Source organism: Vidua macroura, chromosome 16 (genome assembly GCF_024509145.1).
Source record: "Vidua macroura isolate BioBank_ID:100142 chromosome 16, ASM2450914v1, whole genome shotgun sequence".
Classification (NCBI taxonomy): Eukaryota; Metazoa; Chordata; class Aves; order Passeriformes; family Viduidae; genus Vidua; species Vidua macroura.
In genome coordinates this window covers 8,804,888-9,038,421 of record NC_071586.1, presented here as the reverse complement: position 1 = coordinate 9,038,421, position 233,534 = coordinate 8,804,888, and the positions used below count along the sequence as shown (strand labels likewise).

At 41.5% G+C, this 233,534-nt stretch overlaps 10 protein-coding genes and 2 long non-coding RNA genes across 29 annotated transcripts; 7 read left to right on the top strand and 5 right to left on the bottom strand.

The window, feature by feature from the left end:
- Nucleotides 1-30,061: 30,061 nt before the first annotated feature.
- Nucleotides 30,062-43,978, top strand: GPRC5B (G protein-coupled receptor class C group 5 member B). The gene is made up of 4 exons (XM_053992353.1): nucleotides 30,062-30,189; nucleotides 36,168-37,181; nucleotides 41,706-41,818; nucleotides 43,161-43,978. Exons 2-4 carry the CDS (start codon nucleotides 36,176-36,178, stop codon nucleotides 43,203-43,205), a joined length of 1,164 nt encoding a protein of 387 aa, XP_053848328.1. The 5' UTR covers nucleotides 30,062-30,189; nucleotides 36,168-36,175; the 3' UTR covers nucleotides 43,206-43,978.
- A 2,588-nt stretch (nucleotides 43,979-46,566) lies between these two features.
- IQCK (IQ motif containing K) lies at nucleotides 46,567-85,228 on the bottom strand. Of its 4 annotated transcripts, none has more exons than XM_053992355.1 (9): nucleotides 85,173-85,228; nucleotides 83,740-83,813; nucleotides 82,977-83,091; nucleotides 81,540-81,637; nucleotides 76,050-76,102; nucleotides 75,859-75,936; nucleotides 66,193-66,277; nucleotides 60,294-60,405; nucleotides 46,567-48,004 (listed from the first exon to the last, which is right to left on the bottom strand). In XM_053992355.1, the coding sequence occupies exons 1-9, from the start codon at nucleotides 85,195-85,197 to the stop codon at nucleotides 47,976-47,978; spliced, it is 669 nt and encodes a 222-aa protein (XP_053848330.1). In that variant the 5' UTR covers nucleotides 85,198-85,228; the 3' UTR covers nucleotides 46,567-47,975. The 4 variants fall into 4 exon arrangements, with proteins under 4 accessions (XP_053848330.1, XP_053848329.1, XP_053848334.1 ...); XM_053992354.1 differs by lacking the exon at nucleotides 85,173-85,228 and adding an exon at nucleotides 84,738-85,007; XM_053992359.1 differs by lacking the exon at nucleotides 85,173-85,228 and adding an exon at nucleotides 84,531-84,663 and having other exon boundaries at nucleotides 83,736-83,813.
- Nucleotides 85,229-85,274: 46 nt separating this feature from the next.
- Nucleotides 85,275-94,460, top strand: KNOP1 (lysine rich nucleolar protein 1). Of its 2 annotated transcripts, none has more exons than XM_053991627.1 (5): nucleotides 85,275-85,311; nucleotides 86,409-87,765; nucleotides 91,151-91,222; nucleotides 91,689-91,766; nucleotides 94,143-94,460. In XM_053991627.1, the coding sequence occupies exons 2-5, from the start codon at nucleotides 86,410-86,412 to the stop codon at nucleotides 94,452-94,454; spliced, it is 1,818 nt and encodes a 605-aa protein (XP_053847602.1). In that variant the 5' UTR covers nucleotides 85,275-85,311; nucleotide 86,409; the 3' UTR covers nucleotides 94,455-94,460. The 2 variants fall into 2 exon arrangements, with proteins under 2 accessions (XP_053847602.1, XP_053847601.1); XM_053991626.1 differs by lacking the exon at nucleotides 85,275-85,311 and adding an exon at nucleotides 85,764-85,956.
- A 1,189-nt stretch (nucleotides 94,461-95,649) lies between these two features.
- On the bottom strand, nucleotides 95,650-142,204 carry VPS35L (VPS35 endosomal protein sorting factor like). Of its 3 annotated transcripts, none has more exons than XM_053991625.1 (31): nucleotides 142,133-142,204; nucleotides 139,243-139,342; nucleotides 138,236-138,403; nucleotides 137,802-137,924; nucleotides 137,421-137,445; nucleotides 136,341-136,417; nucleotides 135,623-135,751; nucleotides 132,383-132,467; nucleotides 131,354-131,413; nucleotides 129,435-129,531; nucleotides 128,983-129,030; nucleotides 128,012-128,105; nucleotides 127,436-127,513; nucleotides 126,941-127,063; nucleotides 126,213-126,259; nucleotides 124,029-124,140; nucleotides 123,704-123,820; nucleotides 123,306-123,359; nucleotides 122,830-122,910; nucleotides 121,915-121,977; nucleotides 120,766-120,851; nucleotides 119,661-119,741; nucleotides 117,291-117,354; nucleotides 115,139-115,237; nucleotides 114,272-114,349; nucleotides 113,034-113,148; nucleotides 103,099-103,238; nucleotides 101,296-101,461; nucleotides 99,412-99,530; nucleotides 96,912-97,058; nucleotides 95,650-96,408 (listed from the first exon to the last, which is right to left on the bottom strand). In XM_053991625.1, the coding sequence occupies exons 1-31, from the start codon at nucleotides 142,147-142,149 to the stop codon at nucleotides 96,310-96,312; spliced, it is 2,892 nt and encodes a 963-aa protein (XP_053847600.1). In that variant the 5' UTR covers nucleotides 142,150-142,204; the 3' UTR covers nucleotides 95,650-96,309. The 3 variants fall into 3 exon arrangements, with proteins under 3 accessions (XP_053847600.1, XP_053847599.1, XP_053847598.1); XM_053991624.1 differs by lacking the exon at nucleotides 142,133-142,204 and adding an exon at nucleotides 141,384-141,453; XM_053991623.1 differs by lacking the exon at nucleotides 119,661-119,741 and having other exon boundaries at nucleotides 142,133-142,176.
- An 11-nt stretch (nucleotides 142,205-142,215) lies between these two features.
- Nucleotides 142,216-147,627, top strand: LOC128815170 (uncharacterized). 2 transcript variants are annotated; one of them, XR_008439565.1, is made up of 3 exons: nucleotides 142,216-142,304; nucleotides 146,806-147,065; nucleotides 147,486-147,627. It is a non-coding gene; the product is annotated as an uncharacterized LOC128815170 (long non-coding RNA). The 2 variants fall into 2 exon arrangements; XR_008439566.1 differs by having other exon boundaries at nucleotides 146,806-147,086.
- Nucleotides 144,492-160,428, bottom strand: CCP110 (centriolar coiled-coil protein 110). 5 transcript variants are annotated; one of them, XM_053991617.1, is made up of 15 exons: nucleotides 160,025-160,367; nucleotides 157,896-158,052; nucleotides 156,801-156,929; nucleotides 154,180-155,824; nucleotides 153,386-153,507; nucleotides 153,063-153,246; nucleotides 152,257-152,393; nucleotides 151,816-151,932; nucleotides 151,445-151,546; nucleotides 151,053-151,169; nucleotides 150,817-150,896; nucleotides 150,171-150,233; nucleotides 149,355-149,414; nucleotides 148,698-148,780; nucleotides 144,492-144,586 (listed from the first exon to the last, which is right to left on the bottom strand). In XM_053991617.1, exons 2-15 carry the CDS (start codon nucleotides 158,040-158,042, stop codon nucleotides 144,534-144,536), a joined length of 3,039 nt encoding a protein of 1,012 aa, XP_053847592.1. In that variant the 5' UTR covers nucleotides 158,043-158,052; nucleotides 160,025-160,367; the 3' UTR covers nucleotides 144,492-144,533. The 5 variants fall into 5 exon arrangements, with proteins under 5 accessions (XP_053847592.1, XP_053847595.1, XP_053847594.1 ...); XM_053991620.1 differs by having other exon boundaries at nucleotides 153,386-153,504; XM_053991619.1 differs by lacking the exon at nucleotides 160,025-160,367 and adding an exon at nucleotides 158,612-158,640.
- A 648-nt stretch (nucleotides 160,429-161,076) lies between these two features.
- On the top strand, nucleotides 161,077-167,236 carry GDE1 (glycerophosphodiester phosphodiesterase 1). 2 transcript variants are annotated; one of them, XM_053991988.1, is made up of 6 exons: nucleotides 161,077-161,401; nucleotides 162,669-162,844; nucleotides 164,115-164,220; nucleotides 164,915-165,007; nucleotides 165,634-165,845; nucleotides 166,251-167,236. In XM_053991988.1, the coding sequence occupies exons 1-6, from the start codon at nucleotides 161,153-161,155 to the stop codon at nucleotides 166,396-166,398; spliced, it is 984 nt and encodes a 327-aa protein (XP_053847963.1). In that variant the 5' UTR covers nucleotides 161,077-161,152; the 3' UTR covers nucleotides 166,399-167,236. The 2 variants fall into 2 exon arrangements, with proteins under 2 accessions (XP_053847963.1, XP_053847964.1); XM_053991989.1 differs by lacking the exon at nucleotides 161,077-161,401 and adding an exon at nucleotides 161,689-161,709.
- Nucleotides 167,237-168,337: 1,101 nt separating this feature from the next.
- On the bottom strand, nucleotides 168,338-191,662 carry TMC5 (transmembrane channel like 5). 5 transcript variants are annotated; one of them, XM_053991985.1, is made up of 23 exons: nucleotides 191,642-191,662; nucleotides 183,791-183,952; nucleotides 183,063-183,247; nucleotides 182,580-182,684; nucleotides 181,783-181,875; nucleotides 180,961-181,060; nucleotides 180,310-180,391; nucleotides 179,747-179,995; nucleotides 179,451-179,602; nucleotides 178,776-178,917; nucleotides 178,076-178,231; nucleotides 177,356-177,522; nucleotides 176,647-176,725; nucleotides 176,240-176,337; nucleotides 174,483-174,578; nucleotides 173,818-173,893; nucleotides 173,090-173,223; nucleotides 171,750-171,923; nucleotides 171,277-171,355; nucleotides 170,867-170,959; nucleotides 169,696-169,788; nucleotides 169,357-169,402; nucleotides 168,338-168,797 (listed from the first exon to the last, which is right to left on the bottom strand). In XM_053991985.1, the coding sequence occupies exons 2-23, from the start codon at nucleotides 183,862-183,864 to the stop codon at nucleotides 168,676-168,678; spliced, it is 2,595 nt and encodes an 864-aa protein (XP_053847960.1). In that variant the 5' UTR covers nucleotides 183,865-183,952; nucleotides 191,642-191,662; the 3' UTR covers nucleotides 168,338-168,675. The 5 variants fall into 5 exon arrangements, with proteins under 5 accessions (XP_053847960.1, XP_053847958.1, XP_053847957.1 ...); XM_053991983.1 differs by lacking the exon at nucleotides 191,642-191,662 and adding an exon at nucleotides 191,300-191,331; XM_053991982.1 differs by lacking the exon at nucleotides 191,642-191,662 and adding an exon at nucleotides 190,891-191,082.
- Nucleotides 191,663-194,751: 3,089 nt separating this feature from the next.
- Nucleotides 194,752-210,208, top strand: TMC7 (transmembrane channel like 7). Of its 2 annotated transcripts, XM_053991968.1 has the most exons (16): nucleotides 194,752-195,447; nucleotides 195,645-195,876; nucleotides 197,990-198,138; nucleotides 198,476-198,643; nucleotides 198,821-198,906; nucleotides 199,419-199,564; nucleotides 200,099-200,246; nucleotides 201,700-201,870; nucleotides 203,387-203,544; nucleotides 204,400-204,517; nucleotides 205,148-205,245; nucleotides 205,555-205,738; nucleotides 206,562-206,692; nucleotides 206,962-207,117; nucleotides 207,882-207,960; nucleotides 209,101-210,208. In XM_053991968.1, exons 1-16 carry the CDS (start codon nucleotides 195,228-195,230, stop codon nucleotides 209,158-209,160), a joined length of 2,304 nt encoding a protein of 767 aa, XP_053847943.1. In that variant the 5' UTR covers nucleotides 194,752-195,227; the 3' UTR covers nucleotides 209,161-210,208. The 2 variants fall into 2 exon arrangements, with proteins under 2 accessions (XP_053847943.1, XP_053847944.1); XM_053991969.1 differs by lacking the exon at nucleotides 201,700-201,870.
- On the bottom strand, nucleotides 196,976-206,634 carry LOC128815319 (uncharacterized). The gene is made up of 3 exons (XR_008439614.1): nucleotides 206,549-206,634; nucleotides 198,102-198,191; nucleotides 196,976-198,021 (listed from the first exon to the last, which is right to left on the bottom strand). It is a non-coding gene; the product is annotated as an uncharacterized LOC128815319 (long non-coding RNA).
- A 180-nt stretch (nucleotides 210,209-210,388) lies between the features above and the next one.
- On the top strand, nucleotides 210,389-214,576 carry COQ7 (coenzyme Q7, hydroxylase). The gene is made up of 6 exons (XM_053991970.1): nucleotides 210,389-210,493; nucleotides 210,658-210,848; nucleotides 211,263-211,377; nucleotides 211,490-211,629; nucleotides 213,162-213,230; nucleotides 214,004-214,576. The coding sequence occupies exons 1-6, from the start codon at nucleotides 210,424-210,426 to the stop codon at nucleotides 214,079-214,081; spliced, it is 663 nt and encodes a 220-aa protein (XP_053847945.1). The 5' UTR covers nucleotides 210,389-210,423; the 3' UTR covers nucleotides 214,082-214,576.
- Nucleotides 214,577-222,349: 7,773 nt separating this feature from the next.
- On the top strand, nucleotides 222,350-233,312 carry ITPRIPL2 (ITPRIP like 2). Its single transcript, XM_053992365.1, has 4 exons — nucleotides 222,350-222,420; nucleotides 229,264-229,735; nucleotides 229,997-230,137; nucleotides 230,222-233,312. The coding sequence occupies exons 1-4, from the start codon at nucleotides 222,350-222,352 to the stop codon at nucleotides 231,413-231,415; spliced, it is 1,878 nt and encodes a 625-aa protein (XP_053848340.1). The 3' UTR covers nucleotides 231,416-233,312.
- The last annotated feature ends 222 nt before the right edge of the window (nucleotides 233,313-233,534 follow it).

Genomic DNA, 233,534 nt, shown 5'->3' with positions numbered 1-233,534 from the left:
TATTTTAACTTGTATTAATCTGTTGCCAAAGACATTCCCTTTTGACAGACAGCTCAGTGAAAACAACAGGTACTGAAAAAGTTTTAGGAGCAGATGAGGGTTGTGGCTTTCAAAATTCAGTTTCAGAGATAAGGGAATTTCCCACAAACCCCTCCACCCTTTCTGAGAAAGAAGTACTGTTAATTTACTTCTCCCTGATTTCCTGCCTCCAGCCACTCTGTCTCACTCAAGTTTAGTTTTAACACATCCACTCATCCTTCTACTAGGAGCTGCAACATTTCTTGCATCAAAACCTCTGGAAATAGAATCATTAGCTGGGTTAAACAAACCCACAGCACCTCAGTTCAGCCTGATGGAGGTATTTTCCCCCTGCCCACTAACAGGGGCTGTGAGCAGGCATTTGCTCACCCAGCTCAGTACCAGACATCTCTCCCTCCTCTGCCTCACAGCATCTGTCCCAGGGAGGCAGCTTCCTGCCTCCCTTGCATCCCCAGGGGACACTCACCACGGGTTATTTCGCTTTGTTCTTGTTCTGTCCAGCAACGAGTTATTCACCAGAGACTTGGATTCCTGAGAACAAACTTCACTGAGTTCATTTGGAAAAGAGCACACGGTCATTGCTTGCTCTCTTTTCTAGGAGCTCAGGGCAGCAGGGTAACTCTCTACAAACACACATCTCAGCCCTGGGGCCTCCTCTACATGTCAACACCAAATAGTGACCAACTGTGCTCACCTGGAAACCCACACTGAAAAGCATCTCACCTCATGAGTGGTAAATAGCTATCACACAAGCAGCTGCAATCAGACACTTCTCTTGGAATATGATGGATCTGGAGCTGTTTCTTCCTATTGGATATAGGAATATAGGCAGTTACCCTAAACTTGGCGGATGTCTACACCTAGGATGACAGAAAACCCAGTGTTTTCAGCTAGAAGAGGGGCTAAAATTCTGCACTTTGAGGCTGCAGTTGTGAAAAACAGCTCTGCTGATGTATGCAAGCAAGATTATTGTCTTACACAGGGGAAAGAAGAAAATACTTGGAGATTTCCTAGAAATCTATGCCAGGTCAAAAGATTTAGGCAGCTTGAAAGGATGTTTGATGGAACTGAAGGCTCCTTGAAAGCAGAATTGTATTAGCAAAAGCTACAGACATGTAAATGAGAACTCTGTAACCCAGCCAGCACAATTAGTGAGTAAACATTACAGCTCTAAGTGAGGGCTGGGACCATCTGAGGAAGTTGCTGCTGCATCCAGTTCAATATTGTGCTACCCAACAACCCTTCATGGGAAAACAGCCATTTAAGTGTGCTTTGAACCAAGGCTGACAGTGCTTGCTATCACAGGTCAGCCCAATTTCTCCATTATAAGTGTTTTGAGGGTCAGGACTCAAAGTCTGGCTAAGTTACATGTCAGCATCTGCACCAAGAATAAAAAAACTGTGTATGCAAGTACACAGTGAGATGGCTTTTTAACTCATATCTGTGATGGTGCTCTTGTGCAATACTGAGCTAAAAAAGAAATCCAGCAATAAAGCTGGAATAATCCCAACATCTAATAATCTTCCTTAGCAATTTAGATTTTTTTTTTAACAATAATGAGCTTTGAATTATATCATTAGCTAAAATGCAAATTCTGATCCAGGAAGTTGTATTTTATCTTGATTCCATTTTCAAAACCATCTGGACGTAAACCACACAGATGAAGTAGCATCAAAAATACACGGCTATTACTAATTATGGTATGCTGTGCCATTTCTCCCACCACCTGCTAGCAATGACACAACATTACTCAAGAATCAAGCTTGATAAGCTTGATGAATAATTTTAATATTATTTTATTCAGCTTGCAAATTATCTCTGAGCAGATTTTTTTTCTCCCCCCACCCCTCCCCATATCTATCTTGTTATTTAAAGTTAGTCACAATGGTTTCGGTGACTAATTTCTGATCTGTAACTTGTTTATGAGAACTGTGTTGCAAGCGTTTGAGATTTGAAATTCAGAATTTGGTGTAGTTTAGATTTGAGATGTATTTCAATAGTGGTTTACTCCCTGACTAGATAACAACCCAGTCATCCTCCCAGAGTGGATATTTGCATTTGAGGACTCAAAGCTCACTTTTTACCAATGTGTAGTGGTTCCTTACAGTTTGCTGCACCTTCATAGACCATTCTAAGAATGCAGCAACAATGAAAATATTAAGGAAGCTTGAGGGTTGGAGAAAAGGAAGATGTAAGGAATTGCCTGGTTTTACAGGATTAGCTTCAAAAATAGCACTAGAGTCAGCTGTTCCAAACAATACTTCCAAACATGTTCACCACTGGATCAATTAACAGGAGGCTTCAGGAGCACCTGCAGGCAAAGGCAATGACCTTGTGAAAACAGCTGTCCCTGTCCCAGCCATCCTCCTGCACAGCTAAGAGTGGCCTCCTTAAGGCAGAGCTCTAATCCTGTCAGAAGTCACACACTGCTCGCTGAATGAAGGCTTCTGCTTCCTCACATTTCCCATCTTTTAACCTCCAGGACGTGCACCAGTTTCATTTTGAAGCTGGACATATTTGAAAGCACAACATAACTGAGCAAGGCATGTCTCACATGGGAGAGGGGTAAAGCAGGAGTATTCCTACAATTCCCCCTTATTCTCCCCAGCTGCTCAGATCCCAGCCCACATTTTGGGAGGGGTGTTGTCACTCTGTGGGTCAAAGGAGACAACACATCCCCCTCCTCTGTAAGCCAGAGCAGCTCAGGAAGCCTCCCAGTTTCCATTCAGCCCTGTGCAATTCTGAAGGAAGCTTTAAGACAAGGCAGGCAGCCCCAGGAGAAGCATTTTCAACCTGCCCACGTGGAGCAGAATGCTGGGAGAAATAAGTGCCTGGGACTGGGGAGCTGAGCACTGAGAAAGAGCAGAGCCACTGCAGACCACAGGGTCAGACCTGCTGCCACCCAGCCTCCACAGACACTGACACTATTCCTGCAGTCAAATATTTCTGGAAATATCCTGCAGCACATGCTGGATTAAAATAATAATAATAATAATAATAATAATAATAATAATAATAATAATAATAATAATACAGAGACCATTCCCTGGCTGATATTTTGCAGGGGTCTGAAGTACTCTAAAAGGATGATACATTCAACTTCTGAGAAAAACTTGCACTTTCAGTACAAAACAGACTGACCACAGAGTAGAAAGGGCTTATGAGGCAGCTGTAGCATCTGCCCTATCAGACAGGCAGCCCCTCATGTAACAACACCCCGGGCCCAAATGCTCTCCCAGATGATCTTATCACACTGGTTATTTACTTAGGGTAGCACAAGCAAATCACAAAGGTCCCTCCAGCCTAATGTTTATGAATGTGTCGTACAGAAGCTTCTAGAACTGCAATGCTCTCCCAACTGCCTTGTCACAGGCATTTAAGAGCATGCAAAGATGTGTCATAAACAACCTTAAACTTAATTATTAATTAAAACACCTGAGAAGAGTTGAAGTTCAGTATTAATTTTATTCTATTAATTATGATTAAAGTACTTTTCACAACTTGCTAGTAGCATTTTCTTCATTAAGGCAGTAATTTCACTCATTAGTTTTCATCTGCAAGTCAGTTTCACACTAGCACTTGGGTTTGCTTTGTGAAAATAAAATAATCAAAAAGAGGAACCAAAGCCACACTTTCCAATGAAAAGTTCTTCTATGCTTCAGCTCAGGAAGTTAATTCAGCTATATGCTCCTAATTTACAGCTCTGCCCCAGGGAGATGAAATGCACAGTCAAGTTCCTTACAGGTTTAATTGAGTAAGACAGGACCACTTTGACAGAAGATTTAACTGAGAAAGAGGGGGAAACCTCCTCAAAGCTAGATTAACACTCCAGTGGTTGCTTCAGATTAACTCACATGTTCTGCCTGCTTCTCAGCTCTGCAGAACAGTCACATGTTTGCAGTTTCCTGGAAAAAAAAAAATCCTGAAAGTTTTTTGTCCTGGTGTTCCTGAGGTGAAATGCTCAGGTTCCCCCCTCCACAGTGATGTTTCCCAGCAGTGCACAAGATCTTTGGCTATCTGTCAGGGTGACTCACACATTCAGACTGGCTCCTGTTTGATGTTACTCACCAGGAAAACAAAGCTTTTGCCTTCCTTCATATGACTTCTTTATCCCCAGATCATAATTTTTTGTGTCCTCCTTACCAAGGAAAATTTTATTTAATGGAGAAGAAACCAAACGAGGTTTTAGAATAATTTTGCTGAAAATAAAATGCTTTGTCTGGCACAGTTGGGCATGGACAGCACACTTTACTGGCAGCAGTAAGTGGCTAAAGCAGGGATAACAAACATGAAAGGATAAAATCCAACAAGTGGGGAAAGGACCTTGGCACTAGGACTGCAGACTGCAAATCTGTTTCCTGTTGCTGTGTTTAACCCCAGGGGAAAGGGGAAGAACTGGGGTTTGGGTGGTTCTGTGGGACCAGGAATAGGACACCAGGAGCCTCCTCTGGACAAGGCCCCGCTACACCAGGGCAGCAGGCACAGCCTTGTCACCACACAGTGCTGGGGCAGCAGACACCACCAGGCACGAGGTGAACGGCTCTGGGCTTTACCAAAAATTGCAAACTACTGTAAAAGGGCCTGTAGGGGGAAGGAAAGAGATGGAGAGACTCATCTAATTTTTTAGACCTTCACCACAGCTGCCTAACTGCAACTGGCTTGGGAAATGACTGTCAAGGAGCTCAGCTCTCCACCTGTCAGTGACCTTTCTCCTATTCAGTGCCTCCCAGAGAGCTCAGGAAAATGCCAGTGGTCTCAGACCCCTAAGCCACACACCACTGTGATCTCTTGGATGTCAAGACTATAAAAACACAGTCATTTTCTCAAAAGCACCTGCTCAGAAACAACCTGAAGTGTCTCATTTTGAAACTACATGAGTACCCACACACATCTTTAAATATGAACCTGGACTTCACACCCAACAGGCTTCTGAAGAGCCTGAAAGTCACCCACAGGATTTGTTCTTGGGGAGTCCAGCCCTGACACCATAGGAGCATCCAGGTTTCATTAGCACAGCTCCTGCACATTTAAGAGCACCACGGACCACCAATCTATAAACCACACAGCCATGCTCTAAAGACAGTAACAAAGCTTGTAGTGCTTGCAAGCCACAAACATTAAATTGTGTGTATTGTTTATTTAAAAGCATCACAAGGTTCTCGTCTGTGTGATTAACAACCTGCTCAGTGCTATAATCAAATGAAAATCCCGGATCTTTGCTGACCCCAAAACACTTAAAACAATCAGGAACAGCTATATAAGAACTGTCCTCCATTTTACTTTCCTATTTTACCTTTCCATAGAGCTTTCTCCTCTACAGCAAGCTTTTCTCCTCCCCAGCAAGATGACATAAGTCCTTCCAGGTCCTTAAAAGCATTCCCACAGACCTATTTTTAAGCCTGCTAAAGTCACCTTGTTAATTGTGTCTTCTCAACTTCCTCAGCTGACCACTGCCAAGGGTGACTTCATTTTAGGGAGGAATTTGACTGTTTTTGTGGATATTTGCACAGCACAAACCTTAGCAGAACAAACATCTGAGCTGGGTCCTGGCATTCTGTCACACAAGTGTTAACACCAGCAAGGCTGTATTTTGGGGTTGAGGATTTGCTCAGCACCTGTGTTGGTGAGGAATGTTAAACAGCTCATGCTCAAGGGGATGCTGCAAACATGGTGTCTTAACCCCCTCACCTTCCCAGCAGCCAGGGAAATGCTGTGCATGGCTCAGGTGTAGGAGACAGGCAAAGTACCTGAGCTGATTTTAAACAACCCCAAGCTGGAATTAATAGAAACACAGGAGAGAGCCTGGCTGGTCCAGTCCAGCCAGGGAGCAGAGCCTGGACCTCGTGGTGGTGGAGTGGCTGCAGCCACGCTGCTGACAGTAAATCAGCTGGCTCCAGCAGAGCCCACTCAGGGGGGCAGCACAAACCACATTCACACTTTGTTTTTTCTTTGCCCTCAGACCCACCGTGCCACCTCTGCAGTCACCAAGGCAGCAACAGGAGGCTGTATTAACTCTGCTTGCTGTCATCTTACCTCCTCCTCTGGGAACGTTTTGAGCCTCCTAACTCTTGCTATCTAACCAGCTGTCAAGATAATTAGAGTTATTGTTTATCACAGCTTTGATTGACATCCCTGTGAGAGGGCAGAGCTACAGTCCTGTGGCAGAACTGGAGATAAGCACAGAGTGACATTAGTTTTGAGGCAGGTAGAGAAGAGCAGAGATGTTACTCCTCCTTTGGCTTCCCCTTTATAGCTCTTATTTAAGAGATGACAATGATTTTTCTTGAGTTTAGCTTTACCTTAAGTGGGTCAGACAGTCCTGGCTGCTGTTTCTTAATGCAATGCTACATCCGGAGAGGGAAGAACAAAGCCCAGCAAATCTTGGGAGGAAGATGCATTTTCACACTTTTATAAAGGGCCCCAGCATCAGTTTAGAAGTGCCAATGAAACTTCTCTAACTCTAGCCTCAGGAGCTTCGTTAAGTCCTTGCTTCTCAGTCATACACATTACAAAACAAGAACAGACATAAATGGCTTAAAAATACCTTTACACAGGTCAGCGTTGGTCCTTCCCTGGGTTACATCTAGGAACTTTCCTGGGTTTTATCTCTATGAATCTACTCCTCAAATGATGTTTTGCTATGGCACAAAACCCCCAAGAATAAAATAAGAACAAGTCTGCAGTAATGAGGGCAGACCTGGCTACAGGAGAAAATGCAAGAAAACAAAAGTTGACATTTTGGCTAAAAAATAACCTGCTGAAAGATTGTGTTAGGAATTGAGGTTTAGAGTCTGTTATAGTTTATAGTTTGTTTAAATACCCATTGGACTTTAATGCTTAAGATACCATCAGCTGGTTGGGTTCACCCAGGACAAGCACAGCTTTACTTTCATCTCAGGTCTTTCTCCTCCATGCAGAAAAGTAATACATTTCCCAAAATGCAAAGGTGACATAGAAAATTCCATCAGAAATTACTCTGCTTTTATAAAACTGCAATAAAGCAAAACCTGGCTCAATAAATCAGCAAGTAATTGGTGCCCTCATTGAATTCTGTTTTTCAGTAGATGTTGTGGCATGCAATGTCTGACCCCTGAGCCCAGGATCAGGCTCTGGCAAACAGCCATCCTAAAAAGTCACAACTCTGCTCTCTATTTCCAGTATGCATTAACAGGAAACAATGCTCAGCATCTGACCTTTCCAGATACATTATTCTCATGTGAATGTACTATAAACCTCCTACATGGCTGCATTCACCCTAAACTGTCTAAACCAGCTGCTATTCCACCACTTTTACTCCCACTCAGTACCAGGCTGATGAAAGAGCATCTCTTAAGCATTCCTGACTCTAAGTAAGATATGTAGGGAAAAAGAGATCTCATTTTATGAGGTATCCTCATCACCATCAAGATCTATGTTCAATGGATATTTAATGTTTTAAAATAGTAAAAAAAATTGGCTGAGAAGATTAAAGGTTTTTCAAAGGTTTAAAATTGAAGTTGGCACAAGCTCAAAGATGCTGTAGTTTGTTAAAAGGGAAGAAGTGGGAAGAATTTTAATAACAGAGGTTCACTAGTCCATTCCTGATTAACAACATGAAGGAGTTTACACTACAGCAGGGTGATTTTGGGTACAGAAAACACAGTATTAGTAGTAAATAGATATTTATATTGTATCTGTATTTACACTTGGGCTCAGCATTGCAACACACACCCAGAAAATATAAAGGAAACCCCAGAGCTCATCCATTCTCCAGCAGTTTCTGCACTCCCTATTTTCTCCCTTTTCCCCATAATGTGGCCCAGAGCTCTCTGAAGTAGCACCACAACCCATGTGCTCACACCTCCCTGGGGCTCCAGCTGGACCACCAGGACATTCTGCCTGGGGATCTGTGTGTCCCACTTCCCTGTGCTAGCACCAGGCATCCAAGCCCTCTCTGCACTCACACTGAACTCCTCCTAGAATAAAAATGAAGCCAGGCACACTAACTAGCAACAGCCAAAGTCCTCCCAGCACTTTTTGCCAGGCAAGAATAGGGAGGCAGAAACCTGCTGCTTAACTACATCTCCATGCTGTAATGACCTGCCATGCCCTGCCCTTATTGAAGGCAGTGGGGTGGCCTTGATCCCTTAGAAGATATTGGCTCTCAGTGCACAATGAGCATCTGCAATTAGCAGCACAGACTGGTTTCATCCCTCTCCAGTGCCCGGGGGAGCCAGCTCTCAGAATAGCTCCAGCTGTTTAATAAAGCTCAGACCTGCTCTCTAAAGGTTAGACCCTTTCTAAACCACAGTAAACACTTCAGGTGGCCTGGCTTTGTGGGCCACTTGCACAAAGGACTCTGCATCCCTTGTCCTTCTGTGATTCAATGGCATAAAGTGAATAGAGCAAGAGGCAGAGCTGATGGGGGTGTCCCACCACCCACAGAGGGGAGGGCAGAGAGCGCCACTGCCAAAGCCTGGGGCACACAAAAGACTGACAACACACTAAAGGGCAGCTCACGGGCTGCAGAGGGAGGTGGAGCCCAAGAGATAAACTGCACACAGTAACAAGAGATGCTGAGCACCTCCAGGCACCTCTGCAGAGGGGAGAGGACAGTGCTGCAGTTCATCCTACTCTGATGATGGACTGTACCACACAAAAACATGCAGCAAGCTGCTGTGCAGTGCAACAATGAAAAACCAAACCATGTCACATTAGAAAGGGATGGGGGTGATGCCAATTATGAGAGCAGAATTGTGTGCAGCCTCTCAGGGAGGTACCACCCTCCCAAAGCAGTCATGCCAGGCATGGAGCATTCATCCTCCTTCAGATCAGGCCCTTGGTGCAGGCATTCACACTTGTCAAGGTCTTCTCACCCATTTCCCATCTTCCTGGTGTGAAAACAGATATTATTCAAAAGGAAAGAGGTAAAAATCCAGAGAATGGGGAACATTTGCATAAAATGAGATTGGAGAAGTTTTCAGCATCAGTTTTTGGGCAGTTCAGGGTGGCTGCTGAACTATCAATTTTAGTACCTCAGAATCTAAGTGGAGCAACACCATATTTTTGAGACAGTGGCCTTGACACAACTGTTATTTCTTTTTCCTTTACTCTGAAGTTTCATACCTGCTGTGCAACATCCTGCTGAGGCCAATGCAGCTGCCAGACACCAGCACTCTGTGGGGCAGCTGAGCCATTTGTGCTGTCCTTGGAGCCTCCATGGCCTCATTTGGACAAGCAGCTTGTGCTCTACATGGTTTTGGCAAAGTTCCACCTACTGTCAAACCTGCCACCCTCAAGCAAGTCCCCAGGGACCTCAGGACCAGCTCATTTAACTCAAGCCTCTTTTGCTCAGACCATTGCAGGGCACCTTTGCAGCAACACAAACCAGTGTCCCCACTGCACCCTGGCTTTCAAAGAGTGATGTTCAAACACAGTACCCTTCTCTGTGCCTCACCAAGCTACAAAAAAAAAAAAAAAAAAATCTTTTTCCACTGCTTGACGAAGGCTGAGATGGGGAGATAAGTTTCCTTGGCCAACAGAATTGGGAGAAAGCTTTTCTTTCAAAGAGTCCAGGCTTTCCTGGACTCTGTCTCTGCTAATGAAAGATTATACATTAAGAACCAATTGCAACTTAACATCACAAAACATTTACTGTCCATGCTTCTCCTGATAAGCAGATGAAAAGAAACTGGTCTATGTGTGGAAGGCTGAGAAATCAAAGATATACAGCCCATAGCACTGTACCTGCACACAGGCAGACAAGCTGTGCTATCAGCCTCTGGTAGGCTCACCCTGCTTCTCAGAAAACAGAAACAAGGAAATCGTCCCAGCATTTTCCCCTTGGGTCTCATTTGAAGACTCTTTTTCCTAAAGCTAAGGTTCCAACCCAGCAATGAATTTGTAAAGAGAGGAACTGGACAGCAGACAGCAGAGCTCAGGACAGCTGGAACAAGGAGGCAACACCCAGCAGGCTGAAATTCCCTTGGAAAGTAGCAGCTCCAGCCTGGCCAGGCAGTGTCACTGACACCAGGCAGTGCTAAACACTGCCAGCAGCATGTGCAAACAGTGATTCAGTGTCTCTTCTGCACTTCTAAAGGAAATAACCTCTTGGTATAAGGATGGGTCAGTCTGTCTAATCAACCAGAGGTTAGGAAAGAGCAAAATGGGAAGAAAGGATGAACACATACAGTGCCAATTATTTCTTTATCCTCATCTTGGAGTCTCTCCACCCCTACCTGAGTCTCTATCCCTTACAGCCTCTAGCTTTTTCCCCTCCAACATCATGCATCACTTTTATCACTCCTGCCATTTGGTTTCTTAAGTCTGGCTCATCTAATCAGTGAAAACTTTATCTGTCTCTCCCCAAAACAAAGTCTCAGGGAACTATTTTGGAAGAGATGCCAAGAGCATATCTTTGTGCTGACAGGCAAAGTCTGAGAAACTGCCTAATCACGGTCCTGATACCCTGTGTGACAGTCAATTCAATGCATTAACTGATACTTCATGGCATTAAAGAGATAACATAAGTTTTTTAAAAAGCTCCTGATGCCTAATCTCCGGTGACATCTTTAACTCCAACTGCCAAAACTTGTGCTTACTCATCCATTGTTATTCCCTGTCCCATGTTTTCTGAATGGGAAGTCAAAAAGCTGGACACAGTTGAACCTAAATAAGCATTCACTGATATCAACAGCAGCAACGGCTATACATCACTGACATGGTTTATATTTTAAGGGGAAATGAGTTTCTTGCACTGCATTTCAGCTGTTGCCCTTCCCAGGGAGAAGAAGCAGGATAGGAGTCAATGGGGTCAATGCTGGGCAGGAGCAGACACAGCAGGCAGATTGTGAAGAAAGAGCTCAAAGTGATTTTCCATAGAGAGACAAGCTTGAACCAAAGGTAGAAAAACTTACCTAAGCATATGACATATTATTACTGTATAGTTATAGTATTATAGTGGGTAATAGGATAATGTATTTATAGAATAAATATAATAACCACCTGAGCTTTAAGTAATACATTAGTAGTAACTACAGGAATTTCACACTGTGTCCTCTGAGTCCTCCTTGGGCAGCTCTGGGCTGGTCCTGCTCCAAAATAAGGATGTCCATGGAATGGACAGAGCTCCAATTGCCCCACAGGCTGCTGCTGCCCATCCCAGGACCCACTGCAGGCTGTGTGCCATTCCCAAAGGAGCTACAACCAATCCCACCCCCTGCACCAGCACAAGGAACACAATGCCAGTAGCAGGCCAGCACAGGTCCACTCCAGTTTGCTCCTGATCATCATGGAGTGGAGATGGGAACAACTGGGCAACAGTCATTTTTCCTGCAACAAAAGGATATTTTACATATGTTTCTCATAACATCATAGCAAATTTTAATCGGTCATTGTACAGTTATAGCAACTTATTTTAATTAGTTATGATAATTAGTCTCAATTTTTCTGCATGTAGTCTATTATCCCTTCCTATCCCAGCACTATTTTTCCTTTACTTTACACTTGGGTTGTATTGCAGAAGTGGGACATGAAATATTTACAACCATAATACCCCCAGAAAGTATTGCTTTCCAAATTCAAAAACTAGATCCAGTAGTTCCACTGAAGGCTTTGATTAATATTATATGCTAGTAAAAATTTTGTAGGAAAAAAACCCTTTTTGAGTAGCTCTTGCTGCAGTTCTTACTCATGCCCCTGTCGGCAGTGCCCACAGCAGGTTCTGCCGGCACAGGCTGGCTCTGAGCAAAGCACGAGCTTGTGGCAAACGCCTTGTAATGAGGGACGAGAGGCCAGAAATGGAAAGATGACAAAGCGAAAGATGGAAAAGGAAAACCCTCTCCTTCCCACCGCCAGGAGTTGCTGCCAGGAGGGCTGAGTACCCAGGCAGGCTGCAGAGTGCCGGGAGCGATCCGAGAGCTGCAGCGGCGCTCGGCTCCGCCAGCCCTGCCCGGAGCTGTCCCCGCGGCGCTGGCCGGGACGCACGTACCCTCAGCACCGGGAGAAGGCTAAAGCTGGGGCAGCGGGCACCGGGAGCAGCTGTCCCCGGGCCCCTGGGGAGACAGCAGCTGGTTCCCGAGTCCTGCACGTCCCATCCGCGCTCCTGATTCAACGGTGCCACCTAGTGCCACCAGCCCGGCACGGGACAGCCCGGCTGGTGCCACCCAGTGCCACCAGCCCGGCACGGGACAGCCCGGCTGGTGCCACCCAGTGCCTCCAGCCCGGCACGGCACAGCCCGGCTCCCCCCGCACCGGGATGCTTCACTCGCGTCCCTCCCCTGGGGCAAACTGCCCAGCGCGGGCCCGCGGTACCCGGATCTCGGTGGGGTTGGGGCATCACCCACCATCACATTGGTAAAGGGAAGAAGGGCAAGGGAAGGAGCCATGGGGAGCAAAACTCCTGAGCTTTGGGAGCCAGGATCCTGGGGACACGCTCTGGACAGGGCAGCTGTGGTGGTGCTCCTGCTCCCTGCAGCAGCTGACCCTAACCTGACCTTCCGTGGCCTGCCTTCACCGGGCTTCTTCCAGGGCAGAGAGACACCCTGTCTGGTCACTACACTGTCACGTGTCACCACCACAGCCAGCCTTCCTCCTCACAGACCCCCTCCACATCCCCAGCAGGGCTGCCCACTGTTCAGGTCTCCAGGGGCATTGCAAACTGGGAGTAGCCAGAAATTAAATTGCACACAAGCTGAAGGTTAAAATCTCACTTTATGGGCCCAGAAAAGCTGCAGCCAGTCAGAGGGTAATTGAACTGTCAGACCTCCCTGAACTGGAGATCATCATCTCTAAGTGGGGCTGCCTGGCTGGAATGCCAGGGCCAGTGCAGATGTGCTGGGCCAAAAGGAGAGGAGCTTGTGGTGACACCAGTAGAGATGAGCATCTCCAGGGGGCCCATCCGGGGAAGTTCCCATGTGACAAACAGTCGCTGGCTCAGATGACTGCAGCAGCAGACACATGAACAGTGATGCAGCTGCTCTGGGATTGCACCAGCACCAATCCTGGATGCATTAGCCAAGATCCCAACAAAGCCTGCACAGAGCAGCAGGCAGGCAAGCAAGTCCCAAAAGCTTGGGTGCTTTGCAGAAGCAAGACCCTGTGCAGAGACCCACCCGGTTCCTGGGTTTCACTGTGCAGGCAGAGGCCAAATCCCCAAAAGCAGGAGGCAGAATGAAACTTCAGCCCCACCAAGACCAGAGCCATGGCCCCTGCGCTGCTGTAAGGGCAGGATGGAAGAAGCACGTTCACCCTGCTTCTCCTCAAAACAGAGGTATGTGACAGAGGCTGGCTTGGACACAAGACTGCTCAATACCCCACTCAGGAAGTATCTTCCTGGCATCTCTTTGTGCTGTAAGCTGGAGCTCACAGGCTGAAGGCAGAAGAAAAAAGGAGATTGGCTGCCTTGCTGAGTTTCTCACCTGCCACACATGAGTACAATAAACCTATCAACACCACCCTCCAGGACAGTACCACAGCCCAAGAAATTAAGATTTACAGAAGTTTGTTTAAAGGGATACAGTACTGAATTTTTTTTTCTGAAATCAATAAGACTGCATCCACTGGAAAAATATTCATGTGAGAATAAAGCCAAAATTTCGTTACTATTCCAAAGCACAGCCATGCATAAACCAAAGATAATTTCAACTGAATTAGGGTGAATTGATATCAGCATCATTTCCTCTACACGGAGGTGGGGATCAAATTTTACTGTCAGCATTAATTAGGGGAACTAGTCACTTGATTGTGCATTTATTCAAGGGCTCCTCTGGGTTTCTGGAGAATCAGCGTGGTCTGTGCTTTTCAGGGGTGCACATGACCTGAAAAGGAATCACTTAATTTCATGGACTCGAGATACAAAAGGGCAATTTTAGTTTTTGGCAAGAAAATGAAGTTGGGTCTGAAAGATGGGGTACTCATTTAAATCAAAGTCCTGGCCAGCCAGCACAGTGCTGCCAGCTCACAGATCAATGCCCAAGCTGCTTTTTGAGTCTCTTAATAATTAGACTTGATTGATGCCTTGAGAGGCTGTTCATGGCTCACCCCATCTCAGCCATGCTTCCTGGTGATGGGAGCCATGCAGGCTCTGCAAGGCTGGGTAGCAACATAATGAACTCCTGTAAAGTGAGTTTGTTCAGTTCTTTGACTGTATTTTCCCATTTTCCCTATTGTCTTCTCTAAGCACTATTATTGTTCAACAGCAGTAAATCCATCACCAAGTGCAGGCAGACTGCAAGGACACAGGGCCAAGAGAAGCTGGCACGCAGGGAGCACGAGGAAGGTGTGTGAGCAGGTTGGAGTGTTTGTGCAGGTCCGCACAAACATCAGCCAGAGCAAGGCAGAAAACATCCCTGTGCTGACTGCTGCTCCCAGCACCACCCCCTCAACACCCTGCCACAGCTGCTGCCTCTGCCTTGCACCTCTCCAGTGTTAATGCCAGCAGAACTCACAACCACAGCAGCCACCAGGATCCTCCCAACACCTCTTCGGGGATAGAGAGAAAGGAACAGACCTGTCAATTCCACCTGTGAAAGGACCGAGAGCTCTTCTAGAGATGAGCAGATGTAAGGGCCCAGATCGCCCCAGCTCCTCATGGCCATCAGCTCCTAACCCTGCTAGGCACAGGCTTCACGCAAATCACACACAGCACATCTAGAGTCCTCCCCAGGCAGACACTGTCCTCTCCACCTTCCTGAGGGATCCTCTGGCTTTGGATACTCCCAAGAGAGGTTGTACCAAAAGCAGCATGACTTCAGTGTGCAGGGAAAAAGAAGTCTCCCTCTCTCCAAGCCAGGGTAAGGGAGCTCCTCGCTGCAGGGGAGGCTGAAGGGGGCAGGGACAGGAATGTCCATGCAGCTTTCCTCACCCAGAGCCAGCCTGACTGGCTGCAGGCAGAGCCAAGCTGTGTTAAACACAACGTCGTGTGTATTCCCCAGGATGCAGCAGTTTAATTACACTCTTGAAGAGACATTTTGCCCTGTGCCACTGAGACCAGGTGACACAGGTGGCACCCACTGTCCTCCCTGCTGGGATTCAGTGGCTGTGCAGGCAGAGGCCAAATTCCCCAAAACCAGAGGCAGAGGGGAACTGCAGCTCACCAAGGCCAGAGCCGTGGCCCACTGACAGTGCTGTAAGGGCAGGACGGGTCCTGCCAGCCAGATGCTCCTGGGCTGGTAGGGATAATCACTGAAGCCAGGTGAAGCCTGTGCAGGTTGTTGTGGGGAAAGCAAAACCCGCTCCAATTCAACGGGAACACCATGGGGGAAAGGGCAGGGAGCAGGGGATCTCCCTGAAACCTCTGTTCCACGCATGCCTTGAGCTTTCGGTGGCACCGCAGCACCATCTGTTGGGAACGCGCGGAAGGCGGCCGGGCTGCTCCGCAGCTCCCGGGGCTGCTGGGACAGGCTCCGTGCCCTGCTCACACGGGCAGCTGTGCCCAGAGAAGCCCCAGTGCCCTGCTTCACCCCTGTGGTTATCAACCAGAAGCTGGTAAACGTGTGCGTCCCCCTCAGAACAAAACCTGTTAAAACCCTATCAGATCTGACATCCACTCCACACCAGCGTGCTCCTTCCTGCTGCTGGAGCTGGTGACTGCATCAACAGGAGGACGCAGACGTGGCCCTCGGCAGTGCCATGTGAAATGCAGGAGCCTCATGAAGAAGAGATGTCGGAGAGGGGTCACCACATCCTGAGCCCGTGCCACAAGCTGCACAGACAGCATGGCTCATGGGAAATTGCTTAGCAAGGGATGATAAATTTGCTGTAGGAACAAAATTGAGCCCTTTGTGACCTTTTTGGACACAGTGCTGATCTTTAAACTTGGAAAGGTTGACACAGGTTGAAACAAAGAATTACAAATGCATTATGGCTTTCTCATGGGAGATCTCTGATTTCTTGTCTGAAATTCAGTGGGGCAGGCCAAGTGGCACAAACCTCCATTCTCTATCCCTTCCCACTGGCAGACACAGTGCCCTTGCACCAGGGAAGCAGCCGTGATGCCAGAGCAAGAGTGTTACCTGTGGAAAAGGTGAGCACACTGTAGCGGTCCTTGTATGCTGAGCAGAGTCCATGCTTGGATTTGAGCTGATCACCTACTACCTGCCCAAACAATTCTAAACTTCATTTTCACTGAGAAAAGCCCTTCTCAATGCCCCGTGCCAGCTTCAGGGATCTCAGAGCAGTGAATCCTGCTCTGGGAGCTGAGCTGAAGCATTTGCTCCACTGGGCATTCCTGCCGTGGCCTCTCTGGGCTGTGCCCACACACATTAAACCAGCACTAGCACTGCCCCCTCCTACTGCTGCCATGGCAGAACTGCCCCTGCCCTCTGTCCTGCAGCTCACTGAACACATTTCAGTTTGAAACGTAGCAAACAGAAGCAGATTTCCAAAGGCCGTGTCTGCTGACCTGTGCTGCTGCGTGGCCTCGCTGTGCAGGGGCGTTGCCATCTGCCTGCCATCCAGCACCGGGGCTGCAGCAGGAGGATTCCTGCTTCACTTGCTGCAAGGCAGCAGCACCTGGTGATTCCTGGGCAGCCTTAAATGTACCAACCTGGGGACCCTCCTTCTGCTTCATTCCCAGCACCTGCAGTGGCACAAGCTCCACTGCTACAGCCAGATTCCTTCTCTGCATCCATGCACTGCCTTCCTCCCCTGCATTTCCATTTTATGTAATTGGCCATGTCAAAAGAGCCCTTACATAACCACAGCCACCCCAGGCACATGTCTCGAAACACATGCATGCCTCCCCTCTCTGTCAGTTGGGATCTTTTGCACATGGATAGATTCAGCCCTTATCCAGGAACTACTAAAAATAAAGAAACCACACTGGCAAACATCAGGGACTCACAGAGCTTGGCATAACAGTTTTTCATGTCTCTCACAGACAGTGTCTGTACACTGGAACATAAAGACCTGGGCACAACACATGCCAGTGGGAAAAGAATGACTTGCTTTACTGAGTTGCCTTCTCTGCATTCAAGCAGAGAAAGTTTTCTTAATGAAAATGTTCTTTTTTAATCTTTGCGAATGTGCAAGCCATCCATACAGATCAAGGACCTGTACAGAGGCTAAAAACACTTTGGACAAAGTTATTTTAATCATCTAAGTGATTCCATTGATTTTCCAGGGCTACTTGCATATCTAGATTAATCTGAACATTTGCATAACTTCTGCCCAAACGTTTACTGTCTAAAAGCATTGGCACAACTCCCCATGAGATCAGCTTTATCACTGGCACAGGGAATCACACTGACTGCTCACACAGATCATTTGCAGGGGCAGAGTATCACTTACAGATGAAACAAGCTGGAGCCTGTTGGGCAGTGCTGAACCAAGGGGCACTTTGGCACCCACTTCAGGGAAAGCCAGGTCAGGGTCTAGATAACCATGGCATGATTTGTTTGCAAAGCCAAGAGACGCTCACTCCACCTGACCAGGAACTACAGCCTTGCTTCTCTCTGACAGCAAGACTTAGTAGTTTCTTTTTCTGTTCATCTCCCTACTCTGCTACCACGTCCCTTGTGTCCTAGCAAGTGGCACTTCTCACCCCTGCCATCAGTAACTGCAAAGCTGTTAACTCCATGCTAAAAGGAGATGGCATCTGATCGCATCTGTTAAAATTATTTTGGCCACATACAACTTCCAGAATGCTGAAGGCAAACAGTTTGTTCCTTTTTGTATGCAGCATTTCATTTTACAAGGCTCATTGCAGCAGCCCTTCAATTCCCACACAGACTACTAAAGTGTTTTCTGGCCTGAAAATCTTCCTAATTTATGAGATGATATCAAAGCCTTGGACTTGGGAGGCTGTGCTGACATCAGTCCACCTAATGATGGTCTTTTTGGAAGGATCACAGATTGTGTTAAGGTTATTGATGGTGATGGAGTTACCACATAGAGGCCAATCAGTAATCATTTACTTACATGAATGACTTTTCCAGCCCAGCAATTCAGCTGGCACAGAAATGACTGACAGTGGCTTTCTCCTGCTTGGATTTGGGTCGAGCTGGACTTTGTCCAGACCTGGACATCAGCTCCCTGTCAGCCCCTGGGCAGGACTCCCTCTCTGAGATTCCCAGCAGCGAGGCTGCAGTGCCCAGCAGGTCACACTGCATTTAGGTACTCAGCATTTAGAGAAGGGCAGGAGAGCAGGGAATCTGGGGACAGGAGATGCACTCTTTTGCACTGAGATTCTTCATTTTGCTTTTTTTTTTTTTTTTTTTTAGTGAAATGGATGCAAGATGAGTATGACTTAAGTTACAATGTTGAATTTAGATTGTCCACACTAGAAAAGCCACCACATTAAGGCAAAACTGTTGTGTTCCTGATGGAAATATTCAGGCAGCCATGTGCTCAACAGCCCTTCCTCAGACACAGGTGTTGGGTTGGTACCTGTGGCTGATCTCTGCCTCCTGACTGTGCAGACTTGGCAATAATCCACATATTCGAGGTGGCTATGGGAAGGAACTACTAATCCAGCTGTCAGAGAACCCCACCGCTCAGTATTTCGACAGAAAGTTTTCAGGCAGCTCTAATGAAAAATCAGAAATCCCCACGAGCCTCCTTTGGCCGCCACCTCCCCACCCCCGCCCGGCTGCTTTCCTCGGGAGAGCTCTCCCTCTTACGAGCATTAATTAATTAACTCCTCGCACGCTCGAGCTGCTCGCTGTGAGGTGAGGCAAGGATTTCTGGATGGTTTTCCTCCTGCCTGAGCGCAGCCATCCGTGCGCTGCGGGAGCACAGCCCGGGCGCGGCCGCTGCCGCAGAACGGCAGAGCACGGCCCAGCCAAGGCAGCAGTGATGGGGAAATGTGGGTATGTGCTCGGGAACCCGGAGACAGGCGAGGCACCCACTGCAGTTTGCTTAAGCTCAGTGCCTTCCTCCTGTTAGAATGGTGGATGGGCTTTTTCTAAACTGGCTGAGATTCCCAGCAAAGCTATTTTACTTTAAAAGTTAAGCTCTCTGTAATAGCAGAACTGCATTCCGAAGGATCAGCAGCCTAAGCGCTCATCAAAGCATTTTATTGTACTGTTAGCACTGAGAGAAAACACCCAATATGGTTTTTGTTTGAATTTTCCCAAAGATATAATTCAATCATGCTCAGTCACAGTTAAAGCAAAGCAAATGTTGAGCAGGGATAGGGAAGCACAACGCAGTGCACACAAGCACTACACAAACTAAAGCCTGTTTTCCTCCTCCTGGCTTCCCACAGATCCTCCACATCTCTGCTCCCAAATGCACAGGACTGTCACAGGAATAAATGCACGAAGGCTGCATGTCCTGAGCGGCAGTGGTACGTAGGACCATAATACAGAGCAAATGCCTTGCCAGAATTACAGAAAAAAAATTGCATAGAATTGTTCATATGAGAGAAGCTCGGCTCATTTAGCTGCAAACAACATCTAAGTGAGTTGTTCACCCATTTCCTCTGAGGCACAAGGACCTTGCTGACCAAACACAAGTTCACCTCTGAGCCAGCCACCCACATTCCCAGGTGCCAAAGTCAGGAACTGGGATCTGGCAGTTGTGGTCCAATACAGAGTTCATCATGCTCTGCACAAACACACAGCAAGGACATGAGCATTGACATAAATATGCTCCTATCTTTGCTGGGGTGACCCCAGGCTGCCAGTGACAGCTGCCAGGGGTAACCCTGCAGACCCAGGGACCCAGGGACCAGCAGGAGGATGCTCTAGGTGGGAGGCAGCCTGACGGTTTCAGTGCTGTGCTTAGCAGCAGTTTGGGTAAAAATGTTAAATTCACCCCAATTTTTTTTAAGTCTGGTTCAGTATTGAAAAGTTTCTTCAGATTGAACAACAAATAATGTTTTAATAACCAATTAATCTTTTGTGGTCAGTCACCAGCCTCCCTATTTACCCCATACATTCCCCCTGTCTACTCAACCCTGCTCTTAACTTTTCCTATGGGGTTTTAAATATGCACTTGGAAATTTCATTTTACCATCTTTATTTCCCACCTTCCTTTCCTTTCCCCTGTAATCGATGCCATAGAGCAAAACACTGGGATGCTTCATGGAACTGTTGTGAAACCAAAAGCCCTCTGGCTTAGGAGTCTTCCTCAGCAAGCTTTGTCAGCTCCCCCAGTTCCAGGAAAGTAAAGCTGGGTTGAGTCAACAGCACAGCTCGTGACAGCACAAAGCATCCATCTCTGGGGATAAACAAGTTATTTGCATGCTTTTTTCACTCTTCACCATCATAGCAAAACAAAGCCACGCTTCATCCTGCTGGCCAGAGGCCTCCATCTTCTGAGGGTGCAATGGCAAACAACAGGCAAGTGAATTCTCTTCCAAATACGAACAAAACAATGATTCAACCCAGTTGTTGTTCTTTTTTTCCACATGGGTGTACAAATTAAGCTGCCAGATTAGGGAAGTATAAATATTATGTGGGTGCATCTCTGTGTGCAGCACCTGGAGCTGTGTTTGCAGGGAGCTGGAGCTCTCACACCCCCAGGAGTGGGACCTCTCCACTGGCCAGGTCAGAGCTGGAAAATACTCTCAGTGCCATGACACCTGAGGGACCTGCTAACAAACACAGTGCTGCTTGCATCCATGTTTGCAAAATCAAACACCTTAAATGCACTTTCAGGCTTCAATCTCTGGCTGTGGCAGCCCAGCTCCTGCCCCAGGGCACGGTCCCTGGTCCTGCCTGCCAGCTGGGAGCACTCCAGGCCTGGGGGGCACAGCCAGCAAATGCTGCCCTTCCAGGGATGCTGCAGAGACAGTCTGTGTGCACACATCCCATTCAAACACAGACTTTCTGCCTGGGCAGCACCTGTTTGGATATCCTTCCTTAAGGCCAAGAGTTCATTCAATTTAACTATTAATATTTCTAAAATGAAGTTTGTAATTTTCTGTCTCTTCAGTTCCTTCATTTTAGATCCTGAAGATAGAAAGGGTCTTTTATTCTTCCCTACTGCAATATCAACCCAAAAAAAGAGCAGAAACCAGAAGGAGTCTAGAAGAACGTGACCCTCGATGGCCTCAGGAACATCAAATGTCCTCCAAAGTCCCTTCCAGTATCAGCCAGAATTGCAGCCTGAACCTGAATAAAATAAAATCCTTCTGTATCATGTAGGAGGAACATCAGCTGGCCAAAGGGAGGGGGAGGAAAAGGGCCACATTTCTGCAGCTGTGTTTGCTAGGTAGCTTTGCTAATGAGAGTTTAATCCATAGCCCCACTGGTCTGGCTGTGTCTGGTGGCACTGAGTGCCCCTTCAAAAGCTGCTGTCTCATTGCAGGCCTCAGACTCTCCAGTTTTCCAGCTGGCTGCAGTGAGGACAACCTGCCCTTCCATAGCTCCAGGGAGGCAGAGGAAGGGCCCAAAGTCCTGCCCAAGAGGCAGGAGGGAGCACACCTGGGCTGCCTCTTGTCAGCAGGGCAGTGGCTCCTACAAAAGCATCCTGACCAGTGAGTGTCTCAGGCCTTTCATTGCCTCTCAAAGTGTGACAGCAGTGGCATCCTGCACCAAGGAGAGGGGGTGAAAGGTGCAGATCTTTGAATTTGGTACACCTAAACGTCTCCCTCATGGTGAGCTCCATGAAGAAGATCAAAAGGCTTCTGACCTCAAAGCCAGGCATCACCTGAAAGAGAGAGAAAAAAAAAAAAAAAAGACAGTTAACTTTCTAAACAAATTCAAAGTCAAACTACTGGTGGCAGAACATGCTGCTCTCTGCCTACCCTATTTCAAGGCTTGGCTGTGAGTCAGTGGCGTTTGAGCTGCAGCCAGCTGTGCCTGTCCAAGTGGATCCCTGGGGAGCCCCAAGCCTGGCTGTCTCTGCCCACGCCTCTGCAGTGTCCTGATCTCTGTGAGACAGCCTGGATGCTGTGCTGCACACTGCAAGTCATGGCTGAGGCTCCCCAAGAAACAGCACCTTCTCCAAGCTGCCCAGCCCAGCTGGTGTGGCTCCCCCTCTCCTCCCCAGGAAAAGGAGCATTCCTAAGGGCAGCTGCCAAGGAAACCTCCTGCATCCACAACACAAGAGCTTCACTCTCCTTCCTCAACAACCTCGGTCAAAAATGCTGTGCCTTGACCAAGCCCCAGCAACAGCAACTGTGTCAGCCCCAAGCCTTGGGCAGATGTTCATCATCCTAACACGGAAATACAAGACCAGAAACAGTCCCTGTTAACTCTGGGGCTGTTTCTGAGGGAAGGCACATGAGCAGGATCTGCTCATCTCACTGTGATGGCCCTGTCACCAGAAACATCACCGAGTCCAGACAGGCTTCAGCTGATGAAAACTGTAATGCAGCACAAGGACTTTTGACCTTCAATTCTCCTTTGCTGAGATACATCATTGTTCTCACAGCTTGAGCAGTGCCTTTGCTGGATCCATTTGTGACGTGTCATGTTCTTGCCCAAACTCCATTTCCTTCCTTCCAAAGCACTAAGATTTGCTTATGACTTAGCCTCAATAAAACACACAGCAAAGACCATCAAAATGTATGTGCAATGCAGGGATAAAATTCACAGGCTACATTCTTGGCTAGAATCTCCACTGCCCTTTATCTCCCCTCAAAAAGAACATTAACTCACACTTAGGTCTTGGTGCAAAGTAAATTTACCAATAAAAGAGAAGTTTTAAAGGGAATCTATCTCCATGTGATAAATAAAGTGATCGATGGGGCTGCAGAGGCTGTGATAGCCCTGGAGAGCCCACGCAGAGCTCCCCAGCCATCCTCTGCCTGAGCAGAGATCCCACCAGCTCCGAGGAAATCACTTGCTGAGGAGTGTGGGCGGGAAGCAGAGAAGGAAGGCACAGGGATTTTTTCTAGTTTAGCATTCACAAATTTGAAAAGAACATTTCAGGCAAAGCCTCGTTTATTCTCAATGAAGATGGAGAGGCTGTGGGCTCTCCCTGTTGGTGTTTGAGAACTGGCCCCAGAGTCTATCTGGTTGTGAGCCAGAGCTCTTCAAGTTCTCTTGACACAGAATGGCCTTGAAGAGCTTTGCTCTTTACAGCAGTGCACGAGAAGGGAGCAGGGAGGCAACTCTGGGGCAGGTAAATGGCATTATCTGTCCTGTACAGGGGTGGAGACTGAGACTCAGCACCCTGTATTAATCCACCAGTTTCAAAAGTCTCTCATGATAAGCATTTGAAATCTGATCCTAAATTCTTTGAAGTTATGCTTTTCACTGAATTTAGTGGAATTTTACAGTCTCTAATCTCTCTGGTTTTCTTCTTAAGCAGCCACTTGCTTTCATAAGACAGACATCCAGGCACCCCGTGTTCTCTAGCAACAATAAAGCTTGTAAGTGTCCAAGCACAAGAACAGAGTGAAGGGAAATAAAGGGAAATTATAAACCAAAAAAAAAAAAAAACAGCCAAAAAAACCCCCACCAAACAAATAATTTTAATTTCTTATAAGAAATAAAAATATGGCCACTTTGCATAAATTCTCTTCTAGGGATTGACTCCAGAGTCAAAAAGTATCTTTCAAGTGCATGAAATCTATTTTTTACAGATGTGAACTAAGAGGCTTATGGAAAAACATCCATAAAAAAAATCTCTTCTTAAAGTTTCAGTACGACATGCAGCACTGAACTTGAGGGTTACTTTAGACATGCTTTCAGGCAGCAATACCCTTGTGTAACACCAAGTGAGCTGAGGATAATTGTAATGAAACAGCCTCTATGGCACCAGCTTTCCTTTCCAATCAGCAATCCTGCAGGATGCTGGTAACACAGCTCAATTACATAAGAAAAAAACCCAGATTTTTGGGAAGAACTCTAGAGAGTGGAGCTCCACTGGAATAAGAGGTGCAGTTCAGTACCTGTTGTACAGCTCAGAACTCATTTCTGTGTCTGGAGCAGAAAAATCACAACTGAACAACGCATTCCAGGCACTGCAGTAACCTGCTCTCAGGTCTGGGGGGAACAGGGGAGCACTTCTCAAAACGAGGAGAATAAACCAGCCTGCAAACCCTCATTCCAGCTGTGAATTCAGGCTTGCTCAGATTTACACCAGCTGAGATTCTGCCCAAAGACTGGCAGAAAATGAGCTATCAGTGACAACAGATGGAAGGGCAGGACAAGGGCAGGGCTGAAAGAGCTTTTCAGAGCAATTCTTTTCCTTTCCTGCAAAAGCTCTAGTGTAGGTCTTCAGTAAAGGTCCTTGGATTCCTGTTGAGCTCTGCTGGTCAGTACAAAGATGTGACCCTTTCCTAAGGTCATCTTGTATCCATGGTTTAATGTGACACAAATCTGCCAGAGGCAGGATAACCAGTCTTTTGTTTCTTTTTTTTTTCCCTTTCCCCTGCTTATTGGTTATGGTTTAGTTTGCCATAGTTAAGCTTAGTAAAATTTACTGGAACCAGCATTTTACCCCACATGTACACTGTGATGAGAACTTGGTTTCCTTTGCATTAAAACTCCATGAAATTTAAAAGTTTTATAAATGAGGAAATTTTCCTGGTCTACCTCCATTTATAGAATTACCATCCTGTTTAGAGTTAGATAAACCAGGAACATCTCAATGTGTAATTTCTAAAGGCAAACCCGAGTATTTAATCCATCAGCTTCTGACGTTTTTCCCAAGATCCTGGCGAGTTTCTCCGTGGCCAGCAGGTGACAGTCTCAGCAACAGAAACCCTGAGCACATCACGAAGAGGGGATTGTTCAGTCATCTGCGGGGATACAAACTTTTTGTTTTTGTTTTTGTTTTGTTTTAGATACACAGACAGTCCACAACAGGGGCCAATATTTTTCACCAAACATGCCACTAAAGAGAAAGGCCAGAAAAAATTCTGGGTGTGATTTCCCACTTCCCTGAGGAGATATTACAGTAAGGGCATTAATGACACTGCATTCAAGAGGTGCCAGCACCATTCTTAGCAGCATTCAGAAAAAACCCTTTACACCTCAGCGTAGGTGTGAAACCAGCAGATGTAAATAAAAACACTTATAAATCAAGCCCATTTGAAGCATAAGTGCATTCAAGGGTGGCACAGTTACACTGGCTGATATCTTTAATGTGTTGAGGAGTGAGCAGGATGTAGGGGATCTCTATGTGCATTGTAGGTAACCATTCCCTGCAGCAGTCACCCTAAGAAACCTCGCTGCACCCAGCACCATCCACAGATACACACCAGAAGGAAGCTCAAGGTTCTCCAGCAGAAGTTGCTGTTCTTGGCCAGGGTCACTATCTCCCCAACACAAGGAAGTTTTCTCATGCTCAGAAAGCCACAAATCATTTGCTTGATCAAATTTATTTTAATACAACTGGGACTTTGTCTGTGCAAAGGTCAAGTATAAACTTTTCAAATCCAAATGGTTTGGCCAGCTTGAGATTTATCTAGGCAGAACCTCAGAGAGGCTATTGCAATAACTCAATATACCAGAGATATGCTGATTTAAACACCTGTCTATGGTGGTTTTCCTTGTGAAATGAAGATTTGAAGGTGTGCAAATTCCCAGTCACAAGGACTTTAATCCCATGCCTGGTGTCACAGACCATCGGGATTCAAATTGTGTTTTAACTGAACTCTTACCAGCTGCATTCAGTCATAAAACTTTTCCATGTTTCTCTACAGTTTAAAGAAAGCACTTATGCATTACTAGTGTGATAAAGGAATGTGTTGAGAAAACAAAAAAATATCATATAGACTGCACTGTAAATCTCACCTGCATCGCTGCTCCCTTGTCCTGGTGTTCAAGCTGTGACTGTTAAGTGGAGGAGACTCACTGCCTTCCCTGTGTGGCCAAACAAGTGATGGGGTGAACCACAGGACAGGTTGTATTTATTACCAAACAGAAAAGGGATTATCAGTAGGTGTGCTGTTATAAAAGTGTGTCTTTACCTTGGTTTGTTTAACCCAAGCTGAAAAAACAGGTATAATTTGAATGTGGATGTGACATCCAACACTATGGCCATTTACCCACACTTTCCCTCCTGAGAGCACCTTTCTTTTGTGCCATGGATAGTTTTCCCAGATTATGTTTCTCCATAATGTTTCAATAATTCTTTCTCTGTCCTCCATGCATTCATCTCCTTCCTGACACCCATCCTTTCTCCATAGTGATTTCAAGATTCTCCTTCTTTCATTTCCCCTTCACTAACTCCACTTGGTGACTCAGACCCATTTCACAGAACACTGTGGAGAGCAGACTCTGCCCTGGGCAGTGCCAGGAGTGAGGTGTGAAACCCTCTGCAGCAACAGAGAAACCATCTCACGGTGGTCACACAAATCTCACTGCCTCCTTGATGCTGCCAACCAATGGGAGCACCAGGATTTGTATCCTGCCCTGAGAAAAAGCAGGGCATGTATTAGGCAAACTAATCACGCTGCAGGGGATTTGTGTAATGAAAAGCACCTCTGCTCGAGGCTCAGAAACGGCGTGAATCAACCACACACCATTGCCAGGGGCAAATTCACCTGGTACCTCCTTATTCTCGTCTGTCATATTCATTATTGCAGCATCTCAACCTCTAGGAGCAGATAGCAGAGCCTGGCCACCCCATGATTAAGGCACTCAGCCTGTCTCAGGGCAATCTGCAGTGATTTACAGCGGGCTGGCTTCCCCTGTGCCTGCAGCCCTGTCTGTGCCTGGGGCCTCCGCACGCTCCCTAATGCAAACAAAGTAATGCAGACTTAATGATCGCTGTCATTTCCATGTGCCTGCTGCTGATCTCTTAATGAAATATCCCACTTCAATTGCACTGGCACAAGCACAGTTCCCTGCTGCCAGGAGCTGCAAAACCGGAGTAGCCAGTGAAAAGGTTCTGCAGTACAAAGGAAAGCTGGTCGTGAAACACTGCTCGACTGTTTTTGTGCCTGCTCCTGCAATAAACACAACACCTGCCAAGTTTTCTGAAGGGTTAGAAGAGAACCGAGGATGGAAATTGCCTTTATCTCAGGTTGGGACACGGGAAAACCAGCTGAAATGAGGATGGCAGTCTGTGGGGATCTGGATTTGGCATTCATGGGTGGGTGAGTGGTGCCCGCTCAGCGCTGCTGTAACAGCCTTGCTCCCTCCTGTCAAATCCTGCTGGGAGCACTGCTGCAGAAGAGAAACACTGGGAACATGCAGCACCACACAGACTCTTTGTTTACCTATTGTCACAAGCAGTAAACCAAATATTGGTGGGGGGAAAGACAAAAATTAGATGCTAAATTGGTTCGATGACCAAATGTGTGTTGTATAGGAAATAGGAGGAGTAAAATTACTGAAAGCAGTGGGGTTTTCAAAAGTTGACTATATTGTACACTCTGTCTAAAATAAAGACAAATAGATTCTGTACATGCTCTTCATTATTCCAGAGATGAACAAAAGCATTGAGCTCACCTTATTTTAAGGCTACAGCTCTGGCAGAATTGCATGGTATAAGTGGAGATCTCTAAATTTTGCCTCTGCTTTGGCCTTGCACACCTCACCCCTTCCCCAGCCTCCTCTAAGCACTGATCACATGCAAGCAGTCACTGGCTACAGGCACTGCAGGGTCCCAGGAACTGATGTAGGAGTAGAGAGCACCATCTGAAATCAGGGAATTCACAGTCTGCCTGGGTCACAGCACCCACTCCACCCTTCTACCTGCTCTCTCACGCTGAGGAAATGCTGAAAGTGCTGATGAGTTTGTGGTTGACTGATGGAAATAGTTTTCCCCTAAATAAAAGCCTATTTTAAGAGCATATTTTTCAAAGCTAACTAGGTGGAATGTAATGCAACAGGAGCTTGATTTAGTCCAGCTACTCTATGAAGCCCTTCTATAATTTCCTGGATGATTTGGTGTCCTGTCCTATGCTTTTTCATGGTAGCTAACACTAAAAACTGCTTCAGCAGGTGAGAAATCAGCCCTATTCAGTACTGACCCACTAGTATTGGTTGAGAGAGGCATTATCTTCCCTGTTCTATCAGTAGAAGGCAAATGAGGAAGGCAGTTTCCTTCAGGGAACCAGGGCTGTGTTAGAGACACAGGAAGAAGGGAACAATGCCCAAGATTTGCATTTGCTGAAGGGCTCAGCACATTGCTCCCTTGTGAGCCGGCCAAGACCGACAGCACATGAATCCTTGTGATTCATCCTTCCCCCTGGTCCACCTCTCTCTATCCAGCACGGCACAGAGAACTCTGTGTGTTTATTTATACACAAAAAGGTCTTTACTTGGTACTGTAGTATTTGGGTGCTTGGCTCAGGCTCCCAAGATGGAGCAGGGTTACAGACTGATCTGTTGAACCAGTATTTTCCACTTTTCTGCCAGACTGCTGGGTGACCTTGGGCAGTTTACAGCAACTTCACCTCTCACCACCTCAGTTTCTGTAAAATTATCGTGCTTAACTTTGAATGGAGTGTAGCTGTCAACTGATGCAAGGGCAGGGTATGTTGTTTAAATGTGACTTAAAAAACCCCAGTGCCTAAAACCTGAAAGCAGCAAGATAGAGAAATTGAGAAAGAACAGAGCAGAAATGTGAAATTATCCCTCTGCCTCAGCTTTTCTTCACCTGCTGCCCTTCCTAAACACAGGTAATTACAGTCCAACCCCACCATCCAATTTACTCCCTGTCAGCCACACTGAGAAGTTCAGGTTACCCCCCAAGGCTCATAAATGACAGGTAAAATAAGCCCACGCATGTTAGGAAGAGTCTCTTTAAAGGTTACAGTTCTGCTGTGCTGAAGAACGCACGTTTCAGGCAGATATTTCCCTTTGGAAGGCTCTGGGTACGGAAACCTGGCAAGAAGGGCAGGTGTTCAGGAAGGACACATTCCTGGCACTCCCTGCTGCTGATGCCATGTCAGCTGTGCCTGCCCAGACTGTTGTTAGTGGTTTTAGGGGAAGCATAACCCAGGGATGCAGGGGTGCATGACCCAGGGATGCACAACACGGTGAGGCTGTCGGTCATGGACGTGTCAGGCAGATGGACTCTAAGCTGTTGAAAAGGCTCATGAGTTTCTGCTGCTCATGAACATCATATACAGAAACTGTCTTTTCCTCCTACAAATAACTTCTCCTGGAGTTATTTGGAATCCCTGTCTAAGTGTTCTGTCTCAGGGTTGAAGTGTGGAGAAGCTGAAAAGCAGCACACCAGCTGCCCGTTGGGGGTAGGAGGCAGACACGGAGCAGAGCCCAGCACCGCCTTTGCAGGACCTCCCGCGCTCGCAGGGGCTGACCCTGCGTGTGAAGCGTCACTTGCACCGCACACGGGCTCCCAACGTTTTCTCTTCCGAGTGTTTGTTTAGCTGCTGTCTCTGGCTGTGGCAGGTCGGAAGCTGCATCTGCAGAAGGTTTGAACGTATCCAGCCCTTTCAAAATCCCCCGTTGTCAGAGGGCTGAAAAGCCCCTCACCTCTGCAGTCCCACACCTGGCCGGTGTGCATGCCCAGCCAGCCTGCCCGGGAGGGGCTCCCCAACCCTTGTTCTCGCCCTCCTTTGCGGAGACAGGAGCAGGCAGGAATGCCCGTCCGTGTGCTGCCCCCGTGTCACCCGAGCACGTCGGGCTGCGGCCATGCCTCTGTCCCCCTGTGCAAGCCCGCGCTTCCAGCGCCGATACGTGCCCGGCTGCACACGCAGCGCGGGTGGGAGAGTGGGAGTGTGAGGATGTGGTAGCGTGTTTGAGTGTGTGTGTGTGTGAGCAGTGAGTGTGTGTGTGTGAGCAGTGAGTGTGTGTGTGAGTAAGCAGGGTGAGTGTGTGTGTGAGCAGAGTCTGTGTGTGTGAGTGACCAGGGTGTTCCTGTGTGAGCAGTGTGTGTGAGCAGTGTGTGTGTGTGTGAGCAGGGTGTGTGTGTGAGCAGGTAGTGTGTGTTTTTGTGTGTAAGGGTGCGCCCGCGCCCTCACCGTGCCCCCTTCCCTGGGAGCCGGGCAGCTCCGCGCAGCCAGGGCGCCCCGGCGCTGTGGGACGCCCCGTCCCTGTCCCGGGGTGCCCCAGCCCCGCCGAGCCGACTCGGGCCGGGCCGGGCCGGGCCGTGCCCGAGCGGGGCGGGGCGGTGGGAGGGGGCTGGCCGCGGGGCCGTAGCGCGGCGGAGCGGCGGGCGCAGAGCGCGGCGGACACCGCTCCGCTCCGCAGGGCGCGCACCGGGCCGAGCGCTCCATGAGCCGCCGCGGGGGCCGTGGGCGCTGCGATCGCTCCCCGCCGCGGAGCCGCCGCGCCGCCGGAGCCGGGATGTGACTTGCGGAGGGCTGGCGGACAGAGCTGCCCCGCCGCCCTCGGCCGCAGCAGACAGCGGGTGAGCCGGCGGCGGGCGGGGGGACAGCGGCCCCGGACCGGCTCCGGGGTTCGCCCGGGGTAGGGCTGCGGGCCGGGGGACGCAGCGGAGCCGCTCACCCGGCTCTGCGCCCTGCGCTGCCCGCAGAATTAGCTCGGTGGCCGGCAGCAGACAACAGGCTGGATATAGGAATCCTGGGGGGGATTAGACGGGATATAGGGCAGGACGGGGGGAGGCTCGGAGCAGGGGGCTGCGCTGCGGGGAGCGGGGCGGAAGGCTGGCGAGGAGGGCAGTGGAGTTCGGAGAGGATGGGGAAGAAGAGCGGGGACAGGCGGGGGAGGAAGAGACGGGAAAAAGAAATCGAAGAGAGAAATGAGCGAAATGAGCGAAGGGACAAAAGAGCGGAGGCTGAAGTGAGATAGGTATCGTCCAGGAGGAGGAGGCTGCAGGCGGATTAAGGCGAGCCCGGAGCGGAGGCAGCCGCGCACCGGCCGCACGGAGGGGCCGCTTGGCCTCGCACCGCGGTCGTACGCGGGGTCGTTGCAGCCAAGCCCGGCACCTCATCGCGTTCCCCAGCGGGAGCTCAAGGGCAGTGGCAGGGAAGAGGCCGAGCGGGAAGAGCCTTTTGTTGGCCCCTGGCCGCCGCGGTCCGGTCCCGGGGCTGGCGGGAGCTCGGGCTGGGTGCGGGTGCGCAGCAGTTTTCTCTCTAGTTAATAAAAGCTCTGTCTCTGCGTTACCTCTCCGCAAAGCCACGGAGAGAGAGGATTTAGCACTTACGTGAACCCTTTGTTTACACCTGCCCTTAATGTTTATCCCAAGGCTAACAGGATTTCCTGCGTGCTGAACCCAAACACCCAGCTTGGTGATCAGTGCTAGTAACGAGTAGCTGTTTAACGGGGATCCCCTTGCTGCTTACCAGCAGGGAATAGCAGGGTTGAGGTGTTGTCTCGCTACATCAGGAGAAATCAGGTGACAGATATAGCCATCTGCTAGAAGGCTATGACATGAATAGAAACATTCTGAGAATTAGCAAAGAAACTAAAAACCTAGATTACTTAATTGCTATCGCTTGTGAATTCAACCCCAGGCACTGTGGTCAGAAGTACCTAGGCACACGTGATACACAGATTCTGACCAAAGGGAATTCAGCTCCTAGAAAATTAGAGAGATAATTTCATAGGGTATTCAGCATCACAAAGTATTTCTAAATGAAAGCAATACTTTTTCTGCATGTCCTTTTTGGAGTAGGGTCTTGTGTTCTGTAACCATGAGGCTGTAACAGAGCATGATGTGTATCCGATGCAGGGGCTGTCAAAATCACTGCTGTATTTTTGCCTGCAAAGCACAATTGCACTATTAATTATTATTCTGGAAATACACACGTCTCTTGAGTAGTCTGATCTCAGCTTGGCTGTTGCTGCTCTGTTATCAGTCCTGGAGCTCATTCTTCAGTTCTGATCAAAAGCAGCTGGCAGAGATCCTGTGTTGTGATTAATTCTTCACTCACTCGCATCTCTCCACAACACTTTGTGGCGGGGGTGGTTTTCTTTTGGAAATTGCACAGTGAACCAGTTTTCTGCCTGTGTGGCAGAGTAGGTTACTATTTGTGCTACTATTGCTTATATTTACTAGATTATTTTTCTTCTCTGCCATTGAATGCATCTCCCTGTGTCAGTTGACTAACATTTGAACTCCAGGTACAGGAGCAGATAATGCATCTCACCATGAATAGCCTAACCTTCACTCTTTGCACAATTACACATTTATTCTGTATACATATTCTGTATCATACATATTCTGTAGCAGCATACAGCCGTGTCTTTTTGATCCCTTTTGGTCAGAAGCTTTGGTCAGAAGACTTTAGCTACAGAAAGCCTCATTGATTTTTAACCGTGACAACTTTTCGATGACAACTATGAGATTTTCTGTTTCTGCTTAGTTGCTTGTAATTGTAGTTTGTACCCGCTGGGGCAGCTTTGTGTCTGCAATTTCTGTAGTGCCTCTATGCCAGATAATGTCATGTAATGAAGGGGACCTCGCTCTGTAGAAAACAGTGGAGCTATTACAGCTGTCATTGAGAGCAGATTTTGAGCCAAAAATTGAGTACTGGATTTGAAGCTGTCCTGCTAATTGTTCGCTGCTTTTGCCTAAAATGTGTAAGGCTTATTGATTAGAATATTGATTGTAAGTGTTCTTGATTGATCTGGTTTCAGGTATGTTGCCTTAATGGCTTTACCAAAATAAAATTTTGGAGAGGAATCTGGGGTGGGGGGGGGTGGAAATCTCAAGTTGCTTTTGTTCCCTGTGCACAGTTCATTCGAGTATGCAGGGGATGTATCACTGCCACTGGCTGTATCTGTGCTGGAATGTTTCTGTGGCGCTCCTGTGTAACTGTAGTTCTCTGGCAGCAGGAGTGAAGTGCCAGCCGAATAGAGCGCTATTGTTGCTACTGTGAGGTTGCATAACTTTTGTAAGAGCTAATCTAGACATAAAGAGGTAAAAATACTCTTCCTCTACAGTTACTGATTTAAGTAACAACCAGAAAGAATGTGCAGTAAAATTTTACCATAAAATCTCAAGAGGCACAGAATTCTGCCATCCTACCCACTGCACAGGCTTGAGGAAGATGCTATTTTAATAAAATCCTCATAATGATGTATTTCTGTTTTTTTGCAAAAACAACTCTTCTGAAAAATAAGCTTCACAGTTTTCCATTAAAATGATAGAATGTCTGATAAAATGATAGTTTTAGATGAAGTTGTACTATTCACCGCCAAACTTGTGTGTTGCAATGCAGTGTTTTCCCTTGTTTTTATAACTGTCTGTGTTCAGTACTGAGTATCAGCACTAGAAAGAGGATTTTTTTTTGGCTGGTAATGTCTCAGGGGTTAGGTTATTAATATTGCCTGGTTTTACCCCGTTGGGCAGAAATTGATAGTAAACAGGTTAGAAACAAACTGCTTTATTGATAGCAGCTAGGAGGAAAAGATTCCTCCTTTGGAGACTTCAGGCTCTTCTTGCCAGCTTTGCTCTGGGCAGGATCTAGAGTTTACTGAGACTCACTGACATTGGGTTGGAAATTATTTCACCAGCAATAACTGTCAGCAGCCCTAGAGATTTTCTGGGACCTTTCTAAGAGGACCACTGATTATGTCCCATCAGCTTTCCCAAAAGTAGAAAGTAACTTGGGAAATCTCGAGTTGAACACCTCTATATTTCAGAGTACGTATTTTGAATTCTGAATATATTTTGTCACAGCTTAATTCCCCCTTTCCAAAACTAACCACTTCTTCATGGAGGGGGAAATACTCAAATTCATTAACCCTCCCTTCCCCCTCCCAAACACTTCCAAATAGGAAGAGGAAACAAATGATGGCCTGACAATATGACTGCTTACCCATGCAGCACAATCTCCATGGAAACAGACTGTCCTAGAATAGCTCGATCACATGAGGGTTACATGACATGAATAAAGTAACCAGAAAACTGGAAAATATCTTAGAACTGGGGATACTTGCACTTAATTAATTACCCCCCAGGTCTTTGGAGAGTAGCTAATAAACAAAGCTAGTATTGAAAGCAATTTAGTCCATGCTTACTGTAACTTGTAAGTGATGGGATAGTGGAAAATTAACATGACCCTCACTTTAGGGCTGTTCATTGTTTCTAGTTTGGGTGACATTTAGAATGAATTTGGAATAATTTTCCACATGACCTCCTACTTCTTAAAATGATACCCCTGGTTTGGGGCATTGTCTTAGTGATCCCACTGGATTTCCCCCTTTTGTGTCAGCAGGCACTGATCATTTCACACTTTTTAGGACATTTCAAACACTCTAAAGAGGAAATTCACTAGCTGCAGTAGGAATTGACTGTGCATAAAAGGAATTGGAGAACTATCTTTGGAATGTTTTCTTCTAGTTAATTATGTACTCAGAGGGCAAGGAGATTTATTGAGCGTATATTCAATACAAAAATGAATATATTTCACTGATGATTAGTTTTCTGTCTGTAAAGTCAGTGTTTTTAATGTGGGTGTTGCAACAGAGTCATTGAAGAACCTGTTACACAAATCAGATATAAACAAGTGTATATTCTACCAATCCACCACAAAGTAACTTACAGATAGGTAGAAAAAACAAATAATTTGTCCTTCTATTGTCCTTCTAATGCATCATTAGAACATTGCAGCCCTTCCAATAGTGCAGATTAATTTCTGTGAGCTGGCAGAGATTGTCCATTACCCATTTCCTGTTTGTCCAAGCCCACATCACATTATTTGTCACAGCTTCACTTCTGAGATGAAGGTTTATAATAGGATGTTTTGTACCCTGTGTAGTGAAGGCCATAGAGTCATTACAGGTTTATATTGGCATGTTTGCTGTCTTGGTGCTCCTGATAGGAAACATCCTAAGCTTCATCATCTGTCTCCTGATAGAGGCTGAAAATGGCCATTGGTCACGACACAGGGAAACACTGGTTTGAAGATTCAGATCCTCAGGATTTAACTTTGGTCATTACAGGATTGTAAAGCACGAGAAAATCCATAGTTCTCATCTCTAAGAGACACAGTACAGTTTCAGACAGTCTACGAAAATAGTTTTTGTGTTGGTTATGACTGATAGTGCTCAATGCAACATTGCACCACTACTTTAAATCACCTCTCATTAAAGGTTTCATTAAAAGCAGTTCTAATCTGTGAAATCTCTTTGGACAGGTAACCATTTAGGGCTGTTGTATGGCTTACAAAAGAGCTCCTGATAGTTTGTCTGCTTTTCACTTTGCATCCTGAATATGTCCCATGAGCTGTGTGACTCACATTGACTAACATTACTGCTTTTCTTCCTCATGGTCATACAGTACCAGTGGAGTCTGAAACGTCCCTCACATCAATGAGGAAAATCCTGCTGGAACCTGCAGCACTAACTGCTGGTGAAGGTTAACAGAGTCAGGTTTCATATCTGCTCCTCAGTGTTTACTCCAGACTGCCCTTACATGGCTGTGGCTGAGGCAGACTGGGAGTTAAAGGTTACATTTTTTAACAATCTCCTTTGCCCTGTTTTGCTTAATGAAAGCAAATGCCATAATGTGTATTTTTAAAGGACCTTACCCGTGTTCTTCCTAAAACTAAGTTGGGATTTGTCTAGGCTTTTGGTCCTAGTGGTCAGGTGGGATGTATTGGGTTCCTGGAGAGTTTACCACTTCCACACTCTGGATCCAAGAAAGAGATGCTCTGGTTTTTGTTATTTGTTTCCTTTGAATGGCTTTGGACTGGCTAAGAAGCACAATGAGGCATTTATTTTTGATTAGTTAATTGATGACACTGCATGTGTGCACCATTGTCACAGAATATGGGATTTTTCTAGACTACCATTCCCATTTCCAAATGCAATCTAATATCTGGGCTTTGGAAGAGGATGAAAGAAGTGAATATGATAACTGCTTATTGACTGAGCATGAAAACAAGGTTTTTCTTTTTTTAAGAATGTACAATGTTTATTTTCCTTGGATTGCTTTATCCTTTAAAAAGTGGTTTTGACTCTGTCTTTGTTCCAGTAAAAGGAGCAAGGCTGTGGGACAGTCTCATTGTGATATTGCTCACACCTGCATCAGGCCCAGTGCCACTTAAACACGCTTGAAGAACCTTGATTTGAATGGGGTATTACATTTAAACAAGTAGTAATTGTCCAAGTGTTGCAGATAATGTAATATTTGCAACAGGATAATTTTTTCCGGCTGTGTTGTAGGCCATTTGCAGGGTCAGAGTTTGGAAATGTTGTTTTCAATCTGTGCAAACAGAGCAATGAGTCACTTTTCATTCTGAGTACAACAGGCAAAAGCAGCTTTTGGGAGGGCAGTGGAGGGGGCTGGGGGAGGCTGTGCCAGCTGCAAATCCAGTGCAAAAACTGTAAACATGGGCTACTGAAACAAGTTGGGCTTCAGTGGCTGTGAAATCCTCCAAACTCAGCTCTAGCTAAACAAATATTTTGTTGTCTCAGACAGAAAAATGAAAACCTACCCAGCCATTGGTTTCCTCCTCCTCTTGGTGATCAGCTATGGCTCTTCAGAGAACTCCAGTACTCCTCGAGGGTGCGGGCTGGATCTCCTCCCTCAGTACGTGTACCTGTGTGACCTGGATGCCGTCTGGGGGATCGTTCTGGAGGCGGTCGCGGGGGCAGGTGTGCTGACCACGTTACTGCTGATGCTGATTTTGCTGGTGAGGCTGCCCTTCATCAAGGACAAAGAGAAGAAGAGCCCCCTGGGAATGCACTTCCTCTTTCTCTTTGGGACTCTGGGACTCTTCGGGCTGACGTTTGCTTTCATCATCCAGGAAGATGAAATGGTGTGCTCTACCCGAAGGTTTCTGTGGGGAGTTATCTTTGCTTTGTGCTTCTCCTGCTTGCTAGCCCAAGCCTGGAGACTTCGCAGGCTCGTTCGCCATGGGAAGAGCCCATCTGGCTGGCACCTGGCCGGGGTGGCCACCTGCCTGATGCTGGTGCAGGTCATCATCGCAACCGAGTGGCTGATCCTGACCATTGTCAGAGATAACAAGCTGGCCTGCAGCTACGAGCCCATGGATTTTGTGATGGCTTCCATTTACGTTATGTTCCTGATGGTATTTACCATGGGATTTTCGTTTTTCACTCTCTGTGGGAAGTTTAAGAAATGGAAGAAGAACGGAGTATGCCTCATTATAACCCTTTTCTTTTCCATTCTGATCTGGGTAGCCTGGATGACTATGTACCTCTTCGGTAATGCTGAGCTCCAGAGAAGAGACAAATGGAGTGATCCCACTCTGGCTATTGCACTGGTGTCCAGTGGCTGGGTGTTTGTAATTTTTCATGCCATCCCAGAGGTCCACTGTACCATCCTTCCATCACAGCAGGAAAACACACCCAATTATTTTGATACTTCACAGCCAAGGATGCGTGAAACCGCTTTTGAGGAAGATATACAGCTTCCTCGGAGCTACATGGAAAATAAAGCCTTTTCAATGGATGAACATAATGCAGGTAAAAATTGGCTATAAAGGACTATATTTTTTTGTAGTGTCAAGAAGACTCTCTGTATGAGACATTTTTCAGGTGTTTAAAACAAAGGTCATGATAAAAACAATAATTTTCACACTACACCATGTTCCCTTTTACAATTTTCACTAGGATATCATCTAGTTAGAGAGAAAAATAAAAAAAAAATGCAGACAATACATAGGTTAAAATTATCTTCTGCATGTTGGTTTTTCTTTGAAAAACTGAACAATTTAAAATGCAAAGGCAACACCAAAATAATAAAAAAATCATTGTGGAAAAAAATAACCTTTAAATAATCTAAATGACGTTTTTGTAATTAGGAGTTTTCAACATTTGATACAAAATATTTTCCCAAAACTTCAGAAAAAAATGAAGTGGTCTGTGTTACAAATTGCTCACCCACTCGAGAAACACAATAATTATTATTAATTATCTTTCCATTTAAATGGATTCAGTGCCACTTTGTGTCCCTGTGGGGAAAAAATGCCAAGTGCCTTACAGACAGTTCAAAGACAGCCTTTGTTCTGAAGGCTTCAACATCTGAGGTTTCACAGAGGTTTTGAGGTAATTTGCCTTCCTTGTTGTAGAATGATGTGTGATCACACATCATTAAAATTTGCAGTGGAAATGTTTTTGATTGATTGCTGAAAGGACCAGCAACAACTGGGTGCTTCAGAGATCCAAACCCTTGCTGAAGGTTTAACCCGTGCCAGAAATGGCAGCGTTGCCTCTGCGACCAGCAATGGGAAGCAGGAGCCCCGTGGTGCTCCTGGGGCAGTTGTGCTCTGGTGCTGCCCCACACCTGGATAAAGGATTTTGTTACAAGTCACACTGGGTTTTTTTCACTCTAATTGAGAAGAATACTGGCCTGGTAGCCCAGGCAGTAGTTGGCACATTGCTCTGGCAGCCCCTGAAAGAAGGCATAGGGCACGTGGTCCAGGCACTTCACCTTCCTATTCACCTTTATGTGTCTTTGATTTCCTCCGGGTTTGATGTTTCCCTGGCTACTGACACGGAGGAAAACAGCACTTCTGTTTGGCACAGTGTCGGGTCAGGAAGGCATTTTTTCCTCTTTAGTTTTTTAGCAGGAACTTTAAAGGTCTCATTCTAGTAGGGAAGTTTGTTCTGTGAGTGGATACCATAAGGGCAGTGGTAAAACAAAAAAAAAAAAATCAAATGAATAAAAGAATGGTTGTTATTACTAATGTTCCAAAGCAAGAGGCAGTTGCACTAGGGACTGTTAAAACCACTCTTTTTTTTTTTTTTTTTTTTTTTTTTTTAATTTTTTTTTTTTTTTTTTACTGTCCTCCATCCCCCATTAAATTAATTTCATAGTAAAGCAACTGCAGTGGCTTCAGTGAAGCTATTTCTGGCTAAGGCAGATCTAAGAACAAAATTGGATCTTTCACTCTGTATCATTCCCATTCATGGATGCATTTAAAAAAAAAAACTGGAAGCTCCTTTTTGATCTAATCATTCAGTAATTAAGTTTCTTTTTGTGAAATGGATAGATGTATGATAGCTACAAAATCATTATACTGTCTATTATAGTGCAATTTATGTTCTCTTTTAATCTATCTGAATTATAGTACAATACAAAATAGATTGCCTTATCTGATGCCCTTGTTAATGTATACCATAATAAATGCCTATCATTCTTATTCCCATGGCATATAGGAATTTTTAATACATCAAAACAGATCAAATACTCCTTTGGAGCAGTTCTGTAGGGAATGGCTTAGGACAGCAGGTTTTGGAGACAAAACTTAGTAGCATGGTAGAGACTTAAAATAAACACTTTAATAATAACCAAATTACTAAGTCAGATCCCCGTGCTGATGGTTGTCAGTGGCAAAGCACCTGGAGTCTGTGAGCAATTGGCTCTGCAGGTATGAAGAGAATGTTCTCTTCTTTCATCCATTTAATCAGACTCAGTTTGAGAATTCATCATCAAGAGTTTAGAAATTATTGGAAGGGTACTTTCTTCAACTACTTAATACTTAAGAATGATGTTTAAGAATGGAAGATCTACTAGTTGTAATGTTTGGAAGACATGATAAGCAGAAAACTGTAATACTTGTTTCAGTAAATAAGTAGAAAACATGCCTGGACAAACATATTTTCCATTAATTCTTTTTTTTTTCCACTAATACTTGTATAAAACAATTTAATAACTTTGCTCTTTTTAAAGATTTTAAGCATCGTTTCAAGAATTTGAACAGCGTTCAGGTTCAAACAAGCATTTGTTTGATTCCTATGTCCTTGATTCCTTCTTTCTTAGCAAAAATGGACCTTCAAGTTATGCATTGCAACAAGAGCTGCTCTATTCCAAGAACAACATTAAGCACTGATAAAGCAAACCTATTTTAAAGTCACTAACTTAAACATCATTTAAAGAGCATACTAATCTGGGATTTTAATATTGATATGATAGGTTGAAATATCTCTTTAGAAGAGTTATTTTCATAGGTGTGCCTTCTAAACTTATTATTAAAGTATTTAGAAGGCCTGGACAAAGAGCAGTTGAGCGAGTTCTCAGTGCTCTCTGGAAGTGCAGTGCACACTACTAGGGCAGCCTCTGTAGGCAGAGAGAATTTGCCTTAAACAAGAGAAATCTGGATGTGAAATGTAGACTGCTACAGCTGTCAGGAAACCCAAGCCCAAGCAGCTCTGGTATCATTAAATTTCATTTAATAACTTCTAGTACTACCAGTCACCGTCACAGCCAATGCCGAAAAGCAAACTGAACAAAATTTCAAATGTGTTAAAAAGAGGCTTTGACAAATATCAAATATCCTCAGTACTGCTTGTTTTTTACCTATACATACGCTATGCAAGTGGCTTTATTAATTAGTAATGTAAAAAGTACAAGGAAAAATAGTAAAACTGGTGTGAGAAGAAAAATCCAAAAGGAGTAGTTAGTCTACAAGCTTTGTCACAGATTCTTACGTCAAAAAAGTGTAGCTGTGTGCAGTAATGGGGAAAGAAAATTTAGCAGTATGAAATTTAATTTACTGGCTCTTTAAGATAGCTTTGAAATGATCACATATATTTTGTATAAATATCCTGTATAAATATTTTAATGATGGTGTGCATGATACGGGTTTTTTTTGTGTCTGTGTGTACTAGCAAATACCAGTGCAATCATGTGTGTTTATCACAAAAGAAGTAGTCAAATAGCAAAAAAAGAGTTACTGACCTTGAGATGGTTAAACACCTAATAAAAAATACTTAGTTCCAGTTTAGGCATTTTCATAATTTTTTCTCTCAGTGTTCTGCAAAAATATGTAATTTCCAAATAGAGAGCAAGTGAGGGTCTATACATATCTGAAGTCAACAGCTGAGCATTTGCAGGGTGGAATTTCTAAATTTCCATGCTAAATCAGTACTGTTCTTCATCTTGGTGCACAACTCCCAAAGAGAGAAATAGCAGTGGATAGAGGACAGCATATGGCAGTAGGATCCATTTAAATCTTCTTCTACACAGAGCAACTACATTAGAGATAAATCCTGGCTTCATTCAAGTCTCTGCTGAAATTCTCATAAACTTCAGCTCATTCATGATTTCAGCCAGAGACTGTAGAATTGTAATTTGAATTAAATCTAAGAGAAGTTCTTGCCCCAGGTGCCTGAACTGGGCATGTTTCTGTTTAGAGCTGACAGATGAGTTTTGCCCGTTGTGACCACGCACGTTGTGTGGATAAATGAGCTCTGTTCCCTGGCCACGTCCGAGTTCGCTGAAGTCATTATTTACCCTCAAAATTAAAGAGGGAGTTTGTATGTGCCAATCCCCAGACTGCTTTAGACAAAGCAACATGCCCCTCATTATGCATATCTCATTCAGAATTTACATCTTGAACCCAAACTTGTACTAAAATTAATGGGGAGACTGTTTTATTCCTGGTATAAACATCCAGAAGGACACTCAGTATCTTCTCTTTGGCTTCGGTGATTTGCCATGTTTAAGCTATTTGAAAGCAATATTTACTCCACTTTCTAGTTTCTCAGAGTAAATATAATCTGAAACATCTGGAAAATCCTTATATGCTAGTCATGCTGAAGTAATGCTCAGGGGGTTGTGAGCGTTGCTTACTGGCTTGAGCAAGGCTTTGGATCTCTGTCCACCGAATTTGATAGAAAGCAAAGTGTAACACATTTTACTTAACCCCACAGTATCCAGACCAAATCAGGGAGCACTTTGCAAAATGAATTGTGCAAGATACATCACAGGTTTGGTGACTAAAGACACTGAGCTCCCACTGAAATGAGATTAAGCAAGCTTCAAAAATTTGGTTCCTTTTTCCCCCTCCCTAGAAACAATTCATTTAATGTAAATCTGATTCTTCTGAGATCCGTTCCCAACGTGTAAGGGAAACAGCTGTTCAAAAGCAACCTGGAAGTTAAAATCAGTGGCAAAGTTCCCAATAACTAAACTGGAAGGAAGAGACTGTGTGATTGCACAGCTTTAATTGTGTTCTAAGAGTGATCTCTCTTTTCCAAACACAGCGCTAAGAACGGCAGGATTTCGGAACGGCAGTTTGGGAAGTCGGCCTAGTGCTCCTTTTAGAAGCAACGTTTATCAGCCAACTGAGATGGCAGTTGTGCTAAATGGTGGGACTGTAAGTATCAAAATGCGATGATTTAAGAAATCTTTGAAATGCACTGATATCTACAACCATTACTAATTGAAAAACCTGCTTTAGCTTATTCACAGCAGGGGGAAAGCTATAAATGAAAATTTAAGGCAGCAAGTATGCATGTAATGCTTCCCTTCCCTCTAGAAAATATGTAGTTAACAAGTATTTTGCATTTGTTTACTTGGCTATTCACATTTTGCAGTGCAGCTTCAGTGAACCAAGTTTTTTTGTAAGTCAACATATTCAATGGCCCTTTCAAATTAAATTTGTGTTAAGGTATTTAACATAACTATTAAGTGACACCATTTCTAACCTGATTTTTTTCAAGATGGTGTGAGTCACACAGATGTTTTCAGGCAGCACATGACTTAAATAATTGTTGTAGTTACTGGTTGTCTCTTACATATATTCCATTTTCTTGTAAAATACATGTAACTCTTTGTAACTTACAGATTTGTACATATTTTGAAAAGGGATTCATAAAAGAGGAATATAGAATATTTTCATGTTAATAGCATCAATTTTTCTTCATTGGACAATGGTTTGGCATATCTTTGATAGACCTATATTTTTGCAGCCTGGTTGTTGTAAGATTGGTTTAGTGATGCCAAACGGACTTTACAAATGTTTTTCACATTATGTCTAATTTTCACCTAAGACATTTCATATGGAGGCATACTGTTGAAAAAGAAAAATTTTCATCCCCACATTTTTCATGCATATTTACATGCTTCTTAAAATTATCTACTCATGAGCAAGTTTGTACTCATGTGAGTTGGGTTTTCTTTCTTTTGAATCATGAGCTGATTCCATAACTCAACCTCTACATTTAAAACCAGTTTAAAATGAACTGATTGCAGGTCTGGTTTTGTTTTTAAGTAAAGTTTTGGCTGATTTTAGTGGACAAGAGGGACTAGATACAAGAATTCTCCTCCGTGGGTGAGACTGTGTGAAACGTGTCAACTTGAGTAAAATGAAAAGGCTTGGCTTTGCTGTCAGTAATGGATTGCATCCTTCTGATGTTTTAATTCATCTCTGCCAGAATGTGCAGCTAAGGGAGAAGGCAGTTAAAGGATGACAGGCTTGAGAATTTGGGGTTTTTTTGTTTGTACTGCTTTATTCTGAGCTGGATACAAAGCTCCTGTATATATAGTCATGGTTTTACATAGAGGAAAATGCACTGCATGGGTGGAAGATGAGTTTCTTTGTATCACTTTACTCTAGAACTACCATCTGGAAAGCTGTCGTGTATGTGTAGTGTGATAACACTGATTTTTGACCAGTCTAGATCTCTCAGTTATGGGTTTATTATCCTTATTTCCAGATACCAACTGCTCCGCCAAGTTACACTGGACGACACCTCTGGTGAAAGGCTGTAGGCTGTAGAGAGTAAGAATCCTTGTTGCAGATGTTGTTCCCTGGCAGTGTGTCTTTGAGGGAAGGAATCCATAACAGTACCAGAACAAAGCAACAAAACATCCAGGATCTTTCTAAATCCTACAGAGGATTTTGCCTAAATGTGAACATCATTGAATGGAGAATTGCAAAAGCAAAATTGTAAACCTGAAGCTGAATCTAATTTAAAACACAAGTAGGCACACCTTAAATCGGCAGAGGGGATATTGTATTCTGAAGTGTAAGATATTCTCTTGTCTGTAACTTGTGTGCCAGGCAAGCCTGGTTTTGGTGGTTGCCAGTTGCTTGCAAAATACCTTACTCTCACCTAAACTTAATTCATGTTGCCACTAGAGATTGCCACTACAGTGTGAAAACACGTGGGATTTCTTTCCATTTTTCTCCTTTTCCTGTCGTTTCCAACGTCATGAGAAGTCCCCTGTTTGCTCCCTGCCGAGCTGTACTGTACAGTCACAGCATCGTGTGTAGGCAGACACGGTCCCTCTGTGGCAGCCCTGTCCCCGTGGCTGTGCAGGCTGATGCTCTGCTCTTCGGAAGCTGGCCTGGGAGCTGCCGTTCTGGAGCTCTGTGCTCTTACGGAGCTTCTCGGGGCAGAGGGGAGGGAGAAGCGTGGCTCCGGCACAGGCAGCTCTCCTCGGCCCCGAGGGATGGATTCCCTGACGCGCAGCCCCGGGCCGGGTGTGAGCAGAGCTCCCGCAGGCGAAGCCATTCCTCGGAGGGATGTTTTGGCAAGGGCCGGGCTGGGAGCAGCCGAGGAGGGGAGGAAGGCGCTCCGGAGCCGCTGGGCTGGGCTGGGCTGGGGTCAGGCAGGGGCTGCGGAGCGTTGGGCAGCGGAGAGGGGAGAGCGCCGAGCCCCTGTTCGTACGAGTAGTCCGCTCCCCTCGACTGCAGTTGTTCGTGCATTTAAATGTGGTTGTGCATTTTAGTGCCTAGAGAGTAGAATCTCTGTGCTGGAGGTGGTTTGTTGTTGTTTTTGTTTATTTAAGGTGGTTTCTTCCCAAGTCCTCCCCTCCCCATGCATTTTCTTGAGTTGATATAAGGCAGACTTTTCAAAGCTTTTCATCTTTGTTTTCTCCAGGTTATTTAAACGGTTCCCATTGCCCATTTGTTGTGCCATGGTTTTTCATTATGTTCAAGCAATCATTCCTTTCTTTAACATTTAATACATATCGGACATTGAAAACATCACTGTATCCTCACTGTTTGGCCAATGCTAATCTTAGCTTTCCTCAATACTAAAAGCTAATTGTTTTTACTTGAAGGCATAGGAAACGTGTAACAATTAAACTTTGCATATGCTGTAATAAAAATATATATTTTCAGACTAAAAAAAAAAAGTACAAATAACTGAATAGCTTAGTAACTTCAGAGAGAGAAGTTACTTGCTGTATACTGCAGAAGAAAGACAAGCTTTTTATTTTTCAAGAGTCTTTGTGATCCCTCATGTACCTCCGTTTCTACTGAATTAGGAGCTTAGTCCTGCAGACTTGTACTCCCACGAGTAGTCCCATCGACACCAGGAGGTCTACGTAAGGTACAGAGGCTGCAAGACCAGTCCCTAAGTGTTGCACACAGATATATGTATATATATATGGGAAAATATCTATTGCCATTCTTGCCATGATCATCTTATGGGGTTTTATTTCAAAGCCCTTCTCCTCCAGAAGCAATGTTTTTCTGTCATGCATGAGTGAAGGAGTATGTCAGCTCCCCCCTGCCCTCCCCTCCTCGAGGCAAAGGAAGCATGTGCTTGTTTTAGGGATCCTTTATTTCATTTTGTATGTAACTAGATGGCCTTAGTAACCAAGTAGGGTAGGGGTGGATATTGCATGCTATCCAGTGACTTAGAAATACATTTTGCTTGTTATGAGCAGAGCTTTGATCAAATAAGATAACATTTAAGATAATGATAGCCACCCAGAAGACATCTAATTTGGAACAATAAAAAAACTATTAGCATCACTTGCTTGCAGAATTTTGCTTTTAAAAATCAGTTAGAAAAAATCCCTCATAAAACTCTTATCATAAAAACATATAAGATGACCATGGCATAAATGGTAGGACAAGTTTCTTTTAAAAAGTTTATCATGCTACAACCAAGATTCATGAATTATAATACACATTTTACAGACCTTTGACAAAATCTATACAGGGCAGAGTTATCTTAAGGCACTTTCTTTTTCTTTTTCTAGATGTGACTGAATTGATAAATAGAGTTCCCAATCCTGCTTCTGATGAAGTTGGTTGGAATTTCAGAGCTTATGCAAAGATATGGCCAGATCTTACAAACTGCAATTCACATGACTAGTCTCACTGGGTTAGTCATGTGGACTATTCACCGAATTAAAAATTAGCAGGATTGGGTTTAATGTGTGGTGGTGAAAGTGTGGCAATAGATTTAGGAGGGTCTTTATTTTCCAACTTTATGCAATTAGTAATGAGCAACTTTTTTTTTGTAAGTCACTAGTCTGTGATGTAAAATGCCCCAAAATGAAACTGTAATTGAAGAAAGGCACCTTTATGTTAACTTATATTTTTGTTACAGTATTTACTTTTGCCTTTTTTGAAAGTTTTCTAGAATGTAGAGCATCTGTGAACAACATGAATAAGTAACTAAGCACAAGCCTTTCGCAGTTCTCCTGATTATAATTAGCTTTTATACTATAAAAGCTACTATGTAGTCCCTTGATGGTTATGTGCTCATGGTGTTTCCATGCAGAAAAAGGAAATCAAAAAGCAACTGACAAAAGCATCTATTAGCAAAACAAGATTTAAAATGACCAGCTTTTGATCAATGGCAGGAAAAGAGTTCAAAGTCCTGCAGAGCCTGTCCTGCTTTCAGATGGGTTGAGGGTGTTTGACACTTGCCAGAAAATATGTAGCATCTTCAGAAGAGCACGCTCAACACATCCAGCTGTTTCTATAAACAAGGTACATGAAATACTATAGAGTTAGCTGTTTCTGCTTTTAGTCTAAACACAGGCATCTTGGTTGGCTTTGTTTGAGCTCGATGCCTTGGGTCTAACCAAAGGCCATACAAAAGGGAGCATTGTAGCTTTTATAATAAAACAATTGGATTATTCTACCAACTTACAGGATTACAAAGCAGGTGCTTTTTATTAATTGATGAGAGCTAAAGCTCATTTTTGATAGATAATATATATTTATTAAATGTATTAACGTGTGTTTTATAACGTACCCTTTTTTCCGCTGATTGTTGCATACTGGTATCTTATTAAGGACATCTTAAAGGATTTTCAAGACAATCAATGTGTACCATGATGACTGTACATAAGTATACAAAACTACAAAGGTTGTAAAGCATGGGCAAATGTTTTATTTTCAAAATGCTGTTCTTAACGAGAATAAAGGCTTTACTATTTACTTACAATGTTTGTGTCCACTTGGTTTTAAAATCCACACAGATTTTTTCCATTGCAGTGAGCACTGCTACAGACAGAATTGCCCCTTGGTGCAGTTCCTCAATGTAAGCAAAGTTAAACTGAAGGAAAGGGCTCCTAAAGCACATTCCTCCACCTTTGGCCACATTCCCACACTTACCCTTAGCTCTGGCACCTATCAAACCCATGGTGAGCCACTCAAGGAGCTCAGCAGCCAAACTCTTAACACAAAAGGGATATTTTTTTCCCCCTGTTGGCTCAGCAGTTTCCTGTTCTGGTTCAATTGCTTGTGCTTGTCAAAAGAAGGGGACAGAAGAATTCAGCTGGGCTTGAAGAGTGCAGAATGAGAGTTTTTTCTTCAAATCTGGTTTGATTTTCCAGATGTGGTGCAAGAACCATCATCACCAACCAGGAGAAAACCCAGGGGGTGGGTACTGGTGTAACAGTGAACACAGTCTGTGCAAGTGAAGGAAGAAATCCATGTGGAACCACAGCAAGTGGTAGAGACCACCGGTGTTTTATTAGGTGCTCAGTCAAAACAACTACACCTTTGACTTACATGGAATTATTTGTAGTTCTGCTACTATCTTCTCTAATTGTGAAATTATAAAGGCATAAATAGGACTGTGCTTGACAGGGCTAAGTTAAAAAAATAATGAGTTCCTTAGCAAGGGGCCCAATCTGATTTTTACTGTGCTTGGACCTGATATAAGTAAGTAGCCTGCATAAGATTGCTGAAAATGCTGACACTGGGATCTTAATTCTACACTTTCTCAGCACATGTGCTAAGTGGTAACAAAAGGGCCTTTGACTTTTCTCCCCTGCAGAAATGCAGAGCAACCCCAGCTCTCTTTGCCTTCCATTGGAATTGCAGGGGCACAGTGTTTCTGCAAATGAGACCATTCTGAACAGAGCCTGGATTTGTGTAAATTGTCGTAGCTCTGCAGGAGTCAGAGAGGTCCAGTTTATGATGAATGAAGATTTAACACTTGCCTACATGTGGGTAGAACCCCATTTAATTTCATACAGAGTTTTGTTCCTGTCAGAAAAGGTTTTAAGTGAGCATTCAGGAACACAAGATAAACAAAGATTCAACATTTTTTGCTAGATGTGCACCATTCCATCTGTTTTAACAGAATTGTGCTCACCTAGATTAAGACTGAATTTTGTCTTGGCATGCTGGGTCCTTACATGACCTACCTTTGATTACAATACCTCACATGTAAAACTTTAATGCTAAAAGCGTTTCTAAATCAGTATCGCAAAGTCCATGAGCTCTGTGCTTTGCAATTTTAGTGAGATGTTGAAGGATTTTGTGTACGTTAGTCCAGTTCTTCTGATTTGCTTCCCACTGCAACCATACAAAAAAAAAAATTAACAGGCACAGAAACAAACAAGAAAACATCCATACTTCCACAGCAAATACTCTGTTGTTCAATAAATAAATAAAAATCCCCTGCCCAACCCAAAACGTGTATTTCTTCTTTGCATGGCATTTTTTTTTTCATGTTTTGACACAGCTTCAGCACTCAGATACTTGCACACAGATCTTTGTGCCAGCTGTGGGAGTTGTGCATGTGTAGCTGAGGGCAGAGCTGTTTGCTAGTAAGAAGTCACTGGATTGTTAAAAAGAAAAATTGAAAGCAGCTCTTTGAGGTTTTTGCTTTGAAGAATTTTCAATTAAAAGTCAGTGATGAAGTCATTCAGTTCACCTAGCATATAAATATATTTTTGTCACTTAGGACAACAAGCAAGGTCAATAAAGAATAGTTTCTCTATGTCTCAGTGGAAAGAAGAATGTTATCCATGTGACTGCAAAGGGTCTGCCAAATGGGAAAAATCAGTCAAACAAAGAGCACAGGGTTGCTTGCTGGAGTAAACAATTCTAAATGAACAAAAGCTCTACAAGTAAAATGTCCCACCCCCTAGTGAAAGCTGTTTTCAAAGCTCTGTATTCTTTCAGAATGTTGTAATACAGATTAACCTAATGTTTTTCTTCTGCTGATACAACAGTCTGGTTCCTCATTCTACTTGTGTGATTTCAGCTATCTTATTCTTGTTTTGATGTTTTAAAATTTTACAAACTGCCTTACAACTTAAAAAAATCCGCTTTTCTATTTCCTACACTTCAGAAGATGCATCTGTTCTATACACCTTTTATATCAAGCAAGTTTATTGGGAGATTTAAATATAAAAGCTATGCTAGAGGCAAAGAAAGCCAAATAAGCCCAAAAAAATATCCCCCTTTGAACATACAGTTTCAGGAGAGCTTAGTTACCCTTCCAAGGCATGCAACTGAAAACCAGCAAACAAAATCCTCTTGGTACATAGTGGGAATACTGGGCTGCAACAGGCCCATGTGCTCATTTAAGGTGCTCTGTGTGCTCCCAGCCTGGAGAATGTCAGCTTGTAGAAAGCATACAGGAAAAGTGCTGTATGAGGAGGGACACAGCAACCCCTTAGAAACCCAAAATGACACTGCAGCAGCAGGAGAAACCCTGTTTTACTGTGGTCAAGGCAATACATGCCCAGTGCCTTGATGGCACAAGACCTTTCTGGATTTTAGAGCTTCTGTTTGTACAGTTAAGGAGAAAAATCAAGAGTGGATTTAATATCCCATATAACTATGTATGTCCTGTATACAAAATAATTTCTGTTGCATTGAATTTTAGCTAATATCCCTTGATGTCATGAGGCTGACATTTGCAAATATTTAATAAAAATTGCAACATTCAGAAACCTCAGGGCTCACACACTTTCACATTAAAACGAGCAGGTGTTTTAGGTATCTGCTAGCAGTACTTTTAGTCAGTAGTGTCCTTGTCTTATCATAACCTGTGTTACTTAAGCATAACAATTTCCAATCACATCACACCAAGCAGGAAGCACAGGCTGTCAGCATAAATCTGGATTTCAGGCAGTTATTTAAATAGTTTTTGACATATACTTGCTTCCTATGCAGATAGAAAAGTAAGATGTCCTCAGGATTCAGATAAGCTGGAAAGAGAAAGAAGCTGCCTGGTTACGTTTTTTTTTTTTTTGCTAGAAGTTTCCATTGGAGAAATGTATTTTTCAGGCTGTGACACCTCAAACTGAACTAGCTCGCTTCAAATATTTTGAAATGCCTAAGGAAGATGTTTAGAACAACTTACACCACCTGATAATCCAGCCAGTTTCTTTCAGACAACACAGATCTGAAGCAATGAACATTGTAAATGTCAACATCAACAACCTGGCTTACAACTGTGCCATTCCTTATGCTGAATTTTAGCCATTTCAGTCCTAGAAGTCCTATCATTCTTTCAACAGAGCGAGAAACCCATTTCAGTTTTCAGTGCACTTCAAAAATTATTAAAATCTGAACTTGAGCAGCGCGGTTCCCATTCCATCTCTGCCTGCCCGCGGTCACCGTGTGCAGTCACGCAGGGCCAGCTCCCACCACTGTGGGAATCACAGCTGTGAATCTGCTGCAATGGAAACCATTCCCTCTGCTCTGCTGAGACTTCCTGCACGCTGGGGAAAGGTGTAGGGACATAAGTGGGCAGAACAAACTGCCCCAGGATGCCATTTACACAGCGGGGGTTGCAACTGTGCGCTGCTGCCAGTCTCGGGGCAATGCCAAGAAAACTGTTCTCACAGAAAGCTGGATTCAGGAAAATCACAAGCACTTCAAATCCCAAGATGTTTGTGTGACTGAATGTATGAAAATTATCTACAGAGAATGCCTAATTTAAGGGGGTACAATATTAGAATTAAATAACAAAATCATGCTCATGGCAGCATGATCAGTATTTCGAATACTTTTAAAACATCAGCTCCTGTTTGAAGTCCTGAGACACAGAGGAACTGAGGCCCTTAAGTGCTGTAACAGTGTAAGTTAAGACAAAAATAAAATCTCACATCTCACTTATTTCTTCTAGTGCTGGTATTTCTACCTGAATAGGTCATATGGTTTCTCCTATCAGAACAGTTTAATTTTGTAGCACTATGTTTCAGTCTCTTTACTGTATTGTTCAGACTTTTTACTCCTTACTCTTATTTTTTTCATAGTCAGAAAACCTGATTACACTATGCTTTAGTCACGTGCATGTTCTAAATCACAGGACACTTACAGCCACCACTGCAGTAATAAGCACCAGCGAGGGTAAGTGATTAATTTCTGTGGAGGTGAGCTGGGGGTGTTCTTGAGGAGCACAACTGTTATCTGCTATTTTTGACCTGCTACTCCTACTACAATAAAGTCACCTACTACTTGGTCTGCCATGTTCCTTGGGAATGCAGCTCAATTGATGTAGTTTATCATGCCTGTGCTGCAATGCTGAGGCACAGATGATGGCTAAAGGAAGCACTGGAATATATCTGGGAAGGGAAAATTCAAAAATCTGCAAAACTTGGAGTGGAATTTTGTCCTATTTATTTAAGCAATAAGTTCAAACATCCTTATCATACAGTTTGGATGGCAGACATCATTTTCCTTCATCTTAATGTACAGGAGTGATGTTTTGGTTTGACACTTGGTTGTTTCAGCATAACAGTGAATAAACAATGGCCTACTTTGGGCACTACTGTATAACACAACTGGCTTGTGACAGTGGCTTAGGAAAGGTTTATGCTCCCACACTCTATAAAGAGTGCCTTCCTTCTCCATAGAATTCTAAGAACTACATTCAGTAATTGAAACAGTTGAAAACAGTAATGAAAAATACTATAGACTCAGACTATAAGAAATTGAAAATCCATTAAAGAAAATCTATTGGAATAACTTATTAGCAGGGGCTTAGAGAAAAATATATATATAGAAAGGAGTTTCAACCTAGCCTCCAATGAAATGCCAAAGAAGCCTGAACATGAAATTGGAGCCACCAGCAATCTTGCTGAAATAAGACCTGACTTTTAAAGAGACAGTTTTTTTATAAAGTGTTTATAATTTTAGCTTCTTACTATTGGAAGTCTGCCTGTATACAATTATTAGTGAAACCTTTCACTACAGGAAATATTCAGTCACTAGTGATAGGGAAATGATCTATTTAATACAGATATATTAATCAAACAAATGATAAAATGGAAATTATACCTACCCATAGACACTCCTGTAAGTCATAAATCTGAAATTGAACTGTTAGAGGATCACTCAGCAGAAGAGGCTTCTGCAAAATGGATTTTTAAAAGTGACAGGACAAACCTAATTCTCCAAATCAGGAGCAGAGTTTGTCAAATGCTTAGTCTTGCTTTCATGACTGTAGAGCACAAAAAGTTTCAGGGCATTTTTTAATTCACTTAGGATCAGATTAGAAAGCAAGAGCTGACATACAGGAGACTTCCAAACACCAACATTCAGTGATGCACATGGGAAATATGGACTGAAAGATCTCTAGCAGAATTTGTTTGTGCAATGCAGCATTGCTTTCTTCATATTTTGACAGGAAGACTCAGAATTCATTAGAATATATCTGAATGGCATTTTACCAATTCAAGGTGTACAAAAAGAAAAGAAATATGGGAAGAACAAGTATTGGAGTAGATGAACAACAGCCATGAACACCTGAGTTAGGAGAGAAAAAACTACAGAAAATTAGATGTACTGGAGACTATTATTTAAAAGTACCCAAGTGTCCTCCAAATCATTCAATGACCTGAGATTTATGAAGAGACAGCCACAGGAGCACAACAATTTATGGAACACAACCCTGGACTGAGAAGAAAATCCAGAATTAAGGCAACCAGCACATTTCCAGAGCATCTGATTAATGCAGTATTTTTCAATGTAAATACTCAAGATAGAAAAAGAGAATGATGAAAACAGAAAGAACTGACCAGAAATAGAAATCATCCCAGCGTGGCAGGTCCTCAGCTAAAAGCATTTGGGGATTTACAGGCAGAAACCAACATGGGCAGAAACCCAGAACTGCAGTTTTGCTGGGCAGCTTCATGAAAACTGCATTTATACCCATTAGCCCCTCTTATTTTTGACATGATTCCAACTTGCAAAATGTGACAGGTTCTGTGAGGTTACCCAATTGAAACTCTTGTGCAGACTAAACCAAAGCATCAGGTAAGAAAGCAGACTGTTACATCAGAAAAGACATCCTGGTGCCTGATGCCACAGGGAGGGCTCCAAGGGAGCCAGGGCAAGCAGCCCCTGGGTTCTGCAATGTGTCAGACACTGCTTTGTATTCCCCGAGTCCTGTTTCAGCTCTCCACTAACAGCTCGTGGTCGTTCTTTCCCTGCCCCACTTCCCCCCTTCTTTCTTTTTAACCAAGAGTTTCAAATCTTGTTTTGCTATAGGACTATTTGGAGGCTTTATTTTTCAGCTGGTGACAGCCTTTTCTCCAGGCTTCTAACACATCTCATAAATAGAAATTTGGGGTTTGCTTATCTAAATGGCTTATAAAAACCACCAGCAGCATTTTCAATATAAATGCTCCAGTTTTTCACTTTTAAGGTTAAAAGTAGAAAAAAACCTAAGAAGATTGCAAAACCCATGAAGAATTTATCCTCTCATTAAAAAAAAAAAAAAAAGAAAAAAACAAACAAAAAATGTTTATATAATCACAGAAAAATCACCAAATTGCAATTTTCCTTTTTTTTTCCCACTACAGATGATTATTAACAACTGCAGAGTGATGAGTGAAAATACAGCTTTGGTGCTGGAGGATTAGTTCAGACTTGTGCTCACAGGCCCACTGCTGTGCCTGTGCAAGCACAGTTCAGAAGATCACGTGCTGTAGTTTATCTAAATGATCATCTTTCCTTTTTATTTTTTCAAACATTCCCAACGTAGTTTCAGAAATTAAATGTTACTGTAATCTTTATAAATTTTCAAAGATGTCTGAGTCCAGGGTGTGGACCAATAAATTGGATTCTGTATCATGAGTCTTATGACTTTTATCACAACATTCTCAGCTGTTAGTGCCAAGATTAAACTTTCAGAAACATCTCAAGCATTTTGAATTAAGCTTGATGAAAACCACCAGCACATACTCAGCCTTCAGTACTGCTTTGTTCTTTGATTTTCTTTTTTTTTCTTGGAAAAAAAAAGAAATTTTAAGATCTTTTTCTATGTAAGTCGAATTTTATACATGTGCTTTTAAATCAAAAGCAATCATATATATGCCCATATTTAAAACCATTTTGACTGCAGCACTTTTGCTTTCAGAAAGAAAAAAACAAGTACCTGTAAATACAGTCATGTTTTAAAAAAAAAGGACCGTGAAATTATTTTAAGTGCAGTGTCCTAGTGACAGCAAGCAGCCTTCCACTTTAAACCTGTTTGTAAAGCTTAGTTTGAAACCAAATTATTAGAAAAAATACAGTCAACATACAAGATCTTAATATATATATGTGTGTATATAAATCTGTTATATAACAGATTAAAAATATAAAACCATAGAGTATGAGGAGGTCATCACAAGAATTGCATTATGAGATTAATTAAAGAATTAAACCTGCAATAAAATGAAGGCAGATGAAATTAGAAACAAATTATTTTGTTTAAAATCTTCCTCAATTATTTCAACCACCCTTGGTGAAAGTGGCAGGGGAAAAAAAGAAACTCTCACATAAAATGGATTAATTCCTTACATTTTACAGGGCTGAATTTTCCTAAATAAACCACAGAGATGCAGTCTTTAAGAAATCCGTTAGCTATTCAGAGTATGCCTTTTCCTAATCCAACATTATTACCTGCAGTAATTTTAAATATTATCTTAAGCCTAGTGTAAGATTTCCCATTTATAAATATATCCTCTTTTCAATATTTTCTTTGGGAAATGACTCGGTCCTACAAACATGCATGTGGTTGTAACTTCATTTATGGACCCAATAATACGGATGTTTATGGAATGAATTTAAAGAAATTCCACAGTGTAGCCATTTTTTTCTGGGTTCTGAATTTAACATTTTTCTCTTCTCCAATTAATTCTGCTTTGATGTGATATGATTGCATACAGGCATCCTTCAAAGGTATGCAGACCTGACTTCTCCTGTTCAGTTTAACTTGATATTAAGCTTTTGAATCCTTCCTCATGGTTCAGGTGGAGACATCACAGCTGTAGAAGGAGTGAGTGACTGCATTTCTTTGCTGCTTGACACTATGCATCTGTTCCTGCTCTAGCACCATAAACATGCAGCCTGTTCTCCCTTGCATCTCATTCATATTTGCAAGGATTTTCCAGAACACCTCCATTTTGAGTTCTTCAGACTATTGCTGCATGCATCTTCCCAAGGGAAAAGATTATTGCCATGAAAGAAGTATTTTCAAAATCTCTCCAGATAAGTAAGTAATAACTTCTACTGCCAAAGGAAAAATACAGCTTGAAAATTGAATAGAATATAAAAGAATATTCCCTCCTGTATCTGGAAATCACCCCCCTCACCTGCTGTGAAGATTACTTTCTATCTTATTTTGATTTAAGTACATTTTCCACACACTCTGCCCTCTCTGTTACACAAGTGCCTTGCAAAGCCCAGGCTATGGTTGATTTATAAGACCTGCCAGCTAACAGGTATTGGTATTGCCATAAACCCAGGAATATTTTTTTCTTTTACTATTTTCCCTGAGAATACTGATTTTAAAAACTAAAATTTTACAAATTTAATAAAGATAAGAACAAGAAAAAAATTCCCTTAGGACATTACATAGGTGAAAGTACTGTTTGTGTAACAGCAGCAATGGTCTTTCCAAGAGCAGAGAAGTAACCACTGCAACAGTGTCAGCAGAGCATTTGGTCACGTAAGTGATGAATGAAGATTTTGGTATTTTCATTAAAAAGTTTAAATATTTTTCAAATTCCTTTCATTGTAAGACAGACACTTTTTCAGTTCCAGTGCTTTCCCATCAGTACTAAATCTGCACAAAACAGTGCTCAGAACCAAAATCTGCTATTTACTCACATTCTCTGGAGGTTGAGTTTTAATTAACTGTATTTTCTGAAAAAGCAAACTATTTTTTAATTCTGAAAAAAAATTGTGGAACAAATTTATCCCATCAGATGTGCTATATGAGAGAAAATTCCTTTTCCCTTCAAGTCTAAAGCTGTGAGCCACTAAACTGAGTCTTAAGTGTTATGCTTATCTCTATATTTTCAGTCTGAAATTGTTCAGAGTAAGGACTGTCATACCTTAAATATAGATCATTTTGTGGAATGTAATTTTACACAGCAGTGAAGCAGCATAGCAAATAAAATGCCAGCCAAGAATGCTATAGCTTTATTATCCTGGATACATGCTGAAGGAAACTCACTTTTTTCTTTGCACTCAAGAAGAAATTTTGCCAGCATATGCATTAAGAGGTCAATGGTCCTGCAAGGTGCTATTAATGCATAAAGTAATCCTCATGCAGTTTTCACACTTTCTATCCTAGAGCGCTTTGCAAAACTAATAATAAAGAGTATAAAAGACGGACTGAGAGAAGACTAAAGAACTTCACAGGAACAAATAGGAAAGTTTCTCATGCTGTGAAGCAGGGGTTTGCATGAGGCACCATCACAGCCCTGCCTAAAACCACGCAGAGATTTTAGGGAGTGGGCCATGTGCCAGGCACAGCAGCTCCTCTGACACTGAGTGGCCATCGCAGAGGGGCACTTCTCCTCCCCTGCATCTCTGTTGCACCGTGTCCCTCCTTCTGGACGTAGGGGCTGTGTCATTGCTGTCGGTGCGTTGGGCAGGCTGAGCCAGCAGAAAAGCCTCCCAGGGGTGGCAGAGCAGAGCAGAGCAGAGGAGCCTCCGTGAAGCCACCAGTGCCCCTGCCAAGGGAGGGGAGCATGGCAGCAGCCTTGGCCAAGGCAGCACAGGGCTGCCTTTTTAATGGGGAAGTGGCTGGATCACTCCATAAAAATTAGACTTTTGGTCTCAGCTGGAAAAAGAAAAGACCCTCCAGAAGTATTTCATTCTGGTGTTCTAATGAGTTCTAATGAAAACTCAGCTGTTTGTTTCAAAATTAATAGACATGTTTTAACACACTTTCTGAAACCCAAAAAATAAGTGAATAATTACTTTGGATTTGTTAATTACAATCCGTTTACATTTCTAATGTCTTCTTACTATCTTTTTTTAAAGTATCATATACAAATATATTTTCATAAAATTGTTTTTACCTAGAACATACCCTTGCAATAAGGTTTCATTGTGCTGAAAATTCCAACAAAGCAGACTCTGCCTGTTAGCTCACATTAACTGAGTCTTTGGCTGATATTTCCATGGAAGGTATGCTGATCTTTCTAGTAGTGTCAATAGAATCACATTACTGCTCGAGTCATCATTTTCTAAAAGCTATTTGGCAGCTCACCATTCATCCCCTACAGTTAGATTCAACACTGTTTACAGCATCTAATAAACAGAACTAGTTATATACAAATTAAAGAGATGCTTCATTATTTTTCCTAATGTGGTTAATTTCATAATAAAATGTTGTATCTACTTAAAAAATGCTACTTTTTTTTTTTTTGGACCATGAATCTTAATGCTTTATTTGTGCTTTATTTGTGAGGTTTTAGTAACAATAAATATTTTTTCTGCTTGATACAAAGAGTCTAGTGGTTTAATTGAAGGGGATTAATTGAATTAACTGAATTAATGAATTCAGTTAAACCAAATGCTTAGAAAGACCAGGTTAAAAAGTAGTTGTGTTATGCTATTCATTGTTGTGTGAGTGTTCACAATCCACTTCAGCACAAAGTCAGCTGGGTTGGATGGAATCACTGGTAAAAGCAATTAAACTAACCTTGCTGGCTTTACAATGACATAGGGTTTAATGACACTAATAAACAGCAGGATAATAAGAGCAGAAAAAAGAACAGCTGGAGCACTAACAAAATGAATTATGGCATCACAGCTGAGATTGATAATGAAAACCCCTGGACAGTAACTTCTCCAACTAGTACAGCTGTTTCCAAATAGCCATCTGTCTGGGCCCCAAGGCTATTTGATGTGTGGATACTCTTAAATTAACTTAGCAGAGCTCAGTTAAGAAATTACAGAAACAGTGTGATAATATTAAAAGCTGATGTGATATTAGCAATATAAACTTATACTGGTTTAAGAAAAAAAAATTGAAAAGGGGTAATTTTGCATCTTTCTTTGATGTGCTGAAACAGCTGTGTGTCTGAGAGTCCTAAAATAAATGATTTGATGACAGGAAAGCTCTGTGAGAGTGATTAAAAGGAAATTTGTTTTTCCTTTAGAAACAATTGGCAAAGGAAGTCTTATCACTACATAAGTCTCCAAAACAACTTAAGCATAGTTTATAGGAAGATTAAATTTCCTCAGACGCAGGAGTTTTTTAATCAATTGAACTGTCAAATGACACAGTCCACTCTTAGCCCCTATTTTTCTTCGTTGCAGCATTCTGAGAATGGGTTCACCTAGTCCTCTGAAAATGAACTTGTAATTTTCCCTTTTAAGATTTTAGATGCATGAAGACTGCAAACTATGACTGTGTAATTATCTAATATCATATTCATCCTTTTTCACATTGGTGTGTTGTAATATATAGGTTCGTTTCTTAGAAGTGGGAAACACGCATCTCTAACTTTTACTGGTATCATGGACAATGGAATGTGTGAAAAAACATGCCTTGATGAGATGATAAAAATATTAACAAATTGAAAACAGAGTCCAAGCCACAAACATTAAATTGCAATCACTTAAAAGGCATTAGCAAGCCTGCGAGCTCAACCTCTATCATTATCTCCAGAAATGCAATTTTCCAACAATTAACACTGACAGAATTAACTATGTATTATAAAGAGAAAAATTTATTACTTTTTCTTTTATGTTTTAGATTTATAATGAGAATAATTTTATGATAGGAAATTTGAATTCACTGTTTTAAGATACTTAAAGCCAGATATATCTGTGTTTTCTTTTAAAAAGAAAAGATGCCTACCATTTTTTACCAACTCAAAATAAACTGTAGTAGAGAGGCTATGAAATCCCACTTGAAGAAAACCGGTTGCTCTGCCAAAATTTTCTTTCTATGTCAGTCAAGTCTGCTGGAAGACAATGTCTCACTGATTTTATCTTTTCATCATTTTTTGTGCACTCTTACTACATTATTTAATCTTCCAGGTCTAAGCTACTAAAACCAAGAATTCAACTTCCCTTATAGCATATGAACACCCCATATTTACAAACACATATAAACACAGTTTTTCCCTGTTGTGATGTATGATTTTGTTCCTCAGAATTAATTATTTTCAGCTATAAAATATCCCTTAGGCAATTTCAAGGATCGGTAAATAAAACCTGATATTTCATAGATTAAAACTGCAACATAAGTATAAATAAATGTTTAAAGAATCTACAGAGCCTCCTATCACCAACACTTATCACTGTCCTGTAGTGTAGATTGGCCATGTGAGAGTACAGTAAAATGCAGCAAACCCTGGCACAGGGAAGAAATGATGATGTCTGGCTCCAGATCAGAAGGCTGAAGGATAGCTTTATTAAAACTATACTATATAACATTAATATACTATTTAAAGAGATACTATCCTATCCTACATACTTACTTCCTACTTACCTATCTAACTAACTTAACCAACTCAAACCACAGCTGGATCCCATTGGTCACTGAACCCAAACAACCTCCACCAGAATCCGACCCAGCAATCACTGCAGGTGAACAATCTCCACACCACATTCCACATGGGGAAAACAAAGGAGCAGAGATAAAGATTGCTTTCTCTTCTTCTCTCTGTGCTTCTCCAAGAAATCCTGAGAGACAGAATGATGTGTCCAGAGAATGTGAATGTCACATGAGAGCACAGCTGTGACAGTGCCATCAGACTGGAGGGCACACAGTGCTGACTGCTACCGCATCCTTTCCCTCTCTTCTACACCCGGACACCACAGCTGAACAACCTCACACCTCCTCAGCTCCTGCCATGGGTGTGGAGGTCACTTCCTGCACGGATCGGGGCTCAGTCAGCCATAGAGGTGGGAAAATGCAGACTGGCTGAGCAGCCAGTGAATTCTGCATTAGCAGACAAAGAGGCTGGGCAAATAATCATAATTTGATGATCATTATTTTTTGTGTGCTTAAGTGAATGGTAACTTGGCCTGTCAGTAAAGCCTTGTCCACAAACAGGACAAAAATTAACACATTACAATGCCAGTTCTTGAAGCGATCTGGCCTTATTTCCCTTGGCAATTTTTTAGGTTGTTTGGATTTGTTTTCTTTTTTTTTTTTTTAATACTGTACAGACCAAATTCTGGTGTAAATAACAACAGGAAAATGCCAATAGAATATTTACCAGACAGAAATCCCACAGTTCAGAAAAATTGTACTACAACCCATCTGGTAAAAATCAGCTTTACATTATGAGTAGCTGGTAGGTGTCTAATCATGCCCTAGAAAATACTGTGCCAGCAAATTGTCATAGTTTTCCAAAAATATTGAATTTAGGCCCTATATTGTATTTTCCATTGCCACTTTCAGCTGCACAGGCAACTCAAGTAGAATAAGTATTGATTGTAAAGAAACAGCCAAGCATTTCCACCAGACATTACCTTCTCTCTCAGGATTAGTGTCCAACTGTGTGACCTATTTTTTAATACAACTCAAAGTATAAAAATTCAACACAATGTAAAAAACAAACCAACCAACCAACCAAAAAAACCCACAAGTTAATTCACTTACCTTTGGCTTCCTGTTTAGCCCAGAATTTTTTCACTATCTCCTTAATGTGCCTCTCCTCTCTCAACTTCTTTTGCCACTGACGTAGCTCTTGTATTTCACTATCACAACGAACCTGTGAAAGGGGAATCAGAAAAGTAAACAAAAATGATAAACCTTTGTGTTATCCAGGATGAGGATACGATTTTTTTCACAAGGCTGTGGCTGGGCAAATATGTGACAGCCATCCTCTTTGCTGGGCCTGAGGCAAAAGCAAAATCCCAGGGGTTTTCAGTTTTTAGCTTACACAGAAATAAAATCCACATAATTGACAAATCCAATTGAAAACATAAATATGTCTATTAGGGGATCACTTTGATTACCAAGGACTCCTGAGAATAAGATTGCAGAGAGATGCTAATTCTTTGAGTTAATTAAAATTTAAAGCCTTATGCTGAAGGGTATTAGTGCCTTTAGAAAAGCACAACACTATAAAACCAACCCACTGACCAAAATAATAGAGTAGAAGAGGAGCATGAAGGGTCATGCAGAAGAAAATTTATTCCATCAACCTGATTCACACCTGCCATCATCTGCAAATAGGCTGACTGGCAATACCACCCACACAATTTTCACGAACAGGAGAGCCATTAATCTGTTATTTAAAGTAATTGGACTGCATTACATGGTATCTATTCTTTGTCAGTCAATCACCCCATGAAAGGCATAATTCTGCTTCCACAAAAAAAATTACAACAGTCAAAGGCCTTGATTTCATTTAGATGTAAGCTGAATTTTTCTAGTATTGTTTTTGTACTGGTGTAGTTCCTACTAACATAGAAGTGAAGTAGCTCTGCATCAACAGCTTTTACCACTCTTACATTTGTAAGCAGGATTTGATTAATTAGCAGTGTGTTGCCCATGGTTGGCATTCACACAATTACTGCCTCCAGTGCATGAGATCCTGTCCTCAACAGCAGTGGAAAGGGACATGCCAGCATTACCTTAGACACTGAGAATTATTATCTTCGAGTTATACTCAAATTGTAGTAGAATTATTTTTAAAATGCAGTTTCTGGGGTTTGGGGTTTTTCCTTTAATGTTTCATATAAAAATGTCATTATGTTTCAGGATTACATTTACAGAAGCTGTGGCTGCCCCGTCCCTGCAGTGTCCAAGACCAGGTTGAATGGGGCTCTGAGCAACCTGCTCTGGTGGAAGGTGTCCCTGCCCATGGCAGCAGGGTTGGAAATGGATGGTCCTTAAGGCTCCTTCCAACCCAAACCATTCCATGATTCTAAGGTTCAATGTCCTAGTAATTCAGTCTGAAGTGGAACAACATGGTAGAAACAAGCAGCAATAAGTTCAGTTTCTCCTGGAGACATTTTTGCTTGCAGGAAGATAACGACTTAGTTCCCTAGAACATTTCCAAATAAAAGTATATATCTTGAATTCTTACAGGATATGGTGAAGAGTTTGCTCTGTGACTTGAACTCTATTATATGCTCTTCTCCATTACACTCTGATTTTCTCCCACTTTAGTAAGACACATACAGAGCAAAAGAGCACAACTTAGTTTTCCACTAGTTATAAAAAACCCCAAACCTTAAAGAAAACAGTTTAAATTATTTATCAAAAGTATTCTTTCCTCCCAGGATTCCTCCTCTGTGGTGCATCTAAGAATGCAGTAAACAGTAGCTGAACTCCCATAGCACTTTTCAATCCACTTAGGAGAAGATAACTTGCTATGTTTCAGACAGTGCACTGGCAGAGCAGAAATACAATACAAGGTTACTCGATCAATAAAAACAGACAAGACTTTTGCTCAGTGACTTGAGATCAGATACATTATAGACCTCCAATAATATTCCATTATACTGATATCGTTTTGTTGTATCTTCTATAAAAGTTACAAGGACTTCTTACAAGGTTTCTATGAAATTTTAAAAATTAAAGAAGTTAGAGCTACTAGTGACATCTTCAGCTATACAAAAAAAGAGATAATTTTCTATTACACTCATCAAATAGTATTTGGAAAAATATAATCTAAACACAAGATAATTTCTTTAGGCTTGCAAGAGACATTTTTTCTTTTATGATGCCATGTATGGTTTTATAAGCCAAATAATTCCTTATTATATGGAGTCAGTTTGTCTGCACAGGAAAGGGTTAAGGAAATGCTTATGGGACACAATTATATAAACGACAGAAGTGCAAGAGGCAGGGAGATAAAGAAATTACTAGCTCTATATGGAAATACAAAATTTCTGAAAACATGTGTCCATTTACAACTTCAGCTGTGGCAGACCTGTATTTTGGCCTATGACAGGGCCACAGCTGTCTCTGTATATTGAAAATAAAGACAATAATTTCTAACAGTTAAAAGATAAAAGGCAAGAATAGTAGCTTCTGTATACTCTCCCTAAGCAAATAAAACAGTGGCAGTGCAGTGAAATACCCAGTGTAATAGAGTTCTGAGATAAAGCAGAGGCAGATACTCAAATACTCCAAAGTCAGCATTAAATCCAAGCAGTAAAATGAGCTCCCAGAACAAAGTGTCTTTTTAGAAAAGTGACCAAAAAAAAAGGAAAAAAGAACACAGATATGCCACCTGCAGTAAAACAGGTGACAGGAATGTAACAAAATACATTAAAAAGTTCCAAATATGCTTAATAGATTAGAGTTCAGCATAGTTATAATGTAGTTTAGCCTACTGATAATGCCTTAGAAAGTTATTCTGCTTTGAAACCAGACTGCAATGCTAGCATGATGAAAAAGCCATGACTTAGCAGCAAAATCTCCAGGCAAATACAGAGAGAGTCCAGAATCTTGTCTAAAGAACTGACATGTCTCTCCTGCAGACCAGCACTGCCTGAAGCCCTGGAGGGGTCTTAGCCTTGAAGGGAGAGTTCACTCCTACACTTGCTGTGAATAACAGGGAATATTTGTGTGACCTTCTGGGTTAAAGCCTTTGCTGGTAGCCACAGCTTGCTGGAAAGCAATATAAACTGTGATAGCAAAAGCACAACTACACCTTGCAAGATACAAAGCAAAACTGGAGCATTTTGATCTTCAGCTTTTGCTCAGAGTATGTGTAGTATAAAATAACACTGAATATTTACATAATGCTGTCCAATTTCAACTCTAAGATATTACAAGATTTAGTCCAAACCCCATGCTTTCAGTGCTAGGTGAGAACATGTAGCACAACAGATAAGGACAACACTAAAGGTTCACCCCCAGACATCAGAGGAAATTCTATAAATGAAAAATTTCTGTTAGTCTGGAATAGTTATGCAAATTTTAAAGATTAAAAAGATCCCATTAAAAAATGGCACTAAGCAAAGATTCTGCAGTAGAGGGATGAAGGAATATATCATATTTTGCTGGAAAAGTGCCTGGAAAATTGACACCTAGCTGAATACTGCCTTGGCCTGTGACAGATGAATGGAACCTCAATAAAAAAGGATGGTGGAAAGTGAAAATGAACAATTCTGATGACAAAGCTGTCTCAAGTCTTACTTGAGTGCTCCTCCTGGCCCTCAAAGAGCCCTCTCAAGATGATGTCCTCCTTTCTGTGATTGCCTCAGAGAACTCAGCAGCTCCATTTTCCACTGCTATTTGTTGTGGAATTCAGTTCTTGATTAAACTTGAAATAATTGTCAGAGTGCCCATCAATGTCTTTGTATGAAAGATTGTAGCAAGGACTTAGTTGATGGCAGCCATTAATTACTACAACAATTAAATAAGTGTTTTTCTGAATGTGCTGCAGATAAGGATGAATTCACTGTTTTGACCATGCTTTATTATCAGAGTTCTCAAGATTCTGTATCTATAGCTTTTTTCCCCCCATTACATAGAAAAACCTTTACTGCCTGACCCATTTTTGCATTTTTTGCCATGTGTTTTTGATACTGGCATGCTCAGACAGCTGGAGATAGCAGAAACAAGTGAAGTATCAAGAGAAGACTGATGCTCAGTCAGTTATATAACTGCCTAAATCAATATGGGCAAGAAAGAACCTCAAAAAATAGCCTGAGTCCATAGAAAATGTGTCTTAGAAGACCAAGGATGAGGTACTCTGTCTCTCCATCAGTGTCACATATCTGTGTGCTCATGTTTAATTATCCAGTATTATCACACTGTGTAAATTTTTATTTCAAAAGCAGAATTTCAAAGTTCTAAATCCTCTGAATTAAAAAACAAGTTTTAATGAAAAACTTCAGAAAATCATTTAAAACTTTGACACAAAAATATCTTTAGAATGCAAAAAGGCATTATTTGTAAGTATTCAGTTATTATCAGCTATTAACATTAAATCAGTGTTAGCTGACTGAGCTATTTATTTTAAAAGCAAATAATCTGAATTCTTTCGTAATTTTTCACAACATACTTATCATTAATGTTATGAAATCCCATTTAAGCTTAGTGTTCTATTAATCTGCAAGCCCAAGGATAACACATTGCCCTATGTAGCAATTTGTTACTAATGGTTTTTATTTTATATTCTGATCGCAATTTTTAATTTTTAAAACCCCATGTTCTTTCACCTCGAATAAGGTAAAACATTAATAGCTAATTTTATAGCCTGAATTATTTTTTATGTCTCCTACCTTTTATAGCTAGAGTTTCTCTCTCATTTCTGGGAATTGGTTTAGAATGATAAATACCAGTGTGAAAATCCTGAAGTTCATCTATGCAAGGAAGGATTGTGCCCTTCACAAGCCTTCAGAGAAGCAGAAGACATCTGAGCAACCTTGCAGTGTTCAGCAAACATAACTGTTATTGGATAATGGTTGCCCCCACTGTAAGGATGCCTGCAGGGATACTGTCAGTGCTAATTAATGTTAGTGTCAATGCTGTCTCTGCTCAAAAAAAGAAGAATAATGCAAAACAAACAAGCAGAAAGAGTCACAAAAATCCATCAGTCAAGAAGAACATTTCAATGTCTTTGGCTGCACAGTACATTATAGGAGCCACTTGTATATTCATGCTTATTAAAAATAGTAGAGAACTTAACAGAGAGTGTTTTAAACTATTGTTATTTAAAGAACACCTGACATCCAGAGATGTCTCGCTGTCCACCACAACAAAATTGCTGCTATATCTGGAGTCTACTTAGAAGCTTAAGTTTTGATAAAGAGTCAAAGACATTTCTTCATCACCAGAGTCACCTGAATTTCAAGTCCATTTCTTCCTGAAATGTGAAGGTATTCGAGTTTTTTTAAAAAATATATTTGACAGAACTTGTTGAGGACTTTCAGAATAATTTATTTAGTATCCTAGGCTTAGCATGGCTGTTAATCTCCAAAATAATAGCATTGGACAATTTTCTTTGTATTTATCTTATGCACCTTGCTCTTCCCCCTTAAACTGGGAATGGCACTAGAGCTGTGTTACTAGTGAGCCTTACAACATGTGCTTGTCATTTTGTTTCCCTTTTCCTTGAACAACAGCCTTCATGCCTCTCATAAATCTCCTGTCTCATTCTTGGTCACAGTTCCTTGTCCTTTCTGTATGCTTTTATTTCTCAACAGACCTCACCAAACCTGCCCATGCCTCTCCACACTCATTCACATATCCCTGCATGAAGCAAAATAACACTCCATCCTTGAGAACTACCCAAAGTAGCTTTCAATTAAAGAAAGAAAATTGTTCAGTGTTAACTGTACTTTGGAAAATCGAATTTCTGGGGATTTTCTGTTGTTGAGGAAAACAGTGAAATTACATCAGCATAAATGCCTATGAAAAAATTGTAGTCACTAGGCATAAGGCAGAACAACATCCAAAGCCAATGAACCATAGGGGTCTCAGCAGCTATTTATAGTATCCCCTTCTTAAAATTTATGTAAGGATTTTCCCCGAGGCCTTCACAGTCCTGCAGTTTTCAACATCAAGCAAAATAATTATAGATTGCTCTTACCCGATAACCTCTCCAGAAGGACTGAATTAGTATGCTTGCTTCTTCTTCTGATAGAAGCAGGGATAGAGGAACTGGTGGTCTAGGACTTAAAAAAAAAAAAAATTAACAGATAGCCTACAATTGTAAAACACTTTCTTCCCTAACACTATATTTTATCAAAAAGAGAAATGTTTTTCAGGAGCCTGAAAGACACAGCTTCTTATTGCTCTGAAAACAAAATGCACAAAGAATGTCTCCTTTACAAAGATATTATTATATACACTACAATAATTCCTTCTTAAAACAATAATTTACAAATGGCACATCAAGCACAGTCATCTTTCTTATTCTTCTACATGTATTTCAAACTCCCCCTATTATGGTAAGGTTTGGGGTGGCAGTGGGAGGTGGGCAAGGGAAGCAGTCTGTCATTTGTAAAACAGGGAAGGTTTTAGTGTGTGTGCAACAATGAACAGACATGATGTAAATGTTTATTACATGAAATACACAGAATATAAACACATCTTGGTACATTCATTTACATTATGGTGCCACTTTAAATTAAAATGTGCTGAAAAATAATGATTATCATATCTGCATAGCATGAATCCATGTTTAGAAATGTTTAAACAAGTTCTTAAAATGCTGAAATTTTACTTTTAATACCATATACACTTTCTTTTAGTGATAAAAGAATGTAATACACTTGTGAACTCAACCATTTTCAGCCAAAACATATGGTAGCTTGAAAGCACATTTGGTGATTCTGTTGCTACCAATTTTAATGGGAACAAGCTAGTAATTAAATTCAGCCATCACTAGCAAAACCTCAAATTACTATAGCAAACCTTGCTTCCCAAAAGCCATTTTCTAAGGGTGTTGATTTATTTCTCAGACACAATGATAAAAAAAGAAATCATCCATTGGAAAGGACAAAACAAAATTTGTTTCTCTACTAACTTTTGTAAGACATGTAATTTGCAGCCAAAGAACTACAGCATAATAACACTGCAACTCATGAAAACACCAGTTCTAAAGAGAAGACTTGGCACAGCACTGGAATGGCTGCCAAGAGCCACTCTCCCTGCATGGGGAACAGACTGAACACAGCCTTGACTTGGAAGAACACAACATGATGAATTTGGATGCAGCACCCACCTACAGACACACACAGCCCATGCAGGAACATGATCTATAGTATTTCTATTATAAATACACTGCAAAGCCCATCAATAACAAGCTATTTGTTTTTGCAGTCTTACATTTTCTGGCTAAAATGCTGCAATACCTTTTGGAAATTTATTTATGGCATATTACAGCCCAAGCTAGAAGGCTTGACAGCTTACATTTTCATTTCACTTAATTTCATTCATATTAGTCTCTGCCCTAGTAAGCTGCCTATGCTCTCTGACGTCTTTCTCTTAGGGCTTGTCTTCACTGCAGGAGCATTTCAACTTGGAGCACAGCCTTAGCTCTTATCTAATGCTACACTGACTCCACTGGTTCACTCTGTGTACTCAGCTAAATGGGTCTCATCATCATGTCAGCTGGGTTTTGGCCTACATTTATTTTAATGTGAAGTAAAACCTTGGTCTGTTTGGAAAAGTTGAAATAAGGCAAAAATAAAAAGCAGTCTCTCCATTCAGCTAAACTGTCTTAGCTCTGTGAACATTAATTAGCATTTCTCCTGCTCAGGGGAAATCATAAGTGCTGGACAAGCAAGGCTTCCTGAGATAACAGCTTCTTATAATCAGACTTAAAAATCTGAAGTTGGACTGTGCTGGTTTCCCTGATAGAATTTCATCCTCTGTTCTATTTTAGATCTTTTTGAAAACCAAAACTTAGGGAAAATCACGGGAAGACCTACGTAGTTTACAGCAGTTATATCAAAGACACTGAATTTTCTCTATGAATAAGTACATCTCCAAAGAACAACTTGAGATTTCTCCTAGCCTGCAAGGTCAAGTCTAGATTTCTTTGCTTTCATTTTCAAATTATAAAAATGTCTAGCTTATAATCCAACACTTAAACTGAGAAAGCAATATAAAAAATCAAGCAAGAACAGGAATTAATTTTTAGCATGACAGTCACTGGCAGATATCAATCCTTTCAATGGCACAGCTTTAAAGACCAGAAATCATGCCAGGTCCAGTTTGGTCTAAGAGAATAAATGGAGAATACACAACTGTCTGCAGGTCAAATAAAAATAGAATCTGAGCAGAGGCAATCACCCCTCAGCAGCCAATGAGGGAAAGAGAAGTCTGGCATTTGTGGCAGAAGACAGCTGGATGCCTGCAAGATGCAAACTGACAGTACAATGTACACTGACTACATGCTGCTTATTTAGTCCTTGATTATGCACAATCTTAAAAGCCCACATATGAAACAGTGCTATTTGAATATATATGTGTTGTTTAACACAAGTTACACCTGTAAAAGAGCATCAGAAAAAAGATTTTTCTGAAGTATTTTATTTTACCAAATCTGCACAAAACAGACACTGACCAAAGTTAAATTTCAGAAATATGTTTCTTGCTTTCCGCGCAAACTTGTACAGATCTTGATTCTGTGAGATATTCACTACTCATATGACATTATGAAAGTGGATTTTCACACCCAGAAGAAACAAAACAGACTTGCATTAAATAAATGTAGGAGACATTGAAAAAGGTTCTTAATAAAGACTTGTATCTGATTTCCTCATGGACAGAAGATGGGGTTCTCAAAGAATTCTGAAAATGGAGGAAAAGCGTCCCTCCATTTTCTTGTCTCCAAAACAGACAAAAGAATCTCTGGGGGTTCATAGTCACAGTGAAGGGCACTGAATTCAGGCAGTATTTCCACACACTAATGCCCAGAAACTGATTGTGTTCACATTCTGTCTTACAAATAGGCCTGATTCCTCTACATGTTCAGTGTATATAATTCAGGGTTTTGCAATGGCTCCTCCTGTTCCACTCTGTCCCCTAACAGCAGCAGACAAGGCTCACATCTAAGCAGCAGCCTCAGAGCCGGGTGCCTGCAGAGAGCAGCAGTCCTGGGGCTCCTGGTACAGGTGAGGGTGGAACCTCCAGGTGCAGCCATGGAATGGCCTGGGCTCCTCTCTGCTTTTAGAAAGCTCTTCTCTAGAAATACTGAAGCGACCCTAATGCAAAGGATGAGGCCTCCTAAGTTTCAATACAGTGGCCACAGCCACATTCACTTCACCTTTGCTTGATTGTGATGGTAATTATTGTTGAATATTTAGATCATGTACAAACACAGGCAAATGACAGGGTTACTGAAAAATTCATAATCTAAAGGAACAGACCACAGAACAGGGGTAAATATAATACACACAAGTAAATGACCACGGTGATCTGCATAACTCTTCATAAAAGGATTCTGAGAAAGGCTTTGTTTCAGGAAATACACAAAAAAAATCACGTGCTGGTCTGAATAACCAAAAAAACTCTGATGGAAATTTCTCAAAGTACTTATCTTTCATATTTGCAGTATTTCTTATTCCTAATCATAGAATCTAGAAACACGACAGTAACAACTGCCTTCTTTAGGTCTTTCATCTTACATGCCTATCCAGATCCCCGAAAGTGTGCAATAATGAAAAAGTATTGTTTTGATACAAAATAAATGTCTCAAAAATCTCTGCTTACAAATACTACTAAGGTCATTTACCCAAAAAGCAGGAAAATGGTGGTTCATGAGCAATCAAGACACTGAAATACTGATTAGTCTGACCTGGTATTTAAAATCAATTACATATATTGATCAAATATTACACAGGCAGTGTATGAGCCTCTCAGAGTTCCAGGGAAATATTCCCACAGACACTTGACAAAAGTATCCTGGAACATTTTCACAGGTCAAACAGAGTGTGAACTGACACCTTTCTTTGTGACATTTTCAGTATTACTACAACTATTCCATAGTCAGAAATAAATTCCTAATCACTAGTTTTCTTTTGCAACAATCTAAATGCACAAGAATAAGATTATTAGTATTTGAGAAAAAAAAATTCCTTACAATATACAAGAAAACACTTCAGTGCACTATATGGAGAGTACATTTTTAAAGGATTGTAAATATGAGAATAACCAAATTTAAACTTCTTAAAAGAGGAACTGCAACCAAGTAGACATCTTAAAGTGTGACTCCTGCTAGTTAGCAGGAGTCTCAACTCTTCTTCTCTATCATCTTGTCCAAATAAAAGGTCCTTTATACTGTCAATAGTGAATTGAATTTAAAAATGTTATAAATACATTTGGCAGTGTTATCAAAGTGACCATAGTGATAATATGCATTAACTGCTAGACACATACCAACTATTTATATACTTGCTTATCTATTTATAATGAAGAAAAGAGAGTGTGGAACTAACATGAGAAAGTTGTTATGTGGGGAGGCAGAGTCATGTAACCAACAGGAGACTAAGGCAGAACAGGTGATTTGTAACCAGAATGTCAGAGGAATTAGAGGAAACACAGCAAGAAGTCTTTGCAATGAGAACATGCCAAAAAATAGCAGAGCAAGAATTTTTTGTCTTCAGTTCTGTCTGAAAATTACAGTGGATTTCTTGTCTCCATAGGCTCTCCTTGGGAGGACGTGCCCACTTTAATGCTCCAGCACAGCCCTCCTGTGCTTGCATACTTGCCACATATTTTGGAAGTCACAAAGCATTGCCTCAGCTTTCTCTCTCGTAGGACCAATATTTATGTAGTCTGTGAGAGTGTCTGTGGGCCTGGACTGAAGGAAACCAAACATGGACCTGTTCCAAAGGCCACTCATGTCAACGGGAAAATTCCCATCGATGTTTGTGTACTTTGGGTCAGACTTTGTAAGCTGAAAACATGAAAAACTCCCCTTAGTGCTCCAACAGCAACATTAGGAAGATGTCACAAAGCACTAATAAGTTTTCAGTTTTCTCATTGCCATTTTGACAACCTTTACATAAATTAAAGCATTTTTAATGCATCAGATATTACAGCCATAACGCCTTCAACCCCATAAAGCACCACTACAAAATATAACTATTTTACACAGAAAATTTCTGCAGTCTTTCAAAATTTCTCCTTTGTTAACCTGAATTCTGCCATATTACTTGAACGGCAGTTTTTACTTGGAAACACACAGAATAACATCCACAGAGATGTATTTGTTGGACTTCCTATTATTACAAGAAAATGTTATTTACAGCTCAAATTATTAAAGAAAATGAAAGAAGAAAATATAAGGTAAATCAAGCGTACTCCAAACATGGCTGGATTAGACACAAACCAATGAAATATAGCAGTGTGCAGAAAGCACAGCCTGTAGAAACTGGGCATATTATGGAAAGAAAAAAAATCAGTCACCCGTGCCAAATTACCCCTATTGGCCATCTGAGAGCTGACAATGAAGTCAACTGTAAAGGCAGCTGAGACCAGCAGACTTCACCCAATTAAAATATCTGGGGGAGGGAGAAAAAGAATAAGCAATGTATATATATGTGTATACAGATATTTGGCAAAAAGCCACTACTCCAAATTTAGTAATCGTTTATATCTTAGCTGCCCACTTCAGTAAAGCCATGATAAAGTTATTTTCTCTGTGTCTGTACACTTGTTTTGGTACACACAGATAGATTAAACCAGGAAATGTGTCCTTCAGAACTGGGTAGCAAGTAAATATCTCTAATAAAAAATAAGAAAATGCAGATTAAAAAAAATCTTGTGAATTACTTTTTTTCTGAACTTCAAAAGCCAGGAAATACTTATGCTTGTTCTAACATAGGTGCATATACCATATACCACTCTCTCTTGTTGCATGTAAGGTCGAGGGTTATGTTGAACAATACTATCATATTATTAAATTTACATGAGAGGCTTTTATGATATCACAGTTTCTTAGAGCAGAGGAACAATGTCTTATTGGTTTCTTCCTATTTTTTTCATTAATATGCTAAAGAAGGTTGGGAAATGATGCTGCCATGTTACTCAGACTATCTATGCCAGAAAAGTAAAATTTCAGAGGGATCAGAGCATAATCAGAGCTCACTGGCTTTCCCTGGCCCCGACTCAGTACACAGAGCTTGGTTATTTGCAACTGAGCTTCCGTGCTGTTCAACCAGAAACACCACTGGAAAATGCTGACAAAAGGCAACTGTGATGCTCATTAGCATATTTATTGGATTACAAAACATCCCCAGCTCTAACTCTATTTCTTCACTTGGTTCTTTCAGCAGCCTCGAATGGAGGAACAGGTACATCAGTTTCTAACCCAGCAAGTGCCCAACAAACGTGTGCTGGTTTTGTGTTCACACTCCACTTTCCTGCCCTCTGAAAGGTGCAGCTGTCCTTTAAGGCAACAGAAATGTCTGGCATGTGACATGGGGATTACCAGTCAGCACTGAAGCTGCTCCTTCTATTGCTTTTGAAATCTGCTTGGGGAATTGAAGATTCCCAAGGGATGGAATATTTTGTCAGCACTACTGGTAACATGCGGAACTCAGTGGAAGACAAGGTACCTATACTAAGATGTCACAGCTATTATTACACTAAAGCTGGAAACAAATTCAAATTTTACAAGCTCTTTCACCTACAAAAACTATTTTGAAGGTACAAGGTTTGCAGCTAAAATTCTGAAAACCAGTGCAGCATTTAGGTCTCCATATTAGGGAAAAGTAGGCTGCAAGATCTCATTTAGAAATGGATTGCGCAGAAAGTGAAGCTCATAAGACTGTGGCTTTGACTATTCTTTAAAAAAAAAAAAAAATTTGAACTTCAAAGAAGAAACTGGAGGCACTGGAGGAGAGCCAAAAAAGTCATTCTCAAGTATGGAATATATTAAAAAAAAACCTGCATCCCGGATAGAACAAAAACAATAGTCCTCTGGGGGTTTTTTGTTTTGGTGGTTTTTTTAAGCATTAAGACTGCTTGGCACTGATAAATCCATCTAAACAGTTGGGATAAGGATGCTTGCCATCAAAATTTGACTAGCACTTTTTAGAACATTGTCTCTTATATATTCTTAATCCTGTTAAAAAGAAATTAAAACTCCTTTAAAAATAGAAATGGAAATTACAAAAAAACCCATAGAATCAATTACATTTTAAGTGTGATAGCTGGAAGGATATAACAATAAACTATTTATGACATATCCAGGACATAATAATAAATTCTCTTTTTTTTATTCTTATTTAATATTGCAGCCTTTCACTTTGCTCCAATAATATTCACTTCAGAAGCAGCATTTTTTAAATCTGTAATTTTAGGATAAGATCACTAAAAGTAGTTATTTAATAATAATTTTAATAATTATTATTTTAAGGGCCTACTTGTTTAGAGGATTTAAGATGAATGGTATCAACTTAAGTAGGACTCTGACACTCCAGTGTCCTTGTGGAGCTGTCACTACGTTATTTAGGAGCACCACCACTAACAGAAGCTATGAGTCATCCAGGCTGTGATTCCACAGTGTATTTCTCTTGTTGGCAAAGCTGACTTAAGCAGTTCCTGCCACCACCTTCTCTATCTTAGCAGCTCATTTGTTCTATTCACCTTGCCCTGAGCCTTTCATTTTAATCCTTTGTTTGTGCCAATACACAGGTTTGCCACTCTCCAAGGTGAAGCAGACTGGAGAAATGATCTGTTTTCAATAGCTGTACAAACCCTCCTCACACATTTTGGCAGAGAGACTCCTAACTCAGAGTAGGGCCCTGATCAGAATAATCAAGCACCCTACCAAGCACACAAGGTGGTATTAGGGTGCCTACATGCAGGTTGGGGTGAAGAACAGGAGATAGCAGGGAACGTTTTGTTCAACTCCAAGAGAAATGTTTGAAAAACTGTGACCTTAAAGATTTTATCTTTGGTACAAACATCCATCCTCACAAACCCACGGTATCAAAACTGCCGTACTGGCCAAGGGCTCTTCTGTGTGCTTAAGAAATGGGTACAACAGCCAGGCTGCAGTTCATGCTCACTTGACAAAGCACTAAACCACAGCCTTAAATGGGAGTCTTGTTGGCAAGAACTGTGTTTGACAGAATGAAACAGATGTGTCCCACCAGAGGCAGGTTTGAACAGCAGCGCCAGGACAGCACGATGGCTGAAAGTACCAGAGTTGAGGTGAAATGGATCATTCTCCAAAGGGGTCTTGCACTGCAGAAATGTCCTACACAGCTCTGACCACATGACCACCTCTCAGGGAACCAAAGTTAGCCCTTTGGACACAATTGCCAGCTTATCCACAAAGACCTGTGATAAGGAGCTTTCCTCTTGCTCCATTACGGTCTCAAGGTTCCAAGTGAAACAGAGATTTTTGGAGTTAAGTTAACAAAATGAATTAAGCATTTATAATTTAGCTTGTAGAGTTATGTATTGAATTTTAACTTTTTACTTAAGAAACCTCTGCCTGGTACAAAGGGCATAGGAAAATGCAAATTTCTAAAGCTTCTTGCATAAAGAACAATACCAGAAGAGGCAAAGAACCCAGGTAAAGAAGCTCCTCTGTCTCTAAGATTATCAAGACTGACAGACGTACTCAGATAAGCACCAAAGGACCAAAAGCACACGTGCAGTGAGGAAAAGTTCAAAAGTTCAATCATGAGGAAGACCACAATCTTCAGCCTCAGGACCACCAAGAGACCCCCGTGCGACCACCACAGCAAACCACGCATGCCCAGAAGGGCGTGCACTTATTTAGCGTGAGAGGTGAAGACAGGCGGGGCAAGGGGTTGAATATACATGAAAAAGTTGTGCAATGTATTGCATATGGAACATCTTTGGGAATAAAAGTGTGGGTCAGACTGAAGCTCAGGGCACAAGTTCTGGAGAGCTATCTCACTTGTGACATACATACCCACTTCATAACTACTCCAGGTTATGGAGTCTATTTATTTATTCTGCGTATCACTTCACAAGTGTCGGACATGAAGAATTGAAATAAGTTCAATTATTTCCACTTACATCATGTAACAAAGTAAATGTATCTACAAAGATATTAATCTCTATGTTTTCGCCAATTATCAATCCAGATTCCAGTTAAGTTTTCAAATTGAAATTTTTCTTTAAAATCTGACCTCTCTTAGTTTCTTATTCCCTCACTGTGGGCCAATCCTTTGCTTTTCTCACACAGCAGCCGTATTTTAAAGTAAATGCAGTCTCAAGGACAGTAGCATTTCTTTCAAAACTATTGTGCTGTTTGGTTTGAAGAAAATAACAAGGAATATATGATTGGGGTTGCCAAAAACAAGTGCTCATTTCTCAAAGTCATAAATATCTGCAGAAATGCATCCTGATGCCAAGGATTGTTACAGGTATTTCAAAAGCAGCTGCTTACAGTTAGAAAAGAATTTCTTGCCTATACTCTCTAAGATTTCCATAGGAGAAAGCAGCACTGAAAACATTGCTTTACTCCTTAATACAAAGATGTTCATAATACTACCAGACTATTAAAATGTCCTGCATTCTACAATTAAAATGTTTAGGAATCCAAAATTAATTTATCTGTGAACAATTCTGGTACAAAATACCTTGTAAGTAATACACTGGCCAGTTAGAAACGATCACATAGTTCTTTGTTGCACACAGTAAAGGGCATTTTTGAGGTCACAGCTGCAACATATTGAGGCTCTATTACTTTTTTGGGATAGCAGAGGCAAAAGAATAAAAGGAGAAAAAAATTATTCTGAGTACTGCAATAACTTACTGGTCCTTTAGCCAGTCCTTAACAAAAGGAATGGAAAACAATTCTGTGAATGACTCATCTTTCCTCTTTGGATTCTTGCTAAAGAAAAGGGAAAACAACACATATTAATTTAAATTTCAGCTATTCAATTTGCAAATTAGTGCCTTGGAATCACTGAACATACTTAGTAGCAAAAAACATGATTAACTTACTTGTATAACCACTCAGTTAGGAAATCAGAGGGAATAAATGTGGTTCTTTTTCCCTAAAGACAGAAGAAAGTTTCAAATTATTTATTATCTTTGGATTGGTCATATGCTTAAGATAAATTGGCTGCTTTTATTAAATAAAATATACAGTACATTACTCTGTCTATGCTTTACTGCTACTGCCAACAGTCAGTGGTTCAGCCAAAACTTTAGGAATTTTGTGGAATGATTTCAAGACAAACCATGAGTGATAAAATTCTACATATATTATCTTGATATTTGCTGCAGTATATCTAGAACAAAGATCTCTGAATGGTGCTCTAAGGGGCAATGTCATTGTGAAGAAATTAACAGAACTCATTCATACATGAAAATATGTTGTAAATTCCTTGCCATTTTGTTTAGAGTTCTATTATCATACTCAAAATACTTCATTTCTTCCAAAAGACAGAGGGAACATTGATTGGATATTGTTTCCTCCTGCATGGAACCAGCTTGAAGATGTTGTGAATACCCACAGGCAGAGTATTGTATGGCTGCTCTGACCAAATCATCTGCTGGGTGGTCCGAAAGGAAGGCAAAACCAAAGGAAGGCTTTTGTCTGTCCACAGCCACAGAAACCATGGACATCACAGAGAACCAGATAAAAAGTTCAAAACCTGGAGCTTCACAGCAAAACATTTGTGCCCTTTGCTCCCAGTTCAAAATCTTAAGCAACAAAGAGGATTTTTCAAAATGTTTTGCAGCAGGTTGTCCTTAGGGACTCGAGCAGCCAGTACCACAGCCAGCCATTCAGAGCCTGAATTTTGATAAAGCCAGAATGGATTAGGAAATAATTTTTTTAAAAGCATTTCCTCTGGCATTCCATCTTGACAGAATGTATAAATGATACAGGTGCTAATTCTGCTTATCACAAACCACAGTAACCATAATGTGGAGAACAGAACATGGAGTTCTGGTTGGAATAACAGAAGAGCTTGATCAGCAGCTTCAGAACCCCTCTGACATGAGATGTGCCCTGGATGCACGCAGTCACAGTGAACCCTAAAAGACATCGAGCCCCTGCAGCCCCGCGGCACCAAGTGCTTCATCACAATAGCAGCCATTGAGCTAAAAAAGCAAGCTGAGCTCCCATCCCAACACTTGCCCTGTCAAACAGGAGATTCAGCTGTAATAATTGCATCTTAGGAGAACAATTCACACTGGTCAAAAGCTTTTGTGAAACTGCTTAATGTCACAAAAGAGGCTGAAGTATTGATTAAAATGTAAGAAGTTCAGATACTACTACCACTTGCTAAGGAAAATACAATAAACATGTAATTGAAAATCTAATGCATGAAAAATTACTTTATTCCATGCATTATCCTCAGATGTGAACAGAGAGGCAGGAAAAAATGTTCTACATAGTATAATTCTTTCAGTTCATGGTATATGTCATCATTTGGGGGTCAGCCACAGGTGAAGTGGAAGAGGAACATCGTGTGAGGTGCTGACTGCTCAGGGAAGAACACAGGGCAGTCTCATAGCTGGGGGATGACAAGTGTGAAGTTTAGTGCTGGACTGCAGGGCAGTCCTACAGGATACCCAGGAAAGCTTTTAATTTTCTAGGAGAATCTTACCCTTGGTAGAAACACAGTCTGACTCCAACAGAAAAAAAAAAAGAAAAAAAAGAAAAAAAAAAGAAAAAAAAAAAGAAAAAAAAAAAAAAAGAGAGAGAGCTTTTAAAAAAAGAAAGCAGAAGAACAGCAGAATATGAGATCATCATAAAACAATTATTAATCTTGAGCCATATGTGCCTTTATGATCTGTTTTGTGACAACTAAAGCTTTGGGGTCCATTAAGTGCTTGGCTGAGAAAAAACACAGATCCTCATGCAATTTTCACACTTATGCTAATACCAAATGCTGTTCCAAGAAGCCCAACACCTAAACTTTAAGAGACCAATACCTTCACTGCAGAGCTTTCTATGAGTCACTTCAAATGTTAAATGGACAAATCTTGACTTGCACAGAATCTGTAAGCAAGCAGCAGTGTGTGATCGTCACTGTACAGTTATTTTCAATCACAGGATGAAAATGGGTCCCATTACTTAGGGAATTGTTTCAGAGAATAAATTCTACACTTTGACAACAAAATTTGATTTAATCTAGCAGTTGTAATTTAATCTGTTTTAAATAAATTGCTTTTCCTTTGCAATGGGAAAAAATTATCAGAACAGGGCTCTCAAAACAGCCATCACCAAAGTGATCAAATTTATCTTGTTTTATCCTTGTTAGAGGCAGTGAACTTAGCAGAGAGGAATTCAATCAAGCTGAATGTTTTTTATTTTATTTTCTTTGCCAGGAAACAGTTTATTTTGCTACTGAATTAAATCATTAGTTGCACAGCAGTCAATATTTATAAAGGGAAAAAATTACATAAATTGACCTGCCTTTGACACATTCCTCCTATGCTGCATGAATCCGGATAGAAAACAGGAAATATCTGTACAATGTGCATTGTTAACCTGCAGATGTGTTTATAAATTGTTGATATTCAGAATTCATTTTCCATTTTTCAGTTTAAATATGATGTGCTTGGTAAAAATCATGAAAATATACTGGTGATCAGAAGATGGCAAAGTCATTAGGAAACCTTTTTCCATTCCCTTTCCCTGATCTATCATAATTTTAAATATATTCCATTACAGAGCCTGATACAACTTCCTCCTTCTGTGATAGCTAACTAGAAAGAAAAGTCAGAGTTATTCTAATAAAAACATTTATACATTGTTCAGTTTAATGCTGAAAAATGAATGCATTAGTTGGTTCTCATGAAAGAAAAGATTTAAGAAAATAGTCTTTCCCCTGTAGGCATTTGACAGCAGATGGGATAAAACACAGGAGAACTTATGGTAGGAAAAAAAAATCAGTGAGGGAATACATTGGGCAACCTAATAGGTTTCTTTCATCTCTAATTTAAAAATGAAGCTTCTGCAGACTGTTCTCATATTTATGTCAGTTTGAAGTCTGCACATATATCTAGCAGCTGGTGGTTTTTCTAGGCTTTAGCTTTTCAGATTGTTTGTATGCATCACATAATGCAAGAGAGCCTATTTTAAATTAGATGTATAAATTGTTATGTTTCTTTATCACCTTTCAAAAAAGATCTTTCCTACACAAATCCCTGCTTCCAGCATAACCATTTCCCTTTCCTGACTTTCCCAAGTGACTGTACAATTCTTCCTCTCCAGACATGGATGCACCTTCTCTGATCTCTCCCTTGAATTCCCCTGTTGGCCCCAGGATCTGATTTCCTTAACACAATATCAATTGCTCAAAAGCTCTCCTATTTAACTTTTCCTTCTCTTCTCATTCATCCTAATTTCCTTTCAAAACATGAAAACCTCTAGTCCCTCTCATCAAAATCCCACTCTTCATTCTCTCTCACCATTCCCTCTCTCTTCTCCCGGGCTCATTCAGCATTGATTGCAGTCAGTCTGAGTATTCCTCCCTTCCTTCCAGTGCTTCTTCCATTTATCTTCCACTGGTTTATTCTGTACAGGTGCCCTTTACAGCCTTTAGTGACTCATGTCTAGCCAGAATTCAAACCCAGTATTCTCATCCTTCATGATTTCTGTTAGCTTCATCACAATTAATCTTCTTCATGTCCTGTTGTCTCATGAACTCCATGAATCTTTTGAATCTTTGTTGTCCTCTTGTTTTTGGAAGCTGTACTCTAATGTGTTTATCACAAGATCCTTTCTCCTTGTTCCCTTTGGGTTTGTAAGGATTCTGCTTTTGATCCTAACACTCAGTTCAAGTTATTTCATTAGCCATTTTAACAGAAATTATAGCAATTGGGGTTTTTTCCCTCCAAATCCATACATAACAACATATTTCTTACCAACTAAAGAATAACTAAAAATCACATATTTATGCCAGATAAGGAAACAGAATGTACAAGTTTAAGCACCTGGACAACAATGGAAAAGAACATAAATATTCAGTTATATGGCAAGCATCAAGAGCTATTGTTTTCCTAGTTATTGTTCAAAAGGAGGAAGAAATGAGGTCACAGTGGAAAACTATCCCCTGACCTCAGCTTGCTTTCCTGAGCTTGGCTCCCCAGTAGCAGGCCATCTCTTCATATAAGTGTGTTTTCTATAAGCTGAACTCATTTTTATCAAGTTTCTATACATTAGAAAATAATTGCTTTTAGTAGTTTTCTACAAAGCAGCATAGAGACCCATACAAAATCCATTTTCAGCATATAAACTTTCTCATATACCACTGAAGATCTGCAAAATTTCTCAGATTAAAAATAGACAAAGTAACCTTAGCTTTATTCTGAGTTTTAAACAGAACTATTTCTAAGAATTTCAATATTTTTAAAATATCTTTGTATTTAAGTTTTATTGCCTTCAGAAATAGTTAACATCTATCAAAGCCTGTATTTTAAACCATTTGTAGGACATGCCTTTCTCCTAAAGGTTACATGCTTCCAAAAAAAGCCAAAAAGAATCAAAATAGATTTTATTAAAAATGTGATGAATAATATATATGTTCAATCTGTTCTTGGCTAGGTAATGTAAATGTGATGGCAGGAATGACAGACAGATGTCATATCAATGAACCATTTTCCTATTTCACCTGTATTCATTACAGCTTATAGATACATAGACACACATGTAAATCCATCAGGTTATAGACACACAGAAATTTTGTGAAGACTGAGAAAAAATTGAAATAACTGGTATTAAATGTACAGGTTTGGATCTGAAATTCAAATTGCCATGGTTTGAGAAAACAGCAGAAATGATGGGAATCCTCCCAGCTCCCAATACCTAAGCTATTGCTGGGGCTCTGCTAGGCTGCAGTGATACAATGAGGAATGTATTTATGCTTTATTTTGCACCAGTCCTGGTGGGTTTTTAAGCATTCCCTATAGACAGTGAGGAATGTCTCTCTAGACATACACTGAAAACAAATTTATAAAAACACATGTAGCAAACAATTATTTTTAAATCTGCATTTTTATAAGCTCAATAATGCCGGATACCCTGTCTTCCAGTTAAATGGAATTTACAGAGAAAAACAAGCTAAAATAGAAAATTTTTCTCTATTACAATGCCAGACCAGCAAAAATAATTGAGTCACAGAGTAAAATTCAAGTCCTGTACATCACCCTCAAATGAGTGAAATGTATTAATGTGAAAGATAGCCTGTTCCTCTAAAACACAACACTATTTAGGTTAGATACAATCAGATATTTAAGGAGGATTTGTAGAGAGCTAGAGATTGTCATAATGATCAAGTTCATGTAGAATGTAATCTGTTCTGAATTACTGGAGAAAATAACAATTAAAGCCAGACCCAAAAAAACCCATGATATGTTATATCATATTATTGTGGATGGTTTTCTTGCAAAAGACCAAATTTTAAAAATACTGCCTGTGAAACAAAAAGGCTGTAACTTCCTGCCAGTGATTTGAAATGAAAACTACAAACTAACCTCAAAACACTTCTCCTTCTCTGCCTCATGCAGAAGTGCAGCCAGTCCTGGTAAGAGCACTGGGAAGATGTAAAACTCCAAATATTCTCGAGGAGAGCCTGAGCAAAACAGGACAGCCTTCACTTACAGCTAAGCACTTGGATTTCACAAAAACACCACCATAAGATATCATAAAGTCAGTACCAGTCATTTTGTCAATACCATCACGGCTTGGACAAAGCAGATTCATTCCCTTCACATACAGCCACGGCTCTGTCTTCACTTCTCAACAAACACAACACAAACTTGGGTAAATTTCAAACTAAATGTGCGCCAATACTGCAAACTCAGTGTGCCTCAGAGATGTCAGATTTAGTTTTAAGTGAATAAACTCAGATACCAGAAGCAGTTTAGTCATAGAAGTGAAAAGCTCTGTGAATTAATTTACCCTGACAGGAAGAAATTAGCCTGTGCTGAACTCAGTGCAGCTGCAGTTAGACCACTTTGGTATCTCATGCCCTTTACAATCTGCATTATCAGAGTTAGTAATAAAACTGAATTTCTAGACAGAGGAAAAACCAAAGGTTATATTTTAGTGCTGTGATTTCTTTGTCATAAATTGCTTCACACTTGCCAGATCCTTCAGAGATTTTAACATGACTCCATGTATCCAACCTTTCCCCTCTCAGGGGGCTGTCTGGGTTGGCACCTCTCCCCATTCAGGCAGTATTCAGGTTTTGGTGTGATCAGCAAAGATTAAGTTATAGGACTGTTCTCTTCTGGCAACACAGCTGAAACACTGAATTTATTCTCAGCTTTATACCTTTAATTGGTTCATATACTGCCAGAAAATGCTCATAATTGGGAGGACACTATTTATGTAAAAGCCAAGGGTAACACTGCTTCTGACTTGCACCAGGAATTCCTAATGAGAAAGATGGAATGGAAGAGAAGACAAAATGAACGGCTAAAATGCAAAATAAAAACACACTGCTGCTTGGTAAATTTATTATAAAGTATAGGAACTGATAAAAGTGGAAGAACAAAACTTCAGAGCTGCTTCCATTCTCGTCTGTAATCAGATGGGTAAAGACAGTATTTTGACAGCAGTTTTCAAATTCAATTGTCTACTTAGTCTATTGATCTTAGTTTTGCATTATTAAATCAGAGGAAGAAATGCCTGCCATTTCTGATTTGAGTGCCTAAATAAAAAGTCACTTATTCAGAAAAGCACAGAACTACCTTAGCTAGTCAATGCTATGCAGAATTAGATATTTCTACCATTGACCAAGTGGCCAAGCTGGTTCCCTGTTTTCAGACCAGAGGCCTAACCATGCAAATGTCACACAAGCAAAGCTGTTGTTGCTGTTAACACTCTAAATTAAATCAATTACAAATCCTTGCCATATGCAAGACAAATAATCACAGCAGGGTTCAAGATAATATACTCCTACTCACATTTTTTTGGATCAGGGGGTTCTCCAGGGGGAGCTTCCCCCAGTACGGGAGGCAGATATTGGGCTGCAGGGGCAGAAAAAAGTTGTTCCATAGGAATAGCTGCTTCCAAAGGCACCTGCTCAAAATAAATGTATCCTGGCTAAATACCCCAACAGACTAGACAAAAACATACAAACCAATTAAACAGAAAAAAAATATAAGGTCAGTTAAAAATTATGGAATTATAATTTCTAATTCAAATATTGCATTCTTTATGTATTTTCTGAATCCTTGAAAATATATAATTACACTTTAAAAACTTCTGTGGTTTCCAACACAGTAAAATCATCCAAAGCTAACAGAAGGTATATGACTCCTTTTAATAGAATATTGTGAGATATCAGAATTTTTAAAACATTTTATCCATTGAATAGTAATAGTAATTGAAATAGTAATTATTTGGAAATTAATTCTGGTAGCATTTTCTGAATAAGTATTTTCCACTCAGAAGTTTAAATATCTCTTTCACATTGTTCAGAAGTCCTGACATTCACCTTTTAAAGAAAATAAACTTTTCTTTTCAGCATTAACCAAGTTGTTTTAAATACAAACAATTATTTCGAATATTACATTCGTTGGTTCAAAGAAGTTGTTTGAAAAATAATAATTTTGTTTTCATTTTATGAATGAGTCTACCCTGTGGGTACCTAATTTTCACATTTAGTTGTTTAAAATATTTTAAATCCATCTCTATGCAGATTTTTTTACTTGAACTCTTACTCACTGATCCTTGTTTTGATTCAGGATCTTGTTTTGATTGAGGAACATCTGAAACTTGAGGCTGTTCTGCTTCATGCTCTAAACGTAAAAAAAAAGGTACAACATTTACGAGGAGACTCTAAAAAAATATTTATTCTCCTCCTAAACCAACATTTTTAAAAGGTATTTATTTAGGTTTGAAAGAACAAAGGTTAGTATGCAATAAATATTTGTTTAACATGAAATCTAACGTTTTGAAACAAGCAAGAACTTAAGAGACTCTTGTCATGTCTTCTCTTGAGCTTTAAGTCAAGTGCAAGGTTCTCACTGACAAAAGAACTCTTTTTTTTGGGAAAAAGGTTTTTAATCAAAATAACAATTCAAAGTATTTCAACATAGGTAGAATGTACATGCTTGCACTGAATTACCCACTGTTTTTACTAGTAGACAAGACTACTTTTCATAGTGGATTCCTCTATAAGCAGTTAAGTCCCACGGACATTGCTAAGTATTACTGTCTCCACTTTGAAAACAAAACAAAACAAAACAAACAAAACAAACAAAACCCAAATAAACCTACACAAACAAATAAAAAAATCGACGAACTAAAAGCTGTACATGACCCTCAAGGATACTGAGACACTCAGGCTAAGAAGAATAAAGGACCAAGGCAAAGAACTTGATATGAGAAAACGTACAGCTTCCCCAGTGCAGACCCCGAGAGCCCGACCCAGCAGGCTCAGCTCCACCTCTGCACTGAGGCTGAAGGCACCACCAAATCCCCGGGTGCTGCAGGCTTGGCTTGGAACAACCAACCTCACTCCAGCGCTGAAAATGGCCATTCAGTGCAAAACGCCTGCTCTGGGCGTTAACAAGTACTGAATGAAGATAACCCCCTCGGAGAACTGGGGACGTGCAGTGCTGGTCTCCCAGCTTTGCAATCTCAGCGTTCTCAGACCTCGGGCTTTGCTATCAGAATGGTGCTCTGAGAACAGATGTTTTGTATTCATTTAACGTTTGTACCAGCAATGACACAGCCGCCTCTCTGCTTTCCCGAGGTAATACCCATCTCCGTTCCAGGGTAACCCAGAGAGCACAAGGGGCAGGTCACAGCCGGGCAAACCAGAGGCCCTGACACCCTCGAGCAGGCTGGCTGCAGCAGAAGCACACACAAAGGGCGCCTGTCGGGAAGTTATGGCAATAAAAACAACGTAAGGCCCACGAGCAGAACCGCTCGTGGCCCCGGTGCCGGTGGGGATCAGGGCGGCTTCGGGCACTCTGTGGGGCGGGCACAGCCCCGCGCCCGGCCCGCAGCGGCGCTGAGAGGAGCGGGCGGCCCCAGGCCGAGGCTGGCCGGGCGGCCGGGAGGGGCGGCCTGAAGGGCCCCGAGGGCCGGCGGGGGCAGCGCGGGACCCCTGCCCGGGGGGCTCGGAGCGGAGCCGGGGCCGGGGCTCCCACCTGCGCCGTGCCCGTCCGCCGCCATGGCCGCGTCCCGCGCGTTGCCGCGGCAACGGCTCCGGCAGCGCCCGCGCGGGGCGGGGCGGGCACGGCGCGATCGCTTCCGGGGCGGCGGCGGCGCTGCACGTGGCCGCGGGAGGTGAGCGCCGCACGGCACGGGGCACGGACCGGCACTGGGCACGGACCGGCACAGGGACCGGACCGGCACTGCACTGCACTGCCCGGCACAGGGCACGGACCGGCCCGGCACGGCACTGCCCGGCACAGGGCACGGCCCGGCACAGGGCACTGCACGGCCCGGCACAGGGACCGGCACAAGGCACGGCCCGGCACGGCACGGCCGCTACAGGGACCGGCTCGGCCCCTCCGCCACCGCATCCCATGCGGGCCAGGCCGTGCCGGTCCCTGTGCCGCCGGGCCGTGCCGTGCCGGGCCGGGCCGGGGTCCGGGGCGGGGCTCGGGCTGGCACCCCCCGCCCGGGGTGCAGCCCGTGGGTGGGCGCGGTGAGCCCGGGGCTCACGGGGCTCACGGGGCTCACGGGCTGAGCGGGCGGCCCGCACAGACGGCGAGAGCCCGCGGTGCCTCGCTGTGCTCGGCTTGGGGCTCTTTCCGGGGTTGGACGGGGCGCCCCAATGACGCTGTTGTAAGCCAGGTGGGAATCGCTGAGTTTCTCAGTGAGCGGGTGCTAAAGGCTTCGGTGTTGTAACCAATTCATTGGCGTAAGTGTACTGAGAAAAGAAACGGAGAGCAAGGATAAGAAATCAGCGATAAAAGCAAATTTAAGGTAATAATTCAGGTGCCTTGGAAGGGTCTTGTAATGCTGAGTGAGCAGTAAAGCGGTGTGAAGTTAAGTGAAAAGTCACAGGTATCTGGAAAACTACTCTAATTGTATTTCTGTATACACACGGATATGTTTTGAGGTATTTAGAGGGTAGGTATTTCTGTGAAAACGTTATGCTCTGCTGCCGTGAAACAGACAAATAGAACCTTGCAAACTGAGACAAGGTACACTAAACAACATGATAAAAATAATCACCCCAGTAAACACTATTTTCTGCGTGTGTCTGTCTGTCAGTATGTTCTGGTTCCCTATCATGGAAAGCAGACTGAAATTAGAAAGAGTGTCAGGGACAATGGGAGATCAGGAATGGGTTCAGAATAAAGGAAGACCAAGTAGATTAGGACTTGCATCATCTCTTTGAAGCAGTTTGCTAACATCCTAACTTCCTTTTTCAGAATGATAATAAAGAAAAAGAGAAAAGAAATTCATGAGGAGCCTGTACAGAAAAAGAAAAAGGTGAAGACTATCATTGAAATTGAGGAAGATGATCAAACTGTCATTAAAACTGAGGACAATGGCCATCTCAAGAAAAAAACGAAGACAAGGAAAAAGGAAAATTTAAAAGATGAATGCTTACACAAATTGCAACCAAAGAATAATAAGAAAAAGAAGAAGAAAATCGGCTCTGAATTACTCAGAGAAGATAATTTAAAAAGCTTTGTGAATATAAAAGGTCATTTGGATTTACAACTTCAAGAAGAATCAGAGGAACAAATTAAAATAATCAAAAAGAAGAAAAATAAAGTCCCGTGTCATTTCTCCTTGGAGAATAATGAGAGTAGTGATGTGGAGCTTTCAAATCATTGCACAGATGGTATTAAAAAAAATGAATTCTCTTTTAAAAAGAAGAGAAAGAATACTGCTTTGGATTTGGAATTGGATGGTGAAGTAACAAAGAAAAAAAAGAAGAAATGCAGTTTTTTGTTAGAGGCCATCCAGGACAGTGAACAAAGGCAATCCGCAAAAGGCTGTAAAAACACCCACAAATGCACTTCAAAAGAAGCAGTTTCTACAGGTGAAGACTATGACACAGGTAATGCCCAGAATGGTGGGGAGAGTTGTGTGAGAAGAAGGAAGAAAAAGAAAGATAAATCTGACTGCTTTTTACCACTGGCAGATAATGAGGAGGACATGCATCACGTTCCTGGTCACCCCACTGCAAGTGACTTCAGAAAAAGGAAGAAACATAATTCCTGGGAATTTACATTGAGAAGCGGAGAGGAAGAGGACAAAATTAAGAACTTTGGGTGTATCAAAGAGAGGAAGAAGAAGAAGAAGAAGAAGAAAAAAAAAGCTGTTTCTTCCCCAACCTATGAAGATAAGCAAGACTGCAGTCACAGCATTCCTGATAAGCATCTCCCAGCACAGCAAGAAGTTGAGCTTGAGGAAGAGCTGTTTGGAAAGAAACACAGGAAGAATTTCAAGGATAATAATGAAGTCAGTAAGAAGAAAAAGAAGAAGATTAAGAAAAAGGAGAGGGAAACAACATACTCAGAAGTTTCTTTAAATAATGACAGTGCTTCTAAAAGCCAAAAAATAGTACTAGAAAGCAATAAGAAGAACAAAGAGAGTGAAATGGAGCAAGCTCAGTGTGTTACAGGGGACACTGTGGATGGGGAATTACGCAATAGTAATCCTGTACTGTGTGACAAAAAGAGTAAAAAAGTACCACCACAGGACTTAGCTGGAGAACCAGGTTCAAAAGCAGATGGAAAAAAGATCAAGACAGAATCACCATGGAATGGGTCAGTGGTAAGTTGTAGAGAGGAGGGCAGCTTTGCTCTCTCGTGCTGAGGAATTGAAAGCCTTTGGGGCAGTTTCTGCTTTGCAGGCTGCTCAGTGTTGGTAACATTGAGGCCACTGAGGGTCCCCACTGGGTGTGGGGAAGCAGGATCAGCTGATCTGTCTCAGCATGTTGTAGTCCACAGGACATTCTGGGCTGGAAGGGACCCACAGGGATCATCACATCCAGCTCTTAAATGGGGGGCCATGCAGGGATCAAACCCCAGCTGGGCTGATCCTGTGGGGAAGCACTGATGCCTGCTGCTGTCATCATGCAGTGTTTCAGTTGTGAAAATGTAAATATTACCAATAGCAGTAAGTATTGGCCCCAAAATAAAGTGGGTTTGTACAGTCATAAATGTTCAGTTGCTCTAAGCAAAGTGGCAACGGTCTTCATACAACAGGAGTTGAATTCCATGTCATTTAACCCTGAGCAGGTGGTAACCCTGGCAGCATCCTAAGTGTAGACTGGGCCAAGAGCATTGAAATACCAATTCTGATAGAAAAATACTACAGACCTAAAAACACAGTTTTAATTAAAACAGTAAATCTATGCAAGAAAATTAATAGATGTAAGAACTGCGAGAATTGTAACTGAGGGTAACTGGGATTGTATCCTGAGTGACTGGTAAAGGAAATCCCATCCCAGAGTCTTGCAGTATGTGCCATTTCTGAGGTAAAATTATCGTGGGGATGAACTGATGAAATATTTGAAATACAGACGTTTTTTCTTTATCTGATTAATGTATTTTAAAGCTAAGGGTGCCAAAAGTTAGTACTTACATGCCCAGCTTCTGTTATCATTGGAAATTAAGCTGTGAGATGCTCAGAAAATCAGTAGGTATCTATTGCATTTTTAGCTGCTTAAACTTAATTTTGAAAACGGCACATTGCAAGTTACTAGGAGGTTGTTTTTATTCCTGTAGGTAATAGGAAGCTGCACTCCAGTTGCTTTCCATCAAGAATTTTGAATGCTTGGCTTATTTAAATGTCAAGCACTAGTTAAGGAGGTATCACTGAAGATTTTTGCAAGTTAAGGGCAGAGCAGACCATAATGTGAGCTGCTTTTCAAGCTCACTTCATGGTGTGCTTTGCTTTGTCATGCACTCAGATGCAGTTTCCTCAAATTCTATTGAAACCTGGCAGCTGCCTGATGTCTAGTGCTAATAATTAAATATAGATTCATGTGGAGACCCAGATACAGGCTTTTTTTCACAGGGGTTTGTGAGGGGAGTGTGTATGCTTATCAGTCATGAGGTGAGCAGATGTTTGGGGCTTTTGAGTTGGATTTCTCCTTTTGACCTTTCAAAAGGACAAGGTGGTTTTATTGCTGGATATATTTTCTAATTAAATTGGCATTGCCTTTTTGAGATTGTTGGACATTATATGGATTTTGCAGCTGCTTACATTGTGTAAAGGCAAGATAAGCCCTACAATGACATGTAAACTTTCATGACCAGTTAATATGGAAACCACAGCAAATACCTTGCAAACTGTTGAGAAGAAGGGAGTAGGGTGATGCATGTTTTGTTCCTCTTTCCCATAGGCAGCTCCTTTAATAATAAAAAACTACTCAAAAGAAAATCTGAAGATTGAGAGGTCTGAGTTAATCAGTTCCAGTGAGTTCTAGTTCCTGCCAGGCCAAAAGACACAACACAAAAGCTGATAAGGTGCTCTTGCATTTGACTGTGCCACAGTCTTGAAATGTTTTCATCTACAGCATGTCACACGCTCTGCATGCCTTGAAAACCCCTCTGTTGGGCTTGCCCTGCAAGTAATAGAGCAGAGTTTAAAGATGTGGAGTGATACCCACTTAATGTCAGTGATTGGTGTTTTTCTCCTTGGATGCCACTGCAGTCAGCTCGGGCAGTGAGGAGGAGTGAGGACTCAGTTTCTGCTTTGATGCTGTTTGCCAGCACACAGCATAACCCTACCACATGTGAATGTGCTCCTTTTCCAAACTGAAGTTGGAGGAAGCTTGGCACACCTCCATGGGGTAGTTTTTTCACTCAGTAGCCTTCAGCATGTCAGCACTGTGCTGGGAATGAGCAGGGATGGGGGTGCTCCCTCCTTCCAGCTAAAAAAGAAAAAATATGCTGCAGTTGTTTGCAGAGTCCTGTCAGGACAGTTTACCTGCTTGTTTTAATAGATCTGAAAAGACAGTACCAGGCCATCTAGAAGTAAATTGGGGGCTGTTTTTGGTTTCTTCTTTCTTCCAAGAGCATGAGCTGTCCTTCCTGCAGACAGTGTTCTCTCATTTTTAATAGTGCATGTACTTGTGTGTGTGTGTTAAAGCAGTGTATAAAAGGTAGCTTTGGAAAATGAGGTAAATCACTGATAGCTTTTAATATAACCAAAGCCTCAAAAAAGTAACAGCAGGTTCTGCTGACAGAAGTATGTTACAAATCTTTTCCTTGTCGTTTCCCTGGCTGTTCCATGCTTGGTTTATGATGTTAGCTGTATCAATAGATCTTCCCTTTGGCCACTTTTTCTAGGCTGGTCTAAAGCTTATGGCTCTCATTTACCACTGTCCTGGACTTACCACTTACCCTATTGTGCTGGATGCCCAAAAAGCTTCTCCTAATTACAAATTTGGAAGAGAAGGGCTGGGGACAGTGGTTTAGGCATGGCAGTTACTGGGAGCTAAAGCTGCAGAAGAGCTGCACTTTGTGGAGGTGTGATCAGGGTCTGGTTGTGTGTGGACTCTCAGATTTACCTCCTGCCATCCAGCCCATCCATTCCTACAGGAGCTGCTCTGGCTCTTCCATCAGCTGCCTGTTCCTTGCTCTCAAAGGTGGAATAATGTGCTGTTGGCTGCCACTGTAGGGGACAGTTCATGTACGAGTCCTGCCTCTCCCTGTGCTCCTTCCACTCTGGGAGCTCCCTGGGGACCATCATCCACACGGGAGCACAGTGCAGCTGCCTCTTGATTGGCTTTTGTTTCTTTGTTTCAGAGAGCTTTATTTATTTTACCCCCAACTTCTATTTTTTTTTAACTTTCACTGTCTCTGTGCCTTTCTTCAAGTATAAATTTAAGCTTTTATAAAATGGTTTAATTTGAAATTACTCTGCCTGCAAACATTACTGTGTGTGCCAGTGTTGTTGGCAGGTCCCTATTAATGTGTAAATCTAAAAATCATTTATCTTGATTAAAAGAAGAAAATCTCTGTGAGGTTTTTCCATAGGAATACACAGATTTAATTGGCATTTTCATCTTAGAGCTGACTATTTCTTCTTGCCCCTGAATCGTACTACTGATTGCTTACTGTAACTACTTTTGTGGTAAGAGCTGTGTAAATTCTAATTAACCAGAATGGATAAAAATAATCATACAAGCTTTTTTCCTGTTTTACAGGAACATCTAGATGATGGTGTAATTGTTGTGCAGGAAAAGAAAGGAAACTGTGATGAAATTAACATAGACAAGGTATGCTTTGTCCTAACTGGGTAAGATCTAAAGCAAGTCAGCATTTAACATATGCATAGGAATTGATACTAAAAACTGCTTTGTTGCTTACCTATGCCTAGATTTCCCTAATTAAAGCTCTGCTTAAAATGTGCTTTATGCGTGGGTTAGGTCCAGAATGTACAGTCAATGTCAGAACTAACTAACTTACTAAGTTAAAGACTCATTTCTTTGTGCCTCTCTCAATGCTGGCAGTTAGAAAATTAGACTTACCTGATACAGAAACCACTTTTAACATACACTAAAAAATTACAGTTCTCATGTTGAGTTTGTGAAAGGATCCCGTGCAACTTTTAATTATCCTTGTGAAATTCTGAAGATAACTAATTCTTTTGTTTTCCTCTTACTATTTCATTGTGAATTAATTGCCATTTAACACATGGGACACAGACTCTTATGCTGCATGTGGAATTTTTCTGCACACTAGGTGAGGCGGCAGGCCCTGCAAGAAGAAATTGACAGAGAATCTGGCAAAACCAAGGCTCTCAGTTCCAAAGTGGGACAGGTAATGTATGAGTTTGGACCTCAACCTGATGGAAATACTGTCTCCCAGGGCAAGTTCCTGTAAAAAACACTGTGCTCTTTTTTGTACGTGGCTCATGTACAACAGTGTTCCTTCTGACTGCAGATTTCAGGTCATGCTATAGAACAAGTTGTTCCAATGCCAAGAGACTGAGAGCTGAGCAGTGAACTCCTTGCCATTGCACAGTGCTCTAATTCCCATCATCAGTCCTCAAAAGCAACATTTTCTCTGGTTCCTCTGGAGAATGAGCCATCAAAAATTGCTACAGAAGCATTTTCTGCTTACTGTGAAATGCAAGTAATTTTTGGGCTATGGATGCAGCAGTCACTGAAGTGTATCTGATTTCTTACCTGCAAGAATTTGCACACATTCAGCAACAGGGACACACCTGGAAAGGTAAAGGGGGTGGCAACTGTTGACACACATGTGTGATATTTAGAGCCAGTCCTCTCATGGCTTCTGCATCTTCCCTCCACCTCTTTGGAAGATGATTCCTGATTCTTTGCTTTTGCATCCTACTCAGCCTGGCTCCTGACAGATTCACAGTAAGGTAGTGGAAACTTCCTGCAGTGTTTAGCCAGGGGTAAGAAGATTGAGGTGGAGAGAAAGCTTTGCTAGTAATTCAGGCCTCTGTTGTTTTGCAGGACTGCCAGAATGCCTAGAAAGCTGGAATATGCCTCAAACAAATGCCAAAAACAACTTCTGTAGATCTAACATAGTGGGAGGGAGTCTGCATAGCTCTGGAACTACAACTGTCTAATAGTGTCTGAAGCCATTGAGAAAAATGACATCCTTGGCAGGAGATCTCAGTTCTTTGGCACTGATCTGTCTCTGTTTAGTACTATGCAGAAGAATAGAAGCTGTGAAAACTAATTCATCAGCTCCACAAAGTGAGCTGGAAATGCTTCAGCAAAAGCTGGGTGTACTGCCTGCCAGCAGCTCACTTAAAAACAGAGTTTTGACAAGGCATAATTATATTTGTATCTGTGCATTTGTCTCCCATTGCAAAGGGAGGAGTTATATTTATTCATCTGTGTCTTGTGTGTATCTGGATGTGTGCATGTATCTGTGTCACAGACTGGGCTTGTGCAGCAACTTGCAAGGCAAAAGGCTGAAGTATTATGGGTAGCTTTCTTTCAATACCAGGCATTCTGGCCTATGATAGTGAATGATACTCCAGCCTTGCATTTTTTTACCTTAAGAACCCCTGCTGTAGCTTGCCTGCTGTTGTGTAGCATGCTGTGTGCTGTCTACTGGAGAATGACTGTTTCATGCAAGCTGCAACTGTTCTGTTGGAAGGATTTCAGGCTGACATAAACATACCACTGAATTCACTTTTTTTTTCCTTTGATGTAGCCAGCTTAGTCTGTTTAATTAATAATCTGCCATTTAGTATCATGCCCAATTTTGAAGAAAAAATTCTGAGTAAATCCTGAGTAAAAAATCCTGAGAAAAAAAATTCTGAGTAAATCTGCCAAAAACATTTATAAGTGACTGCAAAGCTATAGCTCAGGAGTCAAATACACCCTTGAATAATGAAGCCTGTTCTTAGGTAAACCAAAAGTTCATGAATTCTGTAAATCCTACGGTGTATCTGGGGTTTTCCACAAACAGCTGAAATCTCATTTTAGCTGGATATTGCCTCCTCAGAAAGGGGCCAAAATCTGCAGACAAAAGAAAAATCCTGAAGGGGTGAAGTAGTTCAGAGAGTACAGTTAAATGCAAGTACAGTAAATACAAAGAACACAGCAAACTGCAAGGGAGGGGAGGCTTTAAGAGAACTAGAATTAGTCCTGTTGGATAGGGGAGGCCCTCTGGGTTTGCACCCTTGCAATATTAGTTGTAATTAGTAGGATGAGAATGCTTAAATTTAAAAGTGGGATGAAAATTACTTAAAGCTTATAAGCCAGATTGAACAGTGTCCACAACTAACAAAACACTGTTGAAAACAGCAGCTCCCTAACTAGGCAGAGGGAGAATGAAAAAATAACCCTGCAAAGTGACAGAGAAAGAGGATTAAGTGTGACAGTTTTCTTAGAATAAGAGATGCTCTCTGGCTCTTGGAGGAGAGAGGGAGCAGAAAGCCAAGACTGCTAAGGACAGAGGGGAAGGAGATTCTCAAAGCTCATTCAGCTGGCTCCAGGTGAAATGGCTGAAATGCTGATGAAGGTGCACTCAGGCAGAGTTAGGTCAGTCTTTTACCACACCCCTGGAGAGGTACTGCCCATGGAATAACAGCTTCCCAGCTCTGTCCCCCATCAGGCTTTTGTGTTCTGTTCTTATGCTGCACAGCCAGAAATTGTCTTCCTTGGTCTTGGTATTTTTAAATTTTAGTGTTAACTTTGTTTTGCCTCACAGGATACGAAGCTTGGACAGTGGAGTACAGCTACTTTTAAAAGTTCTGAGGAACAAAGGAAGTTTTTTAGACTGATGGGTGGCTTTAAAAAAGGTTCTGTGCCTATCCAAAGTCCCTCAGCAACTACAAACAAACCAAACATGGCTCTGAACCAGGAAGGGGAGGAGAAGTTACAGCAGGCTCTGAAGATGGAGTTTGATAAAGCAATGGACTTGAAGCAACACAGAAGAATTGGTCTTGGATTTCAGCCTAATGCAAACAAAAAAGTATACATAGACAAGTACTCATCTAGATCTATAAAATTTGAAGATTAAAACTCAGACGTAATAAAGAGAGTGAAATTTTTTTTGCCTTCTACATCTGTTTACTTGAAATAAAATAACAAACTGCTGAAGAAATTTTGTTTACAAAGTACTTGAAGTACAAGTTTTCAACTGCATATACCAGCGGAGCTGGGTCCTCACTTCATCCAAACAGTAAGTTTTTCAAACCTTTATCATGTTCTGCAAGGCAAGAGACAGCCTCCTTCAAAGACTGAAGATGTGTGCCATGCCTGCAATTAGTTGAAATTCAGTTATTTTTTTAAATGCTGATTTAATAAACTTACTTTTATCTATATCATAAGTGATTCAAAAAGATTTTATTGTTCTGTTAAATCTTCACATTTTTTACACTCAGTGGTATAAAATGATGGTGCTTTACTTTGAAGACACACTGGTGGTGTGCCCTCAAATTTGATGAGGGCAGACTTTTAACTCAGAAAGTAATTGTTAAAAATCCAACATCTTCCTTACAATAACAGATAGCATTGAAGATCCTCTATATTTGAACTACGTTCTGGCAGTTGGATTTTCAATCAGCAGCTGTTATCTAAAAATGAAAGTATAAGCATTTTGGAGAGTAGCACCAACAGAACTACTGCTTTTCTATCTTTTTCTGCCTCCAGCAGAAAACACACTTAACAAAATAGCACTTGGTTCTGATGCATTTTGGGCAACTCTGGAGAGGAAGTGAAAATTCTGCTGAGACTCCATCTTAAGGGGTTGCCATGAATCGATTCCCATATCTGGGAAGACGAAGATGCTCTTCCTGCAGGGTCTAAACTTCTTGGAGAAAACCTTCTCCTTTAAAGTGTCATTTAAGCCACCACTATCTCAACATGATGCTGATTTGCATCAGTGCTCTCAGTGTTCAGCACCAGCCTCCACCAGCCCTTCTAGGTTTTGGCTCTTGTTTCACTGAAATTCAGGTAGTTAATGTTCTGTTTTCTGGTTTGAAACAAATGCTGAATTCAAGCCCTCAGCTACTTGCCTGGCAAGGAAGGAAAAAAAAAACCAAGCCACTAAGCAAAAGTAGCAATAGATATAAGGTCTTAACATGGTTCCTTACCATGGGGCAGAAAGGGTGAGAGAGATTTTATTAGAAATAATAACAGTACATGTAACTAAATTCCAGAAGGGTAAGGTGATAGATTTGTATACACAAAGAAACTCCCCCAGAATACATAGATGAACTGCAAATTGTTTTATTTAGTGATAGTGTACTTTGCAAATATAGAGGACTTTGCATAATTTCCATTTTCCTTTGCAACGCTTAAAGATTCCTTTTATTTTACAAAACATCACTGGACTAAAATGAAAACATAAACATGTCTGTGTAAATGTATTGTAGAAACTGAACAGTAACACTTCAGCCATTTTTCTCTGCTACTGGAACCAGCCAGGCAAATGCTGGCAGCATCCCAAAGCAGAGGCACAACTCAGTCTGACTGTTCTATGGAAATGCTGCTTTCTGCACAGGAGAATGACCATTCTGCAAGAGGGATGAAGTTTTGAGGCTGTGAAATCACTTGTACAGATTATCTTCCTTTTTTGTTAAAATTACAACAGATTAGATCTCAGAAGGCTTTTGCAACCCTAGAGGTTCAAGATACTGTTTACTGAATGTAAATCAGCATTTAAAATAACAATACTACGGTAAAACTGGATACAGAAACTCAGGTTAAATTATTGCACTCAGAACAGTTTTACCTTTGCTGTGCCCATGTAAATTTGTCTCAGTAAGGAAAATAAAAATACACTGAACTCCTGCAGTGAGAATGTAGATCAGTGATTTTTGGCCTTGGTTCCATGCTCCCTTGTGTAGGTGACTCCTTGGAAGAGGCACTCATCAGGTCCTGGACTGCAGAGGAAGCCGGAGGGCCAAGTCTGTGAAATGACTCATTTCAGGTTGTTTGCTCCTCCTCTTGATGTATTCTAGGGTTTTCACCTAGATTTGAAAAGAAAGGTATTTGGAGAATTTCAGTGTCTTGTTTCATAGCCATCAGGTCATCTTTGTGAAGGTGTTTTCTCATGCTCATTATCATGTGTATGTTTCTTACAGGCACTCAAATGCCACTTTACAAGCTTTCACCAGGCAGTTCCTCCACAAAATAAAAATGCAGTATTTCTCTTAAAGCTAGTTTTCTTACTGAACAAAAAGTTAAGAACAACCAACATTTCCAGATTTCTTAATGTTTGTCATACTATTAAAATTCTAGAAAGATACAGACCACTTGAAATAAGAGAAGCTGCTTGTTCATTAAGAAGCATTTAGAAGAATAACTTGTTGGGGTTTCAAGATAACTTGATTTTTTTTTTTTTTTTAAGATAGTAGCTTGTAAAGAGATGAGGTTTATTCAGATCAAGAAAATGTTGCCTTTTCCCAAATAAAGAGTGGAAAAAGATATTAAGAACTAAAACCTCTCTGCATTATCTATCTCCCTCCCTTACCATAGTCTTGGTGTCAGCAAAGCCATGCTTCTGAGCAAGGTTCCAGAGATTGACTGAAAGCTGGTTCAGTCTGTTGTTTCGTAGGTCCCCATGAGCCAGAATGGTGTTAAAGAAAAAGAGTGCCAGCTGGCTCTGCCGCTTCAGGGTCTGGGATGGAAACAAAAATATTCCCATGTTACTGTACACTCACCCCAGAATACCCAGCTTAACCTCACCAGCTTCTCTGAGCCCTCAGAGGTTCAAAGGGCACTCCTTTTGTAACACACAGCAATAGTCACAGACATAAGAATACACTCAGAGTTTTCATATTCCATTCAAAATGCAGCAAGCAGCACTAGCTGCAAATCAACAGAAGCTGCTGTAAATAAAATAATTACTCAAGACTCCTACGTCTCATACCACTTTGGCACAGCACAGTATGCAGGTCTGACACATTTACAACTCCAGACTCCCTACAACTGCATAGAAATCACCCTCCCACCAACCAACCTTGCACTTAGAGCACCCTAGCTGTAAATTTGTAGAGATCACTGTCATCAATCTAAATTAATGCAACTTCAGGCATTTTTCCCCCCCAGTCTATTCTACTTTTATTTATTTATTTCACCAAAGATGTTTTTTCCCTGCTATTCTCTCACTGAAACTCTGGTGATACAAACATATTTGCACCATATTTGTAGCTACTTCCCCTAAAATTGCTGAGGAGGGAACTTAAGGAGCATAAGAGCAGCTTTCCCCCCACACAAAGCAGAGAGGATTCACTGCTACATGTTCTCTTGACCAGAAACAGCTTGAACTTTACAGAACTGTCCAGAACTAAAAATTTCCATTCCAGCACTGTCACATAAATGAAGCATTCTCTAATACTGTGAAAAGACCACACTGTGTTAACAATAAGATGCATTGTTCTCTTCCAAGTTGCCATTTTGGTGAAAGGATTTTATTGTGAGAAAATAATTTATTTTCCTTCATAGCTTTTAAAGGAAATGAACCAATAAAAACACAAAATCATTAGAGCCTTGTTCATTTAAATGAACAGCCAAGAAGATGAATAATAAAAGGTCACCAACACTGAAGCAATCCAAATACCAGTGATTTTATGACCAGCTTTACTTTAGCACAATTAGAGATCTCTGACAATATTCTCATCACTTCTATTTCCTCAGCAACAACAGCTTCCTCAAACAACTATTCATTCTTACAAAGCAATTTTCATCTAAATCTCTCAATGACTTTCACTCAACAAAACAAAACAAATGGTCCCTCTTTGCAAATAAGGATGGCCAGAGGAGCAAATCCAAGGCTGCAGAGGCAAAGGCAGGCCAAGCACCTGTATCTGTGCTGCTCAGCCTTAAATCCAGTTTTCTATGCAACAACAGCCTCAGTGAACTAACACAGGATCTCCCCACTCAAAGTGTGCTTGAAAGGAGAAAACAAACAAAAAAAGGCCTTTCAGAAACCATAGATTTCAAGCCCTACAAACATTCCTACCCACAAATTCCATACAGGAGTCAGATGCAAAAAAATCCCTAATATACAACCCACAGTCCTGAAAATTTTAAATTTTCTTCCAAGACCTGGAACACTGGACATTCTTAGCTGTGCTAGAATGGTTGTTTCTGCTGCTACTGTTCTGAAAAAGAACTACTGTTCCCTGAGGTGACGTGTACAATGATGTACAGGATTTGAGCAAAGGGTATTTTAATCTTCTATCTCTGCCGTTGCTCAAGGAAGGACAAACAGGATAGCAAAAGCAGAGAAAAGGCTAAACTTAGCCCAGTGTCCTCCCAATATGTATCACGTAACACATTCTGTATTGGCAAACACTCTGGGCTACTGTGCAAAGAGCCCATCTAAAAAATTCCATCCCATCAATCACACCCTGCCCTCCCATTCCAGGCCACGAGCCACAAGATTTCTATCAATAGAAGCCATCCAGTAAGGGCTGATTGGGAAGCTGTCCATTCTCAGAAACAGGTACATTAACAGAACAGTGAGTTCTCATTATTTCAGCAAACATCAGTCACCTGCCTTTCACATACAATCCATTAAGCTAGATTTGATCTCTCAGAGCCTCTGAATTCCAATCAAGAAATCCAATAAGCTGCCTAGAGTTTATTTTATATTGAACAAATATACTAAAGTCAGAGTAAAGACAAAACAACTATTTCCTCCCTCTGTACCTCTCTCCTGACATCATCTCAGTGCCTGGGATCTGAAACTTTTAAAATTATAGATGGCTTTCATTGTGTTTTCCCCAGTAATAAACTAACTGTGAATTCTCACTTTGCTCATTACAGAATTGGACATCATTAGGTGTCCACCACAAGCCTGCCTATGTGATGGTCTCACTTTCTAAACAAGTTAAAATACCCAATTTCCTTTTGTTATGAGGTTCCTGAAGCTTTTGAAAAGACCAAGTCCTGGTCAAAGGTGATCTGTTTCTTCAACTCCAAATTACTTTTGGTTTTGTATTGAATCAAGCTGAGTAAGAACATACCTCCTCCTTTCCCAGGGTTTTCAGGTGATCCAGGATCTGTGACACCACTGTTTCACTCAGTTTATTAATTTCAGCCAGGAACTTGGAGTCTCCACCATACAGAGTATCATTGGAATCAACTGCAGAGATGAATTCAAGCTCAGGCCTGGCTAAAGAGCTATACATTTATTTGCTATTGGAAACATCATATATTGATAGAAGACCACATTTGGAAGTCATAAAATGCCCCTCCTCCACGAAACACAAACAGAACTATGTTTTTTTGAGTGCCTACCACTTGGTTGCCTACTATGTCCTTTTGATTTTAAGAGCAAAACACTGAGAAGAATCTTTTAGCTTAAAGCCAGTCCTGTATTCCTGGATGCAGCCAGGCTCACAAATATAAGCAACATATCATGCCAATTTTCAGGTTTTCCACAGAGACAGACTCCCTGCTTCCATCACTTCAGAGGAGTGTGAACATCATCTACAATGACAGCAGCCATTGTAAAACACAATTTGTGTTTTATTTAGTGAAAATAACCAGATTTTCAAAAGAAACTGCATTTTTTTCCTTAAAAGAAACCCATGATTACCTCAAAGTGATGGATAGAAATTCAAAAAGTGCATTTTCAGTTTCAAAGACCTTAAAGGGTTCTTAGGAGGGAGAGAGCTCTTCAGGTTTTTACAGCTTATATAATTGTGATTTTAAACATGCCTTTTGCCCTAATTCATTTATGTTCTATTAAGAAGTAGGGTAAAGAAATGTTTAGGTTTAAATATATTCTAGGTAAATCAGAAAGCACAAAAGATGAAAGATAATCCCCTGTTTCCAAGTAAACTTCATTTTAAGAAGCTAAGGTACAAGGTCCACCTAGAAAAAAACCCATTGCTCTACTACAGGGGGAAAATTACTACTTTATATTTCCATGCTTCTCTCTATTAAAATCTAATTAATTTAGATTTCTCATCTTGGGATTATGCAGCTATTTTGGTCATATAGAAAATGGAGTGAAAGAAAAAGCTAAAGCACACTTTCTTACAGAATTTGAACAGCAGATTTACTACAGAGTAGCACTTCCACTGACAGCTATTTTCTGTGCTGCTAGCTGCAATTGGTATTTTGTCATGGGTGGTAAATCTGACAGACTGTTCACCAGAACTGCAGAACACATTCCAGCCTTCCCCTCTGTGAAAATCTGTGCAACTGAAAGAAAAAGTCAAACCATCTTGGCCTCTCTGACTCATTAATCTTCAGGGTGCTTGAAAGGATTTTTATTTATTACTCTGCCTTAATTTAGTAATCTATAATCAGAAGGCAAATATTCAAATTTTAGAGCATATATCAAAATATTCCAAAAATTATTACCGAAAAGGTGACAGCTATTTATCAACATGTAAAATCTTTAGAATTTTCTAGCTATTCTGAATATTTTTATAAGTTACTGCAATTTCCAGAACTCAAAGCCTGCCTTCAAAGCAGCAAATACATCATTTAAATAATGAAGACTAGGCTTTACATTCTGAAAACTGGAGTTGTTAATAAATGTGGATGAAACACCAACAATAAGTATAAATCAAGTTGGTGCTTTTAGACTTAAATAAAACCCTTCATATGCATAATCTTTACTTGAAAAGTTCACATTTATAAGCATTTGCACCAACACCACCAGAAGCAAACTAAATAACCCACTCTGCACAGATTCACTTTAAAGAACAGACTGCAGCTGTTCAGAAGCCAGCTCCTGGGATTATTCTAAGTTACAATACCTGGAACTGGATAGAAAAAGAATCCATTCTGTCAGACTCATTACCACTGGTCTTCATTAACTGGCTATGGTGATAAGACAACACTACAAATGTCCTGGTGGAACGCAAGGAGACAGAGCCCCCCTTAGGTATTACCTTTATCTACATGGTAGATAAATGCTTCTTGAGTCATTGCAGACAGCAGATGCAAAACATTAGTATAAATCCTGACTTTGTCATCGCTGTTATCCTCCCAGGTGTAATCCTGGATCACATTCAGTAATCCTCTCACAAGAAACAACACTCCTTGTTCTGGATGGTCCTACAGAGAAAACAAAAAGATAGGTCAAAACCAACACCACAACCCCAGAACAAAAACAGGATTATTTGCAATCATTCAGTGGTGTAGAGTCACAGTTTGAGCTCTATAAAAGCAGAATTACAATATAATTAAATCTGACAGCTACTTTTCTTAAGTGTGCTTCCTGCAAATCCGTTAACTTTTTTTTCCAGTTTCCATCTAAAATGCCCATTTGACCCATAATTAGAACCTGATCCAGGCAGACTCCACAGACAGACTTTGAAATGCTTTGTTTTGTAGTCATGGGGGAGCAGTACAAAATTAATTGTCAGCTTCTTAACAGCTAAGCCTCTAAAATTAAACACTGGGTAGATTTCGTTATTGAAATCATATCCGTAAGCTGTAGTGTATTACTCATATAATTATGAGTTTCAGAAGAACTCCTACACTGGGAAGTCAGTTACAGACAATAAACAATCTTTTCACATGAAATGAAAAGAAGGACTCTGCTTTACGTAAGCTGGGAGTTTTTACAAGCAGCTTTATACTGCACCGGGCTAATTCCAGCTGGCAGTTGGAGCAGTGGCACCAAGACACACAGGACAAATCACAGTCCACTGGGGACACTGCCTTTTGATCTTCTGTAAATAGGGAACAAAGTTAGGGAAGCTAATTTCTGAATGCTGGCATCTCATCTAGCTATTTTTCCTTACTGAATCTGAGAGGTTGTATCACTCCCTTCTTCCATCACCTGCTAATGATCCCAGTCACTCCACAGCCTTCCCTCACAGCCTGACTCCTGCACTCAGTGGAAGCAAGGACAGCCCAGGGGCAGCTTCCCCTTCCCTTCTAACAGCGCAGCACAGCCCCTCCACCTTTCTGGACAGGGGAGACCCCTGCCACTGCAGCAGGGGGAAGGCACAGCTCTGACAGCAAGGATTTGAACAGCACCACACTGTGCGCTGCTTCACCAAACAGGCGAAGGAAAAAGGAAGGAGAAAACCATAAGGGAGGTTTCAGTGAGGAGGAAAAACCCACTCTCTACAAGAACAAATGAATATACAGGTAATTTACAATTCCCCCTCATCTTTTAGATATAACTGAAAATACTGGAGAGAAAATTACATCTCTCTCTAAATTTGACAGTTAGTTAAAAACTGGGAAGGATGTAGAATGGTAGTTACTTTGTGAAATATTCATCAGAAGAGGAAGTTTATGCCAAAACACATCTTCTAATTATTGTTTTCACTCCAGTGATTAGGCAACCTGTACCAAAGTAACTGAAACTAATAGGAACTAGAGCTCTGTATTTTTTTCCCTCCTCATGTATTAGAGATTTTTGAATACTTAGCTAATAAACCAGTAAATGTTTACACAATTAAACAATGGTGAGATTTCACTCTACCCCAAATGCACTTCTTGTGAGCTGTTGCTGAGAGTGGCAATGCTGTATCTCCACCTCCACACAGTTCTTCTGCCTCCCCATCTTGCATTGGGGTGAGTGATTTTGCAGTCAGTGAGCAGAACAGTTCATCTTTTCACAGAAAACAAACCCCTGCATTTCCCATTCCAGAAGCCCAGTCTACTCTAAATTTTAAAACAGGAAAGTCAAAATAGTCTATACTAACCTGTGTGCTATTCATACACACTCAACTTACCGGAACAACTAATAATGTGGAAAAGAAATTACACAGGAATTCCAGGAGGAAGGCATCAGAAGGTCGCATCTTTCCATCTACACTGATCATTTTTGGCACTTCAGGAACAAGGCTCACTGCAGCTTTGAAAAAAGCATCAGCTACAAAATAAAAATAGAGTTGCTGTTATATCACTCCAGCTGTGATGGCAGCCATGCCTGTAACCCAATGGTTGCTTTGAATTTGTTTCAAACTTCAAAGAAATTACAGAAAATGAATGTGCTGAACTGCAAAGAAACCCAAGACTCAGCACTGGTCTGATTCTTGAGAAAACTGTTTATTTGAATGATGCTGTTTCTCCAAAAGAAATTCCCACACCACTCCAAACTTCTGAAAGTCTAATTCTTCTCCTTTGCATAACATGGAGACACCATCATTTCATATGTATTGCATATATAATAAGAAATTAGCACAGGATTCAAAATTGACTTATCAAAAAAATGCTTATGCCAGGAGAATGGGGAATCCAAAGTGTGGGGGAAAAGGTTCATGCTATCTTGTTCACCAATTCATTCACAAAAGGCTGTTAAGTCCCACAGAAGTACAAACAACTTCATATTTCTAATTATTCATAATCCCTAAAAGTAAAATATTAATATAGTACCAGAACCTGGGGTATTGCTGGTTACCTAGATAAAAGAATATTTTCCAAGAATCACAATACAGGAATTAGAGAAACCATCCACCATTACAGCCTTGGCAAAATAGCTATTAAGACGTTTTTCATAACTCTTTATTATGTCTCTAATCTTACAAAAACATAAATTCCAAACACTAGAACATCTATTCCTAAATTTAATATTCAGAAATTAAAAGCAACAGTATTTTCCCTCTTACACTAGAAGCCTGCCTATATATGCTGAGTTCACAAAAAAATTTCTGACAGCAACACTGTTTTGCACTTTCTTGGCAACATTTTTCAGAATACCCAAGTAGCCACATCCCACTCAAGTTGTTGAGCCATATACTTCAAAGCATCCTTCAGCATTAATACTGTATCTTTATTTTACAGGAACAGAGACCCAGGCCATGTAATCAGCTTTTATCAAAAGCAAAAGGAGAATTCTTGGTGAAAGCCAAGAGGTGTTACGTGGCTGGGATGGAGATACCACTGACAGGCAGGCATGGGCATTTCCAGGAGCACAGCTTGCTCTGGAAAAATTCATTTGAGACTCCAAGCAAATTTGCTAAATATAGTATCAACTGATATCTAATTTAAGCTTATGAGGAATACCAGAGAAACATGTGCTTTGGAAAAACTGTAGTTCTTCTCACTCTTGTTTTTTCAGCACAAGTGCTCAAGGACTTTTTAGTGCTTAGAACGCAGACCCCTTCCATCAAACACTGTCCTTCCTTTTATTCTGCACATTTGTTTTGGGGTGAAAGCATGTTTATTTCAAACTACTTATAAGTTTAGACAGCCAACCCAAAGGAAGGTAAGTAATCTTTCTCTGCTTTATTTGAGGAAGGAAGGCAGCAGCAGATGTTCATTCTAGCACAAGTAAATGAATCGCTGTCACCTCCACAGTTGTCTCAGCAGAAAAAAAAATAAAAGTGCATGTCTCACATCACCATACAATAAAAACATGTGACCAGACAAATGAAAAAATGTGCCTTAGAGAATAGTCTGCATACCGAAGTAGCCATGTCTGTGCAGGGAATGCTTCTGCCTTCTGAAGTTATTTCATAACAGGACGAGAATGACCTGTGCAGCAATCAGCATCCACAGTGAAAAAGAGCTGCAAAATACCTCACCCTAATTTACTGCCTGCTCTCACAATCCTTCACATTCTCCTCTAAACTTCTGCCACAGTGCAAACCCAAAATCTCTTCTCTTCAATTTGAAAACCTGAAATTTGATTCAATTTACTCTTCTTGCCTCCCGCCGTGCCTGTGAATGAGAGCTGCCTCCTGCTCTGGCTGAGCAGCTCCAGAGGCAGGAGCTCCCTGGATCCTCGGGCTGTGAGAGCAGTGCCCAGCTCCCTGCAGGTGCTGCCACCAACTCCCTGGGCTTCCATCTGTGTCCTCCCTGTCCCTGGCACTCACAGCTGCTGCTCCCGGGCTGTCTCCCCGTGGCTGCTGCCCCAAGGCCACAGGGCAAACCCCACACGCTGTCCCTGCCCCAGCACAATGGGGACACTGAGGCTCCTGCCCCACACTTCTAATCCTTGTTCCTTGCCATTTCCCCCTCTGCTTCCCCCACTCAATGCAGCGAGGCAAGCCAAAAAAGCAATACAGCACAAAACAGTTGTATTTCACTTTGGTACATCCAGAACTGGCAAAGACTGTTCATTTTGCAGTAAGTCCTGCCAATCTGTGCTAACCATGGAATGGTTTTATGCTGGAATACTAAAAGCACATTTATCCAAGATATATGTGCTTCATAGGAAGCAAAAAAAAAAAAAAAAAAAAAGGCATATCAATGCAAAGGTTTTTATTGCAGACTGCAGAAAATGACCTGTCCTCTAAACATTACCATCCTGGCAGAGAGGTGTCAGAGTATGCATTACATGCTCTGAGTTTGAAGAAAAGCCTCACTAAAAAGGTTGTCACAGACATGCTGCCTTTTCAAGTATGAAATGAGCATCAGTGTTTAATTCTGAATTACATTAATTATGAGGTCATGCAATGATGGTTTCTCTGTATGTTTAAAAGTCAATTTTTAAAACTATTTCTGTAGAGATGTTTTAAAACAAAACCATACATCACTTTTCCTGGCTACCAAAAGATATAAGGAACTACTTAAAAAGCACTAAAAACCACAACAATCTTATGTTCTTGATTAAAAAACCAAAAAGAAGATAAAAAAGGCTTCTTCTGATAAAGGATGCTGTTTTCTTATCTGCTTAAAGTACAACACTGCTTCTGAAGTGAACCACTGTTAAACTGGATAAGGGCAGAGCAGCCTGTGCATTACAGCAAATCACCATGATGGAGCCTTCCCCAACTGCTGTTAATATCTTGTGCAGTGCTCTGAACGTAACATACTTCATGCTTCACTACATTCATCCTTTCACAGCAGCTCCTTCATTCTGGTTGACCATAATCCTATAAATCTTTCCCCCAAGCACACATGCTGACCTTCAGGCTACAAAAACTAACAGTCTTGGATATCAAAGTCAGCACTTCCAGAATTAGCCTCCAACAGAATAAAAAACAAGTGAAATTGGTGTTGAATGTTCTGCTATTGACAATATTCACTATGACACATGTACACGTTTAATTATACCTACATACAACTATATGTACCTCCATATATTTCTATATATCAATCTCTCTAGATATAAAAATTCAGCTTGCATTGTATTTTCTGTATCTCTGATAGCTAATTAAACTGTACAAATTCAAGACTTCAGGCAGGCAAAAATAAGGAGGAACAAAGTGACATGGGAAAACAATTAAACTCCTTAAGGCCACCTTCAAAGAGCAAAAGGGAGCGAGTTTAACATACTTACCCAAAGTATTTTTAGTCACAGCTACAATTACACCAGGCTAAGTCCACCCAAAGGACAAAACCAAGGACCATGCACATCTTCTGCATTCCACACCACTTCCCTGTCTTACAACACTGTCAAACCTAATTTATTACTCTGAAGATTTTGCTTCCACATCCAACAGATGCTGGAAATTTAATGAAGCTTGTACTCCAGTGCAAAAAATTATTGGGAAGCAAGCGTGGGGGTTTGTTACTCTATTTTTTCTGTCAAATAAATTAATCCATTACTGTTTTGACAACCAAGCACTGTAAACATTTGAATCTTCTTCTCACATTGGTGAGGTCACTGTGAGAGTTTTGCCACATTGTTAAAATGTGGTTTTCCCTTGAACTACTGTTAATTGTTCTCAATCTTAAAGATCTCTACACATCACTTCCAATCCAGAAACAACCAAGAATTCTTTGAAGGAAAAAACATGAAATTTTTTTCACTGCTGCTTGGTGAGCTGGAATGTACTGTGTTAATTCATACTATGAATTAGCTGCAGATAAAAAGGTAATTACGTGGATGAAGCTTGGCAGAGCCAGTTTTAGGCGTAGCTTAATTAAAGATTGTTACAAGGCATTAGTACTTGGAGACAAGGGCCTACAGAGGCCTAAGTGGAAGATTCATACAGGGCCATCAGACAGTATCAGCAAGGACACTGGACACAAGAAATTTTATTCTTAAGGTGTAATCAGTAAATGCAATACACACCCCACCCCACTGCCTCCCCTCCCACCCAGAAAAAAAACAACCACAAATTACAGCCTGCCTCTAAATTCTACATAATCCCTAAAGACTTTGATGTACCCCATCAGCAGCAGTCTCTAAAGAAAGCTCCACCAGTAATGAAAATTTTGAAATAATAGATGGTGCAGTTAAATACTATTGTTCCTACTGTTATTATGAGGCAAAAAAAAAAAAAAAAAAAAAATCAAGTGAGCAGACATACAAAAAACATGATGTAAGTCTGGAAAATCTGTATGTTTTTTGCAGAGAGACATCATCCCTCAGATGTCTTCCAAATCATTCCTCTCTCAAGTCTTCCAAAGAATCAGTGAGATTGTGTTTAAAAGTAATTCCATTTATAAATACTTAAGATTAAAAAAAAAACCCTTTTAATATTTATCCTTATAGAAATGGCTCTTCAAACAACTAAGCTGAAAGAAGACAAGGAAAAAGGTTCCTCATGAGGGCACACAACTTAATAAAGGATGGGGTGGATGGGGGAAGGAGAGCGAAGAAAAAGTTTTCACAGTGGAGCAAAATAACTACTGCATTCCTTCAGGTTTTGCAGAGACATGTCCTGAGGATGAGCTGGGAGGTGACAACATTTGCAGACTGGTCTGGAACGTGACTGCAAAGCATCACAGATGGATCTCATGATTCTGAGCAATAAAGCAGCAGATGAACTCTAATATTAGTATGGCATGTGGGGAAAGAAACAGCCCTTGCTATAAGTATAGAAAGAGAAGCTCTAAATAGGCTATTTAGACTCATGGAAGATTTTGGAGTCATTAGAGATGGTTTCCTGAAAACTACATCCTAAACAGCTGTTAAAAGGCAAGGCAATTATAAGAATATCTAGGAGAGTAAAGGAAAACTGAGGTGTCATTGTATCATTCAGATTGCTGTTGGGCATTTATACCTGGAATAATTGGATCTAGTCCCAATCTTCCCATTTCCAAAAGCACAAAAAGATAAGAAAGGTGCTAGGGCATGGAACTGTTTCATTATTAGAAAAAGGAATACCGACAACAACTTCTTCAGGAACTTACAGACTGCATTATCTCATAGATAGCAAGAAGAAAATGAACCAGGAATGACTGAATTCTGCTCCAGCAGATCAGCTGCATGCTCTGAGCCACTCACCTAACATTTAACAAAAATGAATCCCTAAACATTCTACTTCCAAGCAGCAAGTCACTGTGGAACTCACTATGACATGAAATTACAAAGACCAAAAGTAAAAATTGATTAAAAATATTAAATTCCCAAGGACTGGTCCATCTATTTTATTAAATACCACTGTCTGGTCCATATACAAGCTTTGTTGAAGGATGTATTAAAGCACCTGCACCTGAAAGCCAAGAAGCATCATTCTACATTATTGTTTCCCTAGTAGATGCTACAAGACACTTTCAAAAACAGGTCATGGGCTAGACAGACTTGAAGAACTGACAAACTGCTATAAAGTACTAGTCTGAAAAGCTTACAGAGATGTCACCTCTCTCACATCATACAGAAAAGTGATTGGCTGGGATAAAGAGAGGAACAAGAAAAAGCTCATGGAATGGGAGAAGTCTCCAGCTGTGGAAGTCCCAGGTAACAGAAGAGGTCACAGTTCTGTCCAAATGAAGCAACACTTAGCATTGCTAGTAAGGAAAACAGTATGACATCATGCTTTTCCCAAAGCTCTTTTACTGCCTTCAAGGAAAGCAGTATTTAAAAAGATAACAGAGTCAGCATTCTCACCAGAGAAACATGAGCCAAGAAGTCCTAGTATCTGAAATGAGGAAAATACCTTCATGTTCCTATTTCTCTGTATTCATCATCTCAAATTCTCTCTATTTATATTCTTCAGATCTATAAAGATTTCAGGAGATTAAACAGAAATACTAAAAAGTGTTATCTAATGGTACTTAGAAAATACTCTAAACCATGATTAGACTATGATTTAAAATTACTTATTAAATATTCCATACCATAATTTCTCCAGAATGTGACTGAAGCATTTAGAGAATACTCATGGAAAAGTAACATTTTCTGCAGTAGAAATGAAATTATTTTCCAATCTACTAGGTGTAACTGTGTTTTAGCCACATCTGGAAAACAAAACAAATACCTAGAAGGGCATTAAGCACTGTATGCTTCAGAATTAAAATCTGCATTTTCTAAGAAAAAGGTCTGCAGCAGTTGATCTGAGGGAGAGGCTCTCCATTTTTATGAAGTTTAATGTTTGACAATATCCCAGTGAAATCAGTCAGACAGAATCAGATGAATTACCTTATTCACTCAGCATGTTATTTCTCAAGTGAGGCAAAGATTTCACAGCCTTTAAAACAAAAATGCTGCTTAACACACATTACCAGAAAGTTATGTCATCTCTACCACCTGCTGAATGCTGTGACCAAACGTTAAAAACTCATGCTGTCTCTTTTTTTTTGACAGACAAAAGTAGCATTTCCACAGGGAGGAAAAGTATGCAATGAAAATCATACCTATATCTCAGAAGTCCAAAGGAGTGACACAATGGAGCATGCATTTAATCTCAATTTAGTCCAAGCACCCCCATGACAGAAAGCATGACCAATGAGAATTTATTATTCTCTGTTGGCAGCATGCAGTGCTCAGTGGCTCAGTTAAGAAAAATGAAAAGCTCATCTCTGTAAAATCTAGCATCCTCCTTTCAAAGGTGGGCTCTTAATAGGCTCTCCAGAGGTACAAACTATGCATCCAGGGCAAATTCACCTAAAACACTTTAAACATAATTACAGATTCATTTCATTTAAAGCACGTCTTGGGATCTGGAGATGAAAGAGACAACAGTCATTTTTAATATATTCTGAACATTCCCAGACATCCATCCATCAGTGTATTAATGCTGGAGTTTCATGAGCCTATAAATTCACAGTTCTGACCAACTTCATTGTCTTAAAGAAAATCTATTCCATGAAAAATTACAATTTTCTAATATTGAAGTATTTGGATGAGTTCAAACACTTGATTTGATTTAACAGTGTGGGGAATCCAAGTAAGCAAGGCTGGGACAGAGGAAATGGGAGCAGCGAGACACAAGGACTGATGGTTACTACTGCTGCCCCTTGAAACTGGGAATGAGGCAAAACCCAAACTTTTCCAGCTATAAGCAGACTAGCTGTGGCTCTCCAATTGCTGGTAGTTTAGAATGCAATCCTCAGATTCATAAATCCATTTATTGTTATGACCTGCACATCCTTCTTGTTCAAGATAGATACATTGGCAATTTTTAGAAATCTTCCTATTGCCAACAGAAGTTGTGGAACTCAAATCTGTTATGTGTTTAAGTGAAAAGTCAACTCACTGAAACAGCTGGACTTCCCACAGAAACTTAAGACTGAGAAAAATCCAAGACTTTACCTTGCTACAAACACCAGCTGGAATCTTCCAGGAGGAAGTGCATGCACGAAACTCATGCATGCACCACTGCTGACTGAGCTATCGGATCAGGTACATTACCTTTCAGCTTTATTTCTCTTCACAATTTTAAACCAATTAAGTAATTCAAATCAGCATGAAATAAAGGTTACAGACAAGGCACAGTTTCCCTTCCTGGCCTAATGCTGTCATTAATGGCACACTTAAATCTTCACTTCATGCTGCATTGGTTTTAGCAGATCAGTGTCTAATTGGCACCAGTTAACTGACTGGAATGAAATTTGCTGTTATGAATTAATCAGTACTTCTTACTTCTTACTCATTCAGTTGAGATACAGATTAAACTGTGGGAAAAGTAACTTTCAAGGACACATTATGTGACTTCAGTGCACCAACATATGGAAAGACAGTTCACAAAAAATGTCCCAAGACAGTGCCTGTTTAACACATGCTGAATTACTCATGCAAGTGACATGTCTCTGAGTACAACTTATACCCAAAATACTTTTGCTAGGGGAGCAAAAAAGTGAATAACTATAAAACCTTGGCAAATGAAGCAAGTTACTGAACATCAGTTTTGCTCTTGCTTCATTTTAACAAAAACAGAGATGGATCAAATGCTCCTGTCTCTAGCTTGAGGGTCCAAAATTCAGGAGAGTGTGGTTAATCAACATGCATTTTAGAGACTGACTTCATAATACTTTGTATATATCTGCTACCTTGAAAGATTTCAGGGTGGGGATCCTGTAAATTGTTTTGTGAGTACACAGTATTCATGTGTCAAACAGCTGTGCACATTTGTAAACCCTCACACCGAAAAATCTGGACAATTTTTGGGGCCCAGGAGTCTCACCCAGAGAAGAACTGGATCACAAAAATAGTTGAAGAGCGGTTTATAAGTTAAAAGATATTAAATCACAGAGTGGGTCCCAACATGGCCAGGGAATAATTCTCGAAGACCAAATATTACAGAAAAACTGCTTTGGATTTGCTTCCAGTAAGAGAAACTCTGCAACACAGCAATAATAACAAAAATTGACATACAGGGGAAGGTAAGCTGGTCAATTAAATAAAACACCATAGAGAGAAAAGGTGAACCCATTTTAGGTAAACTCTGAAAGAAACTGCACAATGCTATTTCCACAACAACAGACTTTGCAGATCTTTTATTTGCACAACAAACTTGGACACAACAGTCAGCTTTACTCTAAATCCCTCTGCTTTGCTGTATGGGCAACATCAGATTCAAAACAAAGAAATGCAATAGTCACCATGCAATAAAAAGTCTTAATCAGCATCCTAAGTCAGCTTGTTTGTGCAGCTGGAACTTGCTGGTAAATGCAGAGCTTGGAAAACAAACTCTTGTGAAGAAGCACAGAGCTAACACAAAGAATTAACAGTCACAACAAAAGATGTTGCGAAGTAATCCAGTTTACTACTCTCACAGCTCCACTGGAAACATGTAAAGGAAAAGCATTTACTATTGGAGAGCAGACCTTTAAAGTCAGGATTAAAATTGCAAAACAAAGTAGAATGACATCACTTCAAAAAGGAAAAGAAAAATATTGCAAGTAGTTAAAAGTATATGAAGACTTGGAATAGATAACTGACTTCCATTTGTATCATGAACGAGATCATATTAAATGGTGATACAGACCTAATGCTCATTCTGATGCCAGAATAGCTCCCATTCTTCTCCCCAAATCACTTTTTGTCAGAATCTACTATCAATAATTCAGATCCAAAAAAAGAAAAAATATTTTTCAGTCTTCATATGATCTGATGTCACTCTGATATAGTGACACATTTTCCTGGCTAAGCATTTATCATGCAGGTGCTTTGAGAGCAAGTTTCTGCTGTCACTGACCTAACCTGGAATTCTTTTCCAGCTCATTGGTGAATTTTGTCAGGCTGTGAACTACTACACAGATGGTTTATTTCTTTTTTCAGTTATAATAAAGCACATTATTTGTGATTAGAGTGCTTGCATAATTATGCAGGAGAAAAGCTTTCCATGCTTTCCATAATTCCTAAGTAATTTAGGACAACCTACCTCATGGCCAGGACTATGTCAACTACAGTCAGCTCTCCTGGCTGTTGAGATCACATTGAGGAGCTGCTTTAACATGACAAGATTTTGCTGTAACACTGTTTGAAACAGAGCTGTATTTTAATTGCATCATAAATATACATATGACTTACCATATCAACCAAGTTATTATTCAGTTAGAAGTATTTCTGAAATAAGAGAACCTTTAAGTAGACAAATTCATGCCTTACCTTGTGAAAGGCACTGATTTGCCAGGGCAACCTGTCCAGAGTGTAGATACAGATTAAGACGTGTGAAGACACTGCTCAGAGATGGAATTGTAATGAAGCAGAAGGCAACACAAGCCTAAAGTAAATTTTAAAAAATTGAATAAAATTCCCATCTCAGAGTTATAACAATCTTTACTGATTTAATACACAATTAGGAATCAAAATCTGTAAAACAGTTTTGGAAAGGATTTTCAATACAAAGCAAATATTAAGTGAAGTCCAAAATCAGCAATTTAAAATTTTTAATGAGTATTTCAATAATTATAATTTTTTAAAATTGTTACTATTCCTAGATAAGCTCAAAACTGACTCTCTATTACTGTAGCTCAAAGAGTTCCTCTCTCCTCAGGTAACCAGCTTGCAGCTCAAGACCAAAAGCTAACTAGAAAAGGAGATTAGTGTCCCCAGGGGGAAGCCATCTGCCAAAGTGGTCAGAGGAGGTGCCCTGGGTTACAGGGAGGAAGCAGATGCAGCCCAGGTGCACAGCCCAAAGCCCTGGCCAGAGCAAGGAGGCCCCAGGCAGGGAGAAGCTGCCCAGTGCCAGCCCAGCCCAGGACAGCACACAGGTGCCAGGAACTGGAGTGCCCTGCACACACAAACAGCTTCCCACATGCAGATGGACACACCTTGGTTGCCACATTTCAGGTTAGAAGGGAACACAAGCACCCTGGATATCCTGTGATGGCATGTGCACAGTTAAAGCACATTTGACCATCTCTGTACAGACTCAGAGGCACTAAAGCTGAAAGGAGCGCCTTATTTGAAATTCAAATCCTGATTTCAGCATATCAGCACTGATATTATGAGACAGAAGTTTGAATATATTTTATACCCCATCTCCCATTCTCTCTGTGACCGAGTTACATAAAAATTTGGTATTTTATTTCAAATATAATTTGAAAAGCTGAGCTTTCCAGAATTCATCCAAACACCTCTCTGGTGAACTTTCCTTTGGAGAGGGAGTCAATCTTGCTGCTCTTTTTCAACACAAAGCTGCTATTAGATAGTTTGGGTCTTTTTTCCTTAAACAGCAACATTTGGCTTTAGAGAGGAAAGAATGCTCTTAACAAGAGAAAATGGGACTACAAACAGTGTTAAAAATACTAACATACTGGTTTTGCAAAAATTATAAACTTAGGTGGCAGCAGGCAGTACTATCTGCAAAGAAAGCAGGCTCAGAGTTTATTAGCCAGACCTACCCTGACAAATGCAGCAGTCTTTCTGGAATGATTTCCTTTCATCACCCTTCTGGTTTCCATTGCTAGTTGGTTCACAGACTACACACACAAAACAAAATCAAACCATTAAGAAAAATGCACAGCCTCAGTGGCAAATAACAACCTGCATGGTTTACTGCATGCATTTAGAGAATAGCCAGTGTCCAAGGAGCCCTGATACAATGTGTCCCCACTGTACTATTTACTTTTTACTGGGAGAATTTTTGTGACTGTTCCTTAAAGCAAATATGACTCAATTTGTGAAAGTAGACTTGTTTTATTCAAGCCTTTAGCTTATCATTTCCTTCCCAGCTATAGTGCTGTCGCCTCCTTGCTAGCAGAACAACCATGATTTCTAGCTAACACAGATTAAAAAACCATAAACCAAAATAACAGAAGGATTTAAGGGAAGATACAATGTTGCAAAGGAATCAGATGCAGCCAAAGCACACCTGTGACTCAATACAGAGAAGAGATTAACCTTCCCAAGCACAGCAGGACTGCCTGGATCTGCAGCCAGACACAGTCTAATCTTTCCTAGATGGAGGATTACAGAAGAGGCAACCCAAATTCTGAATGCACAAAAGTGCCATTTATTTTATTATACATGAAATCTCTTGCAAGACAGCCCGTTTTCTTCGCTGCAATGATACCATGCATGCCTGTCAAGCAAGAACTTCAGAGTGTTTCAGGGGATAAAACCAGAGATGAGATCAAAGTTCACTTTATAAACACCTGATTAAAATACTTCAGACTTATTTTGCAATAGACCAATAATCTGAGCAGGGAATGGGAGAAATGCAAATATATCCCCATTTACTAAGGAAATGTAGACAAATTGTGGCTTACATGAATCAGCTGGACTAGAACAGGCTCCAGATTGCAGAACATTGACCTGGCTTCGACATAGAAACTCAGCTGTTGTTCAAAGTCACGGCCAAATGAAACCTGTAAGAGAAGAAAGGCCCCTAGACTTTACCACTGTAGGCCTTAAATATCTGTAAAACTGCATGCAGATAAACCACAGATATTCAAAAGTCAAAATCCCCATATATTGCTAAGGAGAAAACCCAGCAGTAGCAACAAATAGCAGTCAAAGAATGTCTGCTCTTTTAACTGTCTGCAATACTTGAGCTTCAGGGAAACATGAAAGTTTTACTGTTTTGGTTTTTTGGGGTGTTTTTTTGTTTGTTTGTTTGTTTTTTTGTTTTTTTTTTGTCTATACTCCACCTGATGGTCTACTTTACAGATCAAGTATTTTTCAAGAAAATAAAATTTAAATCCTGTTTGTGAAGTGTTTTCAAAACTAGCACAACTCTTGATTCTTTATGGGAGAGACAAAGGCTTGGTTTTGATCATACTTAGAAAGCAAGACAAAAAAACCCAGAATAATAGAAATAGATCTGTGAATCTGTATTCAGATTCCTCTAATTTCTAGTTGATAAAGGGCCTGCAACAGAAAACAGCATTTTTCCTAATTAGATAAACCAGTATAAAAAGCTGGTTTTCCTCAAGTTCAGTTAATTAATACCTGCTTATATAGCATGGCAAAAGCCTGTAACCTTGCATTCTGGCAGAAAAGAAGTCAAAAAACAACCTTTGTGTGAGAACCCTCTTTCAACCCTGTAGATTTAAAAAAACCCCAGTGCTGTCAGCTGGAGTGTCTCAGCTGTCAATTAAAAGCAGAGCATGAGGAACAGTCTCCAGGCAGTTTATGTATTCTATTGCAATTTTTTTCCTAATAGAAGTAAAGGTTGCATTATTTATCATTTCTCGAGTCACATGCAAAAGAATTTTTTACAAAATTAGAATAAAATTTACATTTAATCCATACAGTGAAAGATCAAAGAAATTGCACCAGAAAACAAAGGACTGCTTCTCACATTACAGACAACTGTCTTTGCTTTTCCTCTATTTGTACAACTGCTGATTCTTGAGTCCCAGTCTCAAGAAAACATACCCAAAAATATAAATTTTTCCACAAAAAAGACTGACTGTAAGGATGACTGTAACAATTGCTTTTCCCTCCACATCTTAATGTGTGCTGTGCTGGTTTAAATGCATAAATAGTCATTCTGCTGCTATGGGATTTTTTTCCCCCAAACCAGGACTATCAAGACACATCAAATTTTGTTCAGTGCAAGAAATCCTGCTAAAGGAAATTATACTATATTATACTGCATGTAAAGCTTAATAAAGCAAGACTATATTAAAACATTAATTAGCAAATTATTATAGTTGAAGAAAAAGCAACCATCTAGAGTAAATCCATAGAACTGCAACAAAGAACAAAAAGGACAAGTAGACACAGAGCCTGTCAGCTCTGTGTGAAAGAAAAAACAGGCATTGAGAGTACGTGGTTAGAGAATACAAAAAGCTTGAGAAAGTCTCCCTGAAACACCCTAACATCTCAAAACCAACAGAGACCAACAAAGGATTTATTGGAATAAGAGTGAGGGATGGGTTAAAGACTAATTTCAAGACAAAACACCTGGGGTTCTCCTGGGACTACTAATTTAATGATACAAATTATCTTATTTATAAATTGAGATAAACAGAGATAGAATAATAAAAAGCTACACTTATTTTGTATTTTTGAAAGCTGATATTGGTTCCATTTAGAGCTAAGTAGTGGAACTTCCTCCACATAAACAAATGACCTCTCTGATGCTTCAGTTGCTGTTTAACTTTTAAATACGTGCTCTGTTTTACAGGAGATTTACAAAACTAGCAGAAAATATGATTAAATAAACAACATGTGTACTTAAAACTTACATCTTGCACCGAATCAGCTTCAGCACTGTGTGACATTTCTTTGAACACAGGCACACTTATTTCACTGAAATGCACTGCCTGTGGTTTTCAGTGGTTTTTAAGTCTCTGACTTAAGCAAGTCACAGACTGGGCTCTGATTCAGCCACAGGCACCTGTTCCTCAAGGGCATCTCACAAAAATCTGAGCTCTAAAGTGCACCCAACACTTGCACACGATTGTCACTCACCATTTTTATGAATCCATTTATCAGAGCTGCTAACATTCTTTTCTCATCCTCAAGTGTTAGTGCACTAGAAAAAAAATTATTTGGTAAATTTTAGAATATTTTTTATCAGACTTATCTATACAGGCTCAAATCACACATAATATTTTATATTTTTTTCTGTATAAAACAAATTTTTATATGAATATCACCAAGTCAGCCATGAACCAAACTATATTACAGATTTTTAAAAAAATAAAAAAAAAAAGTAAAAATTGCTGGGTGCCTTTAGATTCTCTAAAAAACTCAGACATTGGCACGAGGAGAAGGAAGCTACAGTAAAGTTTTTTATTGTAGCAAACAAATGGCTTCAGTTGTGTGCTGCAACATGAGAACTTGAGTAAGAATTATGTCTAAAAACCTAAAGAAATTAGTAAGTCTATTCTTAGAAGAAAGTTATCCTATTTAAGGAATAAAGCTTTTGAAATACCCTTTAAATACTATGCACTGTATAACATTAGTTTATTGTTTAGTTCAGGGTTTGTTTTGTTTAAGGTTTTTTGGTTTTTGTTTCAGGTTTTTTGTTTTAACTTTTTGCCTCAGAATTTAAGAAATCATTAACTTCAGCTTGCTACAGTGCTGGTTTTCTTTATGTTTTAGTAAGAACTAAACTAAACTGCTATGTAAAAAAGGAGTTTCTTTTCAAAACTATCACAGATACCTATTCTACATCAACAGACCAAAATCTGATTTGAAACAAATTTACATCACACAAAAATCCAGTCAGTCAAATCTGATTCACTGAAAATGGATGAACAAAAAGTTAAATTACAATTAACTAATACAATTTAATCCCTTTAGTATTATATGCTTGGCTCCAGCTTTGACCTTTAGTGTATCAGTTACCAATTTCCAACTCAGACACCAGATGGGAAGAGAACAATAGTTTTACTATACAAATTCAGTAAGGGAGGAAAGAAAACCTCAGCATGATTAGCTCATTAGTGCATTGCCAATCAAAAGAGTCAAGTGATGGGCTCTGAAAGGCTCAGAAGGCTTGAAATGAGATCTCCAGGTCAGTAATAGGTTTCCAGTTCAATTGTGAATCAGACCCCCAGCAGTCTGAAGGCTGTTATCCTCCAACAGCTGTTACAGGGGTCAGCGAGCCCCACACTATGGGCTGGGAGTTTCCTGGACCAAATGGATGCAAAAACAGTTACTTAAACATATCTGGAATTTAGGATGATTTACCAAGAGATGTACAACCATCTTAGCTCAAGGAACTGCTGGTTTAAGGGATTTTAAATGTCCCAGTAAATGATCAAATTGTTTTGGCAAAGTGTCAGAGGAAGCACAATATGGATTGCTATAAACTTTATTTTTTTTAATAAGCTGGTTTAGGTACAATATATTGTTCTATTTAAAGGCTGAAGTGGCTTTTAGTGCAATATACAGCCAAATAAGGTACTCTAACCCAAAATAAAGCACTCTAGCTGGTATAAATTTGAATTACATGCTAAATCTGACCTCTTTATTGACAATAAATCTTGCATTCATGGTCTATCAAGGATGAGAGAGTTTTAAGTTCCTTTGCAGCATCTGCCATACTAAGAGGCTCTGGGCTCAGAGTGGCAAAAGAGACTGTGTCTTTACAATCAACCCAAACCAGAAGGAAAAAAGGGTTTATCCTCTTGAGAGCTAGAATTTGCAGCATTGTGATGCTGGCTCTGTTTTCAATCAGACACAGATTTTGGTGTGATTTTTGCAAATTACCTATAAACCACACTGCTTTCCACACTGCACAACAGTGAGGGTGCAACAGGGCACAGGGGATCCCAAACAACTCCAGCTCTCAAAGTCAAGGGCAAAATAGAAGAGGAGGAATTAGGGGAAAGATATAGATGACTCAACAGCTTCTCAGTTCTAGCTTCTCCTATTGAAGTTCCTAGAGATCTTCCAGGTATCTTTTTTAAGATTTCACACCCTTTGTAATGGCTGAAAACACTGATCCACAAAAAGGTATAATTGAATAAGGCAATCTGTGCTGTAGTAGCTACACATTCACTTAAATCTCAGAAATAGCTTATTATTCACTGTAACTCAAAGATTATATTGGTTTCACTCTCAAAGTGTTTTGAAGATTGGATTGTAAAGTGTCTCTGCTTCTGGAAAACTACAAAACCACTGCCACTTCCTTTTTAAAATTCTGCTTCAGTATTCAGAATACAGCAGTAATTAAAGAGCAAATGGTACGTGCTGCCACTTCAGTGCACAGCTCTTCCCTCAGCACTAATTGGATTCATGTCTTAATCCACCTTGAAACAAACAGCCTCAGAAACACGAAAGCAGCCCAACTCTGCATAAATGAGAGCTCTCAGTAGAAGTTCATCTTACTTCACAGAATCGTGCATCGTCTTACAGATATGCAGGAGAGCATTGAGGATAACAGGATCCTTCGTCGACTCCTGCTGATGCCTATAAAGTGTTTCAGAAAAAGTGATCAAAAATCTTGCTCTGTCAAAATGGAAAACAATGACTAGAATAACACCCATTTAATGCATCATTTCAGTCACCAGCACCGTATGGCACTGCACAAGTTTTAAATCCATTTGTGACCCAATGAACACATGGTTAATATGGTAGAATTCCAATAAATGGTAGCCAAGAAATATTCTCTTAATATACACATTTGCATTGCCAAGCCACAGACTCTTGACTCCTTAAGGGACCCAGTAAGGTGGATATGTGATACACTGAGGCAATCTAAGAACATCAAAATAAAACAATCCTGCATTTACCAAGATATATTTTAATTTCTCAGCTACTCGGGGACAGGCAGGAAGGCTCAGTGTCAGGTTTAGGTACAGAGGCACATGTGCAGTGCAGCTCCACTAAGATGATTAAGGGGCCACAGCATCTCTCGTATCTTGGCAGTAAAGCCAAGAGAACTGGCCCCGTGTGCCCTAGGGGAAAGAAGGTTTGGGGGGGCTCAGCAGTGAATATAAATACCTGAAGGGAAGGTGGAAATGAGAAAAATGTTTCAAGAAACTTGTTAATTATTTGAAAAGGACTGCTTGATTTTCAGAACAGTTGAATGTATTTTCATTTTCTAAGTTAATTTTCAGCTGTAGCAATACTCTATTCTGTGCTGTCACAGCAACTGGAATGTGAAATAAATTTCATAAACCAACTAAGGCAACACAAAAAAACCAAAAAAAAAAACAAAAAAAAAAAAAAAAAACAACCAAGCTCAGAGAACAACTATTCTGTTAACTCACAGCAAGTCAGCATCAATACAATTACTTCAACTTTCTTTGTGAACAGTCAAACAGTCCATCAATAGATTAACAAAACTGACACATTTTCTTTTTTCTTTCCCATAGCCTGGAAGACCTTCTTAAATTAAATATCCAGTATACTGACTCCTCTTCCCTAGACATGTTTCAGTAAGTTTCTCAGAGCCTCCAGAGTTCATTTCACTTCAACAGTCTCCACTTACTTAATAAAAGATTCCATAATGCACTTGCAAACCTCCACTCTCACACTTTCCTTCTGGAACATATCCAGAAATGGCAGGAATTTCTCCTGAAAGTACAAATACATAAATAAGTAAAATTAGATATGTTACAAGCAACACACTTATTTTGGGTAAGTTTCATAAGCACATGTATTAGGTAAAACTATTTTCATCTGTTTTGAAAACAGTAATTCATCTCAAAGGATGAGAAAGTGAAACTAATGGAAAGGACTGATGGCTGAAAGATGTATCCATTTATTGATCACAGAGATCCAGAAGGGAACACAAAATACAGAACTGTTGGAATCAAATGTTGCACTTTATTTTTAAAAGCAATCATATGCTTCAAACAGCTTAGGGTCATCACAAATTCAGACATCTATGGGAAAAAAAGGTAAGACATAAACAATTAAAATAGTCTACACATCATCAACAATTTCACATCTATCCAGAGCAAGTTAAGAAGGTCTAAGACGTACAAATTTCCTTCAAAAAACAAGGGTCTAGGTTGTTTAACATACTAAAAGACTTCATTTCCGTATCATCTCAAGAATATAGTGAGGGTAAGTTTTTCAGAATTATCCAAGCAATTTGTGAACAAGACTTGATCCCAAATCCACAGCATCAGTCTTGAGTTTCACTCTTCAAATGGTTTCTGTACTGTGACACACACTTGTTGTCTTTGTTTCTATTTTTCTACCTCATATACAGTCTCTGACCTCCCAGAGTTCCACTTTGTTCAATGCCAAGTCTAAGTGCTATGAGAAGGTATGATAAGAATGTATCACAACACAGAAACAGTGTTAATTACATTAACACACACACACACACAAATAAATGGTATTTCATCTTCCATTCATTGTCACTTATGCCATAGTAACAAACAAACTTAAAGAATTTAACAGCCTAATGAAAAAAAAATAAAAAGCTGGAATTGGAATAATATGTACTTAAGTGGTAAGCAGCAGAAAGAATGCTCACAAAATATTTCTGCACTTAGCTACTTGACAGAAAGTCCTTGCATTCTGTGAACTTGTAAACAATCTAAATATACCAGTCAAGGTAAATTCTCTTACAGAAAAACTGCCAAATAGCTCTTCTTAAAAATTTATTAAAGAGAGTATCACTTACCACTGAAAAAAGCAGAGCAAAGTCATAGATATAGGTGATAACTTTCTGAATAATTGACTGCAGCTAAAGGGGAGAAAAATGAAAGGTTTAAAAAAGGGGAAAATTACAGTAATATGAGTTAAATTAAGACTATCCACACCAGAGATTATTCTTACTTAGTTATTCATAGAAGACTCTTTTGAAAGATGCTTCAAGCATTAATCAACATGATTTCCTTCCCCAAAGTGGGACGAACTATAGCTATGCTGTTCCTACCCCCTTTTCCTACATACCCTTCAGAACCCATATTGAACAGAGGCTGACCAGCCTGCCCAGGCATTATTGGCCCTTCACTTCCATAGTTAAGCACATTTTTTTAGAGTCTCCATGTCCTCCAGCTCTCTGCACTAAAAATCTCAGCCAAATAAACAAAAAAAAAAACCACCCCAAACCAGTTTGTTAAATCTCCTGTTGTAGGCACTTTTTCTACCCACAAAATAACCACATAAACCTTCTCAACTAATCTATATTTCATTTGGCATTCAGTCTCAAGAACTGGACACAATAATTCACTGAAGCCTTAACAATGCCTAGTAAAGACAGACTATTTTATGGTTTGCTTCTGTTTAAACAGCCTGTCATGATTGCTAATTTCATTCAGCAAACACCACTGCTGATGTAGGAGTTAACTATTGCTACTTCTAGATACATAAATCATTCAAGTTTAGCATTTCTCAGAATTAAAAGATTGATGTGCACAGAAAAAAAGGAGGAATAAATTACAGCATTACAGTGTTCCAAGAGGATTCCCAATTTGTAGTTAGTGTTTAAAAATAATTATTTTGTTATAAAAGTTATCAGTAATGTTTAAGGATTGATTCCATCTAAGAAAATACACACGAGATTTTTACAGATTTGGCAAAATAAACTCTTTACCTGTGGGTAAGCATCTTCAAATGCTCGATCAGGAGTCATGTGTTTGATAACATCAGCCAGAACTGTATTGACCTCTCGCTTCTGTGAAGCAAAAAACAAGGTTACAAAATGAAATTGGCACATAAATCAAGTCACTAAACACCAGCTGAGTAGGATAATTTACTTCCATTTGCCAAAGCATCAGCTTTTTACAGAGCTCTAGTTAAGCCAGGAACTTTAACCATAACGCCTTACTTAAACTGATCCATCTGCCATTAAAACAAAAGGATAAGAAATGTTCAGTGCCGTGGGGTAGTAAAGTTTCAAACCTGCATCTTTTGTCCCCATTTATCTTTCATGAAAGGAAACATATTTTTTCATTCCTACACATTTATACTGAATAGTCAAAGCCTTTCCATCTTTAATACCAGACTGCTAACACAGCCACTTAGTCTGAATCAGAAAAATTCAAAGGAAACAAAGTAATTTTCACCTACCGTAAAATGTCTGCAGGTATACTCCACCCACACTTCAGCACAGTTGATGTAATCCTAGAAATACATGTGTCTTATGACTACCAATATTTGCAGGAGACTGTGAGAAGTACATTTGAAAAAATTACACTTAAAATAATTAACTTTTGAGGTATGATTCATGCAGACCTACAGACCTAGAACCCAAAAGTTGCATTTGTGTAATAATTTTATGTAAAATTAAGTTATGCTTCAGCAGAGCTAAGAAAAGCAGGGATGATCCAAAGACATCACAGCCATCACTAATTTTTTTGCAACTGTGTGTATTTAGAAAAGGTAAACAATGTCATGCTGGCTACAACTGGCTACAACTTTGCTCTAAAGACAGAATCAGTAGTGAAACAGAATGGACAGTAACTCACCTGTGGATTCTTCAGCTTTGTTATAACCTTCCAGGCTTCATTTAATATTTGAAGGCGATCATTTTCAGGAGGATCAGCCAATGCCAAGTTTAATCCCAGGGAGCGAAAGAGGAGATGCTGAAAGTTAATTAGAAATTTTTAATTAAGAGCAGACAATCCATGTCCATCCAAGACTGGTCTGGCAGGTGCAGTGTGGAGAAAGATTCTCAGATCAAAGCACTTGAATAATTTTATTCAAGTGACACACAAGTTATGTAGGCAACTAAGAGCATAAAGACCTCTGTCAAAGGAAAGGAATTGGTACAAATGAGATAGAAAATGTTACCTTTGGGAATCCAGACTCATCACACTCTTTAATCATGCCAATGAAGTCCATTGATCTGGCAGCGATAAACTCTGCTCTGAACGCCGACATTACTGAATTCAACAGCAAAGCACTGCAATGAACAACACAGATCAATACATCTCAACAGCAAGTCAAATTCAGTAGCACCTGCATTTACATTAATCTGAACTTCCTAGACTAACAACTGTCCAGCATCTATCATAAATTTAAAAAAAGAAAGATAATTAGGAAAAAAAGAACCTCACACAAACTGAGCTTGCTTTGATGAGGACTAATAATGCATAAGCAAAACAAGAAAACATTAAGCCACCAGATAAGAAAGGTAACCCAGCCTGTAAAACACTTCTTCCACACAGGTGTTTTTGAAGCCATCATTTTAGTAGGAAATTACTGGAAATATCAAGGAAACCAGGAGTAGCTGACATTTAGAAACTTACTCTCTGTTTAACTGCAGTTCAGAAGAATACTTAGGGAGGGCAAATCCCTATTGACATTTTTCTTAATTAATTATATTATATACGCATTATAAAAATCACATTTCTAGTAGCTGCATTGTTAGGATTAAAATAAATCCAAAGTCATGGTCATGGGATAACTGGCAATGACATATTTAGACATTTCTGATTAACCATTCAGACAGGTATTTGTGTTAATATCAAGCCAAAGCCACAATGGAAGAGTGAGCTCACTGCATCACTGTAACATCCAGTTTACTCAGCCATGAGTTAGCTCAAGAAGCTGCCTCATAAAACACTGTGCCCTTCACTAGTCTGAAACAGACAGTTTGAATACAGGGCTGTTGACCTTGAGGGAAATTCCCTGGAGTGTTTAAAGTAACCCAGCAGCTTCTGTGATTCTGCCTGAGCCTTAATGGTCCCATCACAATTTGACTGGAATTTGCATTTTATCATTAGACAAGCATTTCTAGGTCATTAGGTCTGTGCTCTGCAGTACAGAGAGAAGGCTGTCACTTTTCACTTAGGTGGCTGCAAAGTACCTCATGGAACATATTGAGATTATTTCAAGATTTATATACTGATGCCTCTTGCTTTGTAGTACCTTGACAGTCATGGGAAGACACAAATACACAGAACTCCACTTTGAAAGAAGACTACAGTTTTAAACTGGATTACTCAACTTCCCAATAAAAAAGCTATGTCCCAAAAACATTTCTTTCAAAAAAAACCTCATTATACTCAACATTTTATTCTTCCTTCAGAGAGAAAACAGGAACAAAGAGGAGGAGCTCATCTTTACAGTGAAAAATGCTGGAAGTTGATTTGAAAATAAGTTCCAAATCAATACCTATCCAAAACAATTTGTACATCAGAGAATGTGAATTATTTTTGTCTGTTCTATACCCCCTGACACAATACCACTTTCACAGCCCATTTTTTAAATCATGCTTTCCCCACACACCTCAGCTCAGTCACAGAATGCTGGCATTCCTCAGCTAAGAGATTAACATATTTTAGTTCCTCAGCTGCTGCAGAACTGGACTGTGCAAAGCACATAAGAAAAAAAATAGCTGAAAACTTCCACAGAACTCAGCCAAGCTACCCAATAAAATGCAGAGAGGAGCCCATCAGCAGGGCTCCAATCAGACTGCAATCACAAAACCCAGTAAGTACATCCAACTTTCAGACCAGATCATCTTCCTGAACACGACTACCCTGCCCAAAGACTTCTAGGAGATATTTAAGATAGTAATTTTAATGTTGAAAAAAGCAAATCCCTAAGTATTACCACCTTCCAAAGGCTGCCAGCAGCTTTACAACTTCCCTTGCTGAATGCATGTATGGCCTGACTGTAGCCAGTGGAAGACAGGGAAAGAAGGGGAGGAAAACCCAGAAAAGTGAAGCAAAATCAGGCACCAGAGACATGGCTAAGGGAGAACACATTAGATGTCCTAGACTTTGGCTGAGGAGCCAGAATGCATCAACCAAGTTAAACTAATTAACTTGAGCCTGACAAGTAATCTACAATATTTTAGAATTCATCTCTGGAAAACAGATGTTCATAATCATGATTTAGTAAGCTACTGGGAGAATGAAAGCTGCACTATGCATCCAAACCATTTCCAAAAGAGGAAGAGAGAACATTATCCAGAGACTTGGGGGTACTCATTACAGAGTCCTGTCTTCTACACTCTGCAACACTTACTTGTTCCCCAACTTTTTGCATCTCTCCATCATCTCAGTAAGCAGAACCTGGAACAATTATTTATTAAAATTAGTGAATAGAGACTTTGCAAAATACTCAGCTTTATTTACTGTACTGAAATCTGCTAAAAGCTGTTTTAATTACCTTTCCAATACATTCCAATAGTCCTGTTTTACCCTGTATTTACAGCACTGGAAAACAATGGTGTAGCTAAACATAAAGCACATCTTCTGGAACAGGTATAGTGGCATTTCAATCAAAACCACCATTTTATGGAAGTCAAATCTGCAATCCTTCATCCATGCCATTACTCCAGGTAATCACTATCTGCCAGTCAGGTCAGTTATCTCTGGCAGGAGGGGTGAAAACTCTGCCAGACTGACAGAAAATAAAACAGCTTGCTCACTATGTTAAGTTACAGTTTAAGTCAAATCATTTGTATATCTGTGGGACAAAAGAAATGGATGAACTCAGGAAATAAAGATTAACCTAGCTAAAGGACAGCAAGAAACAAACAGGAATACTGCCTCTGAACTTGAAGTGGTCACACTTGAGCTTTGTGGAAGCAAACATTCTTCCTGTACAGAAGGGAGCATCAGACAGTCCTACACAGGCTCTTTTTACTTGCCTTCACACTCATGTAAAAACCAGCTGAGGGGTTGTTTTTGAGCAGGCAAAATTAACTCTTCACCACAACTTTAGTATTGAGCATTGCCACGTTCACTTACATCTGGAGCATGGTATGCAATACACTGTAAAATCCAGTCTATAGCAGGAGAATATAGGGTCAAATACAAAGGGATCTCCACACATTGCACCACCAGCTGGTTCTGAACTGTATCCCCATGTATCTGTTGAAATAAGAGACAAAAATATGTTGCTGTGAAAAGGTATTTAATGGGAGCTATGATAAACTGGTTAAAGTTTGCATATGAATGGAAATGAAACAGATGATAGCACAAAGGTACAGATATTCTGAAGTATTCCTTGCAAGCTGGGGGAAAAATATCAAGCTCCTAACATCTATTATTCAAGTCTGGAAACATGCTGAATAGAGCAGTTTCCACTTACCAGAATGTATGTAAAATTTCCCATACTATATCTGGATACAGTAACACCCCTAAATCTAGTTTGAGAACTTCTAAGATTTTTTTGAAGGATGTGGCAGTTTGATTAAGGAGTGTATTTATCTGATTTTGCAAACAAACCACTTATTTGCTTACCTGTTTAAATGTTAGGAGAAAGTCAAAAAAGTTTTTATTCAGGCTTTCTTTGAGTTGTGGTGCCACTTCCATCCCAACCTGTATTAAAAGAAAAAGACTTTATCAGCATCTATCAATTCTCCTTCAGAGTGAGATAAAGATGCCTTTGCTGAAGAAATACACCCAAGTCACACACATCAAATCAACAAACAGCATTGAATCTCATGCTTTTGACTGATTATGTCCTTGCTTGCTATTATAGTCATGTCCACTAACAACTACCCTGAGGCAGTCACAGCTGTTCTTAAACATGATCCTAACATCAGCTCCAAGTATCTGTAAGCACTGAGGAAATCAGCAGCTACTCCAGTGCACTGCAACAGCCTACAGCAGCACAGAAAATGATTCTTACTTACTACAAACACTTAAAGAGAGATTCCCCATCCATAAAACAGAAGAGAAATAATTTTTTGTTTGTTGAAAGGAAGAGACAGGCTGCTGACTACTTGAGATAAAAGCAGTAGTTCCTTGAAGCAGTGGCAGCACAGGCTGCAGTAAATCTTTGGTACAGATCAGAGGAGGTAAATGACAGCCTACCCTGCAAAGGTATGCTCTGGCATAGACTGCAACCAGTGGATCTCCAATTCCTCTAATCATAGACGTTAACCGTGGGAGACATTCCGAAATGCCCCTGTTTTTATCAGAAATGAAAATGAGCTTCAACAGTCAATAACAAAATTATATCACCTACAGATGACTTCAGTAGCTGCCTTGTACACTAACAATTGAGCATGAGTTATAGAATTATCTACCAAAGAAGAAGGATACTAGCACAAAAACTTATGAAATAAATAAAATTTTCTGTGTACAGTAATGCATATCCTATATTCAATGGCAGTATTTGCTTAAATAGCAAAGGAGATGCTTAAAGCAGAACTAGAACAGGCAGAGCTGTACTAGTGCCTGGATATGAGGCCCACTAACTCCAGTAAAAGAACTGCTTTTCAGGGATAATAAAATTGTCACTACAGTAGCAATTTGGCTCCCAACACTCATTTCAAAATATAACTGAAGAGGGACAATTAAAGGGAAGGAACATTTTCTGCTCAGCAGCTGGCACTGTTTGGCAACACATTAAACTTATACCAAAGTTTTCAACAGATAGTGGTTCATTGCCCCTAAATTATTTCTCCTACTCTGTATCTCCCAGTATGATATCAGTATTTTCCTTTCAGTTTTCTATTCTGTCTTTTTCATACACTCCTCATGTAAACAACCTTCCTTCCCCTCCACCCCCAGAAGCCACTGGTTTTCAATTTGCACTGGGATTTGTGACACCTGGTGTCACATTTGTACATACGTTTGAAAACTGAGAGCACTGTTGTATTTCAAACTATGTCACAGTTCACCTTTAATTTTTTCATTAAAAATTCCAAAACCTCTCCGTAGTGCTTCATCTCAGTTCTACTAAGACCCTACCCACCATTAATCACAGACCTCTCGTACTTAATTAATTTAATTAGTTCCTAAGTCTGCCCATTCCTCCCCATACTTAACATTATTCTTACGTTTTGGATAGGAATTTATTGCACTTCAGTATTGCTGCTTCCACGTAACTAAATTGAAGCCAAGTTAAGGAACAAAACTAAGATTCACACCACTGAAAAACCATAAGCAAACATACACCAAATGGATATTGACCGAACTATTTTAAGGCCTTCTGTATTTCATGTCACTACACTTTGCTGATTTTTACAATTTATCTACAAGATTCTGTTTCAAAATTTTTCATACATCATCTCTGTCACTTCCAAACTGCTCAGAGCCAATAATTAAGCATTCAGTTTACTATGAAACACGACTCAAAAGTACATTCAAAACATACAGCCTGAAACAAACAAAATAAAACCAGTACAAACATTAGGTCCTGTGGGTTTTATTGAAACAAACATGTTCACTTCTGGAAAAATCTACAAAAAACCTGCAGACACACTGTGAGGGTCTCATTTGACAAGGATACAATCTGGGAATAAGTTCTCTGATTGAAGCAATCTTGAAAAACCAGTTTAAGCAAGTTTCTTTAGCTGTATCGTTAACACTCTCTGGAGAAAAGTTATCTGGGAAAAAAAACAATCCAGAAATAGTTACATTCTTTCTGGAAACAAGTTACTTTTCATGTTAGGTTTAAAACTGTATTTTCTTCCCATTTGTCAAGAAATTAAGTGCACAATAATAAAATAGGCAATACATTTGCTTCTCAGCTCTCTTGAGCAGCAGTCAGAGCTGAGTACATAACAAAAACAGGTACAATCTTGTAGTAAATAACATTTCAGAATCTGAATTCAAGCACTTGGAGCTCATCTCAGAGCTGCTACTGAGAAATCCAACCTCTGCCTCTGCTCTTCCAAGATCAGAAATTGTAAGAAAAAGAAAATACAGAGGATCTGTAACAAACACATCTATACAAATCTACAATGACTAGAGAACACACAAAAGAGAGTTAAGCACTCAAATTGTTTATTTTAAAATGCTAATATAAATTTTAAATAATACTATTGCAAGAAGTAGGAAATACTGAATATGGACAGAAACCTTGTTTCTGTACCCTGAACACATCCTCTTACAAACTCCTTCTGAAACCATTTAAAACAGCACTCCAGCCTCCAGAAGTTGAGAAGCTCCACAAAAAAGCTTCCAATTTCCAACAAGAGAGAAGCCACATGTCAGAACTCCCTGCACTCAGTATCTTTCTCATCTGGGATCTCAGTTCTCACTGAACTTGGTTTCACTTGGTTCCCAAGGGACAAGCTCAGAGGCTGGGCCTGAAATCCCCAAAGGTTCACATGCACAATCAGCACAGCACAGATTTTCCTTGTCCCTCCCACTTTTAGAGCTGCTTGGGAAGTTCCCACCAGCAATGCCTCTGGCAGCTGTACAGCTGCAGCAGGAGCTCAGCTCTCCAGAACAGAGGTAACTGTGCCCAGAAATCCTGACGTGCTATGGGAACTGCCTGCCTTCATTAATGTTTGTAAGAGCAGTTTGTCAGATCTGCAACAACCACATTTATCTTCACTATTTTCTCTAGGTTCACTTCAAATTTCAGTATTTGCTGGTTTCAAGTTTACAGCTCCCATCCTATGGATTTAACTGCAAATTAATGGCACTGTTCCACTGCCAACTACAGAATGTTTCATCTTGCAAGCATGTGCACTTAGTGCACTTCAAACTGCAAGGAAATGCCTTTCCAAAGAATCTTTCCATGTCTTGCTAAAGAGGTTCTTTCACCTGAAATGTCAAACTAGATCTTTATGTTGTGTTGGAACTTCAACTGAAAAAAGAAAAAGGGCCCAAGTTAAAAAGATTATGCTAGAAGCAGCCTGCTGTTACTTCCAAAATTCTTCTTTTATTACAGCAAAACTATCAAGCTTCCAGTGTAGCAGTAAAAAAACCCTATTTACTAAGAACTGAGATTCTCAGCTTTGTTACATTTCTACCATTAATTTTAAGCTACTAAAACTGTAGTACTTTCAGAAGAGAGCATATAAGACAAAAAAGGAAAAAAAAGTCTTCCTTAATCTAATTAGGCCATTCCTGTTTAATTCTCCCTCCCCCTAATAAACTCTGTATTAGAGAACTTACATAATTCCTTGTGATTTCAAGTCTCAGGAAGACTCAGTTTACATTTAGGAACATCAGAACCACAAGCATACTTTACTATATCTTAGGTATATCCTCCACAATTAAAATGTAATTTTGCATGAACACTGTGAACAGTGGAAGCTGCAAGCCATGGATTTTACTCTGTTAAAAACTAAAAGCTGCTAGATTCAAATCAGAACTTTTTCTATAGGAGATAGAGTAGCAATGGTCCTCTATTTAACCTCCCTCAAGGTAGGACATGATTTTTTTCTGGAGCACAGCGGAAACAAACACAGTTACCTGGCAGAGAGACTCGGTTATCCACACACATTGACAGAATTCTTTCATACACCAGTTTCCCTGGTTTAAAAAGAAAAAAAAATAATTTAAAAAATCAAAACAAATTAACAAACTGTAAAACACAAAATGCTGGCACAAAGGTTCCCTTTCCACCATACAATGAAATTAGAGGGAAAAAACTTCCTAGAACACTGACATTTTGCTGCCCTCTAGTGAAGCTGAAATGTTCAGTGTAATTTAGCACTTCTCACACTAAAAAAACATTCTCTGGCTCCCTTAAGTGCAGAGGTAACACACAGGTCAGATTTCTCCCAGGCCAGGAAAGGACAGCTGCTGTCCTGACTTTGCTGAGTTTGGATATTGTGTTATCTCTAGCAGCCTTCAGCAAGCAGGAAGGAGCACAAAGAGGAAGCAGGAAGAAAGAACAATTGGATCTCTGTTGTAGCATATCCTGCTGGCACCAAAATGCTCTTCAACTTTCAATACCATTGTAAATATTTTCCATAACATGGCAGAAAAATAAGAGAGTCACATGAAGTTGATGACAATTTCACTTACAAGTTTAAAAACATATTAAAAAAAATATCAATAACTACATTCTGATCATTTCATAGTCCCTATTCAGCCAAAGAAAACTTTGACTTCTATTCTTCAAAATACAAAACTAATGAAATATTGAGTCAAAAGACTGCTAAAATCCAAAATATTTTTATAATGACCGCGTGTTTTTAATTTCAAAATGCAGAGATCATGATTTTTCCTAACATTTTTTTTAAATATTCACTAATATATAAAGCATAGAATCACAAAGTGAAATGTTTTCATCTTAAGAACTTTTGACTCTTAGGAGATATTTTACAATTATATACCATGTTTACCACTGGTGTCCAAATGTTTATGTTGGAAATATTCCATGTTGAAACTAAAAGTCATTTCAGCCCTTTTTGGAAAACTTTGATGCTTTCTAACATCACAAAAAAATAATCTTATTAACAATTGTGTAGTAAGACTGGCACAGTAGATACTTACCAAAAGTATCAAGGATATCTGTAATTAAAACAAATTTACTTGGATAAAACTGGATTACTGTTGTGTCTGAAAGAAGCTTAGAACACTAGAAGGAAAAAAAAAAAAAAAAAAAAAACATTTTTAGAGGCAAACATAAGTTTGTGGTTTTACTCCAGAAAAGCTGGAATGGATGATTATCCACAGGTGGAAAGGGCCCATATGAACTATGAAGCCAAAGGCACAAGGACATCTAACACAACAGACCATGGTGCTTGTTGTAATTTCCAGAGCTACACACACCTGGTCTTCCTTTATACAGGGTAATCTACAATGCAGAGTGCCAGCTGACCATGAAGATCTGTGCATCTGTTCAGACAAGACAAATTCTCTCCCAGACAAAGCACTGAAAGGCACTTCTTCTCTAAATAAGGACACTGTTCAGTTTTTCACCATTTCTCCAAGCATCCATATCAAACACAAAATGTAATATAGATTACATTAAGAAACAATTTTAGAAGTGTAGCTAATGAGCTTTCCAATGCGTTTTTGCAGCTCACATAACTAGTTCAAACATTCTGGAAAGAGACTGAGCCACAGTCAGCTCCAGGAGGACTCTGTAATCAATCACCACCCACTGGGACACAACCTGATCATGGCATTTGGACTGCAATGATGGCTGGAACAAAGTCACATTTGAAAATGTATTATCCATTACTTAGTTCTACTCTCATTGGGTGTTCAGGCCAGGAAGGAACATGTCCATTGATTGTATGAATTCAAAATAAACACTGAGCAAAGAGGATATTTCTATGATATTAATTAAGCTATACTTTGTTTTCCAAGATTAAACTGGAGTCAAAAATTTTGGCAGAAGGTTACTCACAAAAAAAGACCAGCTTCTACCAAAAGAAAATAGGTGAATGACTGACTGGGGAGAGAAATCCACCTCTTCCTTGCTTAAGCCAAATGTGGCCTCTGGCCCTGAGTCCTCTCTGGTCTCTAAGACTGACAGTATTTTCTATGAGCTCCATCCTTTCTCCTTCCTTCACCAGGAGACAGTTCTTCAATCTCAGTGGAATAAATAAAGTTTAAACTTTTGTTACATTTCAGAAATCCAGGAAGCAATCCAATACCTCACAAGACTGCTCTGTTTAAAGAAGGAAATCACATCATTTGAACATGCTTAAACAAGGGGCACACTACGTTTTTTTGCTTTATTCATCACGGTAACTTGAAGAGTGCACCAGAAAGACAGGTGAGAGCATTCACATCCTACAACCAAAGCAGAATCTTCCCTGCTGTGTGGTAAGCCAGTCACCTTCAAAGAAAGATAACTCAGTAGCTGTTTGGGACCTACACATAGCACAAACACTGAATTACCACTTTTCTTAGAGATCACACACATAATCAACTTAGTTCAGCTTACTCTAAGTAGCTTAGCATACTCCATCTTGACAAGTAAAGTATCTTGCAAAAAGGCACTTGAGGAATTTCTTAGATTGGAAAATTCTTAGATTGGAATTTCTTAGATTAGAAAAGACCTTCAAGACTGTTGAGTCCAACCTTTAAACCATCACTGCCAAGATCACCAATACAAAAAATATCCCCAAGTGCCATATCTAGACATCCTTTAAATACCTCCAAGGATGGTGATGCCCTGGGCAGACTGGTCCAGTGATTGAGAGCCCTTTTGGTGAAGGAATTTTCCTAACCAGAAGCCAAACTCTCTCCTCCTACTACATACTAACCAGTCTGTAACAATAATGGCAGACTACGTATAGAACTACAGCCTGATGCCAAGAGAACTGCTCAGCTCTTTCAGAGGATACAGCACTCTGCAGGAAGAAGCACAAGTAAAGTTCAGTGAGGATTCTACCCTATCCTGCTTTATAACTACAGAATTATTATCCTTCCTGAAAATTTTAAATTCATTAATTACACAAGTACCTATTTCATTCTTAGGCAGTCTTTCAATTAGTGATGAGCATCTGCAGTATTAAGTGCTAAGTTGTGGCAAGCACATTTCTCTCTCTCTCAGGATTTTTTATTGAGGTGCACAGAGAGAAATGTGCTTGCCACACTAAGTGAACAACACTTCAGCAGAGATTCAGCTTTGGTACCACTTTCCTAACTGGATCCCATGTTAGAAACTATTATTTCAAAATTGTTTATGAACCAGTTGCAAAAGAACATATGAAAGTATCAATGCATAGATTATCACTGCATTATCACACACATATATGTATATATTTCACACAAAGCAGTACATCCCTGCTGCTCTTCTTCTCATCCAAAGACCATATTCACACTTCACAATCCTATATATGGATTTTTTTAAACTAACAAAAATAGTGCTGATTTCATAGTATTACAATAGTACATTAGTCACCCTAGGTCACATATCATTGTTTGATATCACTTCATTAATGTTTCATTTCCTTTTTTGTCTTTACCGCAATTTAAGATGAAATTACTTCAAGCAGTTTTCACAAGAGTATCCAGAATGACAAAAAAAAAAAAATCCTGACTTTATATAACCCCACTGGATGACCATGAGCATTACATCAGTTTTACAGCTTTTAAGGATGTCATTATCTCATCTGTCCTCTGCTGCACTCTCCCTCTGGCCTTTTTTAAAGGCCAAGCCAAACAAAAGAGCATTTAACTGTCCTATTTCCCCATGCCCTCCTCAAAGCACATCACCCCAAATGACCCAAAGGAAGTCCGTGGACAAGTTCTCAAACAAACAAACAAAAACAAACCCCATACACACAGTTTTAAAAATCTGGAGCTATTTTTGGTAGCTTGCCTAGGTCCTATATCCCTTTATTTAATTGCCCTACTAAGTTTGGATGGGTAAAATGCTGATGTTCAAAAAGCTATTCTGGTATTATTTGTAGGGAGCAAGGGGCTGAAGGGGAAGAGGACAGGAAAGGAGATTACACATCCTACAAAGAGCTGATTATCACTACATGTTATTGGTTCTAACTACCCTTAAGCAGGTGAAATTTCATATCTGTCATTTGGTGACTCATTGAGAATTCCATCCTACATAACCTAGTCAAAACCAATATGTACCAACAAAGCTGAAAATCCAACTACTGTCAGAAGTCATAAAACTCTGGAAGAAATGTGTTTCAGAGGAGAAATAAAGAAAGTAATAGAAAAACAGTAGAAAGTCTTCCTTTCCCAAGAAGGAAACTGGACAAGTTATATCACCAAACTCACTGGTTCTGCATAGAACAAAAGCATAAAACTGACCTGGATGACTATTTTCAGAGCTTTTACTTTCTGATCAGAGGACCATGCATCCTTTAAAGACTGGTTCAGTTCTTCAATTCGGTTCATGTAATCCTGCTGAGTCAAATTCAACAGCTCTTTCTGTGATCCCTGGCAAGAAAACACAAACCCTCTTAATAAGAGCAGGAGGGAAGGAAGGAGAGTGCTGTTATTATAGACTCAAATCACCATGCTGTTGAGGACAATCCTACAAAATTTATTACAACTTCCCTTCAGGTCTTAGGAAAGTAGATTATGAAACATCTCACCCTTGCACAGTAAAATACTGCAGCTTGAGAAATAACTTCAGTACTCAGTATTTCTATCAAGCTCATAATTGTAACTTAAATTAAACTCAGGTAGACATATGCAGCTTCTGCAACAGGGGCAACCAGAATTATCAGATGTTAAGACTACGGGGCTCCACAAAGTTTTACAGCCATAAGAAGGTAAATCAACAGCAACAGATCAGGTAAGTTTTCAAATCACAATTTCTAGTGATACAAAAATATGATTTTTCCCAAATCCTGTAACAATAAGGATTAAAATCACTAGAGAATTCCTACAGAAAGTACATCTTTATCTAAATACTGCACTTGCAGAATCAGGACCTTTTTAAAAGGTTTCACAAAGATTTTTATTTCACAAATTCCTTTCACTATTATAATGATGCTGTAATTTCATCAGAAAGCTTTCTCACCTCTTCCAGATCATCCAGTTCTTCTAACCTTGTCCTCACTTTTTCAGAAACTGCTGAACCAACAGTGGTGGCTTTTCCTGTAAAAAAATTACAGATTAAATTTCTTTAAAATTTAAACACTGGGACTTCAGAAGAGAAACAAACCTGAAGGAGCCTGAGAGGGACCAGTCAGCTTCTGTGACAGAAGACAGGTGGTTTGGTTCCTTTAGTGACTATTCCTGAAGACACACATCTAAACATTCATTTTGAACAGGGGCAATGACAAGTAAGCAGAATTGAATATGAGTGGATTTTTCTGCAAGTTTTACTGGTAAGAAAAGAATAATCAGATAGAACCATAGGATAATTAAGGATAGAAAAGCTTTATGGAGGTCTGTGTCCAACTCTCCTCCTCAAAGCAGGTCCAAATCTGAAGTTACAACAGTTGCACAGGGTTATATCCAGTTAATTTAACAATCTCTAAGGATATAGATCTTACACTCTGCCTGAACATCCAGTTCCAGTATTTGACCATTCTCATTGCAAAAAAGTGTTTTCTATTTTTGCAGATGTTGAAATGCTGCATGTTTATTCATATAGAAAAATCCTGATTTACTATGCTATGATTACCTAGCCCAGATTCCCTTTGCTAGAAAACACAATAAAATATTTAACATTTGGTTCTTTTTTAAACACCCAGCATACAGTTGAAATCACTTCACTTTCATGTAAAGAATAGCTGAACAATTTCCCAAAGGACTTGTTTGCTTTCCTTCCAGCTAGCAGAAGAGTTGATAAACATGATCCTTCAAACATCACTGCTCATTTAAATGGAAAAAAGTTTTAAGCTACAGTGGAAGGCAGTGCAGTGAAATAATCACAAATTCATCAGCCCATAGGAATAAAAGACAAGGTGGTCAGGTGGCTTATTTTCAATAACTATTTTAAACAAACATCCAGACATCTTATCCACAAAAAAAGCAAGGACCATGGTGTCAGAATGGGGGAGGCAGGAAAACACATTTCAGCTATTCTTGACCACAAACTTGACAGTGCACCCTGCCTCAAGCAACCTCTGTTACTGGTAAAGAAAGTGCTCACCTTTCTCAGATCCCATGTACAGATTCTGCAAGGAAATAGAAAAAGCAGACTGTTAGAAAACATGTACTCACTAGCATTCCAAGACTGCACAGGGTAATTACACTGCTAATCAACCCTCTAATCATTTAGAAGTAGATGCAAGACTAGAAGTTATTTGCATTGTTACAAAAAGACAAAGTGATGGCTTCTAAATATCAAAATACTTGGATTCAGTTCTAAAACAATCTTTACAAGTGAGAGCTTGTGATTCAGTTTTCTACTATATTAAAACTGAAATTTAGAGAACCACTATTTACCCACAAAAGAATTATAAAATAGCAATATCCAAAATCCATTAAAGGTCTAGTACAAATAAAAACAACTGTGGCAGCCACCACTTACAATAGAAAGCTTCTCTGTTGTTGTGTATCTAGCAAGGATTTCACCACGTTTGCTTGACCATGGTTCAAAGTCACTTCCTACTGCTGAGCTCTCATCTTTATCCCGTTTCCTTCGTGCACCATCCTGTTACAGGAGTACAAGTGCAAAAGTTAAACACAGATCTAGAAAAAGAAGAGAAGGCTGATAAAGGTCAACTTAATGTTTCAAGTGTTACGTGATCCTTTCAAAAGTTACAATATTTTTAAAAATCCATATTTAAATAAATATGTTACCATAAATCAGATAAAAGTAGGACAATAAAAAAGACTATTATATTAATATGGTATATTTCCTATATTAACCTCTTCACTGGTGAGACAATACATTTTATCCAGGGTTGGCTTTATGGTTTTGGTTTCCTTTTACTTAGTTGAGATAAGAGCCCTCAGAGTTACCATGGGAGGAGCAGTAGTCACAGGATCTGCAGCTGCTGCAAACAATGACAAGGGATCAGTGCCATCCAACACACTGCTCAGAGGGTCCATCATTGAACTAGAGGAAGAGGAGGAAGTAGAAGAAGTACTTCCCTTCCTGTTCATCTTCTTCGTCTTGGATTCAGTAACCTAAAGAAAAATTCAGAACTGTTAAATGAAAAGGTTTTCTTCACTTTTCTTTAATTCTTTTTCTTCCCCCCCGCTTCCCTGAATGTGGAGGCACTCACTCTTCAGTAGCATTTCCACTGCTTTTTTTTTTTTTTCCTTCCTATTTTAGGTCTACAAAATTGTAAGAACCACCACTCTGAGTATCTTTCTAGTATCCCTTCTCTTAGGTTTGTCCCTGTCCTCCAAACTCTTTTTTGCTATTTCATTTCCTCTGCCAATTTCATCTTTACTTTTCCTGTACAACACTCAAGCCTGGAACATAAAATCCATACCTCAGGCCAACATCTTCTCTCCCTGCTGACCTTCCTGAGCAGAAGCTGCCGCCCATTTATCATTCATTGGTGGATAACTCACCTCTTTGAAGCTGGATTTTTTTCTGTACATCTTTAAAAGCCTCTTACACATCAAAGAAATGATAAATGTTTTAAAGTACACAGCTGACTGGAAGCTAAACCAAAACCAAACCTTACATCATGCAATTATGCAGGTCATTTGTAATGCAACAATTTGATTTTAAATTTATCGATTATTCAGCATTTAATGCAACCAAGAAAACCTACAAGCTGGAGGTGCTGTATTTGTCAGGAGAGTGTTTCTGACACATAACAGCACCAGCAAACTTCTGTGAAGGGCAAACAGAATAGACCTTGATGCCTCTGAAACAGGCCACTAACACTGAAAGCAACTTCACAAGTACCACCACCATCCTCAAAGCCTTTTCGTGTTAAAGGAACAGATGTAAAAAGAGGAACACACAGTCTGAATTGAGATTCCTTTTCCAAAAGCACAAACAAACTCACTGTAATGGGTTTCAGTGGATGGTAATCACCAAAATCCAAGGGTACAGATTCCAGCTTGCACACTTCAGATTCTGACACATAGTTCCTTGATCTTGCATGCCTTAAAAAGCAAGAGTGAAGGGAAAGTATATATGCATATAAATGACCACATACTAAGAGAGAAGCATTCCTACATCTATACAGATGCTTATTTACAAAAAAAAGCATATTCAAAAATAAGCAAACATAAAGACCCAAATTTCTCTCTACTGAGATAACATAAAACTAAAACTGGAGAAATTTTACTTTCAGCCATTTAGTTGTACTCTTTTTTAGTCTTTGAAACATGCAGAGCTGCTAATTGCTCTTTTCTGTTTCATGCAAGACACTGAGAATGTTTATACTACATCCTCAGATGAATAAGGAAAATCAGGGGATACACAAAAAAATCTTTAAATCAGACTACTAACAAAAGCAAACAGCACTTCCCCCACATAACACACATAGCTTTCCCACAAGAATTAATCCAAACTTTTAAATAATTCCATTCCTACTGAAAGGCATTAACTCATTTGGAAGATTTTCAGCAGCATTAAGCAGCCAGCTCTTCTACAGATACCATGTCAAAGTTTCCTTAATAATTAATTACAGATTAGACAATTTATGGTTGTGCCACTCCAAGGAGAAACTTCTGGCATCTAATGACATAAAGCAGAACAAGAGAAAGAGACCAGTGAAATCCACATGCTAATTTGTTTTCTTGTTTTGTTTTCTTGATCATCAGTTCCTTTTCTTTTTGCTATTGTCTCACTGTTCTATGACTCTTCTTGCTCATTTGCATCATGGGTTAATCAGCACCTGGGTGGAAAATCTTTCAAACTCTTTCTGGCTACACAATTGTAACATTTCTTTAACTGCTGACAGCCCTGTCAGCATCCCCAGGCCAAAATCAACTGCACTCCAATTAGTGTAAGCACACTAAGCAAGTGCACATGGTAATAATACACACGTGGCAATGAACAAGAGCTGCAAACCCTGCAAATAAGTCTTCCAAAAGTATATTTTTTACAATGTGGCTATTCAAGTGATAAGACAGCTTGTAACAGAGCTAATACAGAAGACAAGATCAAGTTTGCTCTGGCATTATGTTCTGCTTACTCCCCAGGGAAAGGAGATTAAGCATTCCTTTCTTGGCCACAGCAGTGCAGCCAACTTTTGAGAGGTAATAAAAATAAGACTCTGGTCAAGCTGGGGTTTCATCCTCTGTATGATTTACATCCCTGCTTCAGCTGCTCTTTTAACAGTGGATTTCAACCTTTCCCACACATGACCACCACGGCAATTGCCACCACTCCTTTTTCTCTCCTCCTGGTAAAATATCCTTTTCCCTGGGACAGCTTTCAGGCACACAGCACCCTCCCAGAGCCAGTGCTTATCCTAAAGCAAGTGCTTCAAAAAGCTCACAGGGAGCACAAAGGAGCCAGGCATATAAAATGGAAGAGAGTTCCTTTACAATATTAGACATGTATTGGTAGTAATACAATGAAGCACATCCCATACTGACTGTACCTATCCTTATCTGAGTATCTGACATAAAAACAATTTCTCTAGATATTTATGCATAGCTATTATAAAACTGCATTGTAGCCCTGCACTTTAAATTATTTTATATACTTTTTACTTCATTAACAAATTTGTTGAAATTTATAAAAATTGCTTAAAGAATATTATGTTAATACAACTATTCAACACCAACAGGTGCTATTTTTTCCTCATATGCAGACTGATGACTATGCAGACAATAAATCTGCAAAACAGCTTTTTACCATTAACACTGCTTAAAAATAGCTAGGGTTCTGCTAAGCCCCATAGCATGAAAATATCTTCTGTATTAGGTAACAGCATGATGGAAACATCTTACTCTGGTAAAGGTCTGGTTATTTCCCCATGGCCACTTCTACATCAGTGTTATCAGATGTTACCTATTTATTAGGCTGTTGTTACCTCATTGCTGTACTATGTAAAAACCAAGTTTTCAGCATCTCTGCTGCTCTGCTCTGTTTTGCTCTATTTTGCTACTGCTTTTGTCTGTAACAGAAAAAGTGCCTCTTTTATCCTTCCTTTACTAACCAAATTCCAGACTAAGTAATTCCACGTCCTACACAGTGCAGCTTCCTCAGATGTACACATCCTCCTGTAAATGCGCATTGCTGGAAGCTGACTCTGTCTCTGTCTGCAGCCCCTGTCTAGTCCTAAAGAGCCTGTGGAAGGTAACTTCACAATGTTCTATCGGTGAACACCCAGCACAAGCCGTTCAGCCCCACCGGCGAGCGCAGGGCGGGCGGGGCAGCGGGCCCGCAGAGACCCCGCCCGGCGGCGGCGGGCGGAGCGCCCCGGCCCCGCTCCGGCCCTCGGCTCCGAGCAGGACACGCTCCGTGACAACACCCCGCGAAAGCCAGCGGCGCTCGGGGAACTCCTGCTTATTTTAGCGGGAATAACGGGAGGCCAGCGGCCGTGGCGCCCCAGCCGGCTCACAGCTGCGGCTCCGTCCCGCAGCAGAGCTGCGCCGCCGGCCCGGCACCCGCGTAGCTCAGCGTAACGCCAGGGTCCCGTGAATGTGATATGTACATTCAGATCGCATTCTGAGGTGGGCAGCGCCGGGCTGAGGTCCCACGGCAGCGGAGCCGCGGCACCCAGCGCCCCGGCACCCAGCGCCCCGGCTGCCCCCGCCGCTGTTCCCCAGGCCGAACTGCCCCGAGCCCCGCGGGCGGAGAGGCCCCGCACTTTCCCCTCCGGCACATCCGCGGCCGCCCCCGCCTTGGCCCCCCGGCCGCCAGGGTGGCCGAGCCCGCAGCCCCCCGAGCCCGCCGCCGGCCGCTCCGCGGGGAACAGGCGGCTCCCGCTGCCTCACCAGGGGAACGCGGCCATCTTGCGCCCGCTCACATGACAGCGCGCGGCCGCACCTTCCGCCCGCAGCTCCGCCCCGCCCGGAGCGCGGGAAACGCCTGAGGGCGGGCGGAGCTCGCAGAGAGCACAGGAACGCGCTTCTCGTTCGAGAGTCAGAGTTTATTGTGCAGAATGCAGTAAGTAAAAAGCGAGACCCGTGAAAGTGAAACAAAGTACAAAAATAAATAGACTTCTGTAATGGTATCACAATTCCACACAAAATAAAAAGATAAATATGTATAAATACAAAACAGCAAGTACAAAACCAAATTCTGGCACTTGCCAAGAGAAAGGCCTCATGACAGGAAAAAAAAAAAAGCAAAAAAGACCCTTGTGCTATAATGCTTTATTACACACTGGAAACTTGCTTGAAGAACAAGAGGTTTAGATGTGAAACCCTAAAAGAAGGGATACATTCATTTCTACTAACACACTAAACCTATCTGTGCATCAACATATTGCCTATGCTAATAATAAATACAGCACATAAAACATCCATTAAAAGCATCAATCTTTAGTGCTGCTATATCAACAGCACCTTCTGTCATCTGTGACATAGGTTACTCTTGTCACTGTAAATTCTTCCCCTCTTGAGCTGTTTTCCACTCCTGAGGAAAGCTGGGAACTAAAACACAGCTTTGTTGCCCACCAGGTGAGCAGGAAACTTGCCTGGGGCATTTTCTGTACTACAGCTCCGATTTTAAAGCACCACAGCATTTGTATGAAGGAGGCAGGTCTTCCACTGGTGTAAACTCTTCTATTTACACCATCAGGGGAGCCCCTGGCCCCAGGCTTTCAAACAAACCCAGCAGTGTCATTCCTCGAGGTGCTGGGGCAGTGCTTTTGCCATTTTGCAAGCATGCAGTTTGGGTAACTTAGTGCCTGGCATAACACACCTGTTCTGAACAGCATCACGAGCTGCAGAGGACAGACCTGGTGGCAGACAAAAGCCACAGGCTGGTGCCACAGCCAAGCCAATCCACTCACCACTGCCCATGAAATAACTGCCCTCATCCCGTTATTAATGTTCCTCTTTCATGCTATTTACCACAATTAAATTTTCAGTTCGTCTTTCTTCTCTTATGTTCATGTCAACACATTACAAAGCCTCCAAAGTTTAGTGTGTTGTATTACATTGACACTGGGAAAGTAACAAAATATAACCTAATTTACATTCTGGCAGTCAGTTCTCTACTGCAAAGATTACACAGCCGAGCTTTTCTCTCTAGAACTTTGTTAATATCATGTCTCAAGTTCATTAAAAGAAAGTGGAGAATGATGCTCTCCTCAAGTTGATGGATAATATCCATCAGTTGGAAGACTAAGGTAGAATATGACCATGATCTTTTAATGTTAGATATTCAGAAATATGAAAGTGTTGGGATTTGGTAAGGATTCCCCACCTGCAGAAATCATGACTTCAATACAAGGGCCTGTTAGATCACACAGCAGAAGATAAACTGCTCAGTAAAACTGCCACTGTCACCAATTAAATGTAACATATTTGAATTACTATTACAGACTGAAATAACTATTTAAGTCTGAAATGGTAAAACAGTTTTTAAAACCTTAGCTTCTGAAGTTTTTGTAGAACATACACATGTCCATGTTGGACAGATGTTGTTTCCATAAGAAAATGGAGTAGACAGCAGGGCAATAAAAACCCAGGGCTCTTTCAGTAGAGTGGTTTGATCTGCCACACACATAAATGCACATTTTTGCTTTGATCAGTGTAAGTATGTCCATCAGCCCAGCAGTGAATTTGGACCACATCTGTCCAGCTCAGCAGAAATGCAAAACATTTGGTTCCAGGCCTTTAGTACTGCAATTGAACTAATCTCATTCCTACAGAAAAGTACATTCAGAACAGCTTCTGACAAATTCACTGACTTGAAAGCTCACTTTTGTGTAAATTAAGTTTGGGGTTCTTTTTTCACATTTAGCTGCCTTAACTTTATGGTATGAAACTAAATATATACCCATGTCTTACTTATGGTGGCACTCACACACAAAAATTGCAATTTAAGTAATGCAAAAAGCATATGTCAGACACTAGAATTAGGAAGTGTGGAAAAGTCACAAATTACCTTCATGTTGCCCCGTGCTGGTCTTTAAATAAACAAGATTATGAATCTTTTCTATATTAATACTATTCTGTACACAAGTTCTAACATGCAATTTTCCCACAAGCATTACAGCTTCAAAGCAGCTTCAATATGATTGTGTTAATGTGTCATCTGAAAATGACAAAGTAGGTTTGTGATGTCTAAATATACATCTGTGTAAAGAAGATGCAATATTAAAAATCAGTGCTGACAAAGCCATCATTAAAACATAGCCATTTTATCCCAGTGAATGTTGTCTTCTTAAATTATCACAACATTTGGCTTCTTTCTTTGGGTTCTTCCTGCATATGCTCCTAAAAGTAAGTAGAAACATTACCATATTACAATTAATAGTAATGGTTTTTGAAAAAAGATTATCCAACAAAAATAGCTGAAAAAAATCAGGACACTTTTTTTTAAAGCAGTAATACGCATTCAGTGACTACTTTTAAAATGACAGTTTTCATAATGGTACACCACAAAAGCCTTATGAAAACTACCTATAGGTTTAAAAGTAATGACATTTTATAGTATTGCCTTACTTGATAACTATTCTATCTTCTTTTCTGCTATTCTAAAACAACTACAACCACAACTTACAAAATTTTAAAAGAACTATTGCATAACCAAGATAGATTAAATGGCTGATTAAGTTTAACTATGCCATGTATTACTTTTAAACAAATTATCAATTAAAATATTATACAAGTTGGATACTTAACATAACTCCTTCCTTTTGTCAGATTAATTAAAACAAGAGACAGCTGTAGGCTCCCATAAGTCAATAAGACAACCAGAATTAGTGGTGCAGTATGAAAATCATCAGGCAAAGCCCTTATAAAAGGAAGGACACTTAAGTAAAAAAAAAAGTAATAAATAAACAAACAAGTCATTCCAGAGGGAACAAGTATATACAAACATATATTAAAAAATCCATATTATACTATGCATAGCACAAGAATCTTCCAGTAATGAGGGTTCAGCACTGCAGGCTGCTAAGAAGTAGCACAACTCAGCATTCTTTAGGTTCAAGCAGTTATCAAGAAAGTGCAGCAGTGTGAGCAAACATTTACACAAGCAGTGAAAACCATATCACAGGGTGCAGAGCAGTGGGAATGGAAGACAGCCACGGAAGAGAAATGACTACCAGGCAGTAAATGAAGGTGACAAAGGAAGTGCCAGTCCTTTTTGGGCTCTTTGGTTACTCTTGGTCAGGGCTGCAGTGGTTACTTACAGGTGTCCCAGGACTGCGATCAGCAGAGGCCAAAGCAGCTTTGGGAATGCCCAGAGCCCTCACATCTCAGCAGGCTCCCACCACACAAAAGGCCCTGCCCTCCCCAGTGCTGTGCTCTTCAGATCACCTGGGATCTCGTAGGACAGACAAGCAGGCTGACAGACACAGCCCTTTTTTAGTGATTAACACTACCCCTTGACTCACTCAAGTGTCCTCCAAGTTATATAAAAATGTCACACAACTAACAGGACATTGCAGTAATAGCATATGAGTGTGCAAAAATCCCACAGCAATCTAGACTAAGGAGTTGCAGAAGGCCAATTTGAATAAAAACAGTGACAGTTCTGAAAACAATTATCACCCATCCTTTTCCAGTGGCAAGGGGCAATCACATGAGGCCTCTCTCCTGGGACAAAGGACAGACCTGCTACTCACACACAGCAGGTCTGAGGCTTCCTGAAGTGCTGGCCTGAAAGCCACCACACTTCACAGCCCCCTCTACCTCAGATGGGCAACCTGTGCCCTTGGCTTGGCCAAGAGCTGCCACCACCCAGATATTCTGTGTGCCTCCTGCCCTCTATATCCTTTCCACAGGAAAGGAAACTGGGCAGAGGAGATGAATAGGTCTTGTTGTAGGAGTAACCTGATCTCAACCACCTTCTGTCTAACACAATCGGAGCTCATTAAATTCCCTGGCTGGCCCCACTTGCAAGCTATTGATGGAATATCTTGGCCTGAATTAAACTAATTGAATTTAAAAAAATACTGATTATGAGTCTGTACTTTTCTCTTAAGCACAGAACTTTGGATTCAAGGAGTAAAACCAATGAAATCTTAGTTTAGGATTGCTGCTTGATTCCTAAACAAAATGTCTTCTTGCAAGAAAAAGAACAATCACTCTGAGCAGTATTAAAGCTGCAAAGCACTTTGCATATAAAATTTAAAACAACAATCAGGAGAACAAAAGAAAAAATGTTGGACAAGTATGTTATTTTCTTCTGAGGGTTTGTCTCATATTGAAGTTGAATGTATTTATAATAACTGTATCTTACTAGCCCTCTTTCCCTTTTTGCCCCTTTAATAAGCACAATTTAATTGGTAGTCAGGAAAGAACGAAGAAAAGAGATTAAATCAACACCCTATTTAACATACTGCCAGACTTCACTATTCACATTTCATGCATATATAAAGGAAGCCATATTCTATTTAAATATATTTAAATTCTTTCATTGCAAAATTATGCAGATTGCTTCTTTCATGTCTATGTAATAACTTCAGAATGCATTTCTATTCATTTAGTACAAGAAGTCTAACCTATTTCTGAAGGAGCACACAGAGGTGTTGGTATTGCACCACAGGAACGTGTGATGTCCAAGCTCTACATGAGGTTACACTGAGCAACCAGAACTAACCAGCATAAAACTGGTTAGCCACATCTGCCTGAAGTTCCAAGAAGGCCACTGCAGAAAGCATTCAGTGACTTTCCAGATACGTGACAAAGAGCAACAAGGCAAAGAGAAATTTGGAGATATATCCCAAAGGATTTTTTTCATTGCCAAGTATGACCTGTCACAACTTTGGTAATTATGACTAAGATGAACCCGGGGACTTCCTCAGCAGAGCAGCACACGCTGCCAACACAGAAGAGTGCTGAATGCTTAACTGCATGTCTGCTTCCAGACACAATGTCAACACCACTGTGTTCATTATGAGCTCTGTGTGAACTACATGAGTTTGGGAATGGGACCCAAACCTCGAATCAGTGCCAGACCTGACCCTGACACCACCCTAACACTACAACTCTTTTACAACCTCTGTAATACTGTAACTGGTAGAGGTTTTGATTGTTTTGTTGTCCCTGTTCTTCAGCATGCTCCTTTACTAGTCAGTAGCAAACTTGCAGATGAACACTTGCCTTAATGGCTACCTCTGGTTGCTAAAATTATATTTTTTACTTTATTTTCTGCTTTATATTTCAGGAAGATTATCTATTATCTTTGTTAATTTTTCTGCAGAGTCACTGAATCCAACCAAACAACTGCCTGGTTCTACTTTGGTGATGACAGCACTGCCAAGAGAACTAAGTACAGAAAAATAAATGAACACACTGTTGTGATCTCATCACCTGCCTTTTATCTCATCCTCTGATACTGCAGTGTTATCTGTGTTTATGCATACTGCCTCACTATACATCCTTCTGTGGCCACTTCTTTTGACTTCACAATGTAGCATCTGGGGAAAACATCCCATTTAAACAGTGTAAAACACACTCAGATACTCTCTGCCAGCATTGCTCTCGGGCAGCAATAAATAAGCATTTCTCTTAAAGGAAAGGTTTGATCCTTAACACATACAGATTATTTAAAGCATTGTGGAAAACAGTTTAAATCCTACTACATTACACATTTCCCTTATTAAGCCCCAAAATTCCAAATTTTATACTTGACTTGTGGAACTCTCCTTTAAGAACGAAGTGTAATTCCGATCTTAAATAGTTTTAAAGCCTATCAACCACTTTACCTTTTGATAAATCTAGGTTTATCACTTAAGAAATTTAAAATGTAATTAAAAAATAGAAATTGTGTAAGACCATTCATAGTGATTTATTAGAGTTTCAGCACTATTATCAAAGCTTTTATATAAAATGTAACCAATCAGTAATCTCTGTATGGTAGCACAGAAATACTCCACTCTTAAACTTGGGTCATTAAGACTTAAACATGCTGTAAGATGCTACAGGAATATATATATATATAATGTTAGGACTGTATGATGAGTGAACACCCTCTGAGGAATCTGAAATTGTCCTTGCTGTCCTTTCAATACACTCCATGCTCAAGATGTGTGCACAGAACTAAGAATCAAATGACATGAAGGTTCCAATCCAAGTCTATTTTGACTGCTAGCAATTTCTCAAGAGTTCCAGTGAATGTGTCTGACAACCTTGTTTATAACTGGGCATCTGGTGAGTGAAAGCAATGAGCTGTGCAGCACATTCTATATACTATGTTTATAGAATCTGAAAGTGGATGATTCAGTTACCAGCGCAGGTTTGTTTGAAGAGATAGGTTAGACTTAAGGCATAGCAAAGCAGGTGCACAAGGAAAAGAAAACAATATATTGCCAATTTACTTTTTCTAGATAGTAGTAACTTATTTACTATAAGATCCAAGCACCAATTTTCTACACACCTGAAACAGCCTTGTTAAGCACTCTGCTCCCTGAGGCCTTCCTTCTATTTTGCTCAACCCCATTCAATGAGGTCTTAGGGGTACTAATTAAATATAAAACAGTTAATAAGTCATTTGCAACAAACTTGAAAGGCTATATACAAAAATATAGACACTATCAAAATGTGTTTGGCATGAAAACATTTTTACAATGTCCCACAGAGCCTCTTCCTGAGCACCAGTACAGTTCCTATTGATATTATTATGGCTTACATAGATACATTCAGTAGGAGAACATCTCCCCATGAACAGATTGAAAAACTCTATTCAAGAAACTGATTTAGTTTAGATACCATGGCATTACAGTCTACAATATTTCATTAAGTGGAAGCAACACTTCATGGAATGAATGTTACGAATAGAAATGTTGGAACAGTGTAAATGAAGACAATACACAAGAGGATGACAACAATAAATATTTTCCTGTAGTATAAAGTAAAACAAAGCTTCATCACTCTCTCAAAATACTGAGAAGTAATTATTTTTACTCTGAATAACAGCTGTACAGTTATGTGTACACATTATGTGTATGTTATGTGTAAACATTATTCATCAATCACTGTTCTTGCACTTTGCATTTAGTTTCATCTTTAGGCTAGAAACATGCTGTGCTCTTACCCTTGTCTGCAAAGCAGTCTATGAACTGGAGCATTCTGTCCTTGGTTTGGTTGAAGTATGCTGTTAAAACACAAACTTTTATTAGTGCTTTTTCCCTTTAAAAAAGTCTCTCAAGAAATACCAAATTATGCATCATCTTTCACATAACAAACTTCAGAAAGTCTAACATGTTTTGTAATGCAAATGACATATAGGCAAACTGGCTGGAATTAAAATTCCACAACAGGATTACCACTTCCACTATTTAAAATAAAGCATACAGATAGATGTCCCTCAACAGTGCCTTGGCTTCCCAGTCATTGATGAGAACACACAGGAAAAAGGGCTGAATTGCTTACAGTAGTCCTTAAAGGCTGAACTGTATGAGTAGACAGCATGTCTTCAAAGCTTTTGGGTAAACCTGGGATAAAAACTGTTTTTAAGGGATGCCAGGTATCTGACTTTTAATAGGAGATAAATGTGCAGACAGGCCTCATAAGAGAGCAGCTGTTATCTGCCTGAACAACATGTACTGAACACTGTAACTTCTGTGATCTGAGCAATCATACATTCAAGGAACAAAATTTTCCTCACACTAGAAAGCCACTACTTTTCTGACAGCTTTTCTAAAGATAAGCATTATCTATAATTCCACTGCAAAGTAAAGGGTATTAGGAAAAGTAGTAGTGCCAAACTGAAGTTTAATAGTGCAGCTCAGAGAAAAACCTTAAACCTGAGCACCAAGATTTAAAGCCATAAATAAATAACTTGTTGTTAACTTGTTAAATTGTAAGACAGTTTCTTAAATGCATTTTAATACAAGTAACCATCACCTACCGATTTTGAGGAGTTTTTTGTTTCATTATTATTTTTTTACTTGGTATTCCCATTTCTGAAGCCCTGGAGAAACAAAAGTATGAAACATATTTCAATTAGCAAATCATCATCTGGGTCTTGAACAGAAACACCCAGAGAAAGCCTACAAGAAGAACTACACCAACCTGTAATACTGCAAGAGCAGTCCTACAGATTACCACTTCTTTACTCAGGAGCAAGAGTCACAAGTGTCCACCATGTTGCAAGATAAAGCCTGCTACCATTCCCCAGAAAAACTTTGCCAGACAAACTCTGTTAAGTGTCTCTATTGCTAGGCACTTTAGATAGATAAAATCACTTGGGGCACTTTTTACGGTTTGCAAAATCAACCATAAACTAAGTATCCACCACTGCATTATAGTGTAAATGCATAACTTAGAACAAACATTCTGCTCCTTACAAACAAGGAGACTCTTGTTAAGAGCAAAATACAATTAACAAGACATCATAAACCTGGACAGGTTTTTATTCGTTCTTCCTAGCAGATATGTCAGTTTGCAAAGAAACTGTTATTCCACAAAGTTCTTCTCACTATTTCCTATGCCTCCTACTCCTCCTCTTGTACCCCTTCCCTTCCACCAACTCTCCCAGGGAGAGCTGCACATACTTCATGTACTTTTTCCTGTCCAGAGATTTCTGTGTAGCTGTTGAAAGTGTCACTCGCTCTCTTGGGCTCTTTACTTTATCCTAAAAAAAAAAACAGGATACAGAAGAAAGTTACCTACAAAAGCATAATTCAAAATTTAGATTTAAGAAGCATTGTACATGGTGAGGAAAAATCTCTTAAAAGCAAAATGACTCAGTACTTAAAGTCCTGAATTACATTCCCTGAAGATAACACACCATTTGCCTGAGCATCTTCTCTTTACGAACTTCACGATCGTGACGCAGAATATTCATTCTCTCCGACGCGTCCATTGTGAAAAAGATGTCATGGATGTCATACAGAGCAGCTCGCAGCTGGAAAGAATAATTAAAATGTTCATTAAATAATCAAGTTTACATGCCCATGGGTTTTGAACATCAAGCTCTTTTTGCTTTTAATCTAAACAAAACACTTCATAATTTTGAAAACCTTTTTTTGAAATCAATTAATTTTGTATCAAGCAAAAAAATGAAATCTTCTCTTCTTTAAACATTTTACTCTAAACAAAGCCACTCTCAAGGTCTCATGTATTTATGTTACAAAAGCAGAATAGCTAGGAAAGACAAAAATAAGGTTTAAATTGTGTCACCTGAGCCATTACTCTTTCATGAAGGGATGCATCTTGTGCTGACACATTTCCTCTTTTCAATGGAGCTTCAGACTGAAAATTTTTTATGAACTCCAGAGTATCCTGGGAAAGATGGGAAAATAAGAGTAAGCACCAGGCATAACCATTCATAACAAAACAATCATTACAAACAGTACACACAGCAAACAGATTCTTTGTTTGACTTGGACCTTGTGACTCTAAGCAATGCAACACTCAAACATGTTCATGTGCAGCCCCAAAATCTTCCGAGAACAGAAAATGCAGGATTTCATCTGTCAATGGAAGGCAGAAACAAAAACAAACAGGAGAAGAAGCTGCCTATTACAAAAAAAAAAAAAAGCTGATCTTACTTTTACAGTTTGCTTAAGATGTTTCAGTTTTTCTGTCTGCAGGAGTCTACGAGTGAGAAATCCCTTTGCCACTGCTGTGATCTTGTCGAACTTCATTTGTATCTCTGGACTGAAAACCTTAAAAAAGTTAAAAACTTTCTATTAAAAAGCAAGAATTATTAATTATTTCTCAAATAACATCCATGAAGTGACCTAAGTTTCCAAGTAAGAAAAAAGCTGTTGATAAAGCTTTGACTGGGCTCAAAGTACCCACTATAATTTAGCAGAAGCAATATATTGCTATGTGATTATTTTGCATATATGAATAAGAAAAATAACCTACACAGCTCTCTTATGCAAGCAAAGTTGACACAGGAACAGATACTAAAATTTTCTGTTACCAGTGCCTTACAAAAACATGAGGGCCTTTTAAGATAAAAATAAATCTGTCTTTTCCCTTACCTGAATCCACCTAGTTTTGATCCTATTACTTGGCCTGCATACTGAGGTCTTTATAACTCCACTACCTGATGGTCCCCAGAGATAGAACGAAGTTTCACTTGTTGAAGAAAAGGTGTTGGGTGTTGTATGAGCAAAACCTGCACAGAAAGCAGAACACACAGTTCAACACACACTTCTGCCCATGACGTAATGCCTGTGTCTGTGGATACACTCAGCTCGAGGGTCACAGCTTTGTCTACAAGGTCAATTATAGGCAAGGAGCAAGCTGAATATTTCTGATTGATTTCCATGCAAAATTTGCTAAACAAAAGACAGAACAGGACACCTCTCATAATGTTCTGGAACAGGTGAGAGGTGTTTCATCAGCTTGCAGTTAGGAACCCCTGGCAGAGCCCCTCAAAACCTTCTACACAAATGTGACCACCTGGCCCACTGCTGTGCAGCTACATGGCACAGGATAATCCTTCTGGGACATAATGCAAATCCACATCCTCATCCTTGATCAAAGGAGGCTATTCTTAGCTTGTTTTCCTTGGATGTGCCCTAAAACAGTTACATAACAAATGCAGTACATGGAACTGTTCAAGGATGGCTGAACCTCTGCTAAATGCCAGTGACACAAAGGTGCAGCAGACTTTGTTTCACAAATGCTGCCCCCAGCTGAGGCAGCAACCCTCTGTGTACCCTGAGCAGCCCTAGGGCAGAACTGCGCACTTATCCACACAGTGGGACACCTGGTACAGTCAAGCACTGTAGAACAAATTACACCACAACACTTGATCTATATTCTTCTCTCCCGGTTTTACCAATGCTAGTGGAGTTTGTGTTATGGACTGTCTCCAACTGAGACTGCACACTTTCCAGCAAGCCACTTTCACTTTTTTTCCTCCACTCCAACTCCATCCTGCTGTTAATATTCACTTTGGAAATTTCTATTTCCGTTGTAGTAACCTTCTCTCCTTTTGAATTTCTCTTCTGCTCTTCCAGTTCCTACGAAAGGAAGATTCAATCATGAGACTATTTTTCTAACTCTGCAAAGCAACAGAATATACACTCAAACCAAATTGCTTCCTGACAAACTTTCATACAACACAAAACCTTTGCTTAGAATTTTTCCTGTTGACCTTACCTTCAATTCCTCCTGTTCTCTCTCTCGTTCAGCTATCAGAATCGACAGTTGTTGTGCATGCTGTTTTTCAAGTCTCTTTTTCACTTCTTCAAAGGTCAGCACATTAGTTTTTAAAATATCTTCTGAGAAAATAAATAACAAAGAATCAAATATTAAATACCCTCTATATGGTCTTTGCCAGAGACATCCATCCTTTATCAGAGGTAATTTGCATCATCAGTAAAAAGTAAAAAAGATGCCTTTGATATCAGTTTTCCTTGATATCAAGTTCCCATTATGTATTGCACAGAACCCCATCATTTACTAGTCTGTCAAAATATCTGCACATGCATATTTGTGAACTAAACTTGTGGATGGAACAGCAGTAACACCAAAAGCCTATATTAAAATAGGGACATGGAAAATACAGCTCTAAGAATTGTTACACTTGCTGGAGTGAATTAACATTATTTATGCCACTTCAGCATCATTTAGTAGAGACACATGTAGACATAACATAGTCTTGAATTTGAAGAAAATATCTATATGGTTTTCCTTTAATTTGGGCTATCTTTAATGGGCTATCTTTTCTTTTAGCAGTCTTATTTAGACCTTGTGGCATAAAACAATTGTCTTAGTAAAACTAAATTCCAGTTTCTAGATTGAAATGGGAAATCAGTATTTGTGGAGTCAAATTAAATTAGAGAAATGAGGATTCTGAAAAGAAACACCAATAACTAATGACCACTGGGGATTTTCTAAAAGATTTATAAACTGAAAAGTAACCCTCAAGGGTTTTTTTGGAAATCTTTTACCTTTTGCCGTATTTTCAAGGACTGCATTCTTCGTAATGTAAACTGATCCCACAGGATATTTCTGTTCTTGCAACCACTGCTTCTCTTGTTCTTCCACTCCACCTCTGAGACCACAGGAACTGTTTTCTTTTTGGCAGTAGTCAGTGTCCAAATCAAGTCTACGTTTTACCTTTGCAAAATTTTCTGGGAACTGCTCATTTGCTGAGGAAACATTTGGAGTATTATCCGGCTGCTGTTGCACATTCTTGCTCTGCATTAGTAGTGGAGATGGATTTTCCACGTCATAAGATTTATTGAGTTCCATTGGAGAATTACATTTAGTGTTTTCTGCCAAAGTAGCTGGTTTCATTTCACTCACAGCCAGGATCCTCTGTGTCACTGCAGACTGACTGATGGCAAAGGGCTCACTCCCTTTTGGAGGTGCCATACTAGTAGTGCTCTCTGCTTTATATGGCCCTCTGCTGTCCATCACCAGCGGTCCTTCCACCACAGCCGACACTGTTCCTCTGCTCTCAAAGAGCCCGAAGGAATGGCGCTTTGGTTTGCCAACCCCCAACCCATCACAAGGGCCTGAAGAATTCCTGCTGACACCAGGAACTCTGCCAGGGCAGACCGTAGTCAAGTCCACCATGAACTTTGGCACCGATTCAGACACATTGTTTTTATCAGCAATATCTTGCATGATTAAATCCATTGTTCTACCCTTGCCTTTAGGACTTAACTCGTAAGCATTCACAGGGTTGTTTATAATGATGTGTCCCATGGATAAAGGTCTTGGGCGCCGTCGGTGCATTTTAGGGCTCATGCTTGGCTCTGGGCTTGGCAATTTGGCATAAGAGCCTGTGAGGCTCCTGACAATGCTACTGTCATGCTCAAACATAGAATTCTTTTTCAATTCCTCATCTGAATCAGAATCCACCAAAGGGGGTGTTCCAACTCTCATAGGTATGTCTACTTTAGAAAAACTGGATAAAGTGGACATACTTGTGTTATTTGTATGAGTGGAGGCACTGTGGAGAAGGGTATTTGATTTATTAAGACTGGGTTTATCAAGCGTCTGAGCAGTGCAACTCCTGCCTGTAAGCTTTGCCCTCTCTTTCCCAGAGTCAGTTGTTTTAACACCGTCATTTTCCTTATCCGAATTACTTTCACTCGTACTCCTCTTTGAATTGCTTTTTGAGGGACGCTTGCTCTGCTCTTTCTCTATGTACTCCCTAGACTTCTTTATCAGGTTCTGAAGACTCATTACACATGGATCTTGGACATCCTCATCTGATGGTGACCCCACTCGTCCCTCCTGCTTCTGCAGAGCATGAGATGGGAGCTTGGTACACACCTTGTCAGGAGATGCAGCCCTCGGACACGGCACATCTTCCAAGAAGCGACTCTCACTTGGCTTTGAAGAAACATTTTCTTCTGCTGCTTTAACTACTTCTGTCACATTTGATGTCACTTGCCCAGCAGTACCTGATGGTCTAAGTTGCGATGTCTTTTCCAGGTCCATGGAACTCTGCCTTTCAGGAGTACATGCTGAACTGATATCTGATAGAGCTGTGAAGTAAGTCAAAGCCTTTGAATCCAAATCAGGGCAAGAACTCTCAGCCTTTGATGTGTCCACATCACTCATACTAGATCCTTTCTTCATCTGCAAATTAAAATTAAAAAAAATGACAGATTTTCAATGAAATCTCAGAATCTCAGATTCCTGCAAACTTCACTTGAACTTAAAAAAAAAATTTAAAAACCAACTTTATTTAAGTGAGAATTACAGGTTACTTCCAGCCAGCATTTGTTTAAAAGGATTTTCACACTACAATTATCCTATGAGCTGTGTCTCAGTTATCAAAAGGACACATTAAAAAAAAAAAAAAAGAAAAAAAAAAAAAATTTACATTATTTTTGTATTGAACATACTTTCCTGGTCTGCTGGTCAAACCCCAAGCCAGCTGACTGTTGCCACACACACTCAGTAAACAATGAAAACTACAAAGTGTTGTTTGCCACCTTGGTAACTCAACAAGCTCAGTATTAACTATTTAAGCAACAGTTTAATCTAAAAGCTGTATTACAGCTGTTCCAAAGACACACAATAACTCCTTGATTAGATGTACATAGTAGTCTTTTACATTAAAACCTCTACTAAATTAATCATTGAAGCAGCAAAGGAAAAAAATAGTTGCAGTAAAATTTTAAAGCACACAACAGAATTTCAAATTGTTGTGAAAGTAATTTTAATTCTGTAATCATGAAGTTGAATATAGATTATTTTATGCTTAAGCTATAAGCTTGCAAGTAAAGCAGATCTAACACAGAGGAGTTGTTCAGCTGTTTTAACAATCTAGTTGTTTCCAACACTCTTACAAAAGAGGCAGTGAGCTCTGTCTTTTGCATACAGCAAAACAAGCAGTGAAAAGCAAGTCCCATGCACTACAATGAGTATCAGCAAATGATCAATTATCAGGACACACAGCATGAAATACTAGCAAATGCTGGTTCTGGACAGTTAGCTGCTATTCATTCCATGTTTATCTTGGGGAACACTTAAACCCCAACACTTTCTCAAAATGTCTATAAGCAGTGATTTTCTTTAAATCTATGAGGCAGCTTTGGACTAACACTACCTGGACATTTTTGACAATCTCCTGAACACGAGTCAATAAAGCTTTTTTCCGGGACTCCTGTTTCCTGCTCTCCAGCTCCAGGGCTTTCTCCTTATACTGCTGTATTTCCTTTTTCTTTTCAAGGCTAAGCTGCAAAACAGAGTGTAAGAAATATGGTTTATATCACTAAATGCAAATTTCAATGCAGAATTGCAGAAATAAATTCAGGAAAAAAAAAAAAAACAGAACAAAACAATTAGAAGAACAGAAAACGCCTGAAATTTTGTGCACATGTTAAATACCAGCTTCTTCTCAACCAATTTTTTCAGGGAAGGTGTACAAAATGCCTTCTTGGCACACATGCAAATGAACATGAATTTAAAACACCATTTATAAAATTTTCCATGAACATTACATGCTACAGTATCAATCTGACACAGGATTCAGAGATTTTTTCTAAAACCCCTTACAACATCCATGCATTTGTAAATGACGAATGTGACAATATAGCCACAATTTATATCTGTATCATGACTTTTGGACATTGCTGTAAGAGACTCTCCCAATTCTTCCCATCACTGAAACAAGGAAGTCAGCTGAAGTATTGCAGGAACTACCAACAATCTTCAGCTTAGCTCTGTTTGCATTAGCACAGAATGACTTAACATAATTGATGAGCCTGTTGAATACATTAGAGGAAGATTCAAATACATGCAAAAAGAATTTCCTTAAAGCTTTTTAACTATCTTTGTATTTCTTATTCACATTTTTTACACCATTAAAATAACTCACATGTTCAATATTTGAAATGTTAATATGATTTTACATGAAGCCCAGCAGTAACATTATTGAAAACAATCAACATTTGTGCTCCCCTTAAGAAGATAACTTCTAAAAAAATTAAAGGGAATGTAGTCAGTGTGAAGGGGGTGAAAAAGTATATTTAACCCCTTATTTTGTAAAATTAAGGCTAGGAATGTTCAGAATACACTGCAGCAGGTCAGATGACAGCTCTCACAGACATCTTCACTAGAATCATTACATGTGCACATCAAAGCCAGTGCCAATAGCACAGTTAGCACACCAGGGAGGAAAAGGAATAAAAAAAGGCCTTACCAGAGGGGAAAGCACAGGAACTCCATAGAATTGAATGAGGGAGATATTTTTGTTCTGAACAGTCAAAGAGGTTTTTCCTTTTATTGCCTCTTCTTGGATTCTGGAAAGATGCTTCCTACAGAATATTTCATAGTCCTCCATCTTCATGTTATCTAAGCTGCAAAGAATAATAACATTACTCTTCCATGTACTTCCAAGACATTGAAGGGAAAAACAACGTCACCACTAATTCTGTGTCTCTATGTTTTGGGAAGCAAATTCTACATTAGAAAACTGAATTAAGTGTCTCTTCTTCCTATCGATAACAAAGCCTGCAAAATTCTTCTTTATTTTCCCCTATGAAAGGAGAATCTGCATATATGATCAGAAATGATGATCACAAGCACACAGAGAAGAAAGGAAGCATTGAGAAAATCAGGATTTACAAAACTGTACCTGCTATAGATCATTTCTATCAAAGACTAAACCTTTGAGATCTTCCACAACAAGACAGATCCTATCAACTGTTACAAAAACCCCAAAACCCAGCCCAAATAAAAGTGCAGCCCAATTTGATTAAAAAAAAAAAAAAAAAAAAAAAAAAAAGCCTTTACATGTTCAGGGAGCTGAGAGGAATTCGTGTCTCACTCCCGTGAGCCTCTGTCTCTATACATCCCTGTACGAACAGACGCCAATACATACACCACAGAAAAAAAATCCAAATTGCAGCCTTGTACCCTTAAAAGAGGCCAAATATCTGAAACATGTGTCACTGCCCGTCCCCACCGGAGCGAGCCCGCAGCGCCGGGCAGGGCCTGACAACGCTTTGTTCCCTGGCACGCCGCTTCGGCCGATTCCTGCCCGCCCGCTCCGGGGCACCGAGCCCGCCCCGGGCTGGGGCCGACACCTCCCCTCCCCTGGGCCCCGGCGCTCCCCCCACGGGCCCCGGCACGGCCCCGGGCCCGTCCAACGGCTCGGTACCTGCGCGGGGCGCGGAGCGGCTCCCGGCAACCGCCGCCACAACGGCCGGGCCGCCGCACTACGGGCCCCAGCGCGCCCCGCGCCGCCCCGCCCCGCCCCGCGCCGCCGCCTCCCGCGCTGCCCAGAGCGACGGACGCGCCCCTGGGGCGGCTGTCTGCGGCTCCGCACGCAGCGGGGGACAGCTCTGCCGCGGCTAGGCGAGCGCCCAGCAAAGGCAGCCCCAGCTCAGCGAGCTGAGAGGCGCTGGAGCGCCATCCCGGTGCTCCGATTTCCAGCCATTTCCACCCACAGCTCTCCCAGACGAGTTCCCCTATTAGCACGCGTGTAATCTGTTCTGCTTCATCCCATTACATATCACACGGCTGTGCAGTCCTTGTGTAGTCAGGACCACGAATGTGCCGCCGCGGGTATCAGTTTCAGCGAGCACGCTGTGATTCTTATCACATAAGAGATAAACATGCGCACCTGTTCCCGTGCTCTGTGAGGACAGCATCCACCAGGACAGAATCCATGAGGACATCACCAGACATCCTATCCCTCCCGCCCAGCCACCAGCCAGCTGCTGGTCTAGCCAGTCCAGCAGCAGGTAACACTCACCTGTCAGGCAGGTCAGGTGGAAGGAAAATCCACGCTTGTTTGCCAGGCATAATTAATTTAAATATATGGAAGCATCTAATTCCCAGCATTTAGAGCTGTTAAAGCTGTCATTCTTGTTTCAAAAAACAAGTTCGTCATCTGTTACTTCTTCAGTGATCATTGAGGGGATTTATTTTTTTTAAATTTCATCCTTAATCTTAACAAATGCTGTTGTTTATCAAAAGGTTTTCTAAATACATTAGACATCTAATTAGACAGTCCATTATTTCTTGTGCATCTGCATACATATCTCTGATTTTTCTTCAGCTACACCTGGCAGAAACACAAAACCACTGACAGAGTATCTGAGACGCTCAGAAGCAACTAGGACACTATGTGACAAATCTTCATCTCAGCAATTAAAAAAAAAAAAACAAAAAACAAAAAACTAAACTGAACAAAAAAAAACCCCACAGCCGTTCAGAACATGGTATCGTGCCTGTTCTACCTCTAGCTGGTCACTGGAAAGTTAGTTGCTTCCAGTCCTTCCCACAGATACAGACACCGAAAAGAGGGTCAAACCCCGCACTTACGTTAACACAAACTGCTAGTTCCTCCTTCTAGACTAAACATGCCCAGGTTCCCCAGCCTTCACTTCGCCGGTTGTTGTCGCGCCTTGTTGCCCATCTCTCCGGGTTCTTGGCGGATGTTCACAGCGCTGTCAGGGGGCCGGAGCCGCGCTCCCTGTCCCGCAGCAGCCGCCTCTGGCCGGGCAGGAGGCGCCGCCTGCTCCTCCCACGGCTCCTGGGCCTGGCCTGTGGGCAGGCACGACTGCACAGGCAGCTACATAAAACACACTATATATAACGCTGTGTAAAACAAACCCAGCAATCAGTTGGAAAATAATCACTATGGATGTTATGTTTCTAATTAGCTAGCTGGCATAGCTGCAGAAAGCCTTCAACACTCCATACACCCGGGTGTTCTGCGACTCCCCGGACAGTGCTACCTTTCCTTCCATTAGCGCCCTTTACTTTCATCCGCACCATGTTCCATCAGGAACAGCCCCCATTTCCCTCAGTGTTCCATCAGGAACAGCCCCTGTTTCCCTCAGTGCCCCGTGTTCCCCCAGACAGCCCCATTTCCCTCAGTGTTCCATCAGGAACAGCCCCTGTTTCCCTCAGTGTTCCATCAGGAACAGCCCCTGTTTCCCTCAGCGCCCCGTGTTCCCCCAGGCAGCCCCATTTCCCGCAGTGTTCCATCAGGAACAGCCCGTTTCCCTCAGTGCCCCGTGTTCCCCCAGGCAGCCCCATTTCCCGCAGTGTTCCATCAGGAACAGCCCCTGTTTCCCTCAGCGCCCCGTGTTCCCCCAGACAGCCCCATTTCCCGCAGTGTTCCATCAGGAACAGCCCCTGTTTCCCTCAGTGCCCCGTGTTCCCCCAGGCAGCCCCATTTCCCGCAGTGTTCCATCAGGCACACGCCGCCTCCCGCCTGCCCCTCCCGGCGTTACCTGAGGAGGAGCCTGTGGCCCGAGCCCGCCCTCCACGCGGCCGGCGGGCGCCGGGCGGACACTGCGGGCGCTGATTGGCTGCTGCGGCACACAGCCGAGCGCTGATTGGCTGGTGGCGCCGCCGTCGCCGTTGGCGTTAGGAGAGGCGGCGGCCGCGGTTCCGGCAGACACCGACCGTGACCGTGACCGTGACCCCGGCCCCGGCCCCGCCATGCTGTGCCACGGGGAGGGCCTGCTGAGCTCCCTGACGGCTCTGATGGCGCTGGCGCTGAGCCGCAGCCCGGCGCTGGCCTGCCTGCTGCCGGCCGGGCTCTACCTGGCGCTGCACCTCTTGGCCCTGGAGCCCGCGGCGCCCCAGAGCGCGCAGCGCGTCCTGCGGCCCCGCGGCGCCGCCGCCCGCATCGCGCACCGCGGCGGCGCGCACGACGCGCCCGAGAACACGCTGGGGGCCATCCGACAGGTCAGCACGGGCCCCGGGCTGGCGGGGCACGGGATCCGCCGGGGGACCTGCTGGGTTGTGTCTGATAGTCCGCCCTTCCTGCAGCAAGCCGTCCTGGCCGTGAGGAACTCGGGCCGTTCTTCCCGTAGCTGCTGGAAGCTGTGTGGGCGGTTGATCCTTCATCCCAAAGGGAACTTCAGATCTGAATCTTGTGGGAGCTGTTATAGCCTTGGTGCTGATGGACATATTAACAGTGCAGCGATAATGAAATACTGTATTTTGTTGATGTAGCAACAGCACACAGAGAACGGACAGCAAGTCAGGAACAGGTTGTTTGTTTTTTTAAACCTTGAAGATCTGTGATGAAAACCCACATTTAAGGGAAAATCTGGTACCAGAAGTTCACTGTGGGCAGCACTGCCATGCCTTACTGCTGCCTCATCTGCAAGGCACCAAGGCACAGCCAGGGTCCACAGTCTCTTTCTGATCATTTGAAATAGTGATTATCAGTCTCTGGAATTCAGTGTTCCTGTGAGGTAGAGACGTTGCTGCTCTGAGGATCTCTTACCTTTGTGTGAGACAGGATTCTTAGTCCTATATACACGTATGTATAGTTAATTCTGAAATTCTGAAGCTGCAGTCCTTAGGTAGCAGACACCTGGAAGTAACCTCTGTACCCGGTGTTTGTCCCTTTTCCCAGGAGGGCATTTGTCCTTCAGAGCAGTTAGTGTTGTTAGCACTTCACTCAGGTGTTTTTCTGAAGAGTTCTTGAGAAAGATCCAGGGCAGGAACAGGGTGTATGAAATGTTCTAAGGTAGCCTGGCTACTTCTTGCTCTGTTTTAAGGCCATTCCTCAGAGAGGAGCAGGGATTTGCCATCCATCTACTGCTTGGAATACACGTGGTGAACAGCATGGACTGAGTGTTAAAGTGTAGATGTTTTCTTCTCTTGTCTTTTAGAAAATAACATAAGGACTCCAGGGTTATTAGATCAGAAGGAGAGAGCAGGATTCTTTTCTGCATTTTTATCCTGAAAGTTCCAATCCCAAGACTGAGGCAGAATCATTATGGTTTCAGCTGTAAAATAGATCAGATGGTTCCATTGATTTTTGAATGCTCAACAGTGACTTGGATAAAACCTGCTTTTTTCTGCAGATGAAGACTACTGAAAAGTACATTAATGTTTTATTATTTTTTACCAAAATACAAGCTAATTATAGCTGTACCTGTGTCAGATCTATAAAGCTGTCTCTTCTGTTGTGTATGTGATTTTTTAAATTCTTTTTAAGGCAGCTGAGAATGGAGCAACAGGTGTAGAGCTGGATCTTGAATTTAGTGCAGATGGTGTCCCCATTCTCATGCACGATGACACAGTCGAAAGGACAACTGATGGGGCTGGGAGACTGCGGGACCTGACTTTTGAGGAAATCAGGAAGCTTAATCCATCTGCAAAACACAGGCTACGGTAAATGAACTGCTCTGAAATTATGCTTTCGACAGTGGGAAAATGATTCTAGATGAACAAAATTATTGATTTGATCCATCACTGTTTGCCGCACATCACTGATGACATTTTTTAATTTAAAACTTAGTCCTATATTTTACTTCTAATTTGATTTTAGAGGCATATGAGACTATATCTCCTTACTCATCAGTAGATTAGGAACAGTGAACACAGTCAAAATAAACAGGCTTTCAAGGACAAAATCCACAGGCGTCTAATGTGAAACAGGTCAATATCTACATAAGCTTGTCCTAAATACACTGCAGGACACTGAAGGTGCTGGGATCTTCATGATATGTCAGAACTGGCTAGAGGAATTACTCTTCTAAGATTAATTTTCTAAGATTAATTTTATTCACATGTATTTCTTGACTGATTGTGTTTTGGGGATTCTATACATCAAGTTTATACTGTTAAAGAGGAGCTAGACAGATTTTGGATGGCCTCACTGTGACCCAGGCTGATTAGGTCCTTCCTAGGGGTATGCAGGGGAAAATATTTTTATACATTACTAAGAATTTGATAACAATGTTATATACATGTAATATATGTATATAATGTAATAATACATATAATATAATAATATTATACATATACGTATATAATATATAATGTAATATACATTACTAAGAATTTGATAACAATGCAACTTCTGCAGTATCATAAGTGAGTCCATTTCAGAGGAAGAACTCGTAGTCCTGAGACACTGCATTAGGGAATTCCAGAGCTGCAGAGGTGCCTCCTGTGAGTGTGTGGCACAAGGAGTATCTTCCCTGTCTCACTGGAAAGGTGATCACCTGGGCCACGCAGGGGGAATTTCCACAGGCAGTGACTGCTGAGCAGCTGCTGTTCACTGTCAGGAATGGATGAACTGCCACCCCATCAGGAATGATTTACTGCTGCGTGAAGCTGCTTCTGCTGAATCCTCAGCTTGTCTTGCCTGTTCTGCCAGGATCTGCATTTCTAGCTCATGGCTGGGAAGTGCAGTAGGAGCAGGAGGAAGGCAGCACTTGGGACTGAAAGCTTATTTGTGGGAGTTGGGGAAGGAGGTGAAGAACTGGGGTTGGTGTTTTGGGGTGGGACACGGGGCCAGTGAGCGCTGGATCCCCCCTCCAGTTCCAGTGCAGCAGCAAACTGTGTTGGAATCAGCCCTGTGTGGTTGGCAATATGCAGGCCCATGTATGTGCACATGTGTGTTAACTGCATTCCAAGGAGTTCTCTGTTTCTACAGGAGCCAGTTCCAAGATGAAAAGGTGCCAACTCTGAGAGAAGCTGTTGTGGAGTCTATGCATCACAATCTTACAATCTACTTCGATGTCAAAGGCCATGCAAATCAGGTACTGCTCACTGCATGACACCTCCCCTCACCCCTTCTTTGGGTTTCTGACCTGCTGTTGTGTTGGTCTCAGACTGGTCCCTGTGGTACAGTCCCTTCTTCAACATGAGCAAGCCCAGGTCTGCTGCTTGTGTCACCCAGAGTTGTCCTGGGAAGCTGCAGCTTAAAACTGGCACAAGGCTTGTGCAAGTGTTGCACTCAGCTCCCAGCACTGCTGTGAACCAGAGCAAAGGGAATTCCCTGCTGTGCTGAGGGGAGTCAGAACCTCATCTTCAGCCTCCAACAAGGGATCTATAATTTGCATTACTGAAGCAGATGCAAATGATCCATCATTAACATTTTATATAATTTTTTTCTTTAGCCTAGCAAAATATAAGAATAAATAATTTTCCTCTTCAACTTAAGCTTCGGTAGTACTAAAAAATTACATCCACAAAATATTTACGGGTATTTCAAACACTGAGAATCCTACTCATTGTTGTAAATAGAGTAATGAACAGAAATTCTTTTGCTAAAAACCAAAATATCATTTCTGTGTTAATGCTATAAACAAGATGCTGTTTTTCTTCTTCTCCTTTTCTATTTCAATCTGGCAACACAGCAGGGAAGTGTTTTTAAGATTGTTGTAAAATGACTTTGCAGTGTAAATTAAATATGAGTGTGTGTATAACATCTCTGTGTGTCTCTAACTGCAGGCAGTTGATGCCCTGAAACAACTCTACCAGGAATTTCCACAGCTGTATAACAGCAGCATTGTCTGTTCTTTCATGCCAGATGTCGTTTATAAGGTGATGTTTCCTAAAAGTTTGTTGGTTTGTTTTTTTTTTTTTTAGTCCTGTCTGGTAATTTCAGTATGGTATTAACCTCCCAGTTCCAGGTTATTTTTTGGCTGTTCAAATGCCTAAGGCTTTTATAAACAAATGAAGCTTAATGCATAATCTTAATAGATCACTTTACTCATTAGATGCAAATAGGAATCTACAGCAATTGCCTCCCTTTTGAAAGCAGTGCAGAAAAATGTGCTTTGCTCTTCTAGCTGGTGTCTGGCCAGGTATCTGTGTGCAAAGTTCCTGCTAAATAAACCTTTTATATTCTAGATTACTCCTAAAACTCTATCCTCATTCTTGTTGCCAACTCTATTTACTTTTTTTTGCCATTATATACATTGCATGACTGCTATGTAATTTCTTTAACATAAGTGCAGGTGCTTATTCAGTATGATTTGGAGAAAAAGACCCTATAAAATATAAACATCTTTCTAAAATAGTTACAAAAGGATCTGGAGGGGAAGGGCAGAAGGATTCTGGTAGAGTTGTAAATGCAAGCTAGGACTTTGTATCTAATCCCTCAAAAATTGTATTTAATGCTGCTGGGCTTTTGGATGAATTACAGTCTTTTCTCCTTGGTCCTCCAGATGAGACAAGCTGACAGAAATGTTGTGACAGCACTGACACACAGGCCCTGGCAGCTGAGTCACCTGGGAGATGGGACACCCCGATTCAGTGCCTTCTGGAAGCATTTCTTGTACATGGTGATGGATGTCATTCTGGACTGGAGCCTACACAGTTTCTTGTGGCGATTGTGTGGGGTTTCAGCTTTCCTCATACAGAAAAATTTTGTTTCTCAGTAAGTGTTGAAGCTTGCTCATATATCAGGAGATACTCTCTTCTGTTAGTATATAGTGTGGAATTAACACAGTATGTGCTTATCAAAATGTTACATTTAGTGTTGATGAGGTGTCTTGATAATTTCTTTACTCCGTGCTGTTTTATGATTTTAAGCCTCTATCTTTTTTATCTGAATTTTTACCTTCAGTTAGAACCTACATTTAATCTCAAAGAGAAAAAGTATTTGTTGCTTTTGCCTGTTTACAATAAGAAAACACAAAAAGATGATGTTGCAGAACGTGACACACTGTTGTTCCTTGATGCGATGCTGATGAAAGACCAAAACTCAGCTGTAGCCTCAGCACTGTCTGCCTTAACTCTGTGCAGTGTCAGGCTCCTCTCAGGGTGTCTCTGTTCCTTGCAGGGACTATGTGAGGCACTGGTCTTCCAGAGGAATTCGAGTGGTTGCCTGGACAGTGAACACGTTTGCAGAGAAAAGCTACTACGAAAGTGTCCTTGACTGCAGCTACATCACCGACAGCCTGGTGGAGGACTGTGAGCCCCACTACTGACCCAGCCCGAGCACACTGCCCTCCTGGCATCCACCAGTGCTGATGGACTGCTGAGGAGAGCTCTGGGAAAGGCAGAGCAGCACTTGGCTTCTGCCTGTGGTCACATCTCAAATGCAGGAACCTTCTGGTGCAGCCACAGAGTCTGAGGAAATCACTGTAATGTGAAAGAATCAGATTTGCCAACCACCTTGTCTGTGCAGGTGGCTTTGTAATTCTCTGGCTATTCCTTAGCTTTGTTTAAATTTTGGTTCTAAATTTTGGTGTCATCAATTTTGGTGTCAAAATTTCAAATTGTAATAACTTGATGCTAGTAATTTTAACAGCATGTTCTACAAGTGTTTATTAATTTGAGGTTGATTTATAGCACCTTAAAATAATTTACATTACTGTTCTTAAAACAGAAACTGGAAATAACAGTACAATGGTGCCAAAATAGAAGATGAGTATATTTCCCTGCCCTGTGTTGAAAGATGGCTGTGCTGAATCCTGTTGAGGAAGAAAAAGCCAACTTTCCATATGTGATGTGAAGGTTATGAGAATTAACAAATAAAACTTGAGTAGCTTCTTATCTTTCAGACCTTGTAAGAGAACCAAGGGAGGATAGGAAATTGTTTCTTCTAATGAAGAAAAAACACAGCACATGAATGTATTTATTTTTAAGATAAAGCTATATATTGAGTGCTGGTAAGCAGTAGAACAAATGGAACTGAAATGTCTTTTTAGTTTGCCTTTGGTTGCATGATTGAAGGGCACTCAGAGGGATATGGAAACTGTAATCCAGATTTAACTTGAACTCCAAAGAGTCTGCAGTTACAATAAACAAGTCTTTGACAATTCATCAGAAAGTGTTCTTTATCAGCTGTGCAGGGCATTTGTATAAAATGTCGAAATTAGTGCAGATTGTCCCAGTTAGGGTAAATCCAAACTTCTGGAATACCACAGATTCATGCTATCACCTGCTGGGGTGGGATGGATTTTTTGTTTGTATCCTGAGCTCTGTCCAGGCACAAAGCAGCACAGAGGAGCCTCTGCCATTTGTTCATTCACCCCCCTGCACTGCAGAAGCAGCAATCTCAGCCTCCTGGTGCACATCTATAGAATGTGTGGGTTTGTCTCCAGATCCTGTCCTGCCCCTTCCTGGGTACTGTGGCCTCTGCTGTGACTGCTGAGCCCCACAAGGGCTCCCCACGTGGCCACTGAAGGGCAAATGACTTCACGGCAAATGGCCCTCGCTCCAAGGGTCAGCTGTTGTTGCTGCTTGAGTTTCTGGCACTGCTGAGTCACCATCCTCAGTGCAAACACCAGGTCCAGGTCCAGTGCCCGCAGCCAGGCTCCACAGCTGTATTCCAGGGGAATATTGAATCTCTGCTCTTGCAGAGTGTGTAAAGCCTGTCCTTTTCTCTGTGCCTGTGGTGGCTGGGCTTGGGTTGTCTTTAGCCTAAATTATGAGCCAGATGAAAAGATGTGTCTCTTCCCAGAGCAACAAGGGAGGAAAAAAGCAGGCACAAGTAGAAAATGAGCTAAACAAAAAAAAAATTATCACTGTGGTGGCAAAGTTGTAGCCTTGAATAAAAAGAAGCTGCAGCAAATCTCACAGTCATGTATGATAAAAATTAAGTCTTAGTTGTGTTACTTCCAATCAATCCTTTAGAGGAAAAGGCATGTAAACTTTCAGTTTACAAGCAATAGTTGTACACAAATGAGAATTTGATAAGTAGTCACTCTTAGTTCTGATGGCTTTATCAAAGCTGCTTTTCAGTGACTGTAATAAACTAAAAATGGCTCAGAAAAATGAACCCAGTTCACACAAGTTAATTCACAGCCATTGCATTTTCTCAGTCATTAAAAACAACTGCATTTTAATATACTTCTGTTTATTTGACCAGTACATCAGATAAAAGCTGATAAAACAGATAAAACAATATAACTGTTAGAAAAATATTTTTAAAACACAACTTTTATTTACAGTTAGGCACAAGTTTCCTTATATTTAGTCAACAACACGTGGTCAGCTGTGGAGGGAGCCTTACTGCATCGAGGTGATGCCAGTCCTGGGGGAAGGCTGTCACCAAATACCACTGCTGTAAAACAACCCCAGCAGGTGGATATTGCCCATCACAGTAAAAAACCGAAGTCCCGACACATTTTGCAACCTGTTCTTCTATTTTTTCTTCCCTTTAGACGTAAACAAGATGTTTGAGAGATTCTTTTAGTCATTAGTGCGAGAGAGGATTGCTTCCTGCAGGCAGTGCCTTCGCTGGCGCTGTCCGTGCGCGCTCAGGGCTGAACTCCCCCGCTGCCGTCGCCGTCCTGCCGCAGCGCCGCTTCCCGAGCGCGCAGGGCGAGCGCCAGGGCCCGGGACGCGCCGGGGCTGCGGCGGGGCGGGCTGGGCTCCCGGCCTGCTCGGCACAAGGCAAACGGCGTCAACTGCGCTGCTGGGCAGCCGCCCCCGCCACAGCGCCCCGTGCTCTCTAGGGATCTCTTCTGTCCAGTTTTTGCCATGAAGTTACACGGAAGCTCAGACTACCACGCAAGATCCCATAGCCTTATTTTACTCTAAGCGTGATGATGTTCTAGGGACACTACAGCATTAGTAACCTTTTCTGAGACTCACTCCAAGATGTGAAGTCTGTTTCTAAAGGATTTAAAGTTCTTGCCTATCGGTTGGGTGCTCCCATAAGACAAAAGGGCTCATTTACCCAGGAATTTCACTCTAGTACACACAGAAGCTGGTAGTCAGTCTTTAGAAGTCACCACCAACACCAGAACAAGTTACCAAAAAGCACAACCTGTAGAAAAAATTTACCCTACAAGCCCAGTCGTTTTGTTTTCTCTTTACACAAGATGCTAAAATGCTGTGTCCCTGACATTCAGCTGTCACACACTATGTCTGTACATCAAACATTTTTACTGAGCTGAATTTTTAAGAGCTTTCTGTGTTTCATCTTAGTTGCTTACCTGGTGGAGAGTCACTGCTGCTTGAGATCTCAACAGAAAAGGGATGCTGAAAACAAAATTTACAAGCAGATTTAGGTCATGATTTCCCTCCCATGTGTGTTATCTTGTATTTGAAAAGATATCAGTTATCTGTAGCAAAACTACACTCTCCAAGTCTTGAGCAGGTTTGTGATTACGAGTGTTCAATAGCTATTCTGATCACATTTTTATATCTGTTCAAGTTAATCTTTAAAGTTATTTCCATGCATACAGGACTTTGCTACACATACACCTATCACCTATGCCACACCCCAGATTCTATGTAGGGGAATCTACATTTCCCTCTTTTGGCCATCTCACCTCATTGTAGGATGTGTTTTGGTTTCTGTCAAATGCTCTTTCTGGGTAGCCTGGCACCTCCTGGGCAGGTTGCCTGGATGAAGAGGCATTTCTCTGAAAAACAGTATTTAGCATCAGCAGTCTGTGATCTATCTTCCAGCTGTGAGTGTGTGCACGGATCATCCTCCTTGTCTCAGGGAGATGGCCTTTCTACTAAATCCACAATGAGATCATTCTGGCATCTCCTTCTGAAATCTGACCTTAAAAACTACAAGAATGTCCACACTTGGTAGGTGACCAAATCTCCCTCTCAGGAGTCCCACTCGTGACACTCAACACGGGCACATGTTGTTTGAAAATCCCCAGCACATAGAAAATGTCCCTTCATATTCAGTTTACCTCTTTACAGTCAATATTTATTTGTATTACCACACACGTATGTATAGTCAACAACAGTTCAATATCAAATATTGTCCATATTTGGGTTTTTATTTCTGTAATCATTTTAATGATAGCCAGTCATACAGGGGGATTTGTTTTTTTTGGAGGAAGGAGAGGAACCTACCAAACACTTTTTCTCTATCAGTATTTAGGTCAAGGAGATTTTACACCTTTAGTTACTACTCAAGGTGTTTTTACCCAAATAAAAACACCAGGCAGCACCTATATGTCCACATTTTAACACTAGATTGATGTCTCAGCACACAGGACTGCCTTGAAAAATAAATTCAAGTTTAGTTATCAGTGTTGTATGGGATTTTAAATGGGGTTAGGTCAAAGCACTCAGTTTTACCTCAGCTGAAAATGACCACAAATCACAACCCCCTAAGGAAATCCATTGCTGGGCAGAAGTCAGCCTCCTCCTTAGCCTAGGCAAGGTTCAAGTGTGACCAAACCCTTTGGTGACCATCACTGCACATGAACATTAGGAATGTTTTCTTGAAGTTTCATAACCATAAATTATATCTGATGAGGGTGAGGACTTTTCTATATCCAGATTGAATTCCAGCCTGGAACAAATAGGAACTTTTAGGGAACTTTGACAGCATCCTTTTGGAGTTAAGTAGGAAACATTCAGATGAAGCTTCAAGTACAACCTTTTCCCAAACCAGCAGCCTGTTTGCACAGCTGGAGGAGCCCCATGGACCTGTACCAAGTCATTAAACAGCAGAAGCTGAGCAGTCAGACTGACCTGCTGGCCTCTTCCTCCCAGTGCAGACAAGCTTCGCTTTGCTCTTTGCAGTGCTCGTAGCTTTTTGAGCAGAAATATCTTATCTTTTCCTGCCTGTAGTCAAGACATATTTGATCATTAGCTGGAATGCATTCACTATCCTTGAGAGTCTCAAGGCCTGTAAGTAACCAGTGACCAAAATAATTCCTTCTATTCTAAAATAGTCTGTCTACAGAGGGAGCTGCAGCAGCACATATTTAAGATAAAATTCTTTTGCTACAACTCTATTTGTTAGTTACATTTCCCTGCAACTCCCATGGGGAACTCCCTTCTACTACACAGAGTTATAGGAAAAACAGGTCACAGCCCCACAAAGCTGGATGAGACAATCAACATAGAAGCCAAATTATACAAATGAAAGCCAAACTTACATTATTAATTTGCTTACGTAAGAGTTCGGTCATGGTCTTTCTTCCTTGTATTATTTGCCAGTAAAGATAAGTAATAATTCTAAACAAAACAAAACAAAAGGTCCATCATATGAGCACTTTGTTCTAGTCAGTGTCTAGATAGAAATGTATCTTGTTCATTTTAACCCATTAAAAGACATATATACACACATCTCTGTACACACACACAGAGAAAATAGATGTGTACAATTACACAAAGAATGGCAAACACATGGATTTTCCTAAAACATGGCAAATGCATGAAATTGCTTAAAACATTCTTTTGGAAAAGACCCAAAAATTTATGGACTTGTATTCAAGATGAGAGGTATATTTAATTGAGTCAACAATACAAGTTGCATTTCAGATAACAAAATAACACAGAATGACTCTGTTGTTGCCAGTTTTTTCCACTTAAGGCCTTTTTCTGGTTCTTTTCATTAGCAGATACTTACAGTAAAATACTAGACAGGATGAAGAAGAAAAGTTCACTTGAAATTAAATTATGGTAGATCCACACTACCCATTTCGAGGCAGTGTAACTTTCCAGTATTTGTATCCACTCATCAACTGCAGCATACATAGAAGACAAACCTCTGAAAGGACCACATTCTTCTGAAGGTTTTAACCTGAGAGTGTGAAAAAACAGCTTCTTACTTCATATGTTAACCAGTGAATTAGTTAATACTGTGATTTTGTACATCAAGATGCTCCTCAGTTTTCTATAGCCCTCTACTGTCTTTGGATTCCCAGGGTACTTCCACGATCTGTATTTAATTTTTAACTTGTGTCCCTCTCCAGCCATGAAATGCCCACCCCAGACTACGCAGTGAGACATGATCCTTGCTGCTATGGATCAGCACCAAGCCCTGTAAGCACAATCTTGACATAAATACAACATGTCAATCACTGCAGCAAATGCTACAGGAAATTGAAAAACTGGATTTTTTTAACACTTCACCACAAGGTGAAATCATTTCACCTTGCCTTCAGGGACATGAGTCACTGCAGATCTTCAGTAACAACAGAAGGTGGTAAAATAAGAGAGCCCATTATAAGAAATAACATTTTCGGGTAGACTGAAATAGGAAAGTGTTTGCTTTGAAACTGAACCACTCCAGACAGTCTGAAATTCCCACTTGCCATCTGGAAATGATAGCTCTGATAGCTTTCATCCCATCTGGTTTAATGTGTAGTCACCTGTCTCCCTAAATACCAAAATCATGCTGCTGACTATTGTCAAGAGAAAAGTGTATCCATGCTGCCCTCCTTCCTGTGACCAGAGTAACACACACAAACCAAAGCAGCTTTAAAATACAACAAGTATCCAGGTAACAACCTGGATGCATTACTACAGGGTCAGCACTGCCTGCACAAAGAGCCTGTGAAGTTCAGGAATAATCCAGAAGCTGACCTCAACTGAGCTTTCCCAGGTGTTTCTCTACGTCAGACCCCGAATCACCTATTCTATAAGTAAGCTAGGAACTAGGACTTGGTCACAAAAACTTTTTTAAGAGGAGGAACAGTAAAATTTGATGCATTTAAATAGCATTTAATAATAATAATAGCATTGTTTCTCCTCCCACTTTCTCATGGGACAAGTTACTCAGTGAGCCACATTCTCGCAAGCTCACAGAGCAAGTCTTGTTTTCAGAATACAGAACATCTCATGAACACCTGAAACCTCCACAAGCAGTTAATAGAAACTTCTTTTATAGAGAAATGCAGACTCTCTGCCTGGTGTCAGGTCACACAGCATAACTGAGTAGGCCTGAATGCCAGTGATCTTCCATACCTCCAGACAGTGACTCCAATGACAGACAGGACTCCAAGGAAGGAAGGACAAAACAGCAGGAAAATGAAGGATGTCATCATTTGAGCAGTTCTCCAGACTTTGCGAGGGGGCTGGCAGTTCCTTATCAGACTGACCTTTAAAGAGATGAAGGTATTTGCAATGCTGTTACCTGCCACTTCAACTCGGTTTAAGTCAATCCCACTGAAATTGCTGAAATAGCATCTATCGAAAGTTTCCAAGAACAACTTTTATGTGAATTTGATATAGTGTAGTTTTAGAAAACTTCAAGAATATAGTCTTAAATTAGTAAGAGGCAAAATGAGGTTCTGATGGGCTCTTCAGAAGTCTGCTGGGTAGAGTTTGCTTCTGTAGTATATGCAAACTCATGGTTCAGGGAAATTTGAATCCATCTTTCTACCTACAGCTTTGTTCTTCTACATTTAACACTACAAACTGCTTAATTACTTAACAAACAACTTACCATCTGGCCATACGACTGAGACAAAGAATTCTGAAAAGAAGACATTTCCACCATGCTCTTTAGCTGAATCACCCTGCCTACACCTAGATGACTTCACTGGGAGGAGTTGCTGGGGAGTAACTGAGAGGCCAAAGTCACAGCCACAGGCTGAATGTCTATATTGACATATGCACTTGTCCACTGGTAGTTCTCCAGCCTTTCATTTTACTACTTTATTATTTATATGAATACATATAAAGTTTGTTACCTTCTTCACAAAAAATACTATAAAAAATGCTATCATCTGGATACCAGGCAACAGAGGTGAGAACAGGATACCAATCCTGCAAGGAAGGATTTATAGGAGAAAAAAGTTACATCTTCACTATTCACCATTCAGTTCTCAGTGCATTGAAAGCAGAAAAATACCACAATAACTTCATATACAGACAGTGTGGGATTAGTTGGAAATGTGATTTTGTTACCCTTGATCCTCTAGCAGTAAGTCCACCTTGGAAATGATGCAATTTCAAACACACATATCTATGTACTGATCTGCAGAACCCTCTTATAACTGGAGTAACATCCTCATTCTTGGAAATAAGGCATCTTTTCCAGCTTTTAATACTGAGACTATTTCAACAAGAACATCATCCCATTGAGGAAGTAAACAAAACTCCAGGATATTCCTGCAGGAACCTCTCAGGTTTCTCCCAGACCAGGTGGCCACCAGGTAAACTACTGACTGAAGTTATTGTTACTGCCCACATAATTACCTTGGCCAGTCACAATCCTTACCAAAGGCACTGAACAGCTCATCTCCCAGTTATTTATCCTGTTCTTACTGGGAAACACCCACAAACATCAGAATAAGAATTTTTCCATGATAGTTCTACATGCAAATGAAGTTTTGGCTGTAAATTTAACACTTACCAGGTCAAAGTCTGTGCATAGATCAAATCTAAAACATTTCGTCCAATATCAAATTCTGGCAGCCCTAGGTTCATGCAGACTGTAGTTCCAATAATTCTGGGGGAGGAAACAAAAAACTACAGCACAACAGCATTTGCTAAATGACAAAGTCCTCTGTAGAAATCCCTGTAAATGACCTTCTGAAAACAAGCATCAGTGACAAATTATTTAGAGGCTGAATTAGCATCATGGAAAGCAGCCACAGCTTGTTCATTAGACAGCACAGCAAAAAATGAATCAATTTGGCAAAAAAAAAAATTCCTGTAAAACAAAGCAGGGTTGAAGTAAGACCTAGTATATATTTCACACAACTGAAACAGAAAACCAACAAGGATTCCTTACTGTATCAGTACATATCTGTACTACAGTAACTACTTGTTACTTTAAGCACAAGTATCCTTGTGCTTAAGCAGCTGAAATGTCAAGGGACCTCAGAACAAAACTGTAACAGCTTTTCAGGTCCTGAGAATTTTCAGTGTCAATAAAAAAAGAATGAAATTTGTACACTGATAATGTACCCTCAAATACATCCTACTTCAAACTAACTGAGCTTGCAAGGAGCTGAAACAGAGAGGTAAGCAAGTACTGAGAGGACTCCTACTGAGGACCAACGATCCCTTTTAGTCACCTCATTTTTCCTGAGCTGGGGAGACTCAGTTTTTTGCTTGCCGTGGCAAGAGCAATAAAGATTTTGGTAACTATCACATCTTGATACCACCTTATCAACTGCATCATCAATAGAGCTGGGCTTTCAGGAGGCTACTCTGAGCACAAAATATTAAATACAAGCAATTGTACTTTGAACCTTTCACATGCCTACATCAGGTGCTTTTGCCCAGCTTACGGGAGGCCTAACATTCATCACAGCTGACAGTGCAGTTTTAGTTCTGTGACTTTTTGCTGGGGGGTGTTTTCCTACTGAACACAAAAAGAACAGGAGGATTAAAGCACACTGGCAAGAGCAGTGGAGGAAAAGTCTTCAAGAGCTTCTCAACATTGTCTTGTATAAATTTAAGAAAAATTTAACAAAGCCCTACCTTGTAAACCAGTCTTGTTCAAATCATGAGCAGAGAGCAAACAATGGATCTCTTACACAAAAGTATGGCCAGGGATCTAAATGCTCTGTAGAGCTGGCAAGCACTTAATACTGCCTAAGCCATAGGCAATGTTTGGCACTAAGAAGGTTCACACAACAGATGTCAGAAGTAAATTACTTTTTCCTTACATCCAGTCCACAATACTTTCTCATTTATCATGCTGGAGACCTCTACCTTTGAGGTCATTATATGCTTAATAAGACTGATAAAATCAGATTTTAAACTTGTGAACATTATAGTGGCATAACTAAGAGGGAAAAAAAATCACAATGGGTACAGCAAGGAAAGGCAACAGTGTGCCAGTGCTTATGCAGAGAAGATGGATTTGTGCTTGAGACAGCTGGTTGTCACCTCAGTCTCAGGAAACCTGTGAGAGTAGAATGTGGCTTCCTCCCTGCATGTGTTTCCATCTCCAAAGGGAAAAAGGACACATTGACCTCCTTCTAAGGAGGAACAGCAATATACACAGAGACTCTGCCTGGTAGGGAAAATTAAGGAAACTTCAGTGGTCCCACAGCCATACTTCTGCTGGAAAAGTGCTGCTTTCCTTTTCTCACGTGGAGAAAACACATCATATCTTTGGTTAATGAATGAAAAGAAGATTAGAAAAGTAGTACTCACCTTCGTAAGAACTCCCCAAAGAAAGAGCCAAGCAAACAAAATATGAAGTCAACTAGAACAAGACGATAAATATCTTGGCCAACCAAAGTTTCCCAGCACTTTAAGAAACAGAAGGAAAAAAAAAACCACAATCATACTAGAAGTTAAAAACTATGCTATTTAAACATTGTTCCCAAATGCTTGGGCATCTGAAACTTGATCAAAGATCTGAAATCTTGATCCAATATATTCTAGCAGCCTGGCAAATCATAGTTGAATTCTCAGTGAACAATGCTGCCATCCAGCTGAGACTTGAGCTGGGCCATTCATTTTTTTCTACAGTTGATTTCCCTCAAGTTGCTAATAAAAACTGTTAGGGTTCCTAACCTGGCACTGCAAGTCAGAGATTTGTGGTTTTGAAACTTTACCTGTGACTCTGAGGTAGCCACGATGTTAAGCCAGTAGTAGCACAGTATTCCAACAATTGACATTTTTAGGATGGTATTTCTAAAAAGAAGAAGTAATAGTAACTGCACCAACAGCTGGTCCATACCTGGAGGGAGTGATGACCACTGGTTACACTTTTTTACCTCCTCTTGGCACTGCAGAGTGCCAGGACTAACAGGAGCTCTCCTGGGAGCTCAGGTGTGCCATTGTTCTATTGTCCTGGCAGAAGGGGAGCTGGGCATGACAACCTTGGCACGACATCTGCTTAACAGCCTGCTGGCTGGGTGTGGGGGCTCCTCAGGGGAGGGAGGGCTGAGGGACACCAGGGCTTAGGCAGGGTAAATTCCAGGCATCTGTTTTTAAGTGAGATGACCTCAGTCCTCTCTCTACTTCCTTTCCTTTCCTGGGGAGGGGCCAACAGCCCAGGGGTCATCAAGGAATGCTAAAAACCCAGTGTCTTAGTGTACCCAGCTGGGAGGGAAACCATTCCTCATCCTCATGCTGAGATATAACACCCCAGAAGCTCAGGAAAGACAAAAGGTCATGATGTCAAGAGTAAACAGAAGCTTTTGGAGAAGATTAATTCTCCTCCATAGCTCCCTATTGCCCCCACACCACCCAGACACAGCTTTGTACTGAAAAGAACTCAGCTTCAGGCCAAAAGCACCAAGAGGTGGCAGCAAAAAATACCTGGTAATAGTGACATATATGTGCTGTCCAGGAGTCTGAAACTTCTCTAGGTGCCCAAGCCAGGAGAAGAAGAATGGGATCAATGTGTTGAGGAGAGATACAATCACAGGTAGCACCAACATGGCAGTTTGGCTCTCTAGATCATTTCTATACCCTTTCATAAACAGCTAAGAGAGGAAAAAACATAATGAAACTACCCAAACTTAGAGCCTTAACCAAAATGCTGCCTCAAGGTGTGTCCACAGGGAAGCCCCCAGGCTCACCTCTCTGTATGTTCTCAGGTTAGAGACTGTCATGTTTTAGGGGCCCATGAGCAGCAGCACAGTGACCCTCTCCCCTTCCCCTAAATTATATGTGTACCAAGGATGGGAGCCCCAGCTCAAATGCAGCTCCTGGGGCAGAAGGGGCACATCTTGCTGGGGCTGCTTCTTGTTGTTTCTCCCCAGATCACCAGATGCACTGTCCCCAAGCTGACCATGGGCCCAGGCAAGCAGCTGCTGGAGAGAGGAGGGAGATTTGCTCACACCCCTCAGGTCCCTCACTCTTGCCATAGTGCCCAGTGGGGCATGCCTTGCAAAGCAGCTCTTCAGGCCCAGCAGAATTTGTGTGTGCTCTGGCAGCAACAACAGCTCTGCTTCCCTGTGCTCCTCGTAGTGAACAGACCAGTGCACACACTCAGTGTGAAATGTCTATGTAGAAAAATGCAAATTCTGGCCTTACCTCGAGGTTATTAATGGAGAGGAAGTAAACACCAGCACAAGCAGCTACTGCTGTTCCCAGGGAAGCAAGCCAAGCAAGAAGATGAGTAGCAATACGAACAACTCTCTCCATCGCAGAAAAATTTTGAACTTCTTTGTTGACTTCAGTGAGCCCTTCCTGCAAAGAAACAATTCCTAATGAAGAAGTTCTTAGTCAACAACATAAGGCAAAACTTGTTTCAAGGCACTACCAGAGAACCTGAATGAAAGATTATTGTTCTAGAAGATGAGCAAAGTAATATCCTAGGAACATTTATGGGGCAACTTTGTGTTCCTATTCTAGAAGTGAAATTTCACAGACAATATTTCCAGCCTGCCTTTTGTTTAAAATATTTAAATAGCAGGAAGGAGAAAAACCTGAACAAATACTCCATATGGTAAATATTTAATAGTCACAGAGACTTGTTCAATAGAACAGAAGCATACAAATATTTATATGTAGCTTCATGAGAAAAGGAAAACAAGCAGTTAAGCCAATGCCAGGAGCTCAGAACAAATGAAACTCAGGAAGTCAGGAAGATTTAAATCTCTCAGGCACAGGACTAGCACACTTGTATCACTCTGCCAGAGACTTGTATGTGCACACACAAACTTGTATGCACAACTAAGTCTCTAACAGAATGAGTCATGCACATTAGTTTTGTACCTCTTGTGGTTTGTACCTTTATTTGTGTGTGGAGATTCTTTTGTTGCAGTTTCACAGCTTTTTCATTAGTTATATTGAAGTCCCAAGTGCAGAGCAGCTTGCTGGCATTCACAGAGAATGTCTGAGGGTTAATGTTCCTGGAGAAGAATTTTGCCATGCTGCAATGAAAATTAAATTGGTCAGATGTGTAACATGCAAATTCATCAAGACTGTACAGCAGGGCAAGGAGGGAGATTTGTCAGCTTTTCCATGCCATCCTAAGTTTATTGGACCTATGTCAGAGCGTGTCACATACAACAGTGTAGAAAATAAACTTTAATGTAAGAAACTCTAGCATTTCCATCTCAAGATTGTTGCTGACAATCTTTACCTCTGGAAGGCCACATCAATAAGAAACAATGTTAGGAGCAACAGCTTACAAAAGAGAATCACAATATTCCCAGTTTTAAGTGGGATTCTCTGTATGTCCTTCACTATTTTGCAGTTATTTTTATTTCTGTAATAAAGGTTTGATTCCTGAAGACTGTCTTTTGAGCAGAAATTTCTACTTAAACTCTGCACCTGTAAATAAGGACTTATGGAAACATACTCAAGTAATTACTACTTCTAACTGTTGACAGGATGGGGTTTTTTAATTGTGTGGCTATTTTCCACTTAATACAAGAGAAATAGGAATTCACAGTCAGTTTACCTGAACAACAAGATAAGAAAACAGATGACAAAATATATTCCAACAGTGAAAATATAGGCCAGCTGCATGTTGTAAGATGGACCATTCTCCACTTTACTGATTGTAGCATTGGTGTAAAAGCCATAGTAGAGCACTGTTTGTTGAAAATAACCCTGAAAAGACAAGGACATAATTCAGATTATTTGCTGTCACCTCCATGGTGGAGAGCATCATCATCTGAAGGCAAATTACTGGAGGTGGAAGCTGTCCTATTCCTTATCATGAAATCACAGGTGTGATTAAATTTAAATACTTACAGCTCCAGTGAACAGCTCCAGGCCCGTGAATGAAAGGTTATTTGGTTCTGCTGCAAGAAACTGAGGAATTGTGATGAAACCAAAGTTTATGAGGAATGAGAAGATGTTCAAATTTAGCAGCCACTTCAAGAAAACAAAGTAAGAAAGCACACTTGTTCCAAACTCAGCACCAATGATCTTCAGAGTCTTGTGCCACAGCCGCAGTTGGTGAAAATATTCTGAAAGTGTATTTCCAAATCGCCGAAATGACTGAAGGGAAAAAGAGGACAGAGATGAATCTCAGCAAGCAAACAGGACTCAATTTCACATAATAGAGCTTCACATTTTAATGTTACTGTTTCATTTCAATGTTAAGAATGGATTTGCCCCACTCCATGCACCAAAAGATGGTGCACTGGTGTTCCTAAGTGCTCCTGCAGACAAGTCATTGCTAATGAACACTGCAGCAATTAACTGGATCTTTGATAACATGAGGCAAGACACCAGATTGCTCTGGAGACAGTGTACCACTGCAGCTAGAGTGGTTTGCTCTGTTGTGACTGACAGAAGTCTCTGGCACTTACCACTGCTGCTCCCTGCAGACACTGTGTACACTGAGCACCACGATGCCTTGATTTTTTTGTTATTTCTTTAAGAACTTTGTTTCTGTGGAAGAGCAGGGCAGGGGTGACAAGCATTATAGTATGAGTTGTAATTGAATCAAGAAGCCAAAGAAGATGCTGCAAATACAGTTTCAACCCTATGCACATGAACAGAATTATTACAACATGGAGATGCTCTTACTGGTTCATTTTATATTAGCTGATACTTTGGCTCCTGTCCCTGCTGTGACAACATGTTCTAACCCCTCCACTAACTCACACTGGCAGCAGAATTTAAATATATTTTGTGAGGAGACAAAAGGATGGTTGAGATCATGTGGTCTGTTCTCACAACATCCAAGTTTCCTTTGAAAATAAATCTCAAGTCATCATTTATAAATAAATCTCAGGACCTTGATATTCTGTTTTATATTACCATGACAGATTCTTCTTATCTCTATTGTTAAATTATTTTCTCTTGCAAGACATTAACTTTTTAGAAGTGCATTAAAAAGTACTTTGTCATAAAGTAGCAAACCAAAGTGCAGCAAATAGCAAACCCCCATAATTGATAGCTACATGTTGCCAGAAGTAAATGTTTTTTAAACCAAACAGATAAACTTTTATTTTTACCTGATCTCTCTCTTTTTTCTCATGGTCTCTGGCATCTTCTGGATTGCTTTAATCCTTTCTTTGGTGGACATACTTGCAAGACTTCCAACTAAATCTTCCTCTGCATCAAACCCATGCAAAAAACAAAATTTGGGAATAAGAATACAGTATTTTTTATACACAACCAGAAATGGATATAACAACATCCCCCATTTACACTGCTACAAGGTGTGCAGGCTGAGACTTAATAATATTGCCCAGAATACCTTCAGCTCTCACAAAACTCTAAATGAGGTGCAAGTTGTCCAATAATGTTCATAGAAAGAGCTGCAATAAAAAGGAAAATAAAATACTCACACAACTCCAAGATTCTGGTCCATTGCTTGATCACTGTTTGATAGTAACACTTCTGTGATGCTATATATTGACTTGAAAGCTAAACTGTGGCTTTATTTCTTCTGTAATTTTAGTTGATGTTAGTGCCACAGACACACCTCTCTGACCTGACAATCAGGCTGCTTCTGCATAGTTGGAATTTGATGCTAATTCCAGACACAGTGGCTGAAAGCAACCTATTAGCTGGTCAAACAAATTCTAATAAAGAGCTTAGCATTTCTTTCTACAATTTAACACCTTCATACTGCACTGCATTTCATTTATCATGGGATTTGAGTGTGTTAGGAGAGCATAGAAGATTAATCACTACCATAACACAAACCTAAGCTGTCCCCATAATCACAGAACGGCTGCACATGCAGTTCTGGTGAGAAACAGAGCAGCATCCACCACTCCATCCTTGTACAAGACACTGTCAAATACTGAACCCCTTATCTAAACCCCTACCTTCACTGCACACTGGATCTGTTTCAAACGTGCTGGAAGAAGTCATGAAGATCTCATCAGGTGGTCTTCGGTTGCGTCTCCGAATGAAGCTGTCTGAATAACATACATGTCCTGACAATTTGACTTCAGAAATTCAAATTTCACTTTCACAAGAACAAGTTAAAAGTCTGCACTTCAATCTCACCAACTTCATGCAAACACACTTCCCCACTCACTTCTTTCCTGGTTGTCTTTGACAAGCACTTTTTCAGATAAATGCTGGGAAAGAGAACTGAGCCCAGTCTTCAGATGTCATAGAGAACTCCATCTAACCCATTCACAAATGCACACATTCATTATTCAAGACTTTCTTCCTAGAAGACCAGGCCTTTCTTTAAAAATCCTTCCCCAGCCTCCAGGAGGATCATTTTAGAATCACACTCCATCATGCTGAATAAGTTATATGTGCCAAACTCCCATTTCCCTGGGGCCAAAGTTCAGCTGCTCTCTCCACCTCCTTTCATCCACTTCTTCAAACAGGTGACTACACTCCATAAAAGCATCTGCCTTCCAGCCATGACACAGATGAGTTTAGCCACAGCTTTCGTTGCCTGGCCTTCCCAGCAAGATAATGGCCATTCCCAGTGTCACATCCCAGTGTGGAGCTCAGCTCTCTGATGTGGAAGGACCCTGTTTATGACCCCTTTTATTATGTGAAGATATTCATGCCTGAACAAGAAGGCTTTAAAACATTTATCAGTATTATTTTATGGAGGGCGAGATTGACATGCAGTATTGTGATGCACCACAACCCTTACCTTCTGATCCACTGGAAATTCCATGAGTGTAGGGATAATCCAGCACATGGAAGGTAGAATAGGGGGTGTAAGTCTCTTCTGGCTCAGGCTCAAAGGAAAGATTGTCTGTTGAAGGAGATCAGAGTTACACAAAGTTGCAAACTGCTATGGGTTATTTACAGACACAGACTGCCAAGCCTATGACAAAATACAGATCTAGTGCCAACACAGCAACATATTCCCTCAACAAAACTCCCATATTCCAGTCCAATGTACATCCCAGTACTCAACAACTTACTCACTCCATACAAGACAATATTTATTGTTCTGTTAATAAAACAATCCATGGATTTGCTAATAAAACACATGAACTGCTTAAAAAACCAAAATGCTAAAAATATTTACAGAGTTGAGCTTTGCAGAGCAGCAGGACTCCCTCGGGACACAGCCAACAGTTATTTGTTCCAGGGATTCTCTAAGCTGGTCCCATGAGAAATTACATACCTGTGAAATTTCCATATGGACCTGTTCTGGGTAAATCCTGGCTGTAGTCAGAGCCAGGCCCCAGGGAAGCCATTGGGATGGCCACAGGGTAGTTCTGCTCCCTGCCTCTGTGTTCTCCATAGGAACCATGCAGAGATGAATCATAAGGGGTTTGGTGAGAGAATCGATTCCTTTGAGAACTCCCCCTGTGTAAGCAATAAAAAAGAAAATTCTGACTGTCATAAAAACCCTCAATAGGTATCCTGAATAATCTGCTACCTATTATCATCAAATTTGAGTACATTATAAAACAAACTATGATACTGAGAGATATTTTGTATTTAGAACTTCAACAACATAATTCTGATTTGGTCATAAAATTAATTAAGAAGGCTAAAATTTTCTTTCTGAAGTTAGCTTAGACTCTAACTAAACAGGAATACCTGCCTGGAAAACAAGGATGTCCAAGGTTATATCCCATTGTGAAAATTACTGTAACTAAAAAATATGTACAACATGATGCCATAAATACATTTAACTAAAATCTAGCCAAAATGAAAAAAGTAAACATACTATCTCCTTTGAATGCTGCCTTCCTGGTAACAGTTTTTAAAATTTGTCTGAGAATGAAAGCATAAAGGAGGGATTAAAATAAATCCACAAATTAAAACCTCAGAGAAGAAGTACCTTCTGCATATAAATGAATATTTCTTATGGCACAGTCACAGAGTAAAATTAAATAAACTCACCTTCTATCAATTTCCAATGTCTCTGAGAAGTGGTAGTCTGGATTTTCAAAGGCTTCATTGTAATGATAAGACATGACAAGTCCTTGGTTTGAAGGATGAAACCTTCCTTATTTTTGTCTCTACTGCTTCATTAATATGTTAAAAGGAAGACTGATTACAGACCTGATTACAAAACAGATGCAGATGGCATAAAAATTAAAAGGAAGGAACTCCATTTTAGCAACTCAGAAGATTCTGCTATTCTACTAACAAATAACATGAAACAGTATAAATCAGCAGTGGTTGTAACTTCATCACCTGACCATTGGGAAATTGGGGTCCACCAGAAATTGCAGGTCAAACAGGAACTCGTATTTCTCTATAGTTAGCTCTCTCCAAACCTACAGAACTGCAGTGCCACATTAGTTTTTCCAACACTAATGAGGCCACGCTTTAGAAGCATGTCAAAACATTAAGAAAAAAAATAAAGTTCTCTCTCTCCTCCTTAAACAGCAAAAGCCAAATGCACAAACTTTCCCCAAAATTTAACTACATTTCCAAAACGAAAGAGGAGGTGAAGCTTGCCCTGTCCCTTGCTAGCAGTGCCTCTCTAAGCCTTAGCTGTGAATAAGGAACCTGTGGGACCGTGCCTTTGTACAGGGCTGACAATATCTAGAGACTCATTCTTAATGAGGGCTCTTCTGATGGTTTAATGCCTCAATCCTTTAAATAGGCCTGGTTTTAGATTTCTCACAGAATGCTCCATTTTAATCTTAAACAAGCCAGACTTAGCTGGAATTTATTGAATTGGAGTCCTCATGAGCAAGTAAAAAAGGAATGTTACATTAGTAAAAGAGAACCCAAATTAAGCAGGCAGTTCTTGCAATTAATCAAAAAATCGTACTGAAAATTAAAAAAAGCAAAGTATTTTTAGCATTTCTTCTCAAAGGCACCATGCAAGTTTCCTAAGCTGGAAAGCAATTCCACAGCAGGGAAAGGAAAAATAAACTATAAAGGGCATAGCTGGTAAAACCCAGCGGATCCTATTTTTATTTCAGCTCCATTCCTAGAAAAGCAGAGCTGAATCTCATTTAACAATAGAGTCTCAACAAACGTTTTCATTTGCAGTGGATTTTATTTGTGATTTTTAGTGCAGCAAAGGAAGTATTACATGAAAAGTATCTTCAAAATGGGTAATTATAAAGCGTCTAGTCTCTGAGGGCTTTTCAAAATCTTATTCTGCAAAAGAAGCTCTTAAATTACTATTGTGTCATTTACATGCCTTAAGATTTTGGAACACAGTCTAAAATCTTGCAGTGTGATGTAGTTGTAAAACAATGCCCAGGTTTTGCACCCTGACTTGCAGAGTTATGCTTATAAACACGACGGATTGACTGAATTCAAAGTCCTACATTTTAATCACAACACTGATTACACTTTGATTACAGCATGAGGAAGTGTGCTCTGAGGCCCAGGTACTCCACACATCCAGTAAAAGCACACCAGGCAATGGGAACACACAGTGCATCACCCCTGCTTCTGCAAACAACGGGGTGGGATTGCTGCCAAAAAGAAACCATAAGTTGTCTCTCCTAAGTGACACTTGTGTTTCTTCAGGTGACAATTTCACACTGACAGAGTGAGATTCTCATGAAAGCATAAGAGTAGTTAGCAGAGCCCTCTTTCCTCATCTCCAAAAAAACTTAATAAACACCCCTTGAATCCAAGGTTCTTACTTAGAAGTCATGAGAAGCTTAAATCTCCTGAAGAGGTAGATTTCCTTTAACAGGAACCACTTTGCTCTTAGTGGTCTTTTGAGAACTAGCTCAGAATATATCTGAACTTCTGTACAAACCCTTCAGGAATTAGTACATTCTGTCCCTATATTCTATTAAAAAGCATGGAAATTATTCTTGAAAAAGATTATTGTGGTCTTCTGCAAAGACTTGCTTGGAAAACTAAACATCCCCTATAAATGTGGTTTGTATTTCAAACTGCAATGAAAAGCTGAAGAGGGAAACATTCCTTTCTCAGGGGAAGAAAATTCTGAGACAATTCTCTTTGAAGAGTGTGCAAAATTATATTTTTCTGTTTTTTTAAACTGGTTTCCCAGGAACCCAACTCTCTCGGACTCAGCTATCCGAAAAGCTGGGAAGCTTGCCAGCAAGGCAGCTGGAAAGCTGAGCACTGATCTAAACAGTTTGCCAACCTGCCTGGTCTTCATTGGAGCTGTAGAGAGCACAGACATTTTGATGGAAGTGTATGGGTTGTGCAGCATTACCCAGAAGCAAACGGGCAGAAAACATCAGCCATCCATCTCAACCAACTTGCTGACATCAACCAACCAGAAGAAACAGATCAGCCTAGATGGAAAATCTATCCAGTATTTCTTTCTCTTAGTCATTTGAGAGACCTCGAGGCTTATCCATAAAGGCTCCCTCAGAAACTCAAAAAAGCCCAAGATATAGATTCTCTGTTGGCTCTGGCATTATCCACTTTATTTTCTTTGAGTCTTATGATGCACTGCATGCCAGGATCACTGTGAAAATCCACAGGGACATTTACAGTCTAACACTGAGCCCAGCATCTGAAAATACAGGTTTTTTCTCTACTCACAAGATTTTAATGACTTGAAGTAAATTTTCCACATATGCCGAGGCAAATTCAAATCTGGCAGTTTACACATTTCTGACAAGTCATAGCTCACTCAAAGAAAGAACCCAAAGCAGGTAATTATCAAATTAAACCATCTCAGCTAATGCTCAACTAAACCATCTCTTTCCTCTTTTCACCCTATGATGGAATGCAGCAAACCATAGCTCCAGGAAAACATCGGACATTTAGACTTAAGTTTCCCCTTTAAAAATTTATTTAGGAGGAAAAAAAATATAGCTGGAGGACAGAGGTTATTTGTGAAAGACAGAAAGTGGGATCTTGACAAATCTTCCCTTTGCCTCCACTTGTGGGTTATGTTTTTGGATTTCAGCAAGCAACTTATCTTGCTGAAACAAACAAATCCTGTGCACCTTCTCTGGAGTACAGAAGCATTTAAGATCAGTGGATTTAATGAACATTGATATGTAAATAAGTTAGAAGATCTGTGGAGGGCAGGTGCTTTCCACTTAAATCGTTCAACCCTGTAATGATATAGACCAGGAAACTCCAAGCAGTGCAGACTCATACTTCTGAATCATCTTCCAGAAAAATAACTTCCAGAAAATAACTTCTCCCAGAAAAATGCCTTCAAGTCACAGATCAACAACCTTGACAAAATATTCCAGATTAGTTTAATCCCTTCCTTTGCAGGTAATGCTCTGCTATAGACACTAATTCTCATGTAGAATATAATAAAACAAACATTAATGTCTTGCCAAAATAGCACTTTGTCCTGACATCAAGTTTCAGAAAAGCCACTTAGACCTTCAAGCTCTTTACCTGTAATCCCTTAGCAAAAAAATATTTAATTAAGTGAATCTTATTTGCACACATCTTGAATTGGAATAAAAACAGGGAATTCCAGAACTACATCACAGATAACTTAATAACGTTGAATGAAGGCAATAGAACTCATGGAAGAAGTGATTTGGAGGGCTGAAATTGCTCTATTTCCATAAAGATAGTTTGGTTTTGTAGGGTATGACTACACAGGGCTTCAGTGTTACCCAAGTTTTATTAATGAATGCCTGTCCTGTTTAACATGTTCCACACATGTCCATGATGATAAAGAACCAGACTGATTTCTGGAGGCCAAAAGTGAGTCTGAGAGACAAGCCAGAGTTTTACATTCTGCATCAGCAGCTGGGTTCCAGTACTGATCACTACTCTTCCACTGTCTCAGTCCCAACAGTTTCAACACTTTTGCAACAGACCAGGAAAGCCTCTCAGAAAATCTAAAGGGCCTGTGTATTGACACTAATCAAACACTACACTGGAGAAAACCTCATCTCTAAATGATGTATTGCAATGGAACCAGTGTGAATCATACACGGAAGCAAAAGTCACTTATCTTTACTGCATCTTGCCAAAGTACTCAACCAGCACCAACAAACACCACCTCTTACAGGCCTCCCTTTGTGGTTTTATTGAGATCAGCAGGGTCCATTACAGGAATCAACATCTACTCTGCTATTTTACTCCTTGAATTCAATTTAAGCAATCTGAATTGTGCCTCTGCTGCAAGAGATCTTCCCAGCGACAGATGACATGCAGCAGCACTAAAGACTCGCTTACTATTGCATAGGGAGAGATAAACAAATTGGGAAGACAGAGTGGCAGCATCCCCCTCACAGCCACCATGCTGCTGTCTCTCCCAACAGCTTGTTGGGTCTGGACCCCAAATGGATTTACTTCCTACTCTTACAGTGCAAGGGACCTACCAGGATCCAGATCCCGCTCTGCCTATCCCTCACTGTTCCTGTAAGAGTGGAGTCCAGAGAGCAGCCAGGCAGAAGGAAGCAGAAAAGTGTCTGTTTGCCTCCAGCTGTTCCTCAGTATCATCTCTGCTCCTTATTTACTCTTTATCCATTTTTCTGCACCTAGTCTAGTAAGACTACAGTATTTTCATCATGTTCAATTTCTTTGCAAGTTAAATCCTTCTTATCACCTGTGGTTGCTTAGATAAGGTTTTTGGGGAAGGACTGCCAGCTACTTTGTATATGCAGTGTCTCAGAGGTTTCTACTTCTTCACCTGAGTTTAGAAACCTGCATTATAAACATGCCCCAGAAACACCTAGAAAATCGTTACAATATGTAGTTAAATTTTAGTGTCCAGTAACGTGTTATTAAGTGGAGGCACATACAGTTTTTGCATAAAGGGAGTGGATAAAAGTTCAAATACTTCATTAATTCTGTGAAATTCATAGTACTCTCCCTAATCTACCACACAGATCCCTGCTTCTCCACCCAAAAGGCCCCACAGACACAATTCCTGTGGACTGAAGTACACATGACAATGACTTTGAATGATTTAATCCTTTACCTGAAGGCTCCTTTGAGAGCAGCTCTCTGGGTTTGCTGCTTTGTTGCTTTTATTCTTCTAACTCTGACCACAAGGGAAAACTTAATTCATTGGGAAAATCATAAGCACTGAGATATATAACTACTAAAAGTACAAAGAGAGAGCTGAAGAGCAAAAACAGCATACCTGGCAGAGAGAGGCAGGTTTAGAGAATAAGAAACAGAATTCTACATTATTTCTTTAACCGCTGAAAAACATTACCTAGCTCATACTGTGACCATTATGGGGAAAAAACGGCTGAAGCAAGAATCATTTCATATCAGTGCAAGTCAGTCTTGTGACTAAACTTCCAAATTGCAGACTGTCACGCTCTCTGCTTTTAGTAGGACTAAATCTTACTTTGCAAAACAAGTTTTTAAAGTCTATTAACCAACATTACCAGCTACTTGTATTTGAAGGAAATAACTGCTCAAAAAAAAAAAAAAAAAACCCAAACAAACAAACAAAAAAACATAAAAAAAAAAAAACCACCAGAAGGAAGCGAGTACCTGGTTAGAATTAATTTTCTGCTTTCAGTGGAAAGGTAGCCAACAACATCAGGTCTATTAGAAGATACTGCTTACTAGAACAGTTCTGACTGAAAGAAAGCCATAAAAGAAAGCTCTTTTTATTCTGCACTTGCAATAGATACCTCTTCACTTGCAACCTGCAAATGGTACTTTAATGAGCAGTATCAGTTACAGGTGTATCATTCACAGTTCAAGCGGAAAAGCTGATGAAGACTACACATATCATCATTTTGGATAATAAACAGAGGTTTGCATACACTCAAGGATCTTGGACTGATAAAGGACATTGTTCTGTTTGTAATTTCTGGCTAAACTTCCTGTTATGAATATTGTTGTCCTGTTACTATTTGCACAAGCAGCATTTAACAGGACCCTGAGGGAAAACAAAGTTTACCTGTCAGAATATTGGGAATACCAAGAAACTAGAACATTTCTAGGGGGTACCAGTCAAAAGAAGAGAACTGGTTTTGTCAAAATCCTTATATGCAGTTTTCAATTTTTTTGACAAATAATTTCACATAAACTGAATACTTTTTAATTTTCCAGACAAAATGCAGCTCCATTAAAATCCAGTGTAGCCTACTAGCATGTTAAGGGTGTATTCTACAATGAACATACACAACCTATGATCTATACAAGCGGCATTTAGAGACTTTTTCACCAATATGTGAAGAGGAACCGCTGTAAAGTTCCAGTTCCTCTTATACCTGCCCATACAGCCATATCACACCACCACAGCACTTCATCGCTTTCCAGGGTAGAAGTCCTTCTGACAAACTTACTCTGGGGGAAAAAACAACCAACAAAACAAAAAGCACCAGAAGACTAAACCCATAACTAAAAAAAAACACCTCAAAAAAGTTAGAGATTAATTGCTTTGGGTGGAGTATTGACCTACCAGCCCAGCAGAAGTGCCGCTTCAATTGCACTCCTTATCACCTGCAGCCCGCTGCTCCCCTCCCCTGATCCTGCACTAGGGCTGTGTCGCACGGGCAGGGACTATCACCCGCAAACTATCACACCTTGAACGTGGCTCTGGAGCCACAGACCGGCTGCTTCTGCCACACAGAGCAGGACCAGGCTGCCGCGGGTCGCAGGGCTGGCACAGGACACAGTGGTGACACTCAGGCAGGGGAAGCAGAAGTCAGTGCAGCTCCCGTGCAGTGCCACTGCTTGCAGGTTTGCTTTACTAACAGAGCATTACTAATGACAGCAGCTTAGCAATAAAATCCAGGACATGAAGATTTGGCTTTTAGATGTACATTAAGTATTCCACATAGAAACGTTTTAGCCTTTGTAGGTTAAATAGTAAATCTGTGTGTTTTGAGGGAGTGACAGAGTGAAGGGCCAGAAAGAACACGAATACTGAAGCCCGAGATTTTCCCCATCTATTTAATACAAATTCCCGTTACCTATTGTAATACAAAAAACTCATAGCCCACTACTTCGAAAATTCAGTGCCACATCCATTCACTAGCTAGCAGACACCAACCAACACGCAACCTACACCGAAGAGAAATGCCACGCTCTAGGCTGTGATCCCAGCCAGGCTGGTGCCACACCTCAGATGGAAGAGTGACACACTGGCTAAATACCTCAGGGAAATGTGGCTGTTCTCCCATGGGACCTTCCAGCTGAAGGCAGAGGAAGCTCGGATGTGACCTACGTGCGATAAAGCTGTGAGGTGCCGTTCGTGCAGCAGGGCTGACACCAAACTCTGGGCGGTTATTCACCTCGCAGCGAGCAGAAGCCGAGTACACCCCTGACATGCCCGCAGCCCGACCCTTACGGTTCCATCATTCTAAATGAGCAGCAGCCGTTTGCAAACGGCAGCCACCTGTCAGGGCTGCGGTGGCTCCTCCCGCTCCGCTGCGCGGAGAATCCGCCCTGCAGCCCCGCCGTGGCGCGGCCCCGCTCGGACCCTGCCGCTGCCCGCTGCAGCCCCCGGCCCTGCCCAGCCTCTCCGGGACGCAGAGCCCCGGAGCTGCCCTCGCAGCCGCTTACCTCGCTCCCTGGCTGGCCGCCGGGAGAGGCTGCCCGGCCCCGGCTCTCCCGCTCCAGGTGCCGCCGCCCCGCCCCGCCGGCCGCCCCTCCCGCCGCCCGGTGCCGCCTTCGATCCCCGCGTCGGGGTCCCGCTGTGGCCGCCGGCTTCCCTTGGCTTCCCTTGCCTTCCCTTCCCTTCCCTTCCCTTCCCTTCCCTTCCCTTCCCTTCCCTTCCCTTCCCTTCCTTTCCTTTCTCCCCGAACGGGCTGTGCGGGGAAACGCTCCCCCGGAAAGGGGAGCTGAGGTCCTGCTCGTACAGCTCAAGAGACAGAAAAACAACTCCGCGGAGTTCTTTGCTGTTACCTAGCGTTCAGCACGTTGCTATGTTTCTGTTTGAGCTCCAAGATGTTCACTCTCCTCCCACGAATTTAAACATGCTTGCTTTTGGCCTGGGATAGCAACAACACCGCAATAAAAGGACAGAGAGAAACAGTTGTCAGACACAGGATGCATTACCTTTATCCCTGGAATAATCATTTGTAGGACGATCTTTCCTCACATATTTTTACTTGAATTAAAGGAAGGCTTCTCTAAGGGTGAAAAATTAGTTCACTCTAGTGAACTCTAGCATATGCTCTCTAGCATAATCCACAGTTCCTGGACAGGGAGTTTAATTCCAGCCCTTCCTGTACTGTATGGACCAGAAGGAACTTCTGCTTTAGTCTGACACAGAGATACTGATTTTTCTCGCCTTTCTCCTTTCCCTTCTTCCCATTTCATGCAGATGTATGAAAAACTACAGATTGGACAAAGCTCCAGCTGAGCATCAGGCAGGGTGCAACACAGAGAAGCCAACAAAGTGCTGCAGTTGTGCTTCTGACATGAATTTCTATCCCAAAGCAGCTTAGCAGGGATGCCTGCCTCACCTTCACTCACTCCCCTGCAGCTGGACTCAGGGATACCCCAGCACACCCAGCACACCCAGCACACCACAGGCACTGCCAGGGTATTCCCAGGGCCCTTCCCAAAGGCCAATGCTTTGGAGCAGGAGCATCTTCAAACTGAACGAGAGGCCAAACAGCCACCAGTGGGATAGGCACAGACAAAGCAGCAAACAGGGTAAGGAAAAGACTGGCTCTGCTGTCCCAGACCTGTGGCCTGCCTTTTTCCTTTTTGCTAATACTGTATAGATTGTAGACCCTCAGCTGCTTCTGTGTTGATAGAACTTCTTATGCCTTTTTGGCATATTTTATTTCCCCAGAAAGCCACACATCTTAAAACTTCTACCAACTATTCCTAAGTAACTTCTCTGGTCAGCAAGACTAAAAGTGCAAACAGATGAAAAATACCCCTGTCAGCCTGCAGACTAATGCCAGCGGGGAACTGGTAATAAATAAATCAATCTGCTCTGTGTTCAGAAGCTGTGCTGGTGTAACTGCTTTTACCAAATGACTAGTGCTTTTCCAGCTCCTGAACTTGGTAAAACGTGTTTATCCTGTACCAGACACATTCTGCATAGACTTAAGTGAAGTTTTCTAATGCTGCTTTAAGATTAGGTTTTGCCCTAAGCAACATTCCTGGCATGGCTCAAGAGGACCTGTCTGCAGATCCCCTGTACTGACCCGGAGCTGCCTGCACGATGCACAGGCCACAGCACAAGGTACCAGGGTAGTCAAACATGAGATCCCCCAAAAATTAAAGCAATCACTCACAACTTCCCTGAATGTTTAGAAGCATTTTTGAGCTGTGGCATTAGGAAGAGGAACCATGCAAAAGAAAAATTGTCCTGGAAATGGATGGTGTTACTAAATGTGACAGACCTATCTCCAGCATCCTGGGAAACAGAATATGGCACTGGCTTCCATGCTCAGCACATACTGAGAGCTGCTGCTTTTGTGGATAAGGAACACTGGACAAATGATATACAAGTGGAACTTACTGCATTCCCTGCATGTGACCGTTGTGCTCTGGTAGAATCATCCATCCTCTCCTCCTCAGCATGTCTGTCTTCCTGTTTTTCCACCTGGGATTGCTGTGATCCATAAAATTCATTGAAACATTTCCAAGTGTCATAAAAGCTTTCTCAACTGAAAAAAAAGAATGTTAGAAAATGTTCTCACAAAATTCCTAGGGAAGTCAATCTTGTTTCAATTCCTCCAATCTTTATTTAAATTTGTTCTCATGGGATCATTAACACAATACTTCTCTAGAACACAGAGTTTCAGAAAGAGTTTATTTAACCTCAAGTGTATTATTCACCTTTCCTCTTTGTATTCTTCATGGTAAAAAAAGAAACATAAAAAGTGAAACTGCCACCCCAGATGACACCCCAGGGCAGCTTTACCCCGTAAATATTCCTATTTAGGGCCACACAAAGCCCATGCTTGGGTGGCTTCAAGGCACCAGTAACAGTGGGTATAAATGCACAATCTTATCCAGCACATGAATCACAAGCTCAGCGCTAATGCTCAACAACACTAAATGATTTTTCAGGAATGCTGCTGAGGGGTTTTATTTTCCATGCCCTGAGTTTTTCAAAATGATCAGCTGGGAGCTGTTCAAATGAATCCCATGAAACCCAAGGAACCACAATCACCTGTGCAAATGTGTGTCACTGGGGTGTCCAGCTCTGTCACCAATACCCCAATCCTGCTGATACTCTCACAGCATCAGCCTTTGCTATACAAAAAATCCCACCTGGCAAAACCCATCCTGATCTCTGAAATCTCTGAGCTCTCTGAAAAGGAGAAGGGAAAAAAGTAATAGGCCTCCAGAGCGACTTATAGAAGGATGAGGGCAAGTTACAGGTTGTTCTCATCAAAAATCTATATTAGTTATAGAATCATAGAACCATCAAGGCTGGAAGAAACCTTTGAGATCATCACAAAGACAAACCTGCCAGCACAAAGGCAAGAACACTGCCACAGTGTGTTTCTATGTTGTTTTTTTAAGTCATTCAGTGCAATAAGGAAGTTGCTGTGCTTTAATTCCATGTCTCTGTATTTCACAACAATTCCCCTTAAGATATACCTTTCACCTCTGCTGGTAACACAGATTATAAACATGTACATCTAAATTACTTTGAGAACTTTTATTTTTATCAACAACATTTTATGGTTTTATAATGAAAATAGATTACCGACATAGATTGTTGCTAGCAAAACAATTTGAAAATTATATACCTGAGCTGATGGCACACAGCTCACAGAAGAAACATGCTCATTTGTGCCTGATTCAGCATTTTGAAGCCTCATAATGACTTATCTTTAAAACTACTGCAGAAAGTGCATGAAGAACGTTCAGAAAAATCTGGTTATCTTTTAATTATCAGTAGAATAAAGTAAGAAAGGCTAGAAATATTTTTTTCCCCTCCACGTAAGGCTTTTGAGACTTCTGGAGGTTTCACTTCTTTATTTGTCACACATGCTGTTAATTTCACACAAAAGGCAAGAAATAAGTCTCTCTCAGACGTTTACTACAAGGTCACACAAAACCCACCCTCGCTCTCAGATGCGAAAAAAGGCTCAGCATCTACTGACTTTATTTGTTCCAGTTCACACCAAGTTTTCACATTCAAGAGTAAAGCTGTGCTGTTTCCACTGCAGCCTGCGCCACTGCGTCCAGTCACAGAACAAGCTGTGAGTTCGGGCTTGTGACCTAACGAGAACTGACAAGGTATCGGAGTTTGTAAGTTTTTACAGCACCCAACACCAGCACGGGCAGTTAATACTGACGGAAGACATTGAAACGAAATTTATTTCCGAGCCAAACGTCGGTGAGAGATGCCCAGCAGCCAGAACACCCCCAGCTCCGCACCTTGGGTGCGTGAGCCCCTTCTAGCGGAGAGGGCGGGCTGATGGCAGGAGCCTTTACACCCTGCCGTGTATCTTCACGCACAGTTTAAAACAAGCCCGGGCTAAGAGGAACAGAAAGACTCCGAATTCCCAAAATGCGATCCTGTTGGCTGCGGGCGCCCCGGCGGGTGTGGGCCGGGGGAAGGCGGCCCCGGGGCAGCCTCACCCCGCCCTCCAGCCCCGTCCCGGCAGCCGCCGCCCCACGGCCCCGCCGCGCCCGGAAACGGCGGCACCGGCGCGGGGCTCCGGCTTCCCCCGCAGCCATGAGCGGGCTGGGGGCCGCCGCGGGGCCGGCATGGCAGCGGGACAGCGGCGGTGAGGGCGCGGGGCAGGCGGGGCGGCGGCAGCACCGGCGGCCCCCGCAGGTGGCGGGGGGATGGAGGGACGGCACGGAACGGCACGGAACGGCACGGGAGCGGCGCTGCTCTCGCCTCGCCCCTCGCGGCGCTGCGGGGTCCCGGCCGCCCTGGCACCGCGACCCCCGACCCGCAGCCCCTGTCTCTCCCCCGCAGGGCTCTCTCTCCTTGCCGAGGAGCCTCACGGCGCCGCACCTGTGGATTTCCTGCAGGAGCTGCCCAGCTGCCAGTCGGCGCGGAGGCGCCGCGGGGGCACCCAGGAGTGCCGGCCGGCCCTGCTGGGCACCGCCGGCAGCCGCGGGGACGCGGCCCGAGCGGAGACAGGCGAACTGGCTGATCGCCCTGCCAGAGAGCACCCGAAATCCATGGCAGAGAAGAGGAGAATAAGGTTAATCTTCGCGCGTTTCTTCCTTGGTTTTTTTTTTTAATGACTTTTTCCTAAACACAACCCAGGTGCGCTGGAAGGGTGAAGCAGAACTGGGTTCGGCTGTATCTGTTTTACCCTGTGCCATGTGATTCTGACAAGGGGGTGCCCGAGTGCTCTTGGCTGGCACGAGGGAGTCGCTGACTGGGGGCAGAAGTAGGTTGAATTGGAAGAAACTAGTCAAAACTGGGAATTACCTGTAGCAAACAAATGCGTTTCTCACTGTTTTCCGTTTTGATTTTTTGTTACTTTTTTTTTTTTCCTCAGGGTTTTGTGATTTCAAGGGTCACTGCGAGTTATCTGCATGAACACACACACATCCCCACACCCCCCCCCCGCTGCTATGCGAATGCTGCTGCTCTTGAGTCTGCTTAGCTGCTCTTACACAATGTAGTGCTCTCTCTGCTGTGGCACTGTACAGTTGATAGGAAGCTTCCCAGGCCCTTTGCTTCATTTTATCTTCTCCCCCCGCCCCGTTCCTTTTTAAATGACTCTTTCCTGTGGGCTGTTCCTGCCCCCCTGGTGGTAACCCCCCGGAGGGAGTGATTGCAAAGACCTTGCTTTGCTCCGCCTGAATTTCAGTGCTTGTTATCTCATGTCTCATTGCTAAACTGAGAACTGCTTTGAGAATAGAGGATACCGGATGTGGTTTTGCACTGTCAGACAACAGCTGCACCTTTAAATCAGGTACATTGTAGTTCTAGTTATGAACCAGAAGAGAGGTGGAAGGACAATTAATGTCTGGTACTCCGGGGAGAACAAGAGCTACACTATTGCAAGAGCAGTGGCAAACAGCCTGACCCTGGAGTTTAAGTCTCTAGCCTGTACACAAGAAACAGTAGAAGATCGAAGTCACGGTAAAGGAAAGTGCTTGATACCCTGAGTTTTTATTTGAAGTTGGGTATCTAGAGTTCAGTTCTTCAATAAAAAGGAACTGGAGGGAGGAGTGAGTTTGCAATGTCCCAGGCTTGTTTACACATGTTAGCACTGAGAGATTCTGGTGGGGCTTCTTGGCGCTTCTACAGATCGGTGATCTGCATTTGTGCAGCAGCTGCCAACACAAAGTGCTTGGCATAAACGTCCTGAGAGCTGAACACTCGACTTCTGTAACTCGGATGAATATGCAGCCCACGCTTCTATTTACAATGCAAACCGAGCATGGACCAGGCAGTTCTGCAGAGTTAAAACACTGCAAACTGCAGCCTGTAGTTTCCACAGAATGAAATCTCTTGAGAGGAGCTGTGTTTGCTCTTAAAGCTGAGGTCATCTGCTGCCTGATTGTTTGTATAGGTTTAATTTGACTTCCTGCCAAAATGCTGAAAGGATGAGGAAACCGGCAACACAGAGCACGCACGGCAGTGCATCCCTTGAGCACATGAGTAGGGTTGACTACAATCTTTTAAAACTGAAACCTTGGTATGCCAGCACCGTGTCCTCATGGGTACTTACATAACTGCTGCCCTTCTTCAGTGGCATCAGAGGCTGGAAAAGAATTTGCTGCATACAAATCCATTTTCAAGCTACGTTTCTATGAAGTTTTGTCTGGTTTTAAGGTTTCTTGAAAGAAACAACAAAATGAAAACTCTGAGCCACTGAGAATTTTCCTTGATGCTGTTGCTGACCAGGCAGCAATTTTTAAAATGCAAATGTATTCATATAGTATGAAAATCCATAAGTGAATGGTTAAAAATTACAGACAGTGGCACATTCTCAGTGTTTCTTTGCAGCTTGTCATTAGAACAGTGCGTGCCCAGAGGTGCTGGCAAAAAATATTTTCTCAAATTCATTGAATTGGCACTTTTCAGCAAATTTTTCAAAAATTTATTGTCAGTTTTGTTTTGTTGGGGTTTTTTTTGTATTTGTTTTTTCTCCAAGAGAGGTGAGTGTTTTTCATGAGACAGCTTGCCCTCTTTGAATTAAGTTGATGTTGCCATTACCAGCAAGATCAAATGGGGAGAGCTTGTGTGTCTGTAGCTATTCCCCTGAAGGCTGTGGGCAGGCTCCATCCTGCTAAGCCCTCTTACATGGAGAGAAAAATTATTTCTTGTGCTCAGTAACTGTATTTCTGGCTTCTTAGGGACTCTCAGCAGGCTGATACAGAACATTTAACTAGATGGAAGAAATGGAGAAGAACTAGCAGTAAATCACTGAAAAAAGCACTCACTGAAGTCAAGGGCTTGTCATCTTACCTGGTGCTGTGGCGACATGATATTCACAGCATAGAAGGTATTTCTATTCTGATGTCCATTTCTCCTCTGGAAAGTTATTGGCAGTTTTACCTGTGTGAGCATAGTTTCAGATATAACTACATGTGCTTAAAAAGTTACTTTCTTCCCTTATTATTGCTGAACGAAAAATCCATTATATGGTAGAAAGAAATACATTGGAAAAAATAATTAATATGTCCAACCTGCATTTCAGTTATATTGCTAGAAGTCCCTAGTACTTAAAACTAGCTTTAACAATGTTTCTTCGCTTCAGTGAAACTGATTTTATAATCTTTCTCTGTATTTTCAGTGGTTTTATCATCTTAATTATTGGCACATGTTTCTTTTATTCCCAGGGAAATTTGGTACTGGCATCCAGTCCTACTTCTCCTTCCTGCGCTTTCTGGTCCTGCTGAACTTTATAATTTTTATCCTGATGTTCAGTTTTGTTACTCTTCCCACCATAATTTCTAAATATGGAATATTCAACAGTACCATTGCTTACATTTCTCCAAAGAACATAGGTAAACAACTTCTCTATGTACAGCTGTTGTAAGATTCCCCCTTTCCATCAGCTTCCTCTCCACCTCCCAGAAAAAAAGGAAAGCCTTTTTATAAGAGTGGCATGTTTGAATTAACGTGATCTTGCAGTTCAGAGGGCATTACCATTTGAGTGACTTTTCATGCCTTTCTTTTGGCAGATGATACCTGCACAATTTATAAACCTAGTGGTAATAAGGGACTTATTTACTTCTATACTTACCTCAAAGATTTGCTCAGTGGCACTGTAAGTAATTAGTTGTTTTTTTTTTTTAATTAAGTGTCTCATGTAGCATCTAAAATGAATTAAAAAATTACTTGTGGAATGAAGCTTTGATAATTTTGAAAAATGGTAAGGCATATGCATCACTGGGGTAGGTTATTTCTGAGAAGGGCAGTTTTCAAACTGACTTTTACCGAGTGACCACAAGGCCTGGCTGGCCACGTGCTGCAGCCTGTGCCTCTCCTCCCCAGCTGCTATCCCTTATTATTCTGGAGCACACTGCCTATTGTGCTCTCTGTGTAGGGTCCCAGTGTCTGTGTCCTGCAGCTCTTTGACTGGAGAGGGGAGGGATTTTAAGCACACAGTGCCTGCACTACAGTTTGGTAGAGGCAATGGGAGTATTTAGAAGCTACAGACTTGTAGCTTGCTGGGGGCCCTAATTTTAAATTTGTAAAATGATTGCTTAATGCCAGGTTGGATTTAATGGGGCAGTTGTTGCTGCTTTTACAAATTCTATTTCAACTTCATTTTCACAGGGATTCCTTGAAGTGACAAGTTTGTTTTATGGCTATTACTCAATAGATGCTGTATGGATCAGTATCATGAGGTACAACTTGCCACTCGCATACCTGCTGGCTACATTTGCCTACCTTACCTTAAGTTCCCTCTGGATAATAAAGAGGTAAACATTTTGGTGTTGTTTATTTACTGTTATTTGTTGCACAGTTTAGGTTGTATTCCTTCTTGAAGGGAACATACTGTGTTCTAGAGTTGTTTATGTGGAAATGGGGAGTCTTTTCCCTGAGGATGCTGTGCCACAGTAGCCTTTGGAGGGCTTGGGAAAAAGAAAACAATTTGAAGTATCAGTTTTTCATATGTATGCATACCTATAAGTGAAAGCTCCTCTACTATACTGAATTTTTGGAGGATTTTTTGGGGTTTTTGGTTGAGTTTTATCTGTGCCATCTCAGTTTCCTTTGCTGGGTCTGGGTGAGGTGAGATGGTGTGACTGTGGTGAAGTGCAGATAGGAATAACCTGTATCAGTCAGGGTCAGCTGCTGCAGAATCTCACACTGAAAGAGTCCCAGACACTGGCTGGTACTAAGCAAAGGTGACAGTTTCCTCACAGAGGGGGTCATTTAGTCTTTGATCAGCCGGGTTGCTTGTGTGTGTTTTTCCTGTGCATAAAATACATCTTCTCACAATTTTTCTCTAGGTCTGTGGAAGGCTTTAAGCAAAACTTAGTGCATGATGCAGATCCATTTCAGAGTTACTGTAACAAAGTCTTTGCAGGCTGGGATTTCTGCATTACAGATCCAAATGCAGCCCGGCTGAAACATCGCAGCTTGCAATATGAGCTCCAGGTGAGTAACTTCTGCTTTTTTGTGATTATGGTTTCATACAGCTTAGATGGCTAAAAAGAGATGGGTGCAATTTTGCAGATAAGGGAATAAAGTTAAGAAGGATTGAAGTTGCTTGTTTTGGGGGTACAGTCCACATCCTCTTGCATGCTTTCTAGGTAGCTGGAGTTGTGGTGCAACGTGAGAAGGATTGGCACGGATGTTGTTGGCCCTTCCCCCATCCACTGGGGACCCACGCCAGCCTGTTAGCTGCTTATCTGCCTCTTCCTCACACTCCAGTCCTGCTTCCTGTGTTAGTTTCTGCATAGTCCAGCAGGAAGATCTGTCCCAGCTGCAGGCAAAACCCTGCAGGGAGCAGTTGGAGTCTTCTGGGTTTTAAGCACGCAGTGCAGTAAGCAGTAATTTGGGGAAATAAAATTCAGATGGTGCTCTTTGTACTGTTTGAGAGTATTGTTGCAGTAAGAAGATACTGAAAAATTCTCACTAGGTGTCTTTGGCACGCATGCACATACAAAATGCTGATGCAGCTATAGATTTCCCAAATCATAAAGCTCTGAAAAGAGTCTGAAAGGCTCTTGTGGTAAAACAAGGACCTTCTTTTTGCTCTCTGTACGCTGGAAGCAGAGATTTGTGTAGTGAAAAAATTACCTTTGAGAAGATGCTTCCACTTCAAACCACAAAGCAATAATTACAGATTTCATAAATTACAGTGAGTTGCTTTCTGCTCTAGTGAAGTTCACAGTCATCTGTTTTCATTATAGAATCAGAACCTCCTTCACTTGCTACACTTTTGCCTCCAGAACACACATCTTAGAAGAACTAGCCCCTTAATATTACTGTTTGATGGACATCAGTCCTCTGAAAATACACTCATATGGGTGTTACATGGGTTTGCCCAGGTTAAATTGCCTTCACAGGAGATACTTTATTTTCATGTCAGTTAAGGTGAAATACACCAAGTTTACATGACAAGCTGCTCAAGACTCTTCTTCCTTCTTTCAGTGCCATCCCCCAATTTTTCTTCACAAAGAGTAGAAGGAATTTTGAGCCATAGTGGTGAGGGCTGGTTACTTACCTGCAGAAGTAATGAGATGAGTGACTGGTTTACCCATTTCAGAGTTTAGTTTCAAGCTGAGATCAGTCTCTCTCAACAAAGATGCAAACTGTCTGTCCTCAAGGAAATGTGTTACTGATACAGTAGAGAGAAGAGGATTGCAGGACGCTTGTCTTTGGCTACAGAGCCCTCAGCTCGAGGAGGCTGAGCATACAGGGGCTTCCATTCCTGCATGGACCTGTTTTGTCAAAGAACAGACACTCCATTCTGTGTGCTTGGGCAGGCACTGGAGTGACTCTCCTAGAACAGGCTACAGATTTGCACTTCTCGGGGTAGAAGACATAATGTTAAGTGTTGTATGCTGCACCAAAAAACTGCATCTCTTCTTCCTTTTCTTTGTAGACGGACTTGCAGGAAGAAAAACTGAAGCAAAAAATAGCTGAGAGGAAAATGGGAGAAAAGTTACGCATCTACTCTCTGAGAATATTTATAAATATAATTGTCATAGCCATTTTATCAGGATGTTTTTACTCAATTTATAGAGTAACTGTCTTCTCTCAAGAAAACTCCAATGTGAGTATAAGAAATGACACTAGGACAGATTTGGTGAAGGCTGGTGATTACAGCAAGAGGAACTATTGTGAAAGAGTCAAGTATCTTAATATAGCACCTTTCATGCAGGGATGAGAAAATGCTTTCTACAGACTTAGTTTTTTAGTAGATGAGAGCAGGAAAGATGAAGAACCATGTGCCAAAAAAGGCTCCCCAGTAATGTCTCCTAGTGCTGCAGAGGCTTCAGTGTTGAGTGCCTTGGAGCTGACAAGAAGAGTAGCCCTCACTACCCTTCCATTGTAACTGTGCTCAGCTCACTGTGATCTGCTGGGTCTGGGCTGTGAACTGGCTGGGAGAACTGACCTGGTTAAATCAAACTTCATCATGATCTGTTTCACATGATCTGGTTCACTGTCAACTGCAAAAATGCACTTCAGGGGAAGGCAGAGTGAAGATTGTGATCTGTCTTGTGGCTTGAGTTACCGCTCTGTGGGGAAACAGGAAGGCTTTGATCACAGCAGTTTTCAGAAGCAAAGGTTCTTGCATCACTAGCAGAAAGAATCAGGTTGAGTTGGTTTCACCTCCGTCAGGACAAGCAGATGGAAAGAGTGGTTCAGAAGCAGAACAAAGCAGACAAGCTTCTGGTTGTGACAGCTTCACAAAAGTAACTGACTTCTATGTAGGACCTCAGAGTTTGATTAGTCTGGTAGAAATGGGGACCACCATTTTTCTCTCCCCTGTGTGAGTTCCTGGTGTGATGGACTTAGCTGTTCACGAGGAAAGTTGTGCTCATGAACCTAACTCTGAACTTCTGTAAACTGCCAGGATTGCACAGACAGAAGCAGGAAATGGGGGCTAAATGAGTTTATATGTCAGAGGTATTGTTTGAGGGCAGAGAAGAGGACTGCACAACACTGAACAACTTCAAGAACAGCTTCACTTACTGTGGGCTTTAAGTAGAAGGGTTGATATCTTGACCTTGTCTTAATGAGCAGTCAGGATGCTTGTCAGGAGCTTGTCAGGATGGTAGGAAAGTCAGGGGAGTTGCTTGGCACCAGAAAGAATAAATTGGAAAGTGTCTGCACTTGGAATGGTTGTAAAACCTGGTAGCCTTGGTGTTGGTTAGCAACAGTCAGACACAAACCTTGGTGAATGAACCTCTTTAAACAGAAGCTTTGAGGAAAATACTCTTACCTGGAGGGGGAGGGAGTTCCTGGTGAAAGCAGTAGGAGAAAGCAAGGGTGTGTAGCAGCAAACTGCAGAGATAGCAGTGATCAGGCTCGTATAAAGGATAGAGATTTATTTTCCATGAAACTTGCTTGTCTTGAGGTATTCAGATTCAGCCCTGGGTTTGCCATTCATGTTGCACCTGGTGTTGATTCCTATTGCCTGGTGCAAATGTTGGTGGAGGATGAAGACGGAGTAAAAGATGCTGCCTGAATCCTGGACAGGGCAGGCTGGTGTGTAGCTGCAGACAGCACGCTCAGGAAGGTGTGTTTCTCTAAGCATTGTGTTTGTCTCATCTCTTCTCCTGCAGGACATTGGCAATGTAAACTCCCAGGTTAATCTCTTAGTGCAGTATTTGCCTTCCATGGTGATCACACTGGCCAACTTCATCGGTCCTCTGATCTTTGCATTTCTGATCAGATTTGAAGACTATACACCAGCCTTTGAAATCAAGCTGACGCTCTTGAGGTAAAGATGTTTTTATTGTGTCTTTGGATGTTTCAACAACTTGTTCTTGGAAGGCTATATGTATTGTAAACATTGAAACATCAAGAAGCAGAGAAGTTGGCACTGGAAAGCAAGGAGGCATTGTTTTGCCAATGTTTAATTGGAAACTTTAAATCTGGGAACAATGTGTTTTGATGACAGTGCAGTGCAATCATCTCAGTCCACATTTTTTCTTGGTCCCATTTAGCTGTGTGGTCTGGACATCTTCAACGTGAATAAACAATCAGTAGAGAACTTGTGGCTGCAGAGCTGTGGATTCACTGCTTTGCATGCAGCAGTTCCCTAAATAAGCAAAAGTGAGTGTACAGCAGTGACTGAAGCACAGCTTTGCTCAAGGCAGAAGTTAAAAGTTTTGGGGTAAAAGATGTGTCAGTGTAAGAGCTGATGTTTGGCAGCTTAAGGCAGTAAGATCTGGGTTGAAGCACCTGAACTCTGCAAGTCCATGCTTTGTATCTGTGATTTGGCCAAGTGCCTCAGAAGGCCTGAAGCTATGTGAATTGGAAATGCTGCACACAGAACTGTACCAGAGGGAATTGCAACCCATTGCAGCATCAAGATCTGCATCTGAAATGACTGATCTAGGAACACTACTGAGAAAAAAACAAGGGACTGTAGCCTAAAGCTGGGAAGGTCAAAAGCAATTTTAACTTACTACTAAGGAAAGAAATGTGTTTATTGTCTGGCTGGCTGCCCTGTTAAAGGTCTGCATGACCCTTTTGTGTTTTAAGGCTTCCTTGGACTCCTGTACAAGGTGAGCCAAGTGTTAACATGGCTGTTTTTTGGCACATTTAGAGTTAGGTTTTGCCTTTCTTCCAGGTGTGTCTTCGTGCGGTTGGCCAATATTGGCGTCCTCTTGTTCTCACTGTGGAGTCAGATCGCCGGCTGTGGCAGTGACAAGTGTAAGCCCTGTGGATACAATTACAAACTCTATCCTGTAAGCAGATTTACCTTGGTGTTAATTCATCTGAGCTTGTGAACAGAGATTTGTTTTCCATGAGAGTTGCTTGTCTAGAGGTGTTCAGTAGGAGCCCTGGGGTTGCTGTTCATGCTGTACCTGGTGTTAATTCCCACTGCTCAGTGCAAACCAGTACCAGTTGTTACACATATATCCTTTGCTAGTCTAAAACTGATTAGAGTTAGTCCAGTGGCAGATGATTCCTTAGCACAGACTTTCTGTCCACTACAAGGATTGTCTGAGGTAGCTGTGTTTTGGAGACATTGTGCTACTGCCTTTTGCAACATTAAGACAAATGGGTTTTCCTCAAAAGAAAGAAAAAAAAAATACCCCAAAAACACACCCCAACCACCAAAACCAAACCAAACACACCCAGCCACCACCCTCCCCCACCCCCCCACCCCACACAAAAACCCCAAAATCAAACAAACAAAAAAGTGAAGAGTTTGGCACGGGAACTTTGAAACATTTGAATATTTTAGAAATTGCAGTTAATAGCATTTGAACCTTCATGGTGTTAACTGAGAGGGTTATTGCTTTAGTGATAGACAGATTTTTCACTTGTTTATTTAGACTGCTAATCTTGTTTTTCCTGACTTGTTTTTGTAGTGCTGGGAATCTGATGTTGGACAAGAAATGTACAAACTGATGATATTTGATTTTATTGTAATCCTTGCTGTGGCCCTTTTTGCGGACTTCCCCAGAAAGTATGTATCTCTGCTTTTTGAGCATATTTTTACAAATGACATATGAAACACATTTTCTTTTTTCTGCTTTAAATTGCTAACCAAATTATTAGTTTTAAAATAAAGCATAAACATATTTCTGGTGTTTTGAGCACCTGTTTGCTATTCAGATGGCTGTATAGGTTTTGATATTTGAGAGCTTTTTTCTTCAGACCTTTTCTGTTATGTCGTCTAATGCTTAAATGCTAAGTTGTGTGTGTTTCAAATGTGTTAGAATGCATCTAAATTCTTCAACTTCACTTTAGGACTAACAATATTCTGTGGTTTCAGGTTGTTAGTTACTCATTGCTCTTGGAAGCTTGTTCAGTGGTTTGGACATAAGGAATTTGAAATTTCTGACAATGTCCTGGAAATCATTTATGGGCAGACTATTTGCTGGATTGGAACGTTCTTTTCGCCACTTCTCCCTGCAATAGCAACTATAAAATACTTCATCATCTTCTATGTTAAAAAGGTAATGAAGGCACATGCTTGATAAAGAATTGAGTACATCTCTGTTTTTTTGTAATGCAGGCATATAGATATGCAGGTGATCTAAAATCAACAAAAAACCCTAAAACCACCTGTGGATGCAGTGGATGGAATGAACCAATAATCTTCCATTTTCAGTAAGGTTTTGTGCTTTTAACAGACAGTAGAATTTTGCTTTGAAATCAAGCAAAGCCATGTTTCAATTACTACTTCTCAAATTATTTGCCTATTTTTTTAAAGAAATGCTTTTTATGTAACAAAGCTAGTTTTTAAGACTTTCTTACAATAATCTATTAACTAGCAATACACAGCTTAGAACTTGGACAAAATTTTGCAAAACTGCTAAAAATTTGGGAGCAAAATGGAAAATCCAAGCTGGGTTGGATGTTTGTGTGATTTCTGACTATCAGAAGTTTTGCTCAGTGACCACACAGCTCCTTCTGTGCCTCCAGTTCTTGCTGATGCTTTAGGTCTTGCAAGAGGGAATGTATCAGTGAAGATGTGGCAGTACAAAGCCAGTGGCAGTGCTGTGGATCATACACCAAATGCCTGTGTCTGTTGACTCTGTGCAAGTGTGTGAGGGCCTCTGGACCAAATTCTTACACAAATTAGGAGACATTGACTTATACCAAAATGTGAGGCAATCTTGTCTTAGCCCTTCTCAGCCCATACACATCAAAGGGTGTGGTCGTGTGGTAGCTGGTGGCATGTTTGAGAATAGAAAATTCAGTTGCTTGGGGAAGTATATTTGGATGTATTTCTATATAGATGTGCTGGTAACAGTTTTACTCACCTTCCCTCTTCAGATTGTCTTGATACACACACGCAAACCTGCAGCAAGGCCTATAAGGGCATCAAGTTCCAACTTTTTCTTCCTGGTGGTGCTGTTGATTGGGCTCCTCTTGGCTTTTATCCCTCTGGGATTCAGCATAGCACGGTAAGTGACAACTTTAAGTTCTGTGAAGTTGACACTTGTTCTAAGCTTGTCAGTTCTGTAAAAGCAGACACAACACTTTAGAATGATTAATGGAATAAAATATATAGGGTATAACACATAAACTTTTAGCTTAGTTCATATAAACAAAAATTACAGTTTCATAGATGTAGGACACTTTTACTGCATCACCAAACTGGTGCTGGGCTTCTGCTGGATTATTTTATCTTCACATTTTGCTGTAACATCTTTCTGTTCTGCTTCTTTGACAGTATCCCCTCTTCCAAGGCATGTGGGCCATTCAGGAATTTTAACACTTCGTGGGAAGTTATTCCAGATACAATACTTCAGTTTCCAACAGGTCTGCAGCAGATCCTTTTTGGCATCGCATCAGAAGCCTTTGCAGTGCCTTTTTTTGTGATCCTTTGGTGAGTACTGTAGAGACTTGATTCAGTTACGCAGCTGCATTTCCTTGCTTACTGAACTCATACCAAGCATCTGTTAGACCAGATTTTCCATTTGCAGTCAAAAGCATCAAAACCCATGTGAATCCTCAGCCCTTATGTCTTTGCCCATGTGTTCACACTCATCAGCTTTGTTCCATTTCCTCTTGCATTTCCCTATATTCAACAGTGTCCTTCTCAAAAATGTTAACTGTGAATCCTCTGCAAATTAGTACTGTAAGCCCTGTAATCACAACTCTATGCACAAACCCTAGTCTGAAAAAAACATAACTCCCAAAACAGTTATTTTGTAAGACGAAATTCAGTGTAGAATCGTAGAATTTTTAAGGTTGGATGTCACCTGTAGAGAGAATCTAACCCAGTTCTCCTGTTCAAAACAGGGTTAAGTAGAGCAGGAACCATACCCAGTTAAATTTTCAGTATCTCCAGAGATACAGAGACTCCACAACACCATTCCAGGGTCTGGTCAGTCTTCCAATAAAAATTAGTGTTTTTCTTAAGTTTAAATGGAGTTTTTTGCATTTCAGTTTAACTAAACTGGTTGCAAATTTTGGACCCTTATTACCTGATGCTTTCTAAAACTTCTGTGCTTGAAAAACCATGTGGCTTATTTAGGACTTCACCCAGCCCTTCCTTTTGTAGCACACATTTATGTGTTCTCCTGAACTGAACTTGTTATTACGTACATAGGAAATCTCAAGTCCTCCCTTTTTCTTTGTTGTTTACAGCATCATGATGTTCTATGTTATTGCCTTGGCTCGAGCACACAAACGAGTGGTTGAACAGCTGAGAGAACAACTGGTTTTGGTAAGATCTGACCCAACACTTTACTGACACAACAAAGAGAACTTCAGGGGTACAGAAGTGAGGCATGCAGAGGAATATTGGTTTTCATAGTCTCCTGGATATTTGGTGTTTGCAATAGGCAGTAAAGAATGTTTTACCAATTACCCAGGAAAAATAACCAAAGCATTGTGGTATTTCTCAGTGGAGTTGATTTTCTTGGGTACCAGCTGCAACTGCAACGAGGTCTGGTTATATGAGGCAACACACATGCAAGAGATTTGCCCCTGAGAAGCTGTGTCCCTGTTTTTCACCTGTGCCTTGTTTAAATCACTTATCTCCATGGGTTTTTTCTGCCAAAGAAGAACGTGAATCCTGTGTTTCCTGTCCTCTCCACCATCTTGCACAGCCTCCACTTCTGTTTCCTTCTCTGCCCTCACAAACACGCACCCAACTCCGTACCCTTCCCTCCAGGCCTGTATTTCTACTGCATCTTTTCTGATCTTGTTCTTGAGTGTAGGCCCAGAAGTGCTTGAGCAGGTACTGAAAGTGGAACTAGTCCCCACTAATCAGCCCTTTGGAGAAGTGCAGAAATGCTGCTTTGTGGCCATCAAAAGCCCGGTTTGGCAGCATTTGTGTGCTGTGATCTGACAAACTGCTGGAGTCAGAACTCAGCCTCAGCAGTGACACTTCTCACTTTCTTACTAAATAGCTCATTTCTTGATATGTGCTTCTTTTAGATATGGCATTTAACAACCTGTGTGCAAAAAACCACTACCAGGGGGAGATTTTTGAGGAGTGAGGAATTTAGGAACAAAAGCCTTCCTGCTTTTTTAAGTGTTCACAAATCAGCTAGGAATTCTGAAAATTCTTCTGTGCTTTTTATTTTTGTTTGCTTGCTCTTGTTCAACTTCCTGGAAGCATGGTTTTAAATGTTGAGGTGTGTGAGGTGTTTTTACTAGGCTCAATGCAGAACTGTTAATGTGTAACCTGAGGTGAGATAAATGAAGTCAAGGCCACTGTTAAGCTTGAAATTGTTCAGGCAGTGTGCTGGGGGAGTACAATGAGGTGAGTGCACCTATTTCTAATGAAGAAATGAGCTGTTGTAGATGACTTGTATTAACACTGTTCATGTGGAGCATTCTTGTTCTTCTGTCTTTCCAGGAGAGTCGTGACAAGATGTTCTTAATCAGAAAGATCGCAGAAGCTCAGAGGTATCCTTGAAAACCACACAAGCCAAAAGAACTTGACTTCCTGAAACTCCCAGAACAAGATAACAGCAGAAGCATTTGCAGCTTGTAAAACCTGAGCAGCTGACTGGCACCCTGGAACTGTGGTCTCTGTAATGGCTGCTTGTGGTCTGAGGCTTAGCATTTCCAAAACTTGGAAATTCAGCTAATTTATACTGTGTTAGAGCTGTTCAAAAAAGGATACTTTAACTCTCATACAGCTTCAGGGTTGTTGGGATTTGTTACATCCCAATTTTTTCAGGGAGTTTGGGTAAAATATGATCAGAACTGAAATCCTTTTGTACTGTTTTTAGAAATTATGCTATAAGAATCACAAGAGAGGGAAAAGGTATGGTTTTACATGTTTTGGTTTTAAAAAAGATCTATGGAAGTATGTTGGAATAGTGCATAGGAAAAGAAAATATGGCATGGGTTTGAAATAAATTTTCTAAATATTTTTAGACGTGAGGGTTTGCTCTGAAGCAGCAAGAGCAGTTGAACACTGGATAACTGGTCACAAAATGGCTCAGAGAAAACAAACTGATACAAGAGCTCTGAATAAACACTCAGGATAGGAAGAAGCCAGCAGGCATAGCACTGTTGGGGCACCAGCCTTGCTGCTGTGGAGGGGCCTTTTTTGGGTTTTTTAATGTTTTAAGTCATTATTATTTGTATTTTATTCTCGTATGAACATCTTGACTCCTGGTCTATGTGTTCTAAAATGTGAATATTTCAGAGTTAAATTATTGGTTGGCAATACTGTGTGTCAATACCCTTTAATTTCTCATTTCCTCTGTCTTACCCGAACTGCTGGGACCATGTGTCTCAGAGAACCGTGTGTCCCTGTAGGCTACTAACCCAGTCCTTTATTTAAAGACTATGATTAAAGATTTCTTGTACAAAACTGCGTTTATTGTTTGAAACCTGCATCAGTCCTCTCTTAGTTAATGTGAGACACTATCCTTTCAGTATAAAGTTTTGGAGTGTTTTCTGTGCTCATTGTGAAGGGCTGGCCGTTCAATAAACGCTATTTATTTTACCAAGCCGCTGTTCTCTCGCCGTGGCTGTGGGGCCGGCCGGGGCCGCCCTCAGCGCTCCCGCCGCAGTTCCCGCCTCGCCCGCCAGGGGCCGCCCTTCGTTCCCATGGCAACCAGGCCGCGGGCTTTGATTGACGGCTGCGCTGGCTGGAGCGGCGGCTGCGCGGGGCCAATCGGAATGGCGGCAGGCGGCGCGCGGTGATGACGCGGCGCTCAGCGCGATGGCGGCGGCCGCGGCCCCGGCTCTGCGGTGCTCGCTGTGGCAGCGCCGGCCCCTCCGCCGCGGGCCGGGTACGGGCTCGGCCCCGCTCCCTGCCCCGCTCCCTGCCCCGCTCCCTAGGCCCTCGCGGGGCCGCCTCAGGCCGTTCGGCTCCGCGGGTGGCAGCGTCCCACCCGCCCGTCCCGGACGGGGACCGGGGGCGGCGGAGCTCGCGTCACCTTTGTCTCTCCGACAGGTGTGCGGCCTGCGCCCGGCGGGGGGGCTTCCCTCAGGCTGTGCAGCACGCGGGTGGCGCAGGAGGGCATCAACAAGCCGGTCATAGACCGCATCATCCGCGTGGACCATGCCGGGGAGTACGGGGCCAACCGCATCTATGCGGGGCAGATGGCCGTGCTGGGCCGGTCCAGCGTGGGACCCGTCATCCAGGTGAGGCTCCCCGGGGCTCTGGTTCGTTTGCGTGTGGTTACAGCGGCCGGGTGGTGGTGAAAGATCGTAGCCTTCACGGCAAGATTACTGTCCATTTTTTTCTGAGCACTTCCAAACGTGTGGGTTTATAAAGAGCAGTGGGAGTACTTGGTAAGGGAGCTACCAATGCTGCAGTTGCTGTAGTGTTGTCCTATTTTGCAAATGTTTTTATGTTACCTTCTTATAACTATCTTCTCTGTTCTTTTTATAACGATCTGCACTTGCCTTTCTCCACCATTTCTTTTCTGTGATGTTACAGTATTGCCTCGGCTATCACAGAATACGTGGCCTGAGTTGTTTTGGTTTTTATTAGTTTTGTTGTAAATGTTTGCCTGTTGTGGCTTTATGCTTCTCTGTGATCTGGCTCTTTTGCAGCAAATGTGGAATCAAGAAAAAGACCACCTGAAAAAGTTCAATGAGCTCATGGTTGCATATAGAGTTCGACCTACTGTTTTATTGCCTTTCTGGAACGTAGCAGGTTTTGTTTTAGGTGAGTTTGGATAATTACTGTTATTGTTGTCTTGTGAAGTCTTCAATTGTGTTAAATTATTTGTTTTGCTTCAGATTTCATTGTGTTCATGTGTCTGGTACCCCAATCCCAGGGGCTGGAAGTGCTTTGCTTGGCAGGAAGGGTGCAATGGCTTGCACTGTGGCTGTGGAGGAGAGTATATCAGAGCACTACAACAACCAGATCCGAACTCTCATAGAAGAGGATCCAGAAAAGTACAAAGAACTATTGCAGGTATTTAACCATGACTTAAAAGTAGTTTAACAAATTGATTGAATTATCTGATGTGATTTAGTCTTTTAAAAATAATATGCCTTTAGAACTTACAGTGGATCTTTTTGTTTTGTCACTTAGAATGCTGAAGTCAACAGAAAGTATTAAAATAAAAGGATGCTTTTTCCTTCACCAGCACTAAATTGATCAAGCACCAAAATTAAAACATATGTAGGATTATCTTTAGCATGCTTTCAGTAATGCATTGTTTTCTTTTCAAGTGGGAGAATTATGCTTTAAGTTTGATTAGTTTTAACTGAAAGGAAGGGTCTAGAGGGGAAACAAAAGGAGGAAATATTGATTGCACAGTAGCTGTGTTGCCTTTCTCTGAAGACATTTCAAGTACCTTCACATGCTCCTTAACCTGTAGGGCCCAGAGCTGCTCAGGGTGAGCTCGAGGTGACCCCCTCTCCAGCCCCTCTGCCCATGCTGTGTTTGATACACCCCAGGGTGGGGTTTGCCCTCCTGGCACTGCTGCCAGCCAGCACCCTGCTCATGTTCTTGTCCTGGGTGCTTGCAGTGTGTAAGGAGCTGATGTTTGTCAGCTCTGTGAGAAAATAATTTCCCAAGCATTTTAGATATCCAAGTGGGACACGTTCCTGTAAGGTGGTTGTGGGAGATTGAGCTGTTTCCACAGGCAGCAGGTGGAACTGCTTCATTTCCAGCCTTGCTGGCTACCAGTGTGTTCAGTTGTGCATAGTGTAACATGTAGCAAAGTCTCATTATTCCAATGTATCCTCTGCTACAGAAATTGTCTCTGGAGCAACCAGTGATGCTGAGGTGCACCAGGGAAATACCACCCCTGAAGATAATGATATAATGAACTAGATAGAGATGGCACAAAATAAAGAGAAAAGTCCAGGCAGTGAGTTTATTCACAGTGCCAGTATGAGGAGAACTAGGGGGGACACCAAAAGCAATGCAAACCTGTTGGGCAGGGACAGTGCCCAGGTGTCTGTAAGTGCTGAGCTCTTCATTAAGCAATCCTGATCATCTGCAGGCATCGCAGGAGAAAATCCTCTAAACCTTTTTGTCCCAGCTGAAAAATTAGAGGACAAGCAATTGTTCTTTAGAGTATGTTAGAATGGACAAAAAAGCCTGGTTAGCTTACAGGGGAACACCCTTACTGATTGGCAAGGCAGGGACCTTAATTCCTTTATTCAACTTGTCAGAATAATGTGGGGGTGTGAAATTAGTCAGTCTTAAAAGTTACTATGGCTATAGATTTTTTTGAAACAGTGAAAAAATAGTGATATATTAATTAAATAGCAGCTTGAACTTAAAAACTTCTTTGGAGACCACTAGAAGAACTTCAGGTTAGGGGAATGCTGTAAATAATTCCCGTCTTGCTGAATTGGAGGTTCAAATCTTTGAGAAGTTTTTGAGAGACCCTGGCTTGCCATGGTGTACATAATGGTCAACAGCATCTAGTTCTGTGTACTGGCTGCCTTGATTTCTCTGCAAAGCAGGCTCAGTAGCTGCTGATTTTACAGGTAATAAAGCAATTCCGGGATGATGAGCAGGAGCACCATGACATTGGGCTTGAGCACGATGCAGAAGCTGTGAGTAGAATGTTGGCTAATTGATGCTGTCAGTGAGGATGTGGATGTGCTGCTCTTTACTTAGAAATTGGGATGTGATTCTTTGTGGTACTTAGAGATTCCTTCCTTACTTAGAGATTGGCATGTGGTTCTTTGAGAAGCAGAAAATAAGGCTCTTGATATTCTTTCCCAAATATACATATAAGAATGTCCTGCATGTTATAACTTTCACTTTTCTAGAACAGAACTAAATCTGTTGGAATTCATGTCAAGTGTTAAAAATGTTTTGATTTTTTTTCCTAAGAGGTGTCCTCTGTAAATTTTTAGATTTTCTTTTCATTTCAATTTAAAATAAATATTTTTGAAGATAAGGCTAATAAATGCTGTCCATACAGTGCTGGGTATTGGAGGCATCATCTTCTTAGGAAGTGTGAAATGCTGAACTAAATTCTCTGCTCCCTTGGATACTGTATGGGGAATATGTGACTTCTCTCCTATTTTGTCTCTTGACTTACATTTGTGGGATATTCTGAATAGTTGATAAAGATAGTTCTAAATAGTTGAGGAAATATTCTGAAAAGTTGATAAATTTTAATTTATCTAGTTTTTTAATCTAATTTATCTAATTTCGTTATCTCTAGGATAGATTAGACTGCAAATACAGGTGGGGTTTTCTTGGCATGTGTGTGTTTTTACTTTGATTTTTTTTTTACTAGTGCTTACTATTCATTATCACAATCTGGTTCAAGCAAAACGCTTCAGTAAATGTATTTAATCTTTTGTTCTTTTTACAGGCACCAGCTTATTCTGTTTTGAAGACAGCCATACAACTTGGATGCAAAGCTGCAATATTTTTATCAGAAAGAATTTAGTTACATTTTTCATAATAGCTGTGGCAATAAACTGTGACACAAAAGCATATGGAAACTGTGGAAGACTCAGCTATTTTATTCAGCCTTTTAAATTTTTCTGCACTAAGCACTTGATTCAGTCATCCTTTATCACATTGAATCCCCATTTAAAAAGTTTCTATATTAAAGTCAGTTGAGCTAAATGTGAATGAAGGTGGCAGGATTGAGTCTGTGAGAACTAAACCTCCCTATTCAGAGACTGTTCACAAGGTGGCAGCACAATATGTATATACATGGTTTATATATACAATATTTGTGTATGGATGCACACACATAAAAATTATATATATGTTCTCTGTTGCCTTCAAATTTATGTGTACTTGAAATAAGCTGGAGCAGCTCATTTTAAAATAGTTAATACAGACCAAGAAGAATATTGTTCTGTGTCCAGGATGAGGGAAGTAATAGTAAGTATTTATTTTCAGTCCATCTTGAATAAAAATTGGTATTACAAGACCAGTTTTGCATAGAGATTTCTTTGTGTTTTGGGGTGGGCTTTTTATCAGGCACAGTTCTGAATTCTTCAAGTAGAATTTTACTTACTATGGTTTTTTGTTATCATTGTGGTGGGGATATTTTTGTTGGTTTTTGGTATTTTCTTGGGTTTGTTTGGTTTGCAGGTTTTTTCTACCTGAGCGTGTAAGGAATTGATGCCTGTCATAAAACAGGTGGAGAGAGCAATCTGGAGCACTTTGGAATTGCATTCAATATTCTATGAGAGCTTTCAAGCTTATCTTACTTTGCTTCAGACAGCATTTAATCCAGGTAGATCTGAGCTTGCCTTTTTTAGTAGCTCTGTTAGTGTTTGTAGGTACTGATTGGTGTGTAATTTGACATTAAAGGTTTCTTAAAGAGGATTATTTACCCTTTTTTATGGTGAAGGAGCTTAGGCAGAAGGTTAAATCTTAATATAGAGAAATTCCTATTCTGTGTGATTTTGTTACGACTGTCACTTTGTATGTTCTTTAAAATTAATATCTCTCAAACTGTTGCAAGTGTCACCTTGTTAGACTCAAACTACTGATGTTTCTTTCTTTGTTCAGTCAAAGTAGCATTAGGTTCTCTGTCTGTGCCTGGTTTGGAATAACGTGACCCGAGGAACTCAAAGCTACATCACAGATTCTCAGGGACTGCAGAATCAGAAGGTAACTCGGAGGGAGTCTCATTTTACTGCCTCAGCCCTAGACAGTTGTGAGCAGTGTGTGTAAAAACCCAAGTTTACTGAAGGTCCATCCTATTACACTAATGCAATGTCTTCCCTAATTTGACCATTTCTCTGAACAAAACTTACATCTAGCAGATTTCTTGCCCTAATTTCTCAAAAGTGTAAAATATGCATGTGGACAATTCCCAGGTAATTTGTAGGAGAGAGGAATCAGCACAAAAGAGTGATTAGCTGAAGTGGTTAGAGGGGTAACAAGTGGTGCTGGAAGCTTGTGCAGTGCAGTTGTGTAAGTCACAGGCTTTAATAATTGAGTAAAAGAAGGAGAAAAGCTTGATGAATAGTCCATTGTAAAGTCTTTCATACCAGAGGCAGCATGGGATGGCATCTTTTATAAGTCTATTATTGCAGGGGAGGGAGGGCAGGGCATGGTGTCTTTTCACTCAAAACTGCACGCCCATACATACAGTGGTCTCGTGACATCAACTGGAAACTGAGCCAGACAGTTCCTGGTCTCTTAGCCATTACATCAGGGTTGAAAGCTGAACAAGGCATCTATGGGGGTTTCCAGGAGAGCTGGTACTCAGCTGAAGCCTTGTATTCTCCAAGGCTGTGGTTGCAGAGATTCTCTGAAGATGTCTGTGGTGTTCAGCAGTGGTGGGATTGGCTGGTGACAGAGTGACAGACATGCTCATGTGATTGTCCAAGATTTGGGTGGCCCCTGAGACCATTGCACACTGCTCACTTGGGGCAACAGCTTTTAAGAGACAAATCTCATGTTAAATATATTTCATTTGGCTGAGGGCTGGGAACATCAAATACCAAGAAATTGCCATGTGAGGCCTGTGTTTGGTCATATCTGCTGTAATTGAAAGTGCTCATAGAGAGTTCTTTGTCCTCAGCAGCTGAAAACATCCTGCACATTTGAGAAGGGTGTTAGACAGTAACACTGTCTCCAGCTGCAAGCATGAAATGTGAACTGAGAGATCAAATCTGCTTTATGCTCCTGAGCAGCATTTGTTCGTTCTTTAATGGAGCAACAGATTTCTACCCATCCATTAAAGTGTGGGTGGGCTGTTCTGCCACTTCCAAAGCTTGTGCATTTTCCTGCTCACTGGCAGTTTACTCTTTTTTTTGTTGTTCTTTTACACAGAAAATGGAGTTGCTTTTCATTTTTCTCATGGAAAAGGGACTTTTTTTTTGTTTCAAAACCTGTTTCAGATTTTGAAAGACTAAAAAAAGTGGTAAATGGTTACAAAAGAGCAAGAGGTGCTTAGTGCTGTACAATTCTATTGTACAGCTGCTCCAAGGCTGTAGTTACTTTTTTATGTTGAGGCAGAACTAAGCTGAGTAATACCAGCCATCTCAGCAGGGGTTAATGGCAGGCAGAGGCCAAAGTATATAGCTTTTACAAGTCTGTTATAATAGCAGTCCTCAATGAACTCTGGCCGTGTTGACAGAGGAAGGGGAGCTTGGATCAGAGAAAGGCTGTGAAATGCTGCATTTTCAGAACAGGGAGAGGGGAAGATGACTGGGTCTTCACTGTGCCTTTGAGCTCTGTGGCTTCCTTGTAAATGATAAAATACATAATTTGGGTTTTATAATATACAGTGGGATGAAATCCTTCTCCTCATAGTAATGAGGTCTCGTGGTAAGCCAGGGCTTGACCCCAGTTTTCTCCTGCAGAAGCAGTTGTATCTCTCAGTGAGGAGGAGCAGCAGTACCCATCCATGTGTGTGCAGGGTTCTAGGGCTGTTACCTGCTCTGTGAACAGCATCTCACCTCTTGCTGGTTTCTTCTGCAGGCAGAGCTGGGGATGACCTGGCCCCTTATTCTCCAAAGCTGCTCGGAGTCAGAGATCAAGGATGGTGCTGGGAGGGGAGTGGCAGATGGTGCAGTCCCTGTGCTGAGCACTGGGGCTGTTCTGGAGCAGGATCTCTGCACTGTCTGTAGGCACTGCAGAAGGCACGTGGGAGGCCTTCGACGTGCAGCTCTGGCTGTGCCAGGACACGTTTCAGCAGCAGCCAGGCGGGAATCAAATCCCCATGGCTGGGATTAACGAGGTGATGCTGACACAAGCTGAACGGACTTTTGTCAAGGGCATGTAGTGATGGGACAAGGGTTTATGGCTTTATGTTGATAGAGGGCAGGTTTAGATTAGATAGAAGAAAGAAATTCTTCCCTGTGAGGGTGGGGAGGCCCTGGCACAGGTTTCCAGGGAAGCTGTGGCTGCCCCATCCCTGGGAGTGTCCAAAGCTGGGTTGGATGGGGCTAGTGAAGGTATTCCCACGGCAGAGGACTGTGGAATGAGGTGAGCTTTAAGGTCCCACCCAACCCAATCCACTCTATGATTCCGTGATTTATGATGCAAATTATGTAAAATGAGACTCATAGGATTGCTTGGCAGACAGCTAAATTGTTGTCTGGGTTGGGCTTCATTTTTGTCTGTAGTAAATCTGTGTGGCTCACTTGAGCAGACAGAGCGAGACTTGTGATCAGCTGGGGATGTGCCATACAGTCCCTGTGCTGGGGATGACATGGACTGTACATCTCTATTTGTTTTTAGTATTACAGGAGTTATTTCATCTATATGCATCTGCCTTGTAACTTGACTTTAGGGAAGACATAATTTCAAATGGCAGTCATTTTTTTTCACTAGCTTTGAAGTTGTGGCATGTCACTTGCATTGAATTCTGCAGATATTTTTTAGCTTGGGCGGCTTAAAGGGCTGAGGCAAAAATATTGGCCAATTTAAAGGAGGAATGTGTGTTACAAGGGAAGAGATTGTTTAAAGGAACTACCATTTTTCTATTTGTTACTTCAGTTTTCATTGTGTCTGATATGAAAAATCTGAATGGATTTAGGAGAATGACAGCAGCTTTGTAGTTTTACTTCCAGAGTGGCAGAACTTAGCTTGTGTTGAACACCTGCCAATTCTCTTTTTTAGAGTTGTGGAGCTAATCTAATGTTGAATAAATGAATTAACAGTTCAGTTTCAGTGGGTAATGTATTTCTAAAAGCTTCACTGTGATAGAATGAAAATTCCAGTTGTTGTTAGGTGCTTTCAATAAATGCAGCCTCCTGCTCACTTCAGTTGTTTTTGGGAACTACCACCTTACACTAGAGTTTTGCAGAGCAGGGGAGTGGTGCCTCTGCGTCCAGATTGCAGCTTATGGCAGCAGCAGTGTTTAATTGTATTAGCATGGAGATTAATACACCTATGCTGATATTTTAAAAAATGGGGATTTTTTTTTTTTTGTTGTTCTGAAGGTCTTTATTTCACCAACTCTGGCCATAGCACTGCCTTTAATTGTTCTTGTTCTTAGCTGGAAGTAAATGATGATCTGATGGAACTGCAGGAGGTATGCAGTGTTACTTGGAAAGGAACTCTGGAGGTCATCTTGTCCAGCCTCCTGCTGGACCCAGGACTGTGGCCAGCACTAAAGCAGGTCAGCTGTGATTTTTTTCAGACAGGTGATGAAAACCTCCAAGGACAGAAATATCACAGCCTCTGTGGTCAGCCTGGTCTGGTCCTGCATTACCCTACCAGTGGCACTTTTTTTTCCTGATATCTTTCCTGAACCTTCCAAAACTCACTGTTGCTGCTTGTTATGTCATGTAGCATCATGGAGAAGAGTTTGCCTCCACTATCTTGGTAAATACCCTTTGAGTGGTTTTAGGCAACTATTAGATCATTCAGATTAGCTGTCCTTGCAATGCCTGGTTCCTGAGCTGGCACAGAGGAAAGGAAGAGATGCATCTAATGACCACTGTGACAGTCTCACTGTCTGCTTAAGACTTCAGGCTTCATATGTCTTCTCTCCTTGTAGGTATTTTCCACCCAACTGTTTGAATATTGGTGATTTGTTTTTCAGTGTTACTTGTGCCTAGGACAGATGGATTTATTGATTTTATGGTACAGGTGGACATGTGTAGTCCAAGATATTAATGAAAACAAGTCATACATACAGTGGGTGGTTTTCATATTTAAAATACCTTCTCTGGACTGTAATAAAAAGATTATTTCTGGCACTAAAAGTGCTTTTCTGTTTTCCCTGTGGCTACTGGCCAGCCATCTGCCTGGGCTGTCCAGGTCAGAGCATAGGCAGCAGTGGGTGAGGGGGATTTGAATTTTCTTGCAGTTCATTTTGAAGACAAGCTCTGCCAGCAGTGTTTTAGCAAGCTGTCAAGAATTTTCCCAAGCATGTGGCTTGAGGGCACCTGTATAGTCAGAGGCTGCTAACTGTATGTAAATGGATAAAATGTTTAGTGGAGTGAAAAGCTTTTGCTTATAGGTGTAGACAGACGTGCAGTGTCAAGGCAGATGACTCAGTCCTGTTGATCTTTGTTGCTATCTCTGCATTAAAGTGAACTTCCTTTTTAAGCAGTAGCTTATGTCTAATTTAGGGCTGTGTCTCATCTTGCTGATGATAAATTGTTTCCTCCCTCCTGTGGGGCACAGCCATGTTCCTACCAGGTCTGTGGCAGAAATACACTGGAAATACAGTTTGCGAGGAGCTAAATCTCCCTTGTGGCTCTATTATTGTCCTAATCATATAGCACTCCTGGTATGCGAAAATGTGTTGACCTTGCTTCTTCTAAGTTGGGTTTTATCCAGCCAAAAGAACAGCAGCAGGATTTAAAATCACTGGTGAGATTATTCTGCAAGTGTAGCTTAATGGCTTGATTCTAGCCCTTACCTGGAAAGGTAACTGCTAGTGACAGATGAGGAGCTGTCTTCCACATCTCATTTTGTCAGCTCTCGTTGTTCTGACTTTGGCAGGAAAAATGCTGTTTACTTGAATACTTTGAAGGTGGTAGAAAGAAGACTTTAGACATGGTTGAAATGTGATATTTTTTAAATTCATAACTGTCCGCTTTTCAATTCCTCTTGCCCAAATATCTCAGCAGTACTTGCTAATGAGAAATAATTATGTCTCAATTTTAAGTGACACAAGTGCTATTGTTTACACAAAATGTGAGAATCTTGTAAGACATGGGGCATATGCTTGGAGGGATAACTCATGAGAATCAGTTCTGCCTTCTCAGGGAGCCAAGCCTTGCAGAGGAAGATGACAGATACATGTGTTTGTATACAGACTCTAGAGCTGGCTGTGTTTGCTTATATTTGTCATGAATGTAGAGACTCGCAGCACAGAGCACTGGTTCAGCATAAGCTGGAACATATGGTCCTCTCCAGCAGATGTGACACAAATTCCAGCACTCACTGGATCTTTCAGGCTGATGACCAGCAAGAGGATTTAGCCTGGTAAGATGGAATATTCTTGAAGCTGTCCTGTGGATTGCTGCTCCATTTAGGATTTTTCCATGGATAGGGCAGAAGAAGTATGGCCTGGTTTTCAGCTTGTGTTGCTGGCAGTTCACAGCTGCTGAAGCAGCTACCTGGACTCATCTGATACATTGCTTGGACATGATGTTGCAAACTCCTGGGATAAAAATACTTACATGAAGCTATTGCTTTGGAGTAACCTGATAGTTCATTCTTTCTTTCCAACTGACTCATCATTCTCCACAAATGTGGTATTCAAACAGAAATAACTCACCAGACCCAGTGGTGAAAGCCCTGTGTGTTGTTTTCCTTGACTTTCCAACTAACAAGAAAATTCATGGTTATATTCTTCCCTCTTTCTATCTCCCTATGCTTACCAAAATGCATGTGATACTGCTACAGCCTTTGCTTTGAGATTATGTGTTTGACACCCTCCATGTGTCACCTAGAACTGACTTGTAGTGAGTTAGGAATAATCAGCAGAACTCTTAACACATTTGTCTGATTTACCAAAAAAACCTCAAAAAGCCCAAACAGTCTAATTATCCCAGCCAAGAGAAACTAATAGAACAAATTACACACATGACCTGCATGTGTTATGAAAACTGCATAAAACCAAGAGAAGAAGTTTGCAGAGATCTCCTAGAGAATATTTATCCACATTATAAAACCAGTGATAAGTTTTCCTGCATCTGGCAATTATTATGCCATACTCTGCTCTTACTCAATGTTCACCCTGTTCATCTTAGGCAACACTTTCTCATTCCTGAGTTCTCTCACATACCAAGATATTAATCTGCTTCTCATACAAACAGTCAATGGTCTGAAATTGCTGCAGCACACCAGCATGGGCTTGATTCAGTATTTGTTTTTGTTTCCTTTCTTTTGTTTGTTGTTAGGGAGAAAGAATCCAAAGAGCATCAAAGTCCATTTGGTGTCTGGAGGTGCACTCATGCCCCTACTTAGCACCTCCGTGTTTAGATTTACATGCTCTGAGGTTTTAGAAGTTACAGCCACTACCCATCTGTAGTTGCCTTAAATCAAACAACTTCTTAAATTAATTTTAGGTGTTTCATTTTTCTTTGCATTCTTGGACATAAGTTGGGTCTGATTTTTCTTGGGCTTTGCTTTCCTTGGCTTCTAAAATAATTTTATAAGGTGTTGCTTACTTGAATCACGTGGCCATTGGCGAGTCCAGCTGTGCCCCTTGCCCAGCAATGCCTTGCTTCAGGGAGCTACACACACAATCAAAGTCTGCTCCAAAGGTAACAAATTACAAGTGGAATCATTATCACGACAATTGGCTGTCATTATCGATGGGTTGGTGGAAGTATCTGTGCAAATGCACATCAGTGTGTGCTTCTTTATCATGCAGCTCTGCTGACTCAAGGAGTGGGTGATGTGCCCTTCACTCAGAGCCTGCTCACAGAGATAAGTGCTGCTATGGCCTGAGCCACGCTTGGGGTGGATTCAACTGCACCTGGAGAGCTGACAAGGGGACAGGTGGTGGCTGGAACACACTGTAGTTGGAGCCATTTACATTTAGGAGGGCTGGCAAGATGCTTTTACTGGCCCTATCTTCAGGTCTACGGGGTGCTCTCCACTCTCTTGTAGCAAGCAGAGAGCACACAGGTGTATTTGTCTGTCCTGGACTCAAAGCCTTCCAGCCCTTCCTGGTGAGCTGGTGACACAGGGTGAGTTTGCACTGCTGAGCAGGAGCTGGGCTTCCCTGGAGCAGAGGAGAGGTGGTTTCATGCTGTCCCAATGAGCTGCAAGCATGACTGGAGGCCAGGAGAGAACAATCTGTCTGCCTCTGGGCTTCCACATATTGGGCCACTGTATGATCAGGTATGTTTTGAACTGGATGCCTTGTCTTTTGCTGATGAATGAGGATGGGCACTAAAACTAAGTTATGCACATTTCTACTCCCTGTCTTTGATCAATGGAGAGGCTGTAAATGGACTTGTTGCCTGGCTGCTTTGGGACATACCTATTTTTTGTAATATTCATCTACTTGGGGAACTAAATCAAAAGAAATAAATTCAGTGAAGCACTCAATCATCATGAATAATTCATTGTTCTCTAATGTATTTAGGAGTGATATTTAAAATATATTTATTTGGCTTATAATTCATAAACCTGTCAAAAAATCGATCTAGAAAGAGGGTTTATTATTTATTCCAGAGCCAAAGGCTAAAGTGCTGAAATTGTGTGAACTGAAATCTTTTAGCAAGATCAGATGCAGCCCTTAGTATTTCATACTTCTTAAATTACTAAAAATATTCCCACAGAGATGAGCTGTTGAAGCTGTGCTCCCCTCAGAGCACATCCCAGAAAAGCTGTAACCACATCAGAGCACAAGGTATGGGCATTTCAAGTGTGTAACTTCCAATATCAAAGTGCTCTCAGAGAGAGCTTGAAATTCATGCAGCCTGAGGCAGCTCTCCCCAAGCCTCTGTCATCTGTCATGCTGTGGCAGCAGGCAGAGCAGAGAGATGGAGGGAAAAACACATTAATATGAGGACAGTGTTGTGTCATTTAAAGAGATGCAATCTGAGCAGAAGCTTGGTTTTGGGTAGGTTCAGTTCTTTGTTTTTCAGTCCATGCTCTTCATTCTTTGCCCACCACGGATATCCTTTTTCTGTGCTACCCTGGGGATCAGAAAATTATTGCAGGGGTGGCTGGCACGTCTATGCTCTGCAGCATCACATCCACAGTCCCTAAAGAGGGATGCTGCAATGGCCTCAAGTCTTCTGCTGCTCCACGCTTTCTTTAACATTTAGGTCCTCCTTCAGTTGCAAGCATATTCTTCTCCATTCAGCTGTAAAGATCCCATGGGCACTGGTGACCCTCTGGCTAGGGAAGGGGCTGGTTCTGGGCACTGCAACATGAGCCCAGTGCTGGTGAGATGTTTGTAAAGCCCTCAGTGAGGGATCCACTCCCTTGCATGGGCAGGACCTCAGCCAGGTCATGGATGTGTCTGTTCACACAAATGCTGAGATGGGGAAAGTGAACCTTTTGCATTCACCATTCTCCTCCCCTGTTTGCTGGTGCTACTTTAGGGATAGCAAAGGGAACAGAAGACAGAATGTGTTCTGGAATTTAAGAAATAACATTCAAACATGAACCAGCTTGTTGTAAAGACAGTTTGTTCTTGACCTCAGTCTCCCTTAGAAGAGCCTGGGCCATTCCTGTTGTTCCAGTGGGTATGCTTTGCATTTGTATCTATGTGAGAAACTTGTATTTTACAGTTCCAGGAGTAAATATGATGCCTTCTGTATCATAAATTTTAAACAAAGATATTTAAATTGGATTAGGTAGAAAATGAAAGATGCTCCCACCTCTGTTCAAGTGGTTGACGCTGTAATAATGAATGTAATAATGACATATGACACCATATGTAAAAATAGCTGTCATTAAATGAGCTCATCTGAATGGCCTTAAAGATAGGAATATGCTGCCCTTGCTGCCTTGCAAATGAAGTAATTGTGTTGCTTTGCATTGATCTGTGCAAAGTTTAATCTTAGTTAAAGAGATGCAGCCTGAGAAACCACTGTGGAGAGATACTGGGAAGAGAAAAAATTTAGCCCTCCTGGTGAGATTTCAGGCTCCATCACTGTACTGCTCATCCCCTCACAGGGCAGCCAAGCAGGTAAAGAATTTACTTTGAACCAGGAAGATTACATAACTGAGGCTGATTTTTAGCCATGATTTCAACAACTCCATGTGCAGACATCTCCTAGACCAGGCACTGTGCTGCAAGGTTTTAATTTCAACTGATGCTGAGCAGTGCCTGCAGCACCCCCCAGCATCTTTCCACCCAAATTGGGTGGGCCAGAGCAGTGCACAGGACACTGCCCTCTGTGGGCTGGTGTCACTGGGCTGGTGTTTCCTGATGGAGATAATCCAGCTGGGGATTGCTGCCAGGCTCCATGTGTGGGTTTGGGTGTGGTGTGAAAGTTCCCTGAGCCCAAGGACCTCTGCTCCTATCCCTCTGGGAATGCAGTGACAAACAGTGCTGGCTTGGGTCCTTTGATAGTTTGGGGTTGCTTTGTCTTCTCTGCAGGTCACTTTCCTTTTAAGCCATTAGCTTTCCCCCTCTCTGTCCTTGGCAGGATGAGGTGAGAGTCCAGGACAGGCCTTCCTAGAGCTGCCGCTGCCCTCCAGCCCCGCAGAACAGGTGCTGTGAGCCAGAGCATCGGCTTTGCCCACCCTAATTGCTGAGTGCTGATAAGCCAGTTTCCCCAGACAGATCCTCCCTTACCCAGGTTTCCTCCCACGCTGTATTTTCCCTCCTTTTCCCTGGCTGGGTGATCCAGCTCAGGCTCATTAGGAGAGTGTCAGCTGAGCCAGGATCATCTCATTATTTGGGGCTGTAAGCCGATAACAGAGCTTGTTCCCTGTTGTGTGCTTTGCTTTGATTCTGTGAGCTGTATCTCATCACTTTGTGCCTAAACTTCAACTTTGTAGCTCGCTGCTGCAGGGTATTTGTCAGGCACAAAACCCCTTCTCTAATTTCATGGCAAGCTTAGGGGTGCATAAACCCAAAGCAGAAAGGCCCAGTAATGACAGTCACAGGAGGGGACAGGGGCAGCTGCTGCTGCTTTGGTGCTCTTTGAAAGCCACCAGTGACGCTGACACAGCCCTGCTGAAACCAGCACAGAGCTGTGGGACAAGCCTGGTGTCTCCTCTCCAGCTGCCTTGCCCTGGTTGTGAAAAACAGAAACGGCACAACCCCAAACTGGTATAATGAAACTGCTACAATCCTCATTTAAAATACTCTGCTTTAATCAGTAAATTAGGGGTCAGCTATGCAATCACTTTTTATTAGTTAAGCAAGTTATGGTGCAAATACACATTTCAGTGACTTACCATTAATTAAGCTAAACTGTTTCAGTCAGTGACTAAATTCACATTTGAACACACTCAAATGCATCAAAATTTATTTAGATCTGCATTAAACTGTTTTTTGTTAAACTATTTTAACACAAGCACATGCAAGGTTTGGCTCTATGTGATGTGTGATACTTCTTAAACCTGGGGATTCCACAGTGGGGATCCTCAGACCCACAACAACTGCTGAGCCCTGGGGGTGGCAGGGAAAGGGAAGGGCTGAGGAGGCTCCTGCATGGAAGGTGACACACTGGGGCCTTGGCACTAGCACAGTGTGACCACCTCCTCTGCTGCCCTGGGAGAGTTAGCAGGGCTTGTTGGCTGGAGTGTTTAGATTCAGCACTGGAAGCTGTGACTGCTGTCATTCAAATGTGCATTATATCAAAAACTGAACTTAAAGAGCAAGTGCAAGACTTACAGTCTTGACCTGGAGAGCTTTCATGTTTCCATTTTCAATGTAAGAAACATTCCCATCTCTGCTGATAACCCTTGTGCATGATGGTTGTGTACTTGCACTCTCCTTGCTGAAAGGTGCTTCCTTTTCATGATGCTGTAGTTGGAATTCTTCACAACATGAGCCACTTCAGCTTCATGGAGGCCACGGGACAGCAGAGTCCCAGACTCACAGCTTGTCAGACAGAACTCAGTGTGCCAATGACACTGATGCAGATGGGCTGGGGGTTTTATTCCTGGCTCATTGCTTACCTGGAAATACATAGGCATGTCTTCCTGAATGCCAGGTAATGGGTAAGTATTAAATAAATTCCCTGCTCAAACAAGTTTCTATGCAAAAAAGTTTTCAAATTATATGGAATAAACTGGAAATGAACCAGCTGATGCTAGTACTGATCACCAGCATAGAGCCAGGATATTTCTGGATATTTGTGACAAGGACAGGCTTAGACAAGAGATTGTTGTATGAATTACTCAGGAAGCCATCCTACAGAAAGGAAATCCTGTATTGAGCTGCATGTGGTTTACAGCAACCCAGTCTGCTTGCAGCCTCTCAGATTAAGAAGTGCTACACCCTGCTGATAGTTAGTGAGCAAACAGACTGGCAGAGGTGGCAAGCACATACACCCTCTCCTGTTTTCCCATCCCCTGCTGCTGTGGCTGGCAGACATCCATTAGTCCACAATAAAAAAATGGATTTATGTCTGTCTGATGCTGTTGGTTTGTACTATAGTTAATAGTATCCCATAAAATCTGGAAGTCACAGGAATAGCAGGCAAAGGATATTTATTTTGATCATGGCATCTCCTTGGCTGGACCATCCAGTGGGCTGTGGGAGATATGTGCTGGTAGCTTTGCTTTCAGAGGAAATAATTAGAAGAGTAATTACTGGGACATGAAGCCAAGTGACCAACCATTCAGACTTGTATTTTTTTGCAATCAGTCATTGTACTTTTCTGCTATAGACTGTTTAATAGTGCATTATGAGGTGATGGAGGTGTAACCCATTTGCTGTAGAAAAGCAGCTGTACACTTCTGGTGCAGGAAGGGATCCCCAGAGACTTCCTCCTGCACCTGCAGTGGACTGTGCAGCTCTGCTTCAGCAGGGCAGATACCAGCCTGGGATAGCTGGGAGGAAATCTCAGGCTTGTGTCTCAGGTAGATCATAAAAGCATCAGTCAAATATCATCACCTGTCCATGCCTTCTGAATTTCTACTTCCTTCTCTCTCCTCAGGTGGTGTGCTCTGCCTGTGTCTCTGACAGTGGCTGGTGTATTGGAGCATGAACAGATCACTCACACAGATGTATGAAATACTGCCGACTGTGGAGAAACTTTAATGGATGCTCTGACCCACCGCTTTCTTTTGCCTCTGCAAATCTCCCCCAGGGCTATCATGAGCTATTTTTAGCTCAACTTGTTTAAGAATAACATTATTCCTTATTTAGTGAGCAGGATATCCTGTATATGGGACATTCTGGAGTGAGTGTTTAGATAACATTTAAACAATGGGTGATTTAAACAATGGTAGTAAAAATTGATGTTATGAATTCTCTCAGGTCACAATTTTGAGGTCATGTTTATTAGTGTACAATCTTATTTTTATTGAGTACACAATTGCCATTAAAAACTTCATAAAGCTGAGCACCTCTGGGACGTCTCCCACCTCTGACATACTCAGCATTTTTCCCAGAGACTCACCCTGTGCTCAGGGAGTCACGAAGCAGCCAATGTCCCAGAAAAACAGCCACTGGCCATCTTTCATCAGCTCAAGGCTCTACAGATTTAATCTTGCCTCTGGCTGAGGAGGAGAGAAAGGACTAATTTAATGTAAACAGCAGTGGTAAAAATGTGAGTGCTGTGGATTCATTCTGGTTCTGATGTTAAGGTCACATAATTAGCATTCAATCTGTTACTCTGCAGCCTGAGAGAGTCTCCCCCAGCACCACCTGGGTGTGTAGAAGCACGTGCTGAGCCTGTTTGCACTGCCAGGCCTGCCGTGGCTGGTCACAGCTCTTGGCCAGCTGGCCCCGGGGCTGTGCCACTGCTTGAGGTGACATCTGCATTTCCTCCAGCCGTGGCTGGCTGGGAAGCTGCAGCACTTCCCTGTGCAGAAATCCCACAGGGATAACTGCTGTGCTGGTAAGCTCTAGGTCCCCCGTGGGCAGCAGGCAGGAAGGGCTGTGCCAGCTCCTGCAGATGCAGCTGCCTGTCTCCTGAGCGCGGCTGTGCAGCTAATCAAATCAACCCTGCATGAAAAGAGACTGCAGCCTGTCTTGAAAAATCAGTGTGCCTGGAGCAAGGCCCAAAGGCATGTGAAACATGCTGGGCTTGAGGGTGAAAAAAAAACACAGGCTAGTAAAAATTGAATGTATGAGCCAAGGGTTCACAGAGTTCAACAATATTTTCCAATAAAACGTCTTGAAGGATCCATTTAATACCAGGACAGCTGTGTTATTTAAACAGTTTGGTGTTTTGGGGGTGCAGGACAAAGTAAAGTGATGGGTCACAGGCAATAAGCAGAACAATGAATGGTTTTGTCCCCTCATTCAGCCTTGTGAAGAAATATAGGAAAACATGAAACAGGGAGTGGAAAAGAAAGATGCTTTTCATTTCCTGGGTTTTCTTTGCAAGATATGGCTGTTGTGGGATATTTCTGAGTAGCAAGGCTATGGACTTAGCTGGCTGGAGCTGTCAGAAAACATGGTTTTAGTTGTAGGACATGGAATCTTTTGCTGGCTGACATGTTGTAAAATTGCCCACTGTTTCTTGCCTTTACATCTGCTTTATTTTTAATTTTAAAAATCCCCAAATCCCCAATCTCCTGATTGTAACTCCAAGAGTCAGAATTGTAGTGATTAGGACTTCTCTTTGTATCTCTCAAGTGTACTCTTGACTCTCACCCTAGTTTGGTTACCCATGAATTAATTCAGGCTGCTTGGCCTTGGTTGGTTTGCCTTTGTGTGCAGCATCTTGGCTATGCAACATATGCTACTTCCTGTCAGGTATGATTTTTATGTCCTTAAACTTCAGCAAATAGCTTCAAAACTCTGTAAATATTTACTAAGCAAACAGAAGTTGAGGATGATGACCCTGTCCCCATCAATATTTGAGGCAGTTTAACATACTCCAGGCAAACTACGTGTTTAAAAATCATCTCAAGTATCTGCGTGGATTTAACCCCTGGGGTTATTTCATCTCTTAATTTGTTAATAATTTGGGCATAAGGTAAAAAACCCAAGGCTTTTGAATGATTCTATGACTGCAGGCAGCTGCTAGTAGGCAGCAGCCCGTACACCCCGGTGCACTGGCACTGATGGTTTTGCTGCTCCTTTTTGGCACCGAGACCCTCAGGCAGAGCTGGGAACGAGGGGGACTCGCCTGCAGCGGGCCAGGCCCGTAACACTTATTTGAGGAAAAACGTGCGACGTGGAGCTTGTGACACGACACCGCCGTCCCCTCAAGTGGGGGCACAGAAACTCGCAGCTTCGTACCAAAACGCGCTGCAGGACGCTGTTGCAGTGAGGGGGCACGGAACCCGACTCTCGCTCCTCTTTCGGGGCCGGCGCGGGCAGGGCTGCGGGGGCTCTGCCTCCCCGGGCGGGAAGGCGGGAAAGCGGCAGATCGGGAAAGCGGCAGATCGGGAAAGCGGCAGATCGCGACATCGGGAAACCGCGACCGCGCGGGCGGCGCCGCTCCCCGCCCCGGGCCGGCCCCCGTCGGACAACGCCCCCGGCCCTCGGGCCGCCGCCCGCGGCATTTCCTCTGAGCTCAGCCGGCGGCTGACGCGGGGCCGCGTCCCTCGGAAGAGGAAGCCGGCAGCGGAGCGGAGCGGAGCGGCGGCCGGGGCAGGCAGGGGCGCGGCGGGGCGAGGGGCAGCGGCGCGGCCCGCGCTGGGGGCGGCCGGGGCGGCGGAGGAGGGGGCCGGCGGGGGCGGGCGCTCCCCGCCCGCGGGGCTGGGCGGCGGCTCCCCCCGCGGCCCGAGCCCCCGCCGCGCCCTGCCCGTCTCCCCCCTCCGCGTGCGGGGCTTCTGGCCGCTGCTGACCGCGCTCTGCACCGCGCTCCTCTGCCTCTTCCAGGCGCTGCGCGGCAGCGCGGCCGGCGAGGGCGCGGGGGGCCCGGAGGACGCGGCGGCGGAGGCGGCGGGGCCCGGGGTGCCGCTGCTGAAGGGCTCGGCGCTGCTGCTGCTCGGCTGCCTGCTCGCCCGCTGCTGCGGCGCGGCGGGCGGCGGCCCCCGGCGCGGCGGGGCGCGGTGCGCGGCGGGGGCGCGGCGCGAAGCCCTGGAGCGGTTCCACGCGCGGCAGCTGCGGGTGTCGCCGCACGTGCTGGGGCACAGCAAGGCGCACGTGGGGCGGGTGGTGGCCGAGCTGGTGCGCGCCGCCAAGGCGCAGGGGCTGCAGCCTGGCCCGCTGGCTCTCAGCCTGCGCGGGGACTTCGTGCGCATCGGCAGCGCCTACGAGCAGCACAAGGTGCGCAGCCCCGACTGCTTCGACATCCTGGTGCCCCTGCGGCTGCCGCCGCACCTGGAGCCCCAGCCGCGCTGTGCTGACGGGCTGGGGCCATGCGGCGCCTTCGTCTGCGGCCTGCGGGCGAGGGACGGCTGGACACGACGCTGCCGGCCCTTTGCCGAGGGTTTCTGCGTGGAGCTGCAGGGCCGCAGCCACCTCTCCTCGGGGCTGGTGCTGCGCTGGTTCCAGGGCCATCTGCAGCGGTGCCTGGGAGCCGTGCGGTATCGGCTGCAGGAGCGGTGCCGCGTCAGCCTCTCGGCGTGCCCCGGGCAGCCGCCCACGCTGCACATCCTGCCCTGCTCCGACTACGTCTGCTGCCACATCTCCATGGCCGTGCGCCTCGTCCCAGCCATCCCTCTCGGCGACGCGCTCTACCTCACAGCCCTGCCGCCCGAGGGCCCCCACGGCTCCCTGGCCCCCGAGGCGCTCTGGGGCCTCAACGCCTCGCGGCAGGAGCAGCGGCTGCTGGGCTGGCTGAAGGAGCAGGCCCCGGCCGCCTCCTGCCACCTCAAGTGCCTGCAGATCCTCAAGGGCCTGCGGGACCTCCGCAGGCACGGCCTGGAGGAGCCCTTCTGCTCCCAGTGGGGCCGAGCGCTCTCCTCCTACATACTGAAGACGGCCCTCTTCTCCCTGCTGCTGCAGGGGCCCTTGGAGGCCTGGGATGAGCAGTTCCTGGTGGAGCGGCTGGAGGACCTGGTGCTGTACCTCAGGGACTGCCTGCGCAAGCAGGTGCTGATGGATTTCTTCCTGGGCAACACCAGCATCCCCGAGGCCGTGGCGCTGCCCCGGTTCCTCAAGGAAGCGGCCCCCGTGAACTTGCTGTCTGCCTTCGACGGGCCCACGCTGGACCTCGTAGCCTTCCAGCTGATCAGCACGTGGGTCCAGGCGCCGCACGTCATCAGGATGTACAGCAGTCCCCGGTACTGGCGCCCAGTGCCCGCCCCGTGCCGCCACATGGCTGAGGCCAAGCGGGAGCCGCCGGGAGAGTGAGCTGCTGGCACGCCGGGACTCTCCCGGGCATCGCACACTCCCAGCTCGCTGGTGCTTCGAGAGCCCGCGTCTGCCTGAGGATGGTGGGACTGATGAAACGTGCTTCTGTGCTTCTGTTCCTGACCAGAGAAGAGCGAGCCAAGACTTACTGAAATTGTGATTCTCATTGGTTGTACGTGGGAAAATTCTGACATTTCTGGGGAAATGCCTTAGTCCGCAAGTGTTGCCTTCGGTCGACAGTTTGCAAACTAAAAGGCTCAAACTGACATTTTTAGAAATCCATGTTAACTTCTTGTCTTAGTGGCAAAATAGAGCTTTTTCTGAGATTTTCTTTTTATGATGCAAAATCCATGTGGGATTTAAAAATCTTCCAAGTGCAAACAGCACCTCCCCCCCCCATCCATCAATGTACCAAGATGTTCTTAAAATGTGATAAGCACTAGAGCATAGGTGTGATCACAGTTTGAAATGCTCAATGCCATGCTTTAAATTTCCTGGGTAATCAAGCACATTGTGCTAAATAGAAGTGTAACACATGTTAGTATAAACTTGAGGGAAGAAGTGAAACTGCTCTGATAACAGGATGAAGAATCTAGTTTCACATTTGTGTTCAAGTGAAGGTTATACTGAAGGATTGAAATGCAGATAGAATGGAACAAATAGCACTTTATTTTCACAAAGGCCTTATTTTTTTGATAATTGGCTGCACTAAATATTGCTCTTGAGGAGGCATTAGTGTTTTGTTAAAGGAGTGGTGTCTGAATTATCCCAAGGAAAACCTTTTAAAGAAATTCTCTGAGGTTCATTTGTTTGTGGGTTCTAGTTGAGTTTTACTATTTGTTTCTGTAGTCAAGTATTATTTCCTTAGAATATGCTTTACCTCAAGGACCAACAACAAAATAAGAAATTCTGTATTATATTTTGGAACAAACCTTAAACCAGTCCAAATCTCAGTGCCATAAATTGACTCTGGCACCCTCCTGCTCCCTGGTAGGAGTTTGGTGGAATTTTTGGATAACTGCCCAACCAGTTGTCTTGATTGTGTCAGTGTTTGAACCAAATAACCTTGATGGGATTTTCTAGTGCTGTACTATAGCAAATTGTTATTTTGTTATGGGGACAAGAAAGTAAAATATTTCAGGGTACTTCAGAATTATTTAGCACTGATTTGTGGTACAGTACAGTCTTGGGCTACAGATTCTGATAAATATCAGGCAGATAATTGCCACTTTTTGTCTGGTTATGTCCCAGTTGCTGGAATAACCTTGAGTTGTGATGCAGCCAGGTTTACAAGTGTCCTTAGCTACTACTGCAGGTGTGCCAGGGTGTCAGAAAATTCAGAAATTCAAACCCTTGCTTTTTTTGGTCACCTGCTCAAGTATTTGATGTATTAAGTCCAAAAATGTGTTGCTAAATTGCTGGTGCTCAGGAAGCTAAGCATGTGCCTTATTACCTGCAGTGCTGTGTCCTGAGTGAGCACTCTCAAATTGTGAAGGACCAAGTGGAACTTCTGGGAAGCTTTAGGATAGCCTGAAGTAACTGCTCTTCCTTTCTCCTTGTTTATTGGTGTGCCTTACTCACAGTTCTGTGCATCAGAACATGAAACAAACATTCTCAAAATCTATGAAGCTTTATACAAATCTATTTTTCTAAATGGAAACACTCCCTAGGCAGATGTTTGCCTACTTCTGTCTATTTCTTTAACTGCTCTTGCAGTCATATTTTCAGGTAATTATGGCATAGGTCACACCCACAAGCTGGGTTATTTTTGTATTCGAAGCCCTGTGCTTTTTTCTACAAATACAAATAGTGTATTTATAGGTAGTATTGATCAAATGTTCTTTGCACATGGTATTTAAGTCAGCTACATTCTGGGTTGGTTTTTTTTTTTTTTTTTTTTTTTTTTTTTTGTAGCAGACCATGATATATACTATTTTTGCAGGCTTGTATTTCTTGGTATTTAAAATAAGATGCAGTTCTGCAATCAAAGCCATTGATTTTTTTGCCCAAAGAAGAACTAGATGGCCAGCCCAGGGTATTGTGGCTGCCTGAACTCTTGACATGAATCCTTGAGCTGTTAATTCTGGCATCATGATCACTTCATTCAGCTGTCTGTCTG

Coding starts and splice junctions, on each gene's coding strand:
- IQCK (XM_053992354.1), bottom strand. CDS start 84,783: ATGGGTATTACCTCGGGAAAGCAGAGAGGCGGCTGTGTCATTGCTG. Junction 83,092..83,739: donor CTGAATCAAAACAAGGATCA/GTGAGTAAGAGT, acceptor TATTTTGAGCAG/GTGCCTTTGGAAGCAGCTAT. Junction 75,937..76,049: donor CTAACTGAGTGGTTATACAA/GTAAGTTAATCA, acceptor CCTTTTCTTTAG/CAAGAATCCAAAGAGGAAAG.
- KNOP1 (XM_053991627.1), top strand. CDS start 86,410: ATGATAATAAAGAAAAAGAGAAAAGAAATTCATGAGGAGCCTGTACAG. Junction 91,223..91,688: donor ATGAAATTAACATAGACAAG/GTATGCTTTGTC, acceptor TCTGCACACTAG/GTGAGGCGGCAGGCCCTGCA. Junction 91,767..94,142: donor TCAGTTCCAAAGTGGGACAG/GTAATGTATGAG, acceptor TTTGCCTCACAG/GATACGAAGCTTGGACAGTG.
- ITPRIPL2 (XM_053992365.1), top strand. CDS start 222,350: ATGACTGGAGGCCAGGAGAGAACAATCTGTCTGCCTCTGGGCTTCCAC. Junction 222,421..229,263: donor TTGGGCCACTGTATGATCAG/GTATGTTTTGAA, acceptor TTTGGCACCGAG/ACCCTCAGGCAGAGCTGGGA. Junction 230,138..230,221: donor TCGCCCGCTGCTGCGGCGCG/GCGGGCGGCGGC, acceptor CACGCGCGGCAG/CTGCGGGTGTCGCCGCACGT.
- TMC5 (XM_053991985.1), bottom strand. CDS start 183,864: ATGTCTTATCATTACAATGAAGCCTTTGAAAATCCAGACTACCACTTC. Junction 178,918..179,450: donor TTTCTTATCTTGTTGTTCAG/GTAAACTGACTG, acceptor TTTTCATTGCAG/CATGGCAAAATTCTTCTCCA. Junction 178,232..178,775: donor ATCTCCACACACAAATAAAG/GTACAAACCACA, acceptor GTTTCTTTGCAG/GAAGGGCTCACTGAAGTCAA.
- GDE1 (XM_053991988.1), top strand. CDS start 161,153: ATGCTGTGCCACGGGGAGGGCCTGCTGAGCTCCCTGACGGCTCTGATG. Junction 162,845..164,114: donor TCTGCAAAACACAGGCTACG/GTAAATGAACTG, acceptor CTGTTTCTACAG/GAGCCAGTTCCAAGATGAAA. Junction 165,008..165,633: donor TGCCAGATGTCGTTTATAAG/GTGATGTTTCCT, acceptor TTGGTCCTCCAG/ATGAGACAAGCTGACAGAAA.
- VPS35L (XM_053991625.1), bottom strand. Junction 120,852..121,914: donor TTGCTCTGCTTTTTTCAGTG/GTAAGTGATACT, acceptor TTGTACTTTCAG/GAGAAATTCCTGCCATTTCT. Junction 97,059..99,411: donor AAACCCTGGGAAAGGAGGAG/GTATGTTCTTAC, acceptor TTTCCATCCCAG/ACCCTGAAGCGGCAGAGCCA.
- COQ7 (XM_053991970.1), top strand. CDS start 210,424: ATGGCGGCGGCCGCGGCCCCGGCTCTGCGGTGCTCGCTGTGGCAGCGC. Junction 211,378..211,489: donor CGTAGCAGGTTTTGTTTTAG/GTGAGTTTGGAT, acceptor CCCCAATCCCAG/GGGCTGGAAGTGCTTTGCTT. Junction 213,231..214,003: donor TTGAGCACGATGCAGAAGCT/GTGAGTAGAATG, acceptor TTCTTTTTACAG/GCACCAGCTTATTCTGTTTT.
- CCP110 (XM_053991617.1), bottom strand. CDS start 158,042: ATGAAGATGGAGGACTATGAAATATTCTGTAGGAAGCATCTTTCCAGA. Junction 151,933..152,256: donor TCAAAACTAGGTGGATTCAG/GTAAGGGAAAAG, acceptor AACTTTTTTAAG/GTTTTCAGTCCAGAGATACA. Junction 149,415..150,170: donor CAAAAAACTCCTCAAAATCG/GTAGGTGATGGT, acceptor GTGTTTTAACAG/CATACTTCAACCAAACCAAG.
- TMC7 (XM_053991968.1), top strand. CDS start 195,228: ATGCGATCCTGTTGGCTGCGGGCGCCCCGGCGGGTGTGGGCCGGGGGA. Junction 204,518..205,147: donor ACAATTACAAACTCTATCCT/GTAAGCAGATTT, acceptor TTGTTTTTGTAG/TGCTGGGAATCTGATGTTGG. Junction 207,118..207,881: donor CCTTTTTTTGTGATCCTTTG/GTGAGTACTGTA, acceptor TGTTGTTTACAG/CATCATGATGTTCTATGTTA.
- GPRC5B (XM_053992353.1), top strand. CDS start 36,176: ATGAAAACCTACCCAGCCATTGGTTTCCTCCTCCTCTTGGTGATCAGC. Junction 37,182..41,705: donor AATGGATGAACATAATGCAG/GTAAAAATTGGC, acceptor TTCCAAACACAG/CGCTAAGAACGGCAGGATTT. Junction 41,819..43,160: donor TTGTGCTAAATGGTGGGACT/GTAAGTATCAAA, acceptor CCTTATTTCCAG/ATACCAACTGCTCCGCCAAG.